General features: G+C 44.2%; 1 protein-coding gene and 3 pseudogenes across 1 annotated transcript; all 4 read left to right on the forward strand.

Annotated features, from left to right (window-relative positions):
• The first annotated feature begins 8,080 nt into the window (after positions 1-8,080).
• On the forward strand, positions 8,081-14,872 carry LOC118643215 (annotated as a pseudogene).
• A 22,556-nt stretch (positions 14,873-37,428) lies between these two features.
• On the forward strand, positions 37,429-189,128 carry FAM171A1 (family with sequence similarity 171 member A1). Its single transcript, XM_036281211.1, has 8 exons — positions 37,429-37,525; positions 123,937-124,164; positions 133,681-133,773; positions 142,190-142,348; positions 147,430-147,606; positions 182,318-182,434; positions 185,568-185,682; positions 186,275-189,128. The coding sequence occupies exons 1-8, from the start codon at positions 37,429-37,431 to the stop codon at positions 187,974-187,976; spliced, it is 2,688 nt and encodes an 895-aa protein (XP_036137104.1). The 3' UTR covers positions 187,977-189,128.
• Positions 189,129-203,490: 14,362 nt separating this feature from the next.
• LOC118643217 lies at positions 203,491-213,733 on the forward strand (annotated as a pseudogene).
• A 1,753-nt stretch (positions 213,734-215,486) lies between these two features.
• Positions 215,487-226,355, forward strand: LOC118643218 (annotated as a pseudogene).
• Positions 226,356-231,497: the final 5,142 nt, after the last annotated feature.

Consider the following 231,497-nt stretch of genomic DNA (forward strand, 5'->3'; position numbering starts at 1 on the left):
AACCTCACAACTTAAAGAACTAGAAAGCAAACAAAAAGAAAACCCCAGAGAAGTAGAAGAAAGGAAATAGTAAAGATCAGAGAAGAAATAAATGACATAGAGACCAAAGAAACAATTCAAAGAATCAGTGAAACCAAGAGCTGGTTTTTCAAAAAGATAAAATTGACGAACCCTTAGCTAGAGTTACCAAAAGCAGAGAGAAAACCCAAATACACAAAATCAGAAATGAAAGAGAAGTAACAACCGACACCACAGAAATACAAAGGATCATTAACAAATACTATGAACAATTATATGACAACAAATTTGACAATCTAAGCAAAATGGACAAATTTCTAGAAACACACAGTCTCCCAAAACTGAAGCAGGAAGAGATAGACAACTTAAACAGACAAAGAACAACAAAAGAAGTTGAAAATGTAATCAAGACTCTCCCAGCAAACAAAAGCCCAGGCCTGGATGGCTTCACAGGGGAGTTTAACCAAACATTCAAAGAAGAACTAATACCCATTCTCCTCAAACTATTACAAAAAATTCAAGAAGGAACACTTCCAAACTCATTTTATGAGGCCAGAATAATTCTAATTCCAAAACCAGAAAAAGACAATACAAAGAAAGAAAACTACAGGCCAATATCCCTGATGAACAAAGATGCGAAAATCATGAACAACATACTAGCAAATAGGATCCAGCAATACATCAAAAAAATTATTCACCATGACCAAGTGGGATTCATCCCAGGGATGCAAGGCTGGTAGAATATTTGAAAATCCATAAATGTGATACACCACATAAATAAAATGAAGAATAAAAACCATATGATCATATCAATAGATGCCGAAAAAGCCTTTGACAAACTCCAGCATCCATTTCTGATTAAAAAAAAAAAAGCTCAGCAATGTGGGAATAGAGGAATCATATCTCAACATAATAAAGGCCATATATGAAAGACCTACAGCCAACATCATACTCAATGAGCAAAAACTAACAGCATTTCCCTTAAGAACTGGAACAAGACAGGGATGTCCACTTTCACCACTCTTATTTAACACAGTACTGGAAGTCTTAGCCACAGCAATCAGACAGGAAGAAAGAATAAAAGAGATCCAAATTGGAAAGGAGGAAGTAAAACTGTCATTATTTGCAGATGACATGATATTATACACAGAAAACCCTAAAGACTCCATCAAAAATCTACTAGACTTAATAAATAAATTTGGCAAAGTAGTAGGATACAAAATTAATGTCAAAAAATCAGCAGCATTCTTATACCCCAATGATGAACTCAAGAAAGAGAAACTGAATAAACAGTTCCATTTACCATCATGGCAAAAAAAAATTAAGATACCTAGGAATAAACTTAACCAAAGAAGTAAAGGACCTATTTGCAGAAAACTACAGGTCATTGAAAGAAGAAATAGAGGAAGATATAAAAAAGTGGAAGCACATACCTTGCTCATAGATTGAAAGAATTAACATCATTAAAATGCCCATACTACCCAAAGCAATCTATAAATTCAGTGCAATCCCCATCAAAATACCGACGACATACTTCACAGAACTAGAACAAATACTTCAAAAGTTCATATGGAACCAAAAAAGACCTCAAATAGCCACAGCAATCTTGAAAAAGAAGAACAAACTTGGAGGGATCACATTACCAGATTTCAGGTTATACTACAAAGCCACTGTAATCAAAACAGCCTTGTACTGGTACAAGAACAGGCAGATAGATCAATGGAACAGAATAGAGAACCCAGAAATGGACTCAAGACAATATGCTCAATTAATATTTGACAAAGGGGGAAAGAGCATACAGTGGAGAAAAGACAACCTCTTTAATATATGGTGTTGGGAAAATTGGACAGCTACATGCAAAAAAATGAAACTAGACCATCAACTTACACCATACACAAGAATAAACTCAAAATGGATAAAAGACTTAAATGTGACTCATGAATCCATAAAAATCCTAGAAGAAAATGTAGGCAACAAAATTTCAGACATCAGACACAGCAGAATTTTCACTGATATATCACCTAAGGCAACAGAAACAAAGGAAAAAATGAACATATGGGACTATGTCAAACTAAAAAGCTTCTGCACGGCAAAAGAAACAACCACCAAAATGGAAAGGCAACCCACTATATGGGAGAGCATAATTGCCAATGATACATCAGATAAGGGGTTAATTTCCAAAATATATAGAGTGCTCATGCAGCTCAACAAAAGGAAGACAAAGAATCCAATTAAAAAATGGGCAGAGGAGCTGAACAGACACCTCTCCAAACAGGACATACAAATGGCCAAGAGACATATGAAGAAATGCTCAACATCACTCATCATCAGAGAGATGCAAATTAAAACAACAATGAGGTATCACCTCACACCTGTCAGAATGGCCGCCAACAACAAATCATCAAACAAGTGTTGGCGAGGGTGTGGAGAAAATGGGACTCTAGTACACTGCTCGTGGGAATGCAGAGTGGTGCAGCCGCTATGGAAAACTATATGGTGTTACCTCAAAAAATTAAAAATTGAATTTCCATTTGACCCAGTGATCTCACTTTTAGGAATATACCCTACGAAGCCTGAAACACCAATCAGGAAGAATATATGTACCCCTATGTTCACAGCAGCACTATTTACAATTGCTAAGATATAGAAACAGCCCGAGTGTCCATCAGTAGACGAATAAATAAAAAAGCTGTGGTACATATACACAATGAAGTACTATGCAGGTGTAAGAAAGAAAGATCTCTTATCCTTTGAGACAACATGGAGGGACCTGGAGAGTATTATCCTAAGTGAAACAAATCAAGAAGAGAAAGACAAATATCACATGATCTCACTTATTTGTGGAATATAATGAACATAACAGTCTGAGGAACAGGGTAGACCCAGAGACGTAAAAGTAGAGTACAGATTGACAACCCTCAGAAGAGGAGGTAGGGACTGCGGGGTGGGGGGGAGATAAACCACAGAACTTATATGCATGTACACATAACCAATGGACACGGACAACAAAGCTGGAGGCAGGATGGGGGGGATTGGGGAGAGAGGGTCAGTGCGATAAAAAGGAGAAACATGTGTAACAAAAATAAATTAATAAATGCATAACAACAACAACAAAAATTTATTGTGAAATAAAAATGTATTACCGCCTGGCTGGTGTGGCTCAGTGGCTGAGCATGACCCGTGCACCAAGTGGTTGTTGGTTCAATTTCCAGTCAAGACACATGCCCATGTTGTGGGTCCAATCCCCAGTGGGAGGCATGCAGGAGGCGGCCAAGCAATGTTCTTTCTCATCGATGTTTTTATTTCTCTCTCTCCCTCTCCCTTCCTCTTTCTCTAAAGTCAATAAAGAAAAAAAGTTTTTTAAGAATTATCAAATAATGACATCAACAGTTGAACATTTGTAGATTTACACCATACAATCAATAAGAAAACCACAATAGTAAGAGCATTTACACTACTCTCGATTCACTCTTTAACAGGACAGCTCAGCTTCTATTTTCTGCACATATTTCAAATATTTTTACCTACAGTTTCTCAACTTTCCCACTGACCACATCAACTGGCTGTTTATGGTGTCATGCTTCTTGCAGACCAATGGTGCATAGGGGCCTTTGCACAATTGGCTGGTATTATACCAAATGGCCAGCAGGGGCAGCAGTGTCAAGAACTTCTTCCACTACAATTGAGGACTGAAATAGCTCTCCCTAGACTTTTATGTCCCACAGTATTTTTAAAGCATTCCATCAAAGGGATATTTTAGTTATGTGGCATCGGAAGAGAGTTGGGGGGAGAAAAAAGTGTATTATCTCTGGTTGCCTTTAAGATTTAACAACGTGTTGAAGTATGAACGCCACTGTTTATACACACTGCACTGGTAGAAAGATCCTGGCAGAAGCTGGAAGAAGAAAGAAGTCCACTCAAACTTTTCCGTCCTATCTTAATGCAACTATTAAACAAAGAATTTTTTAAATGAAAAAGTCTAGGACAAATGCTAAATTAAAAAGCATTCTGAGAAAATATGCACAAGCCAGAACTGTTCAGGGAAAACCAGGACGTGGTCACCTCATCCTAGGGAATGTCCATGTTTCACTTTAGAAGATCCTGGCAGTTTCCCAAGTGATTGTTGGAATTTACATCCCCACCAACAGCATATGTGAGATAGAATTACTCCACTTCCTCACCAACATTTGACACCATTTGTCTTTTTAATTTTGACCATTTTGGCACATATACAATGCCACCACATTGTGGTTTTAATTTTACTTACCTGCTTAATAATAAGATGAGCACATTTATTGACCATTTGGATATACTCTTTTTTGAGGTGCCTTCTCATTCGCCTATTGGGTTGTGTGTGTATATATGTATTTTTCTTATTGATTTGTAGTACTTCTTAATATATTTGATAAATAAGCCACCAATTAGTTATATGTGTTGTAAATATTGTGTCTACTCTCAGGTTGCCTTTTTGCCCTCCAAATTATTTCTCTTGGTGAAAAAAAAGTTCTTAATTTTAGTGTAGTTCAATTTTCTGTTTAAGAAATCATTCCTTATTTGAAGGTCATGAAGATATTATCCCATCATTGTCCTAAAGCTTATTTTTAACCTGTCTTATTTATTTATTTATTTATTTATTTATTTATTTATTTATTTATTTATTTTATTTAATTTTTTATTTTTTTATCCTCACCCGAGGACATTTTTCCATTTTTTGTTCAGGTAGAGTGGGAGGGAGAGAGAGGAACAGATATAGAGAGAGAAACATCGATGTGAAAGGAACACATCGAGTGGCTGCCACCCGCACAACCGACCAGGGCCGGGGACAAACTGCAACCGAGGTACGCGCCCTTAGCGGGAACCGAACCCGGGTCTCTCAGGACCGCAGGCCGACGCTCTAACCGCTGAGCCAAACCGGCCAGGGCCTTATTTATTTACTTTTAAATATGTTTTTACTGATTTGAGACAGAGAGAGAATGGGAAGGAGAGAGAGAGAGAAACACTGATGCAAGAAACATCAATCGGCTGCCTCCTGAACACCCCCTACTGGGCATCGAGCCCTCATCCCAGGCATGTGCACTGACCAGGAATTGAACCAGTGACCTCTTGGTGCATGGGATGATGCTCAACCAACCGCACCACACTGGCCTAGGCTAACCTGTCATATTTAGGTGTACAGTATTAGTCAATTGCATTTGGGATATAGTAAGAAAGATTGATACTTTATTTTTTTTTGTATTGATATTCACTTAATCAAGCATCATCTTTTTCAGAAGGTTGTCCTTTTCCTTCTGAGTTTCAGCAGAGATTCTGCCATAAGTCAGGTAGTTACTAAACTGTATGTTTGGGTCTGTTTCTGTTTCACTAATCTGCTTGACTTTCCCTGTGCCTAGTACCACCCAATGCCTCAGAACTACAACCTTATAGCAAATTGGTGTCTGGTGGTAGAAGTGTTCATTATGTACTTCTTTTTAAAGACTAGCTTGATGCCCTGGCTGGTTTGGCTCAGCAGTTAGAGCATCAGCCCATGAACCAGAGAGTCCTGGGTTCAGTTCCCACTAAGGGCATGTACCTCAGTTGCAGTTTGTCCACAGCCCCGGTTGGGGTCATGTGGGTGGCGACCAGTTAATGTGTTTCTCTCACATTGATGTTTCTCTTTCTCTCTCTCTCCCGCCCACTCTATCTGAAGATAAATGCAAAAAAAATGTCCTCAGGTGAGGATAAAAAAAAGACTAGCTTGACTATTCTAAGTTCTTTGCATTTCCATATAAATTTTAGAATCAGCTTTCACCAAAAACTAACAAACAAACTCTGCTCAGATTTTAATTGGATTGCATTGCATCTATGGGTCAGTTTAGGATGAATTGACAATATTGAGTTTTCAAGCCATGAATGTGGCATATTCTTTAATTTCTCTCAACAATACTTTGCAGTTTTTTAGTGTAGACATCACACCTATCTTTTAGATATATTACTGTACATTTTACATTTTTTATTATTGGAAATTCTGATTTTTTAATTTTATTTTCTTATTGTTAATTGCTAACATATAGAAATGCAATTGATAATTATATTCTGAACTGTATCCAGCAACCTGCTAAATTCATCTAAGTCCAAAACTCATATGTTAAAGCCCTAACCCCCAGTACTTCAGAACGTGAATGTATTTTGGAGCAAGGGCCTTAAATTAGGTAACTAAGTTAGCCCTGGCCAGTTTGGATCAGCAGTTAGAGCATTGGCCTGTAGACCAAAGAGCTGCAGGTTTGATTCCGGTCAAGAGCATGTATCTCAGTTGCAGTTTGTCCTTGGCCCTGGTCAGGGTTGTGCATGAGGCAACCAGTCAAAGTTTCTCTCTCTCTCTTTTTTTATCCTCACCCAAGGACATTTTTCCATTTTTTGTTCAGATAGAGGGAGAGGGAGAGAGAGGAAGAGAAAGAAAGAAAACATTGACGTGAAAGGGACACATCGAGTGGCTGCCTCTTGTATGACCTAACCAGGGCCGGGGACAAACTGCAACCGAGGTATGTGCCCTTAGCAGAAACCAAACCCAGGTCTCTCTGGACTGCAGGCCAATGCTCTAACCGCTGAGCAAAACTAGCCAGGGCTGTTTCTCTCTCTCTCTTTTAAGATAAATAGAAAAATGTCCTCAGGAAAGGACTGAAAAAACAAAAGAGGTGCCCTGGCCAGTTTGGCTCAGCGGTTAGAGCGTCGGCCTGCGGTCCTGAGAGACCCGGCTTCAGTTCCCGCTAGGGGCGCGTACCTCGGTTGCAGTTTGTCCCCGGCCCTGGTCGGTTGTGCGGGTGGCAGCCACTCGATGTGTTCCTTTCACATCGATGTTTCTCTCTCTCTATCTGTTCCTCTCTCTCCCTCCCACTCTACCTGAACAAAAAATGGAAAAATGTCCTCCGGTGAGGGAAAAAAACAAAAGAGGTAACTAAGTTAAAATAAGGCTGTTAGGTGTCCACATTAGAAGAGATTAGAATGCACAGGGAGGCACCAGGGGGCATCCCATACACAGAGGGACAACCATGTAAAGAGGCATCAGGAGGATGGCCATTTGCAAGCCAAGAAGAGGCCTCAGTGGACCGGACCCTGATGACACCTGATCTTGGACTTCTAACCTCCAGAACTGTGAGAAAATATATTTCTGTTGTGTAAGCCCCTAGTCTGTGGAATTTTGTTATGGCAGACTGAGCAGACGAATACAGAGGAAGTTCCTGATTAAAACTCATTAAACCAGGAGGGGGTTCAGAGAGCTTCTGGGCTGGTGAACGTGGCGGTGCTGGAAGAGTGTCACCCTGAGAGGCCATGGAGGCTCTGCACCCTTCCCCATGCCTTACCTATGCACCTCTTCCACTTGGCTGCTCCGAGTCACATCCTTTCAGAATAAGTCAGTGACCTACCAAGTAAAATGTGTCTCTGAGTTCTGTGAGCTGCTCTAGCAAATTAATCAATCCCAAGAAGGAGGTCATTGGAACCTCCACTTTATCACCCATTAGAAATACAGGTGACAACCTGAAGTTACAATTAGCATCTGAAGTTGGGAGTGGGTACAGTGTTGTAGGACTGAGTCCTTCATCTTCAGGTAGACAGTGTCAGAGTGAGCTGAACTGGAGGACACCCAGCTGGTGCCGGAGAAGCGTTGGTGGGTGGAAAGATCCCCAGGTTGGAGTTGGGTGCAGACCCTTCTTCATGCTTCATTTTTGGAGTTGGTTTATGTCAGTATTGTTTGGAAAGTGGAAATTTAAAGAAGCCAGGTTTAGGGGATGACAACATGAATGATCAAAACAACAGTTGTGTGGTTTTTTTTGGTTTGTGTTTTCTAATTTGCTTTCTCTTACTCACAGATTATCATTCAAATGAATGAATCAAATAGTTGTTTTCATTTTATATAAAAATAAAAAGTAAATATCCAATCTAACAACATAACTAAAGCAGTACTATATTTTATAATTAAATTATAAACTTAAGAAGTGGAATAATCTATCGGTGTAAGAGGAAAACCCACTCTTTAATTTAGAAAATAACAGGAAATCCCCTGTGATAAATGCAGTGTTTGAGGAGCATGCTGAATTCCCGGGAGCCAGTAAAAGTGTCGGGTGCCTCACAGTTTTCCAGAGATGGAGTCCGCAGTTCTGGGGCAGGTGCTGTGTTCTTTCTTAACATTTAGATGCCAAAAAAGAAGAGGCTCAGCAGTTCTTTCCTTCCAACTGGAATAAGAGTTATTCTCATATTAACAAGTAGTTTTGCTAGCAATAGACACTCCAAAGAAAATAAAGATCTTTTATGTAAGGAGGCCATCAAAACAAAAAGATCCATTCAAGAGAAATTAGCGCAAATTTCAGCAACTGCTGAAACTGTCAGCCAAGTCCAGCAGGAAGTACAAACAGTATTTTCCATTTCAGAGAAATACATCTATCTCAATGATTATTCATCAGGACACAAGCCAGGCGACTCGAAAATATTTTTTTATAGAGGATAGCATAAGGGGAATTCCACGTAGAAACCTAGCCCAGAGACCAGTAATCATAGGTCCTGGCACTTCAACTAGATGTTTTAAGCCATCACAGGAATAACTTGGGATATTACAAAGAGGAAGTTTATGCACCTGGAAAAGACTAAATAAACCTGGAGAATGTAGTGATCCTGTGTGCGCCGTCCTCGGTTCCTTAAATTTGGTTCACTTGAGAAGCCTGTCAACTAACAATGGGCAGGGCTGGGCAGGGCTGTCCAGGGGAATCTAAATCCACATCATCAGCCCTCAGGACCCCTTGAGGACTGGAACATCGTCTAGCTCATCCCCAAGGACTCCTCCTAGTAGGTGATCAAGATGTGTTTCTTTAATTAAATTACATTAAATCAAATGGTATTTACCAAAGTTATGATTTCATTTAGAAAAGGACAAAAATTAATAATGGCAATCTTCCTGTAGTTTTTTTTTTTATTTATCCTCATCTGAGGACATTTTCACATTCCTCCCCAAATAGAGTGAGAGGGAGAAAGAGAGAGAAATAGAAACATCAATGTAAGAGAGACACATTGACTGGCTGCCACCCACATGACCCCAACTGGGACCAGAGACAAACTGCAACTGAGGTACATGCCCTTAGCGGGAACTGAACCCAGGTCTCTCTGGACCATGGACCAATGCTCTAACCACTGAGCAAAACTGAGCAGGACCCTGTAGTTTTTATTTGATCAACTTGGGAAGCTCTTTTTATTTTGCATATGCCCCTATTTCTTTCCTCTACTAAACACCAACATCTTGAGAAACAAAAACATGTCTCATTTGTCTTCTTACTCTCACTCTAGCATAGTAAGAGTTCAATTCTGCTTTTTTTTTTATCCTCACTCAAGGACATCCCTCCATTTTTTGTTCAGACAGAGTGGCAGGGAGAGAGAGGAAGAGAGAAAGAGAGCGAAACATCGACGTAAAAGGGACACATCGAGTGGCTGCCACCCACATGACCAACTAGGGCTGGGGACAAACTGCAACCGAGGTACGTGCCCCTGGCAGGAACCAAGCCCGAGTCTCTCTGGAGCACAGACCGATGCTCCAACTACTAAGCCAAACCGGCCAGGGCCAGTTCTGCTTTTTAAATGAATGAATGAATGAATGAATGAATGAATGAATGAATGAATGAATGATTTTTTACATTCTCTTTTATTAGAAATGATAACTGCAGAATATTTATTTAAAGAAATATGCCCAGCTGGTGTGGCTTAGTGCACGGGTTGAGCGTCGACCTGTGCACCAAGAGGTTGCTAGTTCAATTCCTGGTCAGGACACATGTCCAGGTTGTAGGCCCAATTGCCAGTGGGGGGCATGCAGGAGGCGGCCAATCAATGTTCTCTCTCATGGATGTTTCGATCTCTTTCTTCCTCTCCCTTCCTCTCTCTCTAAAATCAATAAAGAAAAAAAAAACTTTTTTTTTAAATTTAAAGAAATAATGGCTCCACAACACAAATAATACACCCAGCCCTGGCTGGTTTGGCTTAGCGGTAGAATGTTGGCCCACAGACCAGAGTCTCGAGTTTGATTCTGGAAAGGGCACGTACCTCGGTTGTGGTTCAGTCCCTGACCCTGGTCAGGGTCGTGCGGGAGGCAACCAATCGATATGTCTCTCTCACATTGATGTTTCTCTTTCTCTCTCTCTCCCCCACTCTATCTGAAGATAAATGGGAAAAAGTATCCTCGGGTGAGGATTTAAATAAACAATAAAAATTAAAAATATAAAACCCAATACAGGGGATGGGATAACAATACATAGACAAAATAAAGTAAGCATGCATGTCTTAACTCTGTCTGATACAAATTTAAAATCTAAAACAGATATTCTGGGATCAACTAAAATGCAAAGAACCAATGGAATAATATTAATAATCAACAAAGTATGTGCCTCAACATAGCGTCCAAGCTCCATGAGTTTAGTATTATTACGAGACAGCATAACCCAGACCAGAGAAAGCATTTAAATCCTCAGTGCAAAGCAAATGGCAAAGATAAGCAGTGATGAAAGGGACATACAGTGATGATAATTTTGCTGTAGCTGCCACCCTAACCCCAACAGCTCGTTTTCATCACTGACTCCTGAATTTCCATCAACTTGGGGAAGATAATAAGAAATCCTTTTTTTAAAGTTCTTCACAGTCCGGCAATCGTGGTGTGAATCCTTGCAATACCCTAAGCAGGAGACATCACTAATCTTGTATAGATGAGGAAGTCAAGGCCCAGGAATTAACTAACTTGGATCCAGTTCTATCTGACCCCAAAGCCCATGTTGTTGTTTATAACTGAGATATAATTACTTATAACGTTGTATAAGTTTAAGGTGTACAACATGTTGACTTGTTCATTTATATATCACATTATGATTACCACCATAGTGCTAGCTAACACCTCTGTCACATCACATAATTATCATTTCCTTTTTGTGGTGGAAACAATTAAGATCTAGTCTCTTAGCAACTTTGAAGTTTATAATATTGTATTGTTGACTATAATCATTATGCTGCACATTAGATCTCCAGGACTTATTTATCTACTGGTTGCAAGTTTGTACCCTTTGACTAACATCTTCTCAGTCCCATCATCCTCCAGCCCCTAGTAACTACCATTCTATTTTCTGTTTCTATGAGTACAGCTTTTTTAGATCCCACATATAAGTGAGATCATACAGTATTTGTCTTTCTCTGCCTGACTTATCTTTCTTAGCTTAATGCCCTCAAGGGCCATCTGGGTTGTTGCAAACGAATTCCCTTGTTTCTCATGGCTAAATAATATTCCTCTGTGTGTGTGTGTCTGTGTGTGTGCGTGTGTATATATTCACAACTTTTTCATCCATTCATCTTTTTTTTTTAAACCCTCACCCAAGGAATTTTTTTTTTAATTCATCGGTAGAGTGAAAGGAAGAGAGAGAGAGAGAGAGAGAGAAAGAGAAACATCCATGTGAGAAAGACATATGGATGGTTGCCTCCCACACAATCCCGACCAGGGCCGGGCTGAACCACAATGGGGGTACCTGCCCTTGACCAGACTAGAACCCACAACTCTTTGGTCCACAGGCCGACGCTCTAACTGCTGAGCCAAACCAGCCAGGGTAAATCTACTAGTTCTAATGTCCAGTTCAGTATGTTTTCCACAGCACACCTCTTTCTCATGCTATATTGCTCCTTTCCAAATACACTCCCACCCCTCTTCATAAGGTGACTTCATCTGACTGGTCATGGTGAGGTTAGGCCGATTCTACTCTCTGCCACCTGAGCACTAGTGCTGTTCCCTCAGGGGATTGCACCAAGCCCCGTGCTGCCTTTGAAACTGCACCGATTGCCAGAACTTGACATCCACTACTGCTCTCCTGCTGCAGACATGTCCCCTCCCCCTATGTTCCACACATGCACACGCACCCAACTATCCCAACTGCTTAGTAATTTACACTCCCGATTCTTGTTCACATCTCCCTTGTATATTTCCTCACTTCCTAGGTCAGCACTTACAAAGTCCACAGCGCCAAAGGACGCCTTTTTTTTTTTTTTAAATCTTTATTGTTGAATGTAGAATGTGTTAACAGATGTTCCTCATTTTTTCCCCATTGACCCCCTCCTCCCCACTCCCACCCACCTCCCACCTTTTCCCACACTATTGTCTGTGTCCATTGGTTATGCATATAAGTTCTTTGGTTTATTCCCACCCCCCAACCCTTTTCCCTTTGAGGTTTGTAGCAATAAATTTGTACTTCTTAATCCCTTCATCTTTTTCACCCATTCCCCCAACCCCCTCCTATCTGGCAACCAACAAAAACATTCTCTGTATCTATGAGAATGTTTCTGTTCTGCCTGTTCATTTTGTTTGTAGATTCCATTGTCGATAGATAGGTATTCATTGATATTTTGTTTGTTCATATATTTTATCTTTTCCTTCAAAAAGACCCTTCATTATTTCATATAATAATGGTTTGGTGGTGATGAACTCCTTTAACTTTTTCTTGTCTGGGAAACTCTTTATATGTCCATCGATTCTAAATGACAGTTTTGCAGGATAGAGTAATCTTGGTTGTAGGTTCTTGCTTTTCATCACTCTGAATATTTGTTGCCACTCCCTTCTGGCCTGCAAAGTTTCTTTTGAGAAATCAGCTGACAGCCTTATGGGAACTCCCTTGTAGGTAACTAGCTGCCTTTCTCTTGCTGCTTTTAAGATTCTCTCTTTGTCTTGAACCTTTTGCATTTTGATGATGATGTGTCTTGGTGTGGGCCTCTTGGGGTTCATCTTGTTTAGGACTCTCTGTGCTTTCTGGACTTGTATGTCTGTTTCCTTCACCAAGTTAGGAAAGTTTTCTGCCATTATTATTTCAAACAGGTTTTCAATTTCTTGTTCTCTCTCTTCTCCTTCTGGCACCCCCAAGATGCGAATGTTGACACACCTGAAGTTGTCCCAGAGGCTCCTCACACTGTCCTCATTTTTTTGGATTCTTTTTTCTTTTTGCTGTTCTGATTGGGCATTTTTTGCTTTCTTATATTCCAAATCGATGGTTTACTTGTTGGATTTACGTACTCTACTATTGAATCTGTGTAAATTATTCTTTATTTCAGTTAATGCCTCCTTCATTTCTGACTGTGCATCCATCATTTCTGACTGTGCATCCATCATTTCTGACTGGTCCTTTTTTATGCTCTTGAGGCCCTCACTAAGTTCGCTGAGGTTCTCACTAAGTTCATTGAGCATCCTTATAAGCAGTATTTTGAACTCAGCATCTGTTAGGTTGCTTATCTCCATTTTGCTTAGTTCTTTTATTGGGGTTTTGTTCTGTTCTTTCATTTGGGACCTGTTTCTTTGTCTTCTCATTTTGGCTGCCTTCCTGTGTTTGTTTCTGTGTATTACTTAATGAGAGGTATGGGGCTAGCTGATACCAGATGCTGCTTGTTTGAAAGAATTTAGGAAAACCTGAAGCAGGATCCAAGACAGGCCAATCCTATGGTTAAGCAAGTGGCAACAGCTTGGGTGGGCCTGAAAGTTGGGTGGGGCGGGGCCTCAGGGAGTCAGCAGGGCGGGGCTACCAGTGTGAGCCAGGTTACTGGAGTCCCAGATATGGGGCTGTCTGCCGCCCCCGGGAAGGGCTCACCAAAGGAACAAAGGCCTCTGACAGCACGTTTGTCCCGGAGAAAGCCGCCTCTCCAGCCCTCGCTCCAGTGCCAAACAGCTCAGTTCTTCCCTGTATTTCTCTGGTGCCCCTCGAGCTGCCTCCCCTCCGAGCTTAGAGGGAGAGAGTCCGATAAGTCCGTGCGCGGGCCCTTTAAGGAGCTGCCTGGGGCTCCAGCCGCTTCAGCTTCCCTGAGCCTCAGTTCCTGCTGGTTTTTCCAGCCAGAAGTTATGGGGACTTCTCTTCCTGGCACTGGAACCCTGAACGGGGCACCTGGTGTGGGACGGGGACCCCTCAGTCCTCAGGGAGGACCTTCCCAGCCGAGGGAGCCTCCTGATTTTTATCCGCCACACGTGGGTGTGGGACCAGCCCGTGGCCTCTGCCCCTCGCGCCTCCGCCCCTCCTACCAGTCTGGATGTGGCTGCTGCTTTAATTCCGTAGTTGTAGGACTTCCATTCAGCTTGATTTCAGGCTGTTTTGAATGATGGTTGTTCTGTAGTTTAGTTGTAACTTTGATGTGGTTGTGGGAGGACGTGATACAGCATTTACCTACCCGCCATCTTGACCGGAAGTCCCAAAGGACGCCTTCTTTAAAGACATGGACTACATCTGCATTTTCCACACCTACTGGCTGGGGAAGAAGTGGTGCATCTCCTACAGCTTCAGGAGCACCTGCTACTTTTTCATCATGGTGGAATGCAGCGACAAAGACCTGCACCCCGGTGTACCAGGGCTCATGCACAGGCCATGACAGATCTCATTACACTGATGGGTTGCTTGGTGGACAGGAAGGGGAAAATCCTCATCCCCTGCAAAGTGAGGCTGTGGCACCCTTGACAGAGGAGCTGGGGCTCTATAAGGACATCGACTTTGACCTGGAGGAGTATGCCAAGGATGTGCAGACCCTGCTGCATGACTGCAAAAAAGACGTCCTGATGCCCAGGTGGCAGTACTCGTCCCTCTTCCTCTGCAGGCTGGAAGGTGCCTTCTCTGGCTCGGGGACTGACACCATGATTCCTAGGAAAGTGGTCGGCAAGTTCTCTATCAGGCTTGTGCCCAACATGACTCCTGAGGTCGTCAGCGAGCAGGTTATAAGTACTTGACTAAGGTTTGCTGAGCTTCAGGGCCCTAACAAGTTTAAGGTGTACATGGGCCATAGTGGGAAGCCCCAGGTATCCAATCTCAACCACCCTCACTACATGGCTGAGAGAAAGCCCTGAAAACAGGCTTTCTAACCCTCCAAACCGGAACCTACCTGGAAGGATCTTGTGGTCTGTCTGCTGATAAATAAAAAGTACAAATAAAAATAAAAGGAAAAAAGAAGAAGAAGAAGAAGTCCATGGTGCCCATAGTCAAGCAAACATTAGAATTTAAAAAGAATATATATAAGTAGTAGAACTTCAGTTCATGGAAATATGGTGTGGACAAGACAGCCTGAAACCTTCATACTAAAAGTACTAGGTCAAAAAATACAATCACCCTTTTTGTGCATCAGTGCACTTAGAGGTAAATTTCTGAAAGGAGCTCAAGCGCATTCAGGGTAAGTGGACGGTGACGCCAAGAGTCACCTTGGGGCACCTACGGATAACAGGGGACCCAGAGCAGGGAGGAGTGGCAAAGCCAGAGCGCACACAGGGCAGGAAGTCAGGTCAAAACCCCCCCTGTCCTTGCTCATGGATCCTGCTGTGCTGCAGCCTCAGAGAGGGCAGTGAGAAAAGGCATTGTCCTGGCGGGGAGAGTAGTGAGGAACCTGCCTGTGTAAGAGGGGAGGGTGGCTCTGTTGGAAGTCTGGAAAGCCACAGGTGGGAACTTTCTCCTAAAAGGGCACCAGCAGAACCAAGTGGAATTCCTCTCTGCAGGGCTGAATCCACAGCTCATTTTGACACCCAGGAGACCAGTCTGAGACTTTATTTTTTTATTTTTTATCCTTACCCAAGGGTACTTTTCCATTCTTTACTCAGATAGAGTGGGAGAGGGAGAGAGAAAGAGAGAGAGAAACATCGATGTGAAAGGGATGCATCGAATGGTTGCCACCAGCATGACCCAACCAGGGCCAGGGACAAACTGCAACCGAGGTACATACCCTTAGCGGGAACTGAACCCAGGTCTCTCTGGACTGCAGGCCGATGCTCTAACCACTGAGCGACCGGCCAGGGCTGAGACTATTTTATAAGCAGGTTAACTTGCTCAAATAAGTTAGGTCTTCTGATGTAGTCATAACCTTGACTAAGACAAATACATGGGCTTATTTGTTACGTTTTGTTTTTAATCATCAACCAAGAACATACTTTTTATTTACTTTAGAGAGAGAGGTAGGGAGAAGGAGAGAGAGAGAAAAGGAAACATGGATGTGAGAGTAAAACATCAGTTGTTTGCCTCCCACACGTGCAAACTGGGAATCAAACCCACAACCTGGGTATGTGCCATGACCAGGAATTGAACCCGAAAACCTTCAGTGCACAGACAGCACTTCAACCAACTGACCATACTGGTCAGGGCCAAACACCTATGTTTTCTTAACAGTGTTGCATGTAAACAGGAATCTGTGCTTAATACAATTTTGTGAACTGAATTTTTCACTTAATACAAAATTACTAAGACTTAACCATGTTATTACATGTCTTTATAGTAGTTCATTTTGACTACATTTTTCACTGCCTTTTGTCAGCAGCACAGGATGCCTTTTTCTGGCCTTGACTGTGGCTCACCTTTTTGTAGAAAAAGAAAAGGAAAAAAAATTTTTAAATAAGACTAGCGAAGATGAGATGTAGGCGTGCCCTGCCCACAGTGCCTCCAGGCCTCCCTCAGCTCCACCTCTCGGACCCTGAGACAAGCCACCCAGCCGACCCTGGGCCCCTGGTGTGGAGATGTGGAGACTGTGACTATTCATTCTTCCTTTTTAAAAAGTGATTGCTGTCCTCACAACTTCTCTTTGGTTTTGCTCACTGGAGTCCAAGAAGTAGGGGTGGGTGGCTCCCTCTGTTGCCCACCCTGGAAAGTAATTAACCATTTTTTAAAGAAAAAAACAAAGTATATGGTCAAAAAAAGAATATCCACTCTGTGGATAGTCTACCGTGTATTCATCCTTTCTCCTGAGAATGGGCACTTGGTTGATTCCAGTTGTTTGCTATTGTTATAACTCAGTGCCATTGACCTAAACTCCCAGAGGCCTTCACGACAACCTCAGTTACTCATCTACTGAAGAACATTCTTCACTAACTAACCCCTGAGCAATCCCTAACCCCAGGGTAATAACTAACCCTTGAGTAATCCTGGGCTCAGCGCCAGGAATAATCTATTGAAAACATCTTGACCTTTGAGATGTCTGGGAAACTGAGTAACAGGTAATTAACTAACCGCTAAATTCCGCTTCTGTAACATGCTTGCTTACACGTAGCAACCCCCCTTACAAAATCCTATAAAAAGGAGCCATTTTAGCTCTCCGGGGCCGCAGTTACTCCTGTGTGGGACATACTGCATGTGCCTGCGGACTTATCTCAATAAACTCCTTTTATTAAACCCCATCTCGGCATCTGAGTTTGGTCGATCTCCTGGGTTACAACATTATGAAAATCATTTTTATTTATTTATTTATTTATATTATCCTCACCCGAGGACATTTTTGCATTTATCTTCAGATAGAGCGGGAGGGAGAGAGGGAGGAAGAGAGAAAGAACAATGTGAGAGAGACATATCGAGTGGTCACCACCCACACGACCCCAACCGGGGCCAGGAGAAACCACAACTGAGGTACGTGCCCTTAGCAGGAACCGAACCCGGGACTCTCTGGTCCGCGGGCCAATGCTCTAACTACTGAGCAAAACTGGCCAGGGCTAAATATTGATTTTTAATGTCAGATTGCTTTCCCAAAAAGTAGATCTAATTTATATCCCTGTGATCAGAGGATGAGAGGGCCCATCCATTCAAGCCCCAATCCCAAAAGGATTATCTTTATTTTATTTATTTTTTTAATCCTCACCCAAGGATATTTTTTCATTTATTTTCAGATAAGGTTGGAGGGAGAGAGAGAGAGATAGAAACATTGATGTGAGAGAGACACATGGATTGGCGGCCTCCCGCAGGACCTGGACCAGGGCCGGGGACTGAACCGAAGCCAAGGTACATGCCCTTGACCAGAAATGAACCCGTGATGCTTTGGTCTGGGGCCAAAGCTCATGGGCTAGGGCGGATTAGCTTTTAAATGTGTGACAAGTTGATAGGCAAACAAAGGCCTCGCCTTATTTTCTATTTGCATTTATTTAATACTAGAAAGTAAACATTGTTCCCAAGTGACTTGAAGCCTAATTTTCCCCACCAACAGGAACTGTAAAGAAAAAGCCATTGATTTTGCTTTATATCAGTATCAGTTTTAATGGGATATTTGTATACCTTCCAATCGTTGTGTTAATTTGTTTGAACAAATTTCACAAACATCTTAGTTCAGTTTGGTATTTTAACGCTATACAAATAATGGAAATAATGGGCCCAGTTATGGGCTTGTTCCTTCTGTCACCATTTTTTTCTTTCTTTTTTTTTTTTTGCTTGCTACAAATTACCTTTTGTGATTGTGAAAATAATTAGCTGTGGAAACACTTTGTTTTTGTTTTTGTGTCTTGTTAATCCTCACCAGAGAACATTTTTCCATTGATTTTTATAGAGTAGATGGGAGAGAGAGAGAGAGAGAGAGAGAGAAACATTAGCATCTGTGTGAGAGAGACACATCGATTGGTTGCCTCCCACACGACCCCAACTGCGGCCAGGGATTGAACCTGCAACCCAGGTATGTGCCCTTGACCGGGGATTGAACCCGACACCTTCTAGCTGATACTCTAACCATTGAGCCAAACTGGGCACCACTTTGTTTTTAATCATGTGTCAATCAAACCTACCCAGGAAGTAAAAATTGTATTACCTCATTAATGTTATTATTCAGTAATTTTGCTGAATCTAAATATAAAGAAAAAATTACCCACACTCAGCACCAAGAGATAGCCATGCAATTTTATTTTTATATTGATTACTATTTTTTTCTAGGTATTTTTACATAATTGAAACGTTTAGAACTCAGTGCTGATACAGGTATAGAAATCAGCTCTAGCTAGAAGGTTAGTCATGCAGAAATATTAATATTTATGCAATTAAATTGATTAAACTTTACCTTTTGCCACACCTGCAGAAAGTCCTTTCCCTCCACCTCCCACCACTACCCTCTCAAGATTATAAAAATGCAACTATTGTTCCTTCTGGTGCTTCTGTGATTTATTGTTATTTTAAACTCTCTTATTCCTCCAAGACAATGGGAACTTTAAGAAACCAACCTCACAGTGGACAATGTACAGTAACATTTAATTTTTCAGCCCGATCAAGAAATAAGTTCTTTAGATGAACATACATTCAACAAAACTGAAAGTTGTTTCTATTTTTTAAATAGTTTTCCTAGAACATTTCTTTAAAACATTACATACTCCCTTAGAAAATAAAAATCCTCTATAAATTAGCATTTTCTTGGTGTGAAGATAATCACTATACAAAATAGATATATAAATTATTTTACAGAGTTAAAAGAGGGATTAATAAAGCTTGAAAACAACAGTCCTTCCCTCCAGCAAGAGTGTAGCCTGCTGATTTTACTAGTCTTATTTCTTCTCTCCCACTACCCCATCAACCTCAATTTTCCCCTTCTGTTAGTGGGTCTTCTCTACTTTTCTTTTCTATGTATTCTTTCTGTAACTGAACATATCCTGGGGCACCATACTTGTAAATTCCGTCATTTTAAGTTTTGTTTTTTTGGTTTTGTGGGGTGGTTTTTTTGTAGCATGTAGAACAGCGAACAATTTCCTCCAACCTCTTAAAATATTTGTAAGCGCCCCAGCCAGTTTGGCTCAGCGGTTAGAGCGTCCGCCCATGGACTGAAGTGTCACAGGTTTGATCTCCAAACCCAAATGGGATCCTGCGGGAGGCAACCAATCCATGTGTCTCTCTAAAGTCCATGTTTCTCTCTCTCCCTCCCTCCCTCCTACCCTTCCACTTTCTCTGAAAACCAATAGAAGAATGTCCTCAGGTGAGGCGTGACAAAAGAAAAAGAAAAGAAAGTATTTGTAGGCTTAGCATTTGGGGTTGCAGAGAACTGGGAGTTAATGGCTGGGGTATAACATGACAAAATGGTGAACAGAAGCGCTGTTTTATCTTGTTTGTTTTTGGGTCTCTTGCACTTAGCATAATGCTTGGCACAAAAAAAAAAAACTTCAGTAAATATTGAATGAATGAATGAATGAATGAATGAATGAATGATATTTATATAGAAACATTGGTATTCCACAGGAGGGGTCATTTTCTTCTTTTCCCTTAAAATTTTTTTTTCTTTTTGATTTTAGAGAGAGAAGAAGGGAGAGGGAGAGAGAGATGGAAACATCAATGAGAGAGAACATCGATTGGCTGCCTCCTGCATGCCCCCCACTAGGGATTGGGCCCACAACCTGGGAATGTGTCCTGACCGGGAATCAAACCGGTGACCTCTTGGTGCATGGGTTGACGCTCAACCACTGAGCCACACCAGCCGAACCATTTTCTTCTTTTTCCAAAGTTCCTCCATAAAATGGGAAATTCTACCAAGATCCCCATCTTCCCAGGGACCCAGAAGGGAGGAAGTTGCTGCTGGCCCTCCACCTCTCACCGGTTCTTTGCTATGTCTGGTGAGGTAGTGAGACTCAGCTGTTGTTTCATCTTTTCTTCAGGACTAGTGAACTCCGTAAAAGTGGCACTTTTGGTCATAAAAGCCACATCTCTTTGACTCTTGAGCGGTTGTCCTCTGCAAGCTGTGTTTCTCACCTGTCAGTCCTGCCTCTTTCTATCAAAATGCTCACCAGGCACGCCCGGCCTCTGTGGGAGCAGCTCACCCTGTTCCTGGGACCCAGCACTTCTGTTCCACCTAGGGAAGTAACAGCAGGAAGCCTGCTGGGCCACAGGTCCACGCACAGCAATACTGCCCATACATTGATCCCTCCCATGTATGTTCTTAATCTCAGCGCTCAGAGGAAAGTAGAGGTGTAGTTAATTGGGTCCTTCAACCCCATTCATAGCAATAACACAGTTGTAAGCACCAGAGAGCTCCTGAACAGAATGTTTTCACAGTGGGTGGGGCATGAAGGAAGACAGTAGCGAATTAGTCTCTCAGGAAGATTGTCTTCTGGTAAATTCCTGTGACTTTCTCTGGTGGGGCCCAAAGAAACTGCTTTGTGATAATCCAGTCCCTTCTTCCTTCCCTTGATTTTACCTCCCCCCCCCAGATGCACAGGGAATTCCTCGGTTCTGGGTGTGATCACTTCTCCCTGGGAGATGTGGGAAGGAGAACATATGCTAGTTTATAAAATGTATAATATGAGTTAAAAAAATAAAATTTAACCCAGCTTTTCTGATCATTGCCAAGAGGGCAAGAATTAAATAGGCCTTTTTTCTAATACGGGAGAGGAACTGGTGGCCAACGGGCCCCTAGAATTGGGTGGAATACTCTTCGAGCTGGAGCCTGGTCACACAGGCTTTGACGACAGGAAGGCTGATTCAGATGGAGATTAGGGTGCAGAAATTGGACTAAGGAGGTGTCACTGTGTTTATTTTTGATATTTTGTTCAGATAGAGTGGGGGGGAGAGAGAGAGAGAGAGAGAGAGAGAGAGAGAGAGAGAGAAACATCGACGTGAAAGGGACACATCGAGTGGTTGTCACCCTCATCACCCAACCAGGGCCGGGGACAAACTGCAACCAAGGTACGTGCCCTTAGCGGGAACCAAACTCGAGTCTCTCTGGACCGCAGGCCAACGCTCTAACCGCTGAGCCGAACTGGCCAGGGCAGTGTCACTGTGTTTAATGTCTGTTAAGGACAGAAAGTGCGGAAGGTATGAGTCCATCAGACTCATGTTGTACCCGTCAGCCTCTCAGAAATTGTGGTTGTTGAAGAGAATTTTGGCAGTAGAATATGTTGAGGTGATGACTGGCATGTATATGTAAAAAAAAAAAAAAAAATGTGCAAATGAAGAAATGAAATAGAAAACCTAGGTAAGTTTTGGATATTAAGATGGCTAAGTTTCTGCACACAAACCCTTATTCTCCTTTAAGAATAACTCTGGCCCTGGCCAGTTTGCTCAGTGGTTGGAGCGTTGTCCTGTGGACCAGAGGAGGCCTGGGTTTGGTTCCTGCTAAAGGCACGTACCTCGGTTGCAGTTTGTCCCCGACCCCGGCTGGGGTCATGTGGGTGGCAGCCACTCAATGTGTCTCTCTCACAATGATGTTTCTCTCTCTCTTCCCCCTTCTGTCCCTCCCACTCTATCTGAAAATGAATGCAAAAATGTCCTCGGGTGAGGGGAAAAAAAAGAATAACTCTTAGCAGGGACAATATTGCCTCCAAGGTGGAGGGAAGGGATTGGAGCCAAAAATCATACCCTTTTTTGTGTATAAAGCAGAGGTACAAAAAGTACACAAACAAATATGCAATATATCTGTTGTATTAAAATTTCATAACGAGGGTCTTTAGGAAAATATGACTAAAAAGGCTCCTGATGGAATAGTAATGCAAAAAAGATTGAGAAGTGCTGCTTTAGAATGATTCCTTAAGTATTAGCTTTTAAAAAAATTATGGCAGTGGCATCATTACATTTTCTTACTGTAAAAGTAATACATTCCCATTAGGAAAACAAACATAACAAAGAGAAAAGATTGGCAGGTTCCCTCCCAGGCGCATGCGCATGCCTTTCTTCTGCATCTCCTAAATTCCAAGGGACCCCAGGAGCCTTGCATCCAGGGCAGCAGGGCAGCAGGGGCAGCGTCAGCCCATCCCAACCCCCTGAACCTGTCTTCAAGGCCTCTTTTCTCTGACTTTCCAATGAGCCAAAGCAGCCCCACCTAGGTTCTCCCATTGTTCCTGTCCAAAGTCCTTCCTTGTTTCACTGTCCTCAGCATTAATAAACATACTCTCAAAACAAAAGAAGTGAAAAGATTTCTAAAAATCCCACCATTCAGAGGTAACATTTAGGGTGTGTATGTGTGTGCTCATTATTTTTGCTTCTGTTCAACAGTGAAACCATGAGGGCAGGGCATTCAAAATGAGCCTCCAGAGTCTGTAAGGTCATGATAAGTCTTCCTATTGCCCGGAAATGCAGGGACGATCACTGCAAGTCTCATTGTTCTGTTATGGAAACAGATGCTGGATTGTTTGTTTTCTGTTTTAGATATTGAAATGTCTTCCCCCTCTATTTCCTACTGCTCTGGCTCAGAGCCAACTGAGGAATGAGAAGTGAGTCTACTAGCCCTCAGCTAGAGGTTTGGGTACATGAGGGTGGTATAAAGAATCTGCTGACAACCCTGGCTGGTTTGGCTCAGTGGTTAGAGCGTCGGCCTGCGGTACAGAGAGACCTGGGTTCAGTTCCTGCTAGGGGCATGTACCTCGGTTGCAGTCTGTCTTCGGCCCTGGTTGGTCATGCGGGTGGCAGCCACTCAATGTATCCCTTTCACATCGATGTTTCTCTCTCTCTCTCTCCCTCTTTCTCCTTCCCACTTTGTCTGAACAAAAAAATGGAAAAAATGTCCTCCGGTGAGAATAAAAACAAAAAAGTTAAAAAAAAAAAATCCGTTGACAAAAGCTATGATGGAGGCATCAACTGGGCAAGAAAAAAACATGGGATTCAGAAACACCTCTGCTTACAGGTCACCAGATGAGGGGTCAAAAGTGTAAGAATGAGGCGGAACTAGGCGGTGCAGAGTCTCCAGAAGTGCAGGTTTATTGGGAATTAGCCTGCTGGACTACCTCTAAGGAGAGAGTAGCAACTGGCTTGTACAGACTAGGGATTTTTAAGCTCAGGGCTGGGGGGTGGTCATTCAGCCAAGGAGACATGGTCATCTTTGATTGGTCGGGCCTGGGGTCTCCCAAGTTCTTGATTGGCCAGGGGCTGGGGTTTCCTGAAATTTATTTTTCTTGTCGAGCGACCGTTTGCAGTTTTGGGTGTGTTAGGGTGGTTCCATCATCCATTCCTCCTGACTGGAGTCAAGGGTTTTGGTTTCTTGGAATGAGAGGTTTAGGGCAGTAATATGGAGGTTAAGAGCTAACAAAAAGAGTTACATCAACATTTATTGACTTCAGAATCATATCCTCTCCTCAGGTTATCTCATCTTATTAATATAGGAATCAAAGGTGACTCATGTTTTTTGTGGGTTTTTTTTTTTCATTATTTAAAAAATTGTACCAAAATACAAATAAAATAAAACTTACCATCTTAGCCATTAAAAAAATTTTTTTTCCTTTATTGATTTGAGAAAGAGAGGAAGTGAGAGGGAGAGAGAGATAGAAATATCAATGAGAGAGAACATTGATTGGCTGCCTCCTGCATGACCTCCACTGGGGATCTGGCCCACAACCTGGGCATGTGTCCTGACCAGGAATCGAACCTCTTGTTGCTTAGGTTGACGCTCAACCACTGAGCCATACCGGCCAGACCATCTTAGCCATTTTTAAGTGTACAGATCATTGGCATTAAGCACATTCCCATTCCCATGCTACCGTCACCATTGTCCATCCACAGAACTGTTTCATCTTACAAAATTAAAATTTTCCACCCATTGAACAATAACTGCCATCTCCCCTCCCTGTAACCATGGGTTACATGAGCACTTGGAGGGAGGGTGGTGCCCTCTCTCCTACACTGATCGTGGCCACTCAGAGTTTGATGACATTCCCTTTGGCTAGACCACACTATCTATCAATGCTTAGTTACCTTATATTACAAATATTGTAGGTTGGCATCAGACCTGGTGGTTTGTGACAGCCACCTAAAGACAGCCCGTGGTGGTTTTCAGTTTTAGAATTTTTCTGATGCCTACTGGAGGGTGCTGGTGTTTCTCATTCTATCAGTGGCCAGTGTTTAGGGTCATCTAAATTGAGCTCCTAATCTTCAACTTGACTCTAAAACTTATGACTTCCATGGATGTGACTCCCTCAGGACAAGGTCGAAATATTAAGGAAATGAATGTTATTATTATCATTTGTTTAAAGCTTTCAGGTTGCAAAGTGCTTTGCTTTCATCCGTAGTTGCATTTCATCACCTCCACAGCCCTGTAAGGTTTATTTTCATCTCATTTTTCAGAACTGAGGAAAGTGAGTCTGAACGAGAAAGGAACTTGGCAAAAGTTGTGCCAATAGCCACGGAGAAGTTCTTGAAGTTGTAGAAGACCCTAACTGCGTGTTGTACTGACTTCCTTGAAAAAGAATTCCCAGTGTATTCACAGGTAAGCTTGGCTTCTATTTTAATATATTTGGGGGAGATTTAAACCTAAATATCTCATCTCTAGTTTATTTACTTGGTTATTTAAATGATTGCCATCTCAAAAAGTTGCTTATTTTTTTGATTCTCCTTAGATTGTTTTCATACTCTTTTCATAACTCAATATGTATGTTCATCTTCATTGCTATGTATAAATTTAACTGCTTTTTTGGTCAGCTGTAGAAAACAAATATTCTGCCCTGGCCAGTTTTGCTCAGCGGTTAGAGCATCAGCCTGTGGTCCATAGAGACCCAGGTTTGGTTCCCACTAAAGGCATGTACTTTGGTTGCAGTTTGTCCCCGGCCCTGGTTGGGTCGTGCAGGTGGCAACCACTTGATGTGTCCCTTTCACATCAATGTCTCTCTCTCTCTCTCTCTCTCTCTCTCTCTCTCTCTCTCTCTCTCTCTCCCTTCCTCTCTCTCCCTCCCATTCTATGTGAACAAAAAAATAGAAAAATGTCCTTGGGTGAGGATTTAAAAAAAAAGAAAATGAATGTTCTTTTCCCTCCCAAATGGTCCCAGTGCCCATCAGGTCCTCTCCAGATTACCTGCATCTTTCCAGAGTCCTGGCTCAGTAATACATTACTAAAGTGGAAAATCACATTTTGTCTTTTTTCTTCTTCAGATATTCCTCCAGCCCCCTCTTCTTTATAATTGTCCCCCTTACAGCTCTCAGGACCTCAGCACAAACTGATCTTTAGGAGCAAGTTGACATTACAGGAAAAAATTTGTTTTTATCCCTTCTCGCTTAATCATTTTTTTTTTTTAAACATGAACCAGCTTAGCATGAGGATTTTTTTTCTGGGGTTCACTCCTCATAACTGGCCCCCAAAGTGCTTCACAGCAGCTCCTCAGCCATGAGGCCTCTGGTCCTTTCACAGGACAGATGGCGAGCTCAGTGGGAGGCAGCAAGCAGATGTGAGCAGCTATGTTCAGGTTGTGTAGGAGGGACACGGGGCCTGTGCTCCAGGAAAGCAGAAAAGGGTCCTTTTCTAATCGCAGCTCCTCACATCTCGCAAAGGGCAACATTGTTCTCACAACCAACGGCCACATTTCAAATGGCACGTGATGTGTGGAATTCTAGGGAGGGGTGCAAAGAGGTGGCCCCCTCCTTGTTTCATGCTCGGCTCAGCCATCATTAAGTTTGTGAGATTTGGTGGTGGTGGTGGGGGGGCTTGGAGCTTTGGAGAATCCTGTGGAAATCTTCTGTCCACTTTCACACTGAACCTTTTTAGGTTAGAACAAGTCTCAGTGCTATTTACATCTTTGGAGAGCAGTGCATGTTTTTTGTTTTGTTTTGTTTCTTTTTTGGTTTCTTAAGAGTTATCTGTAATTCCATGGCTCAAGAGGAGAAAGAATTCTCTTTCTCATGTCCCTCCACCTTCTTCTCTCCTTCGCCTCATCCCCTACTGTCTTCACACAATACCTTTCTCCGCATTTATTTTTTTAGTCTTCAACATCCTTTCACATGTATTGTCACCAATACATGTATTTTGGTATACCTACCTGCAAATCCTGGCGGTGACCCTAACTGTTTTATGTGATAGATCCTATAGATAACTGTTCCACATTATTTCATCCCCTGCTCTCCCCGCAGGCGTGAGCTCAGACCCACCAGGATTAAACGTGTGTCTTTGCTTCTCCCTAGAGCCAAACACCGAGTCCTTGTGTGCGTCTCCCTTCTTCTTGTGTTCCTAGCTCTTTGCTGATTAGCTCTTCCTTCCCCTGTAACAGAAGTTTTGGAGACAGGAAAAATAGCAGTTTCCTGTCCCACCGGGAATGTTTATTATGTTTAATTAACTCCTGTATGGTGATTTGTGTTTTTGTTGGCCAACATAAAATTCATATTAGAAAATTTAGTCTTCAGCCAATGGTCTAATTCTAAACTATTTACCAGACTAGTTCTGGCCTTTGTGATTCACCCCACAAAAGACTGTTACTGCTTTTCCGTTGCCCAGAAGGCACTCACAGGTGGCGGTGGGCTGTGAACACTTGGTCGCCAAAGATGTTTCAGTTTCCACTGTGAAAGTGAGAAGGCAGGTCTGTCACCATCAGTATTTGTGACCAACAAAAAGAGAAAATGATGGGGAGGCAGATTAAGTTTCAAAACATAATAAAAATGTAGAGTCTAATACACAGAGAATTAATATGATTTTAGGGATTTCCTTCATCCAGGATGAAGATTTTAAAAAATGATTGATCAGCATGTCCAGAGTTTCTGTTTTTGTTCCTGTGTGTTTCTCAGATGTTTATCCACATGGGAAATATTTTTATTTATTTATTTATTTTTATTCCTCACCCGAGGATGTTTTTCTACCTGTTATCAGATATAGTGTGAGGGAGGGAGGGAGAGACAGAGAGAAACATCGATGTGATAGAGCCACATCGACTGGCTGCCTCCCGCATGACCCAACCAGGGCTGGAAACGAACTGCAACCGAGGTATGTGCCCTTGACCAGAATTGAACCCGCGACTCATAGGTCCATGGGCTGACGCTCTAACTACTGAGCCAAACTGGCCAGGGCCACATGGGAAATATTTTTAAAGTGCCTTCCTGAAAGAGACTAGTCTTCCTGAAGGTTTTTCTTCAGTGATAACAACCATAGTCAATGGGAAGTTGGGGAGATGCCACCTCATCCTGCAGGTAGCATCCAGAACAGCAAACCAGGGGCATCCACTATCGCAGTTTAGCAGGTTGAGCCAGATTCTTCTGGTTATAAATTCAGAAAGCCCAATTCAAGTTGCTAAAGGGAAATAAAGGAGTTTATTGGCTTAACAAGTGAAAGTTCCAGGGAGAGCTGGCTTCAGATCCTGACTGGATTGAGGGTGCATCTCACTCTATCTCTTAGTTCTGCTTTGCTGTTTGACTCCATTCTTACATTCTTACCTCATGAGGGCAAGATGGCTGCCAGAGATTGGTGGCTTTTATCCTCTCCTCTCATTGATTCCAGTTGGAAAAGCCTACCTCTCTCTCAGGAGTTTCAATTAAAAAAAAAAAAAGTTCTGGAACTGAATTATATTTTTAGCAAAGTATTGATTTGGGGATAGGTGAAGGGAAAGGCTCTAGGCTGTAAAGTGTTTCAGTCTGTTCGATGCTTTTGGTAAGTTTAGGAATGTTACCTTTCATGCTACTACAGGATGCTTTCCCCCCAGGATCCCTGGAAATCAGCTGTCAACGTGCGCAGAGTTGGTTGACTTTAGGCTGGCCCCTTATTCTGCTATAACTTTATGCTTTCTTAATTGTGAAACAAAGATGGACCAGTTCTTCAAGTTTCTTTGAGTTTTAGCATTCCATTTCTACCACTGCATTGCAAGTACAAAAATGCAAGACAAGATCCCGGAACCACTGTAAAGGGGACACTGGTGTTTTCACTTATCCCTGAACGTAGAACTGTGGTGATGGCCATGGTCAATCATCCAACCACTAGGTTCTAGGGCTCTGTAGCGATGTGGCAAACTGTGAATTTTTTTTTTTTTTTTTTTATCCTCACCTGAGGATATTTTTCCATTTTTTGTACAGATAGAGTGGGAGGGAGAGAGAGAAAGGGAGAGAGAGAGAGAAACATCGACGTGAAGAGACACATCGAGTGGCTGCCACCCGCACGACCAACCAGGGCCGGGGACAAACATGCAACCGAAGTACGCGCCCTTAGCGGGAACCGAACCCGGGTCTCTCCGGACCGCAGGCCGACGCTCTAACCGCTGAGCCAAACCGGCCAGGGCCGATGTGGCAAACTGACAGTCAGTATCTGTACCTCCTCCTTCTGGTGTGCTATCATAAACTCCTGAAGTTGGATTATTTACTTATCTGTTTGTTTGTTTGTTTATTCATTTATTTATTTTTAATTCTCATCCAAGGATATGTTTATTGATGAGAGAGAGAGAGAGAAATTGATGTGAGATAGGAACATTGACTGGTTGCTTAACTGGGATGGTACATGCCCTGACCTGGAATTGAACCCTAAACCTCTCAGAGTATGGGTTGACATTCCAACCAACTGAGCCACACCAGCCAGGGCTGGATTTTTTTTTTTCCTTCCAATGAAATTTCCAGACTTCCTCGAAGCCAAGCTTCCGGATGACAGTAGGTTCTGCCAACTAGATGCTCTTAGTAGAGATTTTGGAAGCAAGAGAGAGACAGGGCTGTCTCCCTGTTACTGGCCTGAAAGTTTGAGCTTTTCCGCAGTGGCAGCTTCGTTGTGTCTGGGAAGGAGATTGGCAGAGGGCAGGGTGAAGCCCTGATGCCTGATCCCTGGACCCAGCAACAGTGCAGGCTCCTGAAGGCACCCGCTGCAGTCCAGCTTCATGCCCCCACTTTCCTGACTGGGGCTGAGGAAGCAGCTCCCGAGGTGTGACCTGTCCTGGAGGCCCTCCTCCAGCCCTTCCACAGATTTCACAGGCACCCAATTCGCTGTAGAACATCTGGCTAGAAACAAAGAGCGACTTCTTTTCTCATCAACTGAGCCCTTACTGGTGGAGCCTCCAAACTATGTTCAGAAAAAAGAAATACTCTTTCAGACCATGGTTATTGAAGTTTTCAATTTATTATATCTTTATTTCCAAATCATTAGAATACCCATAGTTCCCAAGTGTATTAGTCAAAGAGAAAAAGAGAGAAAGAGAGAGAGAGATTTATCATGAGGGATGGTCTCATGCGATTATGCAGGCTGAGAAGTCCCATAATCAGCTGTCTGGAAGCTGGAGAAGCTGGTGATGTGGGTCAGTCTAAACCCAAAGGCCTGAGAACCAGGAGAGCCCACGGTGTAAGCCCCAGTGCAGGGACCCAAGGCCCAAGAACCAGAAGCACTGATTATTGAGGGCAGAAGATAGATGTCTCCGCTCAAGCCAAGAGCAAATTTGCCTGTCCTCTACTTTCTTTGTTCTATTCAGGCCCTCAAAGGATTTGATGATGCCTACCCACATTGGTGAGGGCCACTTGCTTTACTCAGTTCACCAGTTCAAATTCCAATCTCTGCCTCCAGAACCACACTCACAGACTCACCCAGAAATAATATTTTACCAGCTACCTGGGCATCCCTTGGCCCAGTCAAGTTGTCATGTAGAACTAACCATAACACCAAGAAATACACCTCCCTACGCAGAGAAGATCTCTCCCTCTGCCTAATTCATTACTGTCAGGAATAAATATTCCTTTTGCAAAAGTGTAAATGGGGTTCAGGAATATTAAGGGTGGAACTATTTTCCCTGCATTCAGACATGTTACTGGGCAGAGGAGTTAACCAGAATGTATACTATTAAATGAGTAATGCCACTGACTTACACATCAACATTTGAGATGCAAATTGCATTTGTAAAAGCAAGGACTCCTGTTTAGACATAGAACCAGATCTTTCAAAGATTATGAAGGAGTGATTTTTTTTCCCCCTCCTCTTCCATTTTTGAAGAAAACTATTGGTTTTTACCCAATACTTTCCCAACAGGAAAGTTAAGAGATTGAGCAGATTTTTATTTGTTCTTTTTTGGGGGGCAGGGGGATATCCTTTACAAAAATTTTTTTCTTTTTATTGATTTTAGAGAGGAAGGGAGAGGGAGAGAGAGATTAGAAACATCAATGAGAGAGAACATCGATTGGCCACCTCCTGCATGCCCCCCACTGGGGATCTGGCCCACAACCTGGGCATGTGCCCTGACCAGGAATCAACCAGCGACCTCTTGGTGCCTGGGTCGATGCTCAAGCACTGAGCCACACCGGCCAGGTGAGAATGTCCTTTTTAAATTTACTTTCTGAAGATTTCAGAAAAATACAACTATAAAATATTTGCTAAAATTTTCATGAAACTTTATATACCCATGAATTTCCTTCTGTCCAAAAACGTGTCCATCTCTAGAAAGCGAGAAGAGAACACCAGCTGCCAGGGCAGTCTAGGTGAAAACTCAACAGAGGGCAATTTCAGAAGCCTGTAGGGCAGCGGTTCTCAACCTCCCTAATGCCGCGACCCTTTAATACAGTTCATGTTGTGGTAACCCCCAACCATAAAATTATTTTTGTTGCTACTTCATAACTGTAATTTTGCTACTGTTATGAATCACCATCGGAAATATGTGTTTTCCGATGGTCTTGGGCGACCCCTGTGAAAGGGTCGGTCGACCCCTAAAGGGGTCACGATCCCCAGGTTGAGAACCACTGCTGTAGGACAATTCAGTCCTTTCCTTTTATACAGAAAGTGGTCTCCTAAGGCTGTATGCGTTCCAAGTGGATACATCGAAACCTATTGTACTATTTGCCCAGACAAATCCCCTCCTACCCACATTTCCAAGTTTATGAGGCTTGTAATGAAGGGGACTGTTGATGGGAGAGACCCTTGTTTAATCATTAAACAGGACTAGGGCATTAAAAAGTCCTGGCAGCAGATAGTTTTGGGTCAAGAGCCTCCAAACTAAACAGAGAGGAAATGGAGGGAAAGGGAAGAAAAGAATAAAAAAGTGCCATTCAGGGAGCCAGGGCCTCTAGCACCAGGGAGCTTTCCTCCTCTGTTTTCAGGTACAGAACGAGCCACAGAACAAGAGGAAGGGGTCAATGAGGGACAAAAGGTGGGACATCTATAATACTTTCAACAATAAAGATGCATTAAAAAAAAAAAAGCTTCAAGTCCTGGCCTGTTTGGCTCAGCAGTTAGAGTGTCAACCCATGAACCAAAGAGTTGATTGATTTTGGTCAAGGGCACGTACCCCAGTTGTGGTTTGGGTTTAAACCCTGGCCCTGCTCAGGGTCCTGTGGAAGGCAACCAGTTGATGTTTCTCTCTCCTCTCCCCCTCTCTCCCTCCCACTCTATCTGAAGATAAATGGAAAAGTATCCTCGAGTTTCAATGAATGCAAATTATTTTCTCCATTATTTTTCCTGCCCCACCCCCACCCCCAAACTCTTCAAGTTTTCTCTGAAAATAAGCCCACTCTCTATTTTCTGCCTTGCTGGACTGATGTTCCCTTCGAAGTCTCTGAAGGCAGATGCAACAGTCACAAATAGACTTTGCTTCCTGTTAGAAGGTGGGAGCCCACTTTCCCACTCTCCTTGAGCTTCCCTTGTCTACATGACAGTCATTCAGTAGCAAAGGTTTGTGCTAGAAACTTCCCCTAGTTCTAATGCAACAGGCCTAAAATACATCTCTGAGCAACCAGATTCTTGGTCATTAGTCTCTAAATATTCTTTCCAACAGCAGGACCTAGGGATATGTCCCAGACTCCTGTAGCCACTGTGGGGCATGCAAAGGAGCACAACCACACAGGGGATCTGAAATTACACCACCAGAGAGTCACTCTGGCTAATGTACACTTGCCATGTCCCACATGAAGCTGACATCAGACATTCATTCACTGAATTATCTCAATAAGATGCTGCTCCTGGCTGAGAACCTGAATGAGAGAAAGGAGGCTGTAGAAAAGAAGAAGAAGAAGGATGTCTTTGGAAGAAAGACCCTGTTGGAAAGTCACAAAGATTGACCTATGGGTGCTGGGCCACAAGTAGAGGAGAAAGTGCTGGAGTGTCAGGGTTAAAAGAAACACAGCAATTCCTTTTGAATACTTTCTTCACCTTTTTCTTTGTTTTAAATAGATGGCAAACAGGTTGTGGGGAAAAAAATACTGAACCCGTATAATTACTATCTATGGCTACATTTTGTCTGACTTGAATAAAAGCAGCAGCAAACAGAAGTGGGAATGCCGGTGACTCGCTTCCTGATCTGCACAAACCTCATAAAAAGTTTGTTGTTCACAGGCAGCTTTTCACTCAGGGCGGATGGTGGGTGAGGGACAGGGGCACGGGGACAGGGGGAGAAAGGGGAGAAGGAAGGAAAATGTCTCTTGAAGTAAATTCAGACAATTAAAATTCCACCACATGGGCACCGACCTCAGGAAAGATTTCAACAGAATAAATAATCTTGGGCTCAGAAACCTGGATGCAGAGCCTGTGAAATCCAGGGCTCTGGAAAAAGCAGACAGGAAAAGTTCTGTATAAGGCATCACTGCTTTTGGCAGGGAACTTGCAAATTAAAATCAAATGCTGCACAGTCAGGCAACTTCTAAGCAATTTCAAATAAGTACAGTCATAATTCATCTCTAGTCAAACAATGTGAGATTTTTGTACGAGTAACAGGAAAAGTTCTAGAAGGAAGGAACACTTCTAATGTCCATTGTTCTGCAGATGCTCCCACTCAGGCAGTGATTTTCCCCCCACAGTTACTAAGTGGGAGTCAGCTTATTGGAGGAAAGGTAAGGCATGTTCTTTTATTTCAGTAAAGGAGGAGTGTGATTATCTAATCCTTACATAACTCTGAACAGATGATAGCAAGTGCACTTGTTTGTGTGATTTGACAGAATGTATGTTTTCTTGGCCTCCCACCCAAGTAACTGGAAAACATCCACCTGATGAGAGATTGTACATGGGGGGGGGGGGGGGAGGCTCTTTTTGCATTGAGACTGGCTTGCAGGTTGAGGGTGCACCCTGCAAAGTATTCAATTTGTTTCTTTTCTAAACAGGCATCTGCAAAATGGGGAGGAGAGGTTCTGAAACTATATATAGAAGCCCCAATGTTGCAATAAAGGCACATATACTTCCCCTAAAGTGCTGTTATCTACACACACAATAATAGCAATCATTATACTTGAGTGTCTATAGTCATGATAGTGACCCAAACTTGATCAGACTAATCATTTAATGTTTACTAAGACTTCTCCCACTCTTAAAAGTTCTAGCATTCTATGTTAGGATCACAAACACCAGGGTTTTGAGTGAATAGGAAAGCTTATAAAAAGTAGTGTAGAACAGGGTTTTATGATTTTTTTACTTTTTATTTTGAAATAATTATTGACTCATGAGAAGTTACAAAAAATAGTACAGAGAGGTCCCTTACACCCCACACCCCACACCCCAACTGTAACATACATAATCAAAGCCAGGAATACCATTCACTAGATACTATTCACTAGATTCTGACCTTACAGGAATTAGAACAGTTTTGTTGTGTGTTTTTAATCCTCACCCGGTGATGTGTTCATTGACTTTGGTGGGGGTGACAGAGAGAGAAATGTTGATTGGCCACCTCCTGTACACACCCATAACAGCAATCGAACTCACAACCCTTTTGGTGTACAAGACGATGCTACAACCAACTGAGTCACCCAGCCAGGGCAGAACAGGTTTTTAAAACAATCTGGACACATCACAGACACTGCTGGAGGTCATGCGCAAGACATTTTCTACGACAGTGTGCAAATCAGGTTCCTTCCTCCCAATACCACTTTGCTGATCCAGCCCATGGATCAAGGCATTATTCGTATGTTCAAGGCCCTCTACATACGAAACACCCTGCAGCACCTCATCCAAGGCATGGACCTTGAGAACTTCTTGCTGAAGGAGTGCCGGCGGCTGTATACTGTTGTGACCTGTCTGAAGACTACCCAGGCTGCATTGAAGGACATAAAGACGAAGACTGTGAGGGCCAGCTGGAAGATGTTGTGGCCTGAAATTGTCCACGACTACAGAGGATTCACCCCAGCAGATATAAGCAACTCAGAAGTGGATAAGGCAGTCAGGCTGGCCTGGATGCTGGGAGGAGTCGTGAGAACTATTAAGGTAGCACAAGACATGATTGATGAATGGGACCCACAAATGATGTGTGCATTGCAGTTCCGGAATGCATGTGAAGGAGCGATAAAACCCTACAAAAGCCTCCTCAGGCATATGAAAAGACAGCGCCAGCAACTGCCTATCATGATGTTCTTCAGCCGCTCACCCAGACACCCACTGCCTACCCCTGGTGCTCCTTCAGGGGAAGAAGATGACGATGCACCTGCTGAAGATACTGCACCACCTGAAGACTCTCCTACTGAGGTCGTGCCTTCAGAGGAGCAGTAACCTTGCTTTTCTTTGCTGTGCAGTACATCTCCTCATCTTCATCGCTTCATCATCAAACAAATTGCACTATTTTCATAGGTTAGTGGTTGTGTGTAAGAACTGTGTGTGTAATTAAATGTACAATAATAATAATACGATATTTGTAATGTCAAAAAAAAGATAAATAAAACAATTTGGACACAGCTGGAGGTTATTTAAATCCTTTGCATGAAATTTATCCTTGGGGCAACAAGGTAGAGATCATTGAGTTCATTGTCATCAGACCTAGTTATTTGGGCAAATTATTTTTCACTATGCCTCGGTTTGTTTATATGTAGAATGGGAATAATACTACCCAAGTAAGTTGGCATGAGGAAACATCTCAAGTGCAGTGAGAGTGGCATATTTTAGAAACCCCAACTATACTAGTGTCCTTCATTCCTACAGTTATCAGAACTTTGTAGGAGTCCCAGGTAATCTCAAAATCAACCTGGTTCTTGATTCCTCTCCCCCACCCACTAGGCTGCTCTGTCTTTCAACAAAGGCACATCCTCAAAATATTTAAAGTAAGAAGTTTCAGCTCTGGGATGGACTTAATGCTACTTCTCTTAGAAACAGCTCCCTATTCCAGGAAAGTGACTTGAAAACTTTGGGACTGCCCTGCTGCATGAAGCCATCCTCCACCCAGCCATCTAGCTGGCCTGGACTCTTTGTGCTCCTCCTGTGGGCTGGCACCCAAGCTGGAGGTGAGGGCTGAGCTAGACTGTCCTCCCATTCGCTTTCATCCCCTGGCTCTGAGGTGGACCCTGAGGCCCTGACAGTGGTAGTTAGAAGGAGGAGGGATCAGGCAGTCTCTAATTGTGGGTTTTCTTTCGGCCTTCCTGACTACCTGCCACCATGTGCAGGTGTGCAATTTGCACTAATTGTAGCATTGGTTCTGAGGGTGATGATAAAACCCACATGGGCTTCTTCATCTCCTGTCTTTTGTCTCACAATAATTTGTCTATTAGAATGTGGGAGACGTTTTGCATGGCATCCATTTTGTTAAAATCTGCTCTGCCATCTCCTGCCCCAAGGCAGGATATCTCTGTATACAATGTTTCTGCATTCCTTTAAGTAACCATTTACTCAGCCAGTTATGCTCTGTTTATCTTTTGTTCCACCCGGGATATTTACTTGAAATTGCTTCGGGGTGGTTACCATCTTGGCAACAAATGTTCTTGTTTTTCTGCTTCTTGCCCTATATATTGTGTGGATCTCCCCAGAATAAACAAGACTTGATCAGAACCCTGTCTTGTCTCCGTTTCTCCTATCTCTTGTCCCTCCTCACCCTCACTCCCCCTCTAGAGTCCTCCTTGCTCGACCTGTGGGACGGGTCATTAGAAGCCAACTGGGCAAGTGCCACCTTGCGTTCTCTTTTTGGTACAGTGCCTGCCATGCCTTAATGCTCAGTTAACACAATTACAGTACTAACTCTCCTCTGGCCTGGTGTTCTAGAGGCAGCACTGGGCAGAGAGTGAATCTGATGTGGATTTCCTTTGAGCCTTGATCCCTTGCACAGGTCCGCGGTCAATACAGTGCTGGTTAGAGATGGGGTAGAGAGAGTGAAGGGCATCATGAGGGTTGTGTAGAGGAATGCACACAGACAGGAGCAAGTTAAGGGAAACCTGAAGTTTTTGTGAAGATCTTCATTCTTGGGACCAGCCTGTGTGTTGACAAATTCCTTACCTCCTCTTAGACTCTATTTTATCATCTGTAAGTGGGGATAACAATATCCACCTCTTAGAGCGTATTATAGTGAAGACAAAACAAAAGTGAAGAAAAAGTGTCTAGGGCCTCAATCACGGTAAATTTCCTACCCACTCAAACCTTCCAGGAATATCCAAGTGCAAGTCAACCTGGAGATGTCCATCTGTCAACACTCAGGCCCTGAGGGTCTATGACAGTTTACGCAGGCTTAGGAGTCCCTTTCCACTGACCTTTAGGTTGGGTGTCAAATCTACCCCGGGAGCTAGAACTGGGACAAGAATAGCTGCAGGGTGGCATTACGCTGCGGAAACCGAGTCAGTCAGTAAACCAGATGTGAAGGCCTCAGACCTGAAAAGCAGGTGTGTGTGTGTGTGTGTGTGTGTGCGCGTGTGTGTTTTCAGAGGCAGCGGGGAATACGGCGATGCAGGCTGTATCCGTGCCAAAGGTCGCTCCTTTACTCTAGCAGCGACCACGGGGCGCACGGAGGTGCGGGGAGCGAGGTCCATGTGGAGCGGCAGGAGCCAGGCTCCGGGGCGCACAGTCCTCCCCCGCGGCGCGGCGGCCGCCAGGTGGCATCAGGACCCGGGAAGCGGGCGCCGCCCGTGGGCAGGGCAGGGCGCGAAGGGGTTAACGGGTGGGCGGAGCCGCGGCGCCGGAGCTTCGGGGAACCCACCCGGGTGCGAGGAGGAGGGAGAGGCCGGGGCTGCGGAGCCCGGCGCCGCGCCGGGCTGGGGCGCGGCCAATTGGACGGCGGGCCCGGCGCGCGCAGAGACTGGCGACATGGAGGCAGGCGCGGCAGCCGGCGGCCCCTGACGCGCCGCTCCGTCCCGGTGGTCGGCGAGGCCGAGCCTGCCGGGGCCCTGCAGCGCGGAGATGAGCAGGTCGGCGGCGCTCCTGCTCTGCCTGCTGGGCTGCCACGTCTGGAAGGCGGTGACCAAGACGCTGCGGGAGCCGGGAGCCGGAGCCCAAGGTGGGTGCGCGAAGGGGCCGGAGTCGAGGCCGGGCGGCGGGCTTTTGTGTGGGCCACGGGCCTGCCGCAGAGGCGGCGGGGAGGCTGTCGCTCTGCATTGTGTCGCGGTCGCGGGAGTCGGGCCTGCAGCCCCCGCGCTGCGCTCCAGAGGGGGGCGGCGCCGCCCAGGGACGCCGAGCGGCCTGGAGCAGATGCTCCTGAGAGGCCGGGGACCGGTGGGGGTGTGGGTGGCACAAGCTTTGCTGCTTTGGGTGGCGCGTTCGGATACATCCGAAGGTCCTTTTCTTTATGCCTTGACCCGGACACGCGGCTGCATCTCCTCCTTCGCCCAGGTCGCCGCCGCCTGCTCTCCCCTCCGGCTCGGGTCCTAGAAGCCCGAGCGCGGAGGCTGCGCTCGACCCTTTTGTTGTGGCGGCGAGGGGGTGGCCCCTGCCCCTGGGGTGGCCCTTGCACCCCGGGACCCCGAGGTCCGCGGTTGCTGCCAGTCACGGGCTTGCCGCAGTTCTGGAAAGTTTTAGGGGTCTCCTCCTCCTCCTCCCTATCCGACCGACGTCTTCTCTAGGCTGTGAGGGATTTTTCCATAGGCCCAGGAATCACCCCTTGAAGGGGAGAAAGAATTGGAACTGGGAGGCCCTAATCACTTTAAAACAACAATCATTTCCAGGTCTGTATGTCGCCAGCTCCTGCCTTTTGTCTAATCTTTGGCCTCTGCAAATTTGCTTTCCAGCCCTGGAAGTAATGTGGTCATCTCTGAGAATGACCATGAGCCTGTCTTTTGTCTTTAAAATACGAATTTACTTTTAGGGGGGGGGACCCCGAAGCTTCCTCTGCACGCGTTTGTGAGCATTATATCCAGTGCTTCTCTGTTGCTGGCCTTTTCAAAAGGGTGAGTGAGGCCGAAGCAGAGGAGCATCTGCATCCGCGTAAGACACCACTGCCTGCCTACCTCCCTGGGCCTCTCAGGGTCCCCCTGCAGCCCTGGAGACCCCCCCACCCCCCCTGCCCGCCTCCTTGCCCTCGTCCTTTCCTTGCAGAAAGGTGTGTGTCCTTGTGAAGTCAGCCCTGCAACCTCCATCCAGTGTTCTCTTGTTCAAACCTGCCTTACCTCCATTCTCATACTAACTCCCTTCCCTTATACCAAATACTAGAGCAGAGAACCTGGATGGCCTTCCACCCCTGATGTTGTGACAGGGAGGAAGGTTCTACCCACAGTCTGCTGGGTTTAGTTTGTTTACCTAAATGTTGAATTAAAAGTTTTCACATCCCTCCTTTGCTGTACCATTTGCCGGCATCTCTTTTATGCATTGTTTTTGCTGTAGCTACAGTATAATATGACCATTATGAATTGTGTATAATTGTATGTTATGGAAAGGGGACATTGACAAGTACAAAAACAAAACCAAACCCATATCTCTCTTCATATAGGAAATGAATGTTTAGGACATTAGATCATTGGTGTTGAATTGTAGCCTCTTTCATTAATGTCCTACTGCTCTTTGAATCAGCTATTAATGAATGATATTTGTGTTTCAGGAAGCTATTAATTCCCAAGAAGGGGTTGAATTTTTTGTTTTGCACTTGAAATGCAATATATAGAACCAATGAGTTTGTGTACTTGTAAAATAGGAGAAGGCTTGGTTGGCCTCAACTGGAAAAATAAAAGAGTAAAGTAATGAAAAAATCTACTAGGCTTAGATTAGAGACCACATTTCACAGCGATCTTGCAGCTAAAAATCAGATCAGGTAATGCAACTCTCAGAAATGGTATGTTCTGTCAAGTGAAAGAGAAATGATCAACCTGTGAGGATATTTATGCCATGGCTAAGAGAATCTTAGTGGATGGGATGGTTGAGTGGAATATTTTTCCACCTTGATTATTTCCTTGATTGAATAAGGATGACTTTTTAAAAAGTTGAGCCCAGGAGCCCTAACCGAAGTCAGGATCTCACTTCCTGCCATCTAGATTTTTTTTTTTTTATCCTCACTCAAGGACATTTTTGCATTCATCCTCAGAGTGAGAAGAAGAGAGGGGGTGGAGAGAGAGAGAGAAAGAGAGAAACATCAATGTGAGAGAGACACACCAAGTGGCTGCCACCCACACAACCCCAACCAGGGCTGGGGACAAACTGCAACTGTGATATGTGTGCCCTTAGCGGGAACTGAACCTAGGACTCTCTGGTTCCCCGGCCGACACTCTAACCGCTCAGCCAAACTGGCCAGGACTGCCATCTAGATTTTGAGCTAGTATCATTTTTATGGGAATGGACAGTATCTCCTTTGACATTCTACAGTCTCTTTCACTCCACTGAGTTCTTCAGACCATCTTGACACTTACCTTGTAACAGTTTTTAGATTCATGTTTTCTCTACTCTCCTGGGTCACATATACATGAAGACAAATGCCGCATCTGATTTCACTTTGCATTTTCTACAGCAGTTTGTAGATTGTTTTGCACATGGTCAGTGCTACAGTGGTGAAGGGTTGAAGACAGCTAGTACATATACTGTAGTGCAGCTGTTTTCACGGCACACACAAACTACTTATTAAAATTCTGTGGCACACCAGAAAAATACAGTTTTGCTGATCTGACAAAAAAAAGGTATAATTTTGATTCATTCACACCAGATGGCGATTGTGGTGTTGGGTGTTGCCATGTTTTGTTTTGTTTTATTAAATCCTCACCTGAGAGTATTTTTCGATTTATCTTCAGATAGAGTGGGAAGGAGGGAGGGAAACATAGAGAGAGGGAGAGAGAGAAACATCGATATGAGAGACACATTGACTGGTTGCCTCCTGCCAGGACCTGTCAGGAACCAAACTGCAACCGAGGTACGGGCCCTTGACCGGAATTGAACCTGCACCTCTTTGGTCCACAGCCGACACTCCAACCGTTGAACCAAACTGGCCAGGGCTGTTGTCATGTTTTTATTTGACAATCTAAGGCAGTGGTTCTCAATCTGTGGGTCGTTTGACCCCCAAAGGGGGGTCACCACAACATGAGGAACTGTATTAGAGGGTTGCGGCATTAGGAAGGTTGAGAAAAGGGGAAAAGAGGTTAGCGCCCAAGACTAAATAGCCAGGCATGGGCATGTTTTAGTTCTTGTGGCACAGTGGTTGAAAATCTCTGCTGTAGTGCAACATGCAGTCATCATCTTAGCATGCATTTTAAGGAGAAAACTGCAATGTTTACCTTCTTTGAAACCTAATTTTTAGGAATTTTACTTTTATTGTTGAAACTTACTTGAATCATACTTTAACATGAGTTGTACACACACAGACATTGTATACCAACAGGACCGGCCTGTGTGGCTCAGTGGTTGAGCATTGACCCATGCACCAGGAGGTCACTGGTTCGATTCCTGGTCAGGGCACATACCCAGGTTGTGGGCCCAATCCTCAGTGGGGGGCATGCAGGAGGTGGCTGGTTGATGTTCTCTCTCATCATTGTTTCTGTCTCTCTCTCCCTCTCCCTAAAATCAATAAAGAAAAAAAAAATATATATATAATATATATAAAATAAGTACTTGGGAAAATCTTAGAGACCTGGAACAAACAACATAGATCATGTACTCTATTCCTGGGACTAAATAACATCTTCTTTATTAAATGAATCTTTACTATGTTATCTGAGGAAACTAACATCTTGCAAAACTTCTTGGCATACCTTTTTTATTCACATATTCATGATAAGATTTAAGGTTTGGCTTCAGGTTTTTCTTACTGTAGCTGCTTTGAATCAGCAAAGGGATTTAAATAAAAGCAACAGTTGTCACAGTGAGGCTTTTGTTAATCTTGAATTTGAACTAGTTCTAGAATGTGATTACATATTTTTATTAAGTGTTTCATCTAAGCTGCTCTAAAGTGTTTATGGTATCTTTTTATTTTTTATTTTTGGAAATTTTACAGAAACTCTTATTCCAAAGTATTGACTAAATTTGCCTTTCTCCATCTCTTACAATGTGTGCATTGAGGCTGGCTTGATAGAGGGTCCTTGAAGAGCAGTAAATTGTGCAGATGTGCTCTGTAGGGATGTATTTTCCAAGCCCAGCACTCGTTATGTGCCAGAAGGGGTCACAGGTAGGTTAAGGATGTCAGGACTTCTACTGTATCATCCTGACTTTGATGCTCATTATCTAATTTTGCAATGGTGTGCTAACTTTTTGTTCATCTCAGAGAAGCAACAATCTGTCATAACATTTGAGATGAATGGTTGGCTGTCTCTCTTCTCTCTGAGAGGTCTGTTCTTTGCCAAACTCAAATTTCAGTTATTAGAACACCACTGTGATCCATTGAAAGACCATGAAGTGACATAAGATATCAGGAGAATCAGCCAACAAAGCACGACTATGCTGACATTATATTAAGAGCATATCATCTAAATAAAACTCACAGGCTCACATCCTGGGAAACTGCAGGACTCATTGCAAGCTAGGTGTGAGAATTCTGTGCAGAAGCAACAGCAACATCTAGGGAATTTCTGACAGGGTCTTTGAAGTGAGTTTATGAATTATTTTTGTATCCTGTTTGTGCTTGTCCTATAATACAATTGATGCCTGGATTTCTAAACTAATAGCCTGCAAATGAAAGCACTTTCTGAGTTTTAATCAACTTTTCATGTTGAACAAGTTAGTGATGATATCTCTGTAAATCTGTGTGTCTTTATTATTGTTGATAAATACTAATTTTGTTAATATTACTTATCTAAAAAGCACTTGGAAGTAAATTAGACAGATAACAGACATGTATAAAACTGTATATTGAAGGAAAAATGGATATAATTTTTTCAGAAAACGAGATGGAAGAATTTATCCTGTGATAACGACTACCTTTTGTACCTTTTGTGAAACATGTTTAATGGAAATTATAATGTAGTTCATAGTGCTACTGTAGTTTGATCAAGTTACAGATAAATATTATAAACAAGTCATTTTCATTTGATATCACCAAATATGACTTCAGAACTTTTAAAGACCCCAGTCCTGGTTCAGTTATTCAGGCCCAACACACATGGAACTGAGTGTATTTTTAAAATTAAGCTAATAGACCAATTAATTGTATGAAATAATTGTTTTTTAAACGAAATTCTACAGTGTGACCCAATAATATGCCCTTCATTAAGAAAAGTATTCTTTTTGTAAATAGGCAACATTTGAGGCTATTAATCACTTCAGAAAGTGGTTTATAATGTTTCCTTAAAAAAAGGAGTTCAATCAGCATGTTTAAGACAATGGCTGTGAAGGTGGAGGAAAGGCCATGAGCCAAGGAATGCAGGCTGCCTCTAGCAGCTGGAAAAGCAAGGAAACAGCTTCCCCCTGGAGCCTCCAGAAGGAATGCTGACTGCCGACATTTTCACTGTTAGCCTGAGTATGCTGATTTTGGGCTTCTGACCGCGGTCCACTGAATTGTGGTAATTTGTTAGAGTAGCCATAGGAAACTAATATAGACCCTCATCCTCAAGAATTATGAGAAGAGCTGCACCTGTACAGTCAGGGTAATGGTAGAGCACAGGCTGCTTCTTGGGACCATGCCACTGAAGGTAACAGTTGGAGAAATGCATGAAGTTTTTGCATCTGTTTAACAAAATTCTGCCAAATTGGAGCCCTGTTGGGGATCCTTAAGGATTGCCTGAGGACCCTTACTACAGTCACCAAACTGACTAATTTTTCTCTGATGAGATCAGTGGGATGTGACTTCTGTTTGTAATCTAGGTGCATGTGTCCTTTGTGTTTTTTCCAGAGCCAGATTACTCACACCTGAAGGGAGAACATGTAGCTCCCAAACTTCTGCCGAAAGCCATTTTTAGAAATCTTGCTTCTTTTAAGCTTTGCTCTGATTTTTTTGTTGAAACATGTCTGTTGGTAATAAATGAGGTAAAAAGAAAGTTGTGATTGATGTCACCATGGGCCCCCAATGCCTTCATATAATGAAGTGATAGGGTCCCCCGCCGCGAACATGGAATGGCCTCGCAGGTGTTGTCTCAAAGGCTCAGCACAGTCCTTCTGATATTTCTCTGCCTCTCTTAGGCAGATGAGTCTCACGAGCTCTGGGCCTGGACCACCTGAACAATTGAAGACACCCTTGTGCAGGCAGAGGGCAGAGGCAGTGTGGGAACACCTGGATTATCCTCGACAATACACCTGTTAGGGAATACAGGAAGCATGAAACTACCTGTTTTGTGAATTTTTCATCTCAACCGGAAGCAAAGTTAAGTGGTTCAGAGAAGGAAGGCATGTGGCATTTGGGCAGGTCCCAGAACAGCAGCTGAAGGGGTCACTGGCAATTTAGTGTGGGATTTAAACCTTATGGGCTGGGAGAAGGAGAAGGATAAGGATAATGAAGTGTCCTGGCTTGGGTCTCTTTCCAAGGAAATGAACTCAAGAATGGAAAGAAGTTTGAACCTTGTCAATTGTAGGGCTTTGGCCAAGAGGTAAATAAATAATGGAGAAAAGGAAGGAATCACTCATTTAAGGTTGAAGACCTTACTACTTGTTAAGGTATCATACTCATCTTCCCAGCATATCTCAAACATTCATTCATTCAATTCTCTTCATTCTCACTTGTATCACGCATGCCTTAGTCCTCAAGGGGTTCTTGCTGAAGGCAGCAGGTCTTTCTCTCTGTTTTAGTCTGTTCTTTCAACCCAACATCTCTTCCATGATCTCCCTCTTCCAATACCACTTTAGTCATCTTTCTTTCCTGCAGAAAAACATTTAATATTTGCATGTTGCCCAAAGTAATCTTCCTGCATTTTCTCCCATGCCTGTTCCAACTTGATCTCCTATTCTCCACCAGTTTAAGTTGTCTTCTCCAGCTGGAACGTACCACTCATCATCCCCTGAGTGACTGTTGTACATCCTCTCTTCTCTTCATCTACAGCTGTGTTCTCTTCTCTGCGTTTGAAATCCTTAATATTGAGTATCTGCTGTGTGAAAACAGTATGCTAATTACTAGACCAAAATGGGTGATGTGGAGGGGGACTATATTTTTATGAAAGCTTGATTATTTAGAAGTCTTTACCCTATGATATTTTACAATCCAGTTAGAAAAGAAATGGAAAAATAAATTAATAAAGTAAGAAGGACATCACTAAGATACTTTTAACGTAATTAGGCAAGAGTTTCCTGAGTAAGATCAAACCAACCAACACTTGGATGACTAAATGTCCAGCTATTAGGTGTCTGTGATGTTTATTCTGCATATTCCAAGAATTTATCTATAGTGAGACATAGGACGTTTTATTTCCTAGAGTATAAGTATTCAGCACATCACTGAGTCCTCCTAAAAATTGTAAGAAAACTCCTTTTAGTGATCAAATATTTAAGCAGTGATCGCATAGATGGGAAGATATTGGTTCTGTAGTGATTTCCATTGTCAGTTGATGCTCGGAGTAAAATAAGTACTGAAACAATTGTATAAAACTCATGTTATTTAAATTGTGTGGGGAGAGAAGATGATCAGATATGGCCCTGGCCAGGTGGCTCAGTTGGTTGGAGCATCATCCTGTACACCAGAAAGGTCACAGGTTCAGTTCCCAGTCAGGGCATGTACAGGAGGCAACCAATCGATATTTCTCACTCTCTTCCTTCCTCTCTCTAAACATATCCTCAGGTGAGGATTTAAAAAAAGATAATCAAATATGACTTTAATATGTTCATCGAGTATTTCACATTCTTAATTTTATGCAAAACATATTCAAATATCTTTCTAGCAAATGGCATAGGAAAAGCTGGCTTAGGAAAAGAAAGCTTGGAAGTTAGTATTAAGCTTATAAAGATTGGTTTGTCTTGTTGTTTTGTTTTACACTGTACCCCACAGGGATAGAGAAGCTCGAGTTTATGAGGAAAGACAACTATTTCCAAGTCAGATGAACATTTTATTTGCTTGAACTTACTTTTTGAACTCAGAATTTGCGTATAAAAAGTACTGAATTCATACAGAGATTTAAAATTTGACAGAGTTGAACTAAAGTCCCTAAACACTGATTAAAGCAATCCGCAGTCAGTAAGGTGAGTCAGATTACTAAGACTTCTGATTTCAAAACAGCAGTTGGTAGCAGAATCTCAGTGGGTGAGGTTCACTCTCTTCCTCTTTACACTGGGGAGATTAGAGTGTTGTTGTGGTTTGGTTCCTTTGTACCACAGTTACAGCTTAGAGCTCTCCTCTTGGAGAGAAGGTCTACGCAAGAGCATTTTCTAGTGGAAATTTATCTTAACAGATAATTAAAGCACATGTAACTTGGGTCTTAAATATTTTATTAATATTTTATGTTTCTTAATTGTTTTATTATTATCAGACTAATAATATATGGTTTATTATTAATAGTATTTTATTCATGATTTGGATGAATATGTTTCTGGGAAATTGATTATCCTTTTTTTTCTTTTTAAATATTTTTTCTTTATTGATTTTTAGAGAGAGAGGAAGGAAGAGGGAGAGAGAGATAGAAACATCGATGAGAGAGAACATCAGCTGGCCGCCTCCTGCCTGCCCCCTACTAAGGATTTGGCCCACAACCTGGGCATGTGCCCTGACCGGGAATCGAACCAGTGACCTCTTGGTGCATGGGTCGATGCTGAACCACTGAGCCACACCGGCCAGGCTGATTATATTTTCTTAATGAATTAAAGGTGAAAGGGGTGTTTTAGTCCATTCAGGCTGCTATAACAGAAACTATAGACTGGGTGGCTTGTAATCGACAAAAGTTTATTTCTCACAGTTTTGAAGGCTCGGGAGTCCAAGATCAAGGCACTGGCAGATTTGGTGTCTGGTCAGGGTGTTTACTAGCCACCCTGTTGACATGTTCTCACATAGTAAGAGGGGCGAGGGAGCTCCCTGTGGTGTCCTCGTATGAGATCACTAATTCAATTCACGTGGTCTCCACCCTCATGACATGATCACCCAGTAAGGCACCACTTTCAAATACAAATATAATAATAGTAAGGATTAGGTTTCTTTCTTTTTTTTTTTTATCCTCACCCGAGGAATTTCCCATTTTTTGTTCAGATAGAGTGGGAGGGGGAGAGAGGAAGAGAGAGGGGGGGGGGACATCAATGTGAAAGGGACACATCGAGTGGCTGCCACTCACATGACCCAACCAGGGCTGGGGACAAACCGCAACTGAGGTACGTGCCCTTTGTGGGAACCAAACCCAGGTCTCTCTGGACTGCAGGCCAACTCTCTAACCACTGAGCAAAACCGGCCAGGGCAGGATTAGATTTTAACGTATAAATTTGGGGGGACACAAACATTCGGACTGTTGCAAAATTTAAGTTTTAAAAAAACAAGTGTAGGCAGTAGGTATGGGTTAAAGTTAACAAAATTGCAGAATAGAAAGGTAGAAAACAATTTTTTTAAAAGACAGATCTTGTAGGTGATTACAAGATTAGTTAAGTAAAGAGTGAGTAGCAAGTGTGACTTGGCTACCAGAACTGCCAGGTGACCTTGGGCTGCCCTTGCTGAAGGCCTGGTTTCTAGAGAGATTAGGGACAGTCCTGTTGTGTTGTATGCTGGTGGGACCAGGCCTGAAGGATTGTATTTGATCCTAGATGCCAGACTTAAGATTGATTGACCCTCCACCGCACGTTTAGAGGACAGCTTGAAATCAGGTTGCTTGCTATGTATGCCGTCATTATCCATATCAGATAATTAACCATCCATGACATCAGCGAGTGCTGGGCCGGGCCTGCAGGCCCCTGTGGTCACACATCCCTTGACAGATGCTTCTCCTCATCGGTCATCCCAGGCTCAGCTCCAGAAGAGGTGAACTAAGTTCATTAGTTGGAGGAGCTTTGGGCATGTTGTTGCTGTTGTTGTTAAAAGCAAGGCAGATAAATAGGTAACTTCAAAGTTTTATTTATGAAAGGTGATTCATCCCAGAGAATGTGTGGTCTAGACCAATAAAGATACAGGGAGACCATTTAGAGAACCTCAGATATGTAAAGGACTATTGTGTTAGTTCTCTATCGCTGCCTTCACAGATTATCCAGAATATAGCAGTTTGGAGAAGCATCCGTTACTACCCCACGGTTCCCATGGATGAGAGGTTTGAGCACAGCCTGGCTCAGGTCAGTCTCGGCTTAGAGTCTCACAAGGCCAGACTCAAAGTGTTAGCAGGCTCTTGCTCCTTTTTAAAGGGTCTGGGAAGAAGTTGCTTCCAAACTCATTCAAGTTGTCAGAATTCAGTTCCTTGCAGATAGAGGCTGAGGCTTCTGTTTCTTTGCTACTGTCAGTGGGAGCCTTTCGTCACTCCTGAAGGCCACCTGTATTCTTCCTGCTTTGCCCCTTTGCCAAGACAGCAGCATCCCTCAAGTTCTCACATGTCTCGGATACCTCTTCTGCCTTGTCTCTCTGACCACAACCAGAGGAGGTTCTCTGCGTTTAAGGGCTCAGGAGATTAGATTGGGCCTTCTGGATAATTCAGGAAAATCTCCCTCTCTTAGCTAACCTCTGCAGTCCCTTTTGCCATTTATTATATTGGCAGGTTCCACAGGTAAGGGCATGGATGTCTTTAGGAGACTTGTTCTGCCATAATGTAGACAGTGGGTTTGTCTGGCTCCAGTGGGTAGAGAGGTGGGCAAGGCAGATCTCTCATTGCAGGGGAGGTTGAGGAGAACAGGGAAGTGAACTGCAGAGGGTACTTCAGTGAGTCTCAAGAAGGGTTTGGACCAGTGACTTTGGTGTCCTTTCCTGCCCTGAGACTAGATGGTAAACTCCATGGACTAAGTTCTAAGTCGTGCAAAAAAACGTAAGGTGGCTTATTTGACACCAAATGCTGTATGTAAAGTGGTCCTGAGTTTTTGTATTTTGACCCTGAAAAACCTGGAAGTAAGGTTTATTTTGATAACATACTACATTCTTTTTAAAAACTTATCTTTATTGTTAAATGTATTATAGATGTTCCCCCTTTTGTCCCCATTGACCCCCCACCTCCCCAATCCTGCCTCCTTCCTTCCTTCCCCACACTATTGTCAGTGTCCATTGGTCATGCATATATGCACAGAAGTTCTTTGGTTTATCTCATCCCGCCTTCCCTCCCCCCTTCCGTTTGAGGTTCATCAGTCTAACAACCAATTTGTACTTCTTAATTCCTTCATCTTTTTTACCCACCCCCCAAGCCCCCGTCCCATCTGGCAAGCAACAAAAAAATTATCTGTATTGATGAGTCTGTTTCTGTTCTGCTTGCTTATTTTGTTTGTAGATTCAACTGTTGATAGATATGTATTAATTGCCATTTTATTGTTCCTATTTTTGTTCTTCACCTTCAAGAAGACCCTTGAACATTTCATATAATACTGGTTTGGTGGTGATAAACTCCTTTAGCTTTTTCTTGCCTGGGAAACTCTTTATATGTCCATCGATTCTAAATGATAGCTTTGTAGGATAAAGTAATCTTGGTTGGAGGTCATTGCTTTTCATCACTTTGACTATCTTTTGCCACTCCTTTCTGGATTGCAAAGTTTCTTTTGAGAAATCAACTGACAGTCTTATGGGAGCTCCTTTGTAGGTAATGAACTGCTTTTCTCTTGCTGCTTTTAAGATTCTCTCTGTATTTAACCTTTGGCATTTTGATGATGATGATGTGTCTTCTTGTGGACCTCTTTGGGTTCATCTTGTTTGGGACTTGTATGTCTGTTTCCTTCACCAAGTTAGGGAATTTTTCTGTCATTATTGTTTCAAATAGGGTTTCGATTTCTTGTCTCTCTTCTCCTTCTGGCACCCCTATGATTCAAACATTGGCACACTTGAAGTTGTCCCAGAGGCTCCTTATACTATCCTCATGTTTTTGGATTCTTTTTAAAATTCTTTGAATGGTAAATATTTAGTTATCTCTGATATCCTTTGTGTTAAGTCAGTGTAACTAATAGTGAAGGCACTCTCAGCTTCATTCACCTAGACATGAAGAAATAATAATGATTAGCTAACATGTATCAGGCGCTTATTGCATGACAGGCATGATGCTAAGTACCTGAATGGATTACCTTATGTAATCTTCACATCAATCCTGTGATGTGTAAATCAGTCTCACATTATAAAAGAGGAACTTGAGGCACAGAGAAGTTACACCACTTTCCCAAAGTGACACAGTAAATGGTGAGTCCACCTTGTGACACTAATCAGGCTGAACTGCATGCTCAGAATAAGTGGTTTTTATGATTTGGAGAGTTAAATGATTGTTTTACACAATTTTAATCATCTTGGAATTCTACCAATATAAAAAAAGGGGCTCTTAATGGGCCTGGTCATTTTTTTGTGCAGAAAGACAAAAGTATCTCCTTGTGTAGTCCCTGTTTGCCTATGAACATGGAAAGCAATGTTGAATAGTTATTTACTGAGCGACTCCAAAGAACAAAGCTCTGTGCTTGGTGCTGTGTGGGATTCATATGTGCAGAAGTGATAAGAAGTTCACACAAGTAACTCTGATGAGCTCTTGAGGGAAGTCCCGTCCAACAGGGTGGGGTTTGGGGTTACACCCAGCTGGGAGTAGGGGAATCTTCTGGGTTGTGTTTCAAATCTCTTAGGATTTGTCAAACTGTTTATATAACAATAGAAACTTGTAAGAACCAGTCAGTTGGAGAGCCAGGCTAGGGAAGGATGTGGTTATTGGTAAACAGTCCTTCAGATATGTTTGAAGTTGTACAGTGTAATGAGATGTCCTTGTTCTCCTTTGGCATCAAGTGAGGGCTTTATTGACTGTGAAGTAAGTGTGAAATGCACCTACATGTATTTATTGGGTATTTGTACGTTCTTGGAAAAACTTTCATCTTTTTTACTAAAAAAAAAAAAGCTGCTTAGTTCCTCTTTGCTTATGAAGTGATTCTGAAAATAAATCTTTAAATTATGTTATTATAGGACTATAACAGATTATTTTAAACTTATTTTGTGAAAATGTTCCAGCATACCAAACAAAGGAAAGAATTTTACAGTGATACCCATATTCATCACACTCACCACTTCTGTTGTACAACTCACATTTTATTTAGTTGCTTCATTTCTTATCTATAATTTATTAATTATTATTATTATTTTTTATCCTCACCCAAGGACACCTTTTTGCATTTATCTTCAGACAGAGTGGGAAGGAGAGGGGGGGGGGGGAGAGGGAGAGAGAAACATCAGTGTATCGATGTAACAGAGACACATCAACTGGTTGCCACCCACAAGACCCCAACCATGATCAGGGACAAACTGCAACTGAGGTACGTGCCCTTAGCAGGAACCGAACCCGGATCTCTCCGGTCTGTGGGCTGATGCTCTAACCCCTGAGCAAAATCGGCCAGGGCTGTTAATTACTTTATCTATTCATTAATCCACCTTATTTGTTGATGCATTTTAAAGTATGTCTCAGATGTCAGTGGTCTTTTCTCCAAATACTGCAGCATGCATGTCATTCATTAGTTTTAAAGGTATTAATTTATGATTTTTTTCTCATGGAAATTTACATACAAGGAAATATACAAATCTTGTGTTGACATATATATAATATGTGCAGTCTTAAATCTCATAATTACCACCCTTCCAGAAAGTTCCCTCCTGCCCTTTCTCAGTAAATCTCTGCCTTATCCCTTTAAGGAAACCACTGTTCAGATTTTTTCCACCATAGATTACTTTTTTTCTGTTTCTAGAACTTCATATACATGGAAACATATGTATGGCTTTTCTTAGTCACCATGTTTTTTGAAGTTCATCCATTTCTTGCTTTTATCAGTAGATTGTTTCTTCTTATTGATGAATAGCATTCTTCTGTGTGACTGTTCTACAGTTTGTTTATCTATTCTATTGATAGACACAAGTTTTTCTGGTTTTTGGCTATTGTAAATATAGCTGATATGAAAATATTTATACAGTTTTTCTGTGGACATTTGTTGTCATTGCTCTTGGGAAAATGCCAAGGAGAGGATTTTCTGGGTTATAAGGTGTGTGAGTGTTTAGTTCCATAAGAAGCTGCTAGACCTTTTTCCAAATTGGTTATATATTTTTTTCATACAAACACACAAATATGTGAGAATTTTTATTGTTCCACATTCTCATCAACATTTGGTGATGTTAATCTTTTTTTTTTTTTTTTTTTTAATTTTTTTAATCCTCACCTGAGGACACTTTTTCATTGGTTTTGAGAGAGAATGGAAGGGAGAGAGTGAAGGAGAGCTAGCGAGAAACATCAGTGTGAGAGAGATATCAATTGGCTGCCTACCGCATGACCCCAACTGGGCCAGGGATTGAACCCGAAATCCAGGTACATGCCCTTGAACGGGAATCGAACCCATAACCCTTCCATCCTCGGGCCAATGCTCTAACACTTGAGCCAAACTGGCCAGGGTGGTGATATTAATCTTTTTATCTGCCATTTTGGTGGGAAGATAGATAGACAGACAATATGGTACATACATTTTATTTTCCAGCTATAAATGGCTCTGGTGTTTGAAGAGTGTTGGGAGCACTTTTAGAAATTAAAATTAAGATTTTTACCATTACATTTATGTTTTTAAACAGTGTTTTAATGTACACCTTTATTATTTTTTGATATTTTATTAAAGTCAATCACATGGCCAAATTATCTCCTCAAGTGCATATCCAATGTGATCAGGTAGAACCACTTTATCACTACTGACCAGATAAGCCATGGTGGGTTTGTTCATGTGCATGAGTGTATGTCTAGGCGGAGAAGGAAAGGGAGAGAAAGAGAAAATAAAAGTAACCCTTCTAAAGTCTAATATTTGCATGTTGCTGATGCACCATTAGAGGTTATAATAGGACTGTTTCCATGCCTGTTCTCTTCCTTAAAGAAGCCAAAATCTACATGCCATTGGAAAGTGTAAGAGTTGAAACACTCAAAGTGCCAGGATCTCTTAATGACTAAGCAGCTTCTACAAGTGACCTGGGATACTTCATTAACCCTTTTGAGTCATTAGTATATTGAGTTAATTCCTCAATGTATTCTAATAGCCCTTAAAAAAAAAAAGTCAAGATGAAGTTCTAAACACATATCAATTACAAAAGTCAAAAAATTCGAATCTGCCTTGAGGTCTTTGAAACTTGCAAAGCTCCCCTAAAGACTGGATATACTGCCCTGGCCGGTTTGGCTCAGCGGTTAGAGCGTCGACCTGCGGTCTGGAGAGACCCGGGTTCGGTTCCCGCTAAGGGCACGTACTTCGGTTGCAGTTTGTCCCCGGCCCTGGTTGGTCGTGCGGGTGGCAGCCACTCGGTGTCCCTTTCACATCGATGTTTCCCTCTCTCTCTCTTCCTCTCTCTCCTTCCCACTCTATCTGTACAAAAAATGGAAAAATGTCCTCGGGTGAGGAAAAAAAAAAAAAGACTGGATATACTGTTGGGACACTGAGACAAGGTATGTGGTTGTTTCCTTACTTCCTCTACTTGTGCCATTAAGCTACTGGCTGTTAAGTTTTAGTGATAAGGAGGGCTATTGAGTAGCAAGCAGTGCCTGGTGTAGAACAAAAGTTGGTAATACTAGGGCATTTCTGATCCATCAGCGGTGCTGTTTCAGCTGGAGCCTCTGCCTGCTCCGTGTCTCTATGTGAGGTGCTGGTGGAGAGGGAACTGACATACTAGACGGTGTTTCCCCAGCCTCTTTCTAAGACTTGCAGGGAGAGCGTTGCCAGGCTCATTGTCTCTGAAGGTCACTGCCCTCTGATCCTCATGCTGAGCCCCTAGCACCAGTTTGGAGTGTGGGAGGGACCGAGAGCACTCACTCTCCTGGCAGGGGTATGTCCTTGCCGCTGTGTGGTGATCACAGGCAGCCTGGAAGGTGAGGTGTGCCCATGCTGTCCGGTGGCTCTGTCTGACTCAGTCCACTCTACTGTCCTGCTCAGAAGGCACATGGCTGTGCTGCCCCAGAAGCAGCTGTAGGAGGGCAGGGCCCAGTGTTGCCTAACTCATTAATTCTGAGTTGCCACTGACTATGTGAAAAAGAAACATTTGGCATTTCAAATAAATGTGCCTGTGCCTGTTTCACGGGACTGAGCTGTTTCAGAGATCCACATCTGGGAGCGGGGAGAAGTGGGTGTTCGAGTCGGAGCCTCTCTTTGCAGTTCTGTTTCTTCTCTCAGGTGGCCTTTTTAATGTTTATTCTATTTCAGAGCAGCCTGCTTGTTAGAAATTATATTCAGGCAAAGAACAGTGGCACCTGTGTAGTTTCCCTGTGGTAAATCCCTTGCCCTTTTAGTGGAGGTACTTATTTATTTTTATTTTTAAATATATTTTTATTGATTTTAGAGAGGGAGAAAGGGAGGAGAGAAACATTGATTGGCTGCCTCCTGCACGCCTCCTACTGGGGATTGAGCCCACAACCTGGACATGTACCCTGACCAGGAATCAACCAGTGACCGTTGGTGCACAGGACAACACTCAACCAACTGAGCCACACCAGCCAGCTCTTTAGTGGAGGTATTCCTTCCAAGCCCCTTACCTGCCTTCTCTGGACTTCTGTACAGACAGAATTAGTGGCATAAGTAGCCCTTCTATTATTTATATTAAAACAGAGATTTAATCAAAGGAGAGAATTTTTTTTCAAACTTAGAACATTTTATTGTTAGGTGCTCCTGAGATAGGTTTGTTAAGTCTGATTCCTGAAGGTGGAATCTTGGAGTCCCTACATTTATTTGGTGTTTAATGTGACAGAATGTCATCCTCTGGGAATTACTTATCACTATCATTGTGTTGATATTTTTTGATATTAAGAAAATCTATCGTGCCCTGGCCGGTTTGGCTCAGAGGTTAGAGGATTGGCCTGTGGACCATTGAGTCATGGGTTTGGTTCTGGTCAAGGGCACGTGCCTCGGTTGAGGTTCGTTCCCAACCTTGGTTGGGTCTTGTGGGAGCCAACCTGTTGATGTGGCTCTATCACATCAATGTTTCTCTCTGTCTCTCTCCCTCCCTCCCACTCTATCTGATAATAAGTAGAAAAATGTCCTCTGGTGAGGAATAAAAAAGATAAGAAAATCTATTGTTCTTTCAAGCTAGGGAAACAGAATAGCATTAGTTAAATGTAAGTCTGTTATTCCAAATATTGTAATACAGAGGACAATTTCTGCTTAAGGATAGCATAAAAGAAATTACTTGTGTTTAATGCCATTTGAATATTTAAAATCTTCCCATCTAAGCAGAGGTTGGAGGTGATTGGTGTTTAGACGCCTCCTCCAGAGCAAGGCTTTCCACTTTTTGCTCGGCTGATTGATCTCTCTGTTACCAACCATGTGCTGCACATGTATCTGGACGTGTGAAAAAGTATATGGGAAAGGGATAGAAAAGTTAATGCTTTCAACCGGGGAGGACACAGGGTCTGTAGTCTGGTTAAGTTTATAGCCATCTGCTGGAACACAGGGAGCCCTTTTATTTATTTATTTATTTATATTTATTTATTTATATATTCATTCATTCCTCACCCAAGGACATTTTTCCATTTTTTTGTTCAGATAGAGTGGGAGGGGGAGAGAAAGAGAGAAACATCTCTGGTCTCTGCGTGCAGAAGCCCCTCACTCCATGGATTATCCAAACATTACCAGTGTAGCTGCAGTGAAATTAAGTCTGTCCTTCCTGAACGACTTCATTGAGCACACAGGGCATATGTATGGATCCACTCTCCCTTTACGGTAAACTAAGAACTGCCTAGTGAAATTAAACCCAGAAAGTGATCCTTCAGCTCTCTCACCTCTTAGCAGAGCAAACTTTTAACCAGGCTTTTAACACACACTTTGTATTTTCTTTAGAATGAATCCTTGTGCTGTAACTTAGGTTTTGGGTTGGAGTTAATATTAATAAAAGGCTCCTATTGTGTATTTTCCTCACTACTGTTTGAAACAGGGTTTTGTGTGTGTGCGTGTGTGTGTGTGTGTGTGAATGAGTGTTTTCTTTTACCATTTTGAACCTCATTACCCTCTTCAATTGTAAAAATAAAATCATTGTATATAATGATGATGTTTCTTTCAGTGTCTTGATGGAAATCTATTAGATGTAAATTAAATGTTAAATTTAAGCATTCTAAATTAATACATGTTAAAGTACTACATAAATGCTAAGTAAACATGAAAAAGGAGTTACTACCTTTTGGGCCAGGGGTATAGTTTATGTATACTCGTTAGATTACATTTTGTTAATTAGGTGGGGCTATTTGATACTCATATCTTCCTATTTCTAAACTCAGTCATTAGAGAGATGTTTATAGGAGAGAGCTGACTGGAATTTGTGAAGTTGGACACTTCCTAACCTTATCTTCCTGTTAGCTGCTTCATGACTAATGAGCCATTCTTTACCATCATCCATCCATCTACCTACCTACCCATCCATCCATCCAGGGAAGAGCCTGTTTTCCTCACCTTTCACCCCTGAAATACTGATATTATCATAAATTTGTGTGATCCATTATAGATTTTCAAGTGCTTTCAGATCCACTATCTCTTTTGTTCTTCATAATCCTGGGAGGTATTTGGAAGAAATTCCTTTTTATACATGAAAAAAAAAAAAAGTGGCTTGAAGTCATGTGCTGGTGTAGTGTGGTGGTGGTAACCCCACACACATCCTCCGTCCTCCCCCCCTCTCTTCTGGTGTGTCTCTCTCGGGTGCTCCAGGCAGACACGCTCACTGTTTCAGTTGTGGTTTCTGCACAGGGACTCCAGTTGGAGCCACCTGGTTCCTGGACAGAAGTCACACTGTCCACAAGGTGTGGCTCACATGTTTATCTGTCACTTCTGGTTCTAAGCAATGGGGATCCAAAGATAGTTAAGACCCAGCCCCTGCTCTTCAAGCTCCTAGGGAGGAAGCACAGGTAAACAAAAAGCGCTGCCACACACAACATGTGGGGGTGCAGAGGGAGGGCGTGGCTGACTGGGCAGTGAGGGAGGCTTCACAGGGGAGTGGCTTTGGAGCTGGGGTCTGAGGCTAAGAGTTTTGCAGACATAGGAAGGAAGGAAGGCATACTGTCCACTGTCCTTGGGAATTGTAGCTGTTGGAGAAAGCAGAGAATTATAATATCATCCCCAGCCAAGCTTCCCGAGTTTCTTTCTTTCTCTTTTTTTTTTTATCCTCACCCGAGGACATTTTTCCATTTTTTGTTCAGATAGAGTGGGAGGGAGAGACAGGAAGAGAGAGAGAGAGAGAAACATCGATGTGAAAGGGACACATTGAGTGGCTGCCACACACAGGAACAACCAGGGCTGGGGACAAACTGCAACTGAGGTACATGCCCTTAGCAGGAACCAAACCCGGGTCTCTCTGGACCGCAGGCCGATGCTCTAACTACTGAACCAAACTGGCCAGGGCCCAAGTTTCTTTATAAAGCATTTGAAAAAGAGCTCTTGGTGTGTGGGGACCGGGGAGGTGGGGCAAATTATCAGTGGAGTTGCTGAGCTTGCTAATAAACTCCTGCCTCAGACCACGGGGGCGTAATGAGTAGTGGATGTTATTCTAAGACTGTGAACCGGTTGCCATGTCTGATCTGTCTTTCTCTCCCAAATTACTATAAATCCTCTTTTCTCATTTATTCTGCTTGGTTGGTTAATCTTCAACCAGATGGTCCAACATCAAAGAGTCTGGCTTTTTGAGCATAACCTTCCTCCACCCTAGCCTCCTCTGCTAATCTCACGTCATTTATTTAGAACACAATCAGTCATCTTTGTGACTGGTCTCCTGTACTTTCTTTCCTCATTCTTGTTCTTGCTTTTTCAGTTGGTTAATGGGGGTGTCCACATCACAGTTACCGAAAGGCTACAGGAAGTTCAACCTCTGTAAAGTTCATTCAGCAGCAGAAGAAAGAGACTTTGAATACTGTTGAAAATAACCACTTATACCCAATCTGTGTGTGTGTGTGTGTGTGTGTGTGTGTGTGTAAATGCTGCACATTCTATATAGTTGTTGAATGTGCAGCGTTAATCTTTCCAAATCCTAAAAGTATCTTCAAGATAAGGAAGCTGATGCTAACTAGTGATGGGGAAAAGGCCCTCCAGTGGTCTTCATGGAAGTTGTAGTAGAGACATCTCAGGTGGGGAGTAGCTTCTTTGCAATCAGGAATGGATTGGTGGTTTCTTCAATTCTCTTGCCTTTGCAAAAATTGAAAGAGAAGGGGCAGAGTGCTGTCGCATGAACCGGGGTTTACATGCTATTCGTTTATTCATTGATATTTTCTGACACCCTCCTACTATTTGTCAGGCACAATAAAACAGAGCCATGATCCCCACTCTTCAGGAGTTTACAGTGTGTCCGTTGCACTTACCTGTTCCATTAGCGCAGTGGTTCTCAACCTTCCTAATGCTGCGACCCTTTAATATAGTTCCTCATGTTGTAGTGACCCCCAACCATACAATTATTTTTGTTGCTACTTCATAACTAATTTTGCTACTGTTATGAATCATAATGTAAATATCTGATACGCAGGATGTATTTTCATTGTTACAAATTGAACAGAATTAAAGCATAGTGATTAATCACAAAAACAATATGTAATTATATATTGTGAAATATTTATTTCTAATTACAAATAAATGAAATTTTGTCTTGAAGCATGGTGTAGCATGGGTAACAGTCTTAATATAACAACAGTAAACTACATGGCTACATTTTGCGACAGTGTTCATAAAAAGCCAAGGTCAGTCAAAGGTTGAGATTGCTTCTTTCTTATCAGATCAGAAATTCTCCGGGCAGTCTTTCAAGAGCACAATGAAGATCATCTTCCACAAGTCTGCTTCTGTATTTAGACTTGATAACCAACAAGCTGGAAAACCCTATTTCACAAAGATACGTTGTTGGAAATGGAAGAAGAAGGTGCAACACAGTCTCAGACAGAGCAGGATATGACTGCAAACATTTGATCCAGAATTTTGTAACTGGCATTGTAGAGAAATCAGTTATCACTGCATTGCTGTTAGTAAGTTCAGTGAACTCCTCTTGTGCTGTCTCAGGAACATCTTCAACTTTGGCTGTGAATGGGCTTTTGGCAAGTGCAAATGGGGTGTCAGGTAGATTTGGAAAGTACAATGAAATCTCGTCTGCAAGCATGTGCAAGTGTTCTTCCACAGAAATTATCATCGTAATCCTTTTGTCTGATTCAATGTCATGTTCCTCAAAGAAAGCAAAATGTAAATTTTATTTTCATCCATTTTTTTTTTTTTTGGCCAAAGCTGAAGTTTTATTTGGAATGATCGGATCTTTTCAGACAAATGTTGCATTTGGTCCTTGCAGTGATAAATTTAACTCATTCAAGATGGCAAAGATGTCAACCAAGTAAGCTGTTTTCTGCAATTCACTTTTATTGCTAAAAAGTGCTTCAAACTGTGGTCTTGCTTTCTGATTAAAAAATGTTTTGAGTTCATTATGAAGCTCAAAAACACATTTTAAAACTTTTCCTGTCGACAACCATCTCATTTCAGTGTAAAATAGCAGAGCATTGTTTAGTGCATCCAACTTGTTGCACAGTTGCGAAAACAATCGACTGTTTAAAGTGCTCCCCTTTACAAAATTGACAGAACTTATGATGCTTTTCATTACTTCTTGTAACTCTTGTGGCAGCGTCTTCACTGATAATATTTGCCAATGAATCATACAGTGAGTTCTGACAACTTTTGGTGACTCATTCAGTACCAAATGTTGAAATCCGGATTGACATCCTAGCATAGCTGGAACACCATCTGGGCAAACACCACAAACCTTTTCCCAAGAAATCTTATGCTCTTTCAGAAATGAACCAACTGTGTCAAATACATCACGTGCAGTAGTTGTTGTTTCAAGAGGTTTGCAAAAGAGAAACTCATCTTTAAAGTCGCCATCATTAATATACCTCATGTAAGCCAGTAACTGTGAACAGTTTGCAACATCTGTAGATTCATCAAGCTGGATACTAAATATTAGAAGTGGAGCAGATTTAATTTCCTGGATTACCTGATCAAGAATATCAATATACATGTCATCTATTCTGCGGACAGTGTTGTTAGATAAGGAAATTGTCCTCAATTTTGTAACAAATTTATCTCCGATCATTACTCGAACAATGTCTTTGGCCATTGGCAACAGTAAATCCTCAGCAATGGTGTGAGGTTTCATAGCTCTGGTGATTCTGAGTGTCACCAAATATGAAGCTTCAATGGCTGCTACATGTTGTTTGTGGTACTTGCCACCAGTGTCAAGTCTGGCTTTCTTGAGTCCATCAGCTTTGCTTCTAAAATAGTTGGTATCCTTGCTGGCAAAGCTCGGATGCTTGCTATCAAAATGGCATTTTAGTTTGTTTGGCTTCATAAATTCAGCTGATAGAACTTCACAACAAATAACACATTGCGGTTTCTCAATTCCTGCTGTAATTATGGAGGTAAAACCATACTGTAAAAAATCCTAACTATATTTTCTTTTCTTAACCTCATTCTCTACACAATCTATTGTCATGGGATGGTTTGCTAATGAAAATAATATATAACAATAGCTTTAATAACACAAAAGATGATACATGGCATTGTTTAGTCAATACAGTTCATTAAAGTTTTCTATGATTTACCATTCTGTGTTGTTTTTTTACATACCTGTTACTATCACAAGGGGGCAGTATTCACATCAACCACAGCTGAATATAAAAAGACTGATCAGCATCCAGATTAAGTTCCCATGGTACAGATATTTTTTTTTGTAGTAGTTGATGATTTTACAGTACATGATTTTACATTTACCCAGTAATTGTAATTCATGAAGTGTCATTTTACCTCCAATACTGCTGCTTTCAACACAGTAGCTGCTTTTAACAGAGTAGCTGCTTTCTACCCAATAGCTGCTCTCTACACATGTGTGACTGGTCCGCATAAGTACATTATGGCGCCAACCTTGTCACATACACCTGTATTTGTATGGGGTGTATGTGATGGGGTTGGTGCGATGATGTCATCACATGGGTACTCGTATATGGGTGTATCTGTATGTGGGCAGACCTGCCTGGAGACGGATAGAGGAGCGGTGTCTTGGTTCCTAAGACCATCGGAAATATGTGTTTTCCGGTGGTCTTAGACAACCCCTGTGAAAGGGTCGTTCGACCCCCAAAGGGGTCGTGACCCACAGGGACCCACAGGTTGAGAACCACTGCATTGGCGGGACTGCTGCTCCAGTTGGAATCATGGAACACATGCACCTAGGCCTGTCCGTAGTGAGACTGTGCATACGGTCTTGTTCTGTGCTTTCTGAGGCACCAGCCTTGGCTCCTTCTGTGTGGTTCTGAGTACATGTCATTTGACTTCCTAGTTTGCCGTGAAACACTAGTCAGTTCACAGTGTCACACAGAAATAAAATATATATCTAAAATTGAACTTGAAAAATATTTTCCATTTCCTCATTCTATTAATGTACATAATTTAAAGTTGGCATTACTTTAGATGGAAGTATGAAGCCAAACTACTTTGAGAAATTAAGGCTTATAGATAAAGAAAAGGATAATGGCTCTGCTACTCTAGAGAAAAGGTAGATAAAACAAAAAATGTTATACAGTGAAATGTAATAGAATGAAAGTAGTACTTGATAACTTACCTAGTCTTCCTGTTACCTGGGTTGAGGCGACCCTGTAGAAAGCCAACTGACCTTGCTCTCCTAACCACTGATTCTCAAACCTCATCATGGATACAAACCACTTGCAGATTCTGGTTCAATGGGTCTGGTGTGGCCTCTGAGACACTGCAGCTCTTGCTTACCATGCCGCTGGCCCGTGGATCGTACCATCTCAAGTGGGGCTCCCACTGCACATCGGAGATGGGGAGACTGCCCCAGGGAGGCGTCCACGGAATCTATATAGCCTGTGCGACTCCTGCCACAGGTAAAGAGCTGCTCCTTTCTCCTTAGATTTTAAACTTCTCAGCTTAAGAAAGCCACACAGACAACAGTGGGGGGGGGGGGGGCGGCGGAGGGGCATCTGTAATACTTTCAACAATGAAGACAAATTTAAAACAAAAAGAAAGCTACCTGCAGAATTTATCCTCACCTTGGTCAAAGCCTAGATTCAAGAGAGGTAGCTGGTTAAGTACATGTAAGTGCTGTGTGGAAGGGATATTGTGTCTTTTTCTAGGTGTGTTCCCTTGGTTACATATTCATATAGTTAGAATATTTGTTATGTCCATCATAAAAACTCTTCATAGCCCTCAGTGATCCTCATTGTGGACTTTTGGTTCTGTTATCTTTAATCTGCCGTAGGGCACCTCCAGTCACACTGCATGTGTTTCTGACCCCAAAAGAACTATTTCAGGGAGCAACGGAAATGCTGATACTGCCATGGTTCCAGTTTGCACTTGATACTGAACTTCTTTTTTATATTGTTTCTTTTTAATGGAGGCTGACTGTTACAAACTGTAAAGCCTGTATGTTTTTACCAGTTTTATGTTAGTGTGGTTTTTAGTATTGAGCAAATGGCATCCTGAATAAGTCATGGATCACCTGCATTTGAAGGATTGTTTAAAGACATAATAATTGACTATTGTTATTCAGAGATGTAGAGTTCCTGATTTTTTTTCATATTTTTATTTATTTTTTTATTATTTTCTTAATCCTCACCTGAGGATATTTTTCTACTGATTTTCAGAGCGAGTGGGAGGGTGAAGGGAAGGGAGAGAAACATAGATGTGAGAGAGAGACATTGATTGGTTGCCTCCCGCACAACCCCAACCAGGGCTGGCAGGAATCAAATTGCAGCCGAGGTACAGTCGTTTCTTGTTTATCATGGTTAATCTGTTCCAGGCTCTAGCAGTTGCACCTGGCATTGAAGGATTCCTGGGGAGCTCAAATACATAGGCCTACAGTCCATATGTACAGTAATTTTAATTTTTTTTTTTATCCTCACTCGAGATTTTTCCATTTTTTGTTCAGATACAGTGGGAGGGAGAGAGAGGAAGAGAGAGAAACATCGACGTGAAAGGGACACATCTAGTGGCTGCCACCCGTACAACCCAACCAGGGCTGGGGACGAACTGCAACCGAGGTACCTGCCCTTAGTGGGAGCCGAACCCGGGTCTCTCTGGACCGCAGGCCAACGCTCTATCTGCTGAGCCAAACCAGCCAGGACTAATTTTAATTTTAATACAGGGGCGTATAATTGACTCAGACAACCGAGCATTCACTATATCATTTTCACTGTCTCAATCAACTTTTTAATGAATATATTTGAAAAAACCGTGATAGAGTGAAGCAGCAAAAGTCAAAGCGCAGAGTGATGAGGGACGATTGTATGTGTCCTTGACCGGAATTGAACCTGTGACTCTGGTCCATGGGCCAATACTCTAACCACTGAGCAAAATTGGCCAGGGCTGTCTATATATATGTATTTTTTTATCCTCCCCCGAGCACTTTTTTTTGCATTTATCTTCAGATAGAATAGGAGGGAGTGAGGGAGGAAGAGAGAGAGAGAAACATCAATGTGAGAGACACATCCAGTGGTTTCCACCCACACAACCCCAACATGGGGCCATGGAAAAACTGCAGCCAAGGTACATGCCCCTCGTGGGAACCAAACCCGGGACTCTCCGGTCTACGGGCTGATGTTCTAACTGCTGAGCCATACTGGCCAGGGCTGTCCATATTTTTTAAAAGAGGAATAGATTGCTTTATTTATTTTTTTGTTTTGTTTTTTTTGTTTTTATCCTCACCCGAGGATATTTTTCCATTTTTTGTACAGATAGAGTGGGAGGGAGAGAGAGGAAGGGAGAGAGAGAGAGAAACATCGACGTGAAGGGACACATCGAGTGGCTGCCACCCACACAACCAACCAGGGCCGGGGACAAACTGCAACCGAAGTACGTGCCCTTAGCGGGAACCGAACCCGGGTCTCTCCGGACCACAGGCCGACGCTCTAACCGCTGAGCCAAACCGGCCAGGGCTAGATTGCTTTATTTAAAAGGCATGGCTTGCCCTGGCCAGTTTGGCTCAGCGGTTAGAGCGTCGGCCTGTGGTCCGGAGAGACCCGGGTTCGGTTCCCGCTAAGGGCACGTACTTCGGTTGCAGTTTGTCCCCGGCCCTGGTTGGTTGTGTGGGTGGCAGCCACTCGATGTGTCCCTTCACGTCGATGTTTCTCTCTCTCTCTCCCTTCCTCTCTCTCCCTCCCACTCTATCTGTACAAAAAATGGAAAAATATCCTCGGGTGAGGATAAAAGGCATGGCTTTTCAAACTGATAGACACAGACAACAGAATGGTGGTTACCAGACGGGGAGGGGATCGGAGGAGGATGAAGAGGGTAAAGGGGGTTAAATATATGGTGACAACAGGAGACTAGGCTCTGGGGTGGTGAGCACATAATGCAATATACTGATGTCATATTGTAGAATTGTATACCTGAAACTTACATACTGTAATTAAGCAGTTATCCCAATAAATGTAATTTTAAAAATTTTAAACAAATAAATATTAATAAATATAAAAAGATTTTAAAAATAAGATACACAATCATTAAGACTTTAAAAAATAGCTTTTAAAAAAAATTCTTTATTGTTGAGAGTTTATAGATGTCCCTCTTTTATGCCCTCACTGATACCCTCTACCCTGCCCCTCCCCCCACATCTTCACCTCATTGTCTGTGTCCACAGGTTATGCATATATGGATATATGTTTTTTGGTTAATCTCTTCCTTCCTCTGAGATTCGTCAGTCTGTTTCCTGCTTCCATGTCTCTGGATCTATTTGGTTCATCACTTTATTATGTTCATTAGATTCTGCATATAAGTGAGATCATGTGTTACTTATCTTTTTCTGATTGTCTTATTTCACTCAGGATAATACTCTCTGGGTCCCTCCATGTCATCTCAAAGGGTAAGAGAGCTTTCCTTTTTATAGCTGCATAGCATTCCATTGTGTAAATGTACCATAGCCTTTTTATCCACTCATCTACTGATGGGCACTTGGATTGTTTCCACATCTTAGCTATTGTAAATAGTGCTGCTATGAACATAGGGATGCAAATATTCTTTTTACTTGGTGGTTCAAGCTTCTTAGGATATAGTCCTAGCAGTGGGATCACTGGGTCAAATGGCAGTTCCACTTTTAATTTTTTTTAAATTTTTTTCTTTATTGATTTTAGAGGGAGGAAGGAAAAGGGAGAGATAGAAACATCAATGACAGAGAGCATCAATTGGCCGCCTCCTGCATGCTCCCCACTGGGGGTCAGGCCCACAACCTGGACATATGCCCTGACCGAGAATCGAACCGGTGACCTCAGTGCATGGGTCAGCGCTCAACCAGTAAGCCACACTGGCCGGGCCACTTTTAATTTCTTTGGGGAGTCCATACTCTTTTCCATTGTGGCCGCACCTGTCCGCATTCCAACAAGCAGTGCACTAGGGTACCCTCATCAGCACTTTGTTGATTTGTGGATGGTGGGCAACCTGGCAGGTGTGAGGTGTCACCTTAGTTGTTTTAATTTGCATCTCTCCAATGATGAGTGATGTTGAGCACTTTTTTATATGTAGCTTTTGCACTGCACCCAGGTAACAGCTAGCTCTGCCTGGAGCTCCTTTTCTTCCTTGTCTCCATGTGAAAGGTGGGTCAGGCTGAGTTCCACAAGATCTTTGAGGAACCAGGAGAACAGTGATCTCTGTGAGTGCTTGTCTTTCTGGTTCATGGAAATTTCTTTTTGTTTTGTGTTTTTAAATGAATGAAGTGGCATTGAGCCCCCTAGTTCCTTACCTCTGGAAATGTTCATCTCCTTGCATTCAGAAGCAGCACCACTCACACAGGTAAGAACCAGGGCACTCAGGAGCGGGCCAGCCTCCAGCCAGGCCATGGCTTGTTTGTACTGGAGTGAGTCTCGGGCTCATGGAAGGAATTCAAGGGAGAGGAAGTGGAGAAAAGACATCCCCTTGTCCTGGTGCATAGCATTCAACTTTATTCTGAGCTGTGCAGTTAGCGCCTCCCTGCCTGTGGCTCCATCTCTTCATCTTACCCGTTTTAGGGCCTCATCCACCGTAAGGACGTACCTGTAAAATTGCACCCTCTTGGCCCCACAGCCCCCTCAAACTGCACTTTTTCTGTTCATTACCAGAAAAGCTGCTCTGCACACTCAGTCTCCCCACATTCACCCTGAAATTCACCCATTCATGCTCTGCTTTCTCTACCCTTTGACAATGGCACCTCCATCTCCATGACATGCTGTCTTGCTTTTGTGGCAATAGCTTCTCTTGGCTTGGCTCCTCCTGCTAGGACTGCCCTTCCTAAGTCTCCTGTGGGTCCCTCCTCTCTTTTACTTCCCCTTGAGAGGAAGATGTGACTTAAGGTTTCATCCCTGAATCCCCTGGAGCATCCTGTCTACACTGGGCCTTCAGTTTCTCTCAGTCGTCGTCGTCGTCGTCTTTCTTTTCTTCTTTTTTCTTCTTCCTCCTCCTCCTCCTCCTCCTCCTCCTCCTCCTCCTTCTTCTTCTTCTTCTTCTTCTCCTTCTCCTCCTCCTCCTCCTCCTCCTCCTCCTCCTTCTTCTTTTTCTTCCTTCTTCCTTCTTCCTTCTTCTGTTGATCCTCACCTGAGGATATTTTTCCATTGATTTTTTTAGATAGAGTGGAAGGGAGGGAGGGGGAGAGAGAGAAACATCCATGTGAGAGAGACACATCAATTGGTTGCGTCCTACATGACCCCAGTCAGGGCCAGGGATTGAACCTGCAACCCAGGGACATGCCTTTGACCGGAATCGAACCTGAGACCCTTTGGTCCTCAGGCCTCTAACTGCTGAGCCAAACCAGCCAGGGCCTGCTGTTTTCTCATCTGGGGATTCCCGGATGTCATCCCCACTCCAGACCTTTCTTCTGAACTCCAACCTGTGCTTTAACTGTTTGCTGGGTGTCTTCACCCATGGGAGTTCGGCACTCTCTCTCTGCCATGCCTTGGCACGGGCTACTCCTCCTGCCTAGAATGCTTTGGCCTGACTGACTCATTTTCACTCTTCCAAAAGTATCAGGCATCATCATCTTTGAGGAGCCATTTCTAGTCCCTCCATTCTCTCGCAGGTCTGTGTGGATACCTTTGCTGTTTATTCAACAAGTACTGATTGAGTGCTTTAGTATTCCAGACACTGTTCTAGCTGCTGAGGGTACAGCAGAAAACTTTGCCCAAACACTTCCACCCTATATTGAGGTTGTGTGTACACACCCAGTCCATCTGTTTCTTCTTGAGGCCAAAGCTGCCTCTTACTCTTCTGGTCCTTGGCCAGTGTTTGCTGAGAGCAAGCCTGATTGTGCCTCTTTTCTTCCTTCTCTCCTCTCCTTTTTCTACTGTGTGTCTTTCTTCCTCCTCTCCCAAGAGCAAAAAAAGGAAATAGAACTTCATAATTATAAGATTAGCAGGATAAAATCTCATCACTGTTTCTGGTTTCCACATAGAGTTCCTTGAAGTTTTGGGGTGTGGGTGATGTAAAGTGTGAGTTGAATGCTTTCTTTCTTTGAGGAATTTGCTCAGCTGTGGCTGACAGTGAGTTCCACTCTGCTGTGTCCTTTGTGCAAAGCTGAAGAACTCAGTTTTTCGAAAAGTCACTGGGAGAAAGACATACTCTTCTTATGTCTTATTCTGGATAGTTCCTGTGTCTTTGAACACCAAAGCATGTTGTTGGTGACAAACCCAAGGTTTAAAAATTTTGTTTTATCTTGTAATACCATCATCCCTTTCTCCAGAAACAAAGCAACGCAACACAACAGGGCCAGATCATTCATTTATTTTGGGGTGAGTACTGGTCGAGTTGCCAGATGAAATACAGGACAGTCAGGGTAGTGACATTTCAGATGATCCATGAATGCATTTTTCATGTAAGAATGCCCAGTTCTACATGGAATGTATTTACACTTAAAGACTATTTATTGTTCCTCTGAAATTGAAAGTCACTGCTGTCCTGCATTTTTTTTTGCTCAGTCTGACAACCCTTGTCATGGCAGAAAGCAGTTGTTGGGATGAACTGGCTTTAGTTCTCATTTTTGGTCTTGGCAATGGGTCAGAGGAACACCCCCATATTTGGTGGAAACTACTGCCTTTGTCAACTTTAATATCAGCCCCACTTTTATTTTTTTATTCTCATCCCACCTTAGGACATTTTGCATTTATCTTCAGGTAGAGTAGGAGGGAGAGAGGGAAGAAGAGAGAGAAACATTGATGTGAGAGACACATCAAGTGGTTGCCACCCACACAACCCCAACCAGGTCCTGGGACAAACTGCAACCGAGGTACGTGCCCTTAGTGGAACCGAACCTGGGACTCCCTGGTCCAGGGGCTGACACTTTAATTGCTGAGCCAAATCAGCCCGGGCTACCAGCCCCACTTTTAGAAGGTTTTCTTAACCCTAAGCTGGGGGAACAGTGAGGTGAAGGCACACTCACTCCTTCATTGTACCTCCTTCAACCTGGAGGTGTGACACCAGGTGTTACAATGTTGCATGTTTGGGAACATGAGATCATAGATGGCAACCATTCTTCAGTCCCTGCGGTTCCTTGCCTGTTATAGAAGTGGAAACCTGATGTGGAGATGTATTTAGTTTAGTTCAGCAATCATTCCTTAAATATTCCATTTGTAATGTAGAGTGTGGGAACCTGTCCACCTCCCAGTTTTGGGAGGAACAGAATCATTCCCAGTGGGGCTCAACCCGGGGTGGACATTATAATCACCTGGGAGCATTTTAAAGCCACACTGATGCGTAGGACATATCCCAGAGATTCTGATTCAGGGGTCTGGGGGGCCTGAACATGCCAGACCTGGCCAAAGCTCTCCCTCTGATTCTGGTATTCATATGGAGTTGAGACCAGCTAGTTTCAGCATCGTGTGTTGTCTTGAGTTATTCTCTCAGTGCCAACGCAGAGGGGGAATGTGAGTGACAGGATCTTTGCTTACGGAGGAAACACATGCAGGTTTAATTCTGGGCCATGACTCACAGGCGGGGCTTCCAAGCTCTTCTAGGAGTGGCCCACATGATCGAAACCCACGTTCGTGCCAGCTGCATTTTAAAAATCATTGGTAAGTGGTACTGGTGAGGGTCAGACTAGACATACTGGAATGCCTCAAAATGGAGTTGAAATTTTATAGGAGCTTGACATTTTATGGGAGTGGCATTCATACTTATTTTCCATTTGTCATTAATACATCATGCCATGCAGTTTGTTGGTGTGACTTTAGTGGTGTTAACCTGGGGTAGTTAAAGTGATGTGTGAAATGGAACATAACTAAATGTAAGAACTGACTGATAGCAGCCTGTCCCAGTGACACTTGCTAATAGTTGCACCACAAGTGGTAGCGCCAGGCTGCTGAATAGACCTCTTCCCTTTGCCACCTCATCAGGTGAACACATTATCCTGCTGCTAAAAGTCTTGAGGGATGACCCCTAGGGTGGAGTGGACTGGTTTGGTGTGCAGAACTCCTAAGGTGTGCAGCCCCAAGTCAGGGTGTCTCAAAGTGTCAGCAGGACCTCCTGCATCTGAGCCCTGGGATGTTGCCTAAAGATGCAGATCCCTGGGTGATGCCTCGAGCTAGTGGAAATGGATCTCTGGGCGAGGGCCTCTGAATCCAGTAACTAAGCCCTGGGCTGGATACTGGGGCCAAGGGGTTAATCTGAGCAGCATTTTAACAGTGGCAGACTCTGAAGTCAACTGGGGTAGAGATCGACCTTCTTGGTTATTATTTTATTTTTATTTTTACGGAACCCCCTCTGTTTGAGGCTCTGGGGTCTCACCTCTTCACCTTTGCAGAAGGGGCCCTTTGTGATGTGCCTGAGGACGTCATGGGCATCTTCAGAAGTACCTGGTCTCTCTTGAGTTGTCTCTGGCTCTGCCTAGTGGCTGATGCCTTGGGCACAGCTTGACTTTCTGCTCTGGGTGCAGTGGTATCACGTTTCCTTCTTTCATACTTTCTTCCTGTTGCTTTGAAGGCAGATTGAGTTTTTTGTTTAAACTATGAGCAGAGTCTTCCACATTTAACTCATAAGTAATTCCATGTATCTTATCATAAATCTTCATTAATGCATAGCCGAGCTAAAAACAGAACAGTGGCAGTTGCCTGCAATTGAAAAAAGTAAGGAGACTTGAATAAAGTTTTTAAAATGTATCTTGTGACTCCCTGGCCATTTTGGCTCAGCAGTTAGAGCGGGGGGCCCATGGACCAAAGAGTCTTGCATTCGATTCCGGTCAAGGGCATATACCTTGGTTGCAGTTCGTCCCTGGCCCTGGTAAGGGTCCTGCGGGAGGCAGCCAATTGATGTGTCTCTGTTACGTCTATGTTTCTCTCTCTCTCTCTCCATCTGAAGATAAATGACAAAATACCCTCAGGTGAGAATTAAAAAAAAAAAGGCATCTTGTGAAGCCTCTTTATTTTTTTGCTAATTTGGATTTTATGGTGATTTAGAGAATGACCTCTAAAATATATCCTATGTCAGCTGAAAACAGGATTTTTTACACAGATTGGTAGTGCCAACCGGCAGTTCTCAGATAGGACTTTTTGTGAGCTAAGCAGAAGTGTTTTGATATCAAAAATGGAATATTTTGGGACTTTCCACAATTTGTACTACAAAATATCATAGTTTAAAATTTTCCCTTCATTAAACTTTTCTAGTCCATCCATGCTGCTTGTCTCTGTTAGGACTTTCTATAAGATGAATTCTGTCTGTCACCCAGCCTGTAAACTTGTTTTAAGCTTGACACACCCAGACCTCAGTGCAATTTTACCAGCACTTCTAGGTGTTCTGCCGCCTGAAAAGTTTGCAACCTACTGGCGTAAGCAGAACTGCACATTGAAAAGCATTGGACTGTATGTATGTATGTATGTATGTATGTATGTATGTTAATCCTTACCGGAGGATATTTTTTCCATTGATTTTTAGAGAGTGTAAAGGAGGAAAGGAGCGGAGAGAGAGAGAGAAACAGACAGATCGATTGGCTGCCTCCCGTACGCGCCCAACTGGGGCCTGGGATCAAACCTGCAACCCAGATATGTGCCCTTGACTGGGAATCAAACCTGTGACCCTTTGGTGTGCAGAGCTAATGCTCTAACCATGGAGCACACTGACTAGGGCAGACTTTATTTTTGAGGGACTTTATTTAATCTGAAAATATGGGTATGGCTATGAATTACACTTCACCCCACTTCTCATCTCACAGCCTTTCCTTGTTATTCTAGCCCCATTCTCAACTGCCACCTCCTCTGAATGGCATCCTCTGTGGGCTCAGCACTTGGGACAAACCTCCATTATGTCGCTTCCATGTTTAACAGGTCGGTGCCCCTTGCTGCTCAGTTCCCACTGTCCAGATATACTCACTGTCTAGACTGTGGAAACGTTTATCCTAAATTCACTGTCCAGACTGAGAGCCCATGTATTGCATACACCATCGTGTACACAGTCTGTGTGAGAGGCTGCCAAGTGGGCTGCCAGTCCTAGCCATTCTCCTGATGGGATATCGACTCAGGGTGTTTGTGCCAGTCACCTGGGTGATTTGCTGGTTGCTTGCATGTGGGGGTGAGGACGAGGCCAAGGATGGGCACTAACATGGGCAGCAGGCCTTTGGCACGGAAGGCTCAGTATTTGCAGTTCAGTTGTTCAGACTGAGCCCAAAATTCTGCAATACATAGGACTTTATAATGTTATAATGTTATTGCAGCAGGAAGTTCAGTATTGTGGGCCATGCACCTGGTGTGCGAGGGAAACCTTCATAGTTACAAGGGAGGCCAGTGACTCTCCTGTGGCCCTGTCAGCGTCCTCTGTCCTCTGTGGCCTTTGCAGCAGCACAGTCCCTTCCTGCCTCTTCTTAAAAATTAACTCTGCGTATCTAGGGGCAGTACTGATACAAATGAATGAGTGCGTGAGTGAGTACATGGCGAGGAGGAGACAAATCTACACAGCAGAGTTCCAAATAACTGATGTCAACACTCTGCCCTCTTGGAGGGGGAACAGAGTCCCCACCCCTGAAGTGTGTGCCTTGCATAGGGAACTTCCTTTCAAAGAGGACAGTGTGGGAAGGGGGCAGAGTTACTACAGCAGAGAAACTTGACAAACAGGCAGGTGCCCAAGGTCAACACCAGCAGTAAAAGCCATGCTGAAAGTGTGTACCCTTGTTATGACGTGATGAGAATGGCACTCTCCCTTTGTAGTCTTCCTCCCCAAACCCATGACCTAGTCTAACCGTGAGGAAAATACCAGAAAATACCTGACCAGCACTCTTCAAACCTGTCGAAGTCACCAAGAAGGGAAGTCTGAGAAACCCTCCCAGCCAAGAGGAGACTGTGGAAACATGGCAGTGAAATGTGATGTGGTGCCCTGGAGGGAATTCTGGGACAGGAAAAGGACATCAGGAAAAAACTAAGGAAATCTGAATAAAGTATGGGCTGTAGTTAATAGTAATGCATTGATAATTGGTTTATTAATTGGAACAAATGTATACTTCTACTATAAGATATTAATATTAGGGAAACTGGGTGAGAGGTATATGGGAACTCTAGATACTACCTTTAGTTTTTCAGTAAATCTAAAACTCTTCTAAAACTAAGTGTTTATTAAAAAATAAAATACAAGTGTTTTTTAAATATTTTTCTTTATTGATTTTAGAGAGAGAGGAAGGGAGAGACAGAGTGATAGAAACATCAATGAGAGAGAACATCAATTAGCCGCCTCCTGCATGCCCCCCACTGGGGATCGAGCCCACAACCTGGGTATGTGCCCTGACGGGGAATCGAACTGGGACCTCTCAGTCCATGGGACGACGATGCTCAATCCACTGAGCAACACCGGCTGGGCTCAAATACAAGTTTTGTAGGAGAAAATAAATGCCATCTTTGAATCTGGTGCTCTTAATACTATCAGAATATATTCCTCATAGATGTCATTGGTCTCCTTTATTTATTTTATTTTTTGATTTGATTATTTTATTTATTTATTTATTTTTAACCTTTATTGTTGAAAGTATTACAGATGTCCCCTCTTTTATCCCCCATTAACCCCCTTCTCCCCACTCCCACCCCCCTCCTGCCTTCCCCACATTTTTTTTTATTGTTTGTGCCCACTAGTTATGCCTATATGCATATAAGTTCTTTGGTTTATCTCTTCCTGCCCTCAACCCCCTTCCTTCTGAGGTTTGTCAGTCTGCTCCCTTTTCTTCCATGTCTCTGGATCTTCAGCATATTTTGTTCATTATGTTTCATAAATAAGTGAAATCATGTGGTACTTGTCTTTCTCTGACTGGCTTATGTCGCTTAGCATAATACTCTCCAGGTCCATGTCGTCTCAAAGGGTAAGAGATTTTTCTTTCTTACAGTTACATAGTATTCCACTGTGTAAATGTACCACAGCTTTTTTTTTTTTTAATTCTCACCCGAGGACATTTTTTGATATTTTGTTCAGGTAGAGTGGGAGGGAGGGAGGGAGAGAGAGAGAGAGAGAAAGATATAGACGCGAAAGGGACACATTGAGTGGTTGCCACCCACATGACCCAACCAGGGCTGGGGACAAACTGCAACTGAGGTACGTGCCCTTAGCGGGAACCGAACCCGGGTCTCTGCAGACCGCAGGCCAACGCTCTAACCGCTGAGCCAAACTGGCCAGTGCTACCACAGCTTTTTTATCCACTCATCTACTGATGGATACTTGGGCTGTTTCCAGATCTTAGCTATTGTAAATAGTGCTGCTGTGAACATGGGGGTACATATATTCTTTGTGATTGGTGTTTCAGGCTTCTTAGCATATATTCCTAGAAGTGGGATCACTGGGTCAAATGGCAGTTTCATTTTTAATTTTTTGAGGAAACACAATGTTGTTTTCCATAGTGGTTGCACCAGTCTGCATTCCCATCAGCAGTGTATTAGAGTCCTCTTTTCTCTACACCCTCGCCAGCACTTGTTGTTTGAGTCTCCTTTATTTTAATTACAGATAAAATGTATATAAAGCTTTAGGTCTGTATTGTGAATTTATTTATTTATGGGAATTAACAAGTGTACTAAAGGCAAAACAGATCACTTATCTAGACAGCAGAAGCAAAAGCAGTATCATAAATAATGACTTTGCTACTTGCCGTTTCCTTTATTAAATTGGCATTCATTTTTATGTCTGACATACACATCGTAAGTATTGTTTATTTTTATACCTAATATGTGAGCATACAAAATAGTATCTTTTCTCCTGAACTGCTCCAGATTTGAATTAGAACAAGATGAAATTCTGCTAGTGTTTGGAGAGAGACCAGTTTTAAGAATACAGAACTATTAACATTTCTCCTGTACTAAGTTTAATTTTTGAACCTGTGCAATCCAAGTGAGCACTTGGTTTCTATAGCTCTGAAATGTTCATGAGTAGATCCTACTCATCTGAACAGACCCCAGGATCAACTCCAAAGTGAGTATCTCAATGCGACCGTTTAATTGAACTATTTGTGTGGTATGCCTGCCAAGAAGAGTGTTATCTTTTTTAAGTAAAAGTTTATTTGAAACCATGATAAGTAAACCATAACCTTGAAAGGTGTTTTTTTTCCTACTTCCATTGAAAGTGCTGGGCCCCCACCCCCACTCCCCACCCCTGCCATTTTCCAAAGGCCTTTGATGTATTTAAACAAAAGATAAACTTTGGTACCCTGTTCAGTTGAAGCCACCAGAAAGTGATCCACTGATAAGAACTAGGCCTTAGGAAAAGCAGGAAAGTAAGTGGTTCTAGTATGGAGCTACAGAAGGAAAAGAAACATCAATTTGTTGTTCCGCTTATTTTTGCATTCATTGGTGGATGCTTGTGTGTGCCCTGACCGGAGATTGAATCTGCAACCTTGGTGTATCAGGACGACGCTTCAACCAACTGAGCTGCCTGGCCAGGGCCTCATTCACTCACATTTCTTCCTTTGGAGTTCATCCAGTTATTTCTACTCTGACTCCTTGAAACATAAACCTGAATTTTTTTTGTATAGAGACTGCATCAAGGAATCTCATCAAAGGAACTGTAGCTTATCAGATAATTTTGGGTTAACGTAACAGATGAAAATTGAATTTATTAATAGTTACAGTGTTAAGTATGTCACATGTCACTTGTCACTTTAAACACTATCCTGTCCCTCTGTTTACTCACAGAGCCCTGGTTTTGTTTGCAGGTCAGGGTAGGTAGGTTTAGGACCAGAGCTGCCTGAGCACAGGACCCATTGGGGGTGTGAGAGCACATCTCGTCCCCTCTGCTAGAAGCTCCTGGGAAGCTCACACTCCCTGACAAGTGCAGGAGGAGCTGGGCTGCCTTCTCCCTTCCTTTCTGCCTGGACACTATGGTGATGATACGTGCTCCAGCTGGGAGACTTGTGACCAGGAAGTGACAAAAAGCCAGTGTGCTGAGGATGGCTCAACAAACCCCTGCAAAGAACCCCATGTTTTGATGACACCCTAAGCACTGGGCCTGGCCAGCAACTGCTGCCTCCTGACTTCTTGTTTTTTGAGAAATATAAATCCCTGTTCGTTTTCTACTACTTGCAGCCAGACTGCTGCTGCTGTGTTATCCCAGTTCTACCAGGGAGAAAAGGAAGACTTCGAGTTGTCAAGCAGCTTTCCCAGGGTTGTCTGACTCACTGGCAGAGCTGGGACTCTAGTGTAGCTCCAGCTCCCGTGTCCTTTGTGCTTGACCACTGATGAGTGCTGTTCCTCCAGGACAGGGCTTTGAACCTTTTCAAAGATAGGTGTACTTGGAGCAAAACTGACCGTACAGCCAGCTGTTCCCAGAGCACTTGTGGCAGCTTCAGGAAATTTATTCTGGAACCTGAACTCTCCCCTGTCCAGGGCTGTAGCTTCAACTCATCCAGCTGATTAATATTCTGCTAGTACACTAAACTAGCCTGCTCCGGCTGCTATAACAAAATCCTGTCACTGAGTGGCTTAAACAATAGAACTTTACCTCTCACAGCTCTGGAGGCTGGAAGTCCAAGATTAAGGGGCTGGTTGATTCCACTTGTAAACAGTCTTTTCTCTGTGTCTTCACATGGCGGGGGTAGTGAGGTGGAGACACACACACACACACACACACTCACACACAATGCTTGCGCACAGAGAGAGAGAGAGAGAGAGAGAGAGAGAGAGAGAGATCTATATCTCTGTCTTCATTTTATTATATATCCACCAATCCTATTGGATTAGGACTCCACCCTTAAGACTTCATTTAACCTCAATCACCTCTTAAAAGCCCTACTTCCAAATGTAGTCACAGTGGGGTTATATAAATTGGGGGGGACACAATTCAGTCCATAGCATGCACCCAGGTGATGACTCAGGAGAAGCAGAAGCTGTAAGGATTCTAGTCGAGCCCAGTGCTGGCAGGTTGTTTCCGAGCTTAACACTTTGAAACCCAGCCGTGGTTCTGACACGCAGTCTCAGATCTATACAGAGCAGCCTGGCCACCCCTCTGGGCACTTCAGTTTGCTCAGTGCTGACTTGGGGACCCCAGGATTATAGCTGTCAGGGTAGTCAGCGGAGGGGGTTAAATTTTGTATCTTAAAGAATAATCGGGGAGGTTTTGTTTCCAGCATCAATTCCCACCTTGTGTGTGGGTACATACTGGGCTTGGACCTTTAGAGAAGTCAGACTGAGCATGTCCCTGGAGGACACAGCACGGTCTATTCACAGGTCCCTGCTGGAGCTCAAAGGCATTATCGGAGTGAGAAAGTAGATATGACTCTGTCAGTTTTCACCCAGTGTAGAAAATTCAGCCCTGGACAGTGATCCCCAAATCCTTGAATTTGAGAGCCTGTTTCTTATCCAAATAGCACTTCCCAAGTACAAAGCAAGCCCAGCACTTTGTAGCTACTACCCCATAACCATTGCATACATAGCATCAATGAGTGGGGAAACAGCATCAGTGAGCAGGGAAAATACGTGGTCCAGTGAATGTTCTAACACCTTGCATTTAATCGGCATTCACTGACTAAAACCATGTTTCTGTAGAGCTGAAAATAATGGGAGGGCAGGGACAGTATCCTTGATTCTGGTCAGACTCTGTCCCATCATAGGCCCACGCTGATGATAAAATATATCCCTGTTTCAGAAATATTAAAATGGAGTGGAAAAGCTACATCTTAAAAACCAAAGAAGTACTCCATGTAATACAGGATTTTTCAGTCCTCAGAAGTATTTCTGCATATGGCTTTGCACAGACTCCTCAGCCCCGCTGTACTGGCAGCCGTTGATCTTTGAGTATCAGGTTGGTTTTCTTCCCTCTTGCTTGTGGAGGACACATCTATTTTACTGCTAAAACTTGTCCTCCTTTTCTTTCTTTTTTGGGGGTGGAGTTGGGTCTTTTTCAACTCAGGCTTGCTTCAGAAAGGACACACACAAAACACCAGGGGCTGACAGAGAACCCCCCAGATCCAGATGGTGGCCTCACATCCTGGTTTATCTCTATAGATTTCCCTCTTTCAGCTCTATTGTTGAGGGTACCATGCCCTGAAGAACATGTCTGCACTGTTATCCCCGCCTCCCTCCCCATGTTGTGTTGTTGGCTTGTGTATAAATCGGAAACTTCACAGGTGTCACTCACAAGGACCTCCGACACCAGACACGGTAGTAGGTTCCCGATTGTTGAGTAAGGATCTGAGGGCAACTGCAGAGATTAAAACCATTTCTGTCCCTCACCAGTCCAGGTCAATGACGGCTTAAACACATCAGAAACTTGAATCTCGGTGGAAGATAAAAATGAACCTAGCCCTTATTATCAGTCTTAGGAATGTAGTCATACTTCCTCCTTCACATTTTAAACCCTCTTAGAGAAAGAAGCTGTATGGTATCCATGTATATATATACACTTTAGCACCCCTTTGATGGAAACAAAGTGTAGTTGTGCGCATTGTTTGCTGTCCAAACAAATGAAAAAAGACTAAAAATGCCATGTTGCTTTCAGGCTATGAATCAAACAAATTTAGCATTTTAATTTTTCAAATCACAGTATTATTGCTAAATAGAAGCACACATCTTGTGAATATTTAATTGCCGTTTAAAATTCAATAATCTCTTTTGTCCCCGTTTTGTTTTCCTTCTGTATGAAAATCCTGATGAGGAACTTCAGGATCATGACTTTTTATTTATGTTTTAGCAACAAAACTTTTCCAGCCCTGGCAGGTTTTGCTCAGTGGTTAGAGTATCGGCCTGCAGACTAAAGGGTTTGGGGTTTGATTCCAGTCAAGGGCATGTATCTGGGTTGCAGGTTTGATTCCCAGCCCCGGTCAGGGTCATGCAGGAGGCAACCAGTCAATGTCTCTCTCACATCAGTGTATGTATTTCTGTCTCTCACCCCTCTCTCTTTCTCCTCCTCCCCCTCTCTCTTCCTCCCCCTCTCTTTAAAAACTCCTTGGGTGAGGATTAACAACAACCAAAAAAAAAACCTTTCCATTATGTGCATAGATTTCTAAAGCAGCATTTTTCAGTGTAAGTTTATTATTATTATTATTATTATTATTATTTTTATCCTCACCCGAGGATATTTTTCCATTTTTTGTACAGATAGAGTGGGAGGGAGAGAGAGGAAGGGAGAGAGAGAGAGAGAAACATCGATGTGAAGGGACACATCGAGTGGCTGCCACCCGCATGACCAACCAGGGCCGGGGACAAACTGCAACCGAAGTATGTGCCCTTAGCGGGAACCGAACCCAGGTCTCTCCGGACCGCAGGCCGACGCTCTAACTGCTGAGCCAAACTGGCCAGGGCATATTTTTAATGTATTTTAAAAGTTGAGCTATAGTTGACATATAACATTGTTTTAGTTTTAGGTGCACAACATAACAATTTGATACATATATACATTGTGGAATGATCACCACAATAAATCTAATTAACATCCATCACCCCACATAATGACATTTTTTTACTTGTGATGAAAACCTTTTTTTTTAAAGGGGGTGGGGGTAGATAAACCACAGAACTTATATGCATGTGTATATGAACAATGGACAACAAAGATGGGGACAGGGTGGGGGGGGAGGGGGAGGGGAGCTCAGTGGGGGAAAAGGAGAAACATCTGTAACAAAAATAAATTAATTAATTAATTAAAAAATAAAAGGTTTTAAAATATGTGTGTGTGTGTATGTTTTTATTGATTTTTATAGAGAAAGGAAGAAAGAGAGAGAGAGAGAGAAACATCAACCAGCTGCCTCCTGCATATCCCCAACTAGGACTGAGCCCAAAACCAGGGCATGTACCCTTAACAGGAATCAAACTGGCGACCTCCTGGTGCACAGGACAATGCTTAACCATTTGAGCCACCCAGCTGGGCTTTTTTAAAATGTTTTTTAGAGAGAGAGAAAGGGAGAGGGAGAAACATCAATGTGAGAGGGAAACATTGATCGGCTGCCTCCTGCATGCCCCCTATTGGGGATCGAATCCTCAGTCTTTTGGCATTTGCTCGTCCACTTGAGCCACACCAGCCAGGGCATGAGAACTTTTAAGATCTACTCTCTTGGCAACTTTCAAATACAGGGTGGGGCAAAGTAGGTTTACAGTTGTGAGTACATAAAACACAGTTTATTCTTGTGTTATTATTAATTATTGTATTATTTTCCACACGAACAACTGTAAGCCTACTTGTGCCCACCTTGTATACAATATGACATTGTTAACTATAGTTACTATGGTATATATTAATTACATCCCCATGACTTACTTATTTTGTAGCTGGGAGATTGTACCTTATGACCACATTCACCCATTTCAGACCCTCTTGCCTCCTCCCCCAGTCACTACCAATTTGGTTTATTATTAGTCCAAATTTATATCATTTTCTCCTTATAAAATAAATGAGGGCACTGTTAATGAGGTATCATGTTTGTGCGTGTTGATTTCTCATCACAGCGTAAGAGGTGAAGCCTGTTTTTTATTTTGCACATTCTGAGTCAGATTTTACAGAATCCCCAAAGCACCTTGCAAGGCACTGGGAAGCTGTGTCCTGGCCAGTGTGTTCTGAATCATACAGCCTTCCAGGAACAGTTCTGTGGCAGAAAGTTTATTCAGGCATTTTCAGAAGGCAGGCAGCACATTCAAAAATGTTTTGGAAACACAGATGATATGGTAGGAAGAGCTATGCACCTGCACTGAGACCTGGGTTTCCCAGCTCAAGGTAGGTGCTACCTTCCAGAAAATCATATTTGTTTAACTCAAGGTCCCCCAGATGTGTTGGTGCACCCCTTGTCTTCAGCCCCAATAGCTGTTGGTATCCTCTGAACAGTTTGGGAAACACCAGTTTGAGGACTTGAGATTTTACTTTTGTTTGGCCTCTTTAAATATGTTTGAGTGTTCTGTTAATACACCCTTGCACTTGGTTAATTTTAGTTAACTGTTCCAGTAGATTATAAACAAAAGTAAGGTTAATAACATTAGTAGTTAACCACCAAATGTTCATTCACTGGAATTTTTAAAAATCACTTACTTAAGGTTTACGAGATGCTAGCCCCAGACCTCCTGCTTCTCACCCAGAGCAGTGTTGACGAGGAGGTGTTTACCAGGCAGTAAATGGCCTGCAAGGAAATGATTGTGTCTCCTTTTTGATCGTAGAACTAAGTTCCATCCAAGGTTAGAGGATATTTTCCATTTTTCTAGAACTGTATTTCTCATTTAAAAAGGGGAGGGACTATGGAAAAACTTCTTGCAGCTAAACTGAAACCTTAGTCTTGCTGAGGCCAGAAAAACTCAACTGAGGCATCTAGGTGAATTCATCTCTGGGCCTGTTTTTAGGGTTGGGATCACAATGGAAATCAGGAGCGGCAGGTCTGGGAGCGGGGCCTCCCTGGGATGAAGGGCTTAGGTATCCAGGGGGCAGATTTGAAAACCTGGGCTAGAGATTCTGATAAGGCTGGTGATGAAACCTGGAGCTCTGACACAGATTTTCCAGAGGTGGAGAAAAGAGACGGGATAGGTGGAGAAGGTGTATGAAGAGCCAGGAGAGAGAGTTTAAAAGCATGATCAGCCCCGGGTCCTGGACCCCAGGGTCGGGGAGCCGCCTAGAGTAGACAGTTCTCCCCAGAGCTGATTCAGAGTTCGAGGGCTGTAAAGAGAGCGGAGGAGATTAAATAGTGACTGTCCAGCTTGTCTCCGTGGGCTGGTTGTGATGATAAAATGAAAAATGCAAAGTGTATGAACCCTGTAGTCAGCTCTGTGCTGAAGATGTCAGGGAAGGTTAGATCAGTTTGCTTGGCATATCCCTTAATAGATTCTGCCCTCTTGTTTTTTTAACCATAAATGCCATACGGTTGAAAAGACATTCCACACTGTTCTCTCCTGCCCAGACCCAGACAGATTAGCTGAATGTCATTGCTCCCAACCTACCCATTCCTGAGGTGAACTTTGAAGAAACCTTTGTAAAGTTAGGGGGATCGAGAGGAAAGGACACATGGAGTCAGGTCAGGGGGATGACTGAACAGAGCAGTTGGAATGCTCTGGACACACTGTGAGCTTGGGCAGTGATCCCTGCGACTTGATTTGTCCTAGAAAGGCTGCGTGTATGAGCTTCTTAGTGACATCAGCTCTTCAGGTTGGTCAGCTCCATGTAGTACATGAAGACTTGATATTTGTGTCATTACTTCCACACGATAAGATTGGAAAACCATCCGTGTGTTGTACAAAAGGGAGCTTTGTGCAGACAGTCGCCCCCCCCCCCCCCCATCAGAATCTGGAGGAATGTAGCCCTATCTCTGCTGGAGCCCAGCCAGCGCTGAGAGCATAAAACTCTCAGCTTCAAAGAATGAAAGGGAACCACTGGCCATCACCGGAACTGAGGAAATTCCAAGTAAGCCACGTATTTTCTCTCATGTCCTGGAAAGGAAAATACCAAAGTTTGGTTCTCTCTCCAAGAAGTGGAGCTTCAAGTACAAATCCCTCAAAGCACTAGTCCTAGTTTTGGGTATTCTAGATAATAATACTTGAGCTCTTGAATTTTAATTGTATTTGTATTTTTTTTAAGTATAAAGTCAGTGCTGTAATCAGCATATATTTGACTTGTGAGTGTGGGCTATTTCAGGTACCACCCAGCCTTGTGCCCTCTGGGGATAAGGAATGGCTGCTGGAACTGGGAATGTGGTGAAGGGGTGTTTCTGGAGCTAATTTTTAACACAAGATTCCTTTGGTGCCTGTCTACTCACTTCCATGGGCAGCAGATACTTCCAGACTGTTGAGTTAGACGATCGGGATCTTGAGGACAGTACTCAACCTTTGGAGGCCCCAGTCACTTCATTTTGACATGGCCCCACAGCTCCTCCCCATCCCAGGAAAGCTGGCCTCCTGTTCCAGAGGAGCAGGGGAGGGAAGCAGGCTGCGGAGGCCTCCCCGCGCCCCAGGCAACAGTGCAGGAGGCTGATGAGATGCCCGTGGGTGGCACTTACCTATGTGCCAGCAGAATGGCCTGAACGCACTGCTCTTGTTGTTATTAGGGCGATCTTATTAATAATGACTGAAAGAGGTTTTCGTGCTAATCTGTGGAATCTGAATATCTGCCAGTTCTCTTCCCGTGGAAGCTTTTCTGCTTTTCTTCTTTCACTTCCGTTTGCCTGTTCCATGGCTCCCAGAGAAGAGGCTTTGTATACCTTTAGAAATATCGGGGTATGCGATTTTGATAATATAGTAAACTAATTTAGTCTGGGATAGAATGAAACCTATTTATACAAACCATCTCTAAGGGGAAAGTTGTTTACCAGGTGAGTTATAGACCATGTTCAACAAGTTGCAATGCTATCCTGTGCAATAGAGAAAGTGTCTTAAATGCATTCTGCGACAGGACTCTTTAGATTGCAAATAAAAAGAAACGTACCTCAAGGCTAGCTTAAACCATAAAGTGAGAATTGATTTATGAAACTAAAAAGCCGAAAGGCATAATCTTGATATGACTTAGCATTGCCTCTAGGGGTCTTGGTTTCTTTTCTCCATCTGCTTTGCTTTCCATGGTGAGAACTTTATTCTAAGGATCCTCCCCTGTAACCCTAAAATGGTTCCCAGTGGTCATTAGGGCCACATGTATCCCTGTTCCCAGCATCCCCAGAAAAAAAGCTCTGCTCTTTGTTCTTACTGGATCTGCTCAGGTCATGTGCTCAGGACAGAAATCACAGAGGCAAAGGGGAATGGGTTGTGCTCATTGGTTAACCCCTATCATGAATGTCACCCCTAAGGCCAAATATAACCCCCACTGGAAATCGGGGACTCTCAGTCAACAGAGGTCTCCCTGCAGTCCCCATCCGTTTGTTATGGCTTATTGGTCAGGACTCCTATTAATAAACTTAGTAATTCGAGTAACTATACATATCTTGATTTTAAATTCCTAAGTGAATACCTGTAAAAATAACAAAAACCACAGCATGCTCAGATTTTCGCGTTGCCCCATACCCTCGGGTTGAGATTCTCAGCCTTTCTTCCCGTCCCTGCACCGGAGGGCTTCCTTCCACCTGGAACCATATTAGAGTCTCTGGGCTCCAGTGACTCACTTGGTTTTGCCAAGACTCCTAGTTTGTGGCACGACCACGGGCAAATTGCTTAACCTCTGAGCCACAGGATTTTTGTGTAATGGACCTTCTTTAAAGGTTGTTTTGACTGTTTTTTGAGATGATGTATCTGTGACGAGGAGCAGCCCAGGAAGGGACAGAGGCCAGGTCAGATGGGGCCATGGGATACCTGCCGGTGAATGATACCAGAACTTGGGGAGGTGGTGCTTGCCAGGGCCTGAGCTGTTTGAAAACCAGGTTGCCAAATCCCAGGGCCTAGAGAGAGATTGCAGACAAAAGTCAGTGTTAAGGAAACTGTTGAAGGGAGAGGAGTGACCTCAGCCACGTGGAAGCAGCCGGACTCCTGCCGTGGAAGCCCAGGCTCATGCTGCTGCTCCTCCACGAGAAGGCACTGTACCAGGAGCGCGCCGCTGCGGCAGCTTTCGGGGCATCGGGGTTTCTGTGCTCGAAGAATGAAAGGCCAAGCTACCTGCCTACTGTTGTTCATAATAGCCCAGTTCCTGATGAAAACCAATAATTTAATATTCATTTTTAAAATATTTTTCTTAAAAGACTACAAAAGTACTGGTAGTTTTAGCAATGTACACATAGTTATCCCCATGTAGACTGTTCTGGGTCAGGTTTTCTTAGAGAGAGGGAACTTAGGTCACCGTTGCTCTCAGAAAAATGAGGGTCTGGGACCTGGAGGGCACGGAGCACACGCCAGGCATTGTTCTGAGCACTGTGTCTGCATCGACATGTTGCTTCCTTAACACCTGTGTGCTGGTGGCCTGGGATGGACAGGTAGCTTGTCCCAGGTTATTCAGCTGACAAGGAGCAGAGCCGGGATTTGAATCCTGGTTGTCTGGTTCCAGAGCTTTTGACTACCATGCTATGCTGCTTCCCAGTGATTTGGTCTCAATTAATTTATTTTATTTTATTTTTTTTATCCTCACCTGAGGACATTCTTTCATTTTTTTGTTCAGAGTGGGAGGGAGGGAGGGAAGGGGAGAGAGAGAGAGAGAGAGAGAGAAACATTGCCGTGAAAGGGACACATCAAGTGGCTGCCACCCACACGACCAACCAGGGCCGGGGACAAACTGCAACCGAGGTACGTGCCCTTAGCAGGAACCGAACCCAGGTCTCTCTGGACTGCAGGCCGACGCTCTAACTGCTGAGCCAAACGGGCCAGGGCTAATTTTTTTTTTTTTAAAGGGACTGCTTCATCTGAAACTTAGAGCTTGCATTGACTTTTGATCAATACTTCAGGAGAGAGAGAGAGATGGTTCTTCACTTCATACACATTCGTTGCCACGTTTTAGTGGTGAAAACCACCACATTTGACTGGGTCCTCCTGACCACACAACCAACAATAGTAGGAAGATCTCACTCCCGCCAGAGGCAGTCATTTGAGACTTATTTTTAGGGACTTACTGAGCCTGCTTTAACAAACCAACTGAATGCAATAGCGGGTCATGGGAGCAGGGAGAATGTAAGTCCGATAGACTCCTACCACTTACTAAACAGAACATAAAATAGAAGAATCTGAACTCACCCAACAGACGATTAGAGAATCATCGGGTGCAGTGGAAACGGATTCATTTGTTTTTTACTGAACAGTTATCATCGATTTCCTCATCTGAGCATCCTTCGAGTTTTTGTAATGCGTTTGACCTAGATATGTATTGTCTGTCATGTGGTTGACAAGTAGGAGTCTGCAGTAATAACTGTCACAGGGAGTGTGAGAAGATAGTGGTGGACTCTCAGAGCAAGTGCTCTTCCTTCCTGACACCTTCTCCGTGGCGTGGAGCCGCGTTTACCGATGGCATGCACACTCCGCATCCTCCCTGCAGTCACTTCACGGCCGATGGCCTGGAAGCTGAGCCCTGCCACGGGTGAGGTGCGCCCGTCATTGGAGATAAAGACAAGAAATGGGACAAACATTCTGGGACTGACCCAGTTTTATGGGTTAGTTTTCCTCAACAGCTCCCACTGAACACAATAAGCTTTTGGAAATCCTGAGTTCCAGCGCAGTGTAAAAAACTGCCATAGACTATAAGTGTTTGGGGGACACGGTGTTGGGGGCAGAAAGGCCTGGGAAGGGGTCAAAGAGAAGATGGGGGAACCTGAGATGGAGGTGGGGGAGGGGAGTGCCCTAAGGAGTGGGGAGTGAGAGGCTGGTGGGGTCAGAGTCTTTGGGGCCTGCCAGGCAGAGGAAGCAGTTTAGACTCAGGGCAGAAGCCCAGTTAACTGCCATAGGGTCTTGAGCAGAAAGATGAGCTGGTGAGATCTCTTAAAAAAATAAGAGGCATTTTTAATCTTATAAAGTGGACAATAATCGTTAGTGTCCCCAGTGGTAGATTCGGTGTTATAAGCACTCCAAGCTTTCCAGATTCATCCCTGTCTCCTTAGGGAGCACGGATTGGTGCTCTGGCTGGCTGACCTCAGCCTGCAGCCCCCAGCCCATTCTGCAGCTGGCCTGGGAGCTCAGCGCTTGTTGAGAGAATTCTGTTCTTAAGCTGGTATTGCCAGTTGAACTTGTTTGTAATTGGTTGATTTATTTATTCTTTTATCCTCATCTGAGGACATTTTTGCATTTATCTTCAGATAGAGCAGGAGGGAGAGAGGGAGGAAGAGAGAGAAACGTCTATGTGAAAAAGACACATTGGGTGATTGCCACCCACACGACCCCAACCGAGGCAGAGGACAAACTACAACTATGTGCCCTTAGTGGAACCAAACCTGGGACTCTCTGGTCTGCAGGCCGATGCTCTAACCGCTGAGCAAGATCGGCCAGGGCTGTAATTGATTGATTTTAATTAAATATTGCATAAACTATGTAAGTGTGAAAAGAAAGTTATCTTTCTGTGAGACTAAGTTGAAGTTGTGGGAAGATTCAGTGAAGGCTGGCCACTGAAAAAAGGTGTGCGTGTAACAACTGTAAAGGATTGGAAGGGGGTAGTCATTAAAAACCAGAAGATTGCTACCTCCATTGCTTTTCAGGTGTCTGTGAAAGTTCCCTCTCCGCTTACAGAGAAACTGAAAATTGTAGACGGTACTCTCTGGGTATGCGGATTTTGCAAAAAAGGTGACATGGGACTCTGCCAGCCATCAGGAGAGGAGGAGAGAGAGCATCTTGTTATTTCATTTCAGCCAGTTTATTGCTATTAGTCATCGATCAGTAGACAGATGTGTTATGTGATGTGCCTCTAACTTTTCTCAGGTCTTGTCACTTCCATTGTTTCCCATTGTTCCGAGTCCTTGGATGCAGGGGCAAATGTGGGATGGAAGGCATCCGTACAGATGTTTTTACTCAGAGAGTAATTAGAAATGCAAAGACCTATTTAGTTTGGGTCGGTCGGCCTGCAATTTGTTATTAAACCCATGACTAAATTGTGGTTCCTGTCCTGACAGCAAGGATATTAATGGGCTGGTTTGGATCTTTTGTTCTTTTTTGTGTGTGTGGCCTTTTTTTCCCCTCACCCTTGCATCTAAGGCTTTAATAGACTCTGGTGGTTAAGTAGATTTTAAGACTGTTGATAGGAAACCCATTAACTGTTCCTTGGTGGATGTGTGTAATGTGAGGAAACCACCGCTGAAAACAAATAGGAACTCTCAGCTGGGTGTGCACGACAGTGGGTTTCTGCATGAGGCCAGAGGTTGATTAGGTTAATGCCACAGAAATGCTTTAGTGCAGTGCAGAGATTGCTGGTTACCAGGAGAATATAGTTAAAATTGGTAATAGTGATACTATATTATGCTACATGAATCAAATATATTTGATTACAATATATAAAGAGTGTTCCCCCAAGGAAGAAAGAGAATGGGCCTCTTAAAGAATGTGCCATGTGAGGGCTGGAGAAGGATTTGCGTAGCACTGGGATGGTTTACCATTCATGCCCTGCTTGGGGTGGACACCTCTGCTTAAAAACTTTAGATGGAAGAAGAAGGAAGTTGATTCTCAGTTGGGCACGTAACAGGTAGATGCCTGGGTGTTAAGTTCCTTGTTAATCTGAAGTAGACATTATGAATGTCAGTTTCCATCTGAAATCTGACACGTATCGGTGTGAAGATTAAAAATCAGGTTTATCGCCCAGCCAGTGTGGCCCAGTGGTTGAGCATCTACCCATGCACCAAGAGGTCACCAGTTTCATTCCCAGACAGGGCACATGCTCAGGTTGTGGGCCCAATCCCCAGTGGGGGACATGCAGGAGACGACCAATCAGTGTTCTCTCTCATCAATGTTTCTATCTCTCTCTCCCTCTCCCTTCCTCTCTCTCTCTAAAATCAATAAAGAAAAAATACTAAAAATAAATAAAAATCAGATTTATCCTGCTGTCATTCACTTTGCATTTATTTGTGAATTTCAAGAATTCTAGCTAAACATGACATGACAGCACTCTTGCAGAATTGATTAATCACCACCCTGTGTGTTTTTTAAATGGTTCATGCTCTCTGCGGACTTCTTCATGGTTATATTTTCAGTAGTACTGGAAGTGGAAGCTTTTCTTGACATGTGCATGGCAATTATGTTTAAACTCTTTGCTCTTTGTTTAAGGATTTTTTATTTTTTTATTTTTTATTAATTTTTTTGTTACAGATATTTCACCTTTTTTACCCCATTGGCACCCCCCTCCCCACCCCACCCCCGCCCCGTGGTCGGCTTAGTTGTCCATGTCCATTGGTAATGCATACATGCATATAAGTTCTGTGGTTTATCTCTTCCCACCCCCTCCCACCCCCTCTTCTGAGGGATGTCAGTCTGTGCCCTACTTCCATGTTTCTGGGTCTACCGTATTCCTTAGATTGTTATGTTCATTATATTCCGTATATAAGTGAGATCATGTGGTATTTGTCTTTTTCTGCTTGGCTTATTTCACTTAGGATAATACTTTCCAGGTCCCTCCATGTCGTCTCAAAGGATAAGAGATCTTTCTTTCTTACCACTGCATAGTACTCCATTGTGTACATGTACCACAGCTTTCTTATCCATTCATCTACTGATGGACACTTGGGCTGTTTCCAGATCTTAGCTATTGTAAATAGTGCTGCTATGAACATGGGAGTACATATATTCTTACTGATTGGTGTTTCAGGCTTCTTAGGGTATATTCCTAGAAGTGGGATCACTGGGTCAAATGGAAGTTCAATTTTTAATTTTTGAGGTAACACCATATTGTTTTCCATAGTGGCTGCACCAGTCTGCATTCCCACCAGCAGTGTATTAGAGTCCCCTTTTCTCCACACCCTCGCCAACACTTGTTGTTTGATGATTTGTTGATGGCCATTCTGAAAGGTGTGAGGTGATACCTCATTGTTGTTTTAATTTGCATCTCTCTGATGATGAGTGATGTTGAGCATTTCTTCATATGTCTCTTGGCCATTTGTATGTCCTGTTTGGAGAGATGTCTATTCAGCTCCTCTACCCATTTTTTAATTGGGTTCTTTGTCTTCCTTTTGTGGAGTTGTATGAGCACTCTATATATATTGGAAATTAACCCCTTATCTGATACATCATTGGCAATGATGTTCTCCCATACAGTGGGTTGCCTTTCCATTTTGATGATTGTTTCTTTTGCTGTGCAGAAGCTTTTGAGTTTGATGTAGTCCCATGTGTTCATTTTTTCCTTTGTTTCTGTTGCCTTAGGTGATGTATCAGTGAAAATTCTGCTCCGTATGATGTCTGAAATTTTGTTGCCTACATTTTCTTCTAGAATTTTTATGGATTCACGGGTCACATTTAAGTCTTTTATCCATTTTGAGTTTATTTTTGTATATGGTGTAAGTTGATGGTCTAGTTTCATTTTTTTTGCATGTAGCTGTCCAATTTTCCCAACACCATTTATTAAAGAGGCTGTCTTTACTCCACTGTATGCTCTTGCCACCTTTGTCAAATATTAATTGAGCGTATTGCCTTGGGTCCATTTCTGGTACTGGCACAAGAACAGGCATATAGACCAGTGGAACAGAACTGAAAACCTGATATCTGGTATTGTGATCCCACCTACTTTGTCCTGTTTAAGGATTTTTTAAACTGTTGCAACTAGACTAGGTATTACATCACACTGGAATCCTACTCCCGTGTACTTTTATCCCAAGTGGAGTACTTCCTGCTTACTTTCAGTAAAATCATAACACAGGCCCTGGCTGGTTTTGCTCAGTGGTTAGAGCGTCGGCCCGTGGACCAGAGAGACCCAGGTTCAGTTCCTGCTAAGGGCACGTACCTTGGTTGCAATTTGTCCCCGGTCCGGTTGGGGTCATGTAGGTGGCAACCACTTGCTTTCTCTCTCTCATGTCGATGTTTCTCTCTCTCTCTTCTTCCCTCTTTCCCTCCCACTCTATTTGAAGATAAATGCAAAAGTGTCCTCGGGTGAGGATTTAAAAAAAAATCATAACACAGAGGGTAGAACATATCATGGTCTTTTTCACAAGACTGTTCTGATTGTGGAAGTACATCGTTGGGTTAAGTTAGCCAAATGCTGTTATGCATTTGAATCATAGAGTTTTAGTTCTCCTTTTTCTAATTCTATATGTCCCACAAAATAAATTTCTGGTTATAAGTTGGCTTCTTGGGTTGGTCTACTTTTAAGAGAGAGAATGTATCAGTTACCTGATGAGAAGATTGCCATCTCAAGGAGAGCTGTACTTTTCACTGCAAATTAAGACTTTGGTATTTTGTTTTTATGTATCAGTCTCTTATCAGTCTGTTAAAGGTGGCCTGTTTGGGGGCAAGTCCTCCATGAGGGCTGAAGACCAGACCCAGACACTGAGATAAAATTTCCAGAATGGACCCCACTCCTAGAGACCACTTGGTGGACAGCCTACTAGCTACTTCTAGAAGAGCTATGCCGTCCTCACATTTTACGTTTGAAACATTAAGTTGTTGTTAAGCACTTTTGGTAACAGTGACTAGTGTGTCAAGTAAGGACCAGTGCGTTGGAATGAGCACAGTATTCTAACAGAGGTAACTGAAGGTAATCAGCCATATCTCCACCTGTGTCCCGCTTAAGTTTAAGTGAAATAGCCTTAACCCTAAAGCTGTTGCCTTTAAATACACGGTTTATGTTCTCTAACATGGGTGAAGCATGATGGAAAAGAGTTAAAATAAGAATTATCTTTTTTAAATGAACTTATAATCAGTAAGACTAGTTTGAACATTGCAAAGCATTCTGGAAAAGAAAACCCTGGTAGTGAACCAAATGGAAATCTCTTGGCAGCTGACTCTCTTCAGCTGTATTCAGTTATTGAACAGCTGTCAAAGAAAGCAAAGCATTATTTGTCCATTTAGAACAATTTCAGAAAGCTGTTTTTAACCCCCAGTGGTATTTTTCTTCAGCCCTCTAATCTCTGCAAAGGTTTTAAAAGTTCTAACAACTCATGTTTATAACAGGCCTGAGGTTACCACTGGAGCATAAAGAGACAGAGTTTGTGTTCATGTGAAAGGAATTATAACCATTAGACTTGTGTTTTCTACAGAATTTTTCACCTTGGCACATAGATAGCTGTCTTGGCTGATAGTCAGCTAGAGTATCTACTCTTTGTTTATCAATGACACAATAAGTAACACATGATAAAAATCAGAGTTATATGTATTCCTCGTATAACTACAGAGCTGGAAAGAACTATTGAGTCGATTTCTATTCTACACATTCATCTTCTAGAGGGGCGGGGTCTAGTGTAGTTTTATGAGCTCATGATATGAAATATAGTCCACATAGTCTTTCCTTTTGACTTGAGGCACAAACCATTTTGATTTTTAAACCTCAATTTTTTTCTTTTTCTGTTTTCATTAAAGGGTTTTGGTTTCTGATGGGGAATACTGGTATTTGAATATATTACCATTTTAGACTCAGAGAAATTAAAAATGTTTGTGTTTGGTTTTTCTTTGTGATTTTATATTTGAAAAAAAGTTATTTTAATGAAAGTTGTGAAAAATTGTAAATTCACTATTTGTGAACCCAATCATAGTTTTAATGAAAAAAAGGTTCAAAGGCCAACCACCCTATTTGGTGGCTTCTAGGCTTTGGAGCTGAACCTGTGGCTTTCTCATTATTGTTTGTTAGAATTAATTCTGAGCAGTGTCCTTTTAGGAATGTGAGTGAGGACAGACAGCCCACCTGAGAAGAAGAGCTAGTTTCCTAAGACCCCTGGACACAGACCTGTGTTCGTTGTTCTGTGGGTTCTGCTGGAGTTTCCTGAGCGGAAATTGTGCTACAGTGAAATCATATGAGCTACCTTATCTCTTATGTAAAGCATTTACTATTATATGTTGAATATTTGAAACAGTATCCATTTTCTGGACTACTTTTCCCAAGCAGCAGACTTGAACATATAGGGACATTCTTTATATGGTAACCTTGATTCAGGCCACAGATGATCAAAGGTAAATAAACTAACATGAGTGATTGGTAGTGATGACTCTGAATGCCAAGATCTACACAAAATCTGCCCGCATCACATCCCATTAGACTCTCTTGTCAAATTTGTTATCTAAAAACCATTTGATTTAGACAAATTCAAAGTTGGCTGAATTACCTAAACTTTTTCATGCCTTTCACTGGTAATTACCAGTGTGTCGGCTGTACAATATTACTATAACCATTTAAGTAGATTGCTTTTTTATGGGCATTACTGCTGTCTGGCCTAAAATGGTCTATGTAGTATAAAAAGTTAAATATTCTTACCAGCTGTTCTTATTTCTTGAGTCAAAAGGACTACAAATGGTGAAGAATGTTGTAAAAAAAAATTTGTGACTGTTCTGTGCCTTTTTTTCATTCTTGGATTAAGGGATTGTTTTTTCTTTGTTGGTTTCCTCATTCCCACTTTTGAGAAAGTCTTCCTCATATGTGTTTAAATCCCCAGCCATGCCTTCTTTTTTTGCTGGGGGCAGGTGTGTCCTTTTTCATTTTTGGTGAAGATGGGCTTTCTGCTGGAATGAACAAGTGACAGGAAAGAAAGGCAGAGAGCAGGTCACTCAGCTCAATGTATGTCCCATTGTCAGGCTTGAATCTAGAAGTGGACGTGTGTGCTGGGTTCCCAGCAGGGTCTTCACCGTCCTTCCAGACATGTCACCCTCCTCCCAGCCTTCCTGGTTGTTCCTTCATACAGAAGTGGGGGGTAGGAGTGGACATCCACTGGTAACTTTGTGGTTCTTCTTGTTCTTCTCTCCTTTCATTCCTGAACCACTGAGAGGCCTCTGAATTATCCGCTTATAAGGACTGTCAAAATCAGGATGTCACTCCTTTCTCAGGAACCATTTGGGACTGCCTTTATCTTTTGCTTTTTGCAAGAGAGAGAGAGAGTATAAGTGTGATCCTCAAATAGTGAAGGATTCTACAACCCCAGTGAATGGGTTAGGGTGCTGTGTTCCCACAGTAGCCATCCTTAGACCCTTCGAAAGTCTTAAATGGATGGGAATAGAATTAAAATATTAAGCATGCTGCCCTAGCCGGCTTGTCCCAGAGAGACCCGTGCACCAGAGAGACCCAGGTTTCAGTTCCCACTAAGGGCACATACGTCGGTTGCGGTTTGTCCCCGACCCCAAGGTGGTGACCAGTCTATGTGTCTCTCTCACGTTGATGTTTCTCTCTCTCTGCCTCCCTCTCTCCCTCCTGCTCTATCTGAAGATAAATGCAAAAATGTCCTCGGGTGAGGATAAAAAAATATATATTAAGCATACTTAGGAAGGATATGAGAGAAATAAAATTAAGCACACTCTAAAAAAATACAACACTGCATATACCTCAAAACTTCTAAAAATAACTGATCAAGTTGATCTTCTGAAGCCTCTGATAGGACCCAGTTCTAACACTTGATCGAGGAGTTAACTCCTGCCTCTTGCAGAGAAATCCATTCATCTTATTCCAAAGGGGGAGTGTCTTGAGTGGCTTTCTCTACAGGAAATGCTGGAGTTAACTGTGCTTTTTCTGTTTAGACCTGCTACCCACAGATGTGCAGCCAGCTTCTTGACCCTTCTCTGCATGCAAGTGGGATTTGGCCACCGATCTGAGTAGTAGAGGAGGAGTCCCTGATCTTTCTCCAGATTCTATGTTCTAGGAATTAAAGAGAAGTCTCGAGCCCCTGGTGGCCTTGCTAACAACAAATATAATTATGCTGCTTTTCTGCTAAGAAAGTTCCAGTTTCCCCATCACCAAAATCATTTGTCTCTGCATTTCTTTGCATACTCTTGCAATAAAATGGAGCATTTTCCCCTAATATGTGTATATTTACTTATAAATGATGTCATATGTATCAGTATAAAATGTTAGTACAGTCAGACTTCTTTTTTAGGTAGAAGTGTATGTAAGCAGATTTTACACTTTTGTGACCACAGGCCCACAGAGGGAATCCAGACCTGATCTATGGCATTAAGTCCCCTGCGGCTGGCCACAGCCTCACCTCTCTAGACAGACTGCTTTGCCGGGTTCTTCATCACCAAGCAATCCATGCCACCTTTGTCCTGGCCTTCCTAGCCCTGCCTGTCAGCAGGCCTCCCTGATTCATGTGTGTCTTTCCTTCTACACACTCCTCACTTTGTCTGGCACCACCTTCCTCTCTCCTGGAGTCTTAAAGGCCTGGTTTTCTTCCCTGCACAACTGCTGAGACCTTGTAAGTTTGCTTCAGCTTCACCCAGAAGGCTCTGTTTAGACACCTCTCTGACTAGACCCTGAGTATCTCAGACGTTGATGGAATGGCTCCTCTCTGTGTCACCGGGCCTGCTTCAGGACCCCTGATGGCAGAACACCTCTTCTCTTACGTCATGTCAGATAGTGCATGAGTCTGTCTGTGCAATAAATTTCTAAAAGTCCAGTTGCCTGTCAAAGCGTATATGCATTTGTGACTTTGATGGGTGTTGCCAGAGGAGTGATGCTAACTTATGTTCCTAGCAAGGTATGCACGTTCGGTACCCATTTTGCCAGCATAGGATATCATCAAACTTACCAGCTTTTGCCAAAAAATTGGAAATTTTAAGTGAAAAATGATATCTCACAGATGGAGCTTTTTCTGTGATTCTGCTTACTGAGTGTTGGAAAAGAAAGTTATTGGGTCTTGGGAGGTATAAAGGCTCCTTTTGGATGGAAGTGTCCATCCTGCCTCAGTCACTAAGTCAGCATTGAGACAGCCAGTTGTAAAGCCCGGAATGGCTTCTTCGCATTACAGGAGCCAAGTGCACTGGATCACGCAGAGGGATGCGCTTGTGCTGAGAACAGGGCAGTAAGCAGCCCTTCACCCAACAAATACCAACTTTGCAGTTTGCAAGGACACTGAAGCTTATCCTTCCAACACATGGAGAGTCAGTGGCCTGGTGAGGAAGGAAACTACCCTCTGGGGTGATACCCGTGCTCTCCAGAGGCAACCCAGATGGTCTACACCAAAAATACAGCTTCTCAATAAACCCAGAAATGCCTGTCACTCAAAACAGGTAAAATATGCACCAGGGTCCTGGTAGCATTTATTTATAGTCATGAAAACTGGAATCAACCTACAAGTCCAAAGCTGGGAATCATTCTATGACATATGCATAATGCAGAATGTTATATAATCATTAGCACAGTTTTTAGTGACAAGGGAAATATTTATATGCTGGTTTACATTGAAAATATAAAATGTACATGTAATACAAGCTTCCTGCTATGTTGAGAAAAATGGTTAAAAGTAACAACAAAAACAAAACAAAACAAAAACACCCTGAAAGGAAATATACCAGAATGTTAAATTTGTATTACTTCCTCCTTGTCCCCAGTAAAAATGACATCAGAGCTGCTTAAGGCCTGTGATTAGGCCTGAGCGGATAGGAGGTTAGTCTCAGGGAAGTAGAGATGGTTGCCATTGTGATCAGGGTCTCAGCAATCTTGATCAGTTCGAATAATAAATTCTTACTTGAGAGCAGTGTGTCCTCAGGCCTTTGTGAATAAGTCATATGTGCATATGGACTAAGTCTGTTGGAATAATGGGATAATGTGGTATTAAAAGGTGTTCTCTCCCGGACCCTGTCACAAGGGCCTCTGCAAATAGGGACAGTCAGTCACAGAGAAGGGAGCTCATTTGACGGTGACAATGACGACAGCAGATGGTGCATGTGGAAGAACAGTTACGTGCCAGGCACAAATGTAAATCTCTGCATGTATCCTACCATCTACTTCACACACAGAATGCAATACTGTAAATGTTATCACTGTTCCTATTTTGCAGATGGAAAAACCAAGACAAAGAGAGATTAGACACACAGTCACACAGCTAGTAAATGGCAGAGTGACTCTGTTCCAGAGTAGACATTTGCCTTTCTTTATTAGGTGGATCAAAAGAGGCCAGAAGACCAGGGTATTTGAGAGGTAATGGAAAGTTTATTTATAGACATTGTGGTGGTGGCTACATGGGACTGTACCTTTGTCAAAGTTCATACAACTGTACACTTAGGAGGGATGGGCTTTTTGCATCTGAATTATATCTCAATGAACATTAACAACAACAACAATAAAGATCTGAGGGTGATTCCTAATTCCAAACTGGAGTCTGAGAATTTTCCATTGTGATATGAGGAAAGGTGAGTTCAGCCCACAGCACAGCCCTGACTCTGGAGGAAGAGACAGATGGGCCCTGATGGAGCCGGTTTTGCCTCCTTCCCACTGCTGCAGTCTTGCAGGTGTGGGTCGTGAGGGTGTCCAGCTCTGTGGGCTCACTCTGGCCTGTCTCACCTGCTCTCATTGGAGAGGGGAGAGGAGCATTGCACCAGATGCTTCCTGACCTTTTCCCAGATGCACTAAGAAGGTGGGCCATTTCGGGGGCCATGTTTCTTTCTTTGGGGGTGGGGTGAAATGCCGTGATCGGCCCCAGGAATGAAGAGGGCTGCTGGGGTCCTTGAGCTATGTCACTAGAAATCACTTGACACTTGCAGAGAAGTCCCTGCCACGTTCAGCCTGTGGTGTTGCGTGGTCAGCCAGATGGGCCCAGTAACCATCTCCCTTATCCATGAACATGGCTCACATCCCAGACAAATTATGGTTTTGTTCACAGTACCAGCCTCAAAAAGACTTGCAAACAGGCAAAACTACACAAGTTAAAATCTGAAAGTTCCCAGGTCTGCTGTGTGTGTTCAGGCCTATGTTTTATAGCTTTGTATGTGGCCTCCTATTTTGAAGTCCGTTCCAATTGCAGGGCGACCATTTGCAGTCCTACCATGAACCAGGTGATTACTGTTGGCATACCACCCCTCCATCATTGGGTTTTGGCAGTGAAGATGGGCTCCTTTGGTCTGATCAAGGAAGCACATTGTCAACGGGAAATGTCTGCGTGAGACAGAAAATACTTCAGGAAAGATAATGAGAGGAGAGACCAGATCCCTGTGTGACCTCCTGTTGGGCTCTGGGGACTGAGGAAATGGACAGGAGCAATTCCTACTTGCTCAGAGTGTGGACTCAGCAAAGTTCTGAGGTGGCCTCCATAAACCCATTGTACTTTATTTTCTCCAAATTAAGGATGACATGTGAATTGTGAATGGAGTTAATTACCTGGGAAGGCTATATTTTTCACAACCCTCGGAATGTTTATTTACACCTCCTAGTTTTCCTTTTAGTTTGGATGCCCTTTGTTGTAAAAGACTTGGAAATATGCACAGGTCTCCAGCGTTTTGAAGATGGTCAGTTCCATTATGGTAATAAAGTAGATTTATTAAAATACATCTAATTGATTTAGAGGCAATCTAGCTTAGATATCGTCATCTCCGTATTCTTGCTCAGCTGGTGTTGAGGAGGGAGGCTAAGTGTTCATCTTTGGCTCCTGAGGCCTCATGTTGGACAGCGGGGAGAGAAGCTACAGAAAGGAAAGGAGCGATTTTCTAACGCCCAGCACTGTCCATTCGTGGACTAGGCTGCTGCCAGAGGCGGAAGCTGGTGGTGGACACTAGAGGCCTTTCAGCTCTGGGTGCTGATATGTCCCTCCTGAGGCTGCTGGTACCCTCATGGCCTCCCTCCAGCTGTTGAGTCCTGGAACACAGCAAGGCCCCACTGCTATTCAGAGTAGGAATTCCACGTGTGTTTCCACGGAGGAGGAGTTCTCATCACGTACTGGCAGGCCCAGGACTCTCCGGAGCTGGTCCCTGGACTGGAGCTCTGTTCCCGGCAGGCAGGGACATGCAGAGCTCACGCCAGAATGAAATCAGTGCTGAACTTGAACGATAGTTGATTTACATTCTGCTGCCAAATGTTTCTTTTTTTTTTTTAAGTCACAGTTTAGTTTGCAGAGAGCACTTCTGTGACCCTCAGCCTGACTGGTACAGCCTTCTAGGTGTGGTGAGGCAAGTGAGGGTCTCAGAAAAGGTCGGGGTTCAGGCCACTTGCCGCCCCCCTGCCAACCACAGCAGGTTCCACGTTTCCTTCAGCAGAAGGTGGCAGTGAGGGCCTTGGGGTGACACGTCAGTGAGAGCATCACTGCCGTTTCTGACCAAGCTGCTCTGTTTCAACTTGAGGCACACCCTCTTTGCCATTCTCTCAGGCGTACCCCTAGAGGCCAGGCTTTCATTTCCTTTCATGTGACCTTCCGAGCTGGTCAGATGTGAAAGGCGGAGCCTGGATTTGAATGGCAGGAGCTGTAGTGGAACCAAGTGCACCAGGCCTAGCAGATGGCAGCTCGGGCAGATCCCTTAACCTTTCCGAGTGTATTTCCTTGTCTGTCACAACGCGGTGCGTAAGTGATATGTGCGAACATGCTGTGTGAGCTGTGGAACATGCTGTGTGAGCTGTGGAAGCTGGTACCTTAGGTGTCCCAGGAGCATCTGTACCTCCCTGGGCCGAGCACGCCGAGCACTGTCCGGCACCATGTTTCTTAGATTGAGCTGTTACCAAACCGCATTTACCACAAATGAGAAACGGTTGAAAGTGACACCTCTGTCCCATGTGCTGGAAAGACTAGGACAGAGGAGAGCTGAGTCTTTCTTATAAACAGACTCCTTTCCTCCTGGGCTTCTTTCTGTTCCTCCTGGAGGAGGAAGAAATCAGTGCCTGGGTTTCAGCCTGAGCCCTCAGAACAGTGTTTTAGACCTCACTTAAGGAGAATCCCAGGATGAATGGAGATGAAGCCATATTTACTACACTTTTTTAATGGCAGGAGGGAGACCAGATCTGTTTAAAGGAGGAAACAAAATCACATGCACAGAGAAGACAAAGGTTACTTCATGCAGACTGGAGGTTTTCAACATCATTACCTACTTTTGCAGCAAGTGGATCAAAAATAATTAAAAGAGAATATGGATTGAACTTTTCTCTCTTATCCCCCCATTCCCAGTTCATTGAAATGTTAAATGCACATGAAAAAATTTTGAAATGATACATTGAGAATGTACCTGTGAGGGCAAAAAGCATGCTCAAGCTCCCTGTGGTGCTTACAAACATGCAAAAGCCTGCTCAGTCTTTTCTAACAGAAATGCTTGGACTCTGGGTGTAAAAGAAGTGGCCTGTTTTTTGAAAAGAAGGCAGTGATTGTAAATGTATGTACAGGGAGAACCCTGTGGGCTGTAACTATGTGAAAAGCAGAGATGAGGCTCAGAAGGGATGTATGTCAGGGCCGCCTCCTCCAGGCCTCCCTTCCTGCAGCCCTCAGGTTCCCCATGTGCAGTGCTGCCCGGGCTGTCCCTCCTCTGGGACTCCCCCTCCTTTAATTCGCTCCAGGTGGTTAAGGTCCATCCTGCCACAGAGCTGCTTTCCGGTCTTAGGAAGGTGGAGAGGGAGAGAGAAGAGCTCTGGAGGACTGATGCTTAGATCCAATAGATCTTCACACAGGAACAAAGTTTTGTTGTAAACATGGGGAAGAGCTTTTAGAGCAGGGTTGTAGCAGAGAGAGGGCAGCTGCTGCTTCTCTGCAGAGCTAGCCCAGGTGGGTCCCAGGGTGCCACACTGTTGGCCACAGGACCAGACCAGTTTGCATCTCAATTTGGCCATTTGGGGGGGTATCTTGAAGCTTTTTAGGTCACACTCCCCTTTATTGCAAACCCAGGATATTACCTGCAATCCATGTCATGCGATCACTACTGAGATTAAATAATAGAACCTATGTGAAAGCTATTTGGAAACTATTATCCCGTACATTTATACAACCTCTTTTCTTTTCTTTTTTTTTTAATCAATTTTATGTTACTCTTTCCCACCAATTTCCTCTCAACAAATTCTTTCACTCAATCCGCACCCACCCCTATTGCAAGCATTGCAACAGAAATTGGAAACTAGTCATTCCTTTTCACTTTGGGTCATTCAAGGCCAGAAAGAAACTTTATTAAGTGCAATTTGCTAATTAAGCTCAACCCTCTTTTACTATCAGGCTAGTGGGTCTCAGGCCCAAAAGACAACTTATATATGTTGCTTAAGAACTAACCCCAGAGATGTCTCTACCAAAGTTAGGGATGAGTTTAGGAATTCAGCATTACCTCCTATGTTCTTTTTTCATCCTGATTGAAAACTGACTCTCTCATTGAATAAAAATAATTGAATGATCACTGATAATTTCCTACATTAAAATATTAGCATTTTTCTGTGTTTTTAGTTGATAAGTTGTTTTTCACATTGTAGAAAAGAAGTCATAGAAAATGCTGACTTCTTAAGTCCTAAAATAAGCATTGAGAAGTTAGATTCTTCACCTCCAAATATTTTGTTTTCTTTATGGATTTAAATTCACCTGGTCTTCAGTAGCTCATTTAAAACTTCGGCAGTTATTATCAGCCAACACTATGAATACTGTGGTTTGCCTTTAAATTGTGAATTGTGAGCACATGCTGTGTACTTGAATATTGGTTATTTCAGGAAATATGTGCATTAGAAAACAAGATAAACTTGGTTTCTGCTTGCCTCTAATTTGTATTATAGTTATACTTAAGATATCTCTATCCATTAATTTATTTTTACAAATTACATAATAATAAGAAATAAGCACCCTGGCCAGTGTGCCTCAGGGGTTAGAGCATTGGCCCGTGGACCAATGAGTTGCAGGTTCAGTTCCGACCAAGGGCATGCACCTTGGTTGCAGTTCATCCCCAGCCCTGGTTGGGGTCATGTGGGAGGCAGCCACTAGATGTGTCCTTTTCCCGTTGATGTTTCTCTCTCTCTCTTCCTCTCTCTCCCTTTTGATCTATCTGAACAAAAGTAGAGAAATGTCCTCGGGTGCGGATTGAAACAAAAAGAAGAAATAAGCAAGAAAACAGCATGTTCAAAGTTTAAAGCACAACCAGCTTTGCAACAAGGAATAGCTGTTCATGTTAAGATTATATTTGCTTTTTTTTTTTTTTTTTAGTTGAAAAACTAGAGCATTTACCTATGGAAATATTTATCAAAATAGACTTTGTTAAGATAACACATCTGAGCTTTCCCATATCTTTAAAAACTAACTTTTTGCTTTTAAAAATTAAATGTTAACAGATGTTTGTCTATTTACAAGACTTCTCTTTATTCCCCTAGCATCTATTAATTTCACAGTGAGGTAACAACTTTGCTTTTTGGCTAAATACAGTGCACTCCCTTGCTAAGTAAATCCTACGTACTCTGATTGTATACTTGGGCGTGGAGTATAATGTATTGCACTTGGACCAATGATTTTGAAAAATTAATGCGTGAACATGGTCAGCATGAAAATGACGAAAATGTTTACTCCTTTCTAATCATTAAAAGGAAAAGTTTTCAACCCTCTCCCCCCCATTGCATCCATACTCCTCAATAAGCACTAAATATTCACTGATTGGTTCACTGGAAAGGAAACATGACCGTATTGGAAGACTATATTCACACAGTATTGGAAGAATATTTTAATACAACTTTGTGATGGTGGATGTTATTGTTTTGGGGTCTTAAGTCCTTTCCTATTTTAGGGTGAAATCTTAACTAACTCTGTGTGTGGCTCATTAACGCAAGCATTTTAGAATCCCGCTTGTGTCCCACTAGGGTCATGGGTTCATCCCCCATATGGACTGTGTATAGGGAATCCAACAGCTCCAGGCCAGCGAGTGGGAAGTTGTAGGATTTATGCTGATGCACAGCTTCCTGAAAAACAAGTCCCAGTATTTGCCCTGTTGAGGGTGTGTAGGTCGTGTCATCTTCCACTCCTGGGTCACCACATGGAAGCTGGAAGCAAGGTCACCCAACAGAGACCATCTCGACACTACACTGGATTTCATTGTGTATCTGCACCCAAAAATGTCACAACTCAGAGCCCTGGAAAGGATCTCCAGGTTCACTCCAGAATTTCATTGGCCTGATGGAAAGTCTTGACCTGGCAGAATATAGCCGGGGTGGATGTTTGCTGAATTTAGTTCCCATGAGAAGATGCATGTGACCTACTAGAGTGGCGAATGGGAATCCAGAAGTAGTTGCTGGTTGGGGTGGGGAGGGGGGGGCAGTTTGCTGTGTTTAGGATACAGTCTTCTCCCACTGTCCTCATTTCTGTTTTGGGGGTCATCCTTGAGAGTCTTTACCCCAAATCAGATAATCTTGGCAGTCAACATGAAAAGAATATCTCATCCTAAAAAAGCTAAATGAATTACTCTGAATTTACTGATGTTGATGAAAGGGTGATTTAAACATTTTTCTCTCTGCACAATATAATATTTTAATACAACTTTTTCAAAGGAGAACCAGAAATACTCCATCTGTTTTAGCCTCAGTGAAACACCTGAGCTTAAATCTATCCCTTGAAATCTTTTTTGAATCAAATGATTTGGATAAACGTGCTTCCAAATGTGGAGATAGGGGTTGAGCCCAGTAAGAAATGGGTTGCACACTAAAGTGACACCCATGATGTGTTATCATATATATGCATGGACTATGCACTGCAGGTTGGGCCTTGCAGGTTTATGTCCATGCCGTCAGACCCTTCCCTCCTGGTGTTATGAAATCTGTTCCACTAAGAGCCTCTGCTCTGGCCTCTCTCCTCACCTGTGTTGAAGGGCAGTCAGTTCAAGTTCAGGTTTACCCTTCCTCCTGTTTCTGTCCCCACCATCACACACACACACACACACACACACACACACACACACACACACACGTACCAGCATGCCCCTTGCTACAGTCTTGCAACTGAATTTCGGGAGACTGAACTTCAACAAAAATCTCCTCATTATTCCTTCCACCTACGGCCTCCCTTTGTTGCAGTCCACTTTGCACACTGTTAACAAGATGGATTACTTTATTCCCCTGCTCAAAAACCTTCAGTGATTCTGTGCTGCTGAAAGTCTGTGATTTCTGCCCAGCCAGTGTGGCTCAGTGGATTGAGGGTCGTCCCATGGACTGAGAGGTCCCAGTTCAATTCCTGGTCAGGGCACATGCCCAAGTTGTGGGCTCGATCCCCAGGAGGGGGTGTGCAGGAGGCATGGATGTTTCTTTTTCACATTGATGTTTCTATCTCTCTCTAAAAAAAAAAAATCAATAAAAATATATTTAAAAATAAAGAGCCCTGGCTGGTTTGGGTCAGTGGTTAGAGCGTCAGCCCATGGACCAAAAACTTGCAGGTTCCATTCCAGTTAAGGGCATGTACCTTGGTTGCAGTTCAGTCCCCGGCCCTGGTTGGGGTCATGTGGGAGGCTGCCAATCGATGTGTCTCCCTCATGTCGATGTTTCTCTCTCTCTCCCTCCCTCCCACTCTATCTGAAGATAAATGGAAAGATATCCTTGGATGAGGACTTTAAAAAAAAAAAAAAAGAATGGAAAAGTCTGCATTTTCTTGTTCATTGCTCTGATATATTAGGTCTTACTGCTCTGTACAGGTTCATCAGGTCTGATCTGAGTTCCTATTGTTCTTCTCTGACAAGTCATTTTCTCCTCCCACTGCTGAAGCATTTTCTGATGTGGAATGTACTGTTTATTCATGCAGCCCATATTTTTAGAAAGTTCTTCCTCAGAGCAAGTGTAACTCTAGTTCTGTACCAATACTTTGTTCATGGCTTATCCCTCAGCCAGGAAAACCCGAGGCATCTGTTTTAAAATGTAGATTTTCTTATTATTCAGGTATGGCGAGGCCAACAGATCAGGGGACAACTGTCATTGAGAAGACAGTGTGTTATACTCAGTTTCCAAGAGGATGGGGCATGGCATGCCATGGGGGGCTGTGTGGGGAAGTGCCAGTTGGTGAGGAGAGACGGGCGAGAGCCTTTATCGTGGTTTTCTTGGGAAGGAGTAGTGGGCAGGACAGGGTAAGCTGGCTAAGTAGGGTTAGGATTGGTGACTTTTGATCATTTCAGTGGGCTCTGGGGCACAGGGACAGTCTCCAATTGTCTGCTATCTGTCTCTGAGGTGATTAGAGCAGGGGGGTAGTGGCCCTGAGCTTCGTGGAGCAGGTGGTTGGGGTGTGGGCTCTGGATGGGCTAGCTTGCATATAAAGGCATGCTCGCAGGTGAGCTGGGGAAAATAGCAGTTTTCTATCTCTAGGAATTAGTTGGTGCTGGGGATAGCACTCCCTACGGCGTCAGCAAAGCCCCAAGGTGTCAGAGCATACAGAATTTAAAGATACGATTAATACACCTACTTGCCCTTACAGCCCCATCTCAGTTTGCACTAGCTGTGTAAGCTTGAACGAGAACCTGGAGTTCTCAGTCTATAAAGTGAAGGACTAAAGATTATGGCATAGCCAAGAGCCCACTGTTTCTTCTTTGCGTGGATGAAGCCTCTGACACTTCTGTTCCTGCTCCTTTTTCCGTCCGGTTCATGTTCCCAGTGCGAAGGTGCGCGCTCAGCCCCAGGTGCGCGCTCAGCCAGGATGCAGTGAGTAGACCAGCACTCTCTCCCTGGTTAAAGAGCAACGGGGCCAGTCAGCAGCGGGCCACCCTGGGATTTTAATTTCCTTCATATGTGGACTTCTCTGCCTACACTTGTATTCCTGTAACTCCTTGAGTCCTAGGTTCTCTTTGGGATGTAATCGTTGGCCCTGCCACTTGAATAGCTTTTCCGTTCTGGTCTGAGCCAAATGATTATTCAGTGTTGAATATATGTGTCTGTGACCCATTTGACAGGTGACATTTAATAATGCTCTTGTGAAGGAGAGCTAAAAGCAACATTGACTTTCAAGCATAAGACAGAACACGGCAGACCTTCTGTCCGCAAGTTGGGGAAAAAAAAGTCTCCATTTTGTGTCGTGGAATTATTCATTGAGTTGGCAGTCCAGAGGACTGTGGAACTCATTTTTCAAGGCAAAAGCGGAAAATAAAATCCTTTTATTGACACTGATGCAAGTACATGAGCTGTAAAGATTGGAAGGCGAAATGCTAATCCATTTGGCACAAATTAAGAATTATTCTACAAATTTAAACAGTGTGGAAAATATTGTATGTTGGTGTTCACTGTGGAAAAAAATCACAAGGAACAGTACTTTGCTGTTTAGAATAGTCAGATTTTCCTCCCCTCAGATGAAGCAGGGAATTTATATTGTGTTGTGAAAAGTTTTAAATTTCTTAGAAAACTCCTAGAAATTGGATTCAGAAATTGGTGTTAATCAGAACATTGTAAGATTTTGTAATAAATAGGAGTGAGCATAGTTTACAATCTCATTACTACAGAATTTATTCAAACAGATTTAAAAAGAAGAAATGGCATTTCACTAAACAAATGTATATTTTCAACTGTTAAATGAATAGCAGCTAACAGCCCAATTAGCATATCATTTTAATTCTACTCATCAGGTATTGCTTGCGATGACCTAAATGTAACTTTTCAACTCATAAGATTTAAAAGGGAACTAAAATGATGAGTGCTTTGAAAACAAACAAAATGGCTCTGACCAGTTTGGCTCAGCGGTTGGAGCATCGGCCTGCGGATCAGAGACTCCAGGGTTCAGTTCCTATTAAGGGCACATATCTCGGTTGCAGTTTGTCCCCGGCCCCAGTTGGGGTCGTGTGGGTGGCAACCACTTCATGTGTCTCTCACACACCAATGTTTCTCTCTCTCTCTTTCTCCCTCCTGCTCTGTCTGAATATAAAATGCAAAATAGTCATCAGGTGAGGATAAAAAAACAAAACAAACAAACAAAATGCCCACTGATGCTTGGAGTGGAAAACGCTCAGATTCTGCCTTATGTCCCTGTTGTCAAGTGGGGAAGGCTGGGCATGTGGAAACTACCAGAATGACCATGTTGAACCGATGGAGCAGAGTGGCTGGTTTGTGGGAGTAGATGTGGCATGAGGAATGGGAGCAGTTAGAATGTGCCAAGGTAAGCTCTTCCTCTCAGGAGCACTCTGGTGCCTTTCCCGCCCCCTTTTCTCCCCGCACAGACGTGTTACCTTTGCCTTTCCCTCTCCTAAGCTCCAAGGGCCCTTCTTTTGCTTCGGTAACTTGTTCCCTGACTACGAAGCCCAGCTGGCTCACTTCCACTAACTTTATAACTTCTAAATAAGCCGCCTCTTATTTTAAACACACACACACACACACACACACGCCCTTGGTCATCCCTGTTAGAGGGTTATTAAAGAGTTTGAAAATTCAAAATCTGACTTTAAAACAAAAGAGCTTTGATAAGCAAAAAGATATTACCCAAAACTTGGGACTGTCTTGTCTGTGTGTGTGTGTGTTTATTCCTCACCCGAGGATACTTTTCCTTTTATCATCAGATAGAGTGGGAGGGAGGGAGAGAGAGACAAAAACATCGATGTGATAGAGCCACATCAACTGGTTGCCTCCCACAAGGCCCTGGCGACCAGAGCCATGGACGAACCACAACGAAGGTACGTGCCCTTGACCAGAATTGAACTTGAGAGTCATTGGTCTGCGGGCCGATGCTCTAACCTCTGGACCAAACTGGCAGGGCTTGTCTTTGTTTTTTAATTCTCTGATTCTCCTGGCCTTTCTCCAAGGACCCTACCCCATTTTTTTTCTGCCTCATTACCTTCATAATTCCTAGATTTCCTTGGGTCTTTTAGAGGCTGTCAGGAACTGTGAAGGGTTTGAGCTTCTTCTTTAATTGTAAGCAAATAAGTCAGCCTGACACAGTTGTATAGAAATTGGTAGAAGAGACAATACTTCTGGGTCAGAGTTGAAGGACTCTGTTGCAGCAGTGGCTGTAGCTAGAGTATCAGCATTCTTGTCCCAGTTCCTTGAACTTCATTTCCCATAGGGCAACTCAAAGAGGACCAGATGATAACCTGCACATGCAGTGGGTTGTGTCACAGGAGAGAAACCCTGAGCTTTGGGAACCCGAGTCTTTTATAGTGCCAAGGCAGTAGGCATGCCTGCCTATGATATTGTGATTCGAAGAAGAAATATGTATTTGGTCTTTGGCCCTGTTTCTGGCACAGAACTCCTAAAAGCCTTGGCATTTCCAAAGTGATGAGAGTTATAAAGGTGTCTTTTGCTGTGTTAATGAAACAACCTTTAGAACACACCTCAGGGGGCTGATCAGCAGAGAAACAACCATGTACTGAGAGGGTTGAAATTTTCCATGCTGCCCCCCACACCTCCCAGGAAGGGAGGCTGGAGATTGAATCAGTCCCCGGTGGTTAATGATTTAACCCATTGTGCCTATGTAATGAAGCCTGCATGAAAACCCAAAAGAAGAGGGTATGGGGAGCTTCCAGGTTGGCGACCATGTGAAGATTTGGGAGAATGGTATGCCTGGAGAAAGTGTGGAAGCTCTCTACCCTTCCCTTGCCCTGTGTATCTGTTCCATTTGGCTGTTCTGAGTTATATCATTCTTAAACTAGTGATCTACTAAGTAGAAGTGTTTCCTGAGTTCTGTGGGCTGCTTTAGCAAATTAATCAAACCCGAGGAGGTTTGTGGGAATCTCCCATCTGTAGCTGGTTGGTGGAAACACAGGTAACAACCTGGTTTGAGGTTGGTATTTGAACTGGGGACAGCCTTATAGGACTGAGCCCTTACCCTGCGGATTCTAACCCTACCTCCAGGTAGACAGTGTCAGAAGTGAGTTGAATTGTTGGACACCCAGCCGGTGAATTGTGTCCAGGCTTTCTTTTGCTTCAGAGGAGGCACTGTCTGTCAACATGGATGTTTACTAAACAAACATCCTTGAAGAGACTCCACACCAAAGGGCCGTCAGTTCCTCGTTCACAAGACGTGCAGAAATACAAGACCCGTGGACAACAAACTGTGCCAACGATGACTCCTGCTGTTTCTCCAGCTCCCCGTGTCCTCAGGAATTGTCGGGTGTGTGAAAGAGAAAGTAGACTCTTCCATGAACTGTAGTCAGGTGTGGGCCACTCCTTCCATAACTTTTTCAGGATCTCTTTTGTAAACTTTCTAAGGATGTTGCCTGGATGATCCTCATTTGAGTCAAATGTTGGGAAACAATAAGCTAATTACAGAAATGGCTGACAGTTACTAAATCCTCACTGTGCGCTGTGCTGTACGCTAGGCACCTTACACTTACCCTCTCCTTATAACTCTCTGGTGTTTTGGGGGGTGTCACCCCCATCTTTACAGATGAGAAACGCTAGTTAAGAGCATCAGGCACTAAGTGGAGAGATGAGATTCAAACATAGGTTGTCAGAGCCCCAGGCTCCAAAATGCATGCTCTCTTTCCTTTTTTATTTCCCTGTTATTGAGACTCTTTTTCATTGAGAGGTGGTGATGGTTTTTTTTTTTTTTTTTCCATTTTTTGTTCAGGTAGAGTGGGAGGGAGAGAGAGGGAGAGAGAGAGAGAAACATCGATGTGAAAGGGACACATCGAGTAGCCGCCACCCGCACAGCCGACCAGGGCCGGGGACAAACTGCAACCAAGGTACGCGCCCTTAGCGGGAACCGAACCCGGGTCTCTCAGGACCGCAGGCCGACGCTCTAACCGCTGAACCAAACTGGCCAGGGCAGTTTTGAAATTTTGTTTCACCCGGTAAATTTATTTATTTATTTATTTATCCTCACCAAAGGACATTTTTCCATTTTTTTGTTGTTGTTGTTCAGATAGAGTGGGAGGGAGAGAGAGAGAGAGAAACATCGATGTGAAAGGGACACATCGAGTGGTTGCCACCTGCACAACCCAACCAGGGCCAAGGACAAACCGCAACCGAGGCACATGCCCTTAGCGGAAACCGAACCCGGGTCTCTCTGGACCACAGGCTGACGCTCTAACTGCTGAGCCAAACTGGCCAGGGCTTCACCAGGTAAATTTAGAGAGAGGCCCAGGAGGCAAGAGTAGGAATGACCTTTGGTGAGCAGACCCCATACAAACACCATTGCCAGTCCTCCAATAAATGTTACAATGTTTTCAAAGCAGTTGGAATCCCCATTTTGTGGGCCAAAGAAAAGAAAGAAAAAAGAGAGGCTTAAGGGGAGTGATGGACTTGACTGAGACCACACAACAAATACTTGAGGAGCCTGGGAGCCAGCCCCAGACTATTTGGCCATGAAACGTTCTGTACACACGCCCCAGTCATCATGAGCATCGTATCAAAGACCCTAGAGTGCCCTCAGATATTTAAGCTTCTGAAACAGAGAAGAAAATGTTGATAATAGGTTCACTGTAGTTTGTTAAATATCTTTGAAAAGATAAGCACATGTGTATAATTTAATCACCACATTGACTAAACTTCAGCTGCTTCAAGGACCTTTATCTTCCTCCATAAAACTTCAAGTGCCAGCGAGCCCCACACACTTGAGCCATTCACAGCTTCCCCACAGGACTGCCAGCTGGCCTTGGGTGCCCCTTTCTTTAATTCTGAAAGTCATTAGTGAGCCAGTTTCTCACTACCAGCTCCCCCTTAGCAGTTTTTATCTGATCTCTTCCTAGGGAGAGAAATGACTTGCTTTAAAAAAAAAATATATATATATATATATATATATATATATATATATAACAAAAAACATCTTTTTTTTCTTTTTTCTGAGCTTAGCAGCAAAGCTTTGCATTTCTCACCAGTAGGTATGATGTTCGCTGTAGATTTTTGTATAGCCAGCCTTTATCAAGTTGAGAACATTCCCCTCGATTCCTAGTTTACTGAGAGCTTTTATCATAAATAGATGCTGGGTTTTGTCAAATGCTTTCCTTTTATTGCACTTATTAATGTGATCATGTGATTTTTCTTTTTTAGTCTGTTAATGTGATAGATTACATTATCGATGTTCAAATATTGAATCAGCCTTGCATATTTGAGATAAGTCCACTTGATCTGAAGGTTTTTGTTTTTAATTCTCATTCGAGGATATATTTTTGAGAAGGGGGGGGGAGAGAGAAACATGGATGTGAGACAAACAGTGATTGGCTGCCTTCCCTACACATCCCAACCTGGGATTGAACCTGTATGTGAACCAACCCACATATGTGCCCTGATCAGGAATTGAACCCAAAACTTTTTGGTACATGAGATGACATTCCAGACAACTGAGCCACCTGGCCAGGGCTGAAGGTTTCTTTGTTCAAAATAAATGCCATGTAATTTTGCTCTTGACCTAGCCCTAGACAAAAAAAACAACTATTAAAAATGCATATTTGTAGATATAAGGAGATCTAGAAACACATACTAGGAACTTTTCCTCCACCAGGTTCCCTTTAGCAACCATTTAACTAGCACCTTCCAACAGATCTTTAAAGTTTGGCAAGGTATGTATGTTAATTTTGTAGACATATTTAATATTCCTCATCAACTTCACAGTTCTAAGATTCTCCCAAATTCTCCTAGGTGGTCTTTGTGCCTTTGTGAAAATTTCATACCAGCAGAACAGAAGCCTCCTGAAGTGGTTTCTCCAGCACACCTCCTGTCACCGTAGTTCTGTTGTGAAGGATGTTGTGTGAAGCCTACCTTTCCATATTGTAGTCGTTACACCCTTTACCTTATCTGACTCGCATTGTTGCTAGGTTTATACCTATGAATTGATTTTTGGGGTAAAGTTCTCAAAAGTTGGAACCACAGCTTTCTTTATTTTTAGCTGTATTTGGTATTATTTTGGTGTTCAATTCCTGTGTCAATTCTTATTTCTTCTGAAGAGGTACAGCATTCTTTTATTTTAAATTGGTTTGAATTTTTTAGAGACACTCCTCAAGATAAGGAACCATATTTTCATTTTTATGTTAAAGCTACACTTAAGTGATTCCGGCTGTCACCATGTCAGGAGGATGGGGATGGTGTCCATCTACTTTGCTGTCAGATAGCTTTTTCAGGTGAGGTCATGGAAACATTCTGTCGTTAACTTCACTTGACAACACTTAGTTACATATGTAGGTTGTACAGTTGAGTCAAGTAAATCTAGCAATAGTTTTCAGACTATCTTGGGACATTTACCTAAATATTCCTTGGTTAGTTGCAAGAATGTAGCCCCTTTATAATTGCTCTCGTAGCTTAACCTGCCTAGGGAACCAGCTCCAGAAAGCCTCGTCTTATACTGAGTACGAACAGAGAACCACTTTTGCCATCTAATTTATTGGCTAGTAGATAGACCGAACAAGATCCTGAGACAAAAAGTCAAAGCAGGTGGTGGTTAGTTGGCTATCACACTTTGTTTTCACGATAGTGTTTAAAGTGAGGGGAAGAAGGCATCCCGTCATATGAAAAAAATGGGAAGTCGGTGCCATACACGTATGCACCATGTATTCCGTACATACATGTCATGGCTTCTGTAACCGCTGTACCTCTGTGGGTGTTCACTGTGTATTGCAGCATTCTTGGCAACTTGGTGATGTTGGTTAGCAAGTCTTGTTAAAGGGATGATCACCAGTTTAACCCTTGTACAAATTTCTTACGGAAGGGGTAGGAATCTACCGATTGATGGCCCAGAGATACCCTGACACCCCTGCCCAGACAGAGGTTTATGTGTGGGAGGGACAGACAGACCTGGGGGTCAGGAGAATGTGTTGTGTGCAGAGCTGGGGGAGATGACGATGGGGAAAAGCACACAGCACCCACCTTCAGAGGCCGCCAGCAGGAGCACCCGTGTGGACTCCGGGGCTGCCTACACAGACCCCTCCTCCTCCTCCAAACCGCAGCAGTAACTGCGTGGTCAAGAGAACCACGCAGCCGTCTTTTCAGGGGGTTCAGAGCTGAGTCAGGTACCAGAGACTGTAAAACACAAGAAAGCCCAAAATGGGATTCTAACTTCCCTGGGGCCGCAGCAGCACACTTATCTTCTGTGTGCTTTTCAAGTGCGTAGAACTTCAAATGGAAGTACCGAGATCCTAATCCTCCACTGAAAATTAGGGTCACACTGACAAGGAAAACCCTGCGTGGGTGGGGATTTTGTGTTAGATCTCGTGGCCTCAGATTAACAGAGAGGCTCTAGGGAGCTTGTACACGCAGGAGCATAGATGTCTAAGTAAAGACTGGCCACTGTGGAACCAGGAAGGACCTGAGCCAGCCAAGGTGTCCCTCAGCAATATGTTTGCATTGTCCCTTCTCTTCTTGGTGACGGAACTGAAGTCTTGCTCTTGGCAGAAGAACACCAAACTGAATATTACTTTCAGAATTAAACACACACAAGATTGCCAAATGCTTTAGTGCAGCTAGAACCTGGATGCATGGAAGTCCTGGGAGGCACAAGTGTGGCAGGATTTTTATAGTCAGTATTACTTTATATTAGTTTCTGGTGTACAGCAGAGTGGTTAGACAGTCATGTACTTTACAGAGTGATCCCCCTGATGTCTCCAGTCCCTCCCTGGCACTATACATAGTTATTACATTACTAGTGACTATATTCCCCATGCCGTACGTGACAGCCCGTGACTGTTGTAACTACCAATTTGTACTTCTTAATCTCTTCACCTTTTTCACCCAGTCACCCAACATCCCCCCACAACCATCAGTCTGTCCTCTGTATCTGTGAGTCTGTTTTAGTTTTGTTTGTTCATTTATTTTATTCTTTATATCCCACATGTAAGTGAAATCATATGGTATTTGTCTTTCTCTGACTTATTTCACTTAGTGTAATACTCTCTAGGTCTATCCATACTGTCACAAATGGTAAGATTTCATTCTTTTTATGGCCAAGTAATATTCCATTATCTATTTATCTATCTGTCACAACTTTTTTTTTTAATCCTCACACTTGAGGGCATTTTTCCATTTATCTTCAGATAGAGTGGGTGGGGGGGAGAGAAACATCGATATGAGAGAGACACATTGACTGGTTGCCTCCCACACAACCCTGACCAATGCCAGGGACAAACCGCAACTGAGGCGCACACTGTGCCCTTGACCACAATTGAACCTGTAACTCTTTGGTCCACAGGTTGACGCTCTAATCACTGAGCCAAACCGGCCACGGCAGGTATATCACAACTTTTTTATCCACTCATCTATTGAACTCAACACCAAAAACAATCCAATTTAAAAATGGACAAAGGACCCGAATATATACATCTCCAAAGAGGACATACAGATGGCCTACACAAATATGAAAAGATGCTTAATATCACTAATTATCAGAGAAATGGAAATTAAAACCTCACTTCTGCCAGAATGGCTATCATCAATAAATCAACACACAACAAGTGCTGGCGAGGTTATGGAGAAAAAGGAACTCTAGTGCACTGCTGGTGGGAGTGCAGACTGGACAGCCCCTGCGGAAAGCAGTATGGAGTTACCTCACAAAATTAAAAATGTAACTGCCTTATGACCCAGCGATTCCACCTCTGGGAATATATCCAAAGAAACCCAAAACACTACTACAAAAGAATATATGCACCCCTGTTTTCATTACTTATAATGTATTATGTTTAAATATTATAAATAGCATTTATATATAATGTGTATAATATTATGTTAATAACATACTATAATTATATATACTAGATTATACAATGTATAATATATATGATACATATACAGGGTGGAGCAAAAGTAGGTTTATAGTTGGGAGTACACGAAACAGTTCATTCTTGTATTATTTATTATTATTGTGTTAAGTTCCATACAAACAACTATAAACCTGCTTTTGCCCCACCTTGTATTATAGAGAATGTGTTTGTGTGTGTGTGTGTGTGTATTTTTTTATCCTCACCCGGGGACATTTTTGCATTTATCTTCAGATAGACCAGGAAGGAGAAAGGAAGTAAGAGGGAGAGAGAGAAATATTGATATGAGAGAGACACATCAACTGGTTGCCACCCACACAACCCCAACCAGGGCTGGGGACAAACTGCAACCGAGCTACGTGTCCTTAGCGGGAACCAAACCCGGGCCAACGCTCTAACCACTTAGCCAACTGGCTAAGGCTAGAGAATATATATTTTAAGGAAATATGTAATTTAGGACATGATTTACTAAATTTTGAAATAAAATTGAACAATATAGGTGTATATACACTTATGTAAGACAGGAGAAAATAACTGACAGAATTCTAGTGTAACCTCGTCAGATTACAACGTAAAGTAAACCTTTCATGTTTATAAAATAAATGGACAGAACACATTGGGCATCCTAGGACAGGCCGGTAATTGCTGCATAGAGCCATGGAAATTCAGTGAATGTACTGATACTGTAAAATGTCAGCACCAAGTAACGGGGCAAAATCTCTTACCGCAAAGGTCTAGTAACATTCCAAAAATAACCTCCCATTTGGAAAACGTTTTAAATAAGCAAGTAATTTTTTATTGTTTTATTTAAGAGACAAAAAGCCGTGTGGCCCCCCTGAATTTGGGTTAAATATAGCTTATCATAGGCGGCAGTCATGGGGGTTCCAGGCAACTTGGGAGAAGAACTTCTGCTGGTCTGATGCAAATGGACTTTCTTCCTGCAGGGCCCCCACGGCCACCCACAAATGCTGGGTTCCCACCTAGGTTGCTGTGGAATGCAGCAGCTCTAAAAACCAAGAGGAAAGAAAAATGAAAATCCCAGAACACAGGCCGGTTTGAGGGGAGATCTAGGGAATGGAAACGGTCAGAGGAAGCCAGAAACTTTGCACACACACAAATGGGAGTCCAGTAACTTCACGTGGCCTTCCAAGGTTACGCCAGAGTTTGTAGAAGACTGAGAAGCAGAGATGGTTCAAAGAGCAGGGAAAAGTCCCTGTTCTCGTTCTGTGCCCAGTGAAAAACACGGAGGACTCCAGTCTGCAGTCGTACACGTTAGCTTGTGATGGATGATAACAGACACATTGAGAAGGTTGGTTTTGGAGCTTGGATGAGAAGTTATAAAATAAGTGCATTCTGTCATTTGTAGAAAAGTAACTCAAGGTATAAGTTATTTGAAGAGGAAGGGGGAGAAGGAAAAACAAGGCCTGCTTTCCAGATGGTCGGCCTGTGTTTGCCGCCCGTTCTGTTCAGTCTGATGGGAGTTCTTCCCCGCGCCTGCGGAGTCACTCCTTCCTGTGCCATTGTGTTTGCTCTCAACTTGCTACTTAGAGGTATCTTCTCTCCTGCCGACAATTAGAAACGGCCTTGCTGCATTTAGTTCTAAATCTGTGGCAGCTAGAAAGGAAATGACTAAAAGATAATGCTAGGCTAAAAGATAATGTTTAGTTCTCTACCCACAAAGCACATGTTCTTTGTACTGCTTAGAATGGACCAGTGTGTGCCCACAGAGCCAAATGCTTTGTGTTTGCCAAGTACAAAGAAGCTCTGAGTCATGGTGGAGGCAGAATTCCTGAGCGCTGGCTTCTCCCTTCTTGATTCTCCCACTGGCTGACGAACAGTTCTGAATGCTCTAGAGACAGGGACTGAATTCCTGATCATGAAATAATGTGCTAAGTAAGAGGGTGTAATGAGAAGAGACCTGTGCGCACATTCTTGGGTCCATCCACTATGAGGAGGTAGAATTGGAACCCATGATGGATACTATGTTAGTCATCATTCTCCAGAGAAACAGAACCAATAGGATGTATGTATGTACATATAGAAAAATATTATTATAAGGAATTGACTCATGCGATTATGGAAGCTGACAAGTCCCGAGATCTGCAGGGTGAGGCAGCCATCTGGAGACTCAGCAGAGCCGATGGTGTCATTCCAGTCCAAATGCTAGCAGGCTTGCGACCCAGGAAGAGCTGAAATTTTAGTTTGATTCAGTTTGTGTCTGAAAGCAGGAAACAGCCGATGTCCTGGTTCAAAGGCTGTCTTGCAAGAGGAATTCTCTTACTCAGAGGAAGGTCAGCCTTTTTATTCTGTGCATGCCTTCAACTGATTGGATAAGCCTCCCCCCATCCCCAGTTAGGGAGGCCAATCTCCTTTACTCAGTCTGCTTATCTAGATGTTAATCTTATCCAAAAACACCCACACAGAACCATCCAGGCCATATATCTAGGCACCTTTGAGGCCCAGTGATGTTGATCCATGAGGTTAACCATCACAGATACTGGAAAGGAAAGCCAGGGAGAACCGGGTGTGTGCAATTTCCAGGACATGGTCCTCAGCCATATGGTGCCCTGACAGGACAGCACAGAACCTGAGGAGTGCAACACCACTGCCCACTCAAGCTAGTCTAACTAGAATAGAAAGTGTGTGTGTTAAAGCTCATAGAACTCCCATGAGGATCAGGCTCATGGCCAGAATGATGCCTAGGCCCTACGGCGAGACTAAACCAGGGACACCCTACGGTTCTCCTGCACTGAGACAGGGCAGCTTGCACTGCTGTCCCCAACCAGATCCCTCCTCCATGGTCCCTTTGGTCAGAAAACGCAATTGCTTCTTTATGTTGCTGTCTTTCAAATCAGAATCCAGCATGAAGGCATCAGATTAGCAGAGCCAAAGTCCATTCCTGCTTCCTAGCTGCCAAGGAGGCTGGGAAAATAAGTTTCTGGCTTCTACCTTAGGCCAAATGTGTGGTGTGGGAACTACTCAAATGGAAGATGTTCAGAAGATGCTGGATTGTCCACAAGGCTCGTCTTCCCATACTAATCCTTCCAGCCGCAGCTTCCATTTTCATCCCTCCCGAGAAGCATCCCCCCACTGGACTCAGGAAGCCCTAAGCAGGGCGAGCAGTGTGGACCTGTGCAGCCAGTGCCCGTCCCACTCAACAGGACGGCTCCAGAGTACCCCGTTTACGTCTTTGACTATCACTCCTGCCCCACCTCTACCTCTAGGATACTTTCAGATCTGGGTACTTTCTTTGTTTGTATTTGTTTTCGTTCATAAACTCCAGACCTCATTAGTCTCTTCTTAGCTATGTTTTTTTTTGTTTGTTTGTTTTTTATCCTCACCCGAGGACATTTTTTCTATTTTTTGTTCAGATAGCGTGTGGGTGGGAGAGAGAGAGAGAGAGAGAAACATCGACGTGAAAGGGACACGTCGAGTGGTTGCCACCCACACAACCCAACCAGGGCCAGGGACAAACTGCAACCGAGGTACATGCCCTTAGCGGGAACCGAACCCAGGTCTCTCAGGACCGCAGGCCGACGCTCTAACCGCTGAGCCAAACCGGCCAGGGCCTTAGCTATGTTTTTAAACTCCATCTTACCCAGTTTCATCCTTTTTGTTCTCTGGCACATGGGTTGGTCCTCACTAGCCCTACCCACCCAAAAACAGTAAGGTCCTTAAAACAAGAGCCATATCATTTTTCTTCCATATATATATATATATATATATATATATATATATACCTCCCACAGTACTTCCTATCATACTAAGCACACAGTAGCAAATCAAGATTTTCTGATTAATTATCTGAATTGATTATTGCTTTTCAAATGAATTGTGAAAGTATCTATTTAAAGCAACGAATAAAAAGGAAATGGAACACCCACCAAACAAAGCCAAGGGTATCTAGGTCATGTGCCAGATGATATCCCGAAATGCCTGTCAGTTTCAGTGAGTCATTCAGCACATAAATTGAGTGCCTGCTGTGTGCTAGACACTGTGCTTGGGATACAGGAATAAAGAAGAAAAAAGAAACAGACAAAAGAGCTCTCTCAAAGCTTATATTCTGGTAGTCAGTTAATGGACACATAAATTGTAATCATGCCAGAACTGATGAGTGTCATGCCGAAAAGGTAGAGCAGGATACTATCAGAAGTGCAGGGTGGGGTTGGATGGACACGTTAGATAGGATAGTCAGAATTGAAAAAAAAAAAGAAATTGTTTTTAGATTACCAGAGAAAATTGAATGCTGGCTGTGTTTGCGAGATGCTGTAAAGAGGCTACACGATTGGGTAGGATAATGTCGTGTTGGGTATGTTTTTTAAAAAGTCCTTATGTGTTATAAATGGAAATATTTATAGGGAAATTATGTCACTGAATATAATATCTAGGATTTACTTCAAAATGTTCCAGAAAAAAAAAAGGAAAGAAAGAAAGGTGGGAGAGGCAGGAGGGAGGAGGTGGGGGAGATAGATAAACAGCAATGGCGGAGAGTGGGTGTTTGGAACCTGTTTATTGGTGCAGGGGGTTTCCTCATCCTGTTCTTTCTGCTTTTAGCTGGGTTCTAACATTTCCATCATGGTTTAGGACATGAGCTAATGGTCAGTGTGGGCCCCGTTCAGGAGGTGACATTGAAGCAGCAACTGAGGGAGGTGATGGAGCAGCGTAGACGGTGTCTGGGGGGGGGGAAGGGACAGTGTGCCAAGCAAGGACACTGTCCTTTCGATGCTCTGGAAGGGAGGGACTAGGTATTGAGGGCAGGGGGGTATTTGGTTGGGGGTAGAGATCATCTAGAGCCTTTTAAGTCACTGCAGGGACTTCAAGTGAAGGTCAGATCCTTGAGGGCTCGGAGTCATGCTCAGACCCTTGGGAGTTCTTTGAACTGTTTTGATCCTTGAGGTTTCTTTACTCAGAGTCTGAGCTAAGACTCTGTAACCCATGATTGTGCTGTGCAGGAGAACTTCCTGCAATGATGGAATCTCGGTCTGTTCTGTGCAGTCTGGAGCCACTGCCACATGTGGACACTGAGCACGTGAAATGTGTGCATGTGGCCAAGGAGCTCCACTTCTGTGATTGTTGTAATTGATTTAAATTTAACTTTACATGCCCACATGTGGCCAGTGTTTTCCATATGGACAGTGCAGTATTAGGAGACAATTATCTTCACTCCGGCATTTGTGCATTTGACACATTTTCATTGATACCTGCTGGCTCTAGGTATCAGGTGAGTCCTTAAAGGTTATGAAAATTAACTTTAAAACTGAGAACCTGTACTCCTGAGGGACCCACAGATCACACCAGCTACTGTGAGGCAGTGTGAGTGTGTGGTGTGGACCCCCCTCTGCAGGTACGAGGGCCTCCACACTAGCTCCCCCTCCCTGGTTTCTGTGCCATTCAAGCAGCCAGGTCATTCTGACTCAGCATTGGCAGCTCTGCCTGTGCCTGTGTGTGTGGCTGGTCCTGTGTGTCCTCAGGCCTGAGCTTCAGTGACAGCTCCTCAGAGGGCCTTCCCTGACCAGCCCATTGAATGCCCCTCCATTGTGCTGTCCTGTGGCACCTCATTTTCCTTTGAGGCCCTGCTCCCATTTCATAATTACACTTGGTGTTCATTTAAAATCTACAGCTGGAAGCTCCCCAAGGCCAGGGTCTGATCCCCACTGTCTGCCCACAGGGTCGGCCGCAGTGAGTGCGACTGAGAAGGGGACAGGGAAGGAGCAGTGTCTGTGTAGACAGTCGAGGGCTGGAGATGAGGGGCCTCTAAGCTACTTGGGGAGGGTTTGGTGAGTCCGGAGCAGTTTCTAAAAAAACACTTAACTAGGACTTTTAAAGGATGAAGAGGAATTAGCAACATGAGAGAAGTTGTAGAAAGGCCTTTCTTGCAGAAGGGACATGGGAGGGAGGGGAAGATGGAGGCAGGGCAAAGCGGGGACAGTGACTGGGGCCTGTCGGAGTATGTGGGGATCAGGTGGGGCCTGCCTGGGGTACCTTCAAATGTATCCCATAGGTCAGGGGTTGGCAGATTTTTTTTCTTTAAAGGGCCAACATTAGCCCTGGCCAGTTTGGCTCAGTGGTTAGATTGTCAGCCTGCAGACCAAAGAGTCCCAGGTTCGATTCCCAGACAAGGGCACATACCTAGGTTGTGGTTCATCCCCAGCCCCAGTTGGGGTTGTGTGGGTGGCAGCCAGTTGATGTGTCTCTCTCACACTGATGTCTATCTCTCTCCCTCTCTCCCTCCCACTCTGTCTGAGGATAAATGTAAAAGTATCCTCAGGTGAGGATTAAAAAATCAATCAATCAATCAAAAAATAGTCAACAGTAAACAGTTCAGGCTTTGCAGGTCATGTGGTCAATGTCAAAAAAGTTCTGAATACACCACTGCAATGTGAAAACAACCTCACAGTGTGCAAATGACTAGGGATGGGTGTGTTTCAATAAAACTTTATAGACAAATAGAATTTGAATTCCAGACAATTCATATTGAAGTATAAAAACTATTCTTATCTCATGTGGCCACATCTGGCCCTCGGTCACATCTGTTGGGGCACAAAGGGTTTGAAGCAGGACGGGAAGTGGTCAGATCAATATTTCAGATAGCTCCCTCTGGCCTGAGTGAGATTTTAAGGGTCAGGTCTGAGGACAGTGGAAGTTTGTGTGAAGAGGCTGAGTGGCAGTCTGGGTGATCGATGACATGGATGTTAACAGTGATGGGAAGGAGAGGCCTACTCCGAGACATGTTTTGGAATTAAAATCAGCAGAACTTCATGATGGATGTGCAGGGTAAGGAGTAAAAGAATGATGTTCCAGCTACAATTATGTAAGCAGGTGCCCCAGCTCAGCAGGACCCTAAGCTCTCACTGGCCAACAGAGGGACATAGGGCATCTTCATGCATACTTAGGCCCGGGACCACTCAGAGGGTCTCCCTTTCATCTGCAAAACCAGAGTAGTGTTAGTAAATAGTGAATTACTCACCTAGTCATGAGATTAGTCTTATGGTATGAATAATTTTGTTGTTGAATGGATCATCTATTTTAAAGTGTGACTCCAGAAAAACGATACCCCAGTGGGAGATTACTATAACTTCCACTCAGTATTGCTGTGAACCAAAACTGCTCCAGAAAATAAAACCTTTTTTTTTTTAATCCTCACCTGAGGATATTTTTCCATTTATCTTCAGATAGAGTGGGAGGGAGAGAGAGAGAGAAACATCAATGTGAGAGGGACACATCGATTGGTTGCCTCCCACATGACCCCACCCAGGGCCAGGGATGAACCTCAACCAAGATACATGCCCTTGGCTGGAATCGAACCCAAGACTCTTTGGTCTGTGGGCACTCTACCATTGAGCCAAACCAGCCAGGGCAATAAAACCTATTTTTAAAAAATGAACTAGATCCAGCAGTATTGACCTGGAGGACTGTTCATGATATATTGTCCTATGAATAAAGCAAATGGCAAAACTAAAAAATCATACCCAGTGGTCTGCAGTAATTTCTAGTTATACTGACAGTTTTATTTATTTATTTATTTATTTACTTACTTACTTACTTACTTACTTATTTATTTTTAATCCTCACCCGAGGACATTTTTCCATTTTTTGTACAGATAGAGTGGGAGGGAGAGAGAGAGAAACATCGATGCGAAAGGGACACATCGAGTGGCTGCCACCCGCACGACCAACCAGGGCTGGGGACAAACTGCAACCGAGGTACATGCCCTTAGCGGGAACCAAACCCGGGTCTCTCTGGACCGCAGGCGGATGCTCTAACCGCTGAGCCAAACCGGCCAGGGCTATACTGACAGTTTTCATCTGCTGTCACTCCAAAGGAAGTAGCTCAGTCATCTCTTTCTGTTGGCGGCGGTGAAAACCACACCAGGTCTTAAGGTGGAACCAGACCAGACCTCAGTACTTGAATTCTGACTAAGAATTCAGTGTCTAATTTTAAGTCTAACTAGAAGCAAACGTTTATTTGGAAAGTCACAAAGGTAGAAGAAGTGAGCGGTGGAAAAAATGGGTTCAGGAAACGCGTTACAGAGGCAAAAGAAGGGTACTTGGAGCTTAGGAGAAGGAGAGAAAGGTAAAGGTAAAGTGCCTAGGGGGAAGAGGAGGAGGAGAGGAAAGCTACAGGTGTGCTCCCAGGAGGGCGAGCACTCTAAGTCCTCGTCCTGAGGGTTTTTAGGAGTAGAGATTTTAGGGAAGGCACCAGGGGAGGATCTCGATAGAATATTCATCAGACCCTGGCCAGCTTGGCTCAGCGGTTAGAGTGTCAGCCCGCAGACCAGAGAGGCCCCGGGTTTGGTTCCCGCTAAGGGCACGTACCTTGGTTGCAGTTTGTTCTCGGCCCCAGTTGGGGTCGTGTGGGTGGCAGCCACTCGATGTGTCTCTCTTATGTCGATGTTTTTCTCACTCTCTCCTTCCTTCTCTCCCTCCTGCTCTATCTGAAGATAAATGAAAAAAAAAAAGGTCCTCGGGTGAGGATTTAAAAAAAAAAAAAAAAAAAAGAATATTCGTTAGTTTTCCAGGTATGGCTTTTTCAGGGCCATGATCTCCACTGACTGGTCAATCCGAGGGCAAGGAGTCATCAGTCAGTGCAGCTGGTCCTGAGGTCAGCCATGCAGCCATGGCATTGCTTGTCTGGTTTTGCTGCTTTTCTGGGCCTGGAGCTGAAACACAGCTGAGTCCTAGATGTTATCCCTAAGGGTTATGCTTAAGGGAGTGATCGAGTAAGGGCCCACATGGGAGTCACATGAGGCCACTCTTTGGTCCCTTGTTCCCCCTCTAAGGGGGTCTACACCACATGACTAGTGACATGCCAGAGGAGGAAAGGTCAGGGGGGAGTTCCAACCGTATGACCAACGATACAAAAGGTCGGGGTCTAAACCGTATGACCAGCAATATGCTAGGCAAGGAAAGGTCACCCTGGGGGTGAGGTCCTTGTTTTCCCAGTTTTCTCCATTGCTAGGCACCTGGAGCTTTCTGCCCTGGTGACCTGTACCTGGCCTACTGTCCTTGCTCTGCTCCTGTCTGTCTAACTACCTTCCACATTTCAAAAGGTACAGTTGCAGAACATGAACTAGGCTTCCTGTATTAAAAAAAATTCAATTGGAGGCTCGAGGACATTGATTTCAGTAGAACTTTTTCTTTCTGGGTTTATTCAGGAATCCTTTAGCTTTTTCCAAATCTCAGCTGCTTTTGACTTCCCAGCAAACACTGGAGAGCAGAAATTGTTAGTAAATGTTGCATTATCATAAAATTGCATAAATCATCAGTGCCCTACAAAGCCCCCTTCCCACTCTCCCTGTGGTAGAGGACTTCTGCTGTGTGAATATTAATGAGAGCTGAGTTAATTTATGTTATAACTTTGAATACCACCTGGGGACAAGAAAGACTGAGTTAAATAAGAACACACCTGTGGGGTACATCCTGCAACTCTGCATTAAGATGACCGTGATAAGATTGGAAGGAATTGACTAAGTAGATTCTGTGATATTATATCCTTGATTTTCATGATGTTGATTTTGTCACTTTTTCTACATTAGTTTTCTCTTTCTATCATATGAAGTAGCCAAGTTCAGTTTCTGTAGCACAGTTTTTCCTCTGTGAGGTTTTGAGTCATTTATTTGCTATAGATCTATGGTCCCTAGGTCTAGGGTTCTTTAGCTGTTTTTTTAGGATCATCTGCCCAGAAATGTATTAAGTCACTATGTGAATAAAGGGGTGAGAAGCCCTGGCTGGTTTGGCTCAGCAGTTAGAGTATCAGCCCGCAGATCAATGAGTCACGGGTTCGGTACCAGTCAAGGGCACGTGCCTTGGTTGCAGTTCATCCCCAGGGGCCCTGGTTGGGTTGCGCAGGAGGGAGCCGGTCGATGTGGCTCTATCATGTCGATGTTTCTCTCTGTCTCTCTCTCCCTCCCTCCCACTCTATCTGATAAGTGGAAAAATATCCTCGGGTAAGGAATTAAAAAAAGGGGGGGGGGGAATGACTTACTAGCTGAAATTCATAGTATTGAAAAGGTTGCTTCAGTATCATAAGATAGTTGGCAAGTTACCAAGGCAGAGGTTCTCGAAGCAAAAGAAATTCTTCTCCGTGTGGTGGCCCCGGTGGTGGAAGAGCTTTGGGTACCAAGCACCTAAGAAAACAAATGTGCTGGAGTGGGGTATGCTCTGGCTCTTCTGGAGTGTAGTCCTTTGACTGAGGTCTGTCCGTCGTGCTCCTGGAGTCTGGTCCACTGAGGTCCTCCCTGGGTTATTACAGAGGCCTCTTCACAGGAAGCTCAGTCTTCAGTCTCGCTCTCCCCTCATCTGTCCTTCACCTAGAGCCAGATGTTTCTTCAACGTAAGTTTGATTTCCACTTCTTTGCTTGACACTTTCCATTGCCCTTGGGATAAAGAAGGATCTTTTTAGATTGCTTCTAAAGCCCTGAGTGGTCTGGCCCCTGCTTGCCTCTGTACCTCATCGCCCCCTGAGCCTTCAACCCCTCGCATTCTTCGTCCAGCTTTCAGGACCTGTTTCTGTTTCCCAGGAAGCGTGGCTTTTCCTTGCCTCTGAGTCTGCCAATGTGGTTCCATCGCACCCCCTTCGTGCCTGCACAGATGTCCCCCAGACACAGCACTGGGCTGTGTACTCACTTTTCTTCACCGCTGTAGTTTGCACAGTTACTCACAATTCAAGGCATAGAGTAGCAGCTCAGTAAATATCTCTTGCATGACCAAGTGAAAATGATCCCTTGCATTTTAATATGTTAACATTAACTTGGATCTGTCTATTTCGCACATTCGTCATTTTTTTCTTGCCAATATTACTGATTCAACTTTATCTTTACAAATATGTACTTCTCTATTTCCTTCAAACCTTCTTTCCTCCCTCTCTTGGTTCTCCCTTTTAATGATATTTTGAATTACATTTGGGTCTGGTCTTCATGACTCCCAGCACAGGGATCCTGGTTCGCTCCTATCCGTGTTCCCTGGGGCCTTGGGAAAGATGGCTGCAGACTTTGGAGGCCTCCTGCAGCAGCTTGAGCCTGCTCAGGCCACGTTGGCAGGCGATGCTGGGAAGGATGGAAGAGTATTGTGTTTGCTGCACAATGTCCTAAAGGGATAGAATTTTTATCTCAGTTATTAGTTGGTGTGAGCAGGAAGGAGTGAAGAGAAAGTTTGTGAAGGTCAGTGGTTTTGAACAAAATAGGAAACCATGTAAAGTAAAAATTTCTCTAAGAAGAAAAATTTCCCCAGTTAAAATGATTCGTATTTTGGATATAGATCTCGATTTTCTTACCATATCACGCTTTCCACCTCCTATAGCTTGGAAGGAAGAATCGCTGTTGAAGTGACAGTTAACAGCCGCTGTTCTGTGTTGCTTTTTCTCTTCCAGAGGTTACACTGAAGGTCCACATCAGTGACGCCAGCACCCATCAGCCTGTCCCGGATGCGCTCATTGAGATTTTCACCAACCAGGTCTCCCTTGCCTCTGGCACCTCCGGGACAGATGGCGTCGCCTTCATCAGGTTCCAGTATAAGCTGGGCAGTCAGCTGATCGTCACTGCCTCGAAGCACGCCTATGTGCCAAACTCTGCCCCGTGGAAGCCAATCCGGTTACCCGGTAAGGTGCTCGCAGCCTTTCTCTCAAACAGCTCATGGTCATGCTAGTGACAGGTCAGGCACAGAAATGAGTTTGAAAGTGGAAGTCAGACGGTCAGGAAAATAATTGCTTAGTCTCTGCTTTACCTTCTGGGGCTCTTTATGGGAAGAAAAGTGGGATCAGGTATGAAGGTGGTTGGGCTCCACCTTTTTAATACGTTTGCTGGAGTCAGAGCCTTTGAGTCTGCTCACTGCTGCAGCGGTCCATTCTGTACCTTACGAGTACAGCTAGCCGGGTGCAGGGGAGTACTCTGAATGGGGCTTCCTCGCTCTGCTTCCTGGGCCAAAGATGAGGGGCGTCATGGGGAGATGGTCTTTCTCTTCCCCTTCTTCCCTGCTAAGGGAAGGACTTCTGTGTGCTTCCGGTCTCTCAGTCCTCCACTTCGGGCATTTCTGATCCCAAACATGTGGGTTTCTTTCCACACATCAAGCACTTCTCAGGTTCTCAGATACCAGGTGGGTGTCCTACAATTGAACTCAGTTCTGACACTATCTACCCAGAGAGACTGCCCCTCCCACACACACCAGTTCAGATGCCAATCAAACGTTCAGGTTGTCACCTGTGCTTATGACTGACTGGCTGTAGATCACAGGTTCCCACTGCCTTTTCCTTGGAGGTTGACTAATTCGCTAAATGACTCACAGAACTCAGGGAAACAGTTTACTTATTGGATTACTGGTTTATTATGAAGGCTACTAAAGAAACAGTGCTCTTGAAGAGAGGCACTGGGCAAGGTGTGTGGGCAGGAGAATAGAACTTTTATGCTCTCCAGGTGTGCAGCCCTCCCAGTTCCTCCACACGTTCCCCAGAAGCTCTCCAAGCCTGTCCTTTTTGATGTTTATGGAGGCCTTAGTACTTGGACATGATTGATAAAATCTTTGGCTGTAGGTGATTGACTCAACCTCCCGCCCCTCTACTTTCCCGGGAGGTCAGGGGGTGGGGCTGAGAGTTCCAACCTCTCCTATGTGGTCAGTTTCCCTGGCAACCAGCTCCCATCCCCAAGTTATTTAGGGGCTTTCTGAAAATCACTATATTAACATAAACTCCAGCTTGGTTGAAAGGGGCTTATTATGAATAACAAAAGACATCTTTATAGCTCTCATCACTTAGGAAATTCCAAGGGTTTTAGGAGCTCTCTGCTCAGAATGGAGACCAAGATCAAATACATGATTTCTTATTTTAAATCACAGTATCACTCTACCATTCACCACTTCATAGCAGTCCCTCCATCACAGAGGGTGCCAATGGTACCTAACACTGATTCAGCTTGGGATGGGGCAGCTGGGGAACAGCAGTTAGTTCTCTCCTGTCCCCTCACCTAAGGCTCCATCTAGTGCATGGACCACGTCATATGTTTGCACCATTAGGTGAGCAACAAGGATGGGCTGATGGCTGGTAGAGATGCTACCGGGGAGCGTAGCTTTTGGACACCAACTGACCTGGGTGCTGGCTCCAAGTCTGTGCTTGAGCCCCTCTAGCTTCCATGCCAATCTCTGGAAAAGTGGAGCTAATGCCACCTCACAGAGTCATTCTGATTAAAAAGTACTGAACATACATATGCTAGCGTACAGTGCCTGAAACTGAGGAGGTGTTCCGTAAATACACGACACCTAGCACAGCATCTGGCAGACACCCATGTCAGTGCTCATCTCCGTGCCCAGAACACTGGGCACAGTCCTTCGAGGTCCTTGCTGCCTCTGGGGCCACGGGAGCAAAGTGTGGCTTTTCCTGGCTTTTAAAGCTCTGGTGTTTACCCTTATTCACAAAGTTCTCTGTAGTTCATCTTAGTACATCATTAGTATCTTACATCATTACATCATTAAGTATCTACTAAGGGCCAGGCACTGCCCTGGGCATTGAGAAGAGAGAGAGAGAAACACAGAACTTGCCCCTAGGAAGTTTATAATTCAGTTGTGAAGTCAGCCACAGAAGCCATTTCCACCTAAGGAGGTAAATGTTGACAGATTTGTATGTATATGTACATAGGGGTGCTAGGGAGACTGTTAATCAGCCTGGGTGAGGGAATGAAGTCTTCCAGGAGGGGTCAGAGGGGAGCTGAGTCTTGAGGATGTATAGCTATTAGCACCAGCAGGTACTTGTAAAAACACAGGACTCAATCATTCAGTTGGGGAGGTTAACCCAGGAATTTGCTTTTTAACAAGCAACCCCTCCCCTACTTATGGATAAAACTTTTCACTAAAGGTTTAGACCACTCTTTTGTGAGCAATGGAAAGTGATACAGATACAACTGAGGAGGTCATTTAGGGAAATTTTAGAAAAAAAGGAGATACCCCTAGCCGGTGTGGTTCAGTGGTTAGAGCATCAGGTGGTGCACCAAAGGGTCTCAGATTTGATTCCCAGTCAGGGACATGTACCTGAGCTTCGGGTTTGACAGCTCCCCTCCCTGGTTGGGGCATGTGCAGGAGGCAACCAGTCCATGTGTCTCTCTTGCATCAATGTTTCTCCCTCTCTCTCTGTCTCCCTCCCTCCTTCCACTCTCTCTAAAAAGCATGAAAAAAATATCCTCCAGTGAGGATTAACCAAAAAAAGGGGGAAGGGATAAATCTGAGAAATATTTAGCAGTCAAAATCCAGAAAGCCTTGAGGAATGGATGGGGGAGAGGTAAGCAAGAGGACGGATTAGAATAAATGTTGTAAGTTGACTTGGGTTTCTGGCTGGTGACAGAGCAGATGGAACAGACGGGTGATGGGGTTGGGAGACTTGCCACACTGTGTGGTTCCCCAAAGTTGACTGAATTGGTGCTGTAAGTTAAAAGAAGTCCCCTTCCGCCCTGGCCACTCTGGCCCAGCGGTTAGAGCATTGGCTTGCGGTCCACAGAGACTCGGGTTTGGTTCCCGCTAAGGGCATGTACCTCGGTAGCGGTTTGTCCCCGACCCTGGTTGGGTCATGCGGGTGGCAGCCACTTGATGTGTCCCTTTCATGTTGATGTTTCTCTCTCTCTCTCCCTCTCCCTCCCACTCTATCTGAACAAAAAATGGAAAAATGTCCTCGGGTGAGGCTAAAAAAAAAAAAAAGAAGTCCCCTTCGTCCTTCCTGTGTGCACCCCTCTTTCCAAGCTTGGGGTGCAGGCAAGGTAGATGGAGGTGCCACTGGAGAGCAGGTGGAGGAGAAGGGAGGAAAGGATACGTGCAGGGGTCGTAGTTGATGTTGAACTTAGCTCCGTGAAGGTTGGACTGGAGCCATCCCTGCAATGCCAGATGTGTCCAGCCTTTAGTTTGAAATGAGTTTGGAGCTCAAGGGGTTTGGAGGTAGAGGTATAGTTTGGGGTTCTTTGCAGTCTTGTGGTGAGAATCAAAAGCCTAAGCGCACCTGAAGAGTGGCAAGGAGTGGCCCTGGGACAGAACCCTGACAAGGCCAACAAAGAAGGAAAGGGGAGCTGTGGTAGGTTATATCTAAAGAAAATGTGGGACCTCCCCCACTTTCCAGAGTGGAAACTACCCAGAGAAACTGAAACAGTATCCGGACGCCACACTCGTCCTCTGCTGGGAGAGCAGCAGCACAAAGCGCAGTCTGTTCTCCTCATTCTCATTAGGGAGATTCTGCGAAGTGAGCACTGCTCCTGGGGGAAATGCAGGGTCAGGGGCCCGTGCGCCTCTTATCACAGCGTTTCCATCAACTGACCAGTACATCAAGCACTGCAACTGATACCGGAGCAAAGCTGGTCTAATGTGTGTTTTCTTCGTAAGGCCCATCACGGTCTTCCTGCCCTTAGGAACCCTAGACAGTTCCTCAGCACTACACTCTGGGGCTGTTTTGAACAGTGAAGTCGCCAATAAAAAGCACAAGATGGCAAAAAAATGTGGCCCTCAATAGATCACAAAAAAGGACACTGTCAGCATAGAGCTAAAACAAGAAAGCAGCGTGTCGCCGTGTTTGAGCACCTAGATCTTGAACCCCTCTGTACGTGCGCATAGAATGCATCCTGAGTATTGATTTGGAGATTACAAATAAATGTTAGTGAGTTGGCACATTCACTGATACAGAATCCACAAATGATGAGCATCAACTGTAATTGTATTCATTTGACTTGGTTAACATGATATTTTGAGAGAAAGAAGTCATTCCTCTAATGTCCATTTTCTTAAATGAGTCAAATAATGGGAACAGTGTAGTGTAACTCAAAGAGTTTGGGACTAGGCATGAGGACACCTGGGTTCTCGCCTGCCGCCCCCAGCTGACTCCACACATGTGGGCCTGTCATGGCTTTCTGAGCCTGCATTTCTCATTTCTAACCTAAATTAATAAGACTGAATGATTTCCAAGGACCTTCCCATGTCCTTGATTATTTTTCTCTGGTTGCCTTGTCAACACAGGAAAGATCCTCTAAACTAGACCCTAACAGAAAACGTGGCCAAAATGTAGACTGGTCTGTTGTGAAAAGCAGAGCAGACTATTTATTGTTGCCATGCGTCATTTTGGAGGCCCACACTAGCGCTTCTGTTATTGCAGACAATGGGCAAGGAACAGAGAAAAGTTGGGAGCCTCTTCTAAAATACAGGGGTGGGCAAAAGTAGATGAAATCACCAGCCATCATTACCTAACAGATAAATTATAAGTAATAATATTAAATGATAGCAAAAAGAAGAAGAAATAATACAATAATTAATTAATAAGTAATACAAGAATGAACTCTGTTTTGTGTACTCACAACTGTAAACCTACTTTTACCCACCCCTATCTGTTAAAAATTTGAAACTAAAAAAAAAAATCTTTCTTACCATGTGCACACATGGTTTTGTTTGAATAAGCATACTTTAAAAAGTTTGGAATGAATTTCTGTTTTCACCCTTGACTAGTCCCTGAAGGATTTTTTTTTTTTTCTCTTTCAAGGAAGGAGGTATAGATTGGGGAGAGGGGACCCACCTTGGCAAACAGTAAAACAAATTTAGCTATATAAAATGTAACCCATCCACTAAGGGCTATAATTGCACATCTTAATTATTTTCATCTCCATATTTATTGTCCAGTGGACCTTCTGCAGTGGCCCAGGCCTATTGCAGAGGCCTCTGGCTAGCTCAGTCGGCCTCTTCAAACCACCCTCTATTTTACTGAGCATTAGTGTGTGTGTGTGTGTGTGTGTGTGTGTAGTGTTACACATCTGCCTGAAGTCCTCTGCTGTCCTCAGGATAACATTCACACTAACTACAACACACGGGCCCTCCTCCCCTGCCGCATCTCCCTTACAATGTCATGGTCCAGTCACCCTGATCAGTTTGTTATTCTCTGCAGGAATCTGTGTTTGTCTACGATTGTTCTCTTGACAAGGTGTGGCTTTTTACTGCTGCATGAAGTCTCCCTGCCTCTCCCAGGTAGAGGTAGATGTTACTTTCTCTCTGCTTATCAAAAATTACCACAACAATGAGGTATCACCTCACACCTGTCAGAATGGCCGCCATCAACAAATCATCAAACAACAAGTGTTAGCAAGGGTGTCAAGAAAAGGAGACTCTGGTACACTGCTGGTGGGAATGCAGACTGGTGCAGCCACTATGGAAAACACTATGGTGCTACCTCAAAAAAGTAAAAATTGAACTTCCATTTGACCCAGTGATCCTGCTTCTAGGAATATTCCCTAAGAAGCCTGAAACACCAATCAGAATGAATATATGTACCCCCATGTTCATAGCAGCACTATTTACAATAGCTAAGATCTGGAAACAGCCCAAGTGTCCATCAGTAGACGAATGGATAAGAAAGCAGTGGTACATATACACAATGGAGTACTATGCAGCTGTAAGAAAGAAAGATCTCTTATCCTTTGAGACGACATGGAGGGACCTGGAAAGTATTATCCTAAGTGAAAGAAGCCAAGCAGAAAAAGACAAATACCACATGATCTCACTTACATACAGAATATAATGAACATAACAATCTAAGGAATACGGTAGACCCAGAAACATGGAAGTAGGGCACAGACTGACATCCCTCAGAAGAGGGGGTGGGGGGGTGGGAAGAGATAAACCACAGAATTTATATGCATGTATGCATGACCAATGGACATGGACAACTAAGCCGGGGACGGGGTCAGGGTGGGGTGGGGAGGGGGGTGCCAGTGAGGTAAAAAAGGAGAAACATCTGTAACAAAAAAATAAAAAAAATAAAAAAAAAAAAAATTACCCACATCTACTTAGTGTGACCAGAACCTCCAGACGTCAGTCAGCATCTCCTCTGTGGTGGGTAAAATACCAACTACCCGCAGATCTGGGCACCTCTCCACCTCCTTTCTTGCACTGGGGCACTCGGTCCATTTGGGGTCCCCAGTCCCTTCCCTCCTGTTTCAGGAAGCTCCTGCTGGTGCCTCTGCCACCACAAGCACACTCATGACGAGAAGTCATTTTTTCTCCTATGCAAAATAAGGTTTGAGAAACAGTTCACTAGAGCACATGCCTCCTGTATGGAAGTACCACATGTTTAGATTAGAATGTTTTAAACCCCCCCGTGCTGGTCACACACCTCTGAGAGACTGATCACAGGTGGTTTCCAAGCTCAGCAGAGTCCCTGCCCCGGTTGGCACGGAGCTCTGGACTCAGAAGGAGCAGGCAGGGCCCAGGCGCCTGGAGAACTGTGAGGTCCGTGGTTTCCTCCAGGCAGAACCATCTGGCCCTTTCTCTGTGGCCAGTAGGTCCACTGCCCCACTGGGTGAAGGGTCATTGTTAAGGAAGGTTAAACTTAACTTTGAAGTGGTTTTTTGAGATCTGTTCCAGTTAGGGTTCCTCCCATTAGCCCTGGCTCACAGGCATTATCTGATCCTCCCTCTCCCAACCCAGTGTGGATTTTTCTTCCAACTTTGAAGCCCTGAGGTGGATCCTTTTTTTACTGTTTAGACTATTACAGATGTCTCCCAATTTGCCCTCCTTTGCCTGCCCCCATTACCATCCCCCCACCCCCACCCTGCCCTTGACCGCACTGCTGTCTGTGTCTATGGCTGTGCATTAATTTTTTTGGCTAATTTCTTCACCTTTTATCCAGGATTCTTTTTTTTATTTTGTATTTGTAATATAATTCATATACCATAAACTTCACCATTTTGAAGTGTGCAGTTCACAAGATTATAAACCATCACCACTGTCTGATACCAGAATATTTCTTCACTCTCAAAAATACCCATACCCATTAGCATCGGCTTGCTATTTCTCACTTCCTCCAGTCCTGGCGACCGCTAATCCTCCATCACTGTGGACATTGCGGATAAATGGAATCCTATAATATGTGGTCTTTGGTGTCTGGCTTCATTCACTTCGAATAATGTTTTCAAGGTCCATTCTTATTGTAGTCTGAACCAGTACTTTATTTCTTTTTATGAATAAACAATATTCCGTATGTGGATAGACCACATTTTGTTTTTCTTTTCATCTGTTTATGGGTGTTGGGTTTTTTCCACTTCTGGGTTGTTATGGCTAATGCTGCTGTGGGCATTTATGTACAGGTTTTTGTGGGGACATACATTCTCAGTTCCCTTGAGTATATACCTAGGAGTGGAATTGCTGGCTCACATGGTAACTCTGTGTTTAATATTTTTGAGGAACTACTAGGCTGTTTTTCAGAGCACATGGTGTCATCTTAGCTTTCTCATGGCCTCTCTTTCCTCCTCTTTAATCTTAGAGACTTGGACTTCAAATATGAGTTCTTGGAGCAGGGTGGTTGAGAACAGACTTCAGAGTTCAAATCCCAGCCCCAGTATTTACCAGCTGCAGGATCTTGGACAAGTTGATTCCTTATCTATAAACCTGTTTCCTTACTTGTCAAATGGGTATGTTAATAACACCTATTGCATAGAGGTGTTTGGAGATTTAAATAACTTACCAAAATTAAAGCATTTAGAATAATACCTGACGTGGTAGGAAGGGTTCAGTAATGTTAGTGATTATTGTAATTGCATAATACACTCATTTGTTTCCTCTTAAATTAATGTTTACCCAGAAACTCGTAGGCTTTGTGAATCTTTTCGTTAGAAGTCAGGAGATACTTAGTTTTAAAATAGCACAAGTTCTAAAATAAGCTGACAATCAAAATAGATCCAGAGACATGGAAGTAGGGAACAGACTGACAAACCTCAGAGGGAAGGGGGCTGGAGGGGGGCAGAGAGATAAACCAAAGAACTTATATGCATATATGTATAACCAGTGGGCACAGACAATAGTGTGGGGAAAGCAGAGTGGGGTGGGAGTGAGGAGGAGGGGGTCAATGAGGAAAAAGGGGGGGACATCTGTAATACTTTCAACAATAGTGATAAAAATAACAGGTGATCAAAAAATAAAATAGCACAAGTTCTGTCATATTATTAATTCCCAGAATAGGAGGATATTCTTTTACTGTGGGGCACACACGAGCCTAAGCACATATTTGTGAAGGCTTTCTTAATGTTAATATCTAATGTTATATCATTTACATTTGGGTAGTGTGCACATTGTAACTTTTTATGTGTCCCTCTGTGAAGAGGTTCAGATGCTTTACTGAAAGCTTTTAGTGAATTAGCAGTAGTTGACGATTGTAGGGTAAAGCGTGGTTATAGGAGCGATTGTACTCCTGTGACATGGTGAAAGGCTTGCTAATCACACTTAAAGGAAAACTGTTTCCTTTCTCTCACACTTCTGACACCAAATGAATGGGTTGTTTTCCTCAAACCAATCAATTCCCCAACTCTCTGGACACCGTCGGGATGTCCTACAATTCGCTTCAGTTCTGACATTTACTACCCGGAGTTAGTGCACACCTCACAGGTTTGGGGTGAAGTCCCGCGAGCCTGCCCCACTTCAGACATAAGTCCCAGGTTCCCTCCTGTACTTCTTACTGACCGGCTAAAATCAGGGTTTTCCATGATACCCCCTCAGGTTTCATAATTTCCTATAATGGATCACAGAACTCGGGAAACGTTTAACTTACCTTTGCCAGTTTATTATAAAGGATATAGTGAAGAATACAGGGGAAACAGACGAAGAAGGATGTGGGGTGAGATCTGAAAGGGTTCTGAGCACAGGAGCTTCTCTCCCTGTGAAGTTGGGGTGCATCTTCGTCCTGGCATGTAAATGTATTCATCAGCCCAGGAGCTCCCAAACCCCATACTTTTGGGATTTTCATGGAGGCTTCATCATGTGTGATCAATCATTAAGTCAGTCTCCAGCCCCTCTCCTTTTCCCAGAGGATGGGGAGTGGGGCTGAAAGTTCCAGGCTTCTAACCATGGCTTGATCTTTCTGGCTACTAGCCCCAATCCAGGAGCCCACCCTGAGTCATCTCATTGAAACAAAAGATGCTCCTATCACCCCCATCACTCAGGAAATTACAAGGCATTTAAGAGCTCGATGGCAGGAACCAAAGGCAGAGACCAAAAATATATTTATGTCACAGTACAAAAAAATCAGTATTGCTGATTGATTTGAAATCAGAGAATACAAAAATTAGAGTGGGCATTTTCATTTAAATGTCAGAATTCCCTTACATCCATTTTGTTTCTGCAGTGTTCTCTTCCCTGAGCCTTGGCCTGCTTCCGGAACGGTCTGCCACGCTAATGGTTTATGAAGATGTTGTCCAAATAGTCTCAGGATTCCAAGGTATGTTGACTATTTAACAAGAGAACTGACAGTAACTTTTGGGCTGACTACTAAAATGTGAGGGATGGCTTATTGTCAGGTAGTGATGGCGGTGAATTTATCCAAAGCTGGGACACACCACCTGTTGTCCCTATCAGTGCACAACACATTTGAATTTTGGTTAAGCTGTTTGTTGGCTATGATCTTGTTTCTTGTAGGCCCAGCTGCTAAGTGTTGAGGGAAAAGAAGGGGTCCAGCACTCTGTCCAGACCACACCTCTCCTCTCTAAGGGAAAGAATTTTCACCTCGTGAGGTCAGAGCCAGGACCCTCATTGACCGGTGGACAGGGTCACTCTTAAAAGGATTTTAAGCGTTTGAGCATATAGAGTTTCAGTTTTGCAGGATGAGAAGATTCTAGAGATCCGGTGCACAACAATATAAATACGCTTAACACGATTGAACTATAAATAGTTAAGGTGGTAAGTTTAATGTTCTAGGTTTTTTACCATGATAACCCCCCAACAAAAAAAAAAGGAAAAAAGTTAATGAGCTTTGAGTGTGGCTTTTCCCTCTCTAGTTTGATTCATGTTACGTGCAGCAATGTATACAAACATAACATCACCCCTTCTAACCTCTGACCCATACAGAAAGTTTGAGGGATTTTCCCTTTGTTGGTGTTGGGGTTGGGACTGGGAATAACGCTTGTGTCAAACATATTTCTGTGATGAGGTTCCACCCAAATCATGGGCCTTGAGCATGCTATTTCCTGGATTTTAATGCTTCACCAGATTAGTTTTTTATTTACATTACTTCTGTGTTTTCATACCACTTTACACTAATAATTCCTCACCTAAGCACGTTCCTGTGCCATGTGCTGTGAGCTGCCCTCATTCATTCCTTTTTCATGGAGTGGCTGTGAGAACATGCCACGAGGTCAGCATATAGCCCTTGCTCTTAGAAGGGGGGTTTGCAGAGATGCATCCAGCAGCCTGTGTAACTGGAGTTTGGGAGATAAAACAGTGAAAGCCATGAGTTACCATCTTTTTCTCCCCCCAAGAGAGTGGACCTAGAGTCCTCAGCTTCCGTTCACATTAGAACTGCACTGTGGCCCAGGCCCCTGCCGTGGTACCTCCAGTTTTCTTTGATTGGCTCTGCTACTATTGTTTCACAGCTAAAAAAGTAATGATTTTTCTTTTTCCACTTTTATTACGATATAATTGACTTATAACCTTGTATTAGCTTCAAGTGTACAGTATAATGATTTAATACATGTATATGTTGTGACATGATCACCACAGTAAGTCTAATTAACACCCGTCACCATACATAGTTACTAATGTCTTTTCTCTACGATGACAATGTTTAAGATCTATTCTCTTAGCCACTGTCATATGTACAATACAGTGTTATTAACTATAGTCACCATGCTGTACATTACATCCCTGGGACTTACTTATTTTATAACTGGTAGTTTGTACCTTTTGACCACCTTCATCCATTTTGTCCAACTATCACCCCCTGCCTCTGGCAACCACCAGTCTGTTCTCTGTATCTCTGCGTTTTGTTTTTTTTAGATTTCTGCATATAAGTGACATCATACATTTTTTTTTTTCCAGAGAGAGTAGAAGGGAGGGAAAGAGGTTGAAAGAGAGAGAGAGAAACATCAATGTGAGAGAGACACATCTGTTGGTTGCCTCCCACACAACCCTGACAGGAGCCAGGGACCAAACCCACAACCCAGGTATGCACTGGACCGGGAATTGAACCGTCGACTTTTTGGTCCATAGGCCGACACTAACCGCTGAACCAAACTGGCCAGGGCAGACATCATACAATATTTGTCTCTCTCTGTCTGCATTATTTTATTTAGCATAATGCCTTCAAGGTCCGTCCATGTTGTCACAGATAGCAGGATTTCCTTCTTTTTATGACTCAGGAATATTCCATTGTTTGTATACACCACATATTCTTTATCCACTCATCCACTGAAGGACACTCAAGTTGTTTTCATGTGTTGGCTATTGTAAATAATCCTGCAGTGAATTTGGGGGGATGCAGAGAGAGACAATGGTTTTCTTGAAATGAGGGAATGTTTACACTTCCTTCTCATGTTCTTCACTAAGACAGGATTTGTCTCTTGCTGGCTCCTCTGAAACGGTAGCAAGAGGCTAATAGTTGTAATTAACATCTCTGATACAGACAAGCTATGCTCACCCGTTTATCTCGTTTAGGAGGTCCTCCCTGGAGATGTGAGTCATGCTGGTGCCTTGCCCTTCAGCATTGGCTGCCAAGGGGCTTATACCCACCCGTCGTGGGGCCAGGGCTGGGACCAGCTGGGAGAGAAAAGCTGGAGCCAGCAGCTCTTCTTTCTCTTACCAGGACTGAGCTAAGAACTCAGAAGAGGTGAAACGCTCAGCTGGAAGGTCCTGAGGTGCAGTGGGCCCGGGACCAGGCCAGGCCACCCACGAGCCCAGATGAGAAAGGAATAGAAAGTATGAGGAAGGAAAGGGAGCCAGTGAGCAGCAGGTGGGGGAGGCAGGCTGGGCATTCCTGGAACCGGGTCACTGTCGCGGCATTCAGGCGAAACTCGCAAACTGCCTGTCTTCCCAGAGCTGCTCTGAGCCAGACCGGTGCTGCTGTCCTTCCTCCCTCTGGCTCCCCTCCTTGGATCCCACACATCCCTCCCTCCCTTACTGTCCCTCATGTCCTTATCAATAACCAGAGGGGTAGATTCAAACAACCCTCCAGCGGGTTCTCTCCCAACCCTCAATCTTATTACCATACTTCCCTTTCTGCCACCTTTGGGAGTATATCTCACCTCCCCGACTAAAATGTCAACCTGCAGTGCAAGGAGTGCATCATCTTCATCTTAGAACCCACAGGGCGGACTGGCTGGTGTGACTCAGTGGTTGAGCATTGACCATGCACCAAGAGGTCGCCAGTTTGATTCCCAGTCAGGGCACATACCCAGGTTGTGGGCCTGATCCCCAAAGAGGGGCATGTAGGAGGCGGCCAGTCGATGTTCGTTCTCATCGATGTTTCTATCTCTCTCCCTCTCTCTTCCTCTCTGTCAAAAAAAAAAAAAAAAAAAAAAATCAATAAAGGAAAAAAACACACAGGGCCGCCACATCACATCCGCACTCTTCAGCGACATGCAGGCCCTTCAGGAGCCTCGTCCTCTGCCCCGGCCAGCGCCGCTTGCCCTTGGCTTGCACAGAAGTCCCCAGCCTTCCCGGCACACAGCCCTGCCTCGAGAGGTGCCGTCCACTGGCTGTCCCACACAGTCTTGGGTACCATTCATAGGCAGCACCTACGGAACTCCTTTTCTGCTGGACAGTGGGTGGCTCTCTTGAAGTTATTCCTGCACTTTTGAGACCTCTTACTTTAGCATTGAAAACACTGTGATAATTAAGCTGTTTCCATGGCTGTCTTCTTCACTCTTGAGTTCCAGGCAGCAGGGCCTTTGTCCTTCCCTCTTCACATCCTGTGCCCGCTGCAGAGGAGACCTTGATATGTGCCACTTGGATCAGTGTGAGGGCGCTCACAGTATCTTGCCCAGTGGTTGAGAGCCGGGAGCAGTTTTGTCCTCAGGGACATTTGCAGTGTCTGGTGATGTTTTGGGTTGTCTTAACTTGGGAGCTGCTACCAGCATTACATGGGTAGAGGCCAGCTCTGCTGATGGACATGTTGAAATGTACAGGTTGGCCCTTGTCACCCAATAAAGAACTTCCTGGTCCGAAATGTTCATAGGGCTGAGATTGAGGAACCCTGACCTAGTCAGAGTTGAGACAGACCACTTTTAGGACATAGTGAATTGCTCAGTATAAGTCAGCTTTACATTCAGTTCTGTAAACTTGGTTGAGTACCAGCTCTATACAGGACACAGTGTGGTGGGTTTCACAGGGTACCTGCTATTGAGAAGCTTCAGTCTAAAAGTGGAGAAGAGATAGGAAGTTATGGCTTATCCTGCACCTGTTATGTACCAGAAGGCACCGTTAGACATCACGCATATGTTTGCTGACCTAGCACATAATAGTCATGTTGTGATGATAAAGATAAAGAACCTGAAGGCCAAAGTCATTCAACTAGAAGGTGGCAAAAGAAAGACCAAAACACAGAGCTAGTGATTCCGCCACTATGTTCTCTTCTCATGGCGCCTCTGATCAGAGAGATTTGCAGATATGCACATAAACATAATACAAGGCACAGAAAAGTCAGTGCTGTAAGAGAGATACAAGTAGAGTTTAGAGCTTGGGGTGGGATCAAGAAAGGCTACACAGAAAAGGGAGCATTTAAGATGCCTCTTGGATGAGGTGCAGGATATGCAAACAGGTGGGAAGAAGCTTCAGACGCGGAGAAGCGCATGGGCACAGGTTCCGAAGCAGGCAGCGGTGCAGGCCCACTTGTCCGAGCCGGAGAGCCGACTGCCAGTAAGCGGGGCCTCTCTTCTGATCAGCGTGGTTTCTTAGGACGGGATACAGAAGTTAGAATGAAAAGAATTCATTTCTGCTCTTACAAACAGAATAACTTTGGGCAAGTCACTTAACCTCCTTGAACCTCAGTTTTTCTCACATCAAATGATATGTAAAGCGCTGAACTGCAGCTCTCGCTTTCGGGACAGGGGGAGCAGAGGTTTGGGTCTAATTGGTCTCTGATTGCCGCGCGGTCGATGAGTGGTGCAGACCCGCTGAAGGTGTCTGGGCAGGGGAAGGATGTAATCAGAGCGGCATTTTAGAAAAGTCAGTGTATGAGAAGATGAAAAGGGGTAAGTCTGAAGCAAGGGGCCAGTTTAGTCAAGGGGTAATGTAGGGTATTGTGGGGTGGAGGCAGAAAGGGAAGAAAAGATGATGCTAGAAATGTTGCTAAGGGAAGATTGACCCATCTTGACACCTGAGTCAGTGTGCAGAATAACAGAGAGGGAAAGTGATAGTAACAGCCTGGGGTCAAACCTGGGGTGGGAGGAAATGGGGTGGTGTGAGGTGGAAGAGAAGGTAGATGACGGTTTTAATATTTTATTTATTTTTTTAATCCTCACCTGAGGACATTTTTTTCCATTTATCTTCAAACAGAGTGGGACAGGGAGAGAGAGAGAGGAAGAGGGAGACAGAGACATCGATGTGAAACAGACACATCGACTGGTTGCTTCCCTCACAACCCTGACCAGGGCCGGAGACTGAACCAAAACCCAGGTACATGCCTTTGACTGGAATTGAACCCACGACTCTTTGGTCTGCAGACCAAGGCTCTAACTGCTGAGCCAAACCAGCCAGGGCTAGATGATGATTTCAGAGTGCTCGATGGGTATCCAGCTTGCAGTGTCTGGAAGGCAGAGGAAATGCAGACACGCAGCTTGGCAGAGAGGACAGGAACGGCTGAGGTCATGACACTGGAGGGGAGTCGGTACGGACAGAGCCCAGAAACAGCAGAGGCAACTGTGGCAGGAACTGCTTCATTGGAGGTAGGAGGAGGGAAACAGAACCTGCAGAAGAGAAGGCAGGCTGAGTCTGGAGAGACCAGAGTTCAGGACCATGAATGCCAAGACGGAGGGTTCCTGGGCGGGGGCGGCGAGCAGTGTGGACCATTGTGAAGAGGGCAGCGAGGGTGAAAGCTGAGAGGTGGTCATAGGGTTTGCAGACTACAGCCATCAGTGCATTGCCAGGGGCGTGGGTGTTGGGGGTGGAAGCCGTATCACTGAGGGTTGGACGGAAGGAGAGAAGGCATTTCCTTATGAGAATAGCAGTTAAAGTCATGTTTTATTGTTGTTTTTTTTAGATGCAGAAGAAATGGGTGTATTTGTTGGTTAGGGAGGAAAAGCCTGTAGAGTGGATTATAAAAAGGCAAAAATAAAAATGGTTGAGCCAAGTCTTGCAATAAAACAAGCAAAAGTTAGGATACTTGGAAGAAAGCAGGACAGAGAGAAGGAAGAAAGACTTTAAAGTGCAGAGAGTAGACGTGGTGGCCTCAGTATCTTCAGTAGATGAGGGTCTGAGCACTTGGGGACTGGTGGTTGGAGCCCTGAGTTGGAGAACAGAGGAAGTTTGAAGCAGCCACTGTGCGGAATGTGGGAGAGAGGCCTCCGGAGGAGACTGACAGACGTCCTGCCCACTCTCCACCTCCCACCCCAACCCAGGCACACCCCTTCCTGAAAGGTGGGGAATTTAGCGGCTCTAATACATGAAGATGGGCTTAAGGACATAAGACACATATCATCTTTAAATTTTGTTTACACCACAGCTTAGAAAAGCCTCAACCCTCAAATGTTTCCTTGGTCATTTCACCAGGCAGAGGTCTTGCCTGTGCTCTGTGGGTGCAGACAAGTATCCAGGTCTTGCTGGTCACAGCATGTGTCAAATCTGCTGGGCCAGCCACATCCCCTTACAGTCACCTGCCCTGGCATGGCCCCTCTGTGCTCTCACCCCCAGCCACAGCAGACAGACCCAGATGTCTGGCCCAGGACCAACTTCTCCTGAGCAAAAAGGGAAGGAAGGCAGCAGGCAGGGAGAGGGAACAGGTGTGGGGAGGGGAGAGATACAGCTCCCATTAAAATCCATGACATGTTAGAGAATAAGAGAAGGTATGAGAGAGAGAGACAGGCAGGCACAGAGCTGGGACGAGATCCCAGGGGCCCCTGAGAGCTGGGGAGCAGTGGTTTCCGGGTCCTAGACCATGCCCGTAAGGCCGGGATGGGGTGTTATCCTTGGGTTCAGTGTGACCCCTTTTCTCTGGTCTAGTTAGTGTAAGGAGATTTCTGTTCCTTCCAGCAAGGGGACTTCACGAAGCTCTCAACCCGCCCATCGCACAGGGGCCAGTCTAGGCCTGGCAGGGCGCCCGTGTCCCGCCCTCTTCTGGGGTAGCCAGCCTGGACTCTGTGTTCTGCCTTACCCCTCACAAGGACAAGCCCCTCATTGTCCTGTCACACTTGAAACACGTCACTCTTTACCTTAGTCAGTCCTTTGTCTCTCCGCTGTGTGAAGCCCAGGCTTCAGCAACACTTTTAGACAGGAACAGTGGAGAAGGGGAAACGAAGTCTCAAAAACTTCACCATCATGGAAAAAAAATATGGGGAGCAATGACTGTTAGGTGGTTGGGGGTGAGAAGATGAAAAAGGGAGGGTTGACTCTGACTTTGCATCTCCGAGGGCAGCAGGGAGGAGGACCGAGGAGGCAGACAGCACGTGTGGGAGCGGAGGGATGGGCTTAGGAGAAGCAGACAGCTCCTAGCCGTGCGAAGCATGAATCCTTGATACTCGGTGCAGACCGAGGACGTGACAGCAGTATTCTGTGAAGTCAGAGGAAATCAGACTCCGAAGAGATTCAAGTAAACGTAACGCAAGGCTGCTTGTACGTGACCAAGGGCTTGTTTTAGGGTTGAAGAAAGTGCACCGATGATCTGGACTGGCAAATGCGCCCCTCATTTCATTGGTGATAGAGTTAGGTAGGACTTTGGGCACCCAGCCCCTTGGGCCCTAAAGCTGGGTCTATCTTATGGAGTGGAGAACCAGCCATCTGAGACATCTAATCAGTGATCTTTAGGAGTTTGGGGAGCATTGTGACCACCTCTGTTGTACATGGTCTGTGTGAGTGGTCAGTGCATTGGGCTTCCATGGCCTCATCTGTAGGAAGAGAGACGTAGGCTAGTTGATCCTTCAAGCCACAGCACTAGGTAAAAACAGGTTCAGGTTTTACAATGGAAACATCTAGAGCGAAGTCCAACCATGGATGATGTCACAAGGTAGCTGTCTGGTCTGTCGTCTCAACCCGCGACCGTCCTTCTGCACAGAAGAGCTGGGTTTGGTGAAAAGAGCATCACTTCACATTATTCCAAGGACCTCTTTGTAAAATCTGCAACATGCTCTGTCACAAGGAGGGTGCACACCACCAGCGAGGCTGGATGCCAAGGTGCAGCTTCCACAGAAGGAAAAGGGTTCATTACTGTTGGGCTCTTTTTTTGCATTTCTTGTCCAGGCTGCACATTCAGTTCCCTGGCTCTGCTTCGATTGGGTCTGTGGAGCTCAACCAGATTTTACCCATTTGCACCTATGTCAAAGGGTATTCCTTGCTTTGTTTTTGTAAAGAGATTGTCATCTACTTGTTTCACTTACATGGACTTTGTTTCCTGAGATGTTACCCCATCCACAGGCAAATGCTGTGTGGTGAAAAGACTGCTCACAAATAGCACTTGGAAAGCTTTTTGTTAAAAACTCTAAATAGCATCCTGTGTCGAAACAAATGTGACAATGGGTTATTATTTCTATCCCCATAATAGCGTGTTGTCACATCTCAGTGTCCTGCATGAATGGGGGATGGGAGGAGATGTGGGGAGGGCTAGGAGCAGGGAAAGCCCTGCTGAAACCTTAGAGAAGCACTTCTTCCTTTTTGCATTTTCTAAAAACAGAAACTGCTCCTTGGGGATGTAACTGGAAGGTTAATTCCTGCAGGTGCCCGGCCACAGCCCCGCATTCACTTCCAGAGGCGAGCTCTGCGGTTGCCAGAGAACACCAGCTACAGTGACCTGACGGCCTTCCTCACTGCCGCCGGCTCCCCTTCCGAGGTGGACAGCTTTCCATACTTGAGAGGATTAGATGGAAACGGAACAGGTAATTTGAGTCTCTTCTTTTTGCAACCAGGCTTCTGTGTTTGAATCTTTGTGTGTGGCTTGAAGTGTTCACACTAAAGGGGAGAACTGAAGTTGCGGAAGGGGAGGGAGCTCTCTCCCCAAGTTCAAGTGTATTGAAACTGCTGCTTTGGGAATTCAGTCTGCACCGCTGCACAGCTGCGTTTTCGGCCCATTTCCTTGAACCTGTCTGCTCGAACCAACTGCCTGAAGTACGTTCTCTGAGCTCACCTTTGGTGGAATGAATATATTTAATTCAGAGAAGTTTTTGTAATTGAAATTGTATTTTTATTGCGGGGTGCGGATAAATGGTGATAGAAACAATTTTAATTTAATTTTTTTTAAATTGTATTTTTGTTAAAAAGTATAAGACCAGAGTCTGAGGTTTTCTGCCCCTCAGCCCACTTGCCCCTTGGCCCTGTGTTTGGCGAGCAGCTGGGCCTTGTAGAGAGGCACAGCTGGGAGGGAAGGGGGCACCGGGCTGATCCAAGATGAGCTAACCAGTGCTCTCCACCCCCAAAAGATCAGAGAAAGTAAACACCACTAGCCAGAAAATTTGTAATAAACCCTTGTTAGTAAAGACTAGAGACATGTGCCTTCCACCCCTGCTCACGGTCAACAGCACATCAGGTGCTCCCTGCTAACATGGTCCCCAGTCCTTCTGGTGTCGGGGGAGTGGCGGATTCTGAAGTCCTGACTTGTTTTGTTGTCTCCCCCTTTTCTTTTCCTGGACAATTTAGTTTAGTCACAACATAAACTCAAAAACCAGAGGCTGTTCTGGGTTAAATCCTGCTGGGTGAGTAAGTTACTACATTTCCCAGGGACACTTTCATTGACTATCAATCCCATCAGAATGATTGCATACCTGATCATTCTGGACAAGCTTCTAAGCCTGCAACGACTGATCCGTTTTTGTAGATATTAATAAATTACTGGTTACCGATCAAGGTGGCCTGGTGATTTGTCATTTGCTTTTCTTCCCTCTGCCGAACTTGTTTTCGGAAATGTTTCTTCCTTTAATTTTTATGTGATGCTGATGCAATTACTAGTCAGTAATCGGACAGATGCATGGTAGTCATCTTAAGTAAACATTATTGAGGAAAAGTGTTAACTTTTACTTTAAATGTATAGCCCTGGGAGAAAGCTCGTGTTCCGGAGAATATAATCAAGTGTAATCTGAGACCATCGTGCGATCTCCACCCGGTCTCCCTGACAAAGCAGTGCACAATCATTCAACCCCAACTTGGAGAAATGATCTCTCTTGGATAAATTATGAAATCCAAGATGATGGGGGAAGAAAAACACAAAGACTCAAGACTATTGATTTGGGGGGAGTTTGTTTTATTTAAAAATCACTGTTGCTTCAGAGGAAGCGAGGTCTTTGGAAGGTTACTTACATTCAGCCTCTTTTCCACTGAAACAACTGATCGGTGGATGTTGGAAGCATCCTTCAGTGCTGCCAGGAAAGGCAGCTGCCCTGCAGTGTGTTTGCCAGTGAGGCTGTGGGAGCTCGCACTCCCTGGGGCTCCACCACAGCTCATCAGCGGGGTGCCCGTCTGCAGGTCACTCTGCAAGCTGCCCCTCTGCACCACCATTGTCCTGTTTTATAAACCGCATCTAAGAGATTTGAGCGTAACTGAGAGCCTGGGCCACGCGTACCTGGGTGAGCTGATAGGCCGTAGCTAGATTTCAGTGAAGGTGAACAGACACCACAGATATGGTGGGAAAGTGCTCCAAAGTTGGCTTCCTTGGAGCGTCCTAAGGGGAGCTGTGTCTGGTTTAGAGGGAGCTTTTGGAATTGTAGATGGAGAAACGCAGCCATGTGGAGATTTTGGCCACTTTCTCTCTTGCCGATGCCCTCCCATCGGCCCTTAGTTTCCTGGCGTCACAAAGGGCCACAGACCACGCCTGCACAGCATTACACTCTCCCCTGTGGTTGCTGAGAGAGCACAGCACTGTTCTGTGGCGTCCCCAAGGGGTTTTCTAGAAATCACTTCTGCTAGCGACTCCTGGAAGACGGAGGGAGTCAGTAAAATGACTAATGGGCAGAGTTGTTCTGCAGTCAGAAAAGTTGGTAATGGAATGCAAGCCAGTACCTTAGATGCTATCTGAGCAAAACACCTCATGTTACAAGTGACGCGTGTGGGCCATGGTGCTGCCCCCTGGTCCTGCTGCTTCGGCCTGACGCCTCTCTTTATTCAATGACGGAAGCCAGGTCACGTCAAGATGGAACAGAAAGGAAAGACCCCCTCATACACAGAATTCGGTATTTTATACAGTTACAGTCTCATAACAAGGACTGGAGGGAAACAATTTAGCCTTTCAAAGTATGAATCTTTCCAGAATAAAGATAGTGGGAGGGCAGATGGAGGGTCATTTGGAAGGCATTTAGTGGAGCACTGAGAAAAGAGGCCTCAGCAAACAGAATTGCCTGCAGTGTCTTCAAACAGAGGACTTTTTATTTTAAATTTGTTTTTGTTGTGGGAAATATTACAGATGTAATACTTCTCGTACCCCCACCCACCCACTCCATGCCTTCACCACGCTATTGTCTGTGTCCATTGGTTATGCATTTATGCATATAAGTTCAGAGGACTTTTAAAAGAACATTGAATCACACAAACTTAATGCATATTGCATTAAATGAATATGCCCTTTTCTGTAGTGCTGTGCTTACTTCAGAATGTCTCTAGCTGAGTCCGTTTCTTTCCATAGACTCACAGGAAAGCATCTAGCCCAACCTCCTTAGTTTTGCAAATACGTAAAACAAACCCCAGAGGAGTGAAATCACTTGCTAGAGGCCATGTGAGCTGTTGGTACTGGAACTCTATTTCCTGTGCCAGGAATGTGCAAGATAATAGGAAGGGAGAAGCAGAAGGTCATGGGTGGGGACAGCAGGGTTGCCATTTCTGGGAATCAGGAGGCAGAGTGCAGTGGGAGGAAAGGGGGCTGAGGCCGATCTGTAGTGCTTTCTGACTCCCTGGGGCTTCCCTCTTCAGACTCCCTGCCTCGGTGGAAGGGGGCAAGGCCACCTAACTGAAGTATGATCTCTAAGTTGTTTATGTAGCGTCTAGTAAGTTATTTAACTTCTCTTTGTTTTAAGTTCTATCTCATCGAGGGAGTCTGACAGAACCTAGTAGAGAGGTACACACTGTAGGCCTGGCTTTGCTTCTGTGTTCCCTGTGGGCAGTGCACGCTGGGGTCTCTGTCCAAAGCCAGAAATCAGGTAAATTCTAGGTTTTGGTTTTCTTTACCCTAAAATGAAATGGCCAGACTCAAAGATTTCAGAAGTTGAATCTGTGACTCCAATATGGACCTTTTGATCAAATCCCCATTCCCATGCCTTCCCTACATTGCAAAGCAGATAGGGGTAAACATTGTAGAGGGTACTGCTGTCATTAGCTGTACAGAAATGGCTCCATGAAGGGTTTCGCTAGAACTTGTTGGAACTCTAAAACTCACTAAGAAACATCCATATTTTTATGAGTTTATTTGAGCCAAACTGACAGCAATTGCCAGGAAGCAAAATCTCAACAGATTGAGAAAATGCTCCAGAGAATGGCAGTTTTGTAGTTTGTTTTATACATTACAGTCAAAGGAGGAGGCATAAAGGGAGGAGGGGCGGTTACATGAAATTCACTGGTGGTAGATCAAGGGGATGGGAAAAAGCAAAGCAAGGAAATCTCTGAGATTGGATAAAGAGTAAAATAAAGAGACATACTTCTCTTACACTGGTGGGTGTAAGATAGTTAACAATTAACATTTATAGCACATGGAGATGATATTGGGGAGCAAGATAACAATAGGGGGCTTTGTTGTCTTTTGCTCTGGTGGGAGATTATGCCTTGAGGGGTCTGGAAAAATTTCGAAGGTATAGTATTTTATGCACGAAGATAGTGGACAGGCTCAGTTAAGGTAAAGACTGGCCTTTGTCAAGGACATGACTACCTGCCATGACTCAATTTTAGTTAGAAAGTTTTCATTTCAGACCATCCTGTGGGTTACTTTCGGTCTCTGAGTTTGTAAGGCCGCAGTGTAGACCTCCCCTGAGCTTGTCAGGTTTGGTATGCGGTCCCTTTTTCGTCCACAAGCTTTTAATGTTTAAATTGGCTCCTAATTGGAGGTTTGAATTCACTCCGATAATTGATGGGTAGGTAAGTATATAAATAGCTTAATAAATCCCATAGATTATGTTCTAATGTAGTTTAAAATGTTTTTATCATTGTGTTTTTGTCATTGTGTTTAATGAAAGATTTAAAGTTATGACAGAGTACATTTTGTCTGATATTCTATTTCACTTGAGAAGAGGTTTTCTAAAATGGACTGCTTAAGTGTATAAATAAAATATCGCTCTGATAAGCATTGTCTAATTTATCTGTAAAGTAGACAGTCCTTAAAGCATTGGCTTGGATAAAAGGCCTCTAATGCAGAATAATTGGTATATTAAATTCCTTTTAAACAGATCAAAATAACAGAGGCAACTAAAATGACTCATAAATATTTCAAGTCCAAGTTTTCAATAGTGTACTTTTAGTAGAAGTAAGTTAATATTTTCAAGCCCTCCTTGAAGAAGTGTACTTTTTTTTTTTAAAAGAAGTTTCTAATTGAAAATTTGGGTTTCATTTTGGGGATCTGCCAAATAATTAACATGTGCATGGGGCTCCCTTTGCATAGAAATCAGTTTCAGGGATTTCTACACACATCTCCCCATCACATTATAGACAAGTCCTTCCCTTTGGAGACTGTTTTTAAAGCAAAGTACAGTCATTAGAATGGGCAACCTGAGTTTGGATCCCAGCCCTACCACCCACTATTCTGTGCCCTTAGGCCGGCTCCCATTATGACCCTCTCTGAGCCTCAGTTTCTCTATGTGTAAGATGGGGATTTTTCCTACCTTAGAAAGCCAAGGTGGGGATTACGTGTGTAAAGTGCTTAATGCAGTCTCTGGCCAATAGGAGGCGTGGAACTCGGTAATTGGTAGCAGTTAATACTTTTTCAGAAATGGTTTCCACAGCCCCCGTAGGTCTTCGTGTGCATGTGATGGAGAATGCCTCTTGCTTCCAGGAAACGGCACCAGGTACGACCTGAGCCCAGTCACGGCTGTCAGCGTGCACTTGCTCAGCAGTGATGGAACACCGGTGCTGGTGGATGGTCCCATTTATGTCACCGTGCCCCTGGCCACACAGAGCAGTCTGAGGCACAATGCCTATGTCGCAGCGTGGCGGTTTGACCAGAAGCTGGGTAAGCAAGACACCTGTGCCGATGATCCGCTAAGAGATGACTTCCTCATTCCTGTTTGATTTTCCTTTTAGGAGGCTTGTGGGAGCCTCCTCTCCATGAAGGTATTGGGTGCTGCTGCCCACAGTGCGAGGCGTGCCTTCCAGTGGGCAGCACTCACTCCACTGTGATGTTCAGGCATGTTCTTTGCAGTTCTTTTCTTTTTTCTTTCATTTTTTTTAAACATTAAAGCTAGTTTACTTGAAAAGAATCTTTGAAAGTTAGTAGAGCTAAAAGTGGCCCTCCTAATCTTCAAGCTTTGATGTTTTAGAAGGTCATATGATCTCTCTTGGTCGTGGGGTTTTCTTTTCTTTTTTTTTCTGAAAAGGGGAAAACATTATACAAAGAAAGAAAATAAAAACTCATTCCACCACCTAGAGAGAACCACTACTAGTGTTTTGGATTATATTCTTTCAGTCATTTCACTATGCACGTATGCATGTAGTAGTTATCTGTTGCTTTGTAACAAATGGCCCCCAAGCCCTGCAGTTTTAGACTGCAGTGAACACCTGTCATCTCACAGGTTTGGAGGGTCAGGAAGCAGGCACAACCTACATGATAGTTCTGGCTCAGGGTCTCTGGCAAGGTTGCAGACAGGCTGTCAGCCAGGGCTCCATTCATCTCAAGGCTTAGCTGGGCTAGCAGCACACTTCTGATCTCTCACAGACTGTTGGGCAAAGTTTTCAGTCCTTTCCCACATGGGCAACTCCATAGGGCTGCTCCCAGCACAGCAGCTTGCTCCAAGTGATCCAAGAGAAAATAAAAAATATATACAAATTTTAAAAAAGTACAAGTGGGCAAAATGGAAGTCACAGTCTTTTATAACCTAATGTCAGAGTGACATGCCATCACTTCTTTCCATCTGCTCTTGGTCCCAGAGAACAGCGCTGGAACAGTGTGGGGTGCACTGTGCGGGCTGTGAACACCGCGCGATGGGGGGATGTTGGGGCCCTCTTAAGAGGTTGCCTTCCACAAAATACATATTTAACAGAAATGAGATTAAATGCAACACACTGTTCTATAATGTGCTCTTAAAATTTATTTATATGTTAGGAACATCTTTCCACAGCACTAGCTATTATTCTGTAATGTTAATGTTAATGAATGCGTAGTATTCCATCACATGGAGATAATTTGGTGGCTCAATCCCCTGCAATCAGGAAAAACATTACTATTCTCACCAGTGCTGTGATAAAATCTTTTTTTTTTTTTAAATCCTCACCTGAGGACATTTTTGCATTCATCTACAGATAGAGTGGGAGGGAGAGAGGGAGGAAGAGAGAGAAACATCGATGTGAGAGACACATCAACTGGTCGCCCCCCACACAACCCAACCAGGGCCAGGGACAAACAGCAACCGAGGTACGTGCCCTAAGCAGGAACCGAACCCAGGACTCTCTGGTCTGCGGGCTGATGGTCTAACCGCTGAGCCAAACTGGCCAGAGTAATAAATATCTTTATAGCGAAATCTTTATGCACGGTCATGATTATTTTCTTAGATAAAATTTTAGAAAAAGTAGAACTGCTGGGTTAAAATGTACAGATTCTGAAGCTTTAATACATATTTCCAAATTTTTCTTCAGGAAGTTCATAGCTGACACTCATAATAATGAGGTGGGAGTACATACCAGTGCTCAGGGTTCTGTTGGCACGTTGATTCCGACACCCCTGTGGTTCTCAGTCCCATGAAAGTCAAGCTTGAAAATGCTGCTTTTCAAATAACCCAGTTCAAACTATTGGGAGATTTTTTTTTATAGGAATATATTTTCAAAGACACCTAATTCCTTGAGTAGTTAATTTATAAAAAATTTACATTTGGCGCCCTGGCCAGTTTGGCTCAGCGGTTAGAGCGTCAGCCTGCGGTCGGGAGAGACCCGGGTTCAGTTCCCGCTAAGGGCACGTACTTCGGTTGCAGTTTGTCCCCGGCCCTGGTTGGTCGTGCGGGTGGCAGCCACTCGATGTGTCCCTTCACATCGATGTTTCTCTCTCTCCCTTCCTCTCTCTCCCTCCCACTCTATCTGTACAAAAAAAAAAGGAAAAATATCCTCGGGTGAGGATAAAAAAAAAAAAAAAAAAATTTACATTTGGAATCAAATGCCTGTTGGGCTTTCAGGGGGGCATGTTTTGTTTTGTTTTACTTTCTAAATAATTACTGAGAGACTAAATAATGATTTGTGTGGGATGCGTCAGTTTTACGGGTTGCACTGAACGTGATGCTGTTGGATTGTTCCGCTGCGCTCGGTAAGAAGCGCACTTTGTGGTGAGAACACAAAGATTTCCGGGCCTCCCTCCGGGAGAACATGAGGGGAGTGTGACTGAGAATCTCTGCAGGGCAGGGGAATTCTGATGGGAGGGAAGGCCGTGGATGAAGAAGAATGGAGAGAAAGTAGGAAGGAGAAAGAGGAAAGTTTGCATTTTATATCCTGAAAACCTGGGTTCTGCTGCTTGTATCACTGTGAGTCCCACTTTGGGCAAATCACATGTGCCTGTTTTCTCACCTGTATATGACCGCATCTGTAGATTGCTGTTCCTTGTGCATTCTGCCTCTCTGCATTGGCCTGTGGTTGGCCCCAAACACCCCTGGGGCAGTGCTCTGAGCAGCAGCACAGCATGTGGTTAAGAGCAGAGACTGGGGTAGGGTGGGGTGCACACTGGATTGGAATTCCAGCTCTGCTACTTGCCGTATGGCCCTGGCCAAGTTACTTAACTTGTCTGTGCCAGTTTCCCTTAAAGTAAAATGGAGATGATAATAGTACCTAATGTTGTCACAAAGAGTGTATTAGACAGCGTTCCCCAGAGAAATTGTGTTTGTGTGTGTGTGTGTGGAGAGAGAGAGAGAGAGAGAGAGAGAGAGAGAGAGAGGAGAGAAATTTTAAGGAATTGGCTAATGCAGCTGTGGAGGCTGGCAAGTCCAAAATCTGCAGAGTGGGCCAGTAGGCTGGAGGTTCAGAGAACAGCTGATGTTGCAGTTTGAGCCCAAAGGAAGTCTGTTGGCAAATTTTTTTTCTTATGGGAGGGAGCTCAGTCTTTTTTTTTTTTTCCCCTTTATTGATTTGAGAGAGAGAGAGGGAGTGATAAAAACATTGATGAGAGAGAACATCGACTGGCCGCCCCCTGCATGCCCCCACTGGGGATTGGGCCCACAGCCTGGACATGTGCCCTGACTGGGAATCGAACTAGCGACCTCTTGGTGCATGGATCGACACTAAACTACTGAGCCAAACCATGCTTTTTTTAAAAGCGTCAACTGATTAGATGAGGCCCACCCACGATATAAAGAATAATCTGCTTTATCTAGTCTACTGATTTTAAATGTTAATCTCACCTTAAAAATACTTTCACAGCAGTGTCCAGAAATGTTTGAACCGATCTTGGGAACTGTGGCCTGGCCAAGTTGACACATAAAATCAACCATACCAAGGAGTAAATGAGTTAATATTTGTAAGGAGTTTAGTCCAGTGCCTGGTGTACATAGCAAGTATGCCCTAAGAATTTTTAATAAATTCTTAGTAAACAAAGGTGCCTTCATTCTATAGAGTCTTTCTTGTACCTTACCATCCAAACCACTTTCCCCAATTACCCTGAGCCCAGACTTCTCAAAGGGTTGTCATGTGCTGCTTCTGCCTCCCACTCTGCCAAAACAAATGTCACCAAGTTCACCAGCAGCTGCATGATTGTGAAATTAGGTGACCTCCTCATCCTCTTAATGTCTCTGCAGCGTTTGATGGTTTTTCATCCTCTGTGGAGGGCCCTTCTCCCTTGGCTTTCTGACTCAGTGTCCCCCTGGGTCCCCCTAATCTGCCAGTCCATGGGCTTTACCCCTGCACCCAGCTCCAAACTTACTTTCCCTGCAGTTGCTGGCGCATCTGACCACTTCTCCCATTCCCAAGTCTGATTCTCTGCTCTGTGTGTCTATTAGACATCGCTTTCTGGATGCCCTATAGGAAACTCCAATTCTACATGTCTAACATCGAGACTCATCGACTTCCCTCACTCCAACCTCTCTTCCTGTTCATCTCTTAGTAAGGGTGTCATTTACCAGAACGTCGCAACAGAAACCTCCAAGTTATCGCCAGTGCGTTCTTCTGCTTCACTTCCGCGCCCACAGCCATGTCTGGTCCCTCGCAGAGGCAAGTGGAGGTTGGATCAGCATTTCTTCAACTTACCCTCTCCTGTCCTTCTCTCTGGTACCTCTGCCTCTGCTCAGATGCTCCCCTCTTTTCTGGCCAATTCCAGCAGCCGTCTGGCTGCCCTCAGCCTCTCCTTCGCTCTGCTGGGTCCCCTGGCTTCCCCCGGAGCTCTCTTTCAGGACCACAGGCCACTGTCCCACGGGAGAATGTCTGAGAGCGACTCATGGTGGGCCTTCTGCACTCCCTGGCCGGGCACATGGTTCTTCAGAGCTGGCCCTGCCTGTCTCCCTGCCTTACTTCCAGCCAGTCTTCTGCACACCCTCTGTGGCTGCCACCCCAAACTACTTACCGTTCCCTGGGGACACGAAGGTCTTCCTCAGAGCTCATCACTGTGTGTGAGCAGGATCTCTCCTTTCACATCCCTTTCTCCTCCCCTGAGCACTACTTTAGGTACATTGTACATACTGCAGTGATACCAGGAGCACCGGAGGACATGGCCTTGCACTTTCCTAGTTACCGTCGTGTCCTCCGAGTCTTATCTTTGACCCCTTATAATCAAGAACAGTTCCTGGCACAGGCTAGGTACCCAACCAAAATGTTGTTGATTGATTCAGTCAGATGAGAATTATTTAGATGTTTTTAAAGTCAGGATAATTTAAGATATGACATTGTAATGTTTGTACTTAAGACGACTGTATATATAGACTTTACCTGCACTTACTTATGCACATATATGTTTAACAAAGAGATGATGCTTTGAGCTTATTTAGAGAAGAGACAGTTATATTGAATTTTCTCCATTTTGCTTCTATTCTTCTATTTCTTCCTGTTTCCTCTTTTTTGAGTGACTGTGTTTGAATATGGATGAGTAGGGCTGGGAGTCTAAAAAGTTATGTTCCTGATACAATTGACCTTTGAACAATAGTGGTTTGAATTGCATGGGTCCATTTATAGGTGAATTTTTTCCAGTAAATGTACCTTTGGCCAGCCACAGATTCAACCAACTGTGACAGGCCCTCTCACAGACACCAGAGAGGTGTATGGACAGCCCCCTGAGTCAGAGGGAGCAGGCTGACCCCAACCTTGACCTCTGTCTTCTCATATAAATGACTTTATAGAAGAGACCTTGATTGTGTTGTGTAGTGTATTTATTAAAACATCAAGGCAAGTGTATTTATTAAAACATTAATAAAACATTCCCTCTTCCGTCCTGGCCAGTTTGGCTCAGCGGTTAGAGCATTGGCCCTTGGACCAAAGAATCGCGGGTTGGATTCTAGTCAAGGGCATGTATCTTGGTTGTGGTTTGATCCCCAGCCCTGGTCAGGGTCGTGCGGGAGGCAGCTAGTCGATGTGTCTCTCTCACATTGATGTTTCTGTCTGTCTCTCTCTCCCTCCCATTCTATCTGAAAATCAGTGGGAAAATATTCCTGAGTGAGAATTAGAAAGAAAAGAAAGAAAAAAACATTCCTTCCTCAGAGACTTTATTCTTAAAATCCTTTAAGGTTGATGAGGGAGGACAGTCCAGTCTGTCTTCTGTAATTGCTTCGTGCTGACAGTTGATCGTAGTCCTGCCTACGTAAGGGTATGGAAGTCTCTTTCCCTGCCCGGTCTAAGGGACACAGGGAGTGGGATTGGAGATTGGAACAGATATGCCGTTGGTTTATTCTCTAAAGTTGGGAGGAGCATCGTCATTGTGACACGGAGTTGCTGTTTCCTAGAGGTGACAAATTTGACAAGAAGGACAGAGGAGTGGAGGACAATTATATTAATGCCTAGTATCTGTAACAGGCTTTTGTTTCTTGAAAAGGAGCTTGAGGTCCCTGCTGGGTTCACAAGAGTAGGTCTTGGGTTGAAGTTCCTGTAGAAACAGGTTTAATTTGAGGTAAGTGAACCTGCAGCTTGTCCTTTAGGTATAGAGTTATTCTCGTGAGACCAATGGGTAACAGACACCTAGGACTTGGAGGTCTGAGACATAGCTTAGCTAGAGTCCTTTGTCCTAAAACATGATATCTGCAGGTGGTAGAAGCCAGCTATTCCTAGAAATCCTTGAAGCTGTTACTTACTTTGTGGGACCTCTAGAGCCAGTATGGCCCATTTCCTTTGGGGTGACTGGGTTCTGGCTCTTGGGGTAAATAAGTACTCTAGGTATTAGACCTGCTGGGTGGTTATTTTTGTTATTAGAAATGAACAGGGAAGGGAGGGTGGGGGAGGGGTGGGGCCAGGACGACCTGGGCCCCGCTTTGCTAGCCAGCCCAGGCTGGGGGACACAAAATTCTAAATTAATAAAAAAATGAACAGGCCATGAACATATTGTAGGGGAGGGTCCCTTTGGTCAGTTGGAGCTTTCTTAATCCCTTGGCTGAAGTATTTTCAAATAAATGAGGAGCCATCCCTAAAGCCCTGAGGGAGTACAGTTTACATATGTTGACAAGTGTTCCTAGTTTGGGGTTAAATCTATTCAAAGGCAGGTAAGTACTGGGAGCTGATTTTAAAACCTAATACAGTAAAACACTTGGTTTGGGCATTTTAGCAGCTTCAGTTTGAAAGTACCTCCTTTTTTCTCCCTTTTACAAGGGGAGGAGTGCCCCCATCCCCATCCCAGTAGCTTTTGTAGTGTGTGTAAGGGCCATTCCTGGGCCTGCAGTGGTTCCCTGGCCTCCCGCCGCCTGTATTTTAAAGGGCCACATTCTTTCCTTCACAGGGGTGTGGCCCCCTCCTTGTAGCTTCTGCAGCTTGAGCAAGGGCACTGCTATAGCTCTGGCCCTCTAGGAGGAGAATTTGGAGTGTTTAAAAGATTCACATTTATGTGTTTTCCTTTAATTATCTTAGCCTTGTTTACATTTTTAGTTTAGACTAGGTAAGGTGTCTCTCCCTAATAAGGGAATGGGGCATCTCAGATCTATAAGAAAAGCATGTCTAAAAGTGACATACCTCAGGCCACAGCCCAGGGGTTGAGTGAAATGGTAGCGTTAAGGATGCCCTTCATCCCAGTGATAACCAGGTTTTGGAAGAAAGTCAGAGCAGAGCAAGTAGTTCCCGTGTCCAATGAAATGTACCTGCCATGTCAAGGGTCAACCTTGGCTCCCTCTTTTTAATGATGATGATCTTGTTGGTGGGGCAGTTGGAGCCCCCTCCCAGGGCGCTCCCTTCTCCAGTGACCCTCTTGTCCACAGACAACACTGACCTTTTGATGTTCTTTGTAATCAGGGAGTTAGGTGCCCTTGAGGTGATGTCTGACTGAAAAACTGAGCCATTTATTTCAAAGGCTTGCTTTCTTGCTCTTTCTCTTCCCAGTTTCAGTTGTTAAAAACACTGCAAGTTATTTCTGCCAGTTGCTCAGTGGGGGGTTGAGTCCTAAGGGTAGTTTTTGTTACTTTTTCCTAATGGCTGGGGCTGTCTATTGGATAAAATGCACCTCCAAAGTTCAAGGCCCTTTGCAGACCTGAACCACTCCTTTAACAGGCTTCCTATTTATAACTTTCCTTAGAGATGTGCTAGGGCCTGGGTGATAACAGCTTCCTCCATTCTTGATACATTCACCATGGTCATCTGTAAAACTCCCAAGCCTGTTTTGCATGTTAAATGGAACCTGAACTCTTGTTATCCCCCCCCCCCACTGTTTTGCATGTTAAATGGAGCCTGAACTCTTATTATCCCCCCCCCCCAGGCTTCCCTCAAAGGGAAGATTCCAGGTGGTATTTTTTTTTTTTTTTAAATCCTCATCCGAGGACATTTTCCCATTTTTTTGTTCAGGTAGAGTAGGAGGGAGAGAGAGGAACAGAGAGAGAGAGAAACATCGATGTGAAGGGACACATCGAGTGGCTGCCACCCGCACGACCGACCAGGGCCGGGGACAAACTGCAACCGAGGTACGTGCCCCTAGCGGGAACTGAACCCAGGTCTCTCTGGACTGCAGGCCAACGCTCTAACCGCTGAGCCAAACCGGCCAGGGCCCAGGTGGTATTTTTTGTCATCTTTTGGAATTGATTGTGTCATCCTCCCCACAGCTGGTTGCTTCAGCACAGGGGGGCACTAGCTCTGGGGCAGCCAGTTGTCGGGGCACTGTGGGTGGAATCGGGCACTGTGGGTGGAATCGGCACTGTGGGTAGAATCGGCACTGTGGGTGGAATCGGGCCCTGTGGGTGCAATCGGCACTGTGGGTGGAATTGGGCATTCACTCTCAGGATTGAGTTCCTTCTTTGCAGTGGCTGCTAAGAGTGCAGGATCCACCTCACAGTTCTCATATAGTTGAAGTTATTTCTCAGGGCCATATAGACCTAGATAGGATTTCAGACTATTTGCCCCGCCTTCGACAGAATAAGTCTAATTGTAACATTGTGTTACAGTTTAGGCTCCCATTGCCTGGCCAGACTTCTATCGAGCTAAGCTGTATTACAAAAGAAAATCAATCTTTTTCTCTCTAAGGTCTGAGTTGTCCCAGTTCTTTAAAATGCATCCCAGAAGTGAATTTTTTGGTTCTGAATTTTGGTTTCCCATCTGAAAGAGAAAAGAGAAGAGAATGCCCACCCCCACCCCCCGCCCCATTCTGTCTCCTATGAAACCGCCTGGAGAAGGCATCCCTTCTCAGGTGGGGTTTCTAGACTTAACTAGTCTCACTGTGTAAATCGTAACCTGGATTTCCAGATTTAATCAAAAGTCCTCGGGTTTCTAGGCTTAACCAGTCCTTACTGTGTAAACCCCTAGGTTTCCAAACTTAGCCGATCCTTATTGTGTAACCTGTGCCTGGGTTCCCAAACTTAACCAGCCCTTACTGTGTGATCCATGTTCTGGGTCATCAGACTTAACTAGTCTTACTGTGTAACCCATAACCTGGATTTCCAGACTTAATTGTTCTTTACTGTGTAATCCTTGGGTTTCTGGACTTAACAGGTCTTTACTGTGTAACCTGTGCCTGGGTCTCCAGACTTAACTGGTTTGTACTATGTAACCCGTGTTCTGGGTTACCAGACTTCACTAGTCTTACTGTGTAACCAACCCTCTCTCCCCATGTCTCTAGTCTTAGTTGACTTAAAACCTCCTCCGACCCCTTCCTCCCTGTATTGCCCGGGGAGGCCCCATGCCTTCTGGGCACACTCCTGTTCTATTCAGGCAGCAATGCCACCAGTTACTGGCCTGTCTTTCCTGCCAAAGGCCCTGCTGGAGTAAGAAATACAGTATATCTTCTCCCACCAGCCTTTGTAAAGACAGAACCCTTCCAAATTCCTGTAATATTCTCATTCCCTCGGAAAAATTTGCTATCCAATACATCTGTCCACTGGAATGTCTGAAAATCTGCCATTGCCCTCTGTCCCCCCAGCTGGGAGTCCTGTGGATCCAGGCATGGCAGATGCCGGTGTAGCATGGGCAGCCCTTCCTTCGTCCACACCCAAACAGGGCAAGCACTGACATCCCCTACATTTTGGTAAGGTTACGCAGGACAAAGCCAACGTTCCCTGTTCCACCTTTCCGCGCTTTCAAGAAGATATTTGACAAATTGCCTTCGGGCGTCAGAATTAGGTATCAGAGCCAGAGTATGTACAGGAAAACCGTCCCTTTATCCCATTTATTCCATAATTGGTACAGCAGTCTCCTAATTAGTGGGGAGAAGTGAAGAGCCCTAATTAGTCCTGCAAACACTGTTAGGACCCTAACCCCACTTGGTATGACTGGAGTATCTCGCCTAAGCCTTTGTTTACATGTCAGCAGGAGCTGCTGGTTAATTGGTTCAGGCCTTGACTCCCCTGGCTGTGCCTGGAAAGCCAGCCAGCGGAGGAACTTCCTCTGGGTGTTTGTTTTTGTTTTGTTTTTTTCTTTTTCCTGAAACTTGAAGGGTTCCCAATAGATTCTTTCCCTTGCTGCCCCACAAAGGCAACACTCTCCCTCTTTGCATTTTCTACAAGGAGCATATAGATGTAAACAGAGCTTCCAGGAGCCACCGGGAGGGTTGAGCAGAAAGGTGAAGCCCTATGGACAGCTGCTTGGCAATTGAAACTTACTCTTCTCTCATCCATGCTCCAGAGGCAGAAAAGCTAAGGGTTTGTGTAGTGGGTCAGATGTGCTGCTTGTGGAGGGAGCTCCAGAGGCGGGGAAGCCTGTGGGCACCTCCACTCCTCTCACGTGTCTGGTTTCTCTGGCTGTCTAGAACAACCGTGAGGCCCCGGAGCGCGGGGTGGCCAGGCCTGAGGTGCGCTCCCTGGAGGGGTCATAGTTTACAGTCATATTTTGGAGTCCCTGTGAGGCCCCTGCACATCTTAGGGTTCAACCCGACACCTCTGCATGGCCCTAACATAAGGACATTCAAGACTTGAACCTGAGGGAGAAATTTGCCTCTTTGTCCCTCAGAACTTGGGTGGGAACCCAAGCACTCATTTTGTTTTCTTTTCAATTTCCTGCCTCCAAACACAGGCCTAGTATGTCTTGCTAATTTTTGTTATGCTGCAACCCCCTAACCCCGATGGCAAAACAGAAGAGGAAGGATGACTGTGCAGTGAAGAGTTAACTAGCAGCGATCAACTCAGCTCTTAATCATGCTCTTTGATCTGAGTCAAGGCACCAAAATGTGACAGGCACCTCACAGACACCAGAGAGGTGGTATCGGACAGCCCCTGAGTCAGAGGGAGCGGGCTGTCCCCAGCCTCCATCCTTATCTTCCCCTATAAAAAAATTTATAGGCAAGACCTTGATTGTGTTGGGTAGTGTATTTATTAAAACATTAAGGCAAGTGACTTTATTAAAACATTAAAGCACGCACATTTATTAATGAAACAAAGAGAGCAAAGCTATACTTCTGGCTTATGAAGCACAGACGGGCTCTCAGCTGATCTGAAGAGCAAGTGCGTGGGTGGTTTCTGCCTTACATACCCTCTGTCTATAAGTTTTTTGTTTGTTTGTTTGTTTGTTTGTTTGTTTGTTTGTTTGTTTGTTTGTTTGTTTTGTGGTACGTGCCCCTTAGCGGGAACCAAACCCGGGAGGCTCTGGTCCACAGCCCCATGTTCCAGCCGCTGAGCCAAACCAGCCAGGGCTATCTATAAATTTTTTTTAAAAGTTTCTAGATATCCTGGTACAGATTAACTCTAAACGTCTCCCCTTTTCTTTATCACTTTTTCACACTTTATGGGGAGCACCTGGCTTTTTTGTTTATATACCCCTCTTTTCTCTTCCTCCCTGCTATTCGAACAACTTCAGGAAGATTTGCACTAAGTGGTCCTTGATTCCTCCTCCTCTCCCCTTCCCTTCCCCCTCCTCTTCTGCACTCTTCTGTGGAAGGAGAGGTTTTAACCTTGTTCTCAAGATAAGGGCTACCAGCAGCCTGCAGAGCTTCTTGACGTCAATTTTCCTGCTTCAGTTTCCCTATTCCTCTTGTCTCAGAATTGTCCTAACTTTTCATTGTCCTACAACACAACCACGGATAGAAAATAGTATTTTCAGTCTGTGGTTGGGAATCTGTGAATGTGGGGGCTCCTACATGCATTGTTCTGCACCATTTTATATAGGGGACTTGAGTGTCTGTGGCTTTTTGTAACTGGGGCTGGGGGTTCCTGGAACCAATACCCCTGCAGATCCTGAGGGACAACTAAGTTTGGGGAGAGTCAAAAGTTATACAAGCGCGCTGGCCAGAGTGGCTCTGTTGGTTGAACATCGCTGTGTGCACCAGAAGGTCGCCAGTTTGATTCCCAGTCGGGACACATACTCAGGTTGTGGGTTCGGTCCTCATGTGTACATGAGGCAGCTGATCGAAGCTTCTCTCTCACATCAGTGTTTCTCTTTCTGCCTCCCTCTTCCTTCCTCTCTCTTCAAAAAATCGATAAAGCTCTGACCAGTTTGGCTCAGTGATTCAAGTGTCAGCCCACAGAACAAAGGGTCTCGGGTTCAATTCCCAGTCAAGGGTGTGTACCTGGGTTGCAGGTTTGATCCCCAACCCAGTCGGGGTCGTGCAGGAGGCACCCAATTGATGTTTCTCTCTCTCTCCTCTCTCTCTCCCTCCCTCCCTCCCACTCTACCTAAAAAAAATCAATGTAAAAGTGTTTTTGGGTGAGGACTAACAACAACAAAGAATAACAATATGATACAAACTTAGAATAGAATAAAGTTAAATGTTTTTTAAAAATCAACAAACATAATTTAAAAATAAGTTACACGAGCATTTTTGTCTGTTCAGGGGTCAACTGTACAATGAAGCTTTCTCTAGATTCATGTCATAACAATATGGCGCAGGTCTATAGCAGCACCATCCTTGGTTGCACTAGTTTTGTATACAGCTCAAAGATAACATTTTATTTTTAGAAAATGGTATATATGTGGCAGACTGAATAATGACCTCTCAAATATCTCCACATCAGAATCCCTGGGACCCTGTGAATATTACTTTACCTGGTAAAAGGATGGTACTGATGTGGTTGAGTTAAAGTCTTGGGATGAGGCCATTCTCCTGGATTGTCCAAATGAGCCCACTGTAGTCCCAGCGGTCCTTCAGAGGGACAAAGGGGTGTCAGAGTCTGAGGAGGTCAGTGTGATGCCAGTGAAGCCAGAACTAGAGTGGTGCATTTTGAAAACGGAGAAAGCAGCCACTGTTGAGGGAGTGCAGGCAGCCACAAGAAACTGAAAAGGTCAAGGAACCAATTCTCCCTTCACAACCTCCAGAAGGACTGTATAGCCCAGTGAAATTGGACTTCTGACCTCCAGAACTATAAGAGAATTCATTTGTGGTGTTTTTAAGCCCCTAAGCCCATGGTAATTTATTACAGCAACAATAGAAAACTAACACAAAGTAGAAATCAGTGAAGCCTCTGAAGTTACCCAGTTCTGTATTTCCTCTCTGGAAATAATCCTCATGGCATTGAGCCTTTTCTGTTGGGAATCTTCATTGTGTAGTTGATCTATTTCCATTTAAATGGCCTTTTAACTACTGTGAAAAATATAACTGCCAAATTTCTGGCTATAACAGACTGTATGCAGAGAAAAAGCTAACATTTGGATAGTCATTCAAAAATAACCAAATGGCCCTGGCCGGTTTGGCTCAGCGGTTAGAGCATCAGCCTGCGGTCCAGAGAGACCCGGGTTCGGTTCCCGCTAAGGGCACGTACCTCGGTTGCAGTTTGTCCCTGGCCCTGGTTGGGTCGTGTGGGTGGCAACCACTCGATGTGTCCCTTTCACGTCGATGTTTCTCTCTCTCTCTCTCTCTCCCTCCCACTCTATCTGAACAAAATATAAAAAAAAAAAAAAGTCCTCGAGTGAGGACAAAAATAACCAAATGAATTAAAATGTGTTTTCTGAAAACATTAAGATTGGATGGACATTTCAAAGAAACCTTATGTTCTTTAACTTATTAAATTCAGTAGAAGCCTACATATTTCATAAGGGTTTTTAAAAACTATTATTATACTCAATAATATTATTTAAGTATAAATTAAATTATTTCAATTAAGTAAAAAGTTCTTGCCCTGGCTTGTAGGGCTCAGTTTGTGGGGTTGCCAGTTAGATTCCCAGTCAAAGCTCATGTCTGGGTTACAGGCTCAGTCCCCAGTGGAGGGGCATGTGGGTGGCAGCCGATCCGTGTTTTGCTTTCATGTTAATGTTTCTCTCTCTCCCTTCCTTTCTCTTTAAAAATCAATAAAGCATATTTGAAAAATAAAATACTTTATTTTTTTTTAAAGTTCCAAGGCAGTGTTATCAGATCAGGAAAAAAACAGGAACACACCCCGGCCAGTGTGTCTCAGTGGTTGAGTGTTGACCCAGGCACCAAGAGGTCGCTGGTTGGATTCCCGGTCAGGGCACATACCCAGGTTGTAGACCTGATCTCCAGTGGGGGGCATGCAGGAGGCAGCCAATCCATCTTTTCTCTCATTGATGTTTCCGTCTCTCTCTCCCTCTCCCTTCCTCTTTCTCTAAAATCAATAAAGAAAAATAAATTTTTTAAAAAAGGAACACATCTTCAGCATGTAACACTATTTACTAATTAACTGCTCCTTATGATTAATTCAAGTTTGATAATCACTTCAAACCAGTTTAATACTTTAAGTTATCTACTTTTGCACGTAATTACAATTCCAGAGTATTTAGCAACCAATTTGTAAATCCATGAAAATGTTTTCACATAAATAAGTGTCGGCAAACTGTGGCCCAAGAGCTAAGGGTGGTTTTTACATTTTTAAATGGGGAAGGAAAGAGTCCAAAAAAAACCAAAGAGTATCTCATGATACATGAAATTATATAAAATTCAAACGTTAAGTTTACCTAAATAAAGTTTTATTGGATGCTATAGACTGAATGTTTGTATCTCATCACAAAATTCATATGTTGAAACCTAACTCCCAATGTGATATTGTTAGGTGGGCCCTTCATTAAGTCATGAAGGTACAGCTCCCATGAATAGGATTAGTGCCCTTATAAAAGGGACCCCAGAGAGATCCGTGGCCCCATCGGCCATGTGAGGACAAGGCGAGAAGGTGTCTGTCATCCATGAACCAGAAGGCAGGTCCTCACCAATGCTAAATTTGATGGCACCTTGATCTTGTACTTCCAGCCTCCAGAACTGTGAGAAATGAATTACTGTTGTTTGTAAGCCACCCAGTCTATGGTACTTTTTTATAGCAGCCTGAATGGACTAAGACATTGGAACACAACCGAGCCCATTTGTTTGCGTATGGGCTATATGAGTGCTTTCTCATTACACCCACAGAGTTGAGTGGTTGTGACAGGCTGTATGTCTGCACAAACTAAACATATTTACTATCTGGCCTAATACAGAAACAGTTATGATCCCTGACCTAAAATACATTCAATAGGGAAGCTCTTACCATTCTAGTATAGGAATGCACATATGGCCCTGGCCGGTTTGGCTCAGCGGTTAGAGCGTTGGCCTGCGGTCCAGAGAGACCCAGGTTCGGTTCCCGCTAAGGGCACGTACCTCGATTGCAGTTTGTCCCCAGCCCTGGTTGGGTTGTGTGGGTGGCAGCCACTTGAGTGTCCCTTTCACGTCGATGTTTCTCTCTCTTTCTCCCCTCTCTTTCCCTCCCACTCTATCTGAACAAAAAAATGGAAAAATGTCCTCCGGTGAGGATAAAAAAAAAAAGAAAGAAAGAAAAGCAAAAAGAATGCACATATAGCCCTGGCCAGTTTGGCTCAGTGGTTAGAGCGTCAGCCCTCAGACCAATGAGTTGCAGGTTCGATTCTGGCCAAGGGCTCGTATCTTGGTTGCTATTCGTCCCCAGCCCTGGTTGGGGTTGTGCGGGAGGCAGCCACACGATGTGTCCCTTTTATGTCAGTGTTTCTTTCTCTCTCTCTCTCCCCCCCCCCCCACTCTATCTGAACAAAAAAGGGGGAAAAAAAAAAACCCTCCTCTGCACTCTGTGTGGCCAAACTGGGGACCTGGTTCAGCCATAATTTGTAATTTGTTCAGGTAACCCTCCAGCATTTTGCCAGGAGTGACTATTGATGCTCAGAGTGATAACACCACGTTTATAAGGCAAGGTTTCAAACTCTATAAAGAAAGATGACATTCTTTTTTAGTTCCCTGGGGACTTCTATTTGAAAAATAAATTTACATTTTAACACTAACTTGAATATTTCAATCCATGACTGCTAGGTAAGGGACATTTATTCTTAGGAGAGAAACCTGGGGTGCTCCCTTCCAAACACCCCTTAATGTTAGTATTTGACATTACCATTTATTGTGGTTATCTTTTTTTTTATTTTATTTTTTGATATTTTGTTCAGATAGAGTGGGGGAGAGAAAGAGAGACATCGATGTGAAAGGGACACATCAAGTGGTTGCCACCCTCACAACCCAACCAGGTACGTGCCCTTAGCGGGAACCGAACCCCGGGTCTCTCTGGACCGCAGGCCAACGTTCTAACCGCTGAGCCAAACTGGCCAGGGCATCTTTTTTTTTTATGACTATAGTTGTCCTTTCATTTTTTTCTTTCGAAACAGTCAAAGGATTTGCCATTATAAAATTTAGCATCTTCATATTTCAATCCATATGTTCATTGGAGGGTGACCTAATAGATTAACACTATCTTAGAGCATAGAGTTAGATTTTGTCTAGTGTGTTACAATATGAATTAGCTCATTCTTATGTGTACCCCTAGGGAAAAAATGATGTTTTTTAAGAAGCGTATATGAGAATTGAAACTTTTGCTGCATTTACCTGCCTTGGTGAAACCATCCTGTTAAAATGCCACTTGATTTATGGTGCAAGAGAGGCCTTGATTTAGTAAGTCTTTTCCTTTGAGGAATTGGCCAATGTCTTTAATTTGTCATCTTCCAATGGTACTCTCTCCTTTGAAAATTGGTTCAGTGCCAGTGCCTTTGTTCATGGTGTCAGGATATCTCTGAGGGGGTGAGACAAAGTGGAAATCCACACCTTCTTATCAGTACTGTGCAGGGGCTAGTTTGACCCAGATGAAGTTCTGTTGGTCATGGTGAATGCCTCTTAGCTGAGGTGTTCTGGACAGGAAGAGGTGATCATGTCAGCTTGCTTTTACAAGCATTTACTCTCTCGTGCCTATAACTGGGACGGCAGATGGCTATCCGATGTTCCGGGTTGTCAACTGTGATATGACTTGTTGCCCCAGGGAATGGTCCCTTGCATACAAGCAAACCAGGTCAGTGGTTTGAATTTAAAATGACCAGCGGACATTGAGTGGCAACGAATCAAGAATGACAATGATTTATGTGACAAGTTTCTGCCATTTAACGCTAACTTAGGTTACTTGATTTGAAAACTCTTGTTCTGATGAGATGACAGAAATAAAAGCGTGTTCTAACTGAAGCTGCCTTGTAGAATCCAGTTTTAACTGCCTTCCAGAAGCACAGTCTGCAGAGTGTGTGTGTGGGTTGCTATAGAAATGGTGGTTACTGAACCAGCTTCTTAGCATGTATGGCGCATATCTATCAGGCACTAAGGATACCCACTCATAATTGGCCGGTAGTGGATTTGTCTCTGCTTCAGATGGTGGATATTACTGCTTATGCTGGGCTCATTGAAATAGTCCTTTTAGGTAAGTCATTGCCAGCCTGCCCTTGAAGATGGAGCTTGATTTAAAATATATAGATCTAAGATTTTGTTCCACTTTATTGTTTTTTGGAGGGAGAAAGGGATGGGAGTTCTTAGAGCACTAAATTATGTTTGTAACTTTAAGAAAATGAAAATATCGCTGGTTTACCTTTTAATATATATATCATGAGCCACGTGTCCAGATGGAAGGGGACATGTTGCAATACTGAGGTGTTGTGATTGAGTTACAAGGATGAATTATATTATATTGGGTGGTAAAAAGTTAGAACAAAAGAAAGGAGGTAATTTCTGTAATATTAAGTGTATATTCATTTGTGTGATATTAATTTTAGAACCAGATACATTGTCTTGTAATTTTTTCCAAAAGGAGAGATTTGATAGTTAAGTATTAAAGAACGAAGCCAACTTACCTAAGTGTAATGTCAGCATAGCCTTTAGAAAGATGATCTGAAATAGGAAGGAAAAAAGGTAATTTACCTGCAAAGAAAACTGATTGAAGTCATGTGACAGAAAAGAACACAGAAGGCCTAGGACTTAATTTGGGTGTAAATGATGACAGTCCACTGAAAACATGGCCTGCCTGAGATTGTGGCTGCCAGGTAGCCAACAAATTGTGATTTGTTTTTAAGGCACAGATTGGTATCATTTTGCCACGACAGGCTATTAGCATCACAGTTGCACTGTTCTGCTCCTGTGGTCCAGGAGGAGTGGATGGAGTCAGGCTGGGAACACATACTACCATGGGGAGGACAAATGCAGAGTGATCTCAGAACATGGACATTTGTTTTTTTTATATTGCCTAGCAACTCAAAAAAATAATCTTGTAATATCAGTCCATTCCTAAGAACTGTCTGTCAAGCCTTTTGTGTTTGTAGCTCCCCCCCCCCCAAATGAAAACTTGTAGAGAATAATACCATCACATTTGCTATATTGTAGCTGTGGTTCAGGGCCTTTTTGTTTTGAAACCCTGTTCTTAGATACTTAATTTTCCTAAAGTATCATTACTTATAGAACTAAAACTTGCCATGCTTGAGTTTAATGGGAACCATTTTTGGCAAGGTTTACGAATAACTGTTGCCCGTTTTGTGGTCTTAGATCAATTATGTTCCTCCTGAAAGAAAATGTGTCTTGTGTTACAGTCAACTCTTTGTTGTTGTTATTAATCCTCACCGGAGGATATTTTCCCATTGATTTTTCCTGTTTTTAAGATAGAGTGGAAGGGAGGGAGAGAGAAAGAAAGAGAGAGAGAAACATCAATGTGAGAGAGACACATCAATTGGTTGCCTCCTGCATGACCCCGACCGACCAGGGCCAGGGATCGGACTTGCAACCCAGGTACATGCCCTTGACCAGGAATCTAACCCACAACCCTTCGATCCATGGGCCAGTGCTCTAACTGCTGAGCCAAACTGGGCAGGGGTACACTAAACCCTTAATCACCACTGATGGAATGTTCACTCTGTGAATTATCTGTGGCAGGGTTGCACCCTTGCCAGCTCCCATCCCCTAGCGGCATCAGAGGCCTCTTGCTCTGGGATCACTTGGTTCGGATTTTAAGCACTACATCTAACATGCGTGTTCTGGTATCAGCCTGGGTGAAAAATAATTAGGAAGATAAAGCTGCCATAATTTTTGTTGGAACCAAATACTTTTTTAAAAATATGTTTTCATTGAGGTTTTTTAGAGAGAGAAGAAGGGAGAGAGAGGTAGAAACATCGATGTGAGAGAGAAACATCAATTGACTGCATCTTGCATGCTCCCCACTGGGTATTGAGCCCACTACCCGGGTATGTGCCCTGACCAGGAATCGAACTGGGACTTCTCTGTCCATGGGACAACACTCAGTCCATTGAGCCACACCAGCCAGGTGGAACCAAATACTTTTCTTTCTTTTTTTTTTTTTTTTTTTGAAAATTAATTTTTATTTCAAAACTGTATGGAATATTTTACTTCAGGAAAAAAGTTTATTCATTATTTATAAGTTATAATAGATGACTAAATCTTCTTCCTCCACTTGATAAAGTATTTCACATTTTGAAGAGTTTCTGTGAATTTTAAATTGAATTAATTTATAGATGCACAAATATTGATATTTAATTGATCTACAGATTTCTTGCTTTCTTTTAAACTAGGCATATTTGTAACAATTGTTAATTACTTAAACAAATAAATATTATAAGTATAGCACTTAAGAAAATCAAGCATTATAGATACTAACATTTTTAGAGTATTGTGGATTAAAATATATCTCTGCAAAGAACTCAAATTATGAAGGATAGTGGTTTGATCCTTCATAATATATCCTATTACACATATATAGATTTGTATGTAATATACATAATATTAATTAATGAGAGAGAGAGAGAGACAGAGAGAGATAAGGAGTTGGCTCATATAATTATGGCTCTACCAAGCCCAAAATCCATAGGGCAAACTAGTAGGCCGGATATTGCAGTAAAAGTTGATGTAGTCTTGAATGTAAAGAATAAAACTCAGGCAATCTCGAAATAGAATTCCTTCTTCTTCAGAAAATCTTGATCTTTGCTCTGAAGGCTTTCAACTTATTGAATGAAGGCTTTCAAATTACCCATAATATGTAGCTCAGTGGTTGATCATCTATCCATGCACCAAGAGGTCACTGGTTAGATTCCTGGTCAGGGCACATACCCGGGCTAGGGGCTCCATCCCCAGTAGTGAGCATGCAGGAGGCAGCCAATGGATGGTTCTCTCTCACATTGACGTTTCTATCTCTTTCTCCTTCTCCCTTCCTCTCTCTCATGCTCTGGAGCCCCTTCTGGCGGCGGCGGCAGCTCCTGGTCCGACTTGAGGTGCTGGGGCTTGGCCTGCTTGCACCGAGACATGTTGCCAGCCGCGCGGCCCCCCGTGGGGCGGCGGCACAAGTGGGGCAGCCGGGCGGGCGAGGGGTCCGGGCAGTGGCGGTGGCAGCTGCTGCCCCAAATACTTTTTAAATGTCTTCTGTTTTCAGTTATCTCTACTGAAATAAGTAGTTAAAAGGTAAAAGTATTCTTGATCGATTTGACTATTGCTCTGGTTGTACCACATGTATCAGGAGTGTAGGATAAAGACATCATGTAGCCCAGCCTTTGAGACAGCTTGGACTTGAATACTGGCTCCTCTTCAGATAACTAGCAGTGTGATTTTGAGTAAGTCCTTTAACTTCTGGGGGCAGCTGTTTTCTCATCTGTAAAATGGGAATAACAGTTCTTGTCCTAACCTCATAGAATTATTGTGAATGGAGAACACGTACAGCAGTTCCTGGCACTCAGTAAAGGGCTCTGTAAATGTTAGCCATTATTATTATAATCATCATTGCCCATATTTGGTTTGTGCATTTTTGGTGAAGCATGATATAAGAGAGAAGGACAGGGAAAGCGAAGGCCTGATGCCTTTCAGTTTAATCTCCCATTCTCGGCTGGGACTGCTGTGTAGCTGGGTTGCCCCAGGCACCCAATCTGATGGGTTATTTCCCATGCTGTATCAGTTGTCCCATATTTTAAATGGCATTGCTGTTTCCCTGTTTCCAAACAACTCTTAAAGTTCAGAATAAGTAATACCTTTTAATTTGAGTAATGTAGGGCTGTCAGTGCCCCGGAGTACAGAACAGAACAGGTGTTTCACTAGGGAGCGAGCCTGCTGGCTGCCCACTATTGGAACTTTTGTTGTTGTTAATCCTCACCCGGGGATATTTTTCCATTGATTATTTTAGAGAGAGTAGAAGGGAAGGAGGGAGAGCGAGAAAAACATGGATGTAAGAAAGGCACCTTGATGGGTTGCTTCCCGAAAGATCCCGACCGGGGCTGGGAATCAAACCTGCAACCCAGGCACATGCTCTTGACCAGAATCGAACCAGTGACCCTTTGGTCCTCAGGCCAATGCTCTAACCACTGAGCAAAACCAGCCACAGCCCACCATCTGAACTTTAACCCACCCTGCTCTTGTCCTTGGTCACAACTCAGTGCCCTTGATCTTTACAGCAGCCACTAGTGTTGTCCTCACTTCACAGAGTAGGATTCCAAGGATGGGGCCTTGGGGTAGATGAAGATCCCAGATGTCCAGGCTCTCCTTGGGTAAGACCCCATGTTTCTCCAGCTGGGGCCTGTAGACCTAGAGAGCTTCTTTGGGGTCTGGGAATTATCCATCAGGATTTTTACATCTGGAGGTTTGGGTATTTTTTGTTGTTGTTGTTGTTTTGGTACGTGCCTCTAGTGGGAACCGAACCCAGGACTGTCTGGTGCGCAGACCGATGATCCAACTGCTGAGCCAAACTGGCCAGGGCTGGTTTTGATAATAGTCTTTTAAAAGTTAACCCTGGCAAGTTTGGCTCAGTGGTTGGAGTGTCAGCCTGCAAACCAAAGCGTCACAGGTTCAATTTCTGTCAAGGGCATGTAACTAACTGGTTGCGGTTCGGTCCCTGGCCGTCGTTGGGGTCATGCAGGAGGTAACCAGTCGATGTTTCTCTCTCTCTCTCCCTCTCTCCCGCTCTATCTGAAAAATCAATGTAAAAGTGTCCTCAGATGAGGATTAAAAAAAAAACACAACCGCCCTGGCCAGTTTCGCTCAGCAGTTAGAGCGTCAGCCTGTGGTTCAGAGAGTCCAGGGTTTGGTTCCCGCTATGGACACATACCAAAAAAACAAACAAACAAACAAAAAAAAGGGCATGTACCTTGGTTGTGGTTTGTCCCCAGCCCCAGTTGGGGTCGTGTGGGTGGAAACCAGTCGATGTGTCTCTCTCACATCGATGTTTCTCTCTCTTCCCCACTCTCTCCCTCCCACTCTATCTGAAGATAAATTTTTTAAAAAATGTCCTCAGGTGAGGATAAAAAAAATAATAATTAAAAAAACAAACCCAACAACTATATATAGATATACATATATGAAAGTTAATGTGAAAAAGGTTTTACATCATCTGGACACCAAGTTTTCTTTAGTTGTGTTGAGATATAATTGACATACAACACTAAAGATTTGAGCCTGGCCAGTTTGGCTCAGTGGTTAGAGCGTTGGCCTGCAGTCCAGAGAGACCCAGGTTTGGTTCCTGCTAAGAGCATGTACGTTGGTTGCAATTTGTCCCTGGCCCTGGTTGGGTTGTGCGGGTGGCAGCCGCTCAATGTGTCCCTTTTATGTTGATGTTTCTCTCTCTCTCTCTCCCTCTCCCTCTCCCTCCCACTCTATCTGAACAAAAAATGGGGAAATGTCCTCGGGTGAAGATAAAAAAAAAAAAGAAAAAAAGATTTGACTGACGGCCCTGGCCGGTTTGGCTCAGCGGTGAGAGCGTCAGCCCGTGGACTAGAGAGACCCGGGTTTGGTTCCCTCTAAGGGCACGTACTTCAGTTGCAGTTTGTTTCCAGCCGCAGCTGGGCTCGTGAGGGTGGCAACCAGTCGATGTGCCCCTCTCACGTCAATGTTTCTCTCTCTCTTCCCCCCTCTTTCCCACCTGCTCTATCTGAAGACAAAATGCAAACATATCCTCAGGTGAGGATAAAAAAAAGAGAAAAGATTTGACTTATGTATATTGTGAAATGATTAACACTAACTTTAGTTAACAGCCATAATCTCAGAGAGATACAAAAAGAAGAAAAAAGGTGTTTTTTTCCCTGTGATGAGAGCACTTAGGACCTTCTCTTCTCTCCTTTTTTTCTCATTTATTTGTATTGTTGACACTATTACAGATGTCCCCATTCCCCCCCCCCGTGCCCAACCCCCCCCCCTCCCCGCTACACTGCTGTGTCTGTGGGTTACACACATGTGTTCTTTGGCTAAGGGCCCACTCTCTTAACAATGTTCATATACACTGTGTAGCAACATTAACTAGAGGCATCACAATGTATGTTACGTCCCTAGAACTTGTTTATCTTATAACTGGAAGTTTGTTCCTTTTAAACACCTTGCTCCCACCCTCTCAATACAGAATTTAAAACCATCAGATGCTTGAATCACAATATTTGTGTTTTTTAATAAACTATTTGATAGAATAGAACTAATGAGAACTGACCAGTGGTAGATGTCATACATGACGAACACAACTTTACCGTATTAACAAAAAAGGAAATCAGAGTATGTTGAATGAGGAAAATCTCGTGGTAAACTCACCTAGAGGAAAGAGGTGGAGACATTGACTCACAGGTACACCAGGCTCAAAGGAAGCCTCGCCCAGGCCTTCTGCGTGGTTGTTTGTGTCTCAGGAGACAAGTCCCTCGTCAGTACTGTCATCTATAGTAAAAGGATGTTTCTAATTTGAATTCTATTTGGAAATTTGACAGCATGTTTCTGTTTCTTTTACAGATTTGTTTTGGTTTTATACTTTCATAGGAGCTATAAGCTCTTTTATATTAGGACATATTTAACACATTATGCTTTTTATTTATTTATTTTTTATCCTCACCCGAGGACATTTTTCCATTTTTTGTACAGATAGAGTGGGAGGGAGAGAGAGAAAGAGGGAAACATCGATGTGAAAGGGACACATCGAGTGGCTGCCACCCGCACGACCAACCAGGGCCGGGGACAAACTGCAACCGAGGTACATGCCCTTAGCGGGAACCGAACCCGGGTCTCTCCGGACCACAGGCAGACGCTCCAACCGCTGAGCCAAACCAGCCAGGGCACGTTATGCTTTTTAAAATAAGGTCAACACATTGTATGGGAATTTGTTTTTCTTTTAAAAGTGGTTTTGTACATTAATTAGATCTGAAAATCATTGGTATGAAAGATAGTCTTGGCCTGGTACCCCTTTAGGTCAAGTTTCATCAGATTTAATCTTAGAGAAATAAATATACATTATTGGGAAAACCTTTCAGATAGATCTTTTGGAGTAAAACTTTACCTCTTAGTAGCTCTGCTGTTTGGGCAGAGCAAGAAGAATACCTGCCCTAACCTCTCATTTTCAAGGGCTCCCCCTAGTCTTCATCCAGCTGTACCCTTTCCCCGTGGGGTAAGGTGTCCACTGAGCCAAAGGGATGTGGCCACCGGGAAGATGATCTTTTCTTTCTAGAACACCCTCCTGATACCCAAGACCCCAGAACTCCCTGAGCAAACAGGTCCACACTGGCTTGCAGGTCCTCTCCCGGGTCCATCTCCCAATGGCAGACTTGTCTGCTCACATGCACATGCCATGCGCACACCCCCAGGCCCGAGGCGTTGCTAGGAGTGCTGCTGGCTGGGAGATGAGCCTGGACATGGAGAGAGGGAGTAGGTCCCAAGCTCCCTCTCCTTTCATGTGTACTCCGAGGAATCTAAGAATTCTGCATTGGACCCTGGCCTTTAGGTTATTATAAAGCTATGGTGGGAGGAAAGGACACATTCATTTAACAGTGTGATCTCTTGCTTTATAACTTAAATATTTAGATACATCATTTGTACTCTTGCCTTGAGTTCTGCAAATGTCAGGGGTGGGCCTGTCCTTAGACAAATCAGTGACTTCTCTGCACCTCATGATTCTAGCTTCAGAAATGAGATATAGAATACCTTACCTTTCAAGGTTGTGTAAGACTGAAGAGAGAATGTACCTTAAGCACCCAGCACATTGCCAGGCATGTTTAAGTTCTTAATATCTTCCTTCTTTTTTGCCTCCTCCCTTGAATCACCCCTCCCATGGATCACACACATGTATACACAGAGCACACACATGTTGCAGACCCAGCCCACACAGAACACGCCTCCTTCCAGGTCTCCTCAGAAACATCAGTGCTTGCTCTGTACTATGTCACGTGAATGTGGTAGTACAGGTGACCCAGCCATTTCAAACGTGTGGTTTGAATTGTATCTGAATTGGAGGGGAGAGGGAGAGTGAGATCATTCGGAAAAGGCTTTTTTTTTTTTTTTGTCTATTCATACGCAGCTGAGCTTATCCACGAGCAAAACTGGTATCACTATAAACCAATGGTTTTCATCACTGTTCACAGCACAGCCAGGAGGCAGGGCCCCCTTTCTTAGTCAGAAGCTAATGCTCAGCCCAGGGAAGTGCTGGTTGGCCTGGGGGTCGTAGGGCGTGGGACAGGGGAGGTGCAATCCAGCTTTCCTTCAGAATTCAGCTCTCCTTCCTTCGCTCCTGTGTCAGATTTGCGTGTGTTCCTGCTTCTGTGCCAAGACTTAAGGTGGCTTAATAGGATGCTGGACCAAATCTGAGAATGCAGAAAACAGCCCATTCCCCCATGTGGCCATTTGGCCCACACTGTTGCTCTGGGGTCATTTGTTTGTTTGTTGTGTTTTAATTTCCTGCCAACATTTAAAAGTAAAAGATTTGCCATGAACTTCTATTCTTGGCTTTTTTTTTTAATCAAACAATTCATTCATTTCAACAAATATTTATTGAATATCTGTTTTGTGCCCAACATTACTCTGTTCTGGGCTCTTGGAATAAAGCAATGACAAAACAAGTCAGGCAAAGTCCCTATTATTACGAGCCTTTTGTTCTGAATGGAGACTGTCCAGTTTACTTCAGATGGCGCAAGTACTGCGAGGCAGTTAAGCACAGTGATGTCACAGGGAATGACTGTCTAGTCAGACCCTTTGGAGGGGCAACATTTGAGCTGAAATCATGAACTAGGAGCCCAACCTGGGAATGTCTTGGGGGCAGAATGTTCCGGGCCTAAAAAGCAGTCAACACAAAAGTGTTAGAGTTAGAACCAGTTTGGCCACACACCAAACAGCCAGTTCACTAAATGGGCATTAGAACAAGGGCACAACAGCCTCTGTAGGTGCAGTAAGTCCTCACTTAGCATCGGCCTCCATAGGTTCTTGGAAACTGCACCTTGAGGTGAAAGGGGATGGAACAGCCAATTGTGCCATAGGATCGTTGACAGGAACAAGAGTTAAGTTCCCAAGGTGTCTCATCATCAACATCATAACACAATGACATTATTCGAGGACCTGCTGTATCCTAGTTTGCCAGCTCCTGGCCTGTCATCTGACAAGTGACTAGATTATGTCTTAAATATATTAGAAATATTTCTGAAGTCGTGTCGAGCACTGGTTGCCCAGTTGATAGACCAAGGCAACAGGGTGGGAAATGGCCTCGGGATTTACTGAAAGAATCACCGCACCCACAAAGGTGCAAATAAATTAGAGCTTTGCTGCCCCAAGTGTGGTCTGCTGATGGGGAATCTGTTCGAACTGCAGGATGTTTCGCTTTACTCAGGGCCCACTGAATGAGAATCTGCATTATTTTTAGTTGTTTTTTTTAAAGACAGAAACATTGATTGGTTGCTTCCCAAATGTGTGTGCCCTGACCAGGGATCAAACCTGCAACCTAGGTATGTGCCCTAACCAGGAATCGAACCCTCAAGCTTTTGGTGTACGGGACGATGTTCCAGCCAACTGAGCCATCTGGCCAGGGTGAGACTCCGCATTTTAACTGGATTGCCAATGTAACAAAAGCACTGGTTTAGGACATCTTATCGTGTGTGTCCAGATGTTTGTAAATTTCTCTCTTGTACTATCCCTCATTTTGAGCAAGTTTTTGAATGCTGGAGATGAGTGGCTGTGCTTCCTGGAATCCCGTTCTGCTAATCCACCCAGTCCTTTCTGAGATGTAATTGAAATACAGATATTGGACTTACTGGGTAGTGAACAAAATTTCTCTCCATATGGGTCTAATTAGCCTGTAGTCTCCTTTCTGGAAAATTTATATATACCAATTGTAAATTCAAAATTCTCTCATTATATTTTATTAATGCTATTATGTATTCTACTACTTCTGGCTACCTATTTAAGGCACAGGCTTTCTATAGCTCTGCCAGAATCCTTATTGGTTTACCATTACTGCTGTCTCTTAAAACTTGTTTCAGTAAGTCTTGTGGTAACTCAGCTAAAGCTTAAAGGCGGTAAAGGGAGGATCAGTTGCTTAGATTACACTTATTTTTTAAGAATCTATTTTTTTAATTACCCTAAAAATACCCAGAGAACATGTTGTAGCTGAATACAGACTCCTCCTTGTTTTAATGTCTAATAATTCAACATATCTGTGATTTTTATGCTTTGAACAGAAGGATGTTGGTATATAGCAAGTTGCCCTTCATTTTATTCTGGCTTAAACCAGTCCTGAAATGTACTTGCCTGAAGCTATAAGAATCTAGCTATCTGTCCATAACTTCTGCTTTTCAGTTTGATTGCTTTCAACAAGAATGATTAGATAATTGACCACCAGGTAAATGCTTTGCCATGTAATTAACAAGGAATGTTTCTTCCTCACAGATTTCATGGAAAATAATTCTAAAGAAGGAAACATAGCTACTCAAAGGCATAGACTTTAATTTGGAAAAAAAGGAGGCTACGCCATGGTGTCATAAAAGTAGAAATTGACAGTTTCTGCTACACTGGTGAATGGGATGGATTCTTATAATCTGATTTTAGTGCGTGATCTTGTCCCAGTTTCATTAAGGCATGTATAAAATAGACCTTGATATGTCCATATGTAGAAAAGTATGGTAGAGGTTATAGCTTAAGATAATACAGATGAGAGCCCAGAAAAGTACATCATCTGGTTTCTAGAACAATTTAGCATAATCGGGGATCAGCAACTTAGCACTAGTACTAATGACTAAAATTAGCAATAATAATAATAATAATAATAGTAAGCACTAGCTGTGGATCTGAGAGGTGCATTCCTCTTAAGAAGATTGTTCCTCAGACCAGCTCATGCCCACGTCATGCTGGTTACTCGGCAGTAGTCACCACGGCCCGAGGTTACTGGCCATAGTCAGCGGCTGAGAGGCAAGACAGCCATGGCTTCCTGCTGTCCCAGTTCATGCCTGTGTGGTGCATGTCTGTGTCTCACCTCTCTCCATAAACATTGCCAAATATTTCACAGTGATATTTCGATGTAGGTGTGGTGGTGTTTCACAGTGTGAATATTCGCCTTTTGATCCATAGAACTTTTTTGAGATGGGTTTTGTGAGTGGGTATGGAAATTTCTTTGAGTGTCCCAGCTTATAGATCCAGGAAACTCACTCAGGAAAAGTGTATCAGTTAGAATATATTACCTGCAGGAAGTAGAACACTGTAAGTGCTTAGACCATGAGGATGTTCATTTTCTGTATGACAAGAAAGACGTGAAACCAAAGGCTCCAGGACTGGCCCACTCCTTCGGTGACATCGCCAGGGACCTGCAGTTCCTCTGCCGTACCATCCTTGGCAACTCCTCAGTTCACACATGGAGAATGGAGAATGTGGCGAAACTGGCACTCACATGCAGGGTTCTCTTACATTGGCAAAGTCACCCATGCGGCCAGTTCACCTTATATATGCTGGACTTGTTCTATCTTCCCAGGGCTCTGAAGGCTGAGATGGTAATAGATCTCAATGGAAGCAGTACTTGTGCCCCTGTGCATTGGCTCTGGTGTACATTGGCTCTGGTGTACATTGGCTCTGGTGCACGGTGCCAAGGTCAGTTTGTGACCCGGTAAAGTGTGGGTTTTCACTTACAATTCCCTTTTCGAAATCATTCGTGCTCCCGATATCAGGTTTCTGCTTGTTACCAAATGCCGAGATGAGGTAGCCTGGCTTTATGCTAAAAGGGACTTCCAGGCAGGAAAAGCCAGGTAAATCTGAGCCCGATAGGTTGTATTCAAATTAGACATTGTGTTTTGGGCCCTTTTTCATATTTTAGAGTTCTTTCCCCTTTTGATAGCCATTTTGAACTCACTTTTCTTTATATTTTGCAAATAAAAGCTGATTTCATTGCAAATAAAAGCTGAAAAGACAGCAGCACCCTGTTGATTACTGAGAGACCCCATCAGGGCTCAGGGACCAGCACAGGTGCATCTTTCTCTGCCTGTCAACTATTGTGTGCAGTGATCACTGTAGTTCAGAGCAGCTTCTGAGTTAAGAACTCATAGTGCTTTATACACAGTGAACCTTGCCAGCTGAATACACACCTAACTCATTTTCAAAAGATGAGGACTCGTTTATATCTAAGTATTTATCCTCGAAAATATCTGCACATCTTTCCGTCGTGTGAGGTTTAACTCCGGAGAACGATGATTCGCACAAAACCTGATCTGTGGGTGTGGTGTTGCAGAGAAAAATATACTAAACTGGGATTCACATGACCACTTTCCCATATCTGCTTTTGTTCCCAAGTCCCCCACACTGCCTGCAGACATTCTTCTAGTTTTAATGAGGTGGGTTATCTAGCTCCCAGTAGCAGACCGCCCAGGGAGGGACTGGGGGGTTGTCGGTGGGGAGGGAGCAGAGCTGAGAATAGACACACATGAGGACAGCACAGAGGAAGGCAGGAAAGGGGGAGAGGGAAGAAGGAAGAGGGGAGAGAGAGATAGGAAACAAACAAGGGAGTGGAGGAGGGCATTTAGTGTACCAGCAAACAATTCTGTGTTCTTCGCTAGGGACCTGGAGACAGCAATATTTTAGAGCCTAGTATTGCAGTTAATCATAATCATGACCACCCTGAGTTATGAAAAATCAAAATTATAGTCTATTTTACAAGGCAGGAGCAAAAGATACTTTTTAGATTTATATAAAACTGCCTTTTCAAATTTTGGCAAACAGGACTTCCGTCATACAGAAGAATAACTCTCAAGCCGTGTTCAGGCAGTGTCTCAGAGGTTGCCCTTGGGAGAGGGGGTTCTCTTCACCTCCGTACAGAGAAGCTGATCTTTCATCTGTTTTATATGTGAATTCCTGCTCAAGGTCACATTAAAGAGAAAGAGCATTGAAGAGTTCAAATGCTTTCTAAAACTGTCTGAAAACCACCATTCTAGAAATCTCAGTCATGCATAATTTCATTCCTTGATAATGCCAGAGGGGTTGCTATGTGACCTTCACACACATACTGCCTCAGTAACAGACATGCCCCAGACCTTGGATAGGGCACAGGCGTGCATGGCCACCAGCCTCCTCCAGCTGACCCACTTAACAGTCGGCTGCGTCGCTCTGTGCAGGAGCAGCTGTGCGTGAAGAAGGTGGCCAGCCTGGCCGGGCCAGTGGGACAGGGCACAAGGAAGCGCAGGGCCCTGCCTGCACACCTTCACCAGGTGACCCGCTTGGACTCTCAGCATGTTCCCAGCGGCTGCCTGGACTGCCCACTGATGAAGAGGACCGTGAGTGCCAATAGCAAGTCCTCAGAAGGGAGCGAAGGGAAGAGGCTGGGAAGCACTAGTGGGAGCAGGGAGAAGGAGAAGCACAGGAGTGAAGTGAGCAGAGGAAGCAGCTGCTGGGCTGCTGTTGGGACATCAGGGGCTGCTCTGTCTCTGGGCCACAGAGGAGACAGCAGCCCTTCAGGCAGTTGTTCTAGCCTGGAGCATCCAGTGGCTGCCCCATCCTGCAGGCAGGGGGCAGACCGGGGGGGGGGGGGGGGAGCAGAGGGCTTACCTCGGGAGCTTTCCTGCGTCCCTCTCCTGATCTGTCTGAGCTGTGTCTCAGGCCCCCACAGGGATGAGAAGGTCCCCCACTGAGCTCCCTGACCAGAGGTCCTGCAGTCACACAACATCATCGAACCAGAGACTCTACAGAGGTCTGTGCCCTGCTGTGGGCATCAAATCAGCAGGGAAGGTTCCAGCATGAGTACAGGAAGCTCCTCTAATGTGGGAAAGTCCTCTTCGGCAGCGTCAGGATTTCAGTCATGAGAAGCATTTGTTTCTAGTATGTAATTCATTCACGCTCCTGTTCCCGTAGCTTATTTCCTCCTATAAAGCAGAATGCTTGGAAATGGCTTTTGCCAATAAAGCATGATCGTTGAATTCCAAGACAGCATCACCCTCTATTTCCTGAATATGAATACATTTATGGAAAACTTAGGCCCAAAGTAGTGTCTCTTTCTCAGCTGGCTCTGTTGCCTTTAGTTGGAAAGGGCAGAATCTCAATCTGAACCTCAATTTTGTCAGATCATTCATGCTGACCACCCCCAGCTTTTCACCAAAGGACATCCGGTGTTACTTTCGGTTGCAGGGCTGTTCCACTCACCGTTAAGTACTGCTGACTCCTACACCGAGGGTATGTCTGTGTGCCAAGGACAAGACAGAGGAATATAAGACCTGGCCCACTCTTGCAGAGTGGACCACAGGTGTCCGATGTTCCCGGAAAGTCAGTGATGCAAGGACACGTACCTTAGGAGTGCCTAGATGCGGAAGGTTCTTGAGTGCTGGAGGAACTCAGGAAACCACATGGCATGACTTGAATCTTGAAAGATGGGTAGATTTTTGGAAGAGAGAGACTGTGAGGTTGAAGTAACAGTTGTCGGCCAAGTTGCAGGCTTGGGCCAAAGTGTGCATGCGGACAGACCAGGAAGAACTAGAGTGGGAGTGGGGGCGGGGGCAGGTGGTGACAAGAGCTCTGACCAGCTATGCCTCCACTTACAAGTCCCAGTGGCTGCCTATTGTTGATGGCGGCCGGCAGACACTAACCTCCTTTCCAGCCCAGCCCAGCAGCTCCCTCCCACCCATCCTGCGCCTCTGTCCTCCCGCCTGTACCTTGCAAGCCCTCTTGCATGCAATTCCATCCTCTTTCTCTCTGCTCCATCCCCTCCCCATCCCCCCAACTGACAGTCCCAAACATTGATCCAAGCTCAACTCAACTAGAAGCCTTCTCTGCCCTCCGCAGGTGGCACTCTTTCCTCCCTGTGCTCCCAAGGCGGCTGTGTCCTTCAGTCACTGGCCTTTCTGGCTCCCACTAGCATCACCACTGACAGAGGGCCCTCCAGGCCGATGCGAGGACTTCTGGCTGGGTAGAGTATGTGTGTCCACTCACTAGGGTTGCTCCCAGTGTACCTGGAAGGTTTTTTTTTTTTAATCCTCACCCGAGGACATTTTTTTCATTTTTTGTTCAGATAGAGTGGGAGGGAGAGAGAGATAAACATCGACGTGAAAGGGACACATCGACTGGTTGCCACCCACACGACCCAACCAGGGCCGGGGACAAACTGCAACCCAGGTCTCTCTGGACCACAGGCCGATGCTCTAACTGCTGAGTTGAATTGGCCAGGGCACCTGGGAGGTATTTTTAAGTGTTTCCAATTTCTGTGTTGTGTTGTCAAGGCAGAAGCAACTTAGTATCCAGCTAGTGGGTTTGTCCTTGAGAGAGCAGCAATTAGGGACTCTGAGCTTCCAGCCCTTTCCTGCTGGGTCCCAGTTAGCATAACCCAGTGTCCGCTCCATTCAGAGAGCAGTGACTCAAGGCTAACCTGGGGGAAACTGTCAACCAAAGAATGTGCAGCCACTTCCTGGCAGATGGGAGACCCTGGCAGGGTTGCTGTGGGAGCGTATGTGGGAGTGGGAGGTGGTGTGTCTTGAGCTGAACAGTGGGGGTCCTGGAGGGCAGGGAGAACTGAAGCAATTGCAAGCAGTCAGTTCTCTACCTCAGGGAAACGTTTGTACCAAACAGAAACCCTTTCATTTCCTGTGTCAAATGCCCTGGAGAAGTAAGTGATGTTGTGAGTGGCTTAATCTTCTCTCAGTTGATGTTGTCCAGCGAAAGAATTGGAATTGGGCATCCCAATTCTCATACTCGTTTTAGAAGCCCTGCAGCTCGTGTGTTTGTGTAACTTGAATTGAAACCGTCTGTTGCACGGGTTGGTCGGCTGGTGCAGGCGCTTGCTGATGCTGATGCCTGGCTTCTCAGTCCTCCTTTGTTCAGCTGCAGTCAACAGAGGAGGTGTGCTAGCTAGGAGGCATTACCAACGCACCTTTCCTTCCGCAACATTAGGATGTTGCTATGGCAACTGATAAGCTCTAGAAGCAGCCCCAACTATTGTTTCTTTCTTCAAGGGGGAGAAAAATATCCAGGATTGCCACCTCACTGCTGTGAGTACAGACAAAGCGAGGGTTTGGAGCCCAGAGGGTAGAATATTTGGTGCACATTGGTGCATTTAGTTCTCGAGTGGACAGGGCTGTGCACGTGGCCATTCCAGGAGTGGGTGATTTCAGGAGTGAGCTGAGCTGGGCAGGAGCACGGTGGGCGCTGAGGCACAGCAGGAGCCCTGCGCAGGTGCCGACATCTCTGCTGGCTGGTGGGTGAGTGTTCACATCTCTTAGGGGCCTGGTCTGTACACTCTCCATCTCTGCTGCCAGCCTCCATCATGGTCCTCAAAGTGAGGTTCTGTGCAGGTAAGATAGGTGATGCCAATGACCTTGGGCAATGAGTCTGCTGCTACAGACCCCACAAAGTGAAAGTCATCAAACTCTGAGAAGCTTTATAGGAGATGCAGCATGGAGAGTAGAAGAGAGCACTGGCCTTGGATGGACAGACAGACCTAGGTGCCCCTGCTCTGCTCCCGACACTGGGTGTTCTCAGAAGACCCGTAGCTCACGTGTCTTCAGTGCCTTCATCCAGAAAGGGAACATAAGTCCAACTTTGAAGGGTTGTTGTGAGAATCATAGATAATGTACCGTCAGTCCTTCATATCCATGGGTTTTGTATATGCGGGTGCAACCAACCACGAATCACAAACAGTACACGTATTCTCACTTCGTAGTTGGGAGTCTGCAGGTACGGAGGGCTGACCGCATGCATTGTTCTCTGACGTTGTATATAAGGGACCTGAGCATCGAAGAGTTTGGTATCTATGGGGGTCCTGGAACCAATCCCCTATGGATACCCAGGGATGACTATGTATAAAACACATCTGTTGTGACCAGCCAGTACATAGTAGGTGCTCATTAATGTTAAGTACTAGTCAAAGTAATCCCTGGAAGACAGAACACAGACCTGGACTTATTTGGTGTTTCCCAGCATCTGGGCCAACTGGAAGTTTTAAAAAATAATCACCTACATCAGGCTTTCTAGGTCAGTATTTTTAATATTTGCAAAGATGGGACCAAGGCATCAATATTAAGAAAACAAACAAACAACAACAACAACAAAAAAAAAATTAGCCCTGGCCGGTTTGGCTCAGCGGTTAGAGCGTCCACCTGCGGTCCGGAGAGACCTGGGTTCGGTTCCCGATAAGGGCATGTACCTCGGTTGCAGTTTGTCCCCGGCCCTGGTTGGTCGTGTGGGTGGCAGCCACTCAATGTGTCCCTTTCACATCGATGTTTCCCTCTCTCTCTCTTTCTCTCTCTCCCTCCCACTCTATCTGTACAAAAAATGGAAAAAAACAAAACAAAACAAAAAAAAAAAGAAAACAAACAAACAAAAAAACTTCCCTAGGTAATGCTGATGTAGGCAGTCTGTGACTCCAGATAGGAAGTTCCCTCGCTTGTTTAAGAATAAAGAATATAAACAGCACTGGATTTCCCTCACTTTCCCCTTCCACCAAACCCTGTCATGCCACTTTTATTCTCCTTTGGAACTCCAAAGGCTTCTGCTAAAAGTATCTGTGTTTGGAAGCAGGGATATTTGGTAGAGTGGGTGAAGGGAATCTAATAAGAAAGGCAAAGGAAAACTCAAGTGAAGCGAGTTGAAGAGTCTCTGTGGAAAGCTGTATGCAGCCCCGGATGACCATTTTGGCTACCTAATGGTTGTAAATATGACATTTAAGGTGACTTGTATGATACGCCTAAGCCTTAGGTAGGAGTCTAGCATGCCTGGAGCTGAAGTTCTTTTCTGCACCCCACAGGAACGTGGCTGAAGAGCGGCCTAGGCCTCGTGCACCAGGAAGGCAGCCAGCTGACGTGGACATACATTGCCCCTCAGTTGGGGTACTGGGTGGCAGCCATGTCTCCTCCCAACCCAGGTAACACAGAGCCAGCACCCACGGTCCCTGGGGAGGATGTCTTGAGGGGTCAGGCTGAGTACACTTTGGAAAATAACTTCAGCAGGGACATCACATCTTACTCAAAAATAGTTGCATGTCTGAAAAATCAAATGACGAAGCTAAGGTATTTCATGGGGGTGGGGGAGTTCTGGTTGGAATCCTCCCATCTAGGATAAGAATGATGCATAGAAAATCATCTTGTCTCGTGTCTCTGTTTTTCTTAGACAGCTGCCATAGGAAATTCTTAATCTAAAGCCCACAGAGGCGGCTCAGACCTCCTCCCTAATTCCTGAAACAGCTGTGGCCTGGTGTGAGAGAACATGTAGGAAAAGGCGTTCAGCAGAGGGACTCACAGAAAGTCACCGTGGATGAATTCTTGGGGCAGAAAGCTGAACTTGGCATTGGCGAGAGGGTTCAGAGCCAACCAGTGGCTTTGCGCCTAGAAGGATATTCATCTCCATTTAGGAAATGAGAATGAACTTGTATTTTTCAAAGTGTGACTAAAAGTTTATTTTGTGTGTGTGTGGTTTTTTTTTTTTTTTTTTGGTGGTGTGTGCCCCTTCCCGGGAGTCTCTGGTCCGCAGGCCGACGCTCAACCGCTGAGCCAAACTGGCCAGGGCTAAAAGTTTATTTTTTTAACCTGTGTGTTCCAGTTCATCCCAGTGAGTATTCCAGACTTGTTTTCCAAAATAGTCACCTTAGGAGAAGTATCTCCAGTGATGGCTTTCGTGGCTCAAAGCACCTTTTGAGTCTGTGCCACTTGGACTGCCCTCTTTCGTAAGGCGCTTCACAGACGGCAAATCTGGGTGCTCAGAAGGCCCCTTTGATTTGTCACGGGTTCTTTGAAAAGTCACGCACATCCCAGGGTGGTGAGTAAAGTAGGTGAATGAGCCTAGGCCGAAGTGTGCTATGGTTGAAGCATGTCACTTGTAAATTCACGTTGAAGGCAGTTCCAAAATGGGAGTCCAAAATATGTTAGCCACGGAATTATCACTGGAACGAAGGCTGAGCCTCCCAAAGTCACTACCTTGTTGGGGGCCATTCCTAGATGGATGTTGAAAAATCGTCACCATTTGCTTTATATTCCCGTACTCGGAAAATGGACACACTTCACATCTGTGTTTGTGTTTCCCTTTATGATACTGCTGCTGTAGTAACATAGGCATGAACCAGGCTCCAAGTCTGAAATAGCGAGGCGATGACGAAGAGTGAGGAGGGAAAGAAAATAAATTTCCTAAGTACCAAAGCAAAGGCCACAATTCCCATGCATTAACACTAACTTTCATTTTAGACCTATTTCAAACTTGGCTGTCAGTTTTCCCATCATGTGATGGATTACTTTGTAAAGAGGGGGAAAGAACTGCTGGATGTGGGCCCACTGAAGCTCCCCAGCAGTGAAGGAAGAGGAGGAACAGCTATGAAAAGCACACATAGCACAGTCCCGGGCTGCATTTAATGTAGAAACACGCGTTGGTAACCTCACAGCCATCGCTGCTATTAAAACAAATTACAGGGATGCTATGCCTTCATGAGCCCAAAACCAACAAGAAAATAAGTAGGGGTTTCCTCTTTAATTCTCTGGTTAAGAAGGAAATGAAGTATGCCTGTGAATTTTATAAAGGTTTCCATTGGCAGGAGTTAAAATAATAACATTTTAAGACCTTAAAGGAATCAAGCTTTAGTTATTTGGAAATGATTTTTATGTGCACTCAACACGTCTGGGTGACTCCTGCCAAGGCACTACCTGTGCCCGCGGGGGTTGTCTTTGTGTGAAAACGTGTTTCTCTGAATGATTAAAGGAGGATATAGTTGTCAGACAGTTTTCCAACTTTTGTAAATAGTAACTCCACCCCATTGACATGACTTATAATTGAGAGAGAATGGTGTTGTCTTTTGAACTTAAGTAATGTCACTATTTTCAAAAACTAGTAAACCTTGGGTTCATCAAGCTCTTAAGAGATTTGTTTCCTTCAAAAGAGTTTTGAAAAAAAATCTATCCCTTAGAATGTCAAAAATCAAGAAGTAAATGGGTGAAGCAGTATAAAGGCACATTCCTTCCTTCCCACCTCCGGTGCACTGCCAGGACACCTGGACACCAGGAAGGGCCCACATATGGTAATTTGGGGAGATTTTTGTTACTGGGGACTTGTCAGCGACACTGAGATACATTCTTACAGATACTGAGCATGAAGAATCTAAGTTTAAGTACCTCTTGAGGTTCTTTACAATGGAAACGAGAAGTCCGTTTATCTCTGATGACCAGGTCTGTAAGTTCTGGAGAGGTCTGTGGCCACGTGAGGTTCATCTTTTTTGAAAAGTTAGTATAGAGATACATTTTTTAAAATTCCTTTTCTTTATTGATTTTAGAGAGAGAGGAAGGGAGAGAGGTAGGGAGAGATGGAAACATCAACGAGAGAGGACGTCAGTTGGCTGCCTCCTGCATGCCCCTGCTTTTGGGGACTTGGCCCACAACCTGGGCATGTGCCCCAACCGGGAATCGAACCGGCAACCTCTTGATGCATGGGTCAATGCTCACTGAGCCACACCAGCCGGGTGAGAAACATTTCATTTTTAAAATGAAAGGCATTTTAGAAATACTTGACACAAAAGCTATGGATGTTTTTTAAGTCATAGTACATTTCTTTCGTACATCTCAACTGATTTATGTAGTCAAAGGGCTCTTCACACAGTGAAAGTAAGAATAAATTCTCGTGATTTTTTTTTTCTCCTGCAGTATAAAAATCTCCTGATGCTCAGGCCGTCTCTCTGAGCATGAGAGTCCCAGTCATTATATTGTCATGCATCCATTTGCTTTTATTAAAAGTCGTGTGTTTAGAAGGCTGAACCAGTGTCGCTCTCTGGGCTGAGGAGGGACCCTTGGCACACTGCATGTAGCATTTGCGCAGAGTGCTGCTGGCCACAGCTGCTTCAGTAACGGAGCTGGTCATCCCGCCTCATTGATGACATCATGATATCATCTGAAGGGTGTTTGCATCTGCTCTGCTCCAGGCCCCAGCCAGTAGGAGCAATAAACCGTGACGTTTGTGTTAGTTATCCTTCTTTATCTTGAAAGGTGTTCACAAATCTAAAATGCCCTTTTCTGACCTTCTAGGTCCCGTTGTCACACAGGACATTACCACGTATCACACGGTGTTTCTTTTGGCCATTTTAGGAGGAATGGCTTTCATACTTTTGGTTTTGCTGTGTCTCCTTTTATATTATTGCAGGTAATGTTTTACCATTTTGGCAATATCTTTTTTTCATTTGGAATGTCTTGTGCAAGCATTAATATGGAGGTCTCTTTTTCTGAATCAAAATCCCTTTTTTTTTTCTCATGAAAAATACCTACAAACTATTTGTCATCTTACTTGCAGATGAACAAAGGACTGTGAGGCACACTGTGTATAACATTGCTTTGAAGGGGACTTATAAAAAATGTTTGACAGTTGTCCTGTGATTCACTCAGAATATTCCTAAACACTGATTAAGATGTGATATTCTCAAGGACAAAGCAGAACTATTTTTATTGTGATGCCTCGTCTGTTCCATTTGCGGGAATGTTGATTGTTGATTCTTTGGGTAACCGCTTTTGAGTGAATAACTCAGATGTACTTTTAAAAGCCCGAGGGTGAAATCTGGATTATGCTGCTTGGAATCAAAATAAGGCTGAGGGTGTGGGGTGAGCAGGCTTCTGGCCGCCGATTAGTTGTTTAGTCTTGTTTCTTTCTGTGGAAATTGCGAGTTAGGATTTTACTTGAAACATGACCATGACGAGAACCTTTCATCTTTGGGTTTAGATTATTGTCTCTTTGATTGCAGGCGGAAGTGCTTGAAGCCTCGTCAACACCTTAGAAAACTGCAGCTTCCCGCGGCTCTGGAGAGTTCCAAACGAGATCAGTCCACCTCCATGTCTCACATCAACTTGCTGTTCTCCCGTCGGGAGTCGGAGTTCCCAGGCCCACTCTCGGTCACCAGCCACCGCCGCCCAGACGCCCCAGGCACAAAGGAGCTGATGAGTGGGGTCCATTTAGAAATGATGTCTTCCAACGGAGAGGTGGACATGCACACCCCGATGCTAAAGCTTTCCTATAGCACCTCCCAGGAGTTCAGCTCTCGGGAGGAACTCCTGTCTCATAAGGAAGAGGATAAAAGCCAAATCTCCTTTGATAACCTAACACCGAGTGGGACGTTGGGAAAAGACTACCATAAATCCGTGGAGATTTTTCCCTTGAAGTCCAGAAAATCTATGGAAAGAGAAGGCTATGAGTCCCCTGGCCACGGTGACTACAGGAGGAGTTACAATGCCATGCTGTCACAGCCTTTATTTGAGAAGCAAGACAGAGACAGTCAGGCCTCTGTTAACCATATTTCCACAGGAAGTAAACTCACCATTCAGGAACACATGTACCCCGCACCTTCTTCTCTCGAGAAAGAACAGCTGCTTGACCGCAGACCTACTGAATGTATGATGTCGCGATCCGTGGACCACCTGGAAAGACCTACATCTTTTTCTCGGCCCGGCCAGTTGATCTGCTGCAGCTCCGTTGACCAGGTCAATGACAGCGTTTACAGAAAAGTGTTACCTGCCTTGGTCATCCCTGCTCACTATATGAAACTCCCCGGGGACCACTCGTATGTGGGCCAGCCCTTGGTCGTTCCAGCGGACCAGCAGCTTGAAATCGAGAGACTGCAGGCTGAGCTCTCCAGCCCCCATGCAGGGATCTTTCCGCACTCCTCCTCCCAGATCCAAGCCCAGCCCTTGCCGTGCCAGGCAATCTCTCAGCAGCACTTGCAGGATGCAGGCAGCCGGGATTGGAGCCCGCAGAACGCATCCATGTCGGAGTCTCTCTCCATCCCAGCATCCCTGAATGATGCAGCCTTGGCCCAGATGAACAGCGAGGTCCAGCTCCTGACCGAAAAGGCTCTGATGGAACTTGGCGGTGGGAAGCCGCTCCCACATCCCCGGGCCTGGTTCGTCTCCCTGGACGGTAGGTCCAACGCACACGTTAGACATTCTTACATCGATCTCCAAAGAGCTGGAAGGAATGGAAGTAATGATGCCAGTTTGGACTCGGGAGTGGATATGAATGAACCAAAATCTGCCCGGAAGGGAAGAGGAGACCCTTTGTCTCTCCCTCAGAACCACCCCCCTGTCCAGGAGCATCCTCAGAAGGAGCCCCGGGCGGCCGACAGTACCGCCTACACACAGCTCGTGTACCTGGACGACCTGGACCAAAGCGGCAGTGAGTGTGGCACCACAGTCTGCACCCCTGACGACAGTGCCCTGCGATGCTTGCTGGACAGCTCCAGCCGGAGAAGTGGTGGCCAGCTGCCCAGCCTGCAGGAGGAGATGACCAAACGAACTGCAGAGGGCCCCCCGGAGCCCTTAGCCAGCCCAGATCAACGAAGGTCTGCTCACGAGGATGACGAAGATGATGACGACGATGACCAAGGAGAGGACAAGAAGAGCCCCTGGCAGAAGCGGGAAGAGAGACCCCTGATGGCATTTAACATTAAATGAGCGACTGCAGAGTCACCCAACCTAACAAAGTTGCCAAAAATTCTTACTTATGGAAGCGTTTACATGTTTATGGAGGAGGCTGAACAAACGTGGCCCGTGTACGTTTCCATTATGGATTGTATAAATGTTAGAAAGGAATTACAGTGATGCCTCAGAATAAAGGACGATGGGAATGGATGCCTCACCACCAGGGAGGTGGTGTCTGAATATCCTTCCACATGCTTGACGTGTCCACCCCAAGGACACTAAAAAACCACAACTGATGTTGCTGGGTTCTGAGGATCACCTCAGTTCTCCCTCAGATTCCGGGAACAGATGAAACTCTTTTTTGCATTGCTTGAGTCAGTTTTATCACGATAATGCTCCTATGAAGTTATGATTGAAAAATTAGCTTGGCACTTAGTGTCTCGAGGTATTTGTGACCTCAAAGGAAAGCTATGCATCGCTGCGCCATGCTCTTACTTTGCTTAGGTTTTTGCTTTGCGTAGGTTGTTTCAGGTTCGCTTTTTTTATAAACCCAGTTTGGTTGTCAAGATTTTATTCCTTCATCTTCATCTGTTCTGCTTCTTGGTGGTTTATTTCCATGTTTTCGTTCAGGAACTCCTGAGTGTCATCTCTTAACATTCAAGCCTTTTAATGAAATCGTACTGAAATTTTTTATCAACTGAAAATCCTTCAATTCCGGTCCCATTAACTCCAAGTGCCTTTTTTACAGTGATAACAGACAGTCCCTCACTTATCCTCTTTGTTTTTCTTAACTCCTGTAATGGAACTGCCTGGATTTTATAAAGTTATTAAACGATACCCCTTTTCTTTGAACTGCATGCTGCCAAGTGCCCGTTTGTGCGCAGAATTCTGGTTTCAGCGCAGTGTACTCTCTAGTTTTCCTGTGTGGCGTGGATTCTGTTTAGCTAAGATAGACTAGAGGACACCTTAGAGACCCCCCCCATCCCTTTGGCCACTAGCCACCATTATGGTTTTATTGGCTGTTTGTATATGCGGTTACGTATTAGCGCTGGAATTCTGTGGGCTGATCTTGCTCTCCCAACATGAAGTGTGGACTGAGCAAGTGGACTGAATGTGACTATTAAAAAAAATCTTATGTACTATCCAAAAGTGCCAGAATGACTCTTCTGTGCATTCTCCTTAAAGAGCTGCTTGGTTATCCAAAAAATGAAAAGTCAAAATAAACTCTGCAGGAAAAAAAAACACAAAAAACTATCTTCTGGTTCTTCTCATTTGTTCTCAGCCGTTCTTTTTTTCAAAGTTGTTATGAGAATTTCCTCTTCATTTCTTGGCAGTCTAAATGCCCATTTGTTGGACTTATATTAAAAAACCACCATAAATTTAGACTATGGTTCAGGTCCTTAAAAGTCCACTTGTGCATTTAGTTTCGTGCAAGAATACAAAGTAACATTGTGTGGTGTTTCAGAGGCAAGAAACTGAGGGTTTATGTTCAGTATTGATTCACTTTGCAACAGCTTCCAAATGACCTCATTAAAATTACCAGAACCATCCCCTTATATAAAACTGTTCCTCAAAATCACTAATGGAGACATCAGAACACAGAAGAGATTGGTGGAAAGAAATTAAGAAATTAAGCTAGCTGTGTTTATAGGATCAGCTTCCATACAAAATCTTTATTGGTGAATTCCAGGCAGGCAGAAAACTAATCAGGCTGCTTTTTGTCCTTTTAATTCTAAAGTGTTAACGTTTAGTATTTTGCTTTTAAGAGGTAAACCGGTTGAGAGATTCCTCCACAGTGTCGGGACATCTAAATGTGAGTCTGTGGTTTAACAAGTGAGGGCACCTTTGGGAGTGAACATTCTCACCAATAGGTGGCAGGTGAGCCCTTGCAGACTCCACTGAGACTCCAAGGAAAGGCCCTTTGCCAACTGTCCTCCAAAGAAAAGGTAAGTGGCCTCTACAAGAATACCCAGGGTGCCCTGACCCACGTGGTTCAATTGATTGAGCTTCGTTCTGTGCACCGTGCACTAAAAGGTCACTGGTTTGATTCCTGGTCAGGTTACATATCCAGGTTTTGGGTTTGGTCTCTGGTTGGGGTGCATGCAGGACATAACAGGCCAATGTTTCTCTCTCTCACTCTCCTCTCTCTAAAGAAAACAATTTAAAAATCATATTTAGCCTTGGCCAGTTTGGTTCAGCGGTTAGAGCGTTGGCCCACCGACCAATGAGTTTCGGGTTCGATTCCAGTTGAGTTACGTACCTCTGTCGCGGTTCATCCCCGGCCCTGGTCAGGTTGTATAGGAAGCAACCAGTCGACGTGTCTCTATCACATCCATGTTTCTCTCTGTCTCTTTCTCCCTCCCTTCCTCCCTCCCACTCTATCTAATGATAAATAGAAAAATATTCTCACTCAGCTGGTGTGGCTCAGTGGTTGAGTGTTGACCCATGCACCAAGAGGTCACCAGTTTGATTCCCGGTCAGGGCACATACCCAGGTTGTGGGCCTGACCCCCAGTGGAGGGCATGCAGGAGGCGGCCAATAGATGTTCTCTCTCATCAATGTTTCCCTCTCTCCCTCTCCCTTCCTCTCTCTCACTCTAAAAAAAAAAAATCAATAAAGAAAATTTATTTTTAATATCCTTGGGTTAGGAATTAAAAAAACTCATATTTAGCCCTGGCTGGTTTGGTTCAGTGGTTAGAGCATCAGCCTGTGGACTAGAGTCTCGGGTTCAGTTCCAGTCAGGGGCATGTGCCTCAGTTGCAGTTTGGTCCCTGTATCTCTGTCACATCAGTGTTTCTCTCTATCCTCCTCTTCCTCCCTCTTCCCCTCCCACTCTAGCTAAAGATAAATGGAAAAATAACCTCAGGTGAGGATATTTTTTTAAAAATTATATTTAAGAAATATATATCCAGGGTCAGACCTGGGTGACTGTGACTGGGGAAACACTGGGAGGTCCCCAGCCTGTTGCAGCTCTGCCTAGGGTTATGACCAGGGCTGTCACCTTAAAGCATCAGTTTTCAGAAGATTATGGGAGATCTGGCAGGAAGATGGTGGGCAAAGGGGCTTTTCTGACTTTGAATTAGGCTGGACATAGCTGGGTCTGCCACGGGTACAGAAAATGCAGAGCAGCCAGCCATGATCAGAAGGCGCTGTGTGCCTAGGAAAACAAGGTGTGTGAAAGGGAAATTGGTTCTACCAAAAATGGAGCTTAACTCATTTTCACTTACATGTTAACATTTTTGCTCAGGGTGCTGACACTGATCACCAGACTCTAATTGTCTGCACAGAGCACCGTGACTGAGGACTGGAAACATTTTATTTATCTTCTCTCTACCCTGGTGGGGGTAAAACTATGTCACAGTGTTCCTAGTCAATTATATTGTCTGAAGAACCAAAACCATCAAAGTCATCTTGCTTGTGCCACCTAGTGGTGAGTTTTCACCTGCCTATTAATTAAGGAGACTTCAATTGAACAAGCAGGGGTCCAGCTCTGGGAAGACAGGATGGTGTGCCCAGGAGTGACTTGGACCTACTTCTGTCCTTCAGGTAAGGAGATGGGGACTGATGCTTGTTGAGTCTCTACCCTGGAAACTATATATGTGTGTGTGTGTGTGTGTGTGTGTGTGTGTGTATTTTTTTTTTTGGTACATAGCGGGAACTGAATCCAGGACTCTGGTCCGCAGGCTAATGCTCCAACCACTGAGCCAAACCGGCTGGAGCGGAAACAATATATTGAGAACAATAATACATTCAATTCTAACAATATGCATTCAGTTCTCAAAACATTTTTATTTCTCTGTTTTACCCCTAACTAAATTGAGGCTGGAGGCTTAGGTAATTGAGGCCCCTTAGCCAGAAGCTGCTTAAACAACCAGCTCTCTGGAAATGAATGCATGTAAGTTATAAATGTCCCTGATTAAAGAGTGTGTAGGACACAACTTACACATCCAAACAAAATACATAATTGTAAAAACCATTTGACAGGTGTTCTCACAGAATGCTTTCGTCAATTTTTGCCATACCTATTGTGGCAATTGACAAAAGGATGTAGCTCTGACATTAATGTATTGTTTTTACATAAATGATTAAGATGAAACTGAAACAAAGACATGTCAGAACGTCACTCGTTCATCCATCATACCATGTCTTCTTTGCTGAGTCAGACACTGGTTTTTGAATGCTGGAAGAGTATTTTCGCAGCCTGCTGTGCTAGTCCCAGTGTGATGGGTCTAGACATGATACAGTTTTAGGTTTATTGACATTTTTTCAGTGCTTTCTTTTTTTTTTTTTTAATCCTCACCTGAGGACATTTTTGCATTTTTTGTTCAGACAGAGCGGGAGGGAGAGAGAGGAAGAGAGAGAGAGAAACATCGATGTGAAGGGACACATCGAGTGGCTGCCACCCGCACGACCAACCAGGGCCGGGGACAAACTGCAACCGAGGTACGTGCCCTTAGCGGAAACCGAACCCGGGTCTCTCTGTACCGCAGGCCGACGCTCTAACCGCTGAGCCAAACCGGCCAGGGCTAAATCTAGACAGCAAATCAAGGGTTGATTTGTGGCATTGACAATTTCCATGGTGTAAATACACCCACATGGCCAGTGGCCAGCAACTAAAGTGACATCACCGCACTCAAGAGTTGGGAAGAGATGCCCTGTAGCTCACACTTGTATTTCCACCAGATACAATAAAGGTAAATAACATCAAGAGTGTAATCAAATACATAGTTGATCCTCATTGTTGGCAGATTCCTTTATTTACGAATTTGCCTACTGGCTATAATTTATTTGTAACCCCGAGATCAATCCTTGCCATTTTTTCTCAGTCATTCATGAATATGTGTGGAGCAAAGAAAAATTTGAGTTGCCCCTTGCCCGGTTCCCAGCCCGGGTTTCTACCTTCTTGTTGCAGCTCTCACTGAACAGATGCCCCTTTTTCGAAGTCTACTTAACTGCCACACTTTCTGCATTTTTGTGCTTTTGTTGTTCAGTGTTTAAAAGGGCCCCACTAGCGCTGAAGTGCTGTCTAGTGCTCCTGAGGTCAAGAAGGCTTGTGATTGATCCAGCCTTTTGGACAAAATACATGAGTTAGATAAGCTTCCTTCAGGCATGAGTTACAGTCCCACTGGCCACAAGTTCAGTGTTACAGCATCAACACATAAAACAAGATTATATATTGATCAGTTGATGAAAATATTGTGAACAGAGGCTCACAGGCTCCTAACCCTGTATTTCCCCCAGGAGCAGTGATTCCAGCCTTGTATTCCCTTATTCAGTTTCATGGCAACTTTTATTTTTTTTATTTTTTATTTTTTATCCTCACCCGAGGACATTTTTGCATTTTTTGTTGTTGTTGTTCAGACAGACCGGGAGGGAGAGAGAGGAAGAGAGAGAGAGAGAGAAACATCGATGTGAAGGGACACATCGAGTGGCTGCCACCCGCACGACCAACCAGGGCCGGGGACAAACTGCAACCGAGGTACGTGCCCTTAGCGGAAACCGAACCCGGGTCTCTCTGTACCGCAGGCCGACGCTCTAACCGCTGAGCCAAACCGGCCAGGGCTCATGGCAACTTTATAGAATTAACTATCATGAATAAGAATCGAGTATAGTAATTAGGAACTGATGAGTTTTAAGTAATCATTACCTTTGTTTTAAATATAATTATTAGTTGTAAGCTTGTAAAATTTAATTTTTAGTAACCTGTTTTTTTAACAACTGGCTTGCAAAATTCCCAACGTTCCACTCTCTCTCAGATCTGCTGGGCACACCACTTGCAACAAGGTAGCAGCACGTAAACAAAGGTTGGTCTGACTCCAAAGCCTCATCTCTTGTTTTTTGAAACTTCAGGTGGGAATGCTAATGGAGGTGAAATTGCTCACCAGGTGTTAGTGTAACTCAGGGTGCTAGATGGACCCCATTCACTGGGAAAAGAACCTCCCACCTTCTTGTGGTTCTGGTCTGGCCGCAGGACTGGGAAGAATTTATGAAAGAGTGTGGCATAAACCGTGACAGGAACCAGGCAACATCATTTAAATGACAAAGACCTTGTGCTTTGAGGATTTTATTTCCTATAAACTACTACTGATCAGTGCTACAGCAGTGAAGCAAAGAGCTCAAGAAAATAAGACCAGAACCAAAAAGGAAAATAGACCATACAAGCTAAAAATAATCAGGCCATAAGCATGATAAACTCAGTGCGCTTTCTTGTGTTCATCCTCTTTAAAATTTTACTTTATGCAGACCTCCGTAACTGGAGGACAGGAGGATAAAAATGAATGAGTGCAGTGACAGAAAGTGGGGTTTTTAAAACTATTTTGAGATTCTGTGACTCCTTGTTTGCTATTTTGACACTGTAATTAAAGCAAGTTGCAGTTACATTTTGGGACTTTTTTTAAAAATAATTTTTCTTTACTGATTTTAGAAAGAGAGGAAGGGAGAGGGAGAGAAAGATAGAAAGAGAGAGGACATCAATTGGCCACCTCCTGCATGTCCCCCACTGGGGATCAGGCCAACAACCTGGGCATGTGTCCTGGCTGGGAATCGAACCCGTGACCTCTTATTGCATGAGTTGATGCTCAGTCCACTGAGCCACACCAGCCGGGTTGTTGTGGGACTTTTATGACAGCCTTCAACTTCATGGAGAACCTGTTGAAGTGGGCACGATGGTTGTCATGTTCATGGAATAAGAGAAGGTGGGCAGTGGAGGAGAAGGACTTCACATGTGGGAGAGCTCTGGCTAAGCTCTTTAGAGTAAATAGAAACTGCAAGCCTTTTCCCCCCCTGAAAACTGTATTTTCAAAACTGTGGATATAAATACACACGGAAGTTCCTGGTGAACTTTTTGTTCTTCTTCACAGTGATTGTGACCTGCTGGATGCTGGTATCCTGGTACCTGTGAAGGAGCTAATCATCCCAGTAAAACCATTTACACCTCAACAGAATGAATAGGAATTAGAGGGCCTGAGAATTTAGAACATGAAAGAGGCTTGATAATCTCACACAGAAGGATATTGATATTGAAAGTGCTGAGAGGACCTCCCCACAAGAACTGCTATAGCAAAAGTGCCATACATTGGGTGGCTTATGAACAACCCACATTCCTCACAGTTCTGGAGTCTGGAAGTCTATGATCGGGGGCCAGCATGGTCAGGTTCTGGTGAGGACCCTCTTTTAGGTCAAAAACTTCTCATTGTGTCCCCAAATAGCAGAAGGGGTGAGAGATCTCTGGAGGGTCTCTTATATGGCAACAAACCCACTCATGAGGGCTGTACCCTCATGAACTAAACACTTCTCAGAGTCCTCACCTCCTAATACCATCACCTTGGGCATTAGGATTCCAACCTAAGAATTTGGGGGGGGGGGGGACGCAAACATTCAGACCATAGAAAGAAACAGGGCCCCAATTCCTGACTCCTGGTCCTGTGTGTCTCTACCACCTCATGCTGCCTCTCCAGCCCCTGCGCTTCCTGCCAGGTCTCCACACCCTCTGCCATCTGTTCACATTTTGTGTACAAGAGATACTCAGCAATTAGAGTATGGGGCACTGGAAGCCATGCTAATTATTAAAATTCTAGGGCTTTTGGAAGAAGCCTGGACTCAGATGGGCCTTTGGACTCAGAACACCTGAGTGTCAGACCTGGTGCTGGTGATCAGACAGGTGACTCACTTCCATGGCTGGTGAAGGGAGTTGGTGGTGATAGCTCTGCTCACCTCTGGGTGGGTTGAGTTCAAACAAGACAATGAATATTCACGTTCCTTAAAACTGTAAATTATGGTACAAATACAATTTGTTACTCTTCTTAATCACTCTTTGTAGCTTGTAGCTCCCCGATCCTGTTACAAAGTGTAACAGTGATCACCTTGTGTTCTATCAGCTGCTGCTCAGCAGATTTTTTTGGAAAATGATGAACAAGACAGCAGGGTCTGTGCCTTCTGTGCTTCCCACCTTCCACAAGCTTCTCTCCCTTTGTGCAGGTAGTGAAGGTGCAGTCTTACGTATTGGTCTAGAAACGTGTGTGAGGATACTGCTTACAAAAGCAGGAGTGCTAGGGTAGGAGCCCAGTAACCATAATTTATTTGCTACTAACCACAAAGATAAATATCTTTGTAAAACACAGCAGTGGCCTCTGCCTTGCTTATTTAGTTGCTTTTGTAGGAAGATTGTCATCACATGCTTGTACCTTTTAGAACAGCCAGCGGTGCTGAAACCCAGATACGCATTAGCATCGCCTGGGGAGCTCAAAAAACACTCCTTTTTGAACACCCCACAGACCCATCAGAATCAGAATCTTTAAAGGTGGCCTCCGTCACTGGAAAATTTTTAAGAAACAGGTGTGTCGCCCACCCCTGATTCTGACACACAGGCTTGTACTGCTTTAGAAATTCTGAAGATACTTTATAGCACCTTCTGTTGCAAACCTCCAGGAATGATGGATTTCCCCTTTGTTTCCAGGGTAGATTGGCTGTGCTGCCCCGGACTTGCAGTTGAGGAGGGCAATGTGCTCAGTAACAGTCCCCCAGGCTGAGCGGCATATGCCTGACAGATGTGACCAGGGCTCTCCTCTGCTCTGTTCACACTGCCTGTTGAACATACCGTCCCGTGTTCTGTTCACGTACTACACGTTCCCCTGGTGTCACATGCACAGCCGGCGAAGGACTCCCTTGGCTGTGTCTGCAGCCCAGGGCTGCTGCTGAAATCCAGACTCCTGTTTCCAGCTGCTGACTGTGCATCTTCATCCACGTGACCATCAAGCTCCTCAGACTCAAGGTGTCCCAACATGGAGTCATCACACACCATCCCCTGTATCTCCCTGCCCCTCCAAGCCTGGTTCTCCTAGTTTTCTCCCACATCTGCTACCCCAATAAGTAGCTGCACCATACACATTTTCCCTAGCCAGAAACCTCAAGTCACCCTACAAACCAATGTCAACCTCACCACCCAAATTCAGGCACCAAGTCCTGTCAATTCCACCTGCTGTCAGGAAAAAAGGTGAATGTTTCATGCAACTGGCTGGCTTGGGCTTTCTGAGCCAAATTGACTGGCAGCCTAGGTTTAAGGATGAGTTCATAGTAACCATTTCTTGAAAGACAGATAGTGGATTACTCCAGGGAGATGAGCAGGTTTATCTGCCCTGGAGCCATTCATTTTTCTTCATTTACATTCATTGTAATGGATAGTCCCCTTCTCAACCCAGAGAGGGTTTGTTTCCCTGGGAAAGTTACTCCCCCTTAGCTAGGGAGGGGGCGGGCAGCAGGACAGCGGTGTGTTCCTGTGCTAGCTCCAAGTTTCATAATTTGGGGTGTCCTGTCCTGCAGCAAGTACACCCCTTCTATGTGCAAAATAACATCTACCTTTATTACGTGCCCTTGCATTTGCAAGGAGCAAAATGGGAGGGGTAACAGTGTAAAGATATTTTGTAAGTAAATATCAGTCTGCTTCTGATCTAGAAAATGTATGTTTGCTGTCAGGTAAAGTAAATACTTACATAAAGACCTATCAAATGTTAAATATCTCCTGGACCTGTCCTTCCTGTCCCCACCCCAGTTCTTTTTTTTAAGGTTTTTTTTTTTATTTTAATTTTTTTTTTTTTTTTTTTTTTTTAGAGAGAGAGAGCAAGGGAGAGGGAGAGATAGAAACATCGATGAGAGAGAACATCGATTGGCTGCCTCCTGCATGCCCCCCACTGGGGATCAGGCCCACAACCTGGGCATGTGCCCTGACCGGGAATCAAACCGGCAACCCCTTGGTACATGGGTCAACGCTCAACCTCTGAGCCACACCGATCAGCCCCCTCCCCCCAGTTCTAAGAGGCACTGCTGTAATAGCCCCTTGCTGTCTCCCACAAGTGTGGTGTACCAGCCAATCACGTCACTATTTGCATTTGACCATGTTCTTGTGGTTGCAAATGACAGAAACCAAACTCAAACCAGCATCAATTAGAGGAGGGACTTAATCATTAAGAGAGATTTGGGAGGCAGGTGAAACAATGTGATACTGTGATATATAATAAGAACTATATATCTAGTCTTCGTCCCTATTCCTGGCACAGAGCTCCTAAACCCTTGGAATTTCCTGAGTGATGAAGGAGTGTGATAAAAGTGTCTTGATATTCACAACAGACCCCTTTAAACCACACCAGAGTTTATGTTAATGATGTAACTTTTGGAAAGCAACTAAGGATGGGGCTGGTTGCCAGGGGAGCCATTGGTGAGATTGTAGGGTTGGAATTTTCATTCCCACCCCTGACCTCAGGAGAGGGGCTGGAGATTGAATCAGTGGCCAGTGATCAATGATTTAATCATACCTGTGTAATGAAGGCTCCATAAAAACCCAAAAGGATAGGGTTTGGAGAGCTTCTGGGTTGATGAACACATGGAGATTTGGGAGAGTGGTGTTCTGGAACAGGACAGGAATTTCCTCACCCTTTGCCTTATCCCTTACACTACACATTGCTTCCATCTGGCTGTTTCTGAGTTATATACTTTTATAATAAAACAGTGATCTAGTAAGTAAAGTGTTTCCCTGAGCTCTGTGAGCCACTTAGCAAATTAATGGAGCCCCAAGAGGTGCTGTATAGCCTCTGCTCTATAGCCAGTTGGTCAGAAGCATAGGTGACCATCTGGACTTTCGATTGGCATCTGAAGTGGGGCCAGTCTTATGGACCCGAGCCCTTTACCTGTGAGATCTAATACTATTTTCAGGTAGATAGCGTTGGAATTAAGTTCAACTATAGGGCCCAGCTTGTATTGGAAGATTGCTTGGCAGTATTAGAAAACCCACATACTATAATGGTGTCAGAATTAGACAAGGGAACAGAGCTACAAAAGACAAAAGGTAGCCCTGGCCGGTTTGGCTCAGTGTTGGGGCATCCACCCATGGACCAATAAGTCACGGGTTCGATTCCGGTCAAGGGCACAGACCTCGGTTGCAGATCAGGCCCTGGCCCAGGTCGGGGAATTCCAAGGGTTTAGGAGCTCTGTGCCAGGAATAGGGATGAAGACTAGATACATAGTTTTTATTATATGAAGATAAATAGAAAAATAGCCTCGGGTGAGGATTTAAGAAAAGAAAAAAGACAAAGGGTAATAACCCCATGAAAGTCTTTGTTTACCAACTTTTCATAAGTGTTATGTTGTTTCAAGTCTCACGACTTCTCTGTCATAAAGCAGGTGATGTTAATCTACTTTTGAATCCAAGGACACTGAAATTAATTGTATTGCCCAAACAGTGGTAAAGACCTGGATTTGACCAAAAACCCAGATGCTTTGCCCAGAAGTATGGTATTGTCTCCACCACACCCTGCCTTGCAGAGATTACAGGGTAATAGCTGCTAACTGTGAGCACTTTTGATGTTTCTAGCAGATTTCTAAGCAGTTCCCATGGATTAACTCATTTAATTGTCACCGTAACCTGTGAGATCAGTACTTCTGTCATTTCAGAGATGAGGAAGCTAGAGGCAGAGTAACTTTCCTATGCTCTCTGCCACTCTGAAATTCATATGAAATGGTGGCGTTTTCTTAAGAAAAGCTGAAAGTTTGTTTCCCAGAATGCTAACAATTTGATAAATAGTACAACATAATTATAAATTCCTTCAAGAAACCTGCTGGTAGTAACTGAGGTCTTAAGTGATCCTGTGAGCCTTGAAAGATAACTTGATACCTACTCCCCAAGGTGGGATATTTTCAAGTCCTATGACGTTAGTCACACCTTAAAGGCCAGAGGAGGTAGGAAAGTAGGTTAATGTGAGCTCAAATGTCCAGTAGTGGAAATTTTCATGTTTTATATCACGAGACACACCAAAGGGGCATAAATGATGATGAATATAAAAGAACTACGTAGAAGTAGAGAATAGCTCAAATTACATTGGAGATCAGTTACATTGAAAGAGGCCAGAGAGACAGGTCTTTGTTTTCTTGTGTGAGAGAAGAGGAAAATTATTTCTCAGGGAGGTTTGTATTTTTCTGGACTGGTGGGTAAAAGAAAGCTGAAATGAGGCATCTTCAGAAAAATAACAACACAGCCCTGGCCGGTTTGGCTCAGCGGTTAGAGCATTGGCCTGCAGTCCGGAGAGACTCGGGTTCAGTTCCCGCTAAGGGCATGTACCTTGGTTGCAGTTTGTGCCCGGCTTTGGTTGGGGTCATGTGGGTGGCAGCCACTCATTGTGTCCCTTTCACGTCGATGTTTCTCTCTCTCTCTCTCTCCTCTCTCCCTCCCACTCAGTCTGAACAAAAAATGGAAAAATGGCCTCGGGTGAGGATAAAAAATAAAATAAAAAAATAAGGAGCTACTGAAGATTAAAAAAAAAAAAATGAAGAAAGAAAAATAACAACACAGAGCGGAAACGATTCATAGCCACAGAACACTTAAGACAGATTCATAGGAAAGACTTGTTTTTTTTTTAGTTTTTATCTAAATTTTATTTACTTTAGTCATAGCTTTTGTAATTTTTTACTACAGGAAACAGCAACATAAGTTTTAAAGATTGTGAAAAAGTAAGTAGCTTCACTAAATATGATGTATAAAAACATCAGATTGTTTAACTTGGTTGTATAAAGACTGTTGTTTTTTAAAAGATTATTATTCTGTAAAACCGAAGCTTATTCCACTCAAGTCATTAGTGGAATGAGACAAAATATCAATAAATAAATAGCCAAGGATGGCATCGTGAACTGCAGTGAAGTTTTAAATGATGTGAGTATCAGCTGTCTTTTAATGTGAACTAGAACTACAGTTGTTCCCTCTAGTCTTTTAAGAATACAACACACTTCCCTGGCCAGTTTGGCTTAGTGGTTAGAGGACTAATAACAACAAAAGAATACAACACACTATTTTAAACTTAACTTTATCATTGGGCAAATAGAATAAATTTGGACCTTCAGGAAAATCTTATGGTTGGAAAAGACACGTTTATTTCCAGACAGGCCTTTACTGAATTAATGATGGGCTATTCAACTAAAATTGTAGCACAGGGAAGGTGAAAATCAAGAGGGAAAGAGGAAATGTAATTGCTTCTAAGAACAGAAACCGCGCCTTTCATTCATTTTGTATCCTGAGGCTTGCGCAGTGGTACATGTGCGCACGCAATGGGAAGAGAGAAAGAGATAGTGTAAGAGCTCAAAAAACAAAACCCTGGCTGATAAATGAATTTACTAACGAGTTATAAAACAAAGTGAGTGAACTGTGTAATGACTTTTGGTGTTTTCTTCATTTATAAAATAAGTATTTGGGTAGATGAAAAGCTGTTTGCCAAGTTTTCTCAATAATCCTCCTTCCTTTACAATGTTAGATATAGCACCAAAATGACATTTCTTCTCATGTGTTAAAAGACACATGCCTCTTTCTGGCTAATAATTCCTTCTTTTCTGGGAATAATGCCCAATGGCCATGGGTGGGACCCAATGGCTATGTTTCTGCCTTGGGAGCAGAGTGATTGGTCCACATCCACAGTGACTGATCCAGATAGGGGCCAATCAGAGGTGTGTGTGTGTGTTTTCTTTAACTAGAACTGGGAAAGATAAGGCTAAATGTACAATCTATGAAACTTGGATTCCTTTCATTATCTGAACCACCCCAGCAACTTTCTAGTGAAAGTCCCCATTGTGCCTAAGGCTACCAGTCCACAATAAGAGAAAATAAACTAACACACAGAAGAGCTGAGAGGAGAGCCCTGGAGAGGTTCAAGACTCCGATTCTGGTTGATTCCAAAGCTCAACTGTATCACTCTCATTCCCATTATTTTACTCTTCATCCCCTTCCATTATTTAGAATTTCCACAAACCCTTCTTATAAACTCCCCTTTGTTTTCCCCTAGTTCAAGCTTCTTTGTCACTAGTATTTAATAGAACCCAGAAATAAAACATCCTACAGGCCAGATGTAGCCCAATAAACAGAAGTCCTGCTCCTGGTTGAAAACCAATGTGTGATTTTTCAGGTCCAACCACAGGCAATTTAAAAAGCTTTCCCGTCAGGCTCACCTCATGGGGGAAGCTGCCCTCCCCACCCCAGACTTGGTGCCCTGCGCTGCCCCTTGCCCCTGGGTTGGTGAAATGGCAGGACTCTCTGAGGTAAGGTATCCCCACGTCCGTGCCGAGGGGTTGACTTTTTCCCCATGCCATTCCAAGGGGAAAACAGATCCCTGTGGGAGCTGCTGCTTTTCCCTGTCCAGCCTCTTGCTTCCACTATTGCAGTAAGTGATTAAAGGCTTGATTACCTTCAGTTTGGCTTGTGGTCTTAAATGAGCGGCTCCATACCTGGCAGTTCAGCACTTCAAACAACCTAGTCAGTGAAAATGGGACATATGTTTACATTAAACTATGCAACTGCATTACATTGTAGACATTTGAAGGCATACTTGTGCTTGAAAAGGTAAATGGGAAGGCCTGGCCAGGTTGGCTCAGGAGTTGATCATTGATCTATACACCATGAGGTCGCAGGTTCGATTCCCAGTCAGAGCACATGCCCAGATTGTGGGCCTGATCCCCAGAGGAGGGGCATGCAGGAGGCAGCCAATCGATGTTCTCTCTCATCAATGTTTCTGTTTCTCTCTCCCTCTGCCTTTCTCTCTCTCTGAAATCAATAAAGAAAAAAAGAAAGGAAAAGGTAAATGGGAATATATACTTCTAGAAGTTTTTAACTTGACTTATATGGAACTATATGGAAATTTTCATCATGAAATCCTAAAAGACTCATACTACCCAATTATTGCACTCATAGGGCACCATGATAGCAGTCAGTCACCATGACAGGCAACAGTTTTTATTTTGCTGGATTTGAGATGCTCTTCATTCTATAAATGAGACCTAAAGCACATTCGTGACTCCTCTTCCTTGGAATTATAGTATTGTCCCATGATAGATATAGAAAAGGTACGTAAGAATCATGAATTTTGTGAATGGTAATCAAAATCATTCTCTAACTCGCTTCACAAAAACACAGTCTCTTCTCTTGACATGAAGGAGGGAGGGAGTGAGAACAAAGATTGCCATTAAAGCTAAGACACAGAAATTATCTGATTAACAGAAAATGAGTTTTTAAATTAATTGTATCTTTTAGCTCTGACCAGTTTGGCTCAGTGGACCAATGAGTCTTGGGTTTGATTCCGGTCAAGGGCACATACCTCAGTTGTGGTTCATCCCCAGCCCTGGTCAGGTTGTGTGGGAGGCAACCAGTCAATGTGTCTCTCTCACGCCAATGTTTCTCTTTCTCCCTTTTTTACCCTCCCTCCCTCCCACTCTATCTGATGATAAATAGAAAAATATCCTTGGGTGAGGATTACCAAAAAAATATTTCTTTTGTCTGTTTTATTTTTATTTGTCTTTTGAATTAATATAAATTCTCTCCCCCCCGCCCCACTTTTTTTTTTTTTTGTAACTAACTTAGCTTCTTTGTTTCTTTTAAGCCCTACATTAAACCTTCCATGCACCCTGACAGACAATGTATATCCATGAACTTGCCTAGGGCCAAATTCATGTGTAATTGACTTGATGACTACACGTTGCCTTAACATGCCCCCCATATAATAAGCCCAAAGGACAGAAACTAAACATGACCAACTCACTTGATCCAAACTTCTGTGTCAATGTCAATCACAGTTGTCATTGTAGGAACAGGGAAAGGTGAAATAGACATGGGCTAAGATGATAAGGAGAGCCTGGGAAGTTTCAAGAATGGAGTGAGACTTGCACTCAGTTTTAAAAGTCAAGAGAGCCCTGGCCAGTTTGCTCAGTGGTTAGAGCGTTGGCCTGAAGACCAAAGGGTTATGGGTTTGATTCCAGTCAAGGGTATGTACCTAGGTTGCAGGTTCCATCCTGGGCCTCTGTCAGGGTCATGTGGGAGGCAATCAATGTGTCTCTCTCACGTAGATGTTTCTCTCTCTCTCTTTCTCCCCCTCCCTCCCTTCCACTCTCTTTAAAAAGCAATGGAAAAATATCCTTGGGTGAGGATTAACAAAAAAATAATGAAGTCAAGAGAGTTTTCAGGGAGGAGAGAGAGCAACAGGAACCAGGGCTAGAATGAGGCTGGTTTTTTACCTGTTTTCCAGGACTTGGCTTCAGTTCCCAAGGTGCATTTCTCTGCATGTTTTTTCTTTGTGCCTAAGACTCTACATAGATGTACCTAGAAGATGTAGAGCTGAGCTGACCACCACATAACATTTAGAATTTTTCAACTGTACCTTAATGTTTTATTTTTAATAAATAAAAAAATGGATCCTGTTATTTATGACAACACAAATGGACCTTGAGGGCATTATGCTAAGTGAAGGAAGCCAAACAGAGAAAGACAGATACTTCATGGAAAGACAAATACTTTGTGGAATCTGTAAGAAAAAAAAAACCAAATTCATAGAAACAGAGAGTAGAAAAGTAGTTGCCAGTGGCTGGAAGAATAGAGAGAGGTTAAACGTACAAAAATGTTTAGCTGTAAAGTGAGTAAGGTCTGAGGATCTAATGTACAGGATGGTGACTGTAGTTGATAACACTGTATCATATCATGGACATTTACTGAGAGTGGAACTTAACTGTTCACACACAAACACACACATACACACACACACACAGGCAAGGTGATGGATGTATTAATTAACTAAATGGTAAGAATCCTTTCACTAAAAAAACTTTAACTTTATCCTTGGAGACATTAGCTGTTGGATGATGCATCTATGATGAATCGAGATCTCTTGGTTTTTAGGAATACCATAGTAACTATATATTTTTTTCATTTGAGAATAACCTTTGGGATAATTAGAAAAATGCCTCAGCATGACTCAATATTTTTTCTTCCTCTGTCCTCTGAGGCCTGTAACACTGACCTGCCCTAGGAATTCAGGATTCCAGAAACCTTTGGTGCATGAGGTCACCACATTCTCAGAGCGATGGCTCAGGAGTGTGGTTATCCATTGTCCGTTTCCTTTGATAGTCACTCCTGATCGTTTCAGTGTGTGGGTCTGCAGATGAAATCCCAAGAGCGCACTTCTGCCATGTCCATGTGCTCACGCGCTGATGACTAAGATAATAACAGGGTGATGACTCTATCCGGCTCCCTTGTTCCAAGCATAATTAGCCCCGAGGTAGTTTGTAAGTTGTTTAAATGGATAAGAATAACAAATTTGCATTCTTATTTCAGGCTGTGGAACTCCTGACCAGTCCAAGGACCCCCGGATCCTGTAGCCACAGCATTTGATTCTAGGGAAGGTGCTCCAGCCACTTCACCATAAAACGGCTGTGACCTCCGAAAGGCAGAGCTCTCTCATCCTCAGTTCTCCTAATAATTACAAGTTTGCTGAGGACACAAATATACATATATTTGATTGAGTAACATTGCAAGTAGACAGGATGTAAGACTCTGACAGATGAAACTGTCCCCCCTGAAGTCTGGCGGAACTGAGGCTAATTCACATAGAAAATGAAAGGGAGGCCCTGGCCGGTTTGGCTCAGCGGTTAGAGCGTTGGCCTGCGGTCCGGAGAGACCCGGGTTCGGTTCCCGCTAAGGGCACGTACCTTGGTTGCAGTTTGTCCCCGGCCCTGGTTGGGTCGTGGGGGTGGCAACCACTCGATGTGTCGCTTTCACGTCGATGTTTCTCTCTCTCTCTCTCCCTCTCACTCTATCTGAACAAAATATCGAAAAATGTCCTCGGGTGAGGATAAAAAAAAAAAGAAAGAAAGAAAATGAAAGGGAAAGAGTATAGGTGTCTCGCAGGATGGAAGCCCTGGACCCATAGAAGATGGGGGGATGCTTCTCTGTTAGAACTATCTGTGCATCTTACAGAACTAGCATCTTTGAAAGTCAAAGTCTGACTCAGAGAAAACATGGGGTTGCTTATCATGGAAGAGCAGCACCTGTGTTGAAGCCCAGAGGAGGGACCTCTCACTAAATAACGCGGCAGCCACACGTGGCAGGGCTCAGAGATATCCGGGAGCTCAGGCGCAGATCAGTCTACAGACTCCAGCCTTTACCCTTTTAAGAGTAAGTTCATCTTTTGAACTGCACTTTGAGTAAATGAGAAAGAGAAAAGACTTTGCCCGAAGTTGATGATGGTGTAGCAGAGTGTCGGTGTGCAGAACTGATGAAGGATAGTCTGGGAACTGGTCCCTCAACTCCTCGCCCACTCATCAAAGAGTCATGAGAGAGAGAGGGAGCCTTTTGGAGGAATCCTTTAGACAAAACGCTGTGAACTCCAGCTACCTGCACACACACACCCAGGTCCAGAAACCTCAGTGAGCAAAAAGGCTAGAGTTGCAGGAGGGGGCACTGGCCACAACCCTTCTCTGACCATATGGTCTCCTTTATGGCTGGACCCACCTGAGGAGAGGAGAATGGATTTAATGGCAAAACCAGCAGAAGTTCTGATTGTTCACAGGAATGACTGAGCATTCTGATTAATGAATTGAATCTCATTTTGTCACCTAATGGTCTGTAAGACTGTTGTTGCTTGAGAGTGACCAGAAATGTCACCCACCTGATAGTTTTCAATGGGTGGATAGAGGAAGCTTCCCCCATCTTATGAAAGGACAATGGGAGAGAAACAGGGTTTAAGTTGTATTTGATTATGTGATAAGTCAGACGTCTTTGACATCCAGGTTACCCTGGCATGACCTGTATTTTCTCCTCTATTCTCTTTCAAATTTCTTTGGAGCATCTGGGTTCACATCTTGTATAAAAGTGTCGGCTCATTTAAAGAGATTATGGCCCTACCTGGTTTGGCTCAGCAGTTAGAGCATCAGCCCTCAGACCAGAGAGTCCCAGGTTCGGTTCCTGCTAAGGTCACATACCTGGGTTGCAGATTTTCCCCGGTCCGGTTGGGGTCATGTGGGTGGCAGCCACTCGATGTGTCTTGCTCACATTGATGTTTGTCTCCCTTTCTTCCTCCCTCTCTCCCTCCTGTTTTATCCGAGGATAAATACAAAAGTGACCTTGGGTGAGGATTAAATAAATAAATGAATAAAATCATCAAATCGAAAAATAAAATAAATAAAGGAGACCAATGAGATCTATGAGGAATATATTCTGACAGTATTAAGAGCACTGAATTCAAAGATGTCCTCAGGTGAGAATTTAAAAAATGAATGAGAGGTAATGAGGTATCCTCCCACAACCACATCAAAGTTACAACTACAGAACAACCATCATTCAAAACCGCCTGAAATCAAGCTGAATGGAAGTCCTACAACTACGGAATTAAAGCAGCAGCCACATCGAGACTGGTAGGAGGGGCGGGAGGTGGACAGGCTGGTCCCACACCCACATGTGGCGGATAAAAACCAGGAGGACACCTTGGCTGGGAAGGTCCTCCCTGAGGGCTGAGGGGTCCCCGTCCCACACCAGGCACCCCGCTCATGGTTGCAGTGCCAGGAAGAGAAGTCCCCATAACTTCTGGCTGGAAAAACCAGCGGGAACTGAGGCTCAGGAAGCCTGAGGCAGCTGGAGCCCCAGGCAGCTCCTCTTAAAGGGCCTGCGCATGGACTTACTCAGACTCTCTTTCTAAGCTTGGAGAGGCAGCTCAAGGGGCACCAGAGACACACAGGGAAGCACTGAGCTGTTTGGCACTGGAGCAGGGCTGGAGAGGGGGCTTTCTTCGGGACAAACGTGCTGTCAGAGGCCTTTGTTCCTTGGTGAGCCCTTCCCTGGGGTGGCAGACAGAAGCCATATCTGGGACTCCAGCAACCTGGCTCACACTGCTTGCCCCGCCCTGCTGACTCCCTGAGGCCCTGCCCCACCCAACCTTCAGGTCCACCCAAGCTGTTGCCATTGCTTAACCATAGGATTGGCCTGTCTTGGATCCTGCTTCAGGTTTTTCCTAAATTCTTTCAAACGAGCAGCATCTGGTCTCAGCTCACCCCATACCTCTCGTTAAGTAATACACAGAAACAAACACAGTGAGGCAGCCAAAATGAGGAGACAAAGAAATAGGTCCCAAATGAAAGAACAGAAAAAATCTCTAGGAAAAGAACTAAGCGAAATGGAGATAAGAAATCTAATAGATGCTGAGTTCAAAATACTGCTTATAAAGATCCTCAATGAACCTAGTGAGGGCCTCAAGAGCATAAAAAGGACCAGTCAGAAATGAAGGAGGCACTAACTGAAATAAAGAATAATTTACACAGATTCAATAGTAGAGTAGGTAAAGCCAAGAAGCTAACCATCGATTTGGAATATAAGAAAGCAAAAAACACCCAATCAGAACAACAAAAAGAAAAAAGAATCCAAAAAAATCAGGATAGTGTAAGGAGTCTCTGGGACAACTTCAAGCATGCCAACATTCGCATCCTAGGGGTGCCAGAAGGAAAAGAGAAAGAACAAGAAATTGAAAACCTATTTGAAATAATAATGGCAGAAAACTTCCCTAACTTGGTGAAGGAAACAGACATACAAGTCCAGGAAGCACAGAGAGTCCCAAACAAGATGAACTCCAAGAGGCCCAAGACACATCATCATCAAAATGCAAAAGGTTCAAGACAAAGACAGAATCTTTTTCTTCTTTAAATCCTCACCCGAGGACATTTTTCTTTCTTTTTTTTTTTTTTATCCTCACCCGAGGACATTTTTCCATTTTTTGTTTAGGTTGAGTGGGGGGGAGACAGAGGAACAGAGAGAGAGAGAAACATCGATGTGAAAGGAACACATCGAGTGGCTGCCACCCGCATGACCCAACCAGGGCCGGGGACAAACTGCAACCGAGGTACGCGCCCTTAGCGGTAACCGAACCCGGGTCTCAGTACCGCAGGCCTACGCTCTAACCGCTGAGCCAATCCGGCCAGGGCCATTTTTCCATTTTTTGTTCAGATAGAGCAGGAGGGAGGGAGAGGAAGAGAGAGAGCGAGAGAAACATCGATCTGAAGGGACACATGGAGTGACTGCCACCCGCACTACCAACCAGGGCCGGGGACAAACTGCAACCGAGGTATGTGCCCTTAGCGGGAACCGAACCCGGGTCTCTCTGTACCGCAGGCCAATGCTCCAACCGCTGAGCCAAACCGGCCACGGCCAAAGAGAGAATCTTAAAAGCAGCAAGAGAAAATCAGTTAGTTACCTACAAGGGAGTTCCCATAGGACTGTCAGCTGATTTCACAAAAGAAACTTTGCAGGCCAGAAGGGAGTGGCAAGAAATATTCAGAGGGATGAAAAGCAAGAACCTACAACCAAGATTACTCTATCCTGCAAAGCTGTCATTTAGAATCGATGGCCAATCAAAGCCGTCATTTAGAAGATTTTCCCAGACAAGAAAAAACTAAAGGAATTCATCACCACCAAACCATTATTATATGAAATGATGAAGGGTCTTTTTGAAGAAAAAGATAAAATATATGAACAAACAAAATGGCAATGAATACATATCTATCGACAATGGAATCTACAAACAAAATGAACAGGCATAACAGAAACATTCTCGTAGATACAGAGAACAATTTGTTGGTTGCCAGATGGGAGGGGGGTCGGGGGAATGGGTGAAAAAGGTGAAGGGATTAAGAAGAACAAATTGGTTGCTAGACTGACAAACTTCCAAGGGAAGGGGGTTGGGGAGTGGGAAGAAATAAATCAAAGAACTTTTATGTGTAACCAATGGACACAGACAACAGTGTGGGAAAAGGCGGGAGGGGGGTGGGAGTGGGGAGGAGGGGGTCAATGGGAGAAAAACGAGGAACATCTGTAATACATTCAACAGTAAAGATTTAAAAAATGGGGGGAAAATGAATGAATAAATAAATAAATAAATTATGTTAAGCCCTGGCTGGTGAACTCAATGGTTAGAGCATCAGCATTCACACCAAAGGGTCAAAAGTTTGATTCCCAGTCCTTAAGGGCATGTATCTTGGTTGCAGATTCAGTCCCCAGCCTGGTCAGAGAGTGCACGAGGTAGCCAATCAATGTGTCTCTCTCACATCAATGTTTCTTTCTCTCTCTCTCTCTCTCCTTCTCCTCCCTCCCTCCCTCCCTTCTACTCTCTCTAAAAATTAATGGAAAAAATATCCTGGGGTGAGGATTAACCCCCCCCCCCAAAAATATGTTAAGAGTGCCTTTGAGCCCTGGCCGGTTTGGCTCAGTGGTTAGAGTGTTGGCCTGCGGTCCAGAGAGACCCAGGTTTGGTTCCCGCTAAGGGCACGTATCTCGGTTGCAGTTCGTCCCCGGCCCTGGTTGAGTCGTGCTGGTGGCAGCCACTCGATGTGTCCCTTTCACATCGATGTTTCTCTCCCTCTCTCTTCCAATCTCTCCCTCCTACTCTATCTAAACAAAAAATGAAAAAATGTCCTCAGGTGAGGATTAAAAAAAAAAAGAGTGCCTTTGACGCACTTTGTTGTTGTTAATCCTCACCCAAGGATATTTTTTTCATTGGTTTTTAGAGAGAGCAGAAGGGTGGGGAGGAGGAGAGAGAGAAACATTGATGTGAGAGAGACACATTGATTGGTTGCCTCCCGCACGCACCCTGACCGGCCCAGGATCAGACCTGCAATCCAGGTAGGTGCCTTTGACAGGGAATCAAACCCATAACCCTTTAGTGTGCAGGCTGACACTCTAACCACTGAGTCCCACCAGCCAGGGTGATACTCTTAACTGTTGTTATAAGGAGGAGGAATGGTATTTTTAGGGACTAAAAGATTAACAGATGGGAGAAGGGGTGAAGGAGGCTGAAAATGTATGACAAGAGGTGGCTGAGGGTATGTGGGAGGAAGCTGAGCACCAGCATGGCCAGTCTAGCCTAACACACTCCTGCCTCAGCTGACTCAGAGGCAATAGAGCTTCTGGACCAGGAGGAGCCATCTAGACCTGGACTGCAATTGTCGAGCAGAAGCCCATGAGGAAAGATACAGCTAAGGAGTCCCTAGTTGGCACACCAACGCAATGGTGCCAACTAAGACCCTTGGGCATCTTTGTACAACCTTGAGGGATGAGAGACAGTCCCACAATGACCGAGATTGAATTTCCCACTAATCCAGGGGCCTGAGTCTCAGAATCACATCTAGGTGCCTTCGACAAGAAAGGAATGGATGTCCCTTCACAATAACAAGAAAACCTTTTTGAGCTTAAGAACAGATGGGCAATCAAAGTAATGACCAGCAGACAGACAACAGACTGAGATTTTCACCAAATTAGAATTTTCAAGTTCCAAGATTTAGTTTTTGTTTTTTTATCCTCACCTGAGGACATTTTTGCTTTTATCTTCAGATAGAGCGGGAGGGAGAGAGGGAAGAAGAGAGAGAAACGTCTATGTGAGAGAGACACATCAAGTGGCTGCCACCCACACAACTCCAAACGGGGCCGGGGACAAACTGCAGCAAAGGTATGTGCCCTTAGTGGGAACTGAACCCGGGACTCTCTGGTCCACGGGCTGACATTCTAACCACTGAGCAAAACCAACCAGGTCATAGATTTAGTATTTTTATACTATTTAAAAAAATTTTTTTCTTCCCAGGACCTTGCATTGATGGCATGTTATGTCATAGTATGTTAAGGTGTCCTTTAGACGAAGCAGGAGAATGTGTGTTTCTCTTGGTGTCTTGGACATCCCTGGGGTTGCCTGCCAAGCCACCCTCTTTGGAAACTGCTCTCTCATCTCACCACATCACTATGCCACAGAGTGGGCTCCCAGCAGCCACATATGTAGAACACAACACTGTGCCCTGCAGTTGATCAGTCCACAGATTCTCCAAGGGGTAGGTGCACATGGCTGGTGGCCTTCCTACTCCGTTCTTCCCAACTCTATCGCGTAGCAGCAGGTGGGATTGACTGGGACATGGGCCCTGATTTGGCCAAAGGTAATGGACATCAACACACCTTCCTTGCCCAGGGATTGGTTGAGTAATGAGCACGTGGTCTAAATTGGACTAATCAGAATGAAATTAAACACTCTTGTTCACCCACTGGAGGGAAATGAAATTCTTTCTTTCTGCACAGTGAGAAAGCTGAAACTGCTAAAATCATTTTGCGACAGAAAAAAAAAATCAGAGGATGCAACTGGCAGAAAGCAGGAGGGCATGCCGAAAGAGTCACAGAGAAATGAATTGGATCCCTGATCAAACCAAACCTGAATAAGGACATTCAGTGCCATTGGACTCTTGAAATGTGATCTAATAAATTCCTTTTATTAGTTGTCTGAATTGTATCTTCTGCTTCATCCTGATGTGTACTCTTTTTTTCCCACAAAGAGGGGAATTAAAAGTAACTGACCCTAAAATATGAAATTGGCTGAGTAGAGTGGAAAATAGTGAGAATAGCTCTCCTATACTAAGAAGTGGGCAGTCCTTTTATGTAGTGGCAATAAATTGAGACTCAAGTGATGTGCCTACCAAGACCTAACACAAGATTTCATAGAAAAATTCAAGATGTTCGGTTATATTGATTTGCTTATTGCAGCTTTCCATAAGATCACACAAGAAAAGACATTAGGCTACCAAAGAAGGGAAATACTGTTTCACAAAAATATGATGTTGGTAAATGTCTTAATAGAGCCTGCAATTCAAAATATCTGAGGCTGCTTAAGCCAGAGCTTCGACCTCTCGCCTTCCTCCCTGAACAACAGGAGCTTTAGCACCTGCTCCAGCTTCTCCACAACTACTGGACCCTGGGCTCCATGCAGTGGCCCAGCCACTGGGTTCTGCCGGCCAGCAGCTCAGCCAGAGTCTATGCAGGCGCCAGGGGCTCGGGCTTGGATCCCTGTGTTCCACTCCACCAGCGTTTGGGGCAGCTGGGCATCCAGGGGTCTGACTGAGGAGATAGCCAGGGGTCTGGTGGGCATAGGGGGCATCCAGAGTGAGAAGGAGTCTATGCAGTGCCTGAATGACCACCTGGCTTCCTACCTGGAGAGGATGAGGAGCCTGGACTCTAATAATCAGAGACTGGAGAGCAAAATCTGGGAACACCTAGAGAAGAAGGGACTCCAGGTCAGAGACTGGGGGCATTAGTTCAAGACCATCAAGGACTTGAGGGCTTAGATGTTTGCAAGTTCTGTAGACAATGTCTGCATCGTTCTGCAGACTGACAAAGCCCATCTTGCTGCTGACTTCATAATCAAGTGTGAGATGGAGCTGGCCATGCTCCAGTCTGTGGAGAGTGACATAAATGGGCTCCAAAAGGTCACTGATGACACCAATATCAGTGCACTGCAGCTGGAGACAAAGATCCAGGCTCTCAAGGAGGAGCTGCTCTTCAAGAAGAACCATGAGGAGGAAGTAAAGGTCTATAACTAGATTGCCAGCTCTAGGTTGCCCATGGAGTTGGATGCCCCCAAGTCTCAGGACCTCAGCAAGATCATGGTGACATCCAGGCCCAGTATGACAAGCTGACTCGGAAGAACCAAGAGGAGCTAGACAAGTACTGGTCCCAGCAGACTGAAGAGAGCACCACAATGGTCACCTCACAGACCTCTGAGATAGGCGCGGCTGAGACACTCACAGAGCTGAGACCTATGGTCCAATCCTTGGAGAGAGACCTGGATTTGATGACCAATCTGAAGGCCAGTTTGGAGAGCAGCCTGAGGGAGGAGGAGAGGCTCTATGCCATGAGGATGGAACAGCTCAGTGGGATCCTGCTGCACCTGGAGTCAGAGCTGACCCAGACCCAGGCAGAGAGGCAGTGCCAGCCCTAAGAGTAGGAGGACCTGCTGAACATTAAGGTCAAGCTGGAGGATGAAATCGACATATAATGCTGCCTGCTGGAAGAAGGGGAAGACTTCAGTCTTGGTGATGCCCTGGACAACAGCCACTGCATATAATCCATTCAAAAGACTACCACCCGCAGGATTGTGGATGGCAAAGTAGTGTCTGAGGTCAATGACGCCCAAGTTCTGGGGTGTTAAAGGCAGCAGAAGTGGGGCACTCTTTGCAGGGGCAGGAGGCCAATAAAAATTTCAAAGATTATTAAACATTAAAAAATATCTATTTGAGAGTGTCAAAATCTGGAGTCTGATATGGTTGGAAAAGCCAAATTTTTACTTCCAATCAGAAGAAGAACATCTTGCAGGAGAGAGAAGCAGGGTTTGAGGGAGGTGTGATTCTCCTGCTAAACACAGACAGCAGCTCCAGTTGCATGGATGCTGGGTTGTATCGTAGGAGCAGGGGACAGAGTAACTGGCCTTCCCATCCTAAGTCTTTATTTATTTTATTTTTTAAATGTGGTTTTATTAATTTTAGAGAGCAACCTGGTCATGCACCTGACCAAAATTCGAACCAGTGGCCTCGTGGTGCACTAGACCATGCTCCACCAACTTATTTTGAATTTCCCTGTGGCAGAAGCCTAGATAGAAGCGTGGCTATTAACAGGTGTAGGAATGGATAAAGTAAGCTAGCAGAAAGAAAGTTCCAGATTGAAAGATGATGCTAGATGTTCTCTCTGGCTTTGGTGACAAGCCCATGACATTGACTGTATTCTTGTTACACTGCAGTAGAGTGTGTTTCTATAATTTCAGCCTCATGCTGTGATGTTGGACATTTTCCTGTTCATCATTCTTTTAAATTGAATCTAGTTCTGTATGACTCATAGTCTTTGGCTTCTACTCCCTTTTTTTCTTTATTTGGTTGACCCAGGTCATGATGCCTCCATAAATATAAATGGTGAAATGAAAGAACTCAAAGAAAACTCTCTTAAAAGGAGGCCTACATTGGTCTTACTTCCTTTCGCCATACATTTGTGACAGCTAAGGGAGCAAGAAGAGTATTTTCACTGATGCTTATTTTTTCCATCATTTCTGTTTCTTCAGTAGCCTGAGCAATTGGTGTTAAAATTATTCCAAAGTGTTCCGGGGTACTGTGATAGGAAGCCAAGACAGACTCTTACAGTCCTTACTGATTTATTTGAATCAGGGGCCGTGCATAATTACTTTCGTTAAAACAATTTCACTTTTTATCATTATTATTGTTGTTGTTGTTAATTCTCACCTGAGGATATTTTTTCCATTGCTTTTTTTATTTAGAGAGAGTGGGAGGGAGGGAGAGAGAGCAAGAGAGAGAGACATCAATGGGTTGCCTCCCGCACTCACCCTGACCAGAGCTGGGGATCAAACCTGCAACCCAGGTACGTGCCCTTCACCGTGAATCAAACCTACAACCCTTCGGCATCAGGCTGACTCTCTAACCACCGAGCCACACTGGCCAGGGCTAAAATGATTTGACTTTTTTATTTATTTTTTTTATTTTTTATTTGTTTATCCTCACCCGAGGACATTTTTCCATTTTTTGTTCAGATAGAGTGGAAGGGAGAGAGAGGAAGAGAGAGAGAGAGAGAAATATCGATGTGAAGGGACACATCGAGTGGCTGCCACCTGCACGACCAACCAGGGCCGGGGACAAACTGCAACCGAGGTACGTGCCCTTAGCGGGAACCGAACCCGGGTCTCTCTGGACCGCAGGCCGACGCTCCAACCGCTGAGCCAAACCGACCAGGGCTGATTTGACTTTTTAAAAAACAAGTTTGAAAACTGTTGTCCTAGGCAGTGGCAACAAGGATTTGTCCTTAGTTAATAGTTGTACAATTATGCTTTTTAAAAAAGTATCAGAAGGAGAGACCTGGGTGGAAGGAGGAAGTGCAGGAGGACTGCAGAAAGGGGATTTAACATGCAGAATGGGGCTCACGTCCGAAAGGAGAAAAGACGTGGGGAGCCTGTATCCACTAACCATCTTCTGGGGCAGCAGCAAGATCTCTACATTGGCCCTCAGGTAAGAATTAAGGAAAGCAGGAGTTACTAGAATTGAGCCATTACGGGATTTAAAAAATTAATCCCAGTGCTCTGGCCAGTGTGCTCAGTGGTTAGAGCATCGGCCCTTGCACCGAAGGGTCTCAGGTTCGATTTCCAGTCAAGGGCATGTACCTGGGTTGCAGGTTTGATCCCTAGCCCTGCTCAGGGCAATTGATCAATGTCTCTCTCTCAAATTCATGTTTCTCTTTCTCCTTTCCTTCTACTGTCTCTGAAAAAATCAGTGGAAAAAATATCCTCCGGTGAGGAATAACCAAAAAGCAAAACAAAATACATAAGGAACTTGAAGTAGCTGGTGAAATCTTTCCCATGCTATTTGTCTACATATGGATTCCCTGGCATAATCTTCCCAAAGCATTGAACACCAAGATATTTGGGGAGCAGTGAGCAGTGGGCACTAAAAGAACTGTGCATATCTATGTTGCTTTTTAAAATTTAAATTTACATTAACTAGTTCCTGTTCCCTTCTTCATTGAGGAAGGTGGGTGAATTCTGCTAAGCAATAATTTCCTGTTGAATAAAAGCTAGATTTGGTCCCGACCAGTGTGGCTCAGTGGTTGAGCAACAACCCATGCACCAAGAGGTCGCCGGTTCCATTCCCAGTCAGGGCACATGCCCAGGCTGTGGGCCAAATCCCCCGTGGAAGGCATGCAGGAGGCGGCCAATTGGTGTTCTCTCTCATTGATATTTCTCTCTCTCTCTCTCTTCCTTTTTCTAAAATCAATAAAGAAAAAAAAAAAGAGTTAGATTTGGTACATTTTTATCTTTCCATTTTTTCTAATGACTCCTCTTGCACATATCTACATCCTTAAAGGCTGAAGTAGTAGAGAATAAGTTCTTAATAACAGTGTGTGCTGTTTTAGTTCATGCAATGTCATTCTCTCTCTCTCTCTCTCTCTCTCTCTCTCTCTCTCTATATATATATATATATATATATATATATATATATATATATTTTAATCCTCACTCGAGGATGTTTTTTCACTTATCCTTAGAGTAGGAGGGAGGGAGAGAGAGAAAGACAGAGAGAGAGAAAACATCGATGTGAGAGAGACACATCGACTGGTTGCCTCCCATGCAACCCCGACCAGGGTTGGGGATGAACTGCAACCGAGGTATGTGCCCTTGACTGGAATCTAACCCGGGTCTCATTGGTCTGTGGGCTGATGCTCTAACCGCAGAGCCAAACCAGCCAGAGCTGTCATTCAATATTGAACAGTTATTTCTCAAGTTCTATTTGTGCCATAAGCACTAAACAAAGGCCTCGGAATCATAGATAAATGTGACAGGGTCTGTCCTCGAAGCTCACTCATGCAAGCAGTCAGGGGGTCAAGTGTAAGGGATCCTTTTCCAGTTCTGTTTGTGATTCTTTCACCTTGTTAGACTGTGAAGGGTCAAGCAGCTTTGCTGTGTGGGGGACTGTTCATGTTGTAAGTTGGTATGGCCACGCTGATGTTCAGGGTTCAGCTAGAAATGTTTCAAGACATTCCATGGAACATAGTGGTTAGCACAAGAAGTACAGAGATGTATTAAGGTCTGGTATTAATGAATATTGTGAAAACTGACTGGCCAGTGTAGCTCAGTGGTTGAGCAATGACCCGTGCACCGAGAGGTCGCCAGTTTGATTCCCAGTCAGGGCACATGCCCAGGTTGTGGGCCTGATCCCCAGTGGGGGGTATGCAGGAGGCAGCCAATAGATGTTATCGATGTTTCTATCTCTCTCTCCCTCTCCCTTCCTCTCTCTCTAAAATCAATAAAGAAAAAAATGTTTTAATACTATAAAAATAAATGGAGTGATAAAAGACATGCCATTCCCATGTGCTGTAACTGCCTTAGGGAGGAAGGACCTGTAGGGTGCTCTGAAGGCCCGGGGCTGGGAGAAGAGCTCTGTGAGAGGGCTGAGCCCACACAGTGGTGGCTGCAGCGACATCTTGTTCATTCAGATGATATCCTGAGAGCCAAGTCAGCCCTTCCTAACCTTCCATAAGAACAGGAAAGTTACCTGAGAGAAGCCGAGGGCAGCCCAGTCCTGGCATAGGAGAGTCATTGCCGTTATTGTGTTCTTCTCTGACCAAGTCTTTCCTGAGGAGGAATGTCCCGCCTCCGAGAGCCTTCTCCTGTGAAGTGAGGGTTATGAAATGAGAGTTGGGACAATGTTTTTCATTTGCAATTTTTATCTTTCCTTTGTGTTCACATCCTCATACACAGGTTTTTTGCCTGGTGTTAAAGAATGCTTCATTTGGTTCAGTCACTTGGTGTACAAGAGAGAACTGAAATGGAATGTCTGTGGATTATTCACACAAGCCCCCAGAAGCCACCCCTAATACTACAACTCTGAGAAATGCCACCATAGAGGTGTGCAGGACATGCTAGGTGACAGCTCACGCTGCCAGTTACTTAAAAAGAAAGCGAGGTGTGATTGGAGCTATCAGTACTACAGGTAATTTAGAAAATGCTGATGAAAGTAAACCTTCTTTCCTCATCTCTAATTACCCACCACACAAAAGATGTATTGCACTCACAGGTAGACATAGAGAACATTCTTTACCTTGTAAAAGAGGAAGGAATTGAAAAGAAGACACAGGAATATATAGCTCATGGATGCTGGAGATAAGACTCTGATATCCCTTCCCTTCCTTCAGCAGAAAGAAAGGTATTATACCCACATTTTTATAAAGGCAGAAGCTGCTATTTAAATTTTCTACTTACTCACAATGACTAGAGACAGAGACTGTGCAAGACCTTTTTAATTCTTGGAAGAATCATTCAAGTTGCATAAATGTAAGGCAAGTAGCAGCCACTGGCCTGGGAGAAAGGTCTAGTAGGACCTTTTGTCCTTGTCTTCCTGGGAAATGGTCCCATCTATGTAAGGTGCTTAGTGCCATTTGGGTGATTCACACCATTCCCTTCTCTGCAGTACTTAACATTAGGGAAAGCTGAGGAGGGACCTGTCAGTTACCACACACACACACACACACACACACACACACAAACCCACATAGCAATAAAGGTCTGTAAGGTCTCTGAAATAAAATGACCATGAGGACTGAAAGAAATGAGACCCGTGAGTAGGCCACTGCTCTGGGTCAGAAGGGGAAATCAAGCCAGGAGTGGTTCTGTCCATGAAGTGGCTGACACGCCAGGGAAGGGGTTGTCTGGGAGAACCTCCAGTAGAGACCCTTCCTGTCAACAGCAAGGGTGGAGAACAGAATTCCCTCAATGCACCTGAGGGAGCAGAGAGGCCTTGTCTGAAGTAACCAACTTCTCGGTGATATTGAAACTTTCTCCAGCTCCATGTCTGAACACACCTTCCACACGATGGGGTGCGGCTGGTGAGTCTGGGTCCTGAGATTCCTAGCTGTCGTGCGGGAACAGAATGGCTTAGAGAGAGGGACAGGTTGGACCGTCTCCTGTTTACCCGGGCATGTGGGAGTGGAAATGGAGCCTGGGGACTCTGGTGCTGTAGGGCATTATTTTGTAAGGCTGGGTTGACCTAAGAGTCTTACAGGACTCTAGAAACTTGGGAGGTGGGATTCCAAAATGGAAATTCAGGATGCCAGGAGTGGGAGGGGCCATGCAGGCTCAACTGTCCCTTCTTTGTTTGCACAGGCATAAGGCCAGGCGCTCCCCAAGCAGGGAGAGCCACTGTTCACCACTCCTGACCCCAAGCTGGAAACTGGTGGTCTTCACAGCTGATGCCACCAGGCCAGCAGCAGGTGTCCTACCGCCTCCATGACAGTTTCTGTCTGACCAGGCTTCTGCTGATAATGCTGGCCCATCAAATCCCCACCAAGGGCTCAAATGAGCCCTTGTACAGCCTGTGACCAACGGCAGCCACTTGAGGCATGACTCACCTGAAGGACGTGAGGGGACTGGAGCGTAAGAGCCAAAATGCACCTGTGTGGTTGTTTCCAGGGGCCGATTGCACAGAGAGCCTAGGACCCACGTTCTCACCAGGACCTGGTTATGATTTCCAGTTGAGTCAGAAACCAAGGTTGAGAACCCAGAACAGCAGGGAAACAAATCTAGGCTAGAAGAACAGCAGGAAGGAAGCAGTATCAGGTTCTGAAGTCCAGGATCAAAGCCAGAGGTAAGACGCCAGATGGGGTAAGCTAAGAAGCGGGCAGTTCAGAGCCAGGAATGAAATGAACCTGACTGACAGTCCAGACTCCGGGTGTCAGGTCAGAGCCAGGGCCTGGTTAGGAACTGTGAGTGCTCAGGCAGGAGACAGGCAGGAAGTGGGAGCGAGCATTCCCGTCTACTCCCAGCCGCTCAGTGTCCTTACTCATACTTATCCAAGAATGAAGGATGGCTCACCAGAACTTTGAAAGGGAACTGGGAATTCAGCTTCCTCAAAACCCACACAGGCTCTCTTTGTCCCTTCCTCGGGCTGATCTGGGTTGAAAGCAGCAGAGGACTTGTAAGAACCAGATTGCTCTTCCTCTGCTAAAACTGCAGCAGTCAAAGGCTCTGGGCCACAGCAGAAGAACCCGTAGGACAGCCAAACAATAGTCCGAGCTTCACATAGTCAACTTGACCTTCGCTGCTTATTTACTGTGTAATAGATAGGTCTGGTTCCTGAAGAATCTCCAAAACATAGAATGACAGCTGTCATCATTTCTTTTCACATTTGCCGAAGGGAAAGAATAAGGGAGAAGGCTCTGAGCGGAGACTGGTGGGGCACCTATGTGCTGACTTGAATGAGGAAAAAGAGTGGGAACAAGAAAGGACTTCATGGGAAATAATGGGGGTGTAGACCATTCGATCCAAAATTGGCTGTTAAACTCAACACTGAGGAGGCATTTAGCTTAACTCTTGTAGTCCCAATAGCTCTTCTCCTAAGCCCCAAATATGCCAAAGGGTGTGGTAATGGTATGCATTCAGATGTTGAAAAAATAAATGCAATCAGTGTACCAACTAAATATGGAAAGTTGTGTGACATCATCCAAAAATATCCTCTCTTAGAGCAATGTAAAAATCAAAAGCCAACTTCTTTTATTGTTACACCATTAAAAGAGTCACAGACATACACATACATACATAGGAAGGAGCTCTCTTAAATACCCACACTTCCTAAAAGCTTCTGACATCTTTAAATTTGTATTAAAAACTCTAAATGTCTCAAAATAATTTTCAAACATCACTGGCTATATGGGCAGATTCTTGGTGGGTGCTGGGGGTGATATGATGATACAGTGTAGCAAAGAGTGGGCATGGGGTGCTCTTAAAGCCCTGAATTGCTTAACATTTAAAGAGCAGTTCATTTCATCACACTATCTGAATATTTTCCCAAGCGTAGGTATGGTTTTCAAATCATTTTTCTAAGGAATTGTGCGTAGGCAGTCTTTCATGTTGTCCTCCTTTGAAAAATGTTCTTCGAGTTTTCTTCTGAAATATATATATGAAAATTCTGGAGTCAGGCTTGGTCTCTGAAATACACTTTTGTGAGTTCGCTTTTCCCAAATTGTAAATAATTTTAGAAGAACCAAAAGCAAGTTATGGCATAAAGCATGACTGTAGGTGTTATGCAATCCAATATACTGCTTGGAAAAAATATACAAAAAGTCCTACTTAGTTGTAGAAGGAATTCACTTAAGATTTCTGCATGAATATTGAATGCACTTCTAACTTTATTATTTTTTGTTTATTTTATTTTGGTTAATCCTCCCTCAGGGATAGTTTCGCATTGATTTTTTTCAGAAAGAGTGAAGGGAAGGAGGGAGAGATAGACACATTGATTGGCTGTCTCCAGCAAGGCTAGAACTGAAACTGCAACCTAGATACGTGCCCTGGAATGGAGCCCTCCACCCTTTGGTCCGCAGGCTGCAGCTCCAACCATGGAGCAAAACCAGCCAGGGCTGAACGCACTGCTAACTTTAAAATCATAGCACCACCCTGGCCTGTGTGGCTCTGTTGGAGTGTCATTGCGTGCACCAGAAGGTCATGGGTTCAATTCCCAGTCAGGGCACATACCTAGGTTTTGGGTTTGATTCTGGTGGGAGCATATAGGAGGTAACTGATTGATGTTTCTCTCTCACATCAATGTTTTTTGTTTCTCTCTCCCTCTCCCTCTCCCTCTCCCTCTCCCTCTCCCTCTCCCTCTCCCTCTCCCCTTCCTCCCTTTGAGAGAGAGAGAGAGAGAGAGAGAGAAATCCAGGGCCCTACCGATCCTGCGGGCTTTGGGCGCTGCGGGCAGGACGTCCTGGGGTCTGGCCCTGGCCCAGTGCTCAGAGAACCCGGCGCGGGCACGTTCCAGCTGCTGCGCCCCAGCCTGGGCAGAGGCCTCCTCTGGGCCCGGGGCCCGGGGCCGGGTCTGTTGGGCGCACCTGCTCCCGGGCGGCAGCAGGTCGGGCGCCGAGATAGAGGTGCCGCCGCCCTGAGTCGCGCGCCGGTCGCCGGTCGGGGCTCGGGCCTGCAGCCAGCGCTCGCCTGGTTCTCGGAAGCCCGCTGCAGAGGAAGAGGAGGGGTGGCAGGGAGCCCGCCGCGGAGACCTAGGCGATCATCCAGCTGCTGAAGCGAGCCAAGGTGAGCATCGTGAAAGATGAGCCAAGAGAGGCTGAGCTAATTTTGCATGATGCTTTGGCTTGCCTATCAGAATGATAACAAGAAGGCCATCACTGACACTTATGATTTGATGGCCAACTTAGCATTTATAGGAGGTCAGCTTGAAAATGCAGAAAAACCTTTTAAAGCAACAGTTACCAGCTTGGAGGGGCATGCAGCAGAAAGACAAGGCAATAATTGAAATCTCTCTAAAGTTGGCTAGTATCTTTGATGCTCGGAATAGACAGGAATTTGCTCTTGCTGGCTATGAATTCTACATTTCAACTTTAAAGGAAAAAACTGAAAGAGAAAAGCCTGGCATGTGTGGCTTATTGCTTGAGCATGGACCCATACACCAAGAGGTTCCCGGTCAGGGCACATGCCCAGGTTGTGGGCCCGATCCCCAGTGGGAGGTATGCAGGAGGTGGCCAATGGATGTTCTCTCTCATTGATGTTTCTATCTCTCTCTCCCTCTCCCTTCCTCTCTCTCTAAAGTCAATAAAGAAAAAAAATTGAAAGAGAAAGGAATTAGCAGAAGACATTTTGTCAAGACTTAACACTGAGAATCCTGCTTTATGTTGATGCCTGATACATAATTTTTCTTTTCTTTATTTTATTTTTTTCCTTTATTGATTTTAGAGAGAGAGTGGAAGGGAGAGGGAGAGAGAGATGGAAACATCGATGAGAGAGAACATCAATGGCCCGCCTCCTGCATGCGCCCCACTGGGGATCTGGCCCACAACCTGGGCATGTGCCCTGACCAGAAATCCAACCGGCGACCTCTTGGTGCATGGGTTGATGCTCAACCACTGAGCCACACTGGCCAGACTAATTTTTCAAAAGGATCACACTGAAATAAAAAAGCATGTTTATGGAATTGAGAGAAATATACAAGAATGCTGAACACCGGTTTCTTTCATTAGAAGTAAAAACAAACAACTATTTAAAACTCTTAACAAGTCAATAAAAATATGTATAAGGGTTAGTTAGTAAGAAAAACTCTTCTACTCCCTAGAAAAGACAGATCAACATTGTGTTTATAAAGGCCCAGAGAGGAAAAATATTTGGGGCAGGGTGTCACTGAGGGAGGAGACAGATACAGAGAAGTGCTTGGAGGGACAGACACCAAAGTTGCTGACATCAGGGTAAGAAAAAGCCCCTGGAATAACGAGGCTTAAAATGTCCCAGGGAGATACTGAGACCAGAGGACAGTGGTGACATGACATAGCTCTGGGGGCAGCCCTGAGACCCCTGGGCTCTAAGGCCCGACAGAGGCCTCAAGACCCCAGCAAATTTGCAACAGAAGCAGCAGCACCATCCAACATCAGGATTTTACATGACTTGGACATTGACCATTTCGGCCTGGTTGGGTTAAAGACCTGAGAGTCCTCTCTGTGAAATGTTAACATAGCCCCCATTTGGGGAGTAGGAATGATGATGTGAGGAGAACAATAATATCTAAGGTTGAATTTTTATTTCTTTAATATCCTGATGACTTGGATTTCAGAGTCTGATTTAAGATAATTAGAAAAACAGTGGAACTGTTTGGCACTGAATCAGCAGTGGGGTAAAAATTACGCTGTTACAGAATTTATGTTACTGGTGGTGTTGGAGACGAAACTGGACCGTGGTTCTTGAGTTTGGCAAAGAAAGAATTTAGAGTCAAGAACTCAAATTGTAAGAGAAAGTTTATTTAGAAAGTTACAGAGGTAGAAGTGAGCCGGTTGGGCTACATGGGCTCAGGAAACAAGTTACAGAAGCAAAAGAAGGACCTGTGGAACTTAGGAGAGGAAAAGGCAAAGGTCACACAAAGGGAGGAGGGGGAGGGAAAAAAATAGACCACTTTTTTTCTTTTTAATATATTGATTTTTAGAGAGAGAGAAACATCATTGTGAGAAAGATACATCAATAGGCTGCCTCCTGCATGCCCCTACCGGGGATCAAACCCACAAGGGCATGTGCCCTGACCAGGAATCAAACCGGTAACCTTTGGGTGCATGGAATGATGCCCAATCAACTGAGCCGCACAGGCCAGGGCAGTTCTCCCACACCTTTTATGGCTAGCTCTCTCCATTTAGTTCTGTGCTCAGACAGCACTTCCTCAGAAGGCCTACCCTGCCTAAAACCGTTATCTCTTCCCACCTTAAAGTCTCCTAGTCTTTTACCCTTCTTTACTTTTTTAATTACACATGAAAGCAGGTCTGTGTTGTTGTGTGCTTGGATCACAACTAAAAGCATATTTTTGTTCAAATGTTTTTAGTATTTGTCTTTCCTATCAAATAGGAATCAGCTTCATCTATTTTATTTATTTATTTATTATCCTCACCCGAAGACATTTCTGCATTTATCTTCAGATAGAGTGGGAGGGAGAGAGGGAGGAAGAATAGAGAAACATAGACTGGAGAGAGACACATCAACTGGTTGCCACCCACACAACCCCAACCGCGGCCCGGGACAGACTGCAACCAAGGTACATGCCCTTAGCGGGAACCGAACCCGGGACTCTGGTCCGCGGGCCGATGCTCCAACCGCTGAGCCAAACCATCCAGGACTCATCTGTTTTATTAACTGTTATATCTTCAGTACCTAGAGCAGTGCCCGGCACATAATCGAGGCTTGCTAATTGTTGAATGAAAGACTCAACAAAACAAGCGAAAGTTTCAGTGCAATGTGGAAGTGCTCCGAGAGATTCAGCACAGATGTAAAAACAAGTCTTGCTATCAAATAGGTCACTTAAACTATCCATACACTTGCTCTCTTTCATTTATCAGCATTGACTGTAGACAGGTTCTTAGGGATGTAAAGCTATCCTTTCTGATTCCAAAAGTAATACCAGTTCATTGAAGAAAATTTGGAAAAGCATTAAGAAGAAAATAAAGTTAATCACACTACTAAACAGAACAGAAAAATCCTTCTGCACAACTACATCAATAATCCATATGATTAAAAACATCTTTACTAAGCTATTCACTATTGATTATCATGACTATGAAATAATTTCTTCTACTGAAAAAAGGATTAGATTTTCAAGTAACTTTTATTTTTTTTATCCTCACCCGAAGACCTTTTTTCCTTGTTTGTTCAGATAGAGTGGGAGGGAGAGAGAGGAAGAGAGAGAGAGAGAGAGAGAGAGAGAGAGAGAGAGAGAGAAACATCAACGTGAAAAGGGACACATCGAGTGGCTGCCACCCACATGACCCCAACCAGGGCCAGGGACAAACTGCAACCGAAATACATGCCCTTAGCAGGAACCGAACCCAGGTCTCTCTGGACTACAGGCCGACACTCTAACCATTGAGCCAAACCGGCCAGGGCTCAACTAACTTTTATTTTTATTTTATTTTATTTTTTATCCTCACCTGAGGACAATTTTCCATTTTATTGTTCAGATAGAGTGGGAGGGAGAGAGAGAGAGAAGGCGAGAGAGAGGGAGAGAGAGAGAGAGAGAGAGAGAGAGAGAGAGAAATATCGACATGAAAGGGACACATCGAGTGGCTGCCATCCGTACGACCAACCAGGGTCGGGGACAAACTGCAACCGAGGCATGCGCCCTTAGCGGGAACCGAACCCGGGTCTCTCTGGACCACAGCCTTATGCTCTAACCGCTGAGCCAAACTGGCCAGGGCTCAACTAACTTTTAAATGGTTGGTTAAAATGTCAGAACTATTGGTCTGAGTGGAGAGGTTACTTTAGGCTTTAAGATGTCATCCTCACATTCAGAATCTTCCAAAACTCTCCAGATCTTTGTCCTGCTGTCTGGTCTTTCCTGCCTTGATTATTTTTATCTATCTATCTATCTATCTATCTATCTATCTATCTATCATCTATTTATTGAGTTTTAGAGAGAGAGGGAGACACACACAGAAAGAAACAGGTTTGTTGTCCCATTTATTTATGCATTATTGGTTAATTCTTGGATGTGCCCTGACTGGGAGATCCAACCAGCAACCTTGGCGTATCTGGACGAAGCTCTAACCAACTGAGCTACCTGGCCAGGGCTGCCCCGATTATTCTTAAACTCTCACCCCATGTTGTACTCCTGTCTAGCCCAGCTGGTCTCCTCACTGCATCCTCGACCACCCTGCTAAATCTCAGACCTCCATCTCAGATTTCAGATGCCAAGATTGTCTGGCTGGAGTGCCCTTCCATTTCCTCCCCAAAGTCCCAAAGCAAACGAGCTTCTTAGGGCCAGCTCATGTCCTACCCTTCCTAGAACTCCCTTCTGTTTTTCTCAGTGGGCCCGCTCACCATGGCATGATGCTTTGTAATATAGTTTATCTCAGTTATTTGGCCTGTCACCATAATAAGATTAAGCTCCCAGAGGGCAAACCATGTCTTATTCTTCTTTGAACTCCCTGTAGGTGTTCAGCATTAGATGTGGTGGTTAGGAGACCTGAGTTAAAGCCCTGTCATTTCATTCATGACTTCCCTGAACGAGCATTTATTGGGCACTAAAGCTACATCAGGACTACATTCTGATGGGGGATTAAAAGCTGAATCAACTATGGCCACCATTTTCAAGGTACAACAGACCAACTGCATCGCCCCTAAATATATATACTGAAGCCCTAACATCCAATATGACCATGTTTGGAGATGGTGGCTCTAAGGGAGTAATTAAGATGAAATGAGACAAATGACCAAGAGACAATAAGAAGAAATGCTTAACATCACTAATCATCAGAGACATGCAAATTAAAACAATGAAGTATCACCTCACACCTGTCAGAATGGCCGCCATCAACAAATCATCAAACAACAGGTGTTGGCGAGGGTGTGGAGAAAAGGGGACTCTAGTACACTGCTGGTGGGAATGCAGACTGGTGCAGCCACTATGGAAAACAATATGGTGTTACCTCAAAAAATTAAAAATTGAATTTCCATTTGACTCAGTGATCTCACTTCTAGGAATATACCCTAAGAAGCCTGAAACACCAATCAGAAAGAATATATGTACCCCCATGTTCATAGCAGCACTATTTACAATAGCTAAGATCTGGAAACAGCCCAAGTGTCCATCAGTAGACGAATGGATAAGAAAGCAGTGGTACATATACACAATGGAGTACTATGCAGCTGTAAGAAAGATCTCTTATCCTTTGAGATGACATGGAGGGACCTGGAAAGTATTATCCTAAGGGAAACAAGCCAAGCAGAAAAAGGCATATACCACATGATCTCACTTATTTATGGAATACAATGAACATAACAGTCTGAGGAATAGGGTAGACCCAGAAACATGGAAGTAAGGTACAGACTGACAATCCCCAGAAAAGAGGGTGGTGGGGGGAGGGAAGAGATAAACCACAGAACTTATATGCATGTATGCATAACCAATGGACATGGACAACAACGCAGGACCGAGGCGGGGGGGATGGGGAGGAGGGTGTCAATGGGGTAAAAAAGGAGAGACATCTGTAACAAAAATAAAATTAAAAAAAAAAAGATGAAATGAGGTCAAAAGGGTGGGACCCTGATCCAGCATGATAGTGTCCTTATAAGAATAGACACCAGAGCTTGCTCACGCTCTCTCTGCACACCCACTGAGGAAAGGCCAGGTGAGGTCAAAGCAAGAAAATGACCATCTACAAGTCAGGGAAAGAACTCTCACCAGAAACTAACCCTGATGGCACTTTGATCCACAACTATGAGAAAATAAACTTCAGTTGTTTAAGCCACTTATCTTGTTATGAAAGCCTGAGCAGACTCATATATAAGGAGAGTGGGGTTTAGTGGAAGAGGCAGACGAGTGTTAGGCAGGTTGTTTCGTGTGCAGAACGCGTCCCAGCCTTCATCAGCTGGTGGGAGGGCTTCCCCTGTGGCTACTTGGACAGTGAAGCAAGGGAGAAACCAGAAAGAATAGGCCTTACCACAAGGCCTCACAGAGACAGCTCAGAACAACTGGAGTACAGGTTGAGGGACTTATTGGGACCATCAGTGATATGGAAGTCTGAAGCTAATTAAGCATGTGCTAGTCTGGAGATTTGCCAAGGAAACAACATGGTACTGATGGTGGAGAGGAAGGCCTGGGCCTCTCTGAGTACCCCAAGTCCCTGACCTGAGAGTGTACTGGCCTTAGCATCACAGAACATGGAGTGAACAGTGGCCCACAATGATCCCTCCCCTCTGGTTATGTGTGATCCCTGAGCATCAGGAGTTTATGGCTGATATTCACTGGAGTGGACGGCTCTGCCGTAACATGAGTCAACTTTTCTCCTAACCTCTGTTTCCTCATTTTTGTTTTGTTTTTATTATTCCCTCCTCTGCTAAATGAACAACCATCTCTCTATATCTCCAGTTTAAATTCCCAAAAAGGGGAACCTAATTGGTTTTCAAACCCTCTTTTTGGGGGTGTTTTCATGCAGGGCAGCTTGATGGCCCTGCAGCTGTAGGCAGGCTGCCCAGGTCTCCTGGGCAGTGACTTCTCCCTCCAAGCAGTGGTGAGAATTCAGGCTCCCGGGCAGGCCTGCCCTGCCTCTGTTGCTGGAATGCTCTTGGCTGCAAGTAAGACAATATCCAAGCACAAGGAACCTAAACACTGGAAGGTTCTTTTTCTCTCCCCAAAGAAGCTGACAAATGGCAGTCCTACAGCCCAGAGGCTCTGTGACCCCTGAAGACCAGGCTGTTCCCATATTTCCGCTCCGCCAGGTGGCTGGACAGTACTGCAGCAGGGCAATGAAGGCAGTACATCGTTTTCTTTAATCCTCACCTGAGGATATTTTTCTATTTATCTTCAGATAGACTGGGAGGGGGAGAGAGAGAGAGAAACATCGACAAGAGAGAGACACACATCGACTGGCTGCCTCTGTCCTCCACGACCCCAACCAGGGCCAGGGACCAAACCACAACCAAGGTATGTGCCCTTAACTGTGATCAAACCTGTGACTCTTTGGTCCTTGGGCCAACACTCTAACCACTGAGCCAAACCAGCCAGGGCAGCACATCTTAAAATTTCCCTGACGACCCCCAGGCAGTGCCTTTATGTGTCATTAACAAAACGGGATCTAAGTGCCACCTCTGAGTGGCATTTGCAATGTCGACAGGGCCAGTGGGTTCTGATGACAGGTGGCACATTGTGTAGACAAGTGTCTGTTCTAACAAGAAAGCAGACAACCACCACCCAGTGCTGTAGTGCCGTAAGAATTTGCTAAGACACTATTTTGGGTAAATTACATAACCTCTTTGAGGCTCCGATTCCAAAATGAAAAAGAGAATAAAACCTACATCACAGAGCTGTTGTAGAGATTATTATGAAATAATATATTTAAAAGTCTCTACTTTGATACCTGACATACAGTAAATACACATTTGTTTCATCATCCCCATCACCTACAAAGAAAATACATAATAAATGCTTGTTAATAAAACAGTGCTTACCCTGAACACATCTTCTTCAATTGTATTATATATGTATTTAAAATCCATTTGACATGCAAAATTAAAGTAAACATAAAAAACTGAAAGGCTGGCATGCTGTGATTAGTTTAAAATGCAATCATGCCTCATTGTATTGACAAGAAAGCTCAGTAACTACATTTAAGCACCCAACACAAGTCCCCGGCTCATCTGATTAACCATTGTCACTTTCTCTCAGGCACCAAACTTCTGAATAGCTCCAATTCCTTCCGGCAAACTGGCTGATTGATAAATGTTAGGGGATTTTTGTTGTTTTTAAATGTGTGTGTATGTGTGTGTGTGTGTGTGTGTGTGTGTGTGTGTGTTTGTCTTGTGTTTTCCTCCACTGTAAGTCTCTGGGACAGGCTGAGGTCATTTCTCATATGAAATAAAGCACACTAAAAGGCAGTTTTGCATCCAGACTGTTTCTTATGAGAGGTTCAAACACTGTAGTTAAATTCATTTCTCCCACCTGCATTCTTGACAACATAATTGGTTGATGCTTCTTCAGTGGATCCAATTTATTCACATTTGATTTCAAGACTCTTTATCAAATTATCCTAATTACATCACCTCCCAGTTGCACTCACAGATCTTTTCCCTGCCAATTATGCAAAAGACATTAGGGTTCCTTCTTTCTCCTCTGACATGTCATCAGAGACTCCTGCTCTTTACCCGAGATCCAAGAAGTCTTTCTTCTATTCCAAATTCAACTCAAAGCCCACCCCCTCCAGGAAACTCATGCCAGCAATGCTGTGACGTCATATCTGTCCCACTAAACAAGACCACTTAAACGTTTAGTCTTCAACAGGGCTAATGACAGATGGACAGTGACAAACAGTCTTTGCCTGGAAGGTAAGTGCTGCCATGCTTGATCCCATGCCTAGCCTGTGTTAACTCTATACATCTGTGTTGTACTTAATAGTTTCTGAAGTACTTTCTTTTCACCACTTGTATGAGCTGGGCAGCTTTAGAGCAACCATGTGGCACAGGTAGGGTAGATAATATTGCCCTATTTTATAGCTAAGATAACTGACACTCTATAGGGTTAAGAGACTTGCAAAAGTCACATAGCTGGTAGGGGCTGAGCCTTGAATACCCTGACCTCCCACCATGCAGTACAGTAATCCTGTTTATCCCAGCTACACCCTGTGGTATATGTGTGCCCCTACCCCCATTATGAAAATGTCTACCAAGTCCCTATACCTCCTTAGATTTATTATTTACTTTTCTTTTTTGGTCTTTATTTTATTTTATTATTAATTAATTTTTGTTACAGATGTTTTTCCTTTTTCCCCACTGATTCCCCCCTCCCTCTCCCTCCCTGCCCTGTCCCCAGCTTTGTTGTCCATGTCCATTATTCATGCATACATGCATATAAGTTCTGTGGTTTATCGCTCCCCCACCACCCCCTCTTCTGGGGATTGTCAGTCTGTACCCCACTTCCACGTCTCTGGGACTACCCCATTCCTCAGACTGTTATGTTCATTATATTCCACAAATAAGTGAGATCATATGATACTTGTCTTTCTCTGTTTGGCTTGTTTCACTTAGGATGATACTTTCCAGGTCCCTCCATGTCGTCTCAAAGGACAAGAGATCTTTCTTTCTTACAGCTGCGTAGTACTCCATTGTGTATACGTACCACTGCTTTCTTATCCATTCGTCTACTGATGGACACTTGGGCTGTTTCCAGATCTTAGCTATTGTAAATAGTGCTGCTACAAACATGGGGGTACATATATTCTTTCTGATTGGTGTTTCAGGCTTCTTAGGGTATTTTCCTAGAAGTGGGATCACTGGGTCAAATGGAAGTTCAATTTTTAAGTTTCTGAAGTAACACCATGTTGTTTTCCATAGTGGCTGCACCAGTCTGCATTCCCACCAGCAGTGTACTAGAGTCCCCTTTTCTCTACACCCTCGCCAACACTTG

This window comes from Molossus molossus, unplaced genomic scaffold (genome assembly GCF_014108415.1).
Source record: "Molossus molossus isolate mMolMol1 unplaced genomic scaffold, mMolMol1.p scaffold_m16_p_32, whole genome shotgun sequence".
Taxonomy (NCBI): Eukaryota; Metazoa; Chordata; class Mammalia; order Chiroptera; family Molossidae; genus Molossus; species Molossus molossus.

What these genes read in the sequence shown, in the direction of transcription:
- FAM171A1 (XM_036281211.1), top strand. Translation starts at nt 37,429, where the DNA reads ATGAGCAGGTCGGCGGCGCTCCTGCTCTGCCTGCTGGGCTGCCACGTC. An exon ending in GCGGTTTGACCAGAAGCTGG is followed by an intron (nt 147,607 to 182,317) that starts GTAAGCAAGACA and finishes TGCACCCCACAG; the next exon opens with GAACGTGGCTGAAGAGCGGC. An exon ending in CATGTCTCCTCCCAACCCAG is followed by an intron (nt 182,435 to 185,567) that starts GTAACACAGAGC and finishes CTGACCTTCTAG; the next exon opens with GTCCCGTTGTCACACAGGAC.